Here is a 288,358-nt window from a genome sequence, read left to right on the forward strand (position 1 = left end):
CAGAATAGAAAAGCCTTAATCTCCTTATGGAATGGAGGTGGGAGATGCCCAGCAATTGTGTGTATGAGTTTCCAAATATTTCAATATACCACCCATGACAGGAAGTGCCAGCATTACAGTTCTTCCACAGCCAGAGGAAGCAAAATTCAAGTCAGTTCCAATAAAACCATTACTTTTCTCCTCCTTTAACTCTTCCCCTTCTACCTCCTCGAGACCCAGTTATTGGATCAGATGAGGCTACTAGCAAAATGGAGAAGGAAAGGGAAAAATAAAAGTGAGAAGAAAAAAAAAGCTTGTATCAGTCCTCTTTCCCTACAGTTCCACAACTTTCTCATATAAGATTAGTTTGCTATACAGGTTAAAGATGAAATTTTATTGTTATTATAATGCACTAAACTTTAATTACTAGCCAGAAGAATTGTGATTACCTGAAAATGAAAAATAAGTAACTGCCAATCTTTAAGAGGTGTTGTATTGACTAAAGCAGAAAAAATCCTTTAGTAGATATATGAAGTTAATGGTTGCAGCTGATGAATTTTTTTTGTCAGATTTTTCTTGATCTCCATGCCTATCATATTTATTAACTATATATAATTATATTTGAATACACTTAACAATCCTTCTGTGGTACTTCAAATCAAACATTACTTATCTTTGATGATTTATGAACTTGGAAGACTTAAGGATCACTTAAGCCATTCCTAAAACTTTTTTTCTGGGTGGAATTAATCAATCTCTTGCTTTCTAATTGTGTATCTTGTACATTAGCATTTAGGACTGGAGCATTTTGTGGACAGTGACATTTGAGTTGCTTTTACCTGCAACATAGAGGTCCTGGTAGATAGAGGGACTAATGGTCTGGAAAAAAAAAAAAAGAGGCAGAAAGTTGAGGCTTTATAATAAATCCCTGAATTTACATTTTCCTTTTAATGAATTACTTTTCTCTCATAAAAATGGATCACATGAAAAATATCATTTAATTAAGGTTTTGGTTCTTATGTTCCTGTTAAGCAAAGTTTTAATGAGTATAGATAGGGAAGTGGACTTGGCTCAATGGATAGAGCGTCCACCTACCATGTGGGAGGTCAAAGGTTCAAACCCTCCTGACCCATGTGGTGAGCTGGCCCACGCTCAGTGCTGATGCGTGCAAAGTGCTGTGCCATGCAGGGGTGTCCCCCGTGTAGGGGAGTCCCATGTGCAAGGAGTGTGCCCCATTAGGAGAGCTGCCCAGGACAAAGAAAGTGCAGGCTGCCCAGGGTGGTGCCACACACATGGAGAGCTGACACAGCAAGAAGTTGCAACAAAAAGAGACACAGATTGCCGGTGCCACTGACAAGAATAGAAGCGGACACCAAAGAACACCCAGCAAACGGACTCAGAGAGCAGACAACTTAGTGGGGGGGAAGGGGAGAGAAATGAAGTATATTATCAAGGTATTAAATTAACTATGAAGTAATCTTAGAGCTTCAGAATATTCAGAGTTTGTCTGTTAGATGTGAAAGAAAAATGCAATATGGTCAACTTAGTGGGGGGGAAGGGGAGAGAAATGAAGTATATTATCAAGGTATTAAATTAACTATGAAGTAATCTTAGAGCTTCAGAATATTCAGAGTCTGTCTGTTAGATGTGAAAGAAAAATGCAATATGGTCAATATTTTTCCTATATTCTTCTTTTGCTTTTGGAGGTCACCAAAATTATTTTTGTTTTCCAAATTGCTCCCTATTAGATAGCACATCACAGAAACTTCCCTGTAGAATTTCCCTGGACATTTATGACATGCTGGACTTTTAGGGCTTGAGGCTGTTCCTAGCACAGTCTCTAATTATGTTTAAATAGGAGCTTGCACTTATAAAAGAGAAAATCTGGATTTTTGGAGCAGAACAGTTAAAACAGCATTGATGCAAATCCAAGAAGAGTGACATTAAACTTAAAGCCCATTCAGCCAACTATAGCACTGCAACAGAAACCAATTAATTCCTCCATATTTTGCTGGGGCATGTTTTAGAGCTTCAATATTTTTTGTCTTCCTTAAATACTTCTTTACTTTTACAGGCATGTAACTCATCACTGGTCAGTACCCTTTCAAATGGGCAATCTCAGCAATTCAAAATGCAGATATGTTGTGTTTTGCTTTTCTTGTTCAGTGATGTAAGGTACCAAATTTGACATTTGTCATCCTTCTCTTTTCTCTGCGTGCATTACCAAAATGGTGTTTATCTGTGCCTCCTATTGTGTTGTTTTCTTTTTTTCTGAATCTACAAAAATTACCAAGGGAAAGCTTGTATTAAGGAAAAATCTTTAGGTGAAGAGTGAGGAGACAGGAACTTAATCTGAATACTTTCCAAGATTTAATGCACCATTTATGGAAGACAAACTAGTTTGAGTCTTAATTTTACTATTTATAAAAATGAGAATACTAGGCTGAATTGATTTCTCCTAATTTACCATATGTCCCAATATTATCATTATTAATAGTATAACTTTCATTATCATTTTATTGAAGTATAACTTAGTAGAGTAAAAGTACCAAAGCTTACGTTTATAGCCCAATGAATTTTAAAATATGTATATAGATGTGTATCAGTCACCTCAAAGTATAAACTTTAAGATCCTAGCAGGCTCTCCCTACTAACCGGAGACTACATACCCAGAGGTAACTGTTCTCCTGACTTCTGACACAATAGTTTACTTGCACCCAATTTTTGAAATTTATGTAAATGAAAATTATTCAGATGTGCTTTTTTATCTGGCTTCTTTTCTTTAACGAAATGTCTGAGAAATTCATCCATACTGCCATTCATTGCAATAATTTGCCAGTTTTCATAAATTTGTTGTAGCCTTATTTTGTTTATATAAACACTTGTGCTGTTTGCAGCTTTGGACTATGAGAAATATGACTGCTATAAACATTTTTGTAGATGTCTTCAGTGATATAAAAATATTTTTATGTGGGAGGGGGGAGATGTATAACAAGGAGCAGAATTTTGAGTCTAACAAATGGTTAGAGCCCTTTCTAACCTGTAGAGCTACAATATTGAATCCAGTATTACAGCCACATGGGTTCATATCAATAAATTCAATCTGATACAAATTTAAGTCCCTTCCAACATTACTGCACACTCTAAATATCTATGCCCCTGATTTATCTGTATATAAATTGGAAAAAGTCACGTAGTTATTTTGGAGTATAGGTACCTTCTCTTGTGTCACATTGTATACCTAGCCTTTTGGGGCTGTTGGACTTCAGTATAGTTAGGTCTGAAAGAGAAAAAGGGATGTTGGGATGGGTCATGAGAAGAATTAGAAGTGTCTTACAAGTCAATTTCCTGAAGGTATTCTATTGCAGTTTGATCTAGTAAAATAGCATTAACCCCTTCATACAGAGGAGTAATGTCAGTTTCCCCAGGAGAGATGTAAAGAGGTTTACCAGTCACAGTAAAGTTAATCTCTTTTGATTTATGTTTGATGGTGGATTCCTCAGGGCATTCTGGAAGTAAGGCAGCTTTTTGATCAGGGTAGACTGGAGGTCAAATGGCTGATTCCTCCAGGCAGACCATTATAGATTTAACTGAGAAAGACCAAGAAAACCCAGGGTTTCATCTTCACCACGCCTATTATCTCCCATGTCTCCATTTCATTTTTCATGATCCCATTTTTTTTCTAGTCAATGCCCTCACTTTAACAGATGACACCCTACAAGGTTGGGCATTTAATTTACATCTCTTAACTCATTCTATGAGCCAACGTCACCCTAACAACAAAGTCAGACAAAAATTCCATTGGAAAAGAAAATTACAGACAAATATACCTAATGAATATAGATGCAAAAAACTTCAAAGAAAGAAATCCTGGCAAACTGAATCCCACAACACATTAAAAGAAGATAAACCATGATCAAGTGTGATTTATCCCATATCTACTGTCACTTTATGTTGACTTAAATTTAGCAGAAGTGATTATCTTCTTACTCTGTTATTTATCCATTACAACTGTAAGTAAAATCTGCTCTTGCTCTAAAATTTTGTCCTCTAAAGACATGCTTTAGATTGGCTAATTGCTAGTAAGCAGAGCCAGAGATAAGGGCTTATCTGGAAGGCAATACAAGAGATAGGACAGGGAGATTGGGATAGTAAAACAAGGAATGAGACAAAGCCAAATAAATACTTTGGTGCATTTGGTGCATTATATATAAAACTGATACTAACCTTACTGAACATTGTGGAGATTTGTCTAGAACTTGCTTCAAAGTTATTGACTAGTGAGAGTGGAAAGGGGAGAATTTATCTATTGGCCCCCTTTATCCTTTGTTCAAGGATGGCTCCATTAAGTATTCTCTTTCCCATTCAAGACACACATGAATGAGTCCTGGACAGGGAATGGCAGAAGTCCCAGGAATGAGGGAAAAATTGTATGGAGAAGTGAAGTAAGGAATTGTATTTGGAACTGCTCAATAAGATAATGGGTAGAGTAAAAGGAAGACTGAGGGAATATAAAATGAGTTACAAAAACTGTCTGAGTATAGAGGTATAAATAATGTATATTGCCACTTATTGAGAATCCTCAAAATATAATATGGTCCTGCAGGATAAAGCCTAGATTATATTCCCCATATTTTCTTTGCTGATTAATATTCATTACCAATCATACTTTAACTCATTCATCAATTCCTTTGTACATTCACTCATGGTATAGTTATTTAATATTACAATACAGAAGTAACAGAATAGTTTTTTACTTCAATATTAAATAACAAAGAATAACAGTAGATTAAAACCCATAACCAAACTGTATGCTGTCTAAAAGAAACAACTGATTACAAATATAGCAAGATAGACAGTCTGAGAGCAAAAGGATGAAAAAAAAAGTATATTGTGCATACATTAGCCTAAAGAAAGCAAGAGTGGCTATATTAATATCAGATAAAGTAGACTTCATATTAAGTAAATTTACCAAATAAAATGAGAGATATAATACAAATTTAAAAGGACAATTCTACCTTGATGACTTTGCAGAGATAGAAAATATAAAAAACCAAAACTTGATAGTACTGAAAAGACAAATCCATATTTATTGTTGGAGAGTTCAACACACATCTCTAGACAATTAGCGGAACAACTGGACAGAAAATAGGAAAGGATAGAGCAGAATTCAACACTACCATCAAGTGACAGATAATCAACAATTATAAAATATTCCACCTGACAACAGCAGAATTCATATTACATTCAGGGGCCACTGAAACATATGGTAAAATAGACCATGTCCTGTACCATAAAACAAAGCTCAAAAAATTTCAAAGAATTTAAATCATACAGAGAGTATTCTCCGACTACAAGGGAATGCAATTAGGAATTAATATCAAAAAGATAATAGTGAAATATTTCAACACTTAACCCAAACAATGTGCTTCTAAATAATCCATAGGTCAAAAAGGAAGTCTGAAGGAAGAAGAAAAGAATACATTGAACTGAAGAAAAAGAAAATACAGCATATCAAAATTTATGGGACGTGACTAAAATAGTACAAAGAAGGAACGTTGTAATATTAATCTGTATATTAGAAAGGTGGAAAAGTCTCAAATCAATAATCTAAACTCCTACATCAAGAATGACGAAAGAAGAGAAAAAGAAATCTAGTCCAAGCAGGACAAAAAAAGAAGTTTTAAAAAAAGAGCAAAAATCAATGAAATTGAAAACAGAAAAAAATCCAGACTATTAATGAAACAGAGCCAACTTTTGAAAAGATTAAAAAGATTTGAAATTTGAAAAATCTCTAAGAACACTGATGAAGAAACAGGGAAGACACAAATTATCGTTATCAAGATGGAAGAGGGGCTATCACTACAGACCTTACAAATATCAAAAGGATAATAAAAAATATTGCAAAGAATAATGTACATGAAAAATTGACAACTTAGATGAAACACCTTGAGAAGCATAAAAAAAACCTACATCTCACTCAACATGAAAAGAATAATTTGAATAGCCCTATAACTATGGAGGAAATTGAATTCATAATTCAAAACGTCCCTGACAAAAATCTCTGGGTCTAGACGTTTTCTTTGGAGAATTCCACCACTTATTTAATTAAGAATTATGCCAATTCTATATAATCTCTTCCAGAAAATTGAAGAGGAGGAAACTATTCATTTTATAAAACTAATATTACCTTAATAAGAAAATTAGACAAAGATAGTGCGGAAAAGGAAAATAAAGACCAATATCCGCAATGATTACATTCAAAAACCTAAAAAACAGCAAATGGCATTCAGCGATATATAAAAATAATTATGGACCATGATCAGGTATTAATCCACCAAGCATTAAGGACTATACTCAATGCTAAAATACTGAATTATTTCACCATACACTCAGGAAAAGTAATAATGTCTGCCCCTCCATTCCTATTCAACCAATTCAATAAAGTGAGGAAAGAAAATCTTTAAAATTCAAAACGTAAGAAAATAAAACTGTTCCAATTTTTTTAATGACAAGATTGCCTATGTAGAAAATCACAAGGAATCACAAAACACCTCCTCATAATAACGTGAGTCCAGCAATTTCACTGGATATAACATAAACATAAAAAATATTTATATGGTATATAAATATATGCACACCAAAATTAAGGCAGAATATAAATTACCATCAATCCAGAAAATGAATACATGCATGTAAATCTAGCAAAACATGTATAGGACTTATGCCAAAAGCTACAAAACACTAATTAAAGAGATCAAAGTAAAAATAGAGGCATGCTGTGTTCATGAATTGGAAGACCCACCATAGTAAAGATGTCAGTTCTTCCCAAATTGACATAGAGATTTAACACAATTCCTACCAAAATACCAAGAAGTTACTTTGTAGATATAGATAAGATTATACAAAAATTCATATGGAAAATTAAAGTGACTAAAATAACTAAAGCAATTTTGAAGAAAAAAGAATGATTATCATCATTATCTACTCGATTTCAAAATATTACTACACAACTACGGTAATCAAGATTATGTGAAGGGAGCAGATTTAGCTCAAGTGGTTGAATGTCTCTTTCCCATTTCCCATATGCGAGGTCCTGGGTTTGATCCCCAGTACCTCCTAAAAAACAAAAATAAACAAGCGAATAAACAAAAAATCATCTTGGGGAGCCGGTGTAGTTCAGTGGTTGAGCACGGGCCTCCCACATGGGAGAAAAGAAAAAAAAAAAAGAAAAGAAAAAAAAAAGACTCTGTGATACCTGCAAAGTAATATATATAAAGATCAATGAAATAGAATAATAACCAAAAAATAGACCCATAAAAATAAACCATTCAACAAATGATGCTAGGGCATTTTGACATGCATAAATAGAAAAAGAAAAATCAACCTATGTGTCACACCTTATACAAAAAATAATTTAAAACAATTCTGAATCTAAATACTAAATATAAATTTCTATATGTATAACATTATATAAATATAGTACTTTAGAGAAAAAATAATATTCGAGATATAGGGTCCAACAAAAAGGTTTTAGACTTGATAACAGACCACTGTTCATTAAAACAAAATTATACTTCATCAAAATTGGACTTTTTTGCCCTAGGAAAGACTCTAAGTGGTGAAAAGACTATCTACATATGGTGAGAAAATATTTGTAAGCCATATATCCAACGAAGGATAGTGCGTAGAATATAGAAAGAAACTCTTAAAATGAACAGTCTAAAAGCAAATAATATAATTAGAAAACAGGCACAACATCTGAAGACAATTTTCACTGAAAATAATATAGAGATGGCAATAGCCTATGAAAACATGTTCAACATCATTAAACATTATGGAAATGCAAATTAAAGCCATATAATTGTATAAAACGATATACCTATTAGAATGGCTAAACAAAAATAGTGACCATGCGAAATGTTGGCAAAGATGTGAAGAAAGTATATCATTCCTACAGTGCTGAGGGAATGTAAAGGGTTATAGCTACCCTGGAAAAACTTTTAGCAGTTTCCTCGAAAGCAAAATATGCAACTACCATATGACTGCCCAGAATTGCACTTCTGGGAACCTATACCAGAGAAATAAAAACTTAGGTTCAGACAAAAGACTGTACACAAATATTTATAGCATCTTTATTCATAATAGCCAAAAAATGGATAACAACTCAGACATCCTTCAACATGTGAATAGTTAAGAAATCTGGTTATTTGATACCATGGAATATGACTCAGCAATAAAAAAGGTCATACTATTACTACATAATAATTATTATTACTAATAATAATTATCTTGAGATAAGCATAGAAATAGAGAACGGATAAGTAGGGCACCATGGGTTAAGGATGGGTTAAGTTGGGAAAGAAGTGGGTGTGGCTATAAAAGATAACTAGTGGAATCCTCTTGATGATTCAAGAGTCCTGCATCTTAACTGTATCAATGCTAATATTACAGCTGTGAAACCATACTAGAGTTTTGCAAGATGTTACCACTGAGGAAAACTGAATAAATGGTGCACAAGATTTCTCTGCACAATTTCTTATGACTGCATGTGAATCTATATCTCAAAAAAATGTTGCTTTAGAATTAAGATTACCATTCTGACAGGATTTGAAAAAAATGCATTTAAAATATTTTAATAGTAAAAATTAACTTTTTTGAAGAGAGGAACAATTCCAAAACCTTTTCATAAGTTAAATTTTAGGTATAATATAGCTTTTACAATTTGAAACAATGTTATAAACTTCCATTTAGATTGGACCATAATGTAGTTGTAGCAAATTCCTTGAACCATGATCAGAAAATGTCTAGGAACAGGGACGTTCCTCTTCCTCTCTCTCTTCTCAACTTTTCTTCACACTCCTGTTACCTCAAAGGAGGGGAGAAAAGCAGACAGGTCACATTATACCTACAATATGATAGAGAAATTACATTTTGGTCATAAGGATAGTCTAATATTGATATAAAAAATAAAGTTATTGAGCATAATGTAATGTGTGAAAGGGCAAAATCATTTATGTCAAAATCCAGAAGAAAATGAACTTCAATGCTTGCAAAGAATTATAGACTTACAGTGTCCAGACATCATCTTATCAGACATATTTAAAGGGTTAATAAGTATATAATATAACTTCAAAGAGTACCATGACATATATCCAGGTTGTATCTTTTTTTTTTTTTTAGGAGATACGGATATTGAACCTTGCACCATGTACATGTGAAACAAGTGCTCAACCACCAAGCTAAACCTTCTTCACTAGGGCATATTTAAAATCCATGTAACTGTTGTGTTTCCAGGGAATTTAACCAGTTTGTTTCACCTCATAATTGTCCTGCTTCTCTGTTGATGGAGAAAGGCAAAGGAATATACCTAACAAATTTTTTAATACATATAAATATGGATTGCTATCTCTCTGGGCTAAATTATAAAACTACCTCTCCTTCCCCAAATTAACTTTTGCCTTTTTAAATCCAGAGCTCTAATTGAATGGTTTGGCAATCTATGGTTTCTTGGTAATTCTTGCACACAAAGTATATTGCAAATTTGATCATAACTCAATTGTGATTTCAGATGTGGGAGCTTCATTAAATAATTTTTTTTAAAAGAAATTTAAGCATATTTAGATGGACTTCCTTTGTGTTAAGCAACATAAATGTGAATTGTCTTAACAATAAAGGGTTAAAAGGAGAGAGAGTGCTCTTTCCTGTTTGTGAATTTCAGTGAGAATATATTTACCCAAATCCCTTAATTACAAAGTAACATTTGATGAGTGTTAATGACAGAAGAGGATGTATATAAACATATGGTCCTCACACTAGTCATATGTGCTTTTAGATTTTGTTAAAGTAACACAGTTAAAAATCACTGTCAGTAAAATGAAATACAACACAATTTTTTTAAAAATTCATTCAATATCTGAGTCTATATTTCCTGTGTTTAAACTATGTGCTACTAATAATTTTAATGTTATGTTTTTAAACCCTTTTTTTCCATGTCTCAGCACCTCCATATCTCTTATTCATACAAAGGGAATAAGTTTGTGTCTGTGTCTACTGCCTGGGTATATTCCACAATGGTTTAAATCTGGTAGGTACCATTCCACCAAATACTAAGAAAAGATGTCTTCTGCTCTGTCACCAGATGATCCTTGCAAATCAGAATACAAACGTCCATTTAATCTCAAGGAGCATTCTGCGCCAAGTGCTATTGACGTAGATTCTGAGAGATCTGAAAATATATTTTGATTACATAGTCAAGTTCTTAAACTTTATTTGCACACCTTTTGAGAAGTCACCTTGTCATTGCCTCACTCTTCAGGCAGATATTTACAAAGCAATGTCAAAAGGTAAATTGCTAGTTCTCATTATGATGTGTGGAAGGAGAATCAACAACTACTTTTAGTAGCCATTTCCGATAGGCTCACCATATCCTAGTACTATATAATGGATTATGAGAATCCTTTTGTAAAAGAAGCTGTATCTACCTTGACTGGTCCATAGAAGACATGAATTAAAGTCAACAAGCAGAAACTCTTACATACTAAATTCATTAATTCTCTGGAAAAATTAACCCTGGATATTTATCTCTATAGTTTAGAAATATGCATATTTCTTCTTGTACATAGATCCATTGTTTAAAAAATATAATTTTAAAATTTTCATTTACTCTAACAATGCATGAGTACAAATAATTAAAACAGTAGGAAAATATATATAGTGAATGTGATTTTTCTTCCATTTTACTTTCCCTTACAATCTAAAATACCCCCTAAAAAGTATCTACTTTGAAATATTGCATGTATCTTTATAGTGTTTTCTTTTTTACATTAAATGAATATTCGAGTTGTCAGTTTTAAAGACAAATGATATCTGTCATTAGCAGGATATTCAAATATTTAACATCTGATATGACATGAACACCAGTTATGACATCAATTATAAACAACTGGAATAAGTATAATAGTGAACATCTGATGAATATAAGCTCTGCATTTTATCATCTTTTAAATATTTCCAATATAGTGAGTATTGATTCTTCTTTTTGTATCCTTCATTATTCTTTTAACCTTAGACATTTTCTTTATAATTTTCAAAGGCTTTATCTTCATGAGAACAGGAGACTAATGAACAGCTCTTCACTGTCTCAGTGCATCCTGGTCTCTACTTTCTTTCACAAGACGAATCAATTTCATAGCAAAGATATGATCTAGCTCTAAAGGAGATCTCTGATTTTATTTTTTCCTTTCTTATTAATGTGGCTTTCTCATCTGGTCTCATTTAAACTTTATATTTCTTTCCCAGTGCTTCTGAAATTCTCAAGGTTTTCAATTACTTAGTTTCTCCGACAACCCTCTAGAAGATCAATAACAAAGAAAGTCTACCTTAGGACAGGACTAGACTTTATAGCCCTTACCTTCTCTCAAACATGAACTCTCAACTTGAGTACAAGCTTAAAGTGAATTTACAGCTCTGGGTTTTGTCTTCTGTGATTAAATATGCAGTGATCTAAAATTCAGATATGTTTTGTGGAAGCAATCCTCAGCCCCATTAAAATAGCCTTCAGGGCCAAGATTAAAGTACTTCTATAGTATGTTCTATTTAAATAAATAGCTCTTTTAATCAAATAATAGCTTCCCTAAAGAGCTCACTCATTGAATGAACCTTTTTTCCTCTTAGGATTTTCTTCACTGCACCCAGATGTAATTTCTTTGCAAACTGCTTCTGGCAATATTTTTTTTCTTTTGTCTTAATGTACAGATTTGGAATTTTTACATTTGTTCACTATAGTCTTCTGTGATTCCTCTTTGAAGGAGATCCCACTGAGAAATATTTTACCTTATTGGAATCAAATAATCAAATCTGACCTCCATACCTGGCGTTATCCACCTGAGTCACCATTTAAAATAAAATAATATAGTAGAATGTATAGGTCAGACCATAGTATCAATTCACCCAATAGCTCCAATTTCTTAAATTGTCTTTGATATGACTAATAACCAGGACATCATCTTCAGGCTAGTGGATATTTCATTAAGTGTCCTGGCAGAGCAAACTCACCATTTAGAACTGTATGTGACAACCACACTTTGCATCCTCTAGGGCTGATTAAGTTAAAACCAGGAGAATCTTTTGGCACTTCCTATTCAACTCTGAGAAGACTGGCTCTGGAGTCAGGTTTTGTTCTTTTTAGTTTTTGTTTAGTTTTGTTTAGTTTTGTTCGTTGGCTTTTTTTTATCACAATTTCCTAAAAGTCATGTGAATTTGGGCTACTAGCCTAAACTCCTGGAGCTTCTGTTTCCTGTTTAAAAGAAATGGTAATGATCATATAGTGTATCACACTTGGAAAACTTCCAATAAAGGGTCCCTGATCTCATTCATTCTTTTTCCTTCTCTCATCCTTTCTCTTCCCCTCACCCCTCATCCCCTTCTTTTTTCTTCCTTTCCCTCTCCTAATGAGTAAGGTATCATTTCTCTTCCTTCTAATTTTGAGCCTATATTTTCAGCCATCTTTGCTAGCTAGAATAGAGTAAGAAGATTGACTAGGTGGGAAGATATTTTATATGGAAAATTATGAGCAAACTGCCAATCTTACAGTAGTTTCTCTGTAAATAACTGGTTGTATTCTGTGCCACCACACACATACACACAAAAGAATCAAATTCATTAAAGTTGTGGTTGATTTGGGTTGCTGTTGTAGTTGTTATGGTTGTTTTTATTGTTCCATGTGGGGAGTTCTTGATAATTTGGTTTTGTTTGTGTTTTCACCTAAGAGAGAAAGGCAGCATCATTGTATCATTCTCTCTTCAAAAACTTTACTTCTGAATTTAGTTTAGATTTTACACTGTTTGATAAATTCCTCACATTTTTTTTTACCATTACTATTGTTATTACTGATAACACTAATATAAGGGGAGTGCTAACATCTATTGATTGTTTAATATATTTTAGGCACTATGCTAAGGACATTGTATACCCTACTGTGTTTAATCAAAATTTTTATGAATGCATAGGTTGAGAGCCATAGGGGTGAAGTATTTTACCTAAAATGAAAGAGTCAATAAGTTGCACAACCAGAATTCCAATGCAGGTCTGTCATCATTGCTAAACTTTTAAACAACTAAGTACCATTTACCTTTACTTAGCACATGCAGTAAAGGATTGTCACTTACCATGCTTGCCTCCTTCAGCAATCAATTCCCTTTATCCATTCTCTCTATATATCCAAAGCAATGTATCTAAAACATAAATAAGATCTTGCCTCCCTGCTTTTTACCCCTAAATTTCATCTATGTATACTCATTGTTTTAGCATAAAGTCCAATCTACAAATCGATGCTGTTTCTATATATGAAATGTACTCTCTTTACCAACTGCATGTGCCATATTAAACGATTTAAAGCTTCCCTGAAAAAAAGTCATGATTCCTCAGGTCTGATGACCTTTGTATATATTGGTTCCTATGCCTGGGCTTACTTTCCAAATCTTGACCCTTAACATCTACTCATCTTTCAAGACCCATCCATCCCATGTATTATCCTGTAAAGGTGTGCCTTTGATTCACTCAAGGTGAGCGAGGTATCCCTTAATTGTGCTCTCTGAATACCTGGAGGAAACTTCCATTATGAAATGTATCCCTATGTACTGTAATTTTGGTGTATTTGTTTTACATAACAAGCTATGATGTATTCAAAGGCAGACTTTTGTTTTATTCTCCTAGCACAGGGTCTGTCATAGAGCTGATGTTTAAGAAATACTGAAATAGAATTAAATGAAATTAAATGCCTACCAGAAAAATGCCTTGCCAAACCAGAACATGAGGACATGTAACTTATTCTATCAATACATAAGACCACTTAGGAAATTGCCATTCTCTGGGATTTCTCTGTAAGAACAGACCCTCTCTGAAGTTATGTTGTGGGTAGAAAATCCTGTCTCTATCAAGGGATAAGAGCTTGATGATCCTGGCTCAAAGGTTGCAGGGATAATGAGAAAAATGGTGCAGAACTGTGAAATTTTTGCATACCTCCAGCCATGACCTTGGCATATCAAAAAAACCAGAAGCATCTAAAGGAACCCTATAACATCTGGATTTGCCATAGAATAACTAAGAACTCTTGCATAAAGAGGAGAGTATCACCAAATATGCAGGGAATTAATATTTAAATATATCTACTTCAAATTTGATAGTATTTCCAGTCTGAACTCTCACTCATTCTCTATATATTGAGAAAGCAACCCTGAAATATGCTTTCCAACTAGTATGATTGTCAAAGTTTTTCATAGAGTTAAATTAGTTTTCATTCTTATCATGCATAATTGTCTTGAGGTTGTACTCACTAAAATTCTCACTTCAATTTCTACCCTCACTGCTGAAGTAAAATGCAACTGTCAGTTGATTTGAGTGTTGGACATAATTACATATAACTCTCTACAGCAGAGGAATGTCTGATTTTCCACAGCCTAATAATTCTTATTATTCTGTTCTGGCTCCCGTCCCAATCTCTGAGAATGATTTTAAGAGAGAGGGTCATAAAATGGACATCACATTTCTTTTTAATAGGAAGATGATTTCTCTAACCAAAGTTTACTCTCCTCTCTGTCACTAAACTTTAATCTGTTTACAAGCAATGGAGAAAGAGATATTTATAACATCCCATTTCTGGTTTTCTACATTCAGCTATTCCATTATAAAATAGATAGCAAGCATAACTATGCTTTATGCAACCACTGGTGGACCCCTGTTTAACTCACCATCTCAACTTCCATAATTGATGCAAGAGTAAGAAGGGCTGGAAAGTTGGCAGGCCAGCCAGCATTTCTAAAACTTGAAATTCCTTAGTCAGTAAATGCATATCTCAAATTGGTATATTAGGTTATCAAATAATTTTAAAAATCTGGGGGTTAAGAGTAAGCAGAATCTATACCTTGAGAGATTTATATTTGCATGCTAATGTATTCTTAGAAGAATTTTGTTCATGAGTTGCTATAGATAATGTTTTCTAGGCAGGCTATTATTATTATTTTACTGAAACTGTGAAAGATGATTTGTTTAATTTTGACACAAGTTGAATTATTTGGATTTCACATTCCTACATTTCATATGCAGTACTGCATCTTCTTAATACCAACTTAGTAAAGACAGATTTAATATGGATTTTCACCTAACAGTTTGTCAGCGTTCTTGAATATTTTATTATCAGAACTAACAATAATAATTTTCAAGTCCTAAGATCATGCTGGTAGCTGAGCCTAAATCACATTTAAGAATGATCCTTGCTTTTTGAGTTCAACATCTAAATGAAGAGAAAGAGGAAAAGAAAAAAAAAAAGGTACAGGACTTTAGACCATGACATTTGCTGCCAGCAAATGGCATGATAGACATACACTTGTTCCAATTGGCTTTAGAAAAATGTTTAAAGGACAAAGAAGTTTTAAAGATTAACAGTTTCAAAACATTTACAATAAGTGCCCTTAGAGCACCAGTGAAATTAATATTGCAGTTTAAAACAATGTAAGAATGGGATGAATTTGAAAGAACAAATATAATTATTTACTCTCAATTTCAGCTGGACTTCTAACATAAATATGCTAACCACTGTAACCAAATTCAAAACAAAGACAGAGTCTTTTGTTTTATATCTTCTTCCAAGACCTGTTCTCAACTGTGGATATCAATCTCAATTTTCAAGCAAATATATTGGAGGCAAGAATTGACACTGGATGGGGCTTCTAGTCAGGGACAACATATCAGTCTTTTAGAAAACTTAAAACACAAACCAAAAAGCAAAGAGTAAAAAGCTGATAAATTAGAAAAATTATATTATTTTTAATTACCTGACATATCTCTTTTCCCAACTTTTTGGCTGCAAATTCTTTGATCACCACTTCAAATGATTTTATACTATTATTTTTCACATCTAGAATATAAAAATAATGTGGTTTTTTCTCTTTTGTGACTCATTAAAATTTGTTTTAGTTAATGATAATTTAGAAAATTTCCTTTCAGCTTTGAGTTTGTTATCATTAATGACATGAACATTTTAGACATGTTTTCAAATTGAGAAGACCTCTATTAAAAATAAAACTTCTGTACTGATTAGACAGTTATTGTTTTATTTATAAAGAGATTTTTGTCTTAATATTGTATACATCTAATGATTGAAAAAATTTTCTGGAGCTTTGGATCTACAAATATGTTTCATTAATGAGCTATATGCTTCTAGGTACTGTGATTTCACCTTTAAACCTTTGTTTCACAATCCAGAGTTTGTACAGTGGCCGGTGAGAGATTTCCTAAAAGATATATCTATATACTGAGATGGTTAACAATAACTTAAACATATAGACATATAGATACATAGATATTACATAAATATAGCCCATTAAACCTAAATTAAATGTAATCCCAAATCAATATTCCTTTATCTGAATTGAGAAGAAAAAACTCTCCAGATCACTCCAACATTAACAGATATAAAGAGGACTTGGACTAGAAGGAGACAATGATATTAACTGATTATAGGCAAAATATCTTTTTTTATTAACACATTGTTTTTTACTTAAGTTGATAGATCACATAGAAGTTATATTAAAAAATATAAGAGGTTCCCATACAACCCACTCCCCACCCCACGACCCCCATCATTTTTGTAAATTGTATAGTTTTGAAGATATACCCATCACAAAAATGGTTACATTATAAAAAAACATAAGAGGATCCTGTATACCCCCCACCCCACTCCTCCCACACCAACACCCTCCTCCATCATTGTGGCACATTCAACACACTCGGCAAACACATTTTGGAGCACTGCTGCTCCTCGTGGATAATAGTTTACCCTGTAGTTCACATCATGAAGACCTTTCAAAAATGCATGATCAACTCATTATCAAGACCCCTGTAAGTCCTTGGAATGAACCATATAAGTGAGGGATCTGAAACATATGTTTCATTAAACTCATGATAAATTTGTTTCTGTTCACTCCATTTTATCCAGAAATTAAACAGAGAAAAATAAGGAATTAGATAATATAATTGATGAAGAGCTGGAAAATTAAAAAATAGAGTAAGCATTAGGATTTGATAGATTACAAAGTGTTCTCCACAATAAATCATAATAACAAACATAACAATAATAATAATGCAAAGTTTCATGGCATGTACTATATATCTATGTTTTTTTCTGTGATAGAGAAAAGTCTCTATAATATAAGGTATAGCTGTAATTTTAAATATAACACTTCATGCTAAAAACTCTTATGCTAATCTACCATTTATAGGTGTCAAACCATTGGTCATAATTGAGTACTTTTTACTCTGCCGAACCTGAATTCAATGAGTAAATACCACTACATCCCCATTTTAAGTCATAACAAGACATAAGATTTGATTCTCATAGACAATGAGACTCGTGTATAACAGGCTGGTAATCACAGGCAATGACAATTTGTGTAGAAACTTTTCCAAGGAACCAAATATATGTGGGTGTGACCAACAATTATTTAGATTCAAATTCAAGAAGCATTATTTAATGTCTGCTATGTGTTAGACTTTGTAATAAGTGCTCCAACAAATAGTATTTAGTTTAAGGAGATGTAACATTAATCTAGTATGATATATTGCTTAAGTGTTATCTGCTGAAAGCCTCCTTGTTACTCAAATTTGGCCTCTCTCTAAGCCAAATTCAGAATATAAACATACAACCTTCCCCTCTGACTGATTGTGGGACATGACTCCCAAGGATGAGCCTCCCTGATTCTGAGGGATAATTACCAAGTGCCAATTGGGAATGTATCTGATGAAAGACCTTGACCCAAACTGGGAAATACTAAGTACAAATGAGTTTTTATGGCTAAGAGATTTCAAAGTGAGTCAGGAGGTCAATACAGAATTTAAACTTATGCAAGTCTCAGAAGGATCTCATTGACTGCCACAGTAAACAATGCCTCAAATAGCAGGACTCCTGAGGGCTCTACAGACACAAAGACACTGTAAGCAGGACAATCTCAGGAATTTGGCACCCTGTCAGTGGGTCTTACTTTGTAACAGAATTAGACTTTTTTATAGTTTCCCTAAACATGGCTCTTCTGCCCCTTTTATGTGAACTTATAATTGGCTTGTTAAATATATGTCCAAGAGACTTAAATATTTGGTCTATTCATATGCCAGTTGAGCCCTGGATCTCAGCAGAATTGCAACACCTAATCTCCAGTGCATTGGACTCAACCAGGACGGCTAAAAGGAAATGATGATGGAATCCTAACCCAAGGAACAGAGAATGACTGCATCAGCGAGTAAGATAGTTCCATCTATCTTCCCCAAAGAATCTAAGCCCCCTGTCAATTAGAAAAAGAGTGAGCATCAATATACCATGATTCTAAAATTAGGGAAAGAATAATGGACTAACGTAGACTCATTATGATTCTATTATAGACTTATAATTATTCTAGCAATGGAAGAACTTGTATCATTGATATAAAGACAATGGCCACCAGAAGTTAATAGAGTAGGGAGAGGGAAAAATAGGTGTAATAGGAACATTTTGGGAACATTGGAATTGTCCTGCATGATATTGCGATTATGGATACAGGCCATTATAAATTTTGTCATAATCTATAAAATTGTGTGGGGCAAAGTGTAAACTATAATGTAAACTCTAGTCCATATTTAGTATCAGCTTCAATATGTGTTCATCAATTGTAACAAATGTATCACAGTAATGAAAGATGTTGTTAATATGGGAAAGTGTGGGAGGTGTATGGGTGGAACATATGAGAATCCCCTATATATTTTTTATTTTTTAAAATATTTTTTCTTTCTTTATATTTTTTAAATGTTACATTAAAAAAATATAAGAGGTCCCCATATATTCCCCACCCCCCTCACCCCACTCCTCCCACATCAACAACCTCTTTCGTCATGGTGGGATATTCATTGCATTTGGTGACTACATTTTGGAGCACTACTGCACTACATGGATAATAGTTTACATTGCAGTTTACACTCTCCCCAGTCCACACAGTGGGCCATGGCAGAACACACAATATCCAGCATCTGTTCCTGCAGTACCACCCAGTAACTCCAAGTCCTGAAAATGCCCCCTCATCATATCTCTTCTTCCCTCTCCCTACCCTCGGCAGCTACTGTGACCACTTTCTCCACATCAGTGCTACAATTTCTTCCATTACTAATCACAATAGTTCCATAGTAGAACACTTAACATAATCTAAAACTTCTTTAAAAATAAATAAATAAAATAAATAAATAAATGTAAATAAAAATAAGATTATCCAAAGTAAAAAATTCTATCCTCTCCTACTAATAAGTATGTATGCCCCAAAAATAGGATTACCTGTATCAATAACACTAAATATACATATATATGTAATTTATAAAGGTCCTGTTTTTGAGTGCACCATATTTGAAATAATCTCAAACTTTAAAAAATGTTACAAATCTAGAAAGAATAAAACACACAAAGGAATAAACCTTTAAGAAACACTAAAATATTTGGAATTCTTCAGCAATTACCACCCATCACATAAATGTGGTTGCTATTTTAAAGCCAAAATGCTTTGAAAAACTAGACAATTTACCTGTAGAATTTCCTTTTGGTCCTTCTCATAATCCAGTTCAGGAGTCAGTAAACTTTTTCTGTAAAGGGCCAGAGAGTAAATATTTTAGGTTTTGCGGCCCTGATGATCTCTACTGGAACTACTCAAATCATAATATATATATATGAGAATGAGCCTTCCATATTCTAATAAAACTTTATTTACACAAACAGGGAGCAGTAGGTTCAGATTTGGCTTATAGGCTGTAGCTTGCCAATCTCTGGTATGGTCAATAGTTTGGAAATTAAAAAAAAAATTCCAAATACCAAACAAAACCTATATTTTATGAATTATTTAAATGATTTTTCAAGACAAGTCTTTACTCTTTTAAACTTTGTCTATGCAGTGACTTGAGATCCTAATGTTAGCATATTTTACTACTTTACTGCTTTTGGATTATTTAGAATCCTTTGAACGCAGTAAATTCTCCAAAAATGTTTTAATTATTGACATTTAGGAGAGAGACATTAGTATTTGAAAACACAGAAAGCTAACTAATGATTATAATCATAAAGCAAATGTTTTTGAATAAACAAACAAATGGAAACACTGGTCTAAACAATCTGCCTTTCCTAAAGTTAGCACAAATTGCATGAGTTCCGATTTCTTAATTATACTTGAAATTGTAATACTTAAAAATTGTGCCGTTTAAACTAAAAAACATGGATCAGGATAAAAGGCCTCTGTTATTGTATTTGTTAATGCTTTGCACATCTTAATTTGGGTAAAGTATGTATCCCTGTCTACTGCTTATTCCCTGTTTTCAGTTTTCTCTTTGTTTTGTTGTTTGTTATGTGGCAATGAGTTTACAGTGAAAATGTAGTTTAGTTAGCTGATCAACTTAATAAACAGTGAGATAATATTAAAGTTTGTGACTTTTTCTATTGCTGTAAGTACAATTTATGCCATCTACACATCCTGCTAAAGCCTATAATTATTAGAGAATTCTTTATTTTTCAAAGAAACAAGCATTCTATAAAATTAAATTAAAATTTTAAAAAACATCTTACTTTAAATAATGCAAGAAAAAAATGCATTCCATAAAATATCCTATGCCTAGAACATCTAGCATAGGATTAAAATAAGATTAAAAGTGCATAATAATGTTATTCATTCCCCTAGCAATTTACATATATATATATTTTTTTTTTTTTTGCACCGAATATTCTTACTTGAGAGTAGAACATTTCTAAAATATTAAATAGTAGCTAAGGATAAAAACCAAAGTCCATTTAGCCATAACAAAGATTATTTTTACATATTAAAGAACTGATCATTACCAGTTGGATGCATAGTGTTTAGCATATAATTTTAATGATAAAATAGAAGATTTTCATGTAAGCCTATTTTTGGAATTTATTAGGAAACTAAATGAAGAAGTAAAGAATTACTTTTGGGATTGTTAACAGTAACATATGTATTTTAGTCGAGCCTGCAGATGCTCACATTTCTTTTTTTTCTTAAGATTTTTTTTTTTTTAATTTCTCTCCCTTCCCTGCCCCCAGTTGTCTGTTCTTTGTATCCATTCACTGTGTGTTCTTGTGTGTCTGTTTGTATTCTTGTCAGCGGCACCAGGAATCTGTGTTTCTTTTTGTTGCTGCGTCAGCTCTCCATGCGGACCATTCCTGGGCAGGCTGCACTTTTTAGCGCCCTGCAGCTCTCCTTACAGGGTGCATTCCTTGAGTGTGGGCCTCCCCTATGCAGGGGACAGCCCTGCATGGCACGGTACTCCTTGCGTGTATCAGCACTGTGTGTGGGCCAGCTCACACGTGGGTCATAGGCCTCCCATGTGGTAGGTGGACACCCTATCTGTTGGGTCAAATCCACTTGCCTGCTTACATTTCTTATACCCTTCTTGCCTTTGAAGAAAAAAGTTTTTAATATCTATAAGGAATACTATACCTAGAAAACGATAAATGCATGTCTTACACAAGCATAATAGAATGCTAGATTCTATTATGAGATACTGATGAGTTAAAGGGCTATCAGTGTATTTATTGTTGGGGATTGAGTCATGTACCCCACACAAAACATGTTTAAGTCTTAACCCACACATCTGTGGGAGTGAATGCATTTGAAAATAGGACCTTTCAGAGGCTGTTATAAATTAAACTGTGGACTCATTTAGTTAAGGCCAAATTGAATCAGGGTGGGCCTAATTCCTTCTGATTGGAGTCCTTATAAGCAAAGGAAATTGGGATTCAGTCGGTCAGTAGAAGTCAAAAATCAGTAGAAGTCAGATATTCACTGAAATGAGGAACAGACAGAGGGGAGGAAGATGGAGGATTGCTGCAACACTATGAGGCAGGCGCTTCCACCATTGAACACGTGGCCAGAATATCCACAAGATGGCTGCTGGAAGACTTTTGCAAGAATCCCATTTGGAAAGAGATTTTCTCCAGAAGCCAGGAGAAGCCCTGGATATTCTCAAGGAACCTTATCTTTGAGCCCTTCCAGGGGATTTATGAGAGAGATAATCAATCAAAACAGCAAATAACTGGGACTCCTCCCCTGATTTTAGCAAAGAGGTGGAATAATTAATGGTTTAAAAGGCAAGTGCCAAAGCAAAATTGGCCCCCATTCTTGCCTTTCTCCCTTGACTGGAACAGCACACAAGTAAAACCTGGGCATTTGTAATCTATAATTGGGAGTTTTAGTCTGTAAATCAGCACTTTTCATCTCTTTTCAGCCCCTTCCTCTAAATGGGACCTATCATCTGTTATTTTCTTCATTTCTCTTCTCTCCCTTCCTTAATAAATTACTGCCCTAACTCAACTAGAATTTCCTCTTGAAATTCATTTTATGTAGCTTAGACAAGAACCTAGAGAAAATCCATCAAAAGCTACAGACTCTGGGAGAAAGTAAAGCCTGCAAATACCTTGATGTTGGGTGTCTATCCTCAAAAACAATGAGTCAGTAAAAGCTCTCATTTAAGCCAATCCATTGTAGGGTATTTGTCGTAACAGTCTTGGCAAACTAAAGTATCCATTTATTAGATTCAAATTTTGGGTTAATTCAACGAGCTGGATAAAATTCTAAAATGATAGAGATGCATTTGTTTAAATTATAGTGTAATGCATCTTGCTGAGATAATGTATTTAGCCCCTTTATATTATCTGTCATAATTAAAATGGTTAGGTATGCAATGGCATATAAAATCAATTGAAATGGCAAATCCCTTGTGAAGGACATTGGCATCTGGCATCTTGCATGTGTATTCTAAATTCAAATTGTGAGGGTATCTCTGGGAATCCCCTTCTCACCCTGGGGAGCACACCATGCTCCTTCTAAATAGGGTCTTGGGATTTAATGTCTTTGTTTTGGTTATTGTTGTTAAAATGTCACTTTCTAAACTACAGCATTGGGTAGAGAGTTGTTTCTAGAAATGACATTTCAAAAGTACCAGTATATTAGGATTTCATTCTGTTTTGCTTTTTTTTTCTTAATAGCTTAGCATCTAAGGTATGACATTCTCAAAAATATAATAACAAGGCATAAGATATGGCACACAATCAATAAGAAAATCACCCTACTTCTACAAAAAGGAAGTAAGAGTTTTCTTTTCCCCTGAGTCAGATATTGAAGATAAGTCAGAGTCTAAAACAGGGGTTCTTGACCTTTTTTGTTTCATGGGCCGCTTTGCCAGTCAGGTGAAATGAATACTACTGTAATTTATTTAATACATGCATAAGTTAAAGAAATGCTAGCTTTCAGCTAGAGGTCAGAACAAATACAGATAATTTGTGGATTTTTTTCATTTCAAGCTCACAGACCCCCTGAAATCTTTCCACGGACCCCTTGGGCATCCATAAACCCCTGGTTAAGAACCCCCGTTCTAGATCAAAAACAAATGTTCAGCATATAAAGAAAGTGTGGTACAAGTTGTTATACTGTGTGTTATAGGAACACAGGCTCAGGAACCACAGAGATTCTCAACAAATGACTATTTTATTACCTTCATAGCATAGAGAGACTAAAAGAGCAAGAGAAGTCCCATAGGGGCTGATCACTCAGGGAGGTCAGCGGCTTGGGTGAGGGTCAGTGGATGGTGGCTCCACATGCCCCAATTGACATTTCACATTAAGGATGAGGGAAGCCTGTGCTGCCCAATACATGGGTACTTATATACCCCAGGGGCAGAGGGCCCTGCCACTGAGCAAAAGGCCTATATCAAGCACCATTTGTGTAGAGTTTCTACCCTAATAAGAGCTACAGCATCCTGTTCCTGGTGGATTAGATCTAACATATTGCCTGGACAATGGAGTGAAACTATATTAAACATTTGTGCACAATCAAGCAAAAGAGGAAAAGGGAGTGGGTAATAAGGGCTGGGATATGGCCACTGAACATTTCCCTGATTCCTCCAGCAGAAGGGAAGGAAAAAATTTGTGAGAAAAAACATGTCCCTAAAGTCTACAGACTACTTAATCAATGTAAGTTAAAATGTGAGTTAAAAAAATGTAAGCTAAAACCTCACCCCACATGTTTATGATTTATTAGGTTTTATTATAAGCATAAGAGTAGGATCCATGTTAGAATTCTTTCCAAATGACATCCTGCTGCATAGATTGGTAAAATGTGTACAGTTCTTCCGGTTCACCTGAAATTGCTAATAAGCATGTCCCAACTTCCCCAAAGTTTAACACCGTTGAAGAAAATGGCCATAGGACACTGAGAATTTGGAGGGGGAAAATACATATTAGGTCCCCTCCTGCAGTGGACAAGTTAGAATATCAACAAACATAAAATCCCTTGAATTACTATACTTTGGAGTCTTCCCATAGACATCACCAATGAAATTTAAATAATTTGAACAGTGGCAAGAGAATGGAATAACAGTAGCGATTGTACAATATCAAAATTTAAACCAGATATAGAAACCAAGCCCGTCTGTTTCCAGTAGGCCTGCTTTATAATTTAATTTTTTATTTTTCAATTCAAGTTTCTTAACCAGAGCTACTAAATTATTAATAATAAAGGTGTTCCAATTAAAAGGGGGCCTGGAAAATCAAAAGGAGTAAAAATTTTTGGCAGACCACAAACACCAATAGTCAGGCATATAGTACATAGCAGTGCTAAAGATATTAATGAGATGATGAATATTTAAATTTATTTTGTTGATGAAACTGCTGACAACTGAAAGCAGATAAAACATCTTATTGGGTAGAGTAAGAAGGATGTGAGATAAACTGAATTAATAGAGAAAGATGTTAAAAGGCATCTTACATAGTAACACACACTTCAGGATTTTATAGGTTTTGTAGTACATTAAGGATGAATAAATTTAAAGTATATAGGGAATATGGGACAAAGATAAGTTAGAGCAATAGAAAGGAATACAAACAGATATGCTATTAAAAATATTTATGAAAGCTTTTGCAAAGAATATATCTCAGTATAATGCCTCATAGGTATATTTCCAAATGCTAAAGCCAACTAACTGAAAAAAGTAATAGTAACAGGTAACATTAAATAGAGGTCATACTGAATTCCCATTAACTTGTGGAATTAAAGCTTTCTACCCATTTCCAAGTCTGCAGAATTTTTTATCTGTTTTTATAGCATTAAGCTCCAAAACACAAAGTAACAAAACCGACAACAATGAAATTATGCAATATAACCTTAAAATGAGTCTTTGGAATAAATGGCAATTGTGTGTGTATGCTACCAAATGTGGTGACTTCAGTTCAGGTTGTACTTATTATTACTATAAACATTTATTATTTCAGTGTATAGTAGGCATGGAATGGGGCAGTAAAAAAGTCCTATAATACTAAATTACTATTAAAGTCTTTTCTTATTATTTTGTCTATTTTTATTATGTTGTTATTATGTGTTACTATGTGTTAAAGAAAGAAATGATTCCCTAATAAATGAAACTTACAAGTAGCAAGGGCTCATTTTTGTTTATGTTTTATTATATATCTATAAATAGTAAGAAGCTTGATTTGCATTTTCATTTCTCTTCTTCACCTATGGGAAAAAATGCTTAAATGAACAGAAACAGTGATAAGACAATGAAGCAATGAAATCAGAAAATCTTGACAATCTAAAGTAATAAAAATGACCATACATGTCAACCCACATACATATATATATATATATATATTTAACCAAGCCAAAATTATTCTTTTGAAACAATTTTTCTTTGAACTTCACTTAAAATGTTTTAATTCCTTCCCAAATTAAGAAAGGTACAGCACAGTTACTCATATTTCCACTTTAAATGTCAGTATGATATTTGAATAACAATGACCTAATTGTCAACATACTTTAAATTTTTAATGAAGAACATAATTTTAGAGTTTACCTCAGAATTGTTTCTGATTCATTTAATTTCAAATCAAAAAACATTTTTGGAAACAACGGGTACCGTTCTATGTCTCAGGAAAAAGTAAACAAAAAAATTGTATAAAGCAAATAAGGTTATTGTCCTCACAGATATCACAGTTTAATGAATGAAAAAGAAACTAAAGTAACTGAACAAATAACTTAAAATTGAAAATTATGTGAACTTGCTCTAAAAGAAAATACTAGGTGTTCTAGGATAGAATAATCAATGGAGCGAATTCAAGTCAGGGTATGTGATAAAACAAGATATCTTTCAGGATTGAGGATTATAGGTCTGAGAAGAATGTTCATGGTGAAGTCATGAGCACGTATGAAGTCTTAGGCAAGAAAGAATTTTGACTATTTGAAGAACTGAAAGAAAACCTAGTTTGCTGGAATATAGAGGAAATGGGAGAATGGAGTAAGTTATGATGGAAGAAAAAATAAACAAAAACAGAGAGTTCATGCAGTAATAAGGAAGCCATGTTAAAAATGCAGCACATTCCTCTAAATTTTATTTGAAACCAGGAAAGAGCCATAAGGGAAAAACAGCACAATATGATTTATAGGATGGCTTATGTGGCATGTGTTAAATAGGGGTGAAAATAAAATTAGGGAAAGTCTCCATGTCCCCTTTGTGACAGATTTTTCTAAAATAATTATCTTGACTTGCTTACTTTTTCTTAATAGAAATTATCCTGTTTATTTATATATTTTCATGTTAATTAATTTTCTCTCTTCTAAGACTAGAAGGTAAATTCCATGGAAGCAGAGAATTTATCTTTTTGTTCATTGCTGTATCCCAAATAAAATAAGCAACATCTGGCATATAATAGGTGCTAAATATTTTGCTAGAAGGATATTAGCAAATAAAGTAAGAACAATCAGAATATTGTTACTGTAGTTTAGGACAGTGGTTTTCCAACTGGAGGGTTGGGGCATTTGGCAGTCTGGAGACATTTTTGCCACAAACATGGGTTAAGACTGTATGCAAATGCTATCCACTGGGTAGAGTCCAGGGGTGCTGCTAAAAATCCTACAATACACAGTATGGCTCCCACAACAAAGAATGATAGGGCCTAAAATGGTAATAGTGCTGAGGTTGAGCAAGTGTGATTTATGTGGTGAGATCATGATAGTTAGACTAGTGCAGTGCAATACAGGAGGAAAAGCAGAAGTTCAAAATATATAACAAAAATATAGTTTGCAGATTTATTAATAGGTTACACATAGAAAGGGGGAAAGAAAAGCACCAGCAATCATAGATTTATCTCATCTGACAGGGGTTAGGGAATGAACAGAAGAGTGTTTCAAGATGGAGTAAATATTCAACTGTGTTGAATTAAGAAGACTAATAGATTTCCTTTGTCTTTGTAACATGACTATGTCAGAGTCACCAATGTTTTATATGTGAAGAGTTATTTTCATGGAGAGGTAAAGGTGAAACACAAAGTAAAATGGATTGAGAGTTGACTGGGAAGTGAGAAAGGGGAAAGACTGTGTGTAATAAATGTTTCACATGAAAGAACAAAGATTATCAGATTGGATAAAAAAACAAAAACTATATTTTGTCTACAGAAAATCCACATTAAATGTAAGACATACATTTTTATTAGATTAAGCAGACATAAAATTATGTTTAAATTATGTATAAGAACTGAGATAATATGAGAAAAAAGATGATAACTTCAAAAAATTGTGCATCATTGATTGAAAGTGTATGTACAGGTAATAACAGAAAATTCACTATTACTTGCATAACTACTTGTCATTCTGTAATTCAAATTAAACCGAATGTTAAACTGGAGTTGACATTCTTCATAAATATACTTTAAGCATACTTTGAGTGACCAGTGGTAATGTTATTTAAAGTTTGCTAGTGACAAACTAGCTTGATTGTCAAAAACACCATATGCAAAGGGTAATGTATATCTAATCGGTTTCATATTTGTGTATGTATAAATCTAATAGTTGAGAAACCAATTTCAAATAGGTTTGAGAATCAATGAAGAGATTTGAAAAAAAATCAGCAATCTCAGAGTATTAATTTTGAAATCATTATCTAAAATAAAACAAATTGTGATGATTTCATGTAAGTGTCAATTTGTCTATGCTATGGTGTCCAGTTGTTTGGTCAAACACTAGCCTAAATTTCACTGTTAGGAATTTAGAAGAGATGATTAGCATCTGTAAAAAGTTAGCTGACCATAAGTAGAGTAGATTACCTTTGATAATGTGGTTGGGTCCTGTCCAATCAGTTTGAAGGCCTCAAGAATAAAGAACTGAGGTTTCCAGAGAAGGAAGAAATTCTTCCTGGAGACTGCAATATCACTTCTCACTGGAATTTCCAGCCTGCTTGTTTACTCTTGGAATTTCAGGCTTGCCAGCCTGCACAATCACTTTCTTCTGAAGAACTTTGAATGATGCACAAATGTTGTTGTATTTTTGGAAGCTCAGTTTTTATCCTCATCACTAGGCAGTTCCAACAATTCATTCTGTAAACTTAGTTCTATTTTAAATAATCTTATGGAAAAATATTGATTTACTTTAATGTTCATGATCTCTCCATGCTAGAATTTCTTTAATAGAGATAAAATGAAAACTTCTAACTATATTGTAAAGTGTTTAGCAATCAGTTATCACAGATGTGTGAAATAAAGAGAAACTTCTTTATTGAAATAACTTTTCAGAGCACGCCATGACCAAATTCTGTTTCTCTAAGCATCTAAATTCTGTTTTTGCATGTCTTTCTTATATGCCATTAAAAGTTTGTTGTGGAGGCGGAGCAAGACGGCATCTGAGTAAGTACACCGTCATCATCTCTCTTACAAAAAAACAGCTGTGTGGTGGCAGAGTCCTGCCAGAGCGGGCTGTTTCGGGAACAGGCAGGGCGGGAGGTGTATGAACGTTGATCTGGAGAGACTGCAGCAGAATTGGTGTTTGCTCAAGGTAAAACTGTGGGTTTCTAACGCTGAACTTGGAAGCCATGCAAAGGTAAATCCCTCCCCCCTAGAATGAGTCACGGCGTTCACTGAGAACTGCCAGTCATGTGGCAGAGTTTCCAGGCCTGGTGTCCCCCGGATGTGTGAACCCCAAGCCTGTGTCCCCTGAACCCCCATGGCCCACTCTAAATACCCTGAGTCCACATTATCCCGGGGCCGCTGTTTCCCGGGCCCAGCACTCCCGGACACCTGGCATTGCCCTTCCCCTCCAGATGTGGACTAACTCCAGGAATGGGAGACTTTAGGTGAGAGGTGCAGAGAGGCCAAGGAGTGCAGGTTCAATTTTCTGGATCCCCCCTTTTTATTGAATTTGGAGGAGATATTAGCTGACTACCAATAGAGAAGAGGCAAATCTGGTGAGAGAGCCCAATTCACCTAAATGCCCTGGGATAGGAGACTTGGTCAGGGAGAAGATGGAGTCAGAAAATTAACCAGCCCCCTTGTAGCACACCTAAGGGAGAGGGAGAGTAGGATGTGCTTTACAGGCTTCCAATAGCATATGTACGGTTCCTGGCAAGGGGTGGGTGCTCTCTCAAGAAATTAAGTCAGGTGAGTTGGTTCACCGGGGACCCATTTGAATTTCCTACAGGAGCCCTCACATAGTCTTCCTGCTGCCTTGGGAGAGAAGGAAGTGAGGAAGGAAGAAAGGGGGAAGGTCAGACTCTTAAGAAATTTATTCAATTGCAAAGAGGATTCTTTGCCTGGGGCCTTGTATAGTCTTTTTTGTTGGTCTGTTTTCTTATTTTTTCTTCCTCTTTATCCTCCCCCCCCCCAACCACCCTTTTTTTCTTTTGCTTTTTTCTCCCTTCTCTCTGTTGTTTTTTCTTTCTTTCTTTCTCCTCCCCCCCCCCTTTTTTTTTATTAGTGCTGCAGGCAACATTTCTTATTTGCTATGCTTCCTCATCCTCAGTTTTCTCTTTCCTGTGTGTACTTGTTTTGGCTACCAATGCTATCCCCTTTCCTTTACATCATTCTCTCCTCCATCATTTATTGTTTCTTACATCCCACCTCTCTCTGTTTAGCCCCCAATATTTCTGGCTTTTTATCTCTAATACTTCCAATCTGTTTTCTATAATTTATTCACTCTTTATATTATTGTTCTCTCTTTTCTTTTACCCTCTCTCTTGACCACACTGATCTTTTAAGACATAGTATATTCCTCCCCATATTCAGTTTAATATCTCATTATAGGTACTCCACGTATTTATGGTTATAACTATACACAGCTTCCATGAGTTCTATATCCATTCTCCTAGATCTCACATGGTTCTTCTGCTACCACTCACTATCAATACTATTATCGTATTTTCCTTTTCTTACCCCTTTGGTTTTCTTTGGACCTAATATTTTCCTTTGAGAGAACTTAGCTGACCCGACCCGTGGATCAGTCGAACCAAGACCTGAGGGAGGGAGCGGGAATGAAAGGGACAAGAGACACAAAGAATGGAGACAAGACAGGATTCTGATCAAGTCTTGTTTATTGAGGGTCAATCAGGGGTATTTATAGCCAGGAATGAAGGAGGTTTCGCACCACAGATCTGATTGGTTCATGTCACGAAGTCTTTTCATGGACGTTTCAAAACAACCATCTGCACATGCACAAGGCGGGAAAATCCCCACCATCTGGGTAGGTCTGCTGCTTTACGATAAGGACAGTGTAAGGGTGGGGAAATAGAAACTTAACTGAGTTAGGCATTATTTCACAAGATGGCTGCGACTGATACTGGCACCAAAAGTGGCCTCCCACACTTAGCCAACAAGGAAATAGAATGAAAAGAAAAAAGTGACAAAGAGAAGCCCCCACTTGACATAGATGTGGAGTAGACACAACCAATCCAAGGTCCACAGGATGGAGGAATAGAATATGGATTAGAGTGGACTTAATGATATTCTATTCATGAACTATTGTGGTTAGTAATCGAAGAAATTGTGGCATTGGTGTGGAAAAAGTGGCCATGGTGGCTGTTGGGTGTGAGGAATGGGAAGAAGAGATGAGATGTGGAGGTGTTTTCGGGACTTGGAGCTGTCCTGGGTGGTGCTGCAGGGACAATTACCAGACATTGTAAGTCCTCCCATGGCCCACTGGATGGAATGTGGGAGAGTGTGGGCTATGATGTGGACAATTGACCATGAGGTGCAGCGATGCTCAGAGATGTATTTATCAAATGCAGTGAATGTCTCATGTTGATGAAGGAGAATGTTGCTATGGGGGGAGTAATGGGGTGAGGAGGTTTATGGGGACCTCATACTTTTTTAATGTAATATTAAAAAAATGAATGAAGACAAAAAAAGGAGGAAATCTCAACAGAAATTAACAACTCCCTTGAAACTAATGAAAATGATAACACAACATACCAAAACTTATTGGATGCAGCAAAAGCAGTACTGAGGGAAATTTATAGCCATAAATTCATACACCAGAAAAGGAAAAAGAGCTAAAATTGAAAAACTAACAGCACACTTGGAGGAATTAGTAATAAACAACAACAAAGTAACCCCAAAGAAAGAAGAAAGAAAGAAAGAAGAAAGAAAGAAAGAAAGAAAGAAAGAAAGAAAGAAAGAAAGAAAGAAAGAAAGAAAGGAAAAGAACAGAGATCAGAGCAAAGCTAAATGAAATAGAAAATAAGAAAGCACTTGAAAAAATAAACAAAACAAAGAGCTGGTTCTTTGAGAAAATCAATAAAATTGACAAACAGCTAGACTAACAAAGGAAAAAGAAAGAAGATGCAAATACACAAAATAAGAAATGAGAAAGGAGATATCACCACTGACCCCATAGAAATAAAGCCTATATTCCAACAAGAATAACTATATTCCAACTATATTTGAAAACTATATTCCAACAAGAAGGGCAATTTAGAGGAAATGGACAAATTCCTAGAAACAAATAAGCAGCCTATATTGATGAAAGAAGAATTTGATGATCTCAACAAACCAATCACAAGTAAAGAGGTAGAATCAGTCATTAAAAACCCCCCAACTAAGAAGAGCCCTGGGCCAGATGGCTTCACAGGTGAATTCTACAAAACATTCTGGAAAGAACTAATGTCAATCTTGGTGAAACTCTTCCAAAAACCTGTACAGAAGGAACACTGTCGAACTCATTCTATGATGCCAACATTACCCTATTATCAAAGCCAAACAAAGACACCACAAGAAAGGAAAATTACAGACAAATTTTTCTAATGAACCTAGACGCAAAAATCCTCAAAAAAATACTTGCTAATCATATTCAACAGCATTTAAATGAATTATACACCATAACCAAGTGGGATTCATTCTGCATATGCAAGGGTGGTTCAACATAAGAAAATCAATCAATGTAATACACCATATAAACAGATTGAAGGAAAAAATCACATGCTGTATCTATAGATGCAGAAAAAGCATTTGACAAAATACAGCACATTTTCCTGATAAAAAACACTGCAAAAGATTGGAATACAAGGAAATTTTCTGAACATGATAAAGGGTATATGTGAAAAAACTCACAGCCAACATCATTTACAATGGTGAAATCCTAAAATCTTTCCCTCTAACAGCAGGAACAAGACAAGATGCCCACTATCACCACTTCTATTTAACATTGACTTAGAAGTACTTGCTCGAGCACTGAGGCAAGAACCAGTTATAAAGGGCATCGAAATTGGAAAGGAAGAAGTCAAAATTTCATTATTTGCAGATGACCTGATCCTATACATAGAAAACCTTGAGAAGTCTACAAGAAGGCTTCTAGAACTGATAAATGAGTTCAGTACAGTTACAAAAATCAGTAGCATTTCTGTACACCGATAATGAGAAATCTCAGGAGGAAATCAAGAAACAAATACCATTTAAAATAGTAAATAAAAAAATCAAATACTTAGGAATACATTTAACTAAAGACATAAAAAACTTATACACAGAACACTACACAACACTGTTCAAGGAAATCAAAGAAGACTTAAATAAATGGAAGAATATTCCCTGTTCATGGATAGGAAGAGTATTATTAAGATGTCTATCCTACCAAAACTAATCTTCACATTCAATGCAATCCCAATTAAAATTAACACAGCATTCTTTAATGAACTACAAAAACTAGCTATGAAATTTGTTTGTAAAGGAAAGAGGTTCTGAATAGCCAAAGACATATTGAAAAAGAAAAATGAAATTTGAGGAATCACACTACCTGACTTCAAAACATACTACAAAGCTACAATAGTGAAAGCAGCATGGTATTGGCCAAGGATAAACACACTGGCCAATGGAGCCGAATTGAGAGTTCTGATATAGATCCTCATATATACAGTCTTATAATATTTGATAAGGCCACTAAGCCCTCTCAACTGGGAGAGAATGGCCTCTTCAACAATTGGTGCCTGGAGAACTGGATATCCATATGTAAAAGAATGAAAGAGGATTACCAACTCACACTTTATATAAAAAACAACTCAAAAGGATCAAAGACCTAAATATAAGAGCTAAGACCATAAAGACTTTGGAAAGTAATGTTGGGAACCATCTACAGGACATTGTAATAGGAAATGGCTTCATGAACTTCACACCCAAAGCACAAGCAGCAAAAGAACAAATAGACAAATGGGACTTCCTCAAAATCAAAGCCTTCTGCACCTCAAAGGAGTTGGTCACAAAAGTGAAAAAAGAACGTACACAATGGGAGAAAATATTTGGTTGCCGTGTATCTGATAGGAAACTTATATCCTGCATGTATAAAGAATTCCCATACCTTGAAAATAAAAAGACAAGCAACCCATTTAAAAAAAGGGGGAAAGATTTAGACAGACACTTCTCCAAAGAGAAATACAAATGGCTAAAAACCACATGAAAAAGTGCTCCAAATCTCTAGCTTTTAGGAAAATGCAAATCAAAACTACAATGAGATACGATCTTACTCCCATAAGATTGACAACTATGAAAATAACAGAAGACTACAAGTGCTGGAGAGGATGTGGAGGAATGGGAAACTGCAGAAGGATGGGAATGCAGAAGGATCCAGCCATTTTGGAGGACAGTTTGGCAGTTTCTCCAAAAACTAGCTACCGATTTGCCATATGATCCAGCAAGTCCACTGCTGGGTATATACCCAATAGAACTGAAAACAAGGACACAAACTCTTGTACGCACACCAATGTTCATAGCAGCATTGTTCACTATTGCCAAAAGTTGGAATCAACCAAAATGCCCATTAACGAATGAATGGATAAATAAAATGTGGTATATACATACAATGGAATACTACTCAGTTTTAAGAAAGAATACACTACAAACACATATGATAACATGGATGAATCTTGAGAACCTTATGTTGAGTGAAGCAACCCAGGCATTGAAGGACAAATACTACATGACCTCAATGATATGAAACAAGTAAACCAAGCTGCCTCAGAGAGCTAGAGACTGGATGATAGGCTTAAAGGAATTTGGGGGATAGAGGAAGTTTGCGAGCTGACACCTACCTGGGTGAAATCTATGATTAGCTGGAGGAAAGTATTTGTACAGGGAAGGGATAAAATGGGGGCATAGGGATACCTTTGGGTGGGGTTCTGTGGGCTTGAGGGGACCTAGGGATGGGAGGATGGGTATTATGGCACAAGAAATTGGGTAGAGGGTGTGGGAACATATGAACATAAGAGATTGTCAGGTATGTGGTTGAGAGTATAATGTTGAGAAAACTTTTTCAAAAATATAAGGAAGGCTACCTGTTTAAGATGCTTAAAGGGGAGAATCTGACACAGGACAGGCTTCTAGGGAGGGTGTGAGTGCTCATTTTGTCATAGTCAGTTATATCATTGGAGTAGGACCCATACAGTGAGAGTGAAGGTATACCCACACACTGGAGAGGACTGATGTTCTCAAATAGAGGGAATTGTATCTCTCAAGAAAAATGGTGGCTCCCAATGCATTAGGGCAGTTGAGCATGTCAAGCCCTCAACATTGTTACAAGTATCTCTGAACATGGCTCTTCAAGCAATGAAAAGTGATTGTTACTGTGGGCCCTGAGGGGAGGGGAAAGAGGTATTGAATAGGTGGAATCAGTGTAACTGGGGCAACGGAAGTGTTCCACAAGATTATGCAAGGATGGATATAGAACATGTGAAATTACACCAAAAATGTATAGGGGCCTATAGGCTAAAATGTAAAGCATAATGCAAAATATGAGATAACGAAAAATTTAGAAAATTGTCTAAAATATAAACCACAATGTAAACCCAAGTGTAACCTTGTTTGAAAGCTATACCTCAGTTGCAGTAAATGTAGTATGAATATGTAAAAAAATTATTGCTGGGGAAGGGACAAAGTGACTGATGTTGAATATGTAGGAGTACTGTATATTGTATATATGAATTACTGTGGTCTAAAAGTTTTGTGAAGACAAGCTTAATAATTAGAGAAAAAGATAAAGAAAGGATGTAGACACTGAGGAAGAGATGGAAGAAGTTTCCTTGCCAATTTGCATGCAGGGCAACACTTATTGCAGCGATGGAAAGTAAAATATCATAACAAAGCTTTTTCATTTTTAAATTTTTGACACTCCAATTTATTTTTACTTTAAGTTTTCTAAATTAGTATGTATTCTATATCTAACCTTTAAACCCATCACTATATTCATTTTAATATTAATGGAACCTGGCAATATATTGGGCTTCATTTTCAGGGAGGTTTTGGACCACAGAGGGGTTCAATGGTGGCAGGGGAGGAATACTGGTGTGAGTATTATTGGTTGGGTAAGCATGGTTGGGAGGGAGTTCTCCAGGGCATATGTGCGGCATGCATAAAAATGTCTGGATATTTTATAGTTGTTACAATTGGGAACGAATTACAATTGAGTGCTCAGTTCCTAGCCGGGGGAGTTCCGTCGCATTCCCTAATGGAATAGCAACAATCCCCCGAATGCAATGGCTAAGACCAATAAGGAAGGATGGTTCAATAATGAGCCCTTGATGCTAATGACTATGCTTGTGAGCCTGTGTGCCTGAAATAAGAACCAGGCCTAGAGCTGTAGGGTGCCTAAGAGTTGCCTCCTGAGAGCCTCCGTGTTGCTCAAATGTGGCCAGTCTCAAAGTCAAACTCAGCATATAAATGCATTGCCTTCCCCTCAGCATGGGACATGACTCCCGGGGATGAGACTTCCTGCTACCGTGGGATTACTACAAAGTACCAGCTGATGATGTGGCTGGAGAATGACCTTGAATAAAAGGGTCAACTCAGACCAGCAACATATCTCAGCCTACATGTAATATCAGGAGTTAAAAATGCTTTTTGACCTTGAATAAACAGGGGAAATGGATAGGACAAATAAGTTATATGGCTATGAGTCTCCAAAAAAGAGCCAGGAGGTCATCAGAGGGGTTGCCCTTATGCACTCCTCAGCAGAGTCCCAGAGACAGCTAAAGTAGATACAACCCCAGGTGTTGGTTCTTCTGAGGGCTACAGAGACCCACAGGTTCTATGGTCATGGCAGATGGACTTCAGAGTCATGTCAGTGGACCCTACTTTGGAGTTTGTGTTCCTGAGTATGATGGAGTTGGACTCAGATGTGATCTTTGTTCACAAGACTCTCCTGTCCCTTTTACTGAACCTGTGATTGACACTTGGGTTTAGTGTATACTCAGGGGACCTGAATCTCTGGACTGTCCATGTGATAGCCAGGCCCTGAGCCTCAAAAGACTTGCAACTCCTACCCTCTGGTTTATTGGACTTACCCCAGCCAGCTAACAGGAGGGGAAGAAGGTCAACCACCACACCAGAGAGCCAAGAGTGCTTACAACAGCAAACAGGAGAATTGCATCCATCACACAAGTGGAATCTAAGCACCCACTCAATACAGAGGAGGAGGGGACATAATCATCCCAGAGTCCACAGAATGGAGGAATAGAGTATGGATTAGAGTGGACTTACTGATATTCTATTCTGGAACTATTGTGGTTAGTAATGGAAGTAAATGTAGCATTGAGTTGGAGAAAGAGGCCATGGTAGCTGCTGAGGGTGGGGAGTGGGAAGAAGAGATGTGATGTGGGGGCATTTTCAGGACTTGAAGTTTTCCTGGGTGGTACTGCAGGGACAGTAACTGGACATTGTATGACCTCCCATGGTCCACTGTGTGGACTGGGGGAGAGTGTAAACTATAATGTGGACCATTGACCATGTGGTGCAGTAGTGCTCAGAGATATACTCACCAAGTGTAATGAATGTCTCATGATGTTGGAGGAGGTTGTTGTTATGGGAGGAGTGGGGTGAGCGGGGTGGGGGGTATATGGGGACCTAGTATTTTAATGTAACACTAAAAAATAATAAAGACAAAGAAATTAAAAATAAAAATAAAAAGTTTTTTTGTGACAACCAGCAAGTTGGCAGCAGAGTAAAGAACTCCTAGAGTCAAGTCATGTTACCAGGCAGTTGGTAATCAACCAGAGCTATCTAAAGTACCTGTTTGGGGACACTAAGAGACCAGAAGAACATTCTGCAACATCTTTGAAAGAATGGAAGGAGAAAACTGCCCATCTGCAGAGAAGATTCATAAGGAGAGCACTCCATGCCCTGGAGGCCAGTGCCCATCATCCACTAGCAGCACAAGCTGCCTCAGGAGCTGTTGTGCAGCTGAAATTGGGAGCTTCACTTCCCAAAAACAGGGTAGGAAGAAATGGTTGGCAATCAATTTTGGCAGACTAAAGTATAACCCTAAGAATAGCTAAAGATTGAAACTATCCAAGTTGGAAAGTGGCTGCTAGCCACCATTTTGACTATGCCCCCAGCATGAGAGGAAGCCAGGCTGAATGAAAATCACAGTGATGGTAGAGACAGGTTTCTTACACCCAGAGTGGCCTGCAGCCCTACCTCTAACAGGAAGGAAGCTGGCAGGCCCTGCACCAGCCTCTCAGGTAACTGCAAGAACATTCAGCTGGCATAGATTGAATAGTTGGAAGTCTCTGGGGCAACAGGGGTCATTTTGGACCCTCACAGCATAGATGGCTGCCCACACCTGGAGCTCCATCCCTGTCCCAGGTAGGGGAGAAAGCATTGAGAAGCTTCATCAGTCTGCCTGGGCAACTATAGACTAGGCATGCACAACTTGGATTATTAAACACAGCTGTGACTCTGTCCCTACCCCTGGCAAAGGAGAAAGTTGGAAGAAGCTTCACTGGTTCCTGGGGCAATGAGGGCAGCTTGAGCCTCCACAGTTTATAGCACCAACTAAACCTTGGTTCCTACTACACACTAAGAAAGGGAGAAAGGACAAGAAATCACTGAATTGAAAAAAAAAGACTGCACCCAGAATAAATACTCTAGAAAGCCAGATGCCAAAACAAAGAAAAAAATTATAATCCACAGCAAGAAACAGGAAGATATGGCCCAGTTAAAGGAACAAGATAAGCTTCCAGAAGACGTAAAGGAATTGAGACAACTAATCATAGATGATAAAATGTCCTTAATAAATTCAATGAGGTAGCTAAAGAGATGAGGATATTAGTATCTATGTTTCACTCTTTGTATATCAGTTTTAAGAAAGGTATCACCCACAAATAAAAATGTATTAATACAGGAAGGGGTAAAAAGGGAGGATGCTGGGTATATGGGAGTCCCCTGTATTCTGTATGTGACTTTACTGTGATCTAAAGTTTCTTTGAAAACAAAATGAAAAAGAAGGCACTGCGGAATAAATGGAAGGAAGTGTCACCCTACATACAGGACAACAGAAGATATTACAGTGATGAATGGCAAAATGTCAAAAAAATTTCAATATTTTTTGTTATTTTTAAATTTCCCAATCATTTCATTTTATTTTAATTTTACTTTTTAAAGAATTTTCATGTATTTTAGTTCTTATATTTAAAACTATCATTTTTATTTCATTTTCCTATTAATTGTATTTGGCTATTTTATTGGCTTCATTTTTAAAGAAGCTTTGAATCATAGAAGGGTTATAACTGGGGTAGGGATGGATCATTGGTGTAGGGTGTCCATGATGGTGGATACATGGGAGGAAGTTCATCTGGGCATACATATAATGTATATAAATGTGTTCAAATGTTCACAGGGCATTGTTACAGTGGGTGGAGATTCACACAATAACCAAGTGAATAATGAATTCCCATCTTGGAGAGCTCAGTCACATTCTCTAATGGAGCAGCAACACAAGTGCCAGGGCAATAACTGGTGAAAAAGGATGATCCATTGATGCGCCCCTGATATTGATGACTATGCTTGTGAGTTTTGCTCTTGAAATTGAAGCTTAGGCTAACGCCTAGGAATTGCCTCCTGAAATCCTCCTTGTTGCTCAACTGTGGCCTCTCTCTAAGCCAAACTCAACATATAAATTCATTACCTCCCTCTCCCCGCTCAGTGTGGGACAAGACTCCTGGGGATAAGCCTCCATGGCAGTAAGGGATTATTACCAAGCACCAACTAGCAATGCAAGTGGAAAAAGACCTTGAATAAAAGGGGAAAAAGGTAAAGACAAATGAGTTTATATGGCTAAGAGACTTCAGAGTGAGTTGGGAGGTCATCACAGAGGCAACACTTAGGAATATCTCAGCAGAATCTCATAAACTACTACTACTCCAAATAGTAGGGCTCCCGAGTGCTGTGGAAACATCCATGTCCTATGATCAGGGCAGACAGCTCAAGAGTGTGGTGCCTGGCCAGTGGCCCCTACTTAAGGGTTTGTGCTCCTGAGCATGACAGAGTTGCACTCGGTTATGACTTCCCTTCACATGGCTCATCTGTCCCTTCTATTTAAACCTGTACTTGGTGCTGGAGTTTGTAGGTGTATATCCAAGAAAGAGGAATCTTTGGGCTTCCCATGTGCCAGCTGGGCCCTGAGCCTCAGCAGCGTTGCAATACCTACTCTCCAGTTCACTGGACTCACCCAGGACAACTAACAAGGAGGTGAGGATTGACAACCACCATACCAAGGAAACAAGAGAGCTTACAACTGCAAACAAGAGTCCCATTCATTGGCTGTATGGGATCAAAGCCCCCTCTCAATTATAGGTGGAATGGACATCACCATTCCAGAATCCTCAGGATTAGGGAATGGACTTACTGATAGTCTATGATAGACTTATTGTGACTCTAGCAATGGAATAAATTACAACACTGATGTGGAGGCAGTGGCCACTGGAGACTCTGGGGGCAGGGAGAGGGAAGCAGTTATAATATGGGGACCTTTTAGGGCCATGGAAATCATCCTGAAGGACATTGCAACAACCAATATAGGCCACTTCATATCTTCCCATAACATGCAGAATTGTGTGGGAGAGAGTGTAAACTACAATGTGAACTATGTGAACTATGGTGCATGATCAGTAGCAATGCCCCAGGATGCATTTATCAATTACAATGCAATTGCAATGAATGTACCACACTAATGAAGGATGCTGTTTATGTGCGAGGGTGTGGGAGGTGTGGAGAGTGGGGCACATGGTAATCCCTATATTTTTTGAAACATTTATGTAATCTAGATATCTTTTAAAAAATAAAAATATATATTACAAATAAATAAATAAACAAAAACAACACTGCATGAGCACAAAGAAGAATTTGAAAGCATTCATAAAAAATAGCAAATCTTATGGGAATGAAATGTGCAATAAATGAAATAAAAAAATACACTGGAATCATATAATAGCAAAATTGAGGAGGCAGAAGAAAGGATTGGTGAGCTTGAAGAAATGGCTTCCAAAAATGAGCATACAAAAGAAAAGATGAAGAACAGAATGTAAAAAATTGAACAAGTTCTCAGAGAACTAAATGACAGTAAGAGATGTGCAAACATTCATACCATTGGTGTTCCAGAAGGAGAAGGGAAAAGGGGCAGAAGGAATATTTGAAGAAATAATGGTAGAAAATTTCCCAACACTATTGATGGAAATAGATATCCATTACCAAGAAGCACAACATACTCTCATCCAATAAATCTAAATAAAACAACTCTGAGACTAATACTAACCAGAATGTCAAATACCAAAGACAAAGGTGGAATTCTGAGAGCAGCAAGAGAAAAGCAACACATAACATATAAGGGATACCCTATTAGATTAAGTGCCTATTTACCATCAGAAACCATGGAGACAAGAAGATAATGGTATCATATATTTAAGACACTGTAAGACAAAAACTTCCAGCCAAGAAAATATATTCAGCAAGATTTTCTTTCAAAAATGAAGGTGAGTTTAGAATATTCACAAATAAACAGAAACTGAGAGAGTTTGTAAACAAGAGACCAGCTTTATAGGAAATACTAAAGGGTGTGCTTCAGCCTGAAAAGAAAAGACAGGAGAGAGAGGCCAGGAAGAGAGTTTAGACATGAAGGTTATTATCAATGAAAGTAACTAAAAGTGTCAAAAGAGTGGTGAAAATAAAATATGACAGATAAAAATACCAAGTATTCAGGAATAAACTTAACTAATGATGCAAAGCACTTGTATTCAGAAAACTACAACTCATTGTTGAAAGAAATCAAAAAAGATTTAAATAATTGAAAAACATTCCTTACTCATGGATTGGAAGATGAAATATCATTAAAATTGTTAACTACACTCAAGTTATATACTGATTCAATGCAATTCTGATAAAAATTTCCACCAGTAGTTTTTAAATAAATAGAAAACGCCATTATCAAATTTCTTGGAAAGGTAAGGGGTTCTAAATAACCAGGAACATCATAAAAAGGAAAAGCAAAGTTGGAGGACTCTCATTTCCAGACTTTAAATCATATTACCTAGCTACAGTAGTAATAACAGCATGGTACTGGCATAAAGACAGACACATAGACCAAAGGAACCTAACTGATGGTTCAGAAACAGACCCACATATCTATGATCAAGTGACTTTGACTAGCCCTTCAACCCACCCATCTCTGGCAGAATAGTCCATTCAACAAATGATGCTGAGAGAACAGCATATCCATAGCTAAAAGAATGAAAGAGGACCCCTATCTCACACCTTATACAAAAATTAACTCAAAATGGATCAAAAATCTAAATATAAAAGCAAGAACCATAAAGCTCCTAGAAAAAATACAGGAAAAGATCTTCAAGCTCTGGTGGTAGGTGGTAGATTCTTAAAGGAGAAAAGAGGAGGACTGAGATAGAGTACTGATGTTTAATGTATGTAGAAGTTTCAATTAGCTTTACTGTAAAAGTATAAAAATGTACAGAGTAGGTGGTAATACATTGTAGTGTGTTATAGCTGGTTTATAAATGGGGATGTGGCTGAAAATGGTAGTCTAGGGTTGTAAATGCCAATTTGACAGAAAGCTAGAGAATAATCTAAGGACTGAATAGCACAGTAAACCCAGAGGTGGATGAGAATTATGGTTGATGGTACAGATGCAAGAGCGTCCTTTGTGAGCTAAAGGAGATGCACATCACTATTGCTGGGTGATCCTCTTGACATAGAGGTGCAACGGACACAACCAATCCAAGGTTCACAGATAAAAGGTGGCATTGGAGTGGGAAAAGTGGGCATGGTGGCTGATGGGTATGGGGAATCGCAGGAAGAGATGAGATGTGGAGGTGCCTTTGGGACTTGGAGTTGCCCTGGATGGTGCTTCAGGGGCATCACCGGACATGTGCTTCAGGGGCATCACCGGACATTGTAAATCCACCCAGGGCCCACTGGATGGAATGGGGGAGAGTATGGGCCATGATGTGGACCATTGACCATGAGGTGCGGAGATGCCCAGAGATATACTTACCAAATGCAATGGATGTGTCATGATTATGGGAGTGAATGTTGCTGGGGGGGGGGGGCGGGGGGAGGGAGTGGTGGGGTGGGGGTGGTGGGGTTGAATGGGACCTCATATTTTTTTTTAATGTAATATTTTTACAAAATCAATTAAAAAAAAACTATTGCTGGGTGATAGGATGTGGAGAAGCATGGGAAAAATACAACTGGAGTGACCTATGGACTATGGTTAACATTAGTAATGTAATATTTATGCATAAATGTCAAAGATGTACTGTGTTGATAATGGAGGAGCATGGAAAAAGTGTGCTAAATATGCACTATGGACATAGTAATAATCTGATGATATTATCTCATAACCTGTAATAATGTTCCACCATGGTATGGTGTGTTGATAGAGGGGTTTTGTTTGGAAATTCTGCACATGTGCATGATTGTTTTGAAGTTTACAATTTTTGTCATAAAAATATATTTAAAAAATAGTAATAGGGTGGGTTGGTGAAAATACTCCAAATGTAAGATAAGGACTATAGTTAGCAATAAGATTTTAACAATATCCTTTCATAACTTGTAACAAATATCTCACAACAACGAAAGGTATTGGTACTAGGTGATGTATGGGACCCCTGCATGATGTTATGCATGTTTGCCTTTAAGTTCACAAATTTTACCATACACTTATTGTTTATGTATGTTCATGTATAAATGGTATAATAATAATAATAGGGTGGGTTGGGGAAAATACTTTGATTAGTAGTAATATGTTGACAATGCTCTTTAAAAGGAGAGCACTGTATGAGGTTTTTGATGTTTGTTTTGTAAGTTTTCAAGTATTACTCTACATTTATCATTTATGATGTTTATATATGATTGATATATTTCAATAAATGTTTTAAAAGTTGTTGCATTCCTTCTTGAAATGAATTATTAAGATCATTGAAAATACAAAATATGCAAGTCTGACTATCCAATTCAATAAGTTCAATATTTTTTAGGTCAAACATTCTCAATAAATTTCCTTGATAACCAGAACACAGTAACATGCAATAACAGAAATTACAAACTTTGATATCACAAAATAAAGAAACTAATTTTAAATGTAACACCTTAGATATTAACATAATTCACAAATTTTACTATGTCACTCAGTACCTTTTTTTAATAGTAAGAAATTCTCAATGAAGAAAGCAATGTATTGCTTTATTTACCAATGTAGTTCCTTTATGTGGATGTAGTAGTTTAATATTATTGACAAATTCTAAAAAGAAATATTGGATTATGTTTGTAAACTGGTCTTTTCCTCTGGGCGTGATTAAATTATTATTAGGATTTGATTGGGCCATGTCTGTAGGACCAAAAGGTGGGGACTCACAGAAAAAATTACATGGCAGAAGAGATAGTTGGAGTTTTGAGCTGGAGCCTGGGAAGTAATCACACAGAGGAGCAGAGCAGCTGAGCTCAGAGAGAATCAAGCCTAGAGAGCCTCATAGCCTATAGGTGACCTTTTAGAGAAAAGAGATGAGCTGAGACTGGACAGAAATGAGCCCTGCGATGAGAAGGACCCTGGAAGCCTGAACCCTGGTAGACGTTGGCAACCATCTTGCTCCAATACATCGCAATAGACTTTGGTGAGGGAGGTAAGCTTTATGACCTGGTAAATGTAAGCTTCTACCCCAAATAAATACCCTTTATAAAAACCAACCAATTTCTGGTATTTTGCATCAGCACCCCTTTGGCTGACTAATACAACAGGTAACTACTTCAGATATTTTTCTATCTTTGTAACTATGCCACCAGTTAAACTCTAAAGTTAAATTCCAAATCATATTTTTGCAAGTGCAGTTCTTCATAATTTCATACAATTCAGAAATAATTTTGTTTTTGGCCATTAGGCTATAAGAAAAAATAATCTTTACTGTATAACACAAGTTTGTTCAAATTGCACATATACTGAAGAAATTATCATGTAAGCAATATCTGTACATCTGTCTAGTAGCAATGAAAAATAATTTGTTGGCCTTATTTATTTTAAATGTGAATGAATTAGCGAATACCTGAATGTGTCATTAGAAAGTAATTTAGCTATGTTTTGTTACAAATCTACCCAATATTTCCAAGGAAATATCTTGGAGTCAGTTTTTCATTAATATTACCAGAAGTGTATATGGTAATTTTAGTTTTAGCTCTTCCAAAGTGCTACTTTATAAAAAGTGTACCAAACACTAATATTTATTTGTGAACTATTGAAAACCTACTCCTGTAATATACATATTTATATGATTCTCTTTCTTTGAAATAATTATTTTAGTTTTAAACTTATCTCATTATTAATAATAATGCCATTTAAATTTAAGGGATTTCTGTTGTATTTGCTAGTGTATCTCTTCAAATACAGTTTGGTTTTAGCATTAGGCCATTGCTATGGGTTGAATTGTGTACCCCTCAAAGAGATGTATTCATTACCCCTGGTCCAGCTGATTGGCTCAATTCTCAGCTGAACTTGGCTGTACTTGTTGATTTATCAGCTAGTATCTGAAATCTGGTTATGCTAGGAGGGCCTAATCCATGGTTCACGAGTTTGACTCATGTCACCTGGCATGACAGGACTGAGTGGGTCATGTATGTCTTTTTGCCTCCCAGACTAGTCCAAGCTTGCCCTAATGGTATACACAGGGATTTGAGAGATAGTAGAAGTACGAAAAGGTTATTGAGGCCTAGAATTAAAATGGGCATACAATCACTTGTATCATATTCTACTGGCCAAAGCATGTCAGAAGGTCAGTCCAGATTCAAGCAGTGGGACAGAAAAATTCTACTGCTTGACCAGAGTAGCTACAAACTGGTTACAGGCAGGTCATTGATGGGGCTTTCAATACAAATAATCTATCATCAGGTTGAGTATGTACTCTGTGCCAGTCTTTTATTGTTTTAAAACATTTAAAACTCCTAATGACTATTTTAAGTTACTATATACACTATTATCTCAACTTTACAGTAGAAGAAACTGAGACAGAGAGAGTTTAAAGAAATAACCCAAGATTATAGAGCTTGTGAGTTATAAAGCTGACAATTAAACCGAAAGAGTACACTTTCAGAGTAATGTTTTAATGGAACAATAAAAAATAAGGACGTCTTTTGTTTTTTAATCCAAATCCTGACTCCGAAGCATTGGGGATGTTTAAAAATAAACACGTTACTTCAGAGGGCTTCAGAGATAGCAATGCATCTACAAGAATGTAGAAATTTTAATTTATGTTGAGAGATACATACAAATCAGTGGCCAGGAAACATACTGAGCCATGAATAAAGATAGATAGCTGCTCAGAATTCCATGAGGCACAGTAGAATAGCTGAGTTGGGATATGGGGGATGAAGACTAAACATTTTGAAGTGAAATGTAAACAGTTATTGATTAGAGCTACTAGTTGCAGAAAGCTTACATTTATGGCAATGACTGTACTAAACATAAATCTGGGAAATGCTGTGATATTCTCAACAGTGTATTGGCAATAAGTGAGCATTAGGATCTAGAGCTATGATCCTGAAACATTCCTGGATTGGTTTAGGAAAACTTGACAGAAAGCTTGCAGCAGTCTTTACCTGGTAATCTGGCTATGTTCCAGAAAAATAAAAATAAGATAACTTGACACAGACAATGCTGTAAACTGTTACCTGAGGGAAATAAATTAGGATAATAATTTGTAGATTCATTACCTGATGTAAATAAATTTTATTTTTCTTTCTTCATGAAATAATGTACATTTAAGTAGCACTATTTCTCAGTATAATTGTTTAAATTTTGGAGTCAACATATGCTACATTTGATTGTCTTGCTTTTTTTTTTTTTTTTTATTAATTTTTTTATTTTTTATTGACTTTGTAATAATATTACATTAAAAATATATATGTGAGGTCCCATTCAACCCCACCCCCCCACCCCCCCTCTCCCCCCCCAACAACACTCGTTCCCATCATCATGACACATCCATTGGATTTGGTAAGTACATCTTTGGGCACCTCTGCACCTCATATACATTGGTTCACATCATGGCCCATACTCTCCTCTATTCCATCATGTAGGCCCTGTGAGGATTTACAATGTCCGGTGATTACCTCTGAAGCACCATCCAGGGCAGCTCCATGTCCCGAAGACGCCTCCACCTCTCATCTCTTCCTGCCTTTCCCCATACCCTTTGTCCATTATGTCCACTTTTCCCAATCCAATGCCACCTCTTCTATGTGGACACTGGATTGGTTGTGTCCATTGCACCTTTATGTCAAGAGGAGGCTCAGATTCCACCTGGATGCTGGATGCAATCCTCCCATTTTCAGTTGTAATCACTCTAGGCTCCATGGTGTGGTGGTTGTCCTTCTTCACCTCCATCTTAGCTGAGTGTGGTAAGTCCAATAAATCAGATTGTAGGTGCTGGAGTCTGTTGAGGCTCAGGATCTGGCTATCACATTGTCAGTCCAGAGATTCAAATCCCCTAAATATATCTTAAACCCCAACATTAACTGCACCTCCAGCACATTAGCATGAAAGTCTTATGAAGGGAGATCCCATCTGAGTCCAGATTCATCACACATAAACACCATTTCCAAAGAGGGGCCATCTGCCCTGGTAGTTAACCCCATCGGCCATGACCATAACTCCCATGGGTCTCTTTAGCCCTCAAAGGAACCAATATCTGGGGGTTGTATCTGCTTTATCTGTCTCTCTGACTCTGCTCAGTTGTGCATGAGGGCAAACCTTCTGCCAGCCTCCAGACTCTTTTTTAGAAACTCGTAGCCATATAAACTCATTTCTCCTTTCCATTTCCCCCTTACTTTAGGTCAAACAGCATTTTAAAGTCATGGTATTTTATGTAGACATGGATATTCTGCTGATCCGCATTGAACCTTCCGTATAAGGTCATTTTCCAGTTGCATCATCAGTTGGTAGTTGATAGTGGTCCCTCGTTGCCAGGGAGGCTCATCCCCGGGTGTCATGTCCCACGCTGGGGGGAAGGCATTGCATTTACATGCTGAGTTTGGCTTCGAGACTGGCCACATTTGAGTAACATGAAGGCTGACAGAAGGAAATTCCCAGGCACAAAGTTGCTCTAGGCCTTGTTATTATTTTGGGTTTATCAGCTCACAAGCATAGTCATTAGTATCAGGGGCTCACTGTTGAACCCTCACTCCCTCCCGGTCCCCACCACTGTACCTGGGAGACTGTCGCTGCTCCCCTAGGGACCACGACAGAGCACCACTGGCCAGGAACCCAGTACCCCCCCTACTGTGGTTTTTAATTGTTGCCACTATGAGTATATCCAAACATTACCATGCACCCTGGACATATGTTCTGTACAGCTCCCTGTCAGTCATATATCATCTGTCATTGGTATCCCATACCAGTATCCCTCCATTGCCATTGTTGAAACACTCTGTGATCCAGAACTCCCCGAAATTTGAAGCCCAATATAATGTCATGGTCCCTTACTAGGGAATGGCATATAGCGATGAGTTTAAAGGATAGATAAAGAACTTGGATAAAGTTAGATAAAGAACTTAGATAAAGAATGTTGACTTGAAAAAATTCCACATCCTATTTTTTTCTTTTTTTTTTTTTTTTTTTTTTTCTTTCCCCCCCCCCCCTAATTATTCAGCTTTTCTTCACAGGAGTCCTAGACCACAGCAATGTATATATATAATATACAGCACTCCCACACATCCACCAGAAAACCTTTTCCCTTCCACAGTGATACTCTTACGCCCTATTCATATCATATTTACTTAAAGTGATGTACAGAGTCTGAGACATTTGCTTTCTAACAAGGTGACATCTGTGTTTACATTATGGTGCATACTTTAGGATACACAGTTCTTTACATTTTTAGTTATCCTATGTTTTACATTATGGTTTACATTATCAGTCTGTCATCTCCTATATGTTATGGTGTAATATTACATGTTTTATATCCATCCTTGTGTACTCTCAAGAAACTCCTCTCTTACCCCCCCATTTACTTTGGTTCCACACATTTAACGTCCATTTTCCCTTCCACCTTGGTGCCCTCAGTGATAGCCAACCTCCGTTTCCTGAGGAGCCACTTCCAGAGATAGATGGAATAGTGTTCAGGGCCTAACTTGCTCAACTGCCCCAATGCCCTGGGAGCCACCCTTTCTCTTGAGGGATACAGTTCCCTCTATTGGATGGCATTAGTCCTCCCCAGGATGTGGGTCCACCCCCACTCTCACTACTTGGGTTTCTACCCCATGGTGTCACCCACTCTGGCAGAATGAGCATTTAGACATTCCCCAGGAGCCCGTCCTGCATCAGACCCTCCCCTCCGAGCATTCTAAACAGGTAACCCTCTTTATTATATTTTGATATGATTTTCTCAGCATTTTACTCTCCACCAACACCTGACCCTCTCCTGGTTCGTATGCTACCCCTCCCTCCCCCCACTTTTGGGCAACGTTACCCACCCGTCCCTCCCCAGCCACCCTCAAACCCGCAAAGCCCCAAGCAAAGGCAACCCCTTGCCCCCCTTTTATCTCTTCTTTGTGTTCATACTTACCACCATCTCGTCTTAAATTCCACCCCTGCAGACATCGGCTCATATCCTTCCTCCACCCTCCGATTTCCTGCAAGCCTATCGTTCAGTCTCTTGCTATCTAGGGCAGCTTGTTTATTTCATATCATTGAGGTCATGTAGTATTTGTCCTTCAATGTCTGGGTTGCTTCACTCAACATAAGGTTCTCAAGATTCATCCATGTTATCACATGTGTTTGTAGTGTGTTTGTTCTTACAGCCGAGTAGTATTCCATTGTGTGTATATACCATATTTTATTGATCCACTCGTCTGTTGATGGGCATTTGGGTTGATTCCAACTTTTGGCAATAGTGAACAATGCTGCTATGAACATTGGTGTACATATATTGGTTTGTGTTCTTGTTTTCAGTTCTGCTGGGTATATTCCCAGCAGTGGTATTGCTGGGTCATATGGCAAATCTATGGCTAGTTTTTTGAGAAACCGCCATACTGTTCTCCAGAATGGTTGGATCCTTCTGCATTCCCACCAGCAGTGGATGAGTGTTCCCCTTCCTTCACATCCTCTCCAGCACTTGTATTCTTCTGTTTTTTTCATAGCTGCCAATCTTATGGGTGTAAGATGGTATCTCATTGTGGTTTTGATTTGCATTTCCCTGATAGCTAGAGATTTGGAACATTTTTTAATGTGCTTTCTTGCCATTTGTATTTCTTCTTCGGAGAAGTGTCTGTTTAAGTCTTTTTCCCATTTTTTAAATGGATTGTTTATCTTTTTATTTTCAAGATGTAGGAGTTCTTTATATATGCAAGTTATAAGTTTCTTATCAGATATATGATTGCCAAATATTTTCTCCCACTGTGTGGGCTCCCTTTTTACTTTCTTGACAAACTCCTTTGAGGTGCAGAAGGCTTTAATTTTGAGGAAGTCCCATTTATCTATTAGTTCTTTTGCTGCTCGTGCTTTTGGTGAGATATTCATAAATCCATTACCTATTACAAGGTCCTGTAGATGTTTCCCTACACTGCTTTCTAAGGTTTTTATGGTCTTGGCTTTTATATTTAGGTCTTTGATCCATCTTGAGTTGATCTTTGTATAAGGTGTGAGATGGTAATCCTCTTTCATTCTTCTACATATGGCTATCCAGTTCTCCAGACACCATTTGTTGAATAGGCCACTCTCTCCCAGTTGAGAGGGTTTGGTGGCTTTATCGAATATTATGTGGTTGTATATGTGAGGTTCTATATCAGAGCTTTCAATTCGATTCCATTGGTCTATATGTCTCTCCTTATGCCAATACCATGCTGTTTTCACCACCGTAGCTTTATAGTATGTTTTGAAGTCAGGTAGTGTGATTCCTCCAATTTCGTTTTTCTTTTTCAGTATGTCTTTGGCTATTCGGGGTCTCTTTCCTTTCCAAATAAATTTCATAGTTAGTTTTTCTAGTTCCTTAAAGAAGGCTGCATTGATTTTTATTGGGATTGCATTGAATGTGTAGATCAATTTTGGTAGGATAGACATCTTAATAATGTTCAGTCTTCCTATCCATGAACAAGGAATAGTCTTCCATTTATTTAGGTCTTCTTTGATTTCCTTGAACAATCTTGTATAGTTCTCAGTGTATAAGTTCTTTACCTCTTTAGTTAAATTTATTCCTAAGTATTTGATTTTTTTATTTACTATTGTGAATGGTATTTGTTTCTTGATTTCCTCCTGATCTTGCTCATTATTGGTGTACAGAAATGCTACTGATTTTTGCGCATTGATCTTATAACCTGCGACTTTACTAAACTCATTTATGAGTTCTAGAATCTTCGTTGTAGATCTCTCAGGGTTTTCTATGTATAGGATCATGTCATCTGCAAATAATGAAATTTTGACTTCTTCCTTTCCAATTTGAATGCCTTTTATTTCTGGTTCTTGCCTCAGTGCTCGAGCAAGTACTTCTAAGACAATGTTAAACAGGAGCGGCGACAGTGGGCATCCTTGTCTTGTTCCTGAGTTTAGAGGGAAGGAGTCTAGGATTTCTCCATTGTAAACAATATTGGCTTTAGGTTTTTCATATATACTCTTTATCATGTTCAAAAAATTTCCTTGTATTCCAATCATTTGGAGTGTTTTTATCAAGAAAGGGTGCTGTATTTTGTCAAATGCTTTTTCTGCATCAATAGATATAATCATGTGATTTTTTTCCTTCAATCTGTTTATATGGTGTATTACGTTGATTGATTTTCTTATGTTGAACCATCCTTGCATACCTGGGATGAATCCCACTTGGTCGTGGTGTATAATTCGTTTAATGTGTTGTTGAATACGATTAGCAAGTATTTTGTTAAGTATTTTTGCGTCTAGGTTCATTAGAGAAATTGGTCTGTAATTTTCCTTTCTTGTGATGTCTTTGTTTGGCTTTGGTACTAGGGTAATGTTGGCATCATAGAAGGAGTTGGGTAATGTTCTTTCTGTTTCGATGGTTTGGAATAGTTTCAGCAGGATTGGTGTCAGTTCTTTCCGGAATGTTTTATAGAATTCACCTGTGAAGCCATCTGGCCCTGGGCTCTTCTTAGTTGGGAGATTTTTAATAACTGATTCTATCTCTCTGCTTGTGATTGGTTTGTTAAGATCATCAATTTCTTCTTTTGTCAATATGGGCTGTTTATGTGTTTCTAGGAATTTGTCCATTTCCTCTAGATTGTCATTTTTGTTGGAATATAGTTTTTCAAAATATCCTCTTATGATAGTCTTTATTTCTGTGGGGTCAGTGGTGATATCGCCTTTCTCATTTCTTATTTTGTGTATTTGCATCTTCTCTCTTTTTTTCTTTGTTAGTGTTGCTAAAGGTTTGTCAATTTTGTTAATCTTCTCAAAAAACCAGCTCTTGGTCTTGTTTATCTGTTCAAGAGCTTTCTTATTTTCTATTTCATTTAGTTCTGCTCTTATCTTTGTTATTTCCTTCCTTCTTCTTCCTGTTGGGTTACTTTGTTGTTGTTTTTCTAATTCCTTCAAATGTGCAGTTAGTTCTTCAATTTTTGCTCTTTCTTCTTTTTTGATATATGAATTTATGGCTATAAACTTCCCTCTCAGTACTGCTTTTGCTGCATCCCATAAATTTTGGTATGTTGTGTTATCATTATCATTTGTTTCAAGGTAGTCATTGATTTCTTTTGAGATTTCCTCTTTGACCCACTGTTTTTCTAAGAGTGTGTTGTTTAATTTCCAAATCGTGGTGTGAAATCTGGGCTTCTTTCCCCTGCAAATCTCCAGCTTGACTCCACTGTGGTCAGAGATAATGTTTTGTATGATTTCAATCTTTCTGAATTCGTTCAGCCTTTCTTTGTGGCCTAGCATATGATCTATCCTGGAGAATGATCCATGTGCGCTTGAGAAAAATGTATATCCTGCTGTGTTTGGGTGTAGCGATCTATATATGTCTATTAGATCGAGCTCCTCTAATATACTATTCAGATGTTTTGTTTCTTTGGTGATTCTCTTTTGAGATGTTCTGTCCAGAATTGATAGTGGTGTATTAAAATCCCCCACTATAATTGTAGATGTGTCTATTCTTTCACTTAGTTTTTCCAGCGTTTGCCTGACGTATTTAGAGGCACCCTTGTTAGGGGCATAGATATTTATGATTGTTCGATCTTCTTGACAGATTTTCCCTTTGACTAAAATGTAGTATCCTTCTTTGTCTCTCACAATTGTTTCACATTTAAAGTCTATTTTGTCTGATATTAATATAGCTACTCCTGCCTTTTTTTGGTTATTGTTAGCTTGTATGATTGTTTTCCAGCCTTTCACTTTCAATCTCCATGCGTCTCTGGGTCTAAGATGTGTCTCTTGTAGACAGCATATGGATGGGTCATATTTCCTTATCCAGTGTCCCAGTCTGAATCTTTTGATGGGTGAGTTTAATCCATTGACATTCTGTGTTATTACTATCAAGGAATTATTTGTGTTAGCCATATTTTGATTGGATTTGTGTTTGTCATATTTTGTTTGTATATTTTTTTTTTGTCTTTTTTGTTGTTGTTGTTGGTCTTATACTCTCCTCCAACTTTGCCTTTCCTGTTTTTTCCTTTCTTCCTGCAGAACTCCCTTTAGAATTTCTTGAAGGGGAGGTTTCTTGTTGGTATACTCTTTCAGTTTCTGTTTGTCTGCGAATATTTTGAACTCTCCATCATGTTTGAATGCTAGTTTAGCTGGATAGAGTATTCTTGGTTGGAAATTTTTTTCCTTTAGTACCTTGACTATATCATACCACTGTCTTCTTGCCTCCATGGTTTCAGAAGAGAAATCAGCACTTAATCTAATTGAGCTTCCCTTGTATGTGATGGTTTTCTTTTCTCTTGCTGCTTTTAGGATTTTCTCTTTGTCTTGAGCATTGGATAATTTGACAAGTATATGTCTTGGGGTGGGCCTGTTGGGGTTTATGACTTGTGGAGTGCGCTGTGCTTCTTGGATATGTACATCTGTCTCTTTCAGTAGATTTGGGAAGTTTTCAGCCATTATTTCCTGCAACACTCTTTCTGACCCCTTTCCCTTCTCTTCACCTTCTGGAATGCCTATAATACGTATGTTTGAGCGTTTTGCATTGTCATTCAGGTCCCTAAATCCTAATTGGATTTTTTCTATCTTCTTATTGACCCCTTCTACTATCTGTTTGATTTCTGATGTACTGTCTTCCACATCACTAATTCTCTGCTCTGTCTCTTCTAGTCTGCTGATATTTGCTGCAAGTGTATTTTTGATTTCTTGAACTGTGGTGTTCATTCCCATCATATCTGTTATGTTTTTGCGTATGTCTGCAATTTCCCCTCCAAGTGATGTCTTCATGTTGTTAACCTCTTTCATTACTGCATCAAATTTGTCGGTGATAAATGTTCTGAGATCTTTCATTGCTTGTGCCAAGTTTTGCTCCCCTTCGTGCTTATTGGTTTGTTGATTGGATTCAGCCATGTTTTCCTGATTATTGGTTTGGTTCGTAGATTTTTGTTGCTTTCTGGTCATCTCTTTATTTTGACGAATTTAATCAGTTCCTTAGCTTCTTTGTCTGCTCTTGGAGGTTAATAATTAGTTGTTATTTTTGCACAGGTGTTATATCTTCTCTTTGTCACTTTTTTCTTCTTATTCTAGTTACTTGTTGTTGGTTAAGTTCACTTTAGAGGAAAGTATTAGTGTTGGGGAAAGGCAATTGTGTAAGCAAGGGAAAAGTGTAAAGTTGTATTGGTGATGTATGTTAATAAAGCAGGAATATGAGATCTGGAAGGATGGAGGTTAGATTCATGTAGATTGTATAGGGTTATAGCTGTAGGTAGAGTACCTTTTATGAAGTTGATGACTGAATTTGGGAGGAATATGGTATGAACTACACAGCTATTGTTTTCATGAGAGAGGGAAAAAGAAAAGAAAGGTAATAGTTTCAAGAGTGGATAATAGACAGAAAACAGAACAAAGGTATTAGAAATTAAGAGTTAGACACTTTGTGGATCAAAGAACGGGAGGTGGGGGGTGGAATATAGGAGATACAGTAGATGATAGTGGATATCAAGATGCAGGGGAAGGGGGATAGTGTAGGTAGCCTAAATCAGTTCACACAGAAATGAGGCAGTGGAGGATGGGAAAACCCAGCAAATGTGAGGTGTTCCCTGTAGCACCTATTGTATACTTCCCTCCAAATCGATGTCCAGACACCTCCGGACCAGCAAAAATCCCGAAACAATCCGGTCCCAAAGAGTCTCCAACGCCGCCCAGCCGATTCCCTGCAGAAGACTCTAACAGGGATGTTCACTCAGCCGCCATCTTGCCCCCTCTCCGATTGTCTTGCTTTGACTCAACCTTGGGTTGACCTTGAAAGTTTCCAATCTTGAGAGAATATATGGTCTAGATCAACTTCTAGAATCATTAACTCTTCTACTAAAGTTTTAAAATTCATTAGTTTTCATGAAGCTCAAACTATCTTCTGTAGTTTGATATGTTGTACAGAACCTATGGCAATTATCAATAATAAGATGAGAGCAGAGGTACCTATGGTTTCATACTCCATTTAAGAAATAGCTCTTGATTAACTAACAGGCCACGATGGAGACTGAATGTCTGATGATAGGAGGTAAGGTGCCAATCAGCAATTGGTTATTTCTTTCATTGAATTAGTTCTTTCAATTGAGTGTAGCCAATAGTACTCCATCAACAAGTGGAAGCACATATGCAGAGTGGGCCTGAGCAGGTGCTGAGGTCATATATACATTAAATAAGCAAGGAGTTCACACTGCCCTCTGACCTACTTCTGCTACAGTATTGATGTTCACTAAACCTGACCTCATGGTCTCATGGAGATTTCCATGAAGGCATGTAAGTGTTGTTAGTAAATGACAATCTGTGCCTTGCAAGTTCTAACCTGTTTTGGAACTTGAATATTAAAGTAGTATTGAGAGATATCCTACGAGAACAGAATTGTATCCCCAGGGGCTAAACTTCAAAGAATTAATCTTTTTTTCACATTGCTAGGGAGAAAAATGTTCTGGAGTTAGAAGCTATACCGATATGTGCAAAGGAATTAATTTAGAAAATAAAATCAAGGGTATTGAAGGAACAAAAATGAATTCTTGGTGACAAGAAGTTTTGATAAAGATCTATATAGGGATCCTTTCAGAACGGCTCCTGATTGTGAGAATAAGTATGGTTTCTGAATGTTCTCCTAATTATCATGGAGGCTTTTAATAATCAAGTGCAAGAGGTAAACTGCACTGAGGATATGAATCAACAGAACAAAAATTTTCTCTGTAGAATCAATACCAAAGAGGGCCATGAAGTTAAAGAGCAATGGAGTAAAAGGGGTTTAGACTATGAATGAGTTCCACATTAGTTGTCTTCCTAGTAAGGCTATACTGACTCTCCCATTGTTAAATGCAAAACTGATTCCAAGTGGTAATAGTAATGAACAGCTTCTGTATTAGTTATCCTAAGGTGTGCTGATGCTTTTATACAAGGTATTTGTTTGGAGTAGAAGCTTACAGTTACAAGACCCTAAATAGTCCAACTCAAGGTGCTATAAGAAGTACCTCCTTGTTGCCACATGTTGCCACATGTTGAAACAAGATATCAGGTGATGTCTGCAAGTGTTCAGCCTTCTTTCCTCTTGAGGCTCCATGGTCCCAGCTTCTTCTGATCTCAACTATAGGCTGGCATAGGACTCATCTCTCTTCCTCTGGGGTTCATTTCTTTCTGGGCTCACCAGATCTGTTCTCTTCATAAGGTCAGCTATCAGGCTCATCTCTCTTCCTGGGTCACAGGATCCTCTGTATATCTTCTCTGTGTATCTATGTCTTTGTGTAGATTGAGCGTCTGTTTATATACCCTACCAAGGGGGGCCAGGACTCAACCCTGCACACTCTAATGATGTGTTCAAATCAAAGCCCTAATCTTAACATTATTTAACCACAGGTATCTCAGCTGAATCTAATACAATCAAAAGGTCATCACACCCAGAGGAACAGACCAGTTTACAAACATAATCAATATCTCTTTTTGGAATTAATAAATAATATCAAACTACCACAGATTCATCCTCCAATATGATCCCACAACTATTATAATATAGATGATAATAATTCTCACTGAATAAGGTATAGGAAAGTTCCTGGTATGCAGTATAAATATTTCAATTATTATCACCATGACTGGAGGCCATGTATTGTATTGGACCCTTAAGACATAGAAGAAGAGTAGTTTTCCCCTGATTGAAATAGAGTCTTAATAATTCATTTTACTTGACATGGCCTTCTTTCTCCTTCTAGAACCACCATCCATGTGTTTACCAAAAACCTTCCATTGTTAAGATGAAATAAGACATGTCATAAGATAGAGAATAAAATATTAATAGATCTACTAAGTGCTTCCTGATACTTCCATATTGAATGGGAGACAAGAGCGTGCTTGAGGATAGGAACTAAAAGTCACATATTCCATAGATATACAGATTTTGGTTATAAAATTTATTTAAAAAATCTTTCAACCCACTTAAGTAGTAGCTGGAGGAAAATCAAATGTGCAATTAAAGGTAACAATACTAGCTTTGGCTTATAGACTGTGATAGGTTAAATTATGTACCCCAGAAAACATATTCTTAATCTTAATCCATTTATGTGGATGTGAATCTATTGTAAATAGGACCTTTGGAAGATGTTAATTTTAGTTAAGGTAGGCCAACAGAATCAGGATGAATCTTAATATTATAACTGGAGGATTTACATAGAAGGCCACAGGAAGAAAGTACCAGGAAGAGAAGAAGCTAGAAGTCAATGCAACCTTGAGAATGAGAAGATGCTGCCTTGTGACTGCCATGTGATACGAAAGTTAAGGACCCAAGGATCACTGGTAGCCAGTCCCAGAAGCCACAATTTTTAGGGAGAAAGCATTACCTTGCTGATGTCTCAATTTTGGACCTCTAGCCTCAAAAGTGTGAACCAATAAAATCCCATCATTTAAGCCAACCCATTGTATGGTATTTATTTTAGCAATCAGGAAACTAAGACAGTTTCCATCTGATGATTTTGCCATCTTCAACACATGGTTTAAAAGTACTCAGCTTGTCTATACAAGCTGGTGGCATAACAAAAAACGTGGAGAATCTCATACAGGAAGTTTCCATGACCAGGGATGGAGATATTGCATATCATTTCTGCTCACATTCCATTCACTGGAGCTCAGTATGACAGCACCAAAATGCAAGGGAAGCTGGAAAGTGCTATCTGTGTTCATAAAAGGAAGAAAAAATAATTTGCTGAGAACTAAGATGTCTCTATTATATATAATAACGACCCTTTTCCCTTATTCCTTTGTAAGAGCCAATAACATAATGAACATTTTATATACATAATCTAACTCATGAGATTATAACAACAATGAGAAGTAAAAAATATTTTACCCACTTTATAGATGATGTAACATATCTGGAGAACTTATTTATTTGTCTAAGTTCCTACAGTTTCATAGTAGAAAAACTCGAAAATGTATACAGATAATTTTGGTTCAAAACCCAATGCTTTTTATCACGTTGGTACACTACAATTTAGCTTTCATTAAGGATATTTCATTTATCACATGAAATAGATTTAATAACAAGGCCAAGGTTGAGTAAGCATTATTGCTTTCCTAAATCTTTTTACCAACAGGAATATGGCCTAATATTCCAACAATTTCCTCCTTACCAAAATTTATTGAAACACTTATTGGATTAGAAATATTTGAACTGTTGGAAGGTTTGCATGGACATGTTATCTTATTTTCAACCTTAGAGTCATTCCACAATAGAAATCATTCAACACATGTCCTTAATAATCATAAGTTTAGATGGAAACCGAAGAATAATTGTTGAATATTTCATGATTGCTAGTTTGAGAAATGAGCACCAGGAGAACCCTGATCACTTAAGTTATGGTATTTCAAGAGGTAAAATAGAGGTAAAAAGATATAACATACACATCTATCTAATTTCCTACAAAGACCATTCAAAATTGCTATGCTATTTGCTTGTGAAACCTGCTTTTCTTAAATTATTTCCTGGCATATTCAAAACAATACCTTTCTGCATAGATAATAAGGTCACTTTTACCATGTATTGTATGATTATAACTTTCTTTTTCCCATTGTTTTAACAAGGAAAGAAGAGATAGCCTTTAACATCCCCAACTGAAAAATATAAACAAAGAGCCAAAAAAATATAGTTATTTTTTAAAAAATATATCATTCATTCTGAAAGAAAAGAAAGTCTACAGAGTTGTAGTCCAATAAAGATACCTTAAATGGAGTTTTATTCAGGAACAAAGCCTGATGACACATTTTCTAAATGGCAATTGAAACTTACATGGATATATATAAACTTTTTCTCTCTGAAAGGAATATCTGATAAAGAAACAAGTCTTTATTACCCTTGAAGCAAAAAGTATAGTAAAATCCAAATGTCTTCCATTTTAAATAATAGATTTTCATTAGATGTCTTCAAACAATAGCTCAGAAGTAATAGAGTCCTCTTAAATGAAGATATTATAAAAATCAGTTTTATGAAAAGAGTACATTTATTAAGGAGCCAAGTTCCCCCTTAGGTTCTTTCTATTCCTAGTTTACTTTGCAGACTCTATGATCTTTCAAGTTGAAGGGAATTCATATGCAAATATTATAGATCTTTGCAACCATATTTTTTAAAATCATGAATTATGAAGATTTTTTTCATTCATTCAGAATCATAATGTACTTTTCTTTTCTCTATATAATTAATAGGGAAAATGATGGTCTTCTTTTGATTTATTATTTTCAAACTACTTTTAAATTTCTTTAGCTATCGCTGTGGTAGAACTATCCACAGTCTTGTCAAAAGAATTGCTACTGCAAATAGAAAGACAAGCCCTATAGTAACAGTATAACAAGTTGTGAATTGGGAAACACCAAATGACAGCATTCAGGAAGCATTGAAAATTTATAGTCCAAAAAAAAAAGAAAAGAAAAGGAAAATTGTGGTTGTTAGATGAGTTCTGTTCAAGCAGCTTATTGGAATATCAAGGCCGCAGGAAATGTGTTTGAAGCTGATTAGTCACAGCTTAGGTTTCTTTTATTGTTCTGTATCTCATAAGCCTTAAGTTTTGATCTCCAAGCTGTGGATACCAGGGTGTCCATCTTGTGTATCTCCTTTGCTTGGAACCATTTTGTAACCCAAGTAGTGAAAGTCAGTTTAGAGTTCTTCTCACATTTCCTCCTTTTTATCAAGATCTTTTGTGCTTAATGATGCTAGAGGATCATTCTAGGCATCCATATAGCTGGAAATGTCCAGTGCCTTGTCCGATGGAGGATGGACAATGGTATGGAACTATACCCAATTAAGACAATACTAGGAAAATTTATTCCAACAAAGGTCAGTGACAAGGTCTCTGAAATAGACAAGAGGAATTTTATTTGGGGGCAAGCATATTTTGGGGTAAGTGAAAGTATTTATCAGAGGTTTTGTCCCCTTATCATAAGTGTAGGGCTCGAGATCAAAAGGCTGACTTACCAGTGTGATTTCTGAATTGATAGATTTTTGAACTATAGCCATTATTCTGGAAATAAAATAATGAATTAAAGATACTGTTGTAATTAAAAGGAGGAGAAAGAATAACAGTGTTTGGAATATGTTTCTAATCGAATCTCCCCAATATCCAATATCCAGCCAGCTAAACAAGCCCTAATCCTTGGGAATCCCTAATTCTCACAATACTTGAAAATTTTCTTTGATGCCCTTAAAGTTTCATTAAATTTTGGCAGACATATTTACACAAAAGTAGCATTGCTCCCCTAAGATGGCACATGCCCTTCCTTGTTGAGCCATGAGGAAGGTTTTGTAGGAAAACTCCCTCTAGGCTATCTACCTCAAGTTGTAAATTCTCTAAAGCCTTGATTTAATCATTAAAGATGCTCTCAATAGATTTTTTAAAAATTATTATTATTTTTATTTTTAAAGAAGTTTTCGATTACATAAATGTTACATCAAAAATATAGGGAATTCCGGAAAGTAGATTTAGCCCAATGTATAGGGTGTCCGCCTATCACGTTGGAGGTCAGGGTTCAAACCCAGAGTCTCCTGACCTGTGTGGAGCTGGCCCATGTGCAGTGCTAATGTGTGCAAGGAGCACCATGACATGCAGGGGTGTCCGCTGCATAGCGGAGCCCAACGCGCAAGGAGTGCGCCCCATAAGGAGAGCCGCCCAGTGCAAAAAAAGTGAAGCCTGACCAGGAATGGTGCCACACACACGGAGAGCTGACACAGCAAGATGATGAAACAAAAAGAGACACCGATTCTGGGTGCCACTGACCAGAATACAGGTAGACACAGAAGAACACATAGCGAATGGACACAGTGAGCAGACAACTGGGTGGGGGGTGGGGGGGGAAGCAGAGATAAATTTTTAAAAATCTTAAAAAATATATAGGGAATACCTATAATACCCACACCTCTCCCTCCCACACTTTTCCTCATTAACAACGTCCTCTTCTGTTAGTGTGATGCATTTGTTACAATTGATGAACACATATTGATGTATTGCTACTAACCAGAATATAGTTTACATTATAATTTATACCTCGTCCCACACAATTTTATAGGTTTTGACAAAATATATAATGGCCTGTATCCACCATTGCAATATCATGCAGGACAACTCCAATGTCCAATAACATGCCCCCACATTACATCTATTTCTCCCTCTCCCTTCCCTCAGAAACTCTGGTGATCACTGCCTTTATGTTTCAAGTGACTTTTTCAACACGCTTCCCAGAAAGTTCAAGCTCTTACCAGGCCTTTCAATTAATGGGCTGTGTAGATTCTCACTTAAATCTAAATGTTTTTTGAGATGATAAACAAGAGATTCCAAGTGGGTTAGATTTTTTTTTGTTTCTGATTGGTCACTCTTCTCTAGGTTAGAGAGGAAATCTGTGACTATCTGAGTCCCACTTCAAGCTTGTGGTGAGGCTATATAGACTTTATTTCTCACTTAGGAAGAAATAACCTGTAATGGCCAGACAGAGAATTAAAGTACTACTTGTAATTCATTGGTTTTGTTCATGACTCTTTTTACTTCCATATCACCATATCTGGAAGAATTTGCATCTTTACAGTCAACAGTTATAAATTTACAGGTTCTGGCAGAGTATGAACAATGAACATTGAGAGTACTTGATATACTAGGCTATGGGAATTGTTACAAATGAGTGAAGTATTTTTAGGGACCTGTTTCTGAACCAGGCCTGAGACTGGTTTAGCTAGATAGTATTGTTGTCAAAGTCATAGACTTATTGACAAGGACAAAACTGGCACTCTAATGGCAGAAAAGCATGTTTCATTTAACTCGACATTGTGTAGAGAATGTCATCTTCAGATTCCTGCTTGATTAGTGTGTCATTACAGAAAGTATACCATTCATATGCCACTTAGGCATACCAAAGTGTCTAATTTTAGAGAACCAAATGAGAATTTTATAAGAATTTTTTCATACTGTTGTGGTGCTGAACAAGTCCCAATTGTGTAGGGCAGGCCAGAAGCTGGGAACTGACGAATTTTCAATGAATTCCAATGAAGCTGCCTGGCTGAAGTAGAGATGGAAATTCTTTCTTCTGATTGCAGAGATCATCACTTCTCCTTTTAAAGCAATTAACTGATTGGGTTAGACTTCTCTCATTGTTGAAGGCAATCTCTTCAGCTAATTGTAAATGTAATCAGCCATAGATGCAATCAAATTGCTGATGATTTAATTTCATGAAATATCTTAACAGTAACAGACCAGTACTTAATTGACCAAACAACTTCACACTATAACCTGGCCAATTTGAAACATAACGTTAACCACCACAGATTATTATAGATAAAGTCCAGTGCTGTTATCACTGTTTATTCAAAGAGAGAAATTCATTACAGTCTGAGCAATTTGTGCTTTGGGGTTCCCCTTTTCTTTAAGGGTAACTATGTCTAATAGTGTGACCGTTTCTGATATTTATCTCTTGAGTGTCCATCTCTTTTGTCCCATGCTTGGTTTATGCAAAACATGTATTTTATGTTTATCCAGGTCTGAATGACTATGGGTACAGCCAATTACTGGGGCCCTTTTGTGTTGTCTAAATTGATGCATACCCAGCAATTTGATAGATTATCCTGGTTGCCAGCTCTTTGTATGGCTGTGGGGGAAAAAGGATGGCATATTGCAAGGGACAAGAAAGGAAAAGAAAGGGAGAAAAAAAGGAAAGAATGCATGTTTATCAATCTGTAGCTCGAGGAGGAAACTACCTACATCAGATGCCATCAATTTTCTGGGTAACTTTTCAGAGAGAACCTGAAATCACCAATTTTCAAGCTCTTCCAATGTTTGGATGGTACTCATTTGAGTAGAGAAAGGTAAATCCAAAGACTATCCCAGCAAGCTTGGCAGCACAAGGTTGTAAAGAAGACTTGTCCTATTTACCTGAGGTTCTAGGCATTTTTAATGTGGCTTTTTCATTATATGAATTCTCCATATCTCAGGTTTTGGGGATTCTTTGGAGCCAGGTGATGTTCTCCTCTTATAGAGCCTTCTTCAACTTGTGAACCATAAACTCCAGAGAAATTCATTAGTATAATACACAATTTAAGTAAGTCTTATTAGGCAATATTAGGGTCTGTAAATAATATGTGAGGAAGTAGTAAAGGTCTTTGAGCAACAATATCATGGGATGTAAGTTTATGTTTTCCAAAGGAGGTTGAGTGAAGTTTGAACAGGACTAGTAGAAGTGTGGTAGGCCAGGGTAATTCTAGAGCAAGGATTCTTAACCAGGGTTCTGTGAGCTTGAGTTGAAATTTCAAAAAGCATTACCTTGTGGGGAAATGTTGGTGTGGGTATGCTACATTTATTAAATAATACATAGTATAGTGTGGACTTAGTAAGAGGTCCATGGTTTTCACCTGATTGGCAAATGGGTCCATGGAACAAAAAAGATTAAGAACCCCTATTCTAGAAAGTCACCAACCTTGGCTAATTTTTGTTTGATTATCCCATTGGACCTTTTCACCAGGCCAAAGATTGGGTATGGTCAATGCAGTCTTTGATATACAGGGAAATATCTGCATATTTCTTTAATTAATTGTCCTTTAACATTAGTACCTTGATTGCTATAAAGTTCGGTGGCGGTGCCCAAGTTAGAATGATGCTTTCAAGTAGTTTTTTACTTCAAAGGCAGCAGTATTTTTACAACAAAGGAAGGCTTCTATCCAGGGAGAAAACACACAGATCATTACTAGTACAAATTTATACTACAAGAAGGGAGAAGCTAGATAAAGTTTATTTGCCAAATTAGCATTAGCAGGGAGGAAAAGGAAAATTTTCCTTGGGAACCTTTGTTGGCTTTCCTAGATTGTATAGTTAGACATGTCTGGCAAAGAGGTATAGACCAGGTGAGTGATATTATGAAAGCATCCCCACCAGTATTTTTTCACTATTTCTATAATTTTGGTTGTTCTGAGATACGTGAGTGAATGAAGTACTCAGGAGATATATTATTTTAGAGCGCCATGTAATACTGGGTGACAATTAAGTCCTGTCCAAATGTTTTGGTTAGGATCTAATTTACAGCCTGATTCCATCTATAGGCTCTTCTCTTTGGGAGTTGATATTTTATTAAGTCATTGGTTTTTCAAAGGGAGGAGGCCTTGATCCAGTGTACAAAGCTTGATTGTTTTTTGTGAGAGAGTTCAGATTGCCCCTTAGTGGTCCAGTTAGCCAAGTCATTTCCCTTGCTTACATTTGAACCAAAGGTTTCATGGCTGTAAACTTTAACTTTGATAATTGTAACAGCCTTGGGGAGCAAGAGAGCTTCTAACAGTTTAGCTATATGCTTACCATTCTCAGTGGCAGCTCCAGTAAAGAAATTTCTTTGTTTCCAAAGCCTATCAAAATCATGAACTACACCAAAGCTTATCTGCTATTAGTGTAAATGTTTGCTCCTAACCCTTTAGATATTTGGCAAGCTCAAGTAAGATTTATTAATTCTTCCTGTTGAGCAGAAGTTTCTTTAAGAAAGGAACTGCTCTCAAGAACCTCAGTTAAGTTAGTTACTACATATCCACCCTGGCATCTGCTGTCGGGGGCTTAAGTTTTTAAATATAATCCAGTAAAGTTTTAAATATAAACCAGTAAAGAGGATTGAAACTGAGTTGTCTATCAGGGTCTCCTTGAGGTCAGGCCTAGGGAAAACTAGAGTTTCAGTAAGAATTATGCAGTCATGATCAGGCGCTCCTTCTTCAGGAAGCAGGAGCAGTGTCAGGGTTTATCAGGGAGGTCTTATGAGTGCACATATGAGAGGGAGCTAGAAGAATAAGTTAAAAATGTCAGTCATGTAGCAGAGAGTCATTGAGTTAAAGCAGAATTAAGCAAGGATCCCACAGCAAAAGAAACAAAAATCAAATTGATTCTACATAGTTATATCTGCAGTAACTTCAACTAGTTTGACTGCTGCAGCCACTGATCAGACACAAGGCATTTATGCTTGGGCTACAAGATATAATTGCATACTGCATTACCCATAGGGCTTTTTGACCCAATCCCTTTCTTTCATGGACATGCATCTGAAAGGACAGATCATATCTAGGTAGGCCAAGGGCAGAGGTGTCTTGTAGGCACCCATGAATATGTCTTTCAGAATATGAAAGACATCAGTATGCTCTTGATTCTAGCTTAAAGGCTCAAGGATAATATGCTTTAGAAGTTTTTTATAAAAAGGTTGAGCTAGAAGAGAGAAGTTTGGTATCCAGTTTCAACAATATCCACAAAGACCTACAAATTCACTCAGTTGCCTTTTGGTCTGGGATTTGAAAGTCTTGTATAGAAGAGATTATTTTGGGATCTTTTGGGTCTCCTAGTTGAAGAGGATGTAACTTAGATATTTGACTTGTTGCATGAATTGTAGTTAGTCCTAGAGACTTGACGATCATTTAAGGCTAACTCTTGTAGTAAATCTTGGGAGCCAGTCTGAAAAGTTTGCTTGTTAGGTGAATATACAAGGAGATCATCAATATATTGTATTAAAATGGAGCCTGAGGGAAAGATTATGTTTTCTAAGTCATTTTTAAGTGTTTGAAAAAAAAACAAAACTGGTGGCCTCTGTGAAACTCTGAAGCATTAAAGCCAGATATTGTACTCTATTCCATATGAATGTGAATAGATATGGCTATCAGAGTGGACTTGTCTGTTAAAAAATGCACTATAGAGGTCAACTATAGTGAAATGGGTAGTCCCAGAGGGAAGCTGGGATAGTAGTAGATGAGGGTTTGTGACTATGGGAAAGTGAGGAATGACAACTTTACTTATTGTCTTAGACAAATTTCCATCTCTTCCTATTAGTTTTTCTTATGGGGGGATGGGAATTTTATAGGAGCTAGTGCACGGGATTATTAAGCCTTCCTGTAGGAAGTCTTAAACAATGGGAGTTAAACCTCTAATGGCTTCTGGTTTGAAGGGATATGATAAAGTTTTGGAAGGGGTTTGGAGGGGTCTATTTGAACTAAAATTGGTTCTGTGCTTTAATTTTTCCTACACTCATAAGGAATTAACCAAAACTCTTCAGGAGTAGAAGAAAGGAAATTAGTGTCTACTGACTGTTCTAGGGTGGGTGGACTCTGAATTTCTTCTTTGTTTAAAGGTGCTTCTGTGTCAGATAGGAATAAAATTACTCCCATATTCTACCTTTTCATTTAACTTGAGATGATATTTCCATTTATTTTGTATAATAGAACTGTCCTAATAACTTAACTAGGGTGGTATCACAAAGTAGAGAAAAAAAGCTTGTTTATGTGAGTGGTCCTAAGGTAACTAAGATTGGGGCCAATTTGCAAGTACTTTGAACTTAGAGAACCCCCATAATATCTACACTATATTTACACTATATGAGCACTTCAATGGGGAGGAGTTAATAACAGAGATTACTGATTAAGACGGTGCGAGATTCTTCATTAATTTTAAGTGTTGTCTGCCTTCTCTGATTAAGTGTGAAGACTGGAAGCAACCCAAAAATACCCTTGGAGGACAATCACTGGGCATTACAGGGGCTGAGGATATGGATTGGCAACATTGTCATTACATTTGCATTTAAATTTAAAGCAGTCCTTTTTCTAATGCTCCTGTTTTTTTTTGGGGGGATTTTTTTTTGCAATAATGACAGAACCTAGGAAGTCTTGAGGTATGCAGTGGCTTCAGAGGGGTCTTCAATTGTTGTAGCAATAAGGCAAGTAGTTTGGCTTGTGAGTGGCCTTTTCAGTTTCTAGAGTGCATGTTAACTGTTCACTCAGTCATGAGGACTATTTACCAGTCTACTTTGTGCTTTTTTACTAATGTAACAAGGTAGGGCTTTAGACCATTGACAAACATAGCATTGAAAGCAATTCTGACTCAGGGTTCATCTAGGAGTAGTCTCTAACATTTGGCAAATGTTTTGCTAGTCTTTCTTAAAAGTCAAAAACAGGTTCAAGGAAGCAGCTGTGGCTTAATCAGTTGGGCTCCCAGCTACCATATGGGAGTCCCTGGGTTCACATCCCAGGGCCTCCTTGTGAAGGCAGGCTCACCTGCACATTGCAGAGAGCCGCCTGGCCTGCAAGCACCATGGAGAGCTGACTCAGCAAGGTGACACAACAAAAAGGGAGACAAGTGAAAACACAGAAGAGTGTGCAGTGAATGGACAGAGAGAGCTGACAGCAAGCAAGCTGCAAGGCGGGGGTGGAGGGGGGAATAAAAAATTAAAAAAAAAACAGGTTCACCTATGCCCTGGGCCATGGAGCCTTGGTCCTTGGCCCAATCAATGTTGTGGGGAAAGGCTTTTGGAATGGCATCTAGCAATTGTTGAGATGTGGTTTTAGATCAATCTAGAGTGAAGATAACTACTTTAATGGTCATATCTTTTCTGGGTCCTTTCAATTTGCCATTCTAAAATGATTTTAGACTTTTCTAGACCCAACTACAATACGAATGGGTTGATAAAGGTCAGACAGCCTGGATTGATAAGCCTGAGTTAAGATGCAAAATTCTTCAGTCCATTTTTGAAGGTCTGTCTTTGGCTTAGGGAATTCCTTACCTATGGCCCAGAAGTTGACCTTAGACGGAGAGCTGAAGGTAATTTGGTTAAGCCTCTGAGTACCATCAGAGTTTGTGTTTTCTGCAGGTTTTATCTTGAAGGGCATTTGTTAATAGGACTCTAAATGGAAAGAAAGTTCAGATAGTGAAGCGGAAGAAGTGGCAGACTCAGAGGGATAAACTGGCAAAGGAGGAGATAGAGGTGTGCAGCAGAAGGTATAAACTCAAAAGAGTTTGAGGAATACATTTGGGAACTTAGTTCCTAATCAGCTTAAGATAATTTAGAGACAGGGTCTTTTAGGGAAGCAGTCTTAGAATCTTGAAACAGTTTGAGACCTCTAAGTATCAATCAAAATAGGTACCCCGTTCTACTTGTTTTATTTTAAGCCTTGATTTTCCAATTGGAATAATAAAAACACAAGTTTATTTAATGAAAGGGATTCCCGAATTGGCCAATGATTAGACAGATAATCCAGGGGAAAAATTTGCTATTGGTCCAGAAACAAACATGAGTGAGCACTATAGTGTTTGAATATATAGTGGGCCTCATCCCTGAAGGGAGTTTAGGTGACTTTTTTAAACTTCTGTCACCCATTATCAGAAAAGTAAACAAAGGTTGATTACCTAAACTCCAAACTCAAGTAGCAAACTGCAAATCAAGCCTGAAACACTGCAATACAAGGAAGCGGAGCTTGGATCCATGGAACTGACTTTCAGCCTTTGAAGAGACTGGAGGAGATAGGCACTGGAGGGTTCCAGTGTCTGCATCTGATAGAGACTCCAGAGGCAGAAGGAGTTTGTCTTTGAATTTCATTTCTGATGCCAAAATTGTCAAAAGAACAATATTGCAAATAGAATAAAGAGTGCTTTATTAACAGTATAGAAATCCTCAAATTGGGCAACACTAAGAAAAGCAAGTGTTCTGAAGCATTTTGGCAGCCTTGGAAATTTTTAGTTCGTCCCCCAGAATCAAAAAAAAAAAAAAAAGAGTGGGGAAATTGTGGTTGTCCAGCAAGTTCTGTTATAGCAATGTACTGGAACATCGTGGTAGCAGGAAACTTCTTTGAAGTTGATTGGCCAGAGCGGTTTCTTTTTCTCATTGTATGTCATATAAACTTTAGTTCCATTCTCCAAGCTGTGTATGCCTGAAGTCTGATTGCATCAGCACAAGGTGTCTGTCTTGTTTGCCTCCTTTATCAGGAACCATTTTGTAACCCAGGGCCTGAAAGTTTATTTAGAGCTCCTTTCACAGTCCAGACAAACAATTATTCAGAAGAAGAAAAGAAAAAATGAACTGATATTATTCAACAACATTTTTTAATTCCATTTTTTTCCCTACTGTTGAATTATTTTTCATCTAGAGCCCCAATTCCATCACTATTGTAGAATTTGAGAGAGCTTCAATTATTTGCATATAGAGAGGCCAAGACTCAGGAATGATTTTGAGAAAGAAAAATGGTTTATTGACGGCTGGTTGGACTCGGGAGCTTTCTGTTTCAATCCCGAGCCCCGAACAAGATTTTTGAGTCCCTTTTATAGAGAGGAAAGGTCAAATGGTCCTTTTGTTTCAGTTCTCAATAGGTTTAAATTAGCATATACCTTCCACATCTTAGGTAAGCTTTTAGCATGGACTTCACACATTCCAGATAAGTCTCTAGCCCATTTGGTCTGCATTTTCCCTGAATATTTAAAGTTTATAGACTTTGCATTGTTAAACCATTTCCTAGGACTGGAGTCGCTGCCATGGTTACCAAGGGCAGGACTGCAGCCTCTTATCGTCCCACACCCACAAGTCACAGACAGCTTAGGTTATCTATTAAGCGACAAAGAGTCTCCCACCAATAGCCCACGTAACTATGATTTGAATTCTGACGTTTTTTCTGTGGTGAGCTTTGCATCCATTTTTTTTCTGCTGATGAAAGAGAGGCATGGGAGTTAGGGTTTAGATGGCTTTTCCCAGGATACATTCATGGATTTTTTTGTCAACACTCTCACACAGGGCTACACAGAGGTGCATACACACAAGGTGTGCATGCACACTCTCACACACAAAGATTATGGTCTAAAGCATAGGGCGAATGACATTTGTAATACCTTCATCTCTGTAAAGGGTAGGTCCCCTCATTTGTCAAGAACCTTTTTGATACTCTGCTTTGTTTACTGAGTACCAATAGAAATTTAATTTGTGTCTTTAAATCTATAGGCAATATATACAGGGAATAAAGGGAAAATACCTCCGCATTTTGGTGATTGCGCTGTTTTCTGGCTTCCTGCAATAGAGCCAATTCTTCATACGGTAACTGTAGAATTGAAAATGTAACTATTCAAATCAATATTATAAACCCCAGAGGAAGAGAGTGAGTTTTCACTACTCTTTGGTTTTATTTGAAGACTGAACCACCTACTTGAACAGTGTCAGCTTTGTACATTCTTTATTAGGGAAATCAGAGACACCTGTTAAGCAGCCATCCTGGAGATCTCACCTACCCCCACTTCCTTCTCTGGGGAAATCACAAACATGGCTAAATTAATCAACCATTCGTTGACTTTCCACTATGCCCGCGTCGTTGTTGTTCTGTTTTTATTTCTTTTTCTATTGTGTTCCATTCCACAAAGTGGGGGAGATGTTAAGTCTAATGAGAAGGCTAGGCCAGGGCTCAAAACTAGAAACCAGGAAGAAACAGCTTCAGAAGATGCTTATCAGAACAAGAACCCCCACCTACCAGTGTGAATTAAAAAACACGCTCAAACAGTATAGATTTGTATCTCTTCTCAGCACAATTTGGGACATTTGTAGCTGCCATCTATCTGCCCCAGCACAGAACAGTTTTCAACCACCTTTGGACACCTTTGGAGACCAGCTGTGATGGAATGACTTCTGCTGTTTTGGACATTTTTGTCCTGTGGTAAGTGACCAGGAGATTATTTGCCCTTTCTAAACTCTTTATTTCATGCAAGTAATAAAGGGATCATTTGCTGAAAGTTTCTGCGGTGCCATGAACCTATAATCCCACAATGCCCAATTGTAGCAACTCAATCCACAGGCATATTTAAAATCAAGAGGCATTTCTCATGACTTTCTTTAAAGCAGAGCTTTATAATGAATAATACTGACTCCAGGAAGGCCAGTTTGCATTTGGCACCCTTGCTGTGGCCTTTATCTGACTAGATATTGACAGAAAATTTGAATGAGAAATGATGTCTAGAACTTCATTAGTCAGTAACAAATGAGCTTCAGTGAAATGCCAATATGTCATTAACACTTTAACAAAAATTAGTTTATCAGATTTATCAAGTTACCCACTAATTTCCACTTACCTGTTTCTTAGAAGAGATAATGCTCAAGGTTAAGAATTTCCTTGTAGGTCACTTGATCATTCTTATTCTTATCCCTGAGGACTCAGCTTTAAAGAGTACATCTGCTGCCATTCCCTCAAGCAGTCTCCACTACCCACAGATCCGTGGTTCATTCCCAGTCTCCACAGTCCCAGAGAATGAGTTTATGGAGCATATGCAAAAAGAAATTGTCAGTATGGTACTTACATGCTTTAGATCACATTATCTATTCTCAAGAATTGTTTTATATAAAATCTTTAAGCCGGTTATTCTAGGTGAGTCATATGAGAGGTGCATGATTAAAAAAACTGCCCAACTTTAACATTATCTTTGAAAATGTTTCTGTATCATTAAATAATATTCTATAGCACATTATCATTGGCTATAGGGCATTATCTTTTTTGGCTATTCCAAGGACTGGACATTTAGATTGTTGCCATATTTTCACATACTATCATGTATCAGCAAACAAAATGTTTATTCATAAGTCTTTACTTTCATCTCTTATTTCCTAAGAAAAATCCTTATAAGTGGAATTATTGGATCAATACATTACATTTTTAAAAATCTCCTCTTATTTAATGTCATCTTGATTTTCTGAAAGTTTGCAAAAAGGTATACTCTCAAGGAGTGAATGAGAATATCTGAAATAAACTCTTACGAAACAATCCTTTCTAATATTGACAAGATTTCAGAGTAAAAGGAACCATCTGCTGCCTCTCTTACCTTGACTAACCTGTATAACATACTTATGAAGTGCTTTTCCAGGTTGGGTTAAGGAGTTTATGGCTCAGTCTACTGTTGGACTGCTTTAACAATTGAAAGTATTTCTTTCCAGTGAGTACTGATCTCACTGTACTTTTAGCAAGTAGCATCTACATAGAAAACATAGTCTGTCTGGAATTCAGGTCAAATCTACTCTGTATGAAGAGCAGAAATAAAGACATGGATATTTGCTGTTTAAAAATTTTTACTTCTTTCTGACCTTTTTCTTCTCTAGATATATGTAAATCTCCCTTTGGGTATCAGGAATAATTACTAATTAATAATGGATATAAAATGATTGCTTCAGTGCTTGGCATATTTCAAAATAATCAATAGTAGGTGCTATTATTATTATTATTACTGCTACATTACTTATATGTACAAAACATAAATTTATGATTTTCTGCTCTTAATTCTGAAAAAAACGAATGATGTAAACTTACTCGATAATTCAACTCTGTCTCTTTTTATTCATTAGATTCATTTCACTGATAATTTTCTCTGAAGCAGTGAAAAAATTACCATTTATGGTTAATAGAATTCCAAAAAATGAACTAAGCAATGTATTTGGTAGTGCGGGAAATACAGACACATTTAAGAGTGTCACAACTTAGTTAGAATTAACCATCCAGTAAACACAGAGATAAGGTCCTTTGTTTCTTAATCACCAACCTAAACTGGAAGTAGGGTAAAATATAATCTCACAAAACTCGAAAAGCAGTCTGCCTAAGAAAGTGAGATGGATAGACCTAAAATGAACACCTGAACTCTCATTGCCAACTCTACATCTGGTTCCCCTAAATGTCCACTTGACTGAAAGCCTTAATGCTCACTGTAATTCAGAATGAGTGTAGTTAGCTAAAAAATATTTTTAAAAATCTTCTAGGATTGATATGAAATCCATAGTTTGAAAAATAAGAAAAATGACCAGCTAGTGAGAAAAGAACTCCTTTCTCTGCAGTTATTTGCCTAAAGAAACCAGCTAGAAATTTGAAGAATAAAATAGACCTTCATTCAACCTTTGTGTCCCCCACCCCTGCCAAAGAAAAGCTTATATAACTTTACAGAAGGAAAATTAACAACTTCTCCAAGTTGACCTTTATTTTTGGATAAGTTTCTTTTCAGTGGTGGGATATTCCTCCGAGGTCTCAAAGAGGTTGTTTTGAAGGAGATATTCGTATACTTTGGAGAGACGTAGAGCTTTACTTTCTAACTTTGTGTTAGATTAAATGTATTAAAATACATTATCTTCTTTGAAGTGTGTTTTTAAAAATGATTTGCTACCACCCTGCATTCATCTGCCCTGAAGTGGAAATTAAGTACACACTCTGCCCTGCATTCAGAATATCTGTATATATTCTTATTTGTATCATTGTTATTTCAAAGTATATAAAAAAGTGGCTTCACTGAGATATGTTCAAATGTTCAAAATGATTATTAATCATAGTTATATTATTTAACTACTTAGTATTTTATTGGAAATATATATTGGAATTTTAAATGATTTTCATCGTATTTTAAAATACTACCACATATTTGTGATAATCTTTATTTAAAACAAAAAATCAGAGAACAAAAAAGACCTTATTTCAATGCTCCATTTCTTGTAAATAAACATGGGCTATATCTTTTGCAGGTCCTAAAAAGAACTATGAATTTATCATTATTTCAATAAGGTGACTTCTATGTACAAAACATTAGATTTTTATAATCTATTATACTTCTTCCCTAGAATATAGCACCTATTTCTGGATAACATAGAGTTACATATTTTATGTGAATTATTTTGATCAGAAATCATTGAATTTTGAAGATTTACAGCTTCACTTATCCTAACTCCCTAATTTTTTAAGAACTCTTTCTAAAATCAATAATAACTTCATATCACTTTAATACTGAAAAAAATGTTTTTCCATTACATTCAAAATAAAGTCCAAACTCTTTACCATGCCCCAAATTCCATTTACCACCCCACCATTTCAGCCTCATCTCATGTTCCTTCCCATATATGTCTGTCTGTCTGTCTGTCTATCTATCTGTCTGTCTGTCTATCTATCTATCTATCTATCTATCTATCTATCTATCTATCTATCTATCTATCTATCTATCTATCTTTATATCATCTTCCTATTGCTGTGCTTACTTGGGAATCTTCATAGCCTTTAAATATCAATTGTATATCAATTTCTTAAAAAGCTCAACTTCCTCCTCCTGATTCAATGCAATTAGGTGCTTACTTCATTCTCTTCATCTATGAAATCCTTATTATTTGGCTTATTACATTATTTTGTACATTTTAATTTATTTTTAATGTTATGTTATGTTATCCCTTTATTTCTTGAATACAAAGTTGTTGTGTGGGGCTCCTTTGTAAACCTAGCAGGGCCTTGCAAATAGTATCTATCCAATAAATATCTGAGTGAATGAATAACAAAATCTGCAGAGAAACAGAGCCCTGAGTGGTCTCTGTTTAAGTGATTTACTCAAAGCCAGAAAAACTCAGCAGGGATTCAAGTTTTCTTATTCCTTGTGAAATGTTCATAATACTCTTTCCTACTACCTAGGAAATGATTACTGATATTTTCTGGATGTTTACAGAGTAGAAAAAATTTTTAATATTAATATCATCACCATAGTAGCTTAAAAACAAAGATAAAGACAAGGTGGATAACAGAAAGGAAACAATTTCCATTCAGCAGTAATTTGACTGATGACCACTCACTTGGTTTTGAGGCCATTCTAATTCACACTCTCTATTTGCCATCCTGAAGCCGTACAAGGTTTTATTCAGGATAAAGAGCTCCTGGAGGTAGAAGATATAAATAAAAGTATTTTCTCATTGCCTGTTCAAGAATGTAGTGCCACTTTTATACAGCCTGTGATGTAAAACATATGGACCTATATTCCTTAGGGTATGGCAGTATGAGAAGGGGTAGCACTGGTTACTAAAGAGAAATACCCCACCAGTCCTTCTGTGACCTTTTCTTATCACTACATTTGCAACTGTACAACTGCAACAACCACAGCAATAAGAAAATCAGGCAAGAAAAATAAGAAGACTTTTCTTCACTTTCTCTCTCTGGAAGGCATAACAGTGCATCATCTGGAGAATAGAGGATAAATTTGACTACAAATAAATAAAACATATTGGTTGTTGGACTTTAATTAATTTGACAAACTTATCCTGAGAAATCACACATCTGTAGCTAGGACTTGAGGATATATACCTTTATGACTGATACAATCCTGTTTACACTTCAGTTGAGAGAGAAGAACGGTGGGAGGGCAGAAGCCCATGAACTGAAGCTTCAAAGTGTGGTACAGGCCAGATATAATTTGGTTTTTAAAATGTCACTTGATATTTATTTAATTAAAAAGGAATGTTCTATATTTGAATGTTAGTTTAATTAACCACAACCTCAACACTGAGATTTAAAGAAAAAACTTTGTTCTGTTCCCTATGACATAATCTTTTTTTCAGTCAATCCATGAGCTTTATTTAGCAGATCAAGTTACATGATATTTAATCAAGATCATTCTGAAAAAGAAATTCAACATTTAAACACTTATATACAAGTGATATATTAAACTTTTCATTGTTCTTGGGATATGTCAAAAATCATAACAGAAAAAATGTCTGATACCATTTTTTTACAAATCTTAGGGAGCTGTACCTGTTTTCAACTAGCAGAAATATTCTCTTGAATAAGAAAAAATAATAACAGCTAATTAATAATAATTAAACACTAAGTTGCCAAGCATAGTTCCAAGCAACTTGTAACTTATTAAAGGGTTGAAATAATTTTAAGAAATAGATACGATTATTATTTCCAATTTATAAATTTAAAACCTGAGACATAGAAATATTCTCAGGGCGTAGTCAGAGGGTGGTTTAAATTGTTATCCAGGCAGGTGGATGCCAGAGGCTGGTTCAATTTAAGCCATTTTTCCAGAGTCTACTTTATTTAGTGTGGTCATTTAGAAGAATTTAGGTGTGCCTAGCATGCCCATAGAGATGATCATTCTTGAAACCTTAAAATTATGTGGACAGCTTTCTGATAATTAAGAATTCTTGAATAAAACTTTCCCTCCAAAATAAAATGTTAAACAAAAAATGTAAAAAAACAACAACCCTTTTCATCTTTTCATTGTAGTTACATCTCCACATCACATGCCCTGAAGAAAATTCCTCTTATACTGTTCAACTTCATGCCTACTCTTCCATGTCTTCTATTTATGTAGTATAATATAATATGGAGACTGGAGTAAAAATACTGAGGGTTTGAGTATTACTTAATATGTAATCTAAAACAGCGTGCTATACTTTTCAGATCCTCATTTGTTGTTTTTTTCATTTATCCTGGGGAGATAATATGAAAATTAAGTAAGGTGGATAGTTTGTTTGTTTGTTTTCATTAGCAATACATTTATATGAGTTTTGATATGGTGGCAAATTCTTTCAATTTATTTAACAAAGCGTTTTAATGGAACATTTTAGCCATAACAAGATATTCCTTAAAGCATGGCAAGGATAAATGATGAGTGAGACAAGAGAACTAAATTACTCTGCATAATAAAATAAGAACAATTTATAATGATTGCTAATCACCAGAGGGAGCTGAGAGTAAATAGACTGACATGGAAACAAAGTGAATGAGAAAGATGTTAAGAACATGGAAGGGACTTTTTAAAAATATATTTTTATTTATTTTTTAAAATTTTATCTTCATTTATTCTTTTTTTGTCTTTATTTTTCTAATATTACATTAAAAAAATATGAGGTCCCCATATACCCCCCAGCCCCCTCAACCTGCTCCTCCTCCCATAACAACAATCTCCTCCATCATCATGAGACATTCATTGCATTTGGTGAATACATCTCTGAGCACCTCTGCACCTCATGGTCAATGGTCCACATCATAGCCCACACTCTCCCACAGTCCACCCAGTGGGCCATGGGAGGACATACAATGTTGGAAGGGACTTTTAATGGAGGAAGAGCATTCACAGTGATGAAAGTTGCAGGTATATTTTAGGTAAAGGTAATATTCAAGTTTAAATTGTTTATTATGAGCTGTAAAGCAAATTTTCTCTGTCATTTCTCAAATGCCTTATAGAAAGTTTCTGTGTACACAGTTCTGAATTCTAGTACTTTGGATGTGTTCAATAGGGCAAATATGATGCAAAATAGAAAAAAAAACACATAGTTAAAGGTGAGAGAGTAAGATGGAGAATTCTACAGAAGCTGGTTATGGATTCAGAGGGTACAGGATGAAATGGGATTTTCCTTTTCTTATCCCAAACAATCCCATGCAAGTTTTCTAGCCCTATGAGAGTTTGTAAAGACAAGGGAGGTGTTAACCAAAGAAAATGGAGGACTTGTGACATCCTACCTTTATGTAAATATAAATGTAAAAGCATTACATTTATAAAGGGTTTTTAATTATTCCTTGTACAAAGCAGATACTCCAAAGTTGCATTCCACTCTTTTTCATCTTGTTTTCTTACCAAAATAAATGACGACAAACATTCAGCTATTTTTGTACCTTTACTTTTGCTGTTTTGTTTTTTATTGTCCTTAAATACCAAGTAAGGCTGGCAGAGAAAGATTTCTTTTTCATGGTGAACACTGGATTTTTAATCATATGTTCAAGAGAAAGTGCCAAAACTGGCACCATTTTTTATCATGGATTTTCAAAAATTACCCATAATTACCTACCATTTTCTTCAAATCCTGAAGCAAGAAACAATGTTGAAGATTAAAGAAGCTGCAAGTCCCACTGTGCAGCCCTTCAAGAATCACATTTTCACTCCTTAAAGCAGCTGCCCTGGGTTTTTGATCACAATTTGGACATAGTGTCTAGAGGCACAGGTAGGAACCAGGACAAGATCTCTGGTTCTGCCTGGGGCATAGATCTCTTCTGTTTTAGATTACATATTAAGTAATACTCAAACCCTCAGTATTTTTACTCTAGTCTCATTATTATATCTTGTCAAGGGACTCATGCTATGGATTTCTTGCTATATGTTATAATATATAATATCTTATGCTGTATAATATATGTAGTAGTATGTTTCATTTATTAAAATTACAAGCTAGCCATAATTCTGTTTGGCATTTATTTATTCATTCAACAAATATTTACTGACTGATAGCTGTGTAGGTATCGGTTTTACTAGTTGGCTATCCAGCAGGGACTCTGTCTCTCTTCTAAAACACTGTAACTGAAGTTTTATATATGTGACAAAAACAACCTACTATCAAATGAGAAAAAGTCACCAAATAGAAAGTATTTCATAGAGAAACAAATATAAAGCAAATGGATAAAGAATCTGAGAACACTGATTCTATGCAGCTGTGAGGGACAGGTAGGGTTTGACATAATAAATACTTAGGGTCTGATATAAACTAAGGGAAGATGGTGTAGGATTCAAAGAAAGCATTGGAGAAATTTTTGCCTTCTGGCTAGAGATGACACTGAAGGATGGATGGACAAGAACTGATTAAGCTTGTGTTAGAATGTTTAGCGGCAATGACCAATTCTTACAGGCAGGATTTACAATTTCCTCTAAAGAAAATAAAAAGGTGGTGAAGAGGAACTTATAAAGGAAATCTATTCCAGAAATTTAATTATACCAAATGATTTGGGGAAATATTAAGATAAAAATCATCTAAGAATAAGTTTTCTGCAAAACTGGCTGTTAGGAGGAGAAAGATACATTCAATAGAAGAAACAGAAAATACAATTTTTAAAAAAACTGTATAGGTAAATTAACTTTGCTTCTATAACCTCAAAATCTCTCCGTTGTGGTTTCTTCAATAAAATAAACTATATCATCAAAATATCTATTTCACAAGGATGAATATGGAGAATTTTAGTAATTTTATTAACCATTTAAATTGAAATATATTTTATGATGTAATTTTATAGTCAGATAATTTCTCTTTTTTTTTAGAATATGTTCCACATGAAGACTGGAAAAGTTTAGAGCAAAGCTATAATTTTCTTCACTAGTCGAGAGGTGTAAATGATTCTGTTCGTGTTATTTGAGCTTTGATAATGCTTTAAATTTAGACAAAGATAATGAAATACAGACACACTATTAAGTTGATTTTAAGTTACATAGTTTTATAATATCTAAAATGCTCCAAATGATTCCTGAGGTTATTTCTGGAAGTTAAAATTTTTTAAGATCTTTCTAGAGTATCTGTACTGTGACCTAAATTCAAATGTAAAGATGTATATGTATTATCAATAAGACTTAATTTAACCTATGATATGTAACTCTTCATATGTGCTGAGTACTGTTGGGCTATCCTTAAGTAACTTGAGATACTGGCTTTTCAGTTTTGGTATAGAACTGTTTGTTTTATGCATATATATTGCACTGCAAAGTACTACCTCCTAGATACCAGGGAGTCAAGACAAACATTTGAATATAAGAATTTTTTGACAATGTACCTAATTGTATTTTTGAATACGAGAATTAAAATATTCAAAATAACTTCAAAAAAGTAAAACTCAATTTCCAATAAAATGACAATATCTCACAGACACTGCAGAAACATCCCCAGCTCTCAGTAATGATTTATCTTTTAGTGTTTGTTTACTGCATCAACCACATGTACAGATAAACCACCCAAATGTTTTGGAAAATGGACTTCTCACTTTGGCAGTAGTTTATAGAAATACCACTGTCCTTACTTTTCATTCAAGGAAGTTGTAACTGGTTCTGTATATAATGAAATGAAATCTCAATTCAGCAGTCTGCTTAACAGACAATACTAAAGTAGATTAATTCTCAGTCAAAGCAAAAATAAAAAGTAGATTTATGGGTTATCTAAAATAACTGGTTTGATATGAAGAATGAATCTTTACATGCAAAAATATTTATTAAAAGCCAAGTAGGATTTATAAATTTTGCTCTTTCTGTATAATCACATATCAAAATGCATGGCCTAATGTAACAGCATATGCACTTCATAAGTTGCTTTTTGGTACATTTAATTTCCTATAATAGAACAGGATAAACTCTTCCAAAACTGAAATCTGTTTAAATGTATTGTTTTTTCTTAATGTGTATGCCTTTGAAAAAGTGAATTAAATCAATTAAACAAAAATTGGAGCATTAAAGCATATCAAAATTTTGTTCTTAGAAGTGTTTCTTCAAATAAAAAAATGCATTTTGTAAATAGAATTTTTACCAAATTACATTATTGTCATCCCACACCTCTCACTTACACTTAACCTTTGAAATTTTGATACTGTTCAGGTTAAAAGTTTTACTGAGTTTTCCCTGCTTCCAACTTTTGAAGATATAATTTCTGTTTAATTTGTTAATCCTGATTCTTGTTATCCACTAGCTCTTCCTAGAAGTACATTTTGCAAATTGCACATTGTCTTCTACGTCATCAGAATACCATTTCATTTTAGGAAGGAATAACATTCAAATGATAATTTGGTGATTTAGATGAATTAATGGGATTTCTAAAGCTACCTATTTTATTGCAAGAGAATAGGAAGAGTCTAAACACTTATGTCTTTTATTAATAGTTCTTTAATGAAGCATCTACATATATTAGATAGCAAAATGTGGTGTAAGAAAGCAAATAGTTTTATTTGGAACTGCATGATTACATAAATTTGCATGCACAAAAAAAACAAACTAAGAGTGATTGTATTAGTCAAGGTTCTCTAAGGAAATTGAAGCAGTAGGAGATATCTGTAAATATTCATAACCATTGCTCCTTGTTATGGTCATGTGGTCTAGTCCATATTTATCACTACCTCCTTCCATGACCCATTCCTAGTTCCCTTTACCCTCAGCAAGCACCTCAGCTAGCTTTGGTTCTTGTCTAGTGGGGTGACCCAAAACTTCATGCCTGAAGTTTCTGGTCCAATGTTAGTTCTGCCTAGATTGGATTGTTTCAGTTTTCTACTGACTTTAATCACAAAGCATGGTAAAAATAAATAATGCTCCAGGCAAACTCCTGTATTCCTGGCAAGTTATTCTTTTTCTCCATTGTGTAGTTGCAGTCCTATTTCCCCTTGATAGTCAGCATCAATATATCAGAGCCAGCATAGTAATTCTCTTCTTTGCCTATTGAGTCAGAAGAGTGAGGAGCCTCAAGTGGCTAGGTGGAAATCTTAATGTCCAGATCAATAAAATTGTTGTCATATCTCCTGATGGAAGTACTTATCCTTTTGGAACTAATACCACAGACTAGCAGAGATTAAGCTTGCTGGAACATGAAGCAAAGCTTTTTCTAGTGGATTACTAAGGGTAATAGTGAATGGTGGCACTCCCATTTCTGCCCCTTGATCCCTGGACCATGAATCCTGGCTTTGTGAGAAACAGCATCATACAGTGGATGCTGATTTAGAGTATACACAGCCTCCTGGACAACATTGCCCCAGCTTTGGAAGATATTCCCACCTAATTGGAACTAAAACTGAGTCTTCAAAAGACCATTCCACCATTCTATAAACCCAGCTGCTGCAGGAAAATGGGAAACATGGTAAGATCAGTGAGTTCCATGATCATGTGCCTATTCCTGCACATCATTTTACGTGAAGTGGGTTCCTTGATCAGAAGCAATGCTATGTGGAGTACTATGATAATGGATAAGGCATTCTCTAAGTCTATGGATGGTAGGTAGTTTTTGCAGCAGCATTGCATTGAGGGAAGGAAGACCCATATCTGAAATATGTATGTATTCCAATTAGAAAAAAATGCTGCCCTTTCGTAATGAAAGTGGTCCAGAGTAATCAACCCACCACTAGGTAGCCAGCTGATCACATCAGGGAATAGTGCCATATCTGGAACTGAGTGTGAGTTTCTGCTGCTGGCAGATTTAGCACTCAGCAGTGTCTGTAGCCAGGTTGGACTTGGTGAGTGGAAGTTCATATTGCTGAGACTGTACATAACCTCCATCCCTAACACCTTAGTTACTTTATTCATGAGCACATTGGGCAATAATAAGAGTGGTTGGGGAAAGATGCTTAATAGTATCCACAGAATGGATCATCTTATCTCCTTGATTATTAAAATCCTCCTCAGCTAAAAATCACTCTTTGGTGAGTGTTCTTATGGGTCTCAAATATCTTCATGTCTTTTTGCCCATTCAGAAAGGTCTTTCTACATACCTCTTCCCCAAAACTCCTTGTCACCATTTTCCAACCATACTTCGTTCAAGTACCTGACAATCTAGTCAGTCAAATCATTAGTGACAGCCCTTTAATCAGAATATAAATGCACTTCTGGCCATTTCTCCTTCCAAGCAAAATGAGCAACCAGGTTTACTGCTCAAAGTTCTTCCCCCTAGGAGGATTTCCCCTCACCACTGTCCTTCAGGAACATCCCAAAAGGGGCTGAAGTGCTGCACTGTACACTTTTGGGTGATACTGGCATATCAAAAAGAACTATACATAAACTAGGCCCAAGTTTCTCTTCCTCAGCCAACTCACTGTAAGAAACTCCTAAAGAGGAGTTTCTTGTTCTTGGGAACAAGAGGGCAATGTGGCAGGAGTGGGGGCCATGGATATTTGGGCCACTTTCTCATGTAACTTACTTGGGTCTTGAGGACCTGTTGGATCCCCATCTCATATATACCACTTCCACTTTATAATGGAGAACTTCTACATATGCCCAACTTGATGGTTTGGTGAGTCAGACAACACCCAGCTCATGATCAGCAACTCAGTTCTCATGGTAACTTGGTGGGCCATGGTTAAGCATTCCATCTTTACTAAGGCCCAGTAGCAGACCAAAATCTGTTTCTAAAAAAGGAGAGTAGTTATCTGCAGATGATGGCAAGGTTTTGCTCTAAAATCCTAAGGGTCTTCATTGTGATTCTCCTATAGGGGCCTGCCAAAGGCTCTAGATGACATCTCTGTTTCCCACTAACACTTCCAGTAACATTAGATCTGTTGGATTATATGAACCAAGTGGCAGAGCAGCTTGAACCACAGCTTGGACCTGTCACAGAACTTCCTCTTTTTCCAGTCCCCACTCAAGACCTGCAGCTTTCCTGGTCACTCAGTAAATGGACTTGAGTAGCACACCCAAATGAGGAACATGTTGGCTCTAAAATACAAAGAGGTGAACCAAGTGTTAGTCTCTATTTTGGTCATAGGAGGGGACTGATGCAATAGCTTATCCTTCACTTTAAAAAGGATACCTTGACATGCCCCATACCCTGGACACCTAGAAATTTCACTAAGGTGGAAGGCTCCTGCACTTTGTTTAATTTATCTCCCATTCTCTGACATGCAAATGACTTACCAATAAGTCTGAGTAGTTGTTACTTCTTGCTCATTAGGTCCAATCAACATGATATCATCAAAATAATGGACCACTTTGATGTCTTATGGGAGGGAGAGACAATCAAGTTCCTTGTAGACAATATTATGACACAGGTCTGGATAGCTGATATATCCCTGAGTTAGGACAGTGAAGGTATATGGCTGGCTTTGTCAACTGAAAGCAAACTATTTCTGGTGATCCTTAATAACAGTAAATGAGGGAAAAAAAAACATTTTCCAGGTCAATAATCTTCCTACCAGTACCAGAGGATGTGTTTATTTTCTCAAACAATAATACAATATCTGGAACATTATCTACCATTGTAATTACCACCTGGTTAAGTTTAACATAATCTACCATCATCCCCAAAGATCCATCTGTTTTCTGTCCAGGCCAATTAGGAGCTTTGAATGGGGAAGTGAAGGGAATCTCCATCCCTGCATCATTAAAGTCCTTGATGCTGGCCCTGATCTCTGCAACTCCTCTGGGAATCTGGTATTGCTTTTGATTTACTAATTTTCTAGATAGTGGCAGTTCCAGTGGTTTCCACCTGGTCTTTCTTACCATAATATCTCTCTATCCACAAGTTAGGGAACCAATGCAATGATTCTACCAGTTACTGAATAACTTTATTCCAAATATGCATTCCAGAACAGGAAAAATAACTGTAAAATAAGTCTGGGGAGACACTGGGCTCACTGTGAGATAGACCTGAGCTAAAACTCCAAGGATCACCTGACCTCCATTCCATTCCCCAACTCTTAATTTATGGACAACAATGATGTTTTGGGTCTCCTGGAATAAATGACTCTTCTGAGCCAGTGTTTAATAATCCCTCAAATATCTGATATTTTCCTTTTCCCCAATGCACAGTTAACTTGGAAAAAGACTATAGGCTTTTTGGAGAAAGACTTAGAAGAAGATTTGCAATATAAATTTTCTGCAGTATAATGTGGTCCTACTCCAAGGGGAACTAATCTCCCCTTCATTCAAGAGGCTCTAGGTCTTTAAACTAACTCAAGTCTAGGAATTGACTCATGGTCAGTGACTCTGACTCTGTAATTCAAATTAGGCTTTTGTTCACTTGATCTAGAACTCTTCACTTATATTGATCTAGTAAGAATTTGTAGACTGCATACCTACTTTACTTCTATGTACCCCAACACCATTGATCTCTGAGATTCAGATTATTTTGATTGCTGCTTTGTTTAGGCTAATTATTGCCACGCCCCCTTGACTTTGGTGTTTAAGTGTTGCCACTCAACTTTTGCTAACCTGGGGTCCAGTCATCCCCATTGTGTTTGAGGATCCCAATTCAGTCACTCCGATGGTATTATCTGATACTACAGAGAAGGGCAATCATAAAACTCTTCAGGTAAAATGGAATTAGTCTCACAAATTTATTCTTCACAGTCCTGATAAAAGGTGTGTTCTCTGGGCTTTCCTGAGTGGGTGGGAAGATCTTACATGATAAATAATTTTTAAATTCCAATCTCTCTAAGCCTTTGGCTCTCCTTATCTTACAATATAGTAGGGAAAATTGGGCTCTCAACATTAGGTATCACAGGCCAGCTTTTGGTCCATGTTTCTGCCAGTTACATGAACAAACTGTTAGAACCCTTTTTAATCCCTCGAGCTATAACACTGAATATAGAATCACTGTGTAATGGGCCCATATCAATAAAATCATCCTGATCCAACTTTATATTTCTTCCACCATTATCCCACATCTCTAATATCTACTTATACACATAAACTCTGATTTCTGCCTATATAAATTAGAAAACCCATGACTTTTCTTTGGAGTATAGTGTGCTTTCTCATGTGCCACACTTTGTACTTAACTTCTAGAGCTTTTGGGGACTATTTAGTTATAGGTCTAGAATAAAATAGTGATGGAGGAGGTGGGTAAGAAGAAGTATTTCTTGCAAGTCAATTACTTCTAGGAATTCTGTTGTAGGCTTATCTGATGAAACAATATTAATTTCTTCGGGTAGAGGTTGAATGGTAGACTCTAGAGGGCAGACTGGAGGTCAGGAAGCTGTTATTTCGGGGCAAACTGGAGGTCCCATGACTGTTTTCTCAAAACAGGTGGCTGTTTTCTCATGACAGACCATTACAATTTTATCTGGCAAAGATTCAGCACAATTTAGGGTTTCCATGTTCCCACTGCCATCATTATCATCACCTGTGTCTCCATTCCAATTTTTAGGGATCCACTCCTTTTCAATCAATGCCCTCATTTTAACAGTAGACACCCTGCAAGTATGAGAATTTAGTTTCCACTGTAACTTGACCAATGCCACAATGAGACTTCAGTCTGGTTTACAGAGGTCTCAAGTCAGTAGCCTCACAAAATAAGATTTTCTTTCTGGGCATACATAGAAATTTTCATATCCTTCATTTGTTGCTCAAGTTGCAAATTTGAAGACTTCAGCTCATCCCTTTCTTGTGCAACTGTATCTAGTACATTTAAGAACAACCAGCCAACACCTTTATACTTTTAATTCCAGAAATCTCTGTTAAGTTGCCAAAACACTCTCATCCAGAGCCTTGCCTCTTATACACATAGAAGTAGCTATATCCAGTGGTGATATTTTGTATATTTCTATTGCCATATCATGCCGTAGACTATCAGCAGCATCTTGATTATTGGAAATGGAGTCATTAGTGGCTTTGAATCTAATTAGAGCAGAGTCAATTACAAAAACCCCAGAACCAATTCAGAAATCTCACTTTTAAGATTCTGTTTCTCAAGATCCACTGCTGGTGCAAAATTGAATTAGCCAAGGCTCTCTAGGGAAAAAAGAGATATCTGCAAATATTATGAGACTTTATAAAATTGTCTCACATGACTATGAGAATGCATGAGTCCAAATTTTGTAAGTTAGGCTATAACCCAGGAACATGATGAAGATTTTCAGTGACATCTCCAGGAGAAGCTGTCTGGCTGAAGTAGAGATGAGAATTGTCTCTTCTGACTGCTGAAATTGTTGTATCTCCTTTTAAAGCCTTCAACTGATTGGATGAAATATTAAAATCACATTGGGCTAGAAGAGCCATGAATCTTTGAATTATGCTTTTACCTAACCACACTTCTTGTCTGCAAGGTTCCTTAAGGAGATATAAACACAAAGGGGCATAAGGAGTAGATAGAGAAAATTGTGCTCTACTATTAAGTTCAGAGCTGTGATTAACTGGACTGGAAAAAATTAAGATTGCTTTGCCTATAGTAGAAATCATAACTCCAAAGGACCATTAAAAGCCACACACCAGAGAGTACTGGATAAATATGAACTAGAAAGAATGGAAGAAAATACATAAAAACTTCATTACAATGTATCAGCCTGGCCAAGATGGACTCCACAGAATCAAATTCTGCTTAAACCTATCACTCTAGTTTCATGTAAGGGGAAAAGGATGAGATATAAAGTGTCATGCATTGTGAATGATCTTCTCTGAAATCTTCACCCTTGAAAAATATGGTCTAATCAGGATCAATAAACTTAAGCCATATTCCTCTTCCTTATGGATACAGATGCTTGTCTTTTTACTCATTCTGGGGGAAAATTCAAATATATTTACATAGGCAAAGTAAAGAATATAGAGAAGAAAAGTGGGGCATTAATTAAATATGAGGATAAATAACTTTTGTCAGAAGAGAAAATAGTTAATATACTATATGTATATAGGTGCACATATTCATATAATTTTATATATATATATATATATATATATATATATATATATATATATATATATATATATGTAGACTGATGTTTCTTTCTCCTCCCTTGTCTTAGGCAATATGATAATTAGTTTTAGAGTTGAGGCACAGATTTGAATCACACTGTAGCAGTTTAATGCTATTGATGAATTCCAAAAAGAAATATTGGATTATATTAGTAAACAAATCTTTTTCTCTGGGTTTATTAGAGTGCATTGGATTCAAAGGTTTTACTTTTACTTGACTGGATAATGATTAAGGCTTTGATTAGTTCACATCAGTAGGACATTGCATCCCCACCCCCTTTGTGGGCAGGGATTCACAAAGAAACCACACTGCAGAGAACAGAGGTTGTAGTTTTGACTTGAAGTCTCAGGAAGTAAGCACACAGAGGACCAAGACAGCTGAGCCTGGAGAGAATCAAATCTCAGAGAGAGAGACAGAATCAATAACCTGATAGTCTTCAGCTGACCTTGTGGAGAAAACATCAATAGCGCCTGGAGAGAAACAGAGCCCTGAGAAGAGGGCAACCCAGGAAGACTGAACTCTTGGCAGATGCTGGCAGTCATTGTGCTCCAACACATGGAAATAGACTTTATAACCTGTTAACTGTAAGATCCTACCCCAAATTAATACCCTTTATAAAAGTCAACAGATTTCTGATATTTTTCATCAGCACCCCTTTGGATAACTAATACAAAATTTGGTATCAGGAGTGGGGTCATGCTTTTACAATTACCCAAATGCTGGAATATTTTATAAATGGATAAGTGGTAGTTTTTGGAGGGATTGTTAAACGTTTGATGAAAAAGGCCTAGATCACTTTGAAGAGACTGTTGATAGCAATGTGGATGCTAAAGATACTTTTTATGATGACTTAGAAATAAATGATAAAATTATTGTTAGAAATTGGAGGAAAGGTAATCTGTGTTTTAAAGTTACAGACAATTTAGCAAGATTAACTCCTGGTGTTTTATTGAAGACAGAATTTGAAAATGCTGAACCCAAACATTTAGCTGAAGAACTTTCCAAGTAAACTTGAAGAATACACCTTGGTTTCTCCTCGCAGCTTATAGAGAAATGCTAGATGAATGATATAAGCTGTGGGTTGAACTGTAGGGCACAAGGAAAACAGAAACTGATTCTGAAAATTCCAAGCCTCTGGAAATCAAGCTCCCGGTGAAAGTACCCTATTTGAGAACTTAACTAAACTTGGAACTTGGAAATCAAGATTGAAGATGCAGTTATCTTGGAAGGATTTGTGGAAAGTCTTAGTTTCTGATGGCTTGGACTCCTGCTTCTTTTATGCTAAACTGACAAGCTTTTTTGAGAGAGCTGTGTGAACACAACCACTGTCAGCTTGGACTAAAAGGGACATGGAAAAGAGAGATTGAAGGAGAAACATCTCTAAAAAGAATAACATGGAAGCTTATCTAGAATTAAGACATTACCTTGGGCTAAGAGAGGAATCCTACCCATGTGTACAGAGAGGGTGAGTTTGCACCAACAATTGAAGAGGGTGGATATTCCCACCTAATGTTCATGGAGGGTTTTTCCACCCCAAGGTACAGAGAGGGTGGAGCACATTCATCAAGGTTTAGGGTGGTAAAGATCAGCACCCCACAAGTCTGAGAGATGTCAACCTGTCCCCCATAGATTAGAGAAGGTCAGATGATCAACTCATTTCTCTGAAAAGGTTGAGCCTATATGCCAAAAGATAGGGAGGATGTTGTCTTCACTTCACTGTGGTAAGTGGGCTAAGACTGTAACCCAAAGATTGGGTAAGGTGTGGCAGTCACCCCAATGCTCTTGTAATATGATGTCTAGATATTGGTTGACATCCAGATGCTTGCAAATGGTGGAACCAAGAAAATGGCCATTGAGCAAGCCTGTAGAAAGGGTGGGTCCCCATGTAGCTCCAAGGAGAAGAAACCATTGCCTTAAGAATGACTTCAGACGACTTCAAATGAAGCATGTCCTGCAGATTTACTGAACTTTAGAGGACCCATGACTCATGTTTCCCTTCCAAATTCTCCTTTTGATAATGAAAATTGTTACCCTTTGTCCATTTGTGCATTAGAAGCATATAAATAGTTTTGTAAGTTTCAGAAATCTACAGCAGATGGGAATTTGCCCCAAGACAAACTGTATTAAAGTGATTTTGATATGATTTTACACTTAGTATTACTGCTGCTTTAAGGTTTTTAAAAAAATATTGTAATGTGTTTTTGGAATTCAGAGGGGGAGGGTGTAGCAGTTTGATATTATTGATGAATTCCAAAAAGAAATATTGGATTATATTTGTAAACAATTCTTTTCCTCTGGGCATATTGGAGTATGCTGGATTCAAAAGTTTTACTTTTACTTGATTAAACAATGATTAAGATTCTGATTAGGCCATGTCAGTAGAACCTTGCATCCCCACCCCTTGGTGGGCAAGGACTCATAGAGAAACCACACTACAGAGATGGGAGATTGTAGCTTTGAGCTGGAGCCCCAGGAAGTAAGCACACAGAGGAGCTGAACCTGGAGGGAATCCGCTGAGCCTGGAGAGAATCAAGCCCCAGAGAAAGACACAGAGCTGGTCATCTGATAGACTACAGCTGGCCTTGTGGGGAGAGGCAATGCTTAGACCTTATGGAGAAAACAGCAGCTGAGCCTGGAAAGAAATGGAGCTCAGGAAGAGTGTAGCCCAGGAAGCCTGAACTCTTGGCAAACATCAGCAGCCATCTTGCTCCAACACATGGAAATAGACTTTGATGAGGGAAGTAACTTATGCTTTATAGTCTTTAACTGTAAGCTCTTACCCCAAATAAATATCCATTATAAAATCCAAGAGATTTCTGGTATTTTGCATCAGCACCCCTTTGTCTGACTAATACACCAGCTTTGCATCCATATATTTAACAACAACCTTTAGAACTACAAAGAAATCCAAATGTGTCTATGTGTTTGATGGATAGCTATGCATATTTTTCTTCTGTCCCAGCCCGCGGGACACTAATGAGGGCTCCAGCACCTGTCAGGGAGGAATGTTACGGGACAAGAGACACAAAGAATGACAGCAAGACAGTGTTCTGATCAAGCTGCAAAATTTTATTGGGGGGACTGAGCATATATATTCTAGGGAGGAGGGGGGTGATGGGTGAGGATAGGTGGCGGTCTGGGATTGGCGGCTGCTGTTGCTAGGGAGGAAGGCAAACGTCTAAGGAGTGGGTTGGCTAGAAGTTCTTGCCTGGTATGCAGAGTTTCGCGCCTTGAGTCTGCGCACTGCTGTAGTTGCCTGGGCTGTGGCGGGAAGCGGAGAACAAAGGAACAGGGAGGAAGAAGAATAAGGAAGTGACAGAGCAGATTTGTGAACTCCGCCATGTTGCGGAGGGCTGTGGTAAGGTTTCACAGCGAGTGGCTCTCTACATTCTTCCTGAGTTTTCTACCCCAGAGACTGACCTATGCCTTTTACTCCTTTTATGGCCCTCTAAAACAATGAGGATGGTACTTGACACCTCACCTGCAATTTGTATTTTACACAGGTTATATCATCTGCTGTATCACTTATTGAGTCATTTTTCTGAGGCTAGAGCCCTAGAGAAATCAAGCTGTGCTTGTTACAAAAGGGGCTTATTTGCACACACTATCAGGATAGGAGGGTTTCAAGCTAGACTTCTAGTATTGGAAGGTGACTGAGTACCAGTAGCTCTCATTCCCACCTGAAGTTAATTTAATCAACATCTTGGAGGAAGAAGCATGAAGTCAAAGTTACCTGAGATAGAGTCCTATGACAAGATTGTATCTACTCAAATGTTCCGAAGAAAGTATGAACACACATGTTGAACTGAAAGAAGCCTAGATTTCATTAGTACTGATAAAATCCTTTCTGAATTAATCTATAATTAGAACAAAACATATAGATCAAAGAAGTCTATTACTTATCAACAATATCTAGTTATATACCAGGCATTTCTAGCTAACTTTATTTTTCCTGTGAGTTCTCTTTCTGAACAAGTTTCAGGTTACTTGCAAATGCCTTTCCAAAAAGGAATAAAGTTTGGTAACTCAAATTCAAGGAAGTGTCAAAAATAAACACTCCTTAGATCTTGCCTGAGGTGAGCACTGCTACTGGTATCTCAAAACTATCAGGCAGAATCAAGATTTAAATAAGATGAGATCAATCGCCTGAATAAGAAGTTATCTTTGAAGAGAATATGTTTCTGAGGTATGAGGGTGCATTACATAATAAAAATGACATAATTTCCTACCAACAATCCTCCAGTTCAATTGGACATTAATTGCACATCAGAATTTTAGAGAGGTATAAACTTATATTTAAACATATAAGTTTAAATGTTGGGTATTTCATTATTTTGATATCCAGAATTTTCATATGTATCCAGTGACAGAAGCTACTGCTGTTCTCTCGAACTAACCAAGACAGACCAGGAAAGCAGTCTTCTAGTTGCCATCTTTCTTTTTTTTTTAAGATTTATTTTTTAAATTTATTTCTCTCCCCTTCCCTGCCCCCCCCCCCCCAATTGTCTACTCTCTGTGTCCATTCACTGCTTGTTCTTCTGTGTCCACCTGTATTCTTGTCAGTGGCACCTGGAATCCGTCTCTTTTTGTTGCATCATCTTGCTGCCTCAGCTCTCTGTGTGTGCAGTGCCATCTTTCTTAATCCAGACTAAGTTATAAATTCCCTTAATATTTGTGAGGAATCACTCTCCTCAGTAAAGACAGAGTAGGTGAAGAAAGTTGAAGCAGAAACATTAAATCAAGGGTATGAATGCTTTGTGGCTGTAAAAATATTTACAAAGATAGCTTTTACTTTTATTTTCTTGACATAAAGGACTTTCATAAACTATAATATTCATGGAGAAATTTACTTCTGATAGATCTCATTGCCATAAAACCATACTTAAACCACCCTTGGAGGACTTCGGTGTTTGATTGAAAGGTGAGTAAGTGTACATACCAGCCAGGTGTGGGCCCTGAGTTCCTAGTGAAACAAATGTTCTTGCTTTTGATGGGGAGCTAATTTCTCTACCACCACTTATGAATTCACCTCCAGGTGGGCAATTTTCTTTTCCCTTGACAGCTGATCAAATCAATGATTAGTGAGTGAACATGTCTTATAGTTATAAAGATAGATGAGAGGAAATCCTGGGCAAGTCTAAGAGAAACAAGATACAAAATTAATGAATCTGAATTGGGACAGGGTAAATGAAAGTCTATGCTTTTTCAATAAATATATATACTCCAATTACTAGACATCAAGTTATTTTGAGCCATAATAGAGTGCTAGTGTGACAACTGTGGGTTGTTGAGTTAAACCTGGCAGCGTTAAGGTGGATTAAAATTGAGGTTGCCCAAACTGGATCCCAAAAGAATTAATAAGACAGTAGTATTAGGGAAGAGTTGCTGGAGTCCTGGCAGAAGATATGGAAATAGAGATAGTGCAGGAGTGGGAGGGGAAGGAAGAAAAGGAGAGAAGGGGGAGAGAGAGAAAGAGAAAGAACAGGACAGGCAATTTTATGGCAACTACTTAGTAGAAAAATCAAACAGAAAACTGAAATGCAACAGTAAACTTAGAGGAAGTTCTGGCTTGGGTCATTTGGTGGGCAGGAGACATATGAAGAGTTTGTTTTTATAGACAATGAAATTTAGAATTGGAAGGAACCTCCAAGTCCATCACAGAGATGAAAAATCAGACCAATATTTGTAGAGAAGTCTGGGATGGACTTCAAGTGTGGAGATCGTTAGAGTAAATTTAGACATTAATGTTTTGAATGTCAATGAATTAACCCTGAAAGAAGTTATGTCAAAAGCAAGGAATTGCTAAAAAAAGTAATTGTTGGAAAGGTCTAGAACAACAAAAAAACACGATAACCAAAACCACTTAAACCAGAGAGGCCCCCATATTGAAAAGTATCCAACAGGAAAGGGTATAATAAAATATGTCCTTTGTCAAATCCACACTCCCCCCACCCCCATTCTTATGTTGTTTACTACATAAACTTCAAATTATTAAGACCTGAATATAATGAATGCACTGTTGAATCTCTTGACTTCCTCTAAAGGTTTTATACTGGCTATACTTTAAACCATCACCCATACTGTGTATGTCTTAAGTAAATTTTACTGATTCCTCTATTTCATTCTTGGGATTTTCACATGTAGATAATATTTTATGACCTAGTTATATAAAGTATATATTAGATTAAATTAATGAACATTTACTGTGCCCAGGGCAATGGCCAATAGAGTGATACAAGTGTTACTTTCATGGACCTTATATTCTAAGCAAGTATAAAAATTGATAAATACATGTGTAACAATATAAGCATATAAATGTAAGTACAAATAATTATGAAAGTGTTGTCAAATGTTATCACTCAATTAACTGCCAACATTAATTAGTTACATAGTAAGATTAATTTGAAAGATGTTACTTTTTTAAAAAATTAGGAGAGTTTTTTTTAAAAACAACTCTCTAAGTTGTTTCTTACTTTCCTGGTAGCTTTACCACATTCTCTATTTTGGGATAGAATTTCCCCAATTTTATACTTTATGAGCTTTAACTATTTCTTACACTCAGTTTACATGGATACCGTAAGCATTTAAATTTTATTTTTAGTAAAGTTTTATTTTCTTCAAATTTTTCTCCTCAAGAATAATTCAGCATATGTTTTGGCTTTAGAACTTTCCTTCCTCTCTTTATATCACTAGATAATTATTCAAAGAGAAGTAATATATTTTAAATGTTTTAATTTTTTACAGAAATTTTAAGGATGATTTTGAGAATGATCCAAACTTTCACAGGTGTCCCAAATTAAAATTCCTAGGGTTTTAAATTGAGACTATTTTGGATATTATTATATCCATAGTGTCTAGTGAAATGTTCTGAACACACTTGCTGATTGAAGGAATGATCTATTATTTCCTGAGTAGCTTTGTTGTTCTAAAGGTATATAACCTATAATTTTCAGTATGATTACATATATAATGTCTAATATTTAAGCAAATTATAGTAATTTTACTTTTCCCAAGCTCATGGGCAGGCATTTTAAAAAATTATATATCTGTACCCCTAACTTATAGAAGATGGACTGTTTCTCCCACCATCTTCTCTTTTTAAAATTTTATCCATTTTTCTTATTATTACAGTATTTAGTCTCTCTCACAAAGAATGCTCACTGTCAGACAATGACATATTCCTGAAAAATAAGAAAATCTTAGTATATCTTTGTGTTTGCTCACTAGTCTGAGACTCCTTAGGTTTTACTTTAAAGAAACTCATCTCAAATATTTTAAATAGAGAAAATAACTGAAAATTTCAGAGGTTTTATGATTACAGCAGAGTTAGACAGAGATGCTAATGAAGTATCTTCAAGTTCAAGAATTCTTGTGAATTCTTTACAAATGAAGTGAATCTTTGGCTATAAACAGCCTTTTTCTAAACATTATGGGGAAGAATGTAAAAATAAAATTAACCAGAAGGAAAGACTAGCCAAGAAATATAGGAATCATTGTTCAATTTGAATTTTTCAGTGCTGGCTTTTCTGTTTAAAATAGCTTCAGTTATTTTATTTTACAGGGATTAGACCAGTGTTGACTTGTGGCCTTCTAGTACAATAGGCAAGATTCCCAAAAGGAAACTTGGAATATCTTTAAGAGAAATTTTGGGGAAAATTTAGGGTAGGCGAAACAGTAGTTGTCCAGTGCACTATTTTGAACAAAATCACATAATTTATTTTGGGAAAGGGCAAATAAACAAGCTTACTCATTAGCTTATTTCTGCTAAACTAGTCAGTTGACATGTGAACACTAATCACTGTGTGTGTCAATATCACTCTAAAAATATGGGCTAGTGTTTTATATAGACAAATACTGGTGCTAATGATAAATTCCTATTTAAAGCATAAAATAACTTTTCTTATCCTGTTTGCTTACATTAGAGAAACTGGCTAAGTTTGTTTACTTTGTTTTCCATCCACCCAAGAGTACCTCATTCTCCCCTCATCAAATTAGCTTTTCCCCACTTAGATAAATTTTGGTCCTTGGCAGTTAACAAGTAGAAAACTGCTGATTTAACAATTCTGGGCTCTTAATAAAGGTTTTCTGGTCTTTCTTTTAATTACTCTTTTTCTTTCTTTCCTTACTTAATTCCTCTTTTCCTCCCTCCCTCCCTCCCTTCCTTTTTTCCCCCAGTCTTCTTCCCTGTTGTCAGAACAGAAAGTCTGAAATTTTGTTAACAGCAGGACACTGCCCAGTAAGCTAAGGTGAAACACCATGTGAATGGGAGTCTGAGTTCTTGGTAGATGTTCTCAGAAATAGCAAAAGAAGTAAAACTTTACATTGTCTTCAGATCAAGGAGATCTCAAAGAAACTTAAATATGAAGTTAAATATGAAGTCATTGTCCTCTTAAGATTATTCAGTTTGCATGTCCTTGATTAAAACAAAGTCTTTCCCCATGAATTTCATTTGATTTTTTGATCCTTAGTACAATATTTTGCCAGGCAAAATTCCAGATATCTGAAACGTATATTTTAAATAATACCATTTCCTTGCTTGGATCCACAGTACATGACTGCTCTTTTCTCAGGAATTGCTTCCTTTCTATAAACTATTAGCTAGAGTCTCTGAAACATTTTGACTACTGGCCATATTGAGGATATGCTTCCTATCAAAACTGCCTTGGTAGCCTACCTTCTGCAGTGGCTGTCTCCTACAGCTACCTGGGTTATTTACTCAATGCTAAGGATTAACTTTATATCTAACTGATCAATATGGAAATGGTGTGCTCTTCATATAAGTTGACTGAATTCTAACTTACATTCGTCAGGAGAAACCAGCTCCAGCCCAATATTGTTTCCTTTTTCCTTTTTATGTAAATAAAATGAGTCAAGTTCTTAAAGCCTTAAATCAGCCTTAAAGCCTTAAAGCCTGATTATCTCAATACTGCTTTTCAAACATTCTCAGAAATTCCTGTCAGTTTGTTGATTCTCTGGATACTTTGGTATTTTTACTATCGTTGTTTTCATTTTCCCAGTAGTCCTTCCATTATTTTATTTTAAATAAAGTACTAATACATGTTAGATTGTTATATTTTAATATTCCTGCCATAACCACTCTCTCCAACGCCTGTACTCTCACACCTTAGCTATTAACTTTCCTCCATAATACTGAATGTTACTCAAGGACAGATTTCCAGCCATGCATCTACATTTATCCAACTCCACTTCATCTAGATTTCAGTATGTGAAAAGATTGTGGCAATGGAATAAATGTAAGTGTCCCAATTCTTCCCCAGGGCTTTGAAACATCCCCTGTGTTTCAGATGAAGGAGATCTCAAGAAAAACTTAAATATTACTTACACTTTTTGTGTAGAGATGAAGATCAAGAAGTAGTGGATGATTATACTAGAGCTACAAAATGGGAGAAACCTGAATCACTGAATAACAACATGAAATAAAGCCATCTTTCATCCAAAAGTAACAACTGGAACTCTTTTGTAAAAGATAAATCAAGCCATTTGAAATGTAATATCTTTCAGATCATTTTGTTATCAGTATACATTTACCTGGGCTAACAAACTAGCCAAATCCCATTAACCTGAATAACTGATATTTTCCCTTGAGATAGTCTTCTGTGGATCCTCCCAGACAAATTTAGGTGCTCCTTCTATGAGTCTGCCAGCTCACATTATACCATGTATCATATGAACCACTAAGCCATATACCACAATGTTTTATTTAATTTCTCCAAATACCTACATTTGTAGTTGCTCACAGAATAGGAGCAATTTATGCCTTGTTCATGATAATGTCTCCATTAACTAGCCTTGTATCTTGGCACATAGGAAGTACTAAATAAATATATATTCAAGTAAGAAATGATTAAATATACAAAAACAATTGGAACGCTACATTGTTTTAAGATTATATGACACTTCAGAAAGTCAATAGTTATATTAGTTTGAAAACAACACTTCCCTTTGTTTATTCATTATTTCAACTTGACCTAGAGCTGCAGGGTGCCTAAGAGTTACCTCCTGAAATGCTCCATATTGCTCAAATGTGGCCACTCTCAAGACAAACTCAGCATATAAATGCATTACCTTCTCCCCCAACGTGGGACATGACTCCTGGGGGTGAGCTTCCCAGACACTGAAGGATTACTACCAAGCTAAGGCCAGTGATGCAACTAGAAATAGACCTTGAATAAAAGGGGGGAATTGTAAAGACAAATGTGTTTATATGGCTAAGAGACTTCAAAATAAGTCAGGAGATCATCAGAGGGGTTGTGCTTATGCACATCTCAGCAGGATCTCAGAGACAGCCAAATTAGATACAACCCAAGGTAGTGGTGTTCCTGAGGGTTATGGAGACACCCAGGTCCCCAATCACGGCAGATGGCTCTGGAGTTCAGTGTCTTGCCAGTGGGACCTAATTTGGAATTTGTGCTCCAGAGCGTGATGGAGTATGACTCAAATGTAAATTCTCTACACATCCTCTTCTGTCACTTTTACTGAACCTGTAGTTGGGGCTGGGATTGGTGTATGCCCAGGAAACTTGAATCTCTGGACTGCCCATGTGCCAGCTAGGCTCTGAGCCTCAGCAGAACTATAACACCTATTCTTCGGTTTGTTGAACTTACCCAGGTCAGCTAATAAGGAGATGGGGATGGTCAACCACCACACCAAGAAACTGAGAAAGTCTACAACTGCAAGCAGGGGAATCTCATCCATCAAACATGTGGGATCTAATCGTCCTCTCAATTTAGAGGTGGAGTAGGCCTCACCATCCCAGGGTCCTCAGGATGGAGGAATAAAGTATGGACTAGCGTGGACTTACTGGTATTCTACCATAGAATTATTGTCACTCTAGCAATGGAAAAAATTTTATCATTGAATGTGGAGACAGTGACCAAAAGATTGCTGATGGCAGGAAGAGGAAAAACAGATGAGATATGGGGGCATTTGGGGGACATGGAGTTGTTCTGAATGGTATTGCTGGAACAGATGCAAGACATAATGTATCCTGCCATAACCCATAGCCCATTGAATGGATTGAGAGAGTGTAAACTACAATGTAAACTATAATCCACGCTGTGTGCAGTGCTCCAAAATGTATTCATCAAATGTAATGAATGTACTACACTAATGAAAGAAGTTATTAATGTGGGAGAAGTGGAGGTTGTGGGCAGTGGAGTATATGGGAACCTCATATTTTTTAACATAACATTGTGTGTGATCTATGTATCTTTAGAAAAGATCATTTTAAAAAGTATCTTACAATTTTATCACAAATATTTCCAGATGAAAATTTGTCTAAGCCTGTTTCATTAAACATGTTTTGTAGAATTTGAATATAGTCAATAATCTTCATTGAGCATTTAAGAAACATAATCTAATGCATAAACATGATAATTTTCCTTATGTGCTGAAAAAATCATGGTCCATAGCTGTGCCATGGCCACCAATATGCTATGTATATTTATTTTGCATTGATATAGGTGGAATACAAATCATATATTTATATATAAATATAAAGCTAGTATTAAAAGTGTTACTAGCTGTATGCATCTGCATTCAGTATGATTAATATTAAAAAGAAAAAATTATCAGCAGCCAAAACACATAAAAAATATAGTTCAGAAATGCAAAGACGCTTTTACTAGATTAACCATTCATGTAAAAATAGCATCGTTGAACTATATTTTCCTTAATATGACAGGTAACTAAGATTTCCTTATGCTCAATTTTTCTACAGAAACTGAAAAGCTTTTCCAACTCATTTATAAATTGGACATTTTTTAAATATGCAAGGGAAGGTGCTGTTTCTTTTCTTACCTCTTTAATTTTAGGTGTTTGTGCTTCTAAATAAAATGGACTTTATTCAAGTTAATAACCTTTAGCTAGAAGTTGAAGTGTTTCTTTTTAAGTTTCCTTGTTCTAAAGATTAAACTCCTTCATAGGTGTTCCCTTTTATACTTCATAGAAAATTCTCAATTACAATCCCTTCTGAAAATATACTGGTTTATTGTCAGTATACTGAGACTTTAGAATATAACCAAATTCACCATTAGATCTAGACTTCATAATGTTCCTGCAATTGCACAATAATCCAAGTCCATTTTAGTATACTAACCAATTACAAGTTGAATAGTACTTTGAGACTTATTGTGTCCTTTCTTATAGACTCTTAATTTGGAGTTAAAATTCACTTTTTAGTTCTACTATCCCATCACCTCTAGAATCCCCAGTATCTCACCATTACTTCTTTTGAAGTTTTTATTTTTGAATTATTTTTATGAAGGATGGGACATTTGATGGATTATATTTTGTATTTAATCCTTGTCTATAAAATCTCATTCATCTTTGGAATAATTTATGTCAATTATGATTCTTGCTGTTCAATACCTCCAGTAAATATGAACAAAGAAAATCACTCTTTAACAGAATATTTACTGCTTTCACTCATACTTATATAGGTATATCTGAATTTATCCTTTTGCCAATGAAAATCATCTTCATTTATGGCAAATTGTTTTTTGAGCTTTGAAAGCAGGGAACAGAAATCCAAATAATCAATCATGTTACAGAAACACCTAGAGACATGAATACCTTTGGAAATTAATTACAGTGTGGCCTTGGCTTGTCAGTAGTTAATATTTTGGTATATCTAAAATTTTAGAAAAGGATGCAAATGTTTAATATTGCAAAGACAATGATGAATCTAGCCAATACATAATTCCAAGAGTAAAACTAAATGGAAAAATAAAAGTAATTTCTAATCTAACTTCATGCTTCTGTTGATCAGAAAAAAAAAACAAAAAACACCTGAAACTGATTTTTCAAAAGCTCAGGTATAAACTTACTTTTCTACATATATGCCCTACATAAAAGAAAATAAATAATTAATGTTAATTTAAGCATTATGATACATCTGTGCTCAGTGTGCCTTATATAATTGAAAATATTTTTGAATAAAAGGAAAAAGCACCCATCAGAAAATGGTGTTGAAGTATCATTCACCCTAGGCTGTGAAGTGAGCTTATAGCCTTGACCTGTCAAGTCTAACCTGTCTGTCAACAACCTTCCCCACAGCTGAGGGAATTGATCCTTTAGATCTGAGGAGGGAATAGCACAGAATCCACAAGAGCTATAGTGCATAAAATGATGAGTTTGGTAAAAATTATAAGTAAATCCTTTAAGGCTGATGTATAATTGAGACCACAGGAAAACTCAAAGTTTATAGTTATATTTGAAAAGTGAGAAAGAGTAGTGTGGTCACCTAAAGAGAATTTCTGTTTAGAACCTTCTCCCCTTTCTTTCTTGATCTTACTCTCCCTTCTAAGTAGTGTCTCTATCTGTCTATCTGTCTGTCTTTCTCTTTTTTGTTTTTTTTACAACTGCCCGCTTTCCTCATATTCTCCTGCATTCAGTATTTCCTCTTCCGCACACAACCAAATATCTTCTTTTATCTTAACAGCTTGATTTCAATTAGTGGGCTTAGAGAAAATAATTCTATTTACCTAGCATATGTAATATACAGTGTATTAGCAATGATTGAATATCCTCCACAATATTAATTGCGAAATAACACTTCACAAGGGAGTCATCTCTAAAAATAAATGCCTTCCATCCCCACCGAAGTTAACTGAGCCCATTTATGTACTCTAAGCTTGTCTCCTGAAATTGGAAAGACACTCCGCTGATGTTTACTTCCTTAATCTCATTTGTACTTCATAACTTCTAACTTTCTAAATAAAGAATATAAAGGAATTTAACTAATTTTCCCAATATTACAGATTTGGATCCTGACCTTTCCATTTTACCCCAATATCAGTTTCCCCGAGGTCATCACAATGCCTGGAACATAGGTAGTCTTTGATAAATATTTGTTGTTTGAAGTTAGGCACAGATCAGGAACTAAAAATAAAAATGACCGGGCAACAAAACCACCAGAAAAGGAAGTTATTTTGTGGTCAAGATATTAGAACTCATATACTACAATGAAGCTCACAATATATGAAATGTTATGTTAAAGGTCATACATTCTGGATTACCAGTATCTTTGTCAGCAATTGGGAATTTGCAAGGAAGTTAATTGGTCTCCTGAACATCACTATTTTAAGCTACTGTCAATTCTTGGGCAAATAATATAATGATATTAGGAAGAGAGAAACATTTTCTAATCTTATCATTCCCTTTAGAGATATACAGTAATGAAAGTGAGAAGTTGAGTGCATCTCTGGCCATGTAATCAGGGCAGGGCAAGTTGAATAATAATCTAAAAGGTATCTTTAACATTCGTTTGCCCTAGGAATATATCAGTAAGGTCTTGCAATACCTTGAGCTTCAGTTTTTCCCCCTGAAAAATAAAATGTTAGTTTATGTCCTCTGACACTCCAAGACATAATTGGTAAATCTGTGAACATCCCTTGCACATTTTAAAGTGCATCATTTCCTATATAAATTTGTTTCTTTATATGCGATTTTTAGTTTAGTTTATCATATAGTACTTTCTGCCACTTTACACATTTCTCTGCCTACATTTTCTTGTATATCAGGCACACATGTGTCTAAATCATCACAATTACACTTTGAGAATATCCATATGTTTAGTTTCCAGAATATTAATGTGTTTGATTATGGTGTGCTGAGCCAAACCCTGTGAACAATGTCATGTAAGTAATTCACAGTATTACTTTTCTAAAAATCAAAACACCCAGAAAAAATATTTTGAGATCCAAAACATATATGGACCTAAAGAATACACGTAAGCGTTAGGAACATGAATACACATTTTACAAAATAAATAAGGACATTATAGTTCTTGCGACATAGACATGACCCCTTAATTAGAATCATTTTTTATTCTTTTTACAGTGTTTCTGGTATTTGACTGTCAATGAAGAAGAAATTTTATTTCTTCTTCGGTTAAAGCATTACTTTTATAATCTCCTATTTTTAATTGCATCAGGGCTTTGGCTGTTAATCAGAGGCCCAAACATACTAGCTGTCTACTGTGTAATGCTAAAACAGTTTTCTCCCACCTGTCCAATATGTTATACATTTAATTCTAGATTTAAAAGTAAACATTAGGATAAATATAATATGCAAATATTTTCCAATAATCTCAATTTAGTTCTAGGTGTTGGTTATTGGATTTTCTTTTCCTCTTTACCATGATCTTTCAGAAATTTGTGTATTGCTCAGTCTACTGAGGTTGCAAGTTTGGGTGTTAGTATTAGTTTCTGTAGCCAGATTCTACTAAATCCAGAAAGGCTATTTATTGTTATAGAGGATCATAAATTCTGGATGATCATTGCAAACTTCACCTTCCAGAGTGCTCCTTTTGACAAAAGTAGCTGTGATAAAATCATGAAGTGCTTTTGAATAAAATAATGATATATTTTTTTAAAACCATAACCAACTGAATGGACTGGAAGAGAGTGTAAACCACAACATAAACTATAATCCATGCTGTGTAGCAGTGCTCCAAAATGTACTCATCAAATGCAATGAATGTACTACACTAATGAAAGAAGTTTCTGATGTGGTAGGAGTAGAGAAAGGGGGAGTGGGGTATATGGGAACCTCTTATATTTTTTAATGTAACATTTTGTGTGATCTATGTACATTTTTAAAATATAATTAAAAAAAAAGAAATTTTAAAAAAAGAATAATTTCCCCCAAAGTAGTCCATGAGAAGAAATGAAGCAAACAAGCAAGTCACTTACCGACAAGGATGATCTGAAATGTAATTGGGAATTGTTTCGTTAAATAGAATTTCATAACTAAGTATCCAGGTTACTGGTATGATTATTGAAATTTTTACTTTTACTAGCAAACTCTTTCCAATGCAGTAATAAGAGATTTAAAAATTTAAGCTGATATCATAATTTTTAAAAACTCCAAAATTTTGATACATTATACTGTTTGAAATAATGCAAATGATAATACAATTATTGCATACTGTCCCATTATTTTCCCATTACATTTGTAGAAGGAGTGCGGGAAATAAACAAAAACTTCTGTAGAATTGAGTGCTGTTTTACCAAAGACTGATTATCTTCTACATCACCATTTTGTCCTTTCTCCCTGTTATGAATTTGAAATTAGAGAAAAATGATTTCTGAATTTATAGTTAAGTTGACTTAGTTTCAAGTCTCAATTCCTACCTGAGTCATTTCATTAAAAGTCTTAGATACTTTATGTGTATAAAGGAGAAAAATAATACCCTTATAATATGACTATGTGAATTCAATGAACTTATGCCCAGGAAATTCACATTCCTTTGGCAAAACTCAGTAAACATTGTTTTTCTTTTCCATGAAGCAGGGGGACAAGCCTTATCTGAATTTAAGCTCTGAGGTTTGTAGGGGAAAATTATAAAGATATAATCCTTCTACCAAATTGTTCAGAAGTAAGTTATAAAGTTCTCCAATTAATTTGAAAAGAAAAACAAAACAACCTTTATTAAATGTTTACTATTTTTTAGGAGGCACTACAGAATCAGAGAAGAATGGTAGCATCCTTTTAATCAAGTAGCCCAAAGTCCATCGGGAAAAATGTATTAATTTTTTTTAAAAAGGCACTACTTATGTTACTCAAATGTGGCTTCTCAATAAGCCAAACTCAGCATATAAATGCACTACCTTCGCCCTGGCATGGGACATGATTTCCATGGATAAGCCTCCCTGGCACTGAGGAATTATTCCAATGTGCTAACTAGCAATGCATCCAGAAAATGACCTTGACCAAAAGGGGGAAATATTAAATACCAATAAATTTTTATGGCTAAGAAATTTCAAAGTGATTTGGGAGGTCATTCCAGAGGTTACACTGATGCACATCTCAGCAGGATCTTATTGACCACTCAGTAAGCAGTACCTCAAATTGTGGGGCTCTTGAGAGCTCTAGAGAGATCCAGATACTATAAGCAAGACAGACAAGTTCAGGAATTAGTACCCTGTCAGTGGGCCTTACTCTGAAATTTATGCTCCCCAGTGTAACAGACTTAGATTCATTTATAGTTTCCGTACACCTGGTTCTTCTGCTCCTTTTATTTGAACCTATAATTAGTACTATACTTGTTAAATATATGTCCCAGAGACTTAAAACTATAGTCTGTTCATGTGTCATTTGAGCCCTGAATGTCAGCAGAGTTGCAACACCTGGACTCACCCAGGATCACTAATGAGGAGATTATCATGGGCAATGTTCATCCCAAGGAACTGAGATTGTCTGCAACTACAAGCAAGATCATTTCATCTACTTGCCCCATGGGACCTAAGTCCCCTCTCAATTAGAAACAGAGTGGGCATCACCATCCCCAAATCCTCAAGACTGGGGAATGAATAATGGACTAAAGCATACTCATTATTATTTTATTATAGATTTTTTATTATTCTAGCAATGAAAAAACTTTTATCATTGATATAAAGGCAGTGTTCAATAGAGGTCTGAGGGGAGGGAGAGGGAAGAATAGGTATAAATATGGGGACATTTTCAGGACATTAGAACAGTCCTGCACAGCACTGCAATGACAGGTACGGGCCATTATATATTTTATCATAACCTAAAAAATTGTGTGGGACAGAGTGTCAACTATAATATAAACTATAATTCACAGTTAGTAGTAATGCTTCAATACATGTTCATCAATTGTAATAAATGTGCCACACTAATGAAAGAAATGTTGTTAATATGGGTAAGTGTGGGAGGTGGAGGGCGTAGGGCATATGGGAATCCCCTATATTTTTTATGTAACATTCATGTAATGTAAAGCTTCTTTAAATATTAATTTTTTAAGTTCAAAACAAAACAAAAAAATGCTAAATTTTCAATAAATGGAATGTTATATTAAAGGTTAACTAATAAACAGGTAATTTTCTAGGCTCACCAACTTATGTGTGATTTATTAATATAGGTAGGTTTCTTAGAAACCTTGCATCTAAAAGATATGATATCTGCTCTTGGTAATTAATGATTTTCCATGTTTCTTAAGAGTGTTCATGAAAAAAATCTGGAGTCACAATATGCAATATGCAATATGGTCTATCAGATGTGAGGCAGGAAGCCTTTGCTAAATAACATTGATGTTCTTTCTACTTCAGTTTTCTCTTTTTTTCAAGTCGAGTTCTATTTTGTCAAAGAAAAACAAGTAAATATTTGAAATATCTACAATAAATATCCATATCAACCTAATCTTACTTCCTGAATACAAATTTTAATTCTATTAACAGTCACATATATTTTAATTCTGTGTTTTAAGTAACCATATTTATGTTTCAATTTCTTTATGTATCTATTGACTTCTACACCCATTTACTATTGAAGTATAATTTAAGTGCCCTATCACCAAATTCTTTGGTCATTTTTCTCAGTATTGCTATATCACAACTTAAATGATCTATGGTCATGACTTGTATATACAAATATATATGCATCTATATATAGATATTGTAATAGACTTGTTATGACTATGTAATATTGGTCACTAGATATTCAAATAGTGCTTAGTGGTTATTTTTACATCAGGCAATATATTTTTATGTTTCTCGAGTTAAAAGTTGCCCTTTGAAAATCACTGCTTGCATTCAAATGAACTATCTCATTTATTTTTGTAAAGCCAATTTATATCAGGCAGCTATGAATATTTACTTTCTAAATTCTCAAATATACTAGGTAATCTATTAGTTTGTTTAAAATTTTCCTAGTTGATTCTCTCTCTATGTCATCTTTCTTCTTGCTCTGATCTAAATTGCTTGCATCCTGGATTTATTGCAAATCTCACATCTTAAACTTTCCCACTTCTTATATAGGAATCCTTAGTGCTGGCATCGTATGTCTTCATTTTCCTTTATTTCCTAAGAATGGGTGCATGTTAGATAATTTTTAAGTTCTTTCCTATTTGAAAATGTTTATATGATGCATTTATTTTGTAATTACTTTCGAATAATTTTAAACTTACAGAAAAAATTCAAACATAATACAAAAACATACAAAGAGCTTCAACATATCTTCCTACCCAGATACCAGATTTATCATATTTTAATATTTTTCACATGTTGTATCATGTTATCGTCTATCTATCAATCTATCTATTGATCTACCTATCTATACATCCATCCATCTATCTGTCTATGTCTGTCTATGTCTATGTTTATGTCTCTCTATGTCTATGTCTCTCTATGTCTATGTCTCTCTATGTTTATGTCTGTCTCTATGTCTATCTCTATATCTTTATCTCTCTATACCTCCATCTCTATCTCTATCTCTACATCTACTTCTTTTTTTCTCACTTTATTTTTTTAAATGTTACATTCAAAAATTATAAGAGGTCCCCATATATCCCAGACCCCCTACAACTACGTCTATATCATTCTATCTATTCTGTCACTTTTCTAAACATTTGAAAGCAAGCTGCATACATAATTCTCATTTATGATTTAATACTTCCATGTATATTTCCTAAGAACAAGAATATGCATTTATGTAACCATATTAAATAAAATGATCAGTTTCAAGAAATTTAACTTTGATATAAAAATGCAGTCTATATTCTATTTTTTTGTATTTTTTATTATCCTTTTTTAAAGATACATAGATCACACTAAATGTTACCTTAAAAAATATAAGAGCTTCCCATATACCCCCACTCCCTATCCCTGCACTCCTACCACATCAACAACCTCTTTCATCAGTGTGACACATTTACTGCATTTGATGAATACATTTTGGAGCACTGCTACACAGCATGGATTATAGTTTACATTGTAGTTCACACTCTCAGTCCATTCAGTGGGTATTTTTTCAATACCAGTAATGTTCTTTTGGGCTTGTTCTCCTCCATTATTAACTCCAGTACAGTAATGTGTATTGAATTTAATTGACATTGTTTCTTTTTTTTTATTTTTAAAGAAGTTTTATATGACATAAATGTCATATAAAGTTGGCACATGGACGTATTAAAGATTTAAGTCTCTGGGACATATATTTAACAAGTTTAGAGCTAATTATAATTTCAAATAAAAGGGGTACTCCAGGGGATGAGCCTGCATGGCACTGAGAGATTATTACCAAGTGCCAACTGGAAAAAGACCTTTAACAAAAGAGGGAAATATTAGATACAAATGAGTTTTTATGGCTAAGAGATATCAAAATGAGTCAGCAGGTCATTCCAGAGATTATGCTTATGCACATCTCAGCAGGATCTCATTGACTGCCATAGTAAACAGTGCCTCAGGGGATCCTAAGGAGTCTAGAGGCATCCAGGCACTATAAGGGGGCAGACAAGCTCAGGAATTCAGCACCCTGTCAGTGGGTCTTACTCTGGAATTTATGTTCCCCAGTATAAGTCTTAGACTCATTTATAGTTTCCCTATACATGTCATTGCTTCTTTAGTCTCTTCTTTAAAAAAATTGTGGCAACATATATACATCTTAAAATTTCCCATTTAAACTACTTCCATGTGTACAATTCAGCAGCAAAAATCTCATTTGTTGAGTTGTGCTCCCATCACCATCATTCATTACTAAAACTTTTCAACCCCTCAAATACTCTTTATACATTCTTTACACACGAAACCTCATTCTCTTTTCCCCTTTCCCTAGTAGGTAATACTCTACTTTCTGTCTGTAACAATTTGCATATTCTAGTTATTTCATACTAGTGGGCTCATCAAATATCTGTCCTTTTGCAACTAGCTGATTTAACTCAACATGATGTCCTCAAAATCATTCATGTTGTAGCCTATATCAGAACTTTTTTCCCTTTAATGATTGAGTAATATCATATGTATTCCACATTTTATTTATCCATTCACCTATTGATGGACACATAGGTTGCTTCTGCCTTTTGGCTATTATGAATAATGCTGCTATGAATACTCATGTACAAATATCTGCTCAAGTTCCCATTTACAATTCTTTTGGATTGAATTTGGCAATTCTATGTTCAACTTTCTGAGGAATGACCAACCTGTTTCCTACATCATCTTCACAATTTTACATTCTCCCCAGCAATTATGAGGATTCCAATTTCTCTATATCTTTGCAAACACCTATTATTTCCATTTTTAAGTAATAACCGTTCAATTGAATTTGAGGTGGTATCTCATTGCACCTCCATTATAGCCATGTCAGCATCTTTTCATGTACTTATTGGTTATTAGCATATCTCTGAAGACATGTCTATTCAAATCCTTTGCCCATTTTAATTGGGCTTGGTCTTTCTGTGCTTGAGTTGTAGGAGATTTTAATATATTAATATTAAACCCTTATTATGGATAAGGTTTCCAAATACTTTTTCCCATTCTGTAGGTTATCTTTTCACTTTCTTGATAATGTCCTTTAATGCCGAAAAGTTTTAATTTTGATGAAATCTATTTACACTGTTTTTTCTTTTGTTGTTCCTGTTTTGTTAAACATGTACATTTGCAATCCAATGCCAATATTTTTGTTTGAGCTTTTATAGCCTCACATCACTGCAGCATAGGATGCAATTGACTTTGAGAATAGCTGCTGGTTATTCTTCTGTTTGTTACTATTACCTAGCTAAATGGGCCCAAAGTGATAGCTTTTATTTGGTATAATATGACCAAATATTTATAAAACCTTGACCCCAGAATTGTACTTACATGTTTCCTAATATCGTGTTCTCAGGATATGGATTTTGATGACTATGATTTACTCAAAACCTTTATGGTGAATGGGATAGGGAGATAATGATGACACAGGCAAGTGGCTGATGATTCATCATCTGCTCTTTGGCAGGACCTTCAATTATTTTTCTTTATGTGGATGTGGACCCAAGATTGATTTTATCTGAGGATCAATGACCCATCAGAGAATACTATTTTCTATGCCTGTGTATTTTAAAAAGCAAAATTGCAGTCATCTATCTCTCAAACTCTATGATTTCTTTTTATTCCACTAATGTATCACTCAAGGTTCTCCATAAAAACAGAACTAATAGGATATTTTAATGAATTGGTTCCTTCAACTGCTGAGCCTACAAGTGTGAAATCTGTAGGAAAAGCCAGTTGTTTGGAAACTCATACAGAAAGAGGTTGTAGTTTTGAGTCTTAAATCTGTAGGGCAGGCCAGAGGGCTGGCAGCTCAGGCAGAATTTTATATCGCATTCTTGGTGCAGAATTTCTTCTTTTTTCCCGTAAGATCTTTCATTGATTGCATAAGCCTCACCCACATTTTCAAGGATACTCTCCTTAAAGTCAACTGATTGTACCTCTTAACAACATCCACAAAATATCTTCATAAAATCACCTAGATTGATGTTTGATTAAATAACTGTGTACTATACTTAGCCAAGTCAACATATAAGATTAATCACCACATTTACTGAAATACCTCAAATCTTCCTTATTGGAGTGACAGGCTACTGTTTTCAAAATTTTAGTTTACTGATCAGAGGTTTTAAGGCCTTTAACCTTCCCTCCCCATATTTTTATCATAAAAAATAATGTCTTTTAAAACTTGACTCCTGATTTCCATTTTTTTAGTACATGGTCACCTACGTAGCTGAAAGTGCTTCATTTCTAATGGGAGAAACAATGGAGTATATGTGATGTGTGTGTGTGTGTGAATGCAACTGTATAGGTGTGTAGCAAATTATATAGATATTGTGGAAATTAGAAAAGAAACTTCTTGTAATAATTCTCAGTAAGCATACTATTTTAAAGAGGAATATTTATATAACTGGAATGAATCATGTCATGTTTGTATTTGAAACAATATTACAATGACTTTGAAATAATAGCCCCCATTTTACACTTTTGTTTCCAGTACAACTTTAATCACCATTGCAATGTTACCTTCTGGTGCTCATACAGTTTAACATCCATCACAACTTTCCCATCACACTGTGCGCAAAAATGTTTTAAAGTGCTCCCGAAAAATGTTTGATTTGGGCTGTCTCTTGTGTTAATACTTAATTTCAACTATGAAATAATAGGAAAAATGCATATTATTCCTAAATTGCTTGATAATTAACTTAAGTTACATAAGAAGAATAAAGTGGTTTTCATTTTTTGCTTGCAATTGTGCCTTGCCAAATATCTTTTGACCTGCTTTTAAAATCAGAATATCTAAGCACGAGTCTTTCACAAAATTGATCATAATTGTTTTGATCTTTTTAGCTATTTTGAATGCTATTTGGTCTATATTTAAAGAGAACAATAGTCTTAAATCAGTATCTTACAGATATTGAAACTGGTCTGCCATCTGTCTATTCTCTGTTCTATGAGTTTAAGAATAATAGACTTTAACTGGGGATCAGAAGAAACAATTAACCCTGAGAAGCAGATAGAGCTCTACTTATTGGAAATATTCTTCACATTTTATTCACATGAAAAAATGATCTTAAAACATACTGGTTACCAGTCTACAATAATAAGGATTTCTATTGAATTTCTTTAGGCAATTAACAAATCAATGAAATGATCAAAATCTTTTTAGTGGAGAAGTCCTAATACTAGGCCATGCAGAGCACTTTGTCACATTGATATAGATGGCTTAGTGTGAGTTGAAAGGCAGTAATGATTTCTCTTCGATACAGAGGCTAATCCTCTAAGGTTTGGGGGATGGCATTATTAAAAGGATTTAAACACATGTATAAAATATTTAATATTTTAAAAGCTGACAATTCATTGATCAAAATTACCATCTTTTTTCCTTACTCAGAATATTTTATTTCATTATTGTATAATGTCATTTTTAAATATTTTAGTGCAATAACTAATACAGGGCACACAATTCCCCATTTTAACCACATCCAAGTGTACAATTCAGTAGTGTTAATTATATTCACAATATTGTGTTACCATCACTGACATCTATTACCCCTTCTTTCTCATGTCTTCACACAGAAACTAGTCACCCATTAAATTGTAATTCCCTCTTCCCATCCAACCCCACTCTGACGCTGGAAACCTATAAACCATTTTCCTTATCACTGAAGTGTGTTTCTATTAGGTATTTCATATCAGCAATATCATATAATATTTGCCTATTTTTTATCTGACATTTCATTAAACATGTTGTCTTTAAGATTCATCCATGTTTCAGCATGCATCAGAACTTCTTTCCATTTAATGGTTAAATAATATTCAACTGTATGCAATTTCCACATTTTCCTCATTTTGTTTATTCATTCATTCATTGATAGGTGCTTGCATTGCTTCAACTTTTGGCTATTGTGAATAATGCTGCTATAAACATTGGTGTACAAATATAAATTTGAATCCCTGCATTCAATACTTTGTGGTATATGCCAAAAAGTGTGATTGCCATGTCATATCGTAATTACATTTTCAATTTTCTGAGGAAACAATAAACTGATTTCTACAATCATTGTGGAACCATCTATGGTGCCAACAACAATGTATAAGGGTTCCTATTTCTCTGCATCCTCATTAACTTTTATTATTTTAAATTATTTTTTAAAATTATAAAAACCTAGTGTGTGTAAATTGGTATCTCTTTGTGATTTAATTTGCCTTTCCCTGATGACCAATGATGTTGAGCATTTTTTCATGTGCTCTTTATCCATTTGTGTGTCATCATTAGAGAAATGTTTATATTCAAGCCATTTGCTCATTTTTTAATTATTTAAATTTTTGTTGTTGAGTTTTAAATTTCTTCATATATTCCAGATATTAATTCCTTATCAAATATGTGGTTCATTAATATTTTCTTCCATTCTATAGATTGTCTACTTATTTTCTTATAGTGGGCTTTGAAGCACAAAAAGTTTTAATTTTTACATAATCCATTTTACCTATTTTTTTTCTTTTGTTGTTCACACTTTCCTAAGAAATCACTAACAAATCAAAGGTTATGAAGGTTTCCACCACCCCTCTCATGTTTTATTTTAGGAGTTTTATGATTTTGGCTCCTGTGTTTAGGTATTTTACAATAGTAGAGTCAATTTTTATATATGTTGTAACGTAGGGCTCTAAACTTAGTCATTTGCATTTGGATATACAGTTTTTCCAAAATCATTTGTTGAAAAGATTACATTTTCCCCAATTTATATACTTCGCACATGTAAAAAATCAAGTGGCCATGGATGTATGGGTTTATTTCTTAACTTGCAATTCTATTCTATTGGACTGTGTGTCTATCTTTACAACAGCACCATAATATTTTGACTTTGTGGTAAATTTTGAGGTTGGGAAGTGTGAGAACTCCAACTCTGTTCCCCCTTTGCAATAATAAATTAGCTCTCCAATGTCCCCAGAGATTCCATATGAACTTGAGGATTAGGTTTTCTATTTGTGCAAAAGAGACTGCTGGGATTTTAACAGATAATTCATTGAATCTGTATGTGGCTTTGGGTAATATTGACATTTTAATAACACTAAGTGTTCCAATTTATGAATGCATATATCTTGCCATTTATTTAGGTCTTCTTTACATTCTTTTAGCAATGTTTGTGGTTTTCTATGTATAAGTCCTTAACATCCTTGGTTAAATTTCATCCTATATATTTGATTTTTTAGTTGATATTGTAAATGGAATTCTTTTTCATTGGTTTCCTCTTTAGATTTTCATTGCTAGTGAACAGAAACACTACTAATTTTTGAGTATTGGTCTTGCATCCAACCACTTTGTTGAATTTGTTTATTAGTTATAGTAACTTTCTTGTGGATTTTTCAGGATTTGATATATATGTATATGATCATGTCATCTGCAAATTTGGAGGGTTTCATTTCTCCTTTCTGATTTGAAAGACTTTTATTTCTTTTTCTTGTCTAACTGCTCTGACTACAACTTCAGTACAATATTGAATAATAGTGGTGAGAATAGGCATCCTTTCCTTATTCCTGATCTTAGAGGGAAGCCTTTATAGGTACCCTTAATCATGTTGAGGAAGTTTCCATATATTCTTTTTTTTTTCAGTTTATCATAAAGTGTATTAGAGAATTAGATTCCTCTGCATCAACTGAGATGATCATGAGTCTTTCTCCTTTGTTCTGCTAATGTGACATATTACTTTGACTTATTTTCTTATATTGAGCCACCTGTTTTACTTTCCTCATTCCTAAAGCATAATGGATTGGCTTAAACAATGGGGATTTATTGGCTCACGTTTTTGATGTTTGGAGAAGTCCAAATCAAGGTGTCATCAAGGCAATGCTTTCTTTCTAAAGACTGGTATACCAGGGCTGACTGCCAGTGACCTTGGTCCTTGGCTTCTCTTTCACATGGCAATGCACAGGGCACCTCTCCTGGCCTCCCCCTTATCTTCTGGGTTCCAGTGACTTTCAATATCTGGCTGCTCCCTCTGTGGCTTTTTCTCTGTCTGAAATTCATTCTGCTTATAAAGGGCTCCAGTAATAAGACTAAGACCTATTCTGAATGAGTTAGGCCATACCTTAACTGAAGTAACCTTATCAATAGGACCTACGTTCAAGAATTTACACACACAGGAATAAATTAAGTTTAAGAACATGTTTTTCTGGGTTACATAGCTCCAAACCATCAGAGTCTGCCTTCTAAACCCCAAAAGACAAGTTCTTTCTACATATAAAATGCATCCATTCCATTACAACATTCCAAAAGCCCTAAATCATTTCAGTAAGAATGCTAAGTATAAAGTCTCATCAAAATCAGTTATAAGTATGGTCTACCCTGGGGCAAATCTCTCCAACTGATGCACCAACGAAACCTAGCAAAGAACTTAAAAGATCCTTCTTAATTTTTCAAGAGACGGCAATAAGTAGTGGATTTGTAAATAAGAGCCAAAAATTAATTAACTGGCATGGTGCCTTACTTATTTGATCTCTGGGAAATATTTTTTAATAAAATTTTATTGAAGTATATCATTTATACATGAACATACATAAACAATATCTGAGAAATAGTTTGTATTCAGAAAATATATGTTGAACTGAATTCTCAGGATACCTGTGAGTTCTTTATTGACACATTCAATAATTCATTCAGTATTATTGATGAGATGAGATCATGTAATTTAACATGTAACATTATTGTGCAATTCCCAGTACTCATAAATACTTGCAATATTTTAAGAGCTCAGTAGATGTGTATAAAAATATTACTGTGGTAGGTTGAATTATATACTTCAGTAAACACATGTTTGTTTTTTTTACATTTATTTCTCTCCCCCCCCGCCCACTCCCCCATTGTCTGCTCTCTGTGTCCATTCTCTTTGTGCTCTTCTGTGACCGCTTCTATGAACCAGGATGGTCCTTAATGCTGTTTACTGGAGGTCTTTAAAGAGAATCCAGAAGTCACAGAAATGAGAAAGAATGAGGAGCACAAATATAAGCCAAGGAACCCCTAGAATTATCAGCAGCCAGTATAAGAAGGCTGTAGGTTTTGGGGACAAAGCAATCTTTGCCCATACTTAATTTGGGACTTCTTCTGTCCTCAAAACCATGAATCAATAAATTACTATAGTTTGCCCCCCATTGTTTAGCATTTGTCCGAGCAGCCTCACAAACTAAGATGACTATCATACAATAAAAGTAAAATGTCATGTCAAAAAAATTTGTTGTGCCTGTAAATATTTATATCATAAATTTCAGAGAGTGGTAATAAATAAAAGTATAACTAGATAAAACCTTATATTAGAAGCCATATATATATTAGGATTTTGTGTTGTAAATGTTGGAAAGTCTAATATTGAGTAACCTAAATTAGGTATAACTTAATTAACAAACGATTTTCTTGTGAGCCTTAATCTAGAGAGGCCTTAATCTAGAGAGGCATACCCTCCACATTCTACAATTGGTGGTATTAACTTCATCTCTATGCTTAATATGCTGATACCCTTGGTAGGTTCAGACCCTATCCTAAAGTTTGCAAATTGCTCTATGTGCTGCAATCTTACCTCTTATCACCACACGTTCCAAGGGTAGAGATGGTTTGTGATTCAGCAGTCTAAGCAAGTTCCAAAATTCCCCACTCATAGGGCTGGTTTAAGCTACAGATTAATTCTTGAAATTTAATCATTGTAAACAGAGAATGACATGCATTGGTTGCCTGAACCCTGGGTTATTGGTCATAATTTGAATTTATTAAGAATAATCCTATAGAAATGTTAACTCATAAATAAAAATTAGTAAATTGGCCTTTAAATTGTCATATAAATAAAAGCCATCTATTTATTAAAGAAACAAAACAGTACCTTAATGGACTGAAAATCATACTATTTTTCCATTTCTTAAATATTATTGTAATATCTTATACCTCAAAATAGGATATAATTATGATATTCATAAGAAATAGAAGGGCCTTTTGATTCAATTGCCTTAAAAGAAAATAAAAGATTGGCATTAAAAAGAGAAATTCTACTCTAATTTTTGACTGAAAGTAAAATTAGAGAGGGGTAAGGGAGAGAGGAAAGATAACCTTAGTAGAAGAATAAAAGAAATAAAATATTATTCTGCAATGTTTAAGAAATCCAGAGAGAGTAATAACATTTGTAATATATATGTGTGTTTATAGGTGTGTATATCAGTATGCTGCCATGTGAAAATAATGACAGATTAGATACATAGGTAGATAGATAGATATAGATATAGAGAAAACATTAACATATAATACTTTTATTAACACATTTAATTCTTATAACCATCAAAGGAGATAAGCTCTCTCATCACCATTTTACATGTGACAAAAAAATTCTTGCAGTAGGAAATTAACTACTTGTTCAGAGCCACACTCTTTGTTAGTGTTGGAACTGAGATTTAAACCTAGGCAATCTGCCTTCATAATTTCTTCTCTTAAATACTACACTTTATCTCTTTACCAAGATATACACCATATAGGCTTGCAGAGGATCTACATTGTGAAATGGTATCTCCTTTCAAACACTCAACTACAGATTAAAGTATTAACTTCTTTTTGCATGCTGGGTCATTTCTAATCAGCTCAGATTCCCTCTTTTCACCCTTACTTATCATGATCCCTACATGTACTCTAACCAACTGTCAAGCTGATCATCTTGTCATTCTCTAAATATAATTTGTATTTTTCTTAGAGTATTTTTGATAACTCATGTCCATGTTTCCACTTAACTATTTTCCCACCATCTCTGCTTATCAAACTTTATCATCTCAGCTCGCTGTCATCTCCAATTGCCTAATATGTAATAAAGATTTTTATCATAGGCAACCCAGATAGCCATCTCAATTTGAACTCATTATGCCTCTCCTTTATAGTCCAATATCATCACAATTTGCTTCCTTCTATATTAAAGTCCCTTCTTCACTCAGTAATTAAAATCATTCTATGGGAAAGTAGGAGAGAGATGAATCAAGTAAAGAAAATAATGAGACTGTTTCTTATAAACTAACCCCACCATGACTATCTTAATTTAGGTTTTCTCCTCTTCCCACCATAGTTACAACCATGAGCTCCTTTTGCTCCAGTCTCTCATCCCTCAATCCTTCCTTCTCATTTGATGCTAGAGTGACCTTCTAGCGTCATTAAGACATTTCATGGATCTTTATTATTATTTCGATGGAACTCATAATCGTTAATAGGTCATACAAAACCCAGACCACAGCTTCAGTCTCATCTCCCACTAATCTTTTTCAGTATTCTTTATTCCTGATCTATAAAACCCTTTGTGAATCTGCAAAGATGCTTTCCCATCTCTCCTTGAAGCCAGAGCCCTCCTTTTAAAAAATTTATTTATCTATTTATGTATTTATTTAACATACTCTTAAAGATTTATCTAAGGGCTGCTTACCTGGAAAGCTTGCTGCCAGTCTCTCTGAACCCAAAATAAAGGAACTTCTTTTCTACTCACATAGCAGTTTCTATTTATAATCATTAATGCGTATCTGGATAGGCATAGGTACTATTAAAATAGTGTATGAAAATGGATATGCTAAAACAGTATATCTACTCAAGCTCACTTTAAAAGTAATCCACATTTAATTGTTGCAAATTTAGAAATTATAGAAAAATGAAAAAATTCATTCATAACATCTATTCCTGCTCCCATTTTCTCAAATGAATGTCCACTATTTTCCAATGATGAATATTACATTATAATTTTTAAATATTTTATTTGAAGTCAGTTTTTATACTTAATTTTTGACATTTTCATTATCATTTAAAATTCTCAAGTTTGAATATGATTATGAAATGTCTGATAAATGTGCTGTGTCTAGATTATTCGTTAAAATAGGTTGTCTATTCTTAGTTAATAATAATGGTGGCAAAGACAGTACTTGCTGAACATTTATTTTTTGCAAGGCATTATGAGGAAAATTTTATGTAGATAATCTCATGTAATTCCCACAATAGCCTTATGAAGCTGGTATTATTTTTTAACATTTTCTAAAAAAGCAAATCAGTCTTAGTGAGGGTAAGTAATTTAGGCAAGGTCACAGAGCAAGAGGGGTGACAGAACTAAAAGTATTTTGATTTGAGAAGAGATAGGTCTCTTTAACATGAAGACCACAGGGGTTTTTGCTTCTTTGTCTCCAGTATACTCAAAATACTGATTTTCTGCATTTCTAGGAATATTTCTCATTTGTGTGCTTAGTCCTGCAGCTCTTCCTTGACCTGAGTGCCCTGTCCTTCACTTTTTCTCTCTTCTGTCTAGAAACCTCTCTCACAGGCAGTGATGAAAACACAATATATTTACCTCCCTTTAGGGAAAAGAGATATTTGTAGATTAGTTTCTAGAGAGAAAAACAAATGAACAAGCGAAATAAAATAAAAGTAATAAAAAATTTGAAGTTATATGGTACTTCCTGACTTTTCTTGACTAGAACTTACATTAAGGAATTACCTTTAAATCTTTAATAGACAGTTACTTATAAACAGCAATACTTAATTTTTTTAAAAAAAACTTTTTTTTTCTTGTTCTACATTGTTGCTTTTTGAGTCACCTCTGCATTCTCAGGATTGACAAAATGTCAAGCATACAGAGAACTGAAGAAAGCTTATGCAAATGGACTAACAAATGGTCAAATGTATGAATCAGGTTATGATTCATATAATGATTCCGTATTAACAAAGCATATTCCACAGTTACTGGGAACCATTAAAATTGCATGTCAAATAAAAGCAGTATACAGAGATATTTCATGTGGTCCCGGTCTCCATTGCTCACAGCTTAGGATAAGATCTTCTTTTCTCTATCATTATCATTTAAAAGATAAGCCAGCATGTATAGAAAGACGACAGTAACCAGGTATTCCACATGTCACATCCTGTCCTTAGAAATAGTGGTTAAGAGCTCCTAAATGCCTTGACAATCCATGTGGTTACTGATTCACACATGCATCACAGGGATTCTAGTCAACTAAATTGAGTTTATACAAAACTCTTAATAATCTTTAAAAAATAGACTATTAGCCTACAGAATACCTATGGGAAATACTACTTAATATGCTTGGGTCTCCTGGAATGGCTACCATTAACAGGACAACTATTGGAAGCAGAGGCACTTACTGTTGGTCTAAAGCAGGACCTTTCAGCCTAGACACTATTGACATTTTGAGCTGGATAATTATTTGTTGTAGGGAGCTGTCCTATATAATGTAGGATGTACATCTGCATTCCTGGCGTCTACACATTAGATACCAGGAGCAAGAGTTACTTGAATAAAAATAAAAATAAATCCATGGAACTGCACAACACAAACAGAAAACCCTGAAAATAAATAGGGTACACTATAGTACAATTATAAAAATGTGCTTTCATCAGTTGTAACAAATGTAACACATCAATGCAAAGTGGTAATAATAGGGTGGTATGTGGGAAACTTGTATTTTTATCGATGACTATTCTATAAACCCACAAATTTTCTAATAAAAATAAATTTAAATAAATAAAACTTACCCTTTTCTAGAGTCAAGTTCAAATAAAATTGTGATTCTGCTACAGCCACCTAACAATTGCTTCTTTAATTCTCATTTAGGATTGGTCATAAACAAAATATGTCACGGCTGCCAAATGAGCATTAAACAATATATAGATGGATATTTTCCTCATATGAGCTTATTTTGAGAATATATTAAATCATAAATAATTATGTTTGAATAATTGAAATCCAATGCTTCCCTTGTGTCAATTATTCTACAACACAGAGTGAAAAGGATAAAGGAAGCAAACATCTAAATAATTTAGGCTAATTAAAGATACAGAGAACATTTCTAAAGGAAGACTTTAGCAATCCACATAAGTGCTGTGAATCTCCTCAAACTGTCTTAGAGATTTCAGGAAGGGGAAGGAATGTTAAGCAAATTTTATTTAATATTCTGTCCAATTATATCTGGTGGCAAATATTTAGAAAATTTGACATATTCTTACATTTGGCAGCCTAAGGCTGATAAATACATAAAATTAAGTAAAAATTTTATTTCTTATCAGATAATATAAAGCTACTTATATGTATATGTATGGTCATACTTGAACTATGAATGTGATAATGTGATTTTTGTCCTTACTGATAATATTTTCCTTCTTTATTAGAAATATTACTCAGTATGCTTTATGTATAAAATGCACAGAATAATGTATGTTACTTCATGCAGTTGCCTTACTATATTTTACTAATCTAAAAAAGTTTTGGTGATAAGTTTGGAAAGCACAGTGTTAAAAATAATTAAACATTTCTTCTTTTGACATGACATATCTGAACTTTAATATGTCAAATTGCTTTGTAAATCTCTCATGACAGTTTAGAATATAACATATTTTCCAAACCTATTTGTTTTGACCACAGGTATCTTTCTTTAGGACCATTTATTGGATCCAATTATTTGTAGGATGATCTTTGAGAAAGACTACAATTTATAAATAAATACTACACATTAAGTAGTATTTCTCATAGGTATCCTTTCAGTCAAGGCAAGAGGTACTATCACTATAGTAAATATGAGAACGTTAAAGCGCAAATATCTTAAATGACACATTTAAAACCAACAACTAGAAATTTCAGACATCATGATTTGAACACAAGCTTCTAAAACACAGTCCAGGTTGTCTTTCTGCACTGTGCCTTCCTCCCTTCCTTCCTTCCTTCCTTCCTTCCTTCCTTCCTTCCTTCCTTCCTTCCTTCCTTCCTTCCTTCCTTCCTTCCTTCCTTCCTTCCTTCCTTCCTTCCTTCCTTCCTTCCTTCCTTCCTTCCTTCCTTCCTTCCTTCCTTCCTTCCTTCCTTCCTTCCTTCCTTCCTTCCTTCCTTCCTTCCTTCCTTCCTTCCTTCCTTCCTTCCTTCCTCTTTCTTTCTTTCATTTTTCTCTGTTGTTCTTAAGTAAGCCCTTCATGTCAACTAGTATGTGGAGAGCATATTTCCTACCTACACACATGAAAAAACCTTAGATTTCTATAAAACAGTAATTGAATACATGGCTATAGACTGATTAAAGTGAATCAATTGTAAAATTGGAAGACATGTACTCTATATGGGGAATATGGAAGGGTAATCAGGAAATATTCCTGATTGTAGTACATTTTCCTGAGAGCTGAGAGAAAATGACTCACTTTGTCCTAATTAAAAAATATTGAATAATATACTTTTTATGGATTCTACCTAAAAATAAAAGATATCCGTTTACCCTGGAGAAAATGTTTTTTATCTTTTTTTTTTTTCTTTAGAGAACTATATCATCTTAATACTGAAAAGTTTCTGGTGTAGGCCATGTTGTTTTGAGATTTAATATATATATTATATGTTTAAACATATATACGTACACATAGATATGTTTAACAATACAAAACAACTAGGAAGGTGGCATGGATAAGCTGGAGCTCTTTTCACAGGTTATTGTTTAGTTTGTTTCATTGTCATCTGTCTAAATATGCTGTAAGCACATTGAAGACACATGAAACTGTCTTTCCCTTGCCTATTAGTTGAGTATACATATTGCATGACTAACCCAATAGGAAGGGTTCAGAAAGGATAATATAGACTTGGTTGTTGAAATGATTTAAATAATCTTTCCCACTTCTTCCTGACCCATGGAGATCATCATTGATAAAACGTCTGTTTTCTTCATTGAGTTGATATTTATTTATAGCATCACTATGTGAAAGACAAATATAAAGTCCTTGTTCCCATAATACTTTCTTTCTGGTTAAGGAGACATATGCTAATGAAACAATCAACACAATAAATATCATTTGCAAAGGCTGGGTATGATCAAGAAACTGAAATGCCTACGTGCCTGGAATCCAGAGAACAAAGGAGAGTGGAACACACAGCACTTGAGCGATTAAACAGGAGTGGGGCCATGCAGGTTTACCTGCATAGGTATTGGTCTTTTTTTCTAAGAGCTTTCGAAAGTCATGGAAGGGTTCTAAGAAAGCAGATGCCACAAGGAGTTTTGTATTTTGAAGACAACTCTGGAGGCAGAGCAAGGGAGGAGTTACAGAATGTTAGAAATTTGCTGGGAGATCAGCTGGTGATCTGGCCTTTTGGAATTGGGTAATGACTATGGGAATGAAAAAAAAAAAACAACAAAAACACAACATGTGTAGGGTGGTAGAATATGGGAGATAAGGAAAAAGGAAGTTGTCAAGGACACTTTAACCTTTCAACACCTATGAAGTATTTTTCTTGCCTATAATATTGTTGCCCAAAGGATAAATAATCTGTATATTCAAATAACTATTTTGTACTTTTCTAGTGACTAATGTTCTTAATATTTTTTAAATGACTGAAGTCTAAGATTTTTCAAGAGGATGGACATTCCAATTAGAGGAATCAAATGACAAAGGGAGAGTGATGAAGCTAAAAATATCAATTCTAGTAGCACAAGTTTCTTGGTTTAAAATAAGCCATATTATTCCAAGGACAAATCTAGATACTATATTCAGGAATCTCTGCACCTGCTTAGCCTAATCTGGCTTCTTATTGGCAGCCACACTATCCCCCGTAAGTGAAAAAGATATTTTCTGAACAATAAAGGTGAGTTTATGGCAACCGGAGTTAAACTAATAGAAAACACTGAATTGATCAGCAGGAAACTTGAGAAAAGTTAAAATAGCCTCCGTTTTTATGTTGCTGTACAGTAGTGAGTAATGTTAATTGAATTCCCTTTGTGAGATTCCAAGAGATTTTTCTACAGCATCCTGTGCTGTAGAAAAAGGAAACAATGGCTTGTGGTAAAGTTAATTCCAGCTGAGATACATTAACTGCACCACATTATCAGCCGCTAAGAGTGCTATTAACACACATCACCCACTGTGTATATTTGTGAATTAGGAGGTTTCCTTGTTAATGGAAATGAGACACTTTCCTTGAAAATGCCGAGTACTGTGGATGTTGACACTGTTTTAAAAAGCAAAAAAAAAAGAAAGAATATCTTTGTTCCATATATGACATGGCCCCTTTCCTTTTTGGCACAGCATTGTTTTTACTACTACCTTGTTTCTCTTTGGGCTTTACTTGTTTTCTCTTTTTAATTTTTTATATTTATTTTTTTTATTTTGTATGAAGGGGATAGTGTTTGGAGGCATTTGAACAGAGCCACCCTGTTAAAACACTTGCAGGCAAGGGTACCCACCCATTTTGAGTTTTCTAGAATAACAGCTGCTAATTTCAAACAGAAATATGCCAGCTGAGGACTCAGGAGATTCAAGTTCAAGTCTGGCTTTGCTTCTACCTATATGTGTGGCTTTGGTAAAGGGGAAGGGGAGGGAAGCAATATTCATGGAGAGCCTATGGTATATTAGGAAGTGGGCTTGATAATTTACTTATTTTCTTTTATTAATTATTTTTCAGTCCTGTGACCTACATGCTATTTTTCTCCTCTGTTTATGAGTGAGGAAACTGTAGATCAGGAAAAGAAAGTTATCTAAATGATATCTCAAATAAAAAGTGTCATAAACTAGATGAATTCTGTGGTTTCACTGATCTAGAAAACTCAGGCCATCCCAACAGAAACACAGAAACTTCCATGCAGAAAGTTAAAGAAAAAAATTACTATTAGATAACTTCATATTTTACATCATTTTTTAGTATAGCAATATTATATGAAAGAAATATTTCCATATTTTTGTTTGTTTAATTACACCCCTATTAGCAAACTCAGACTATGCATCAGTATTATTCTATCAGGCATTCCTTACATTTGAACATAGACAAAAGGCATAACACTTAAAAGTGATAATTCAATGCTATGCTGACATTTTTGTACTACATTTCCTTCATATCAAAAGTGGACCCAGCATATGAATAGAAGTTTATTTCCTCACCAATTACACAGAAACAAATGTCAGTACAATTACATGATTAAAAATGAGTTTTATTTATTCTTTTCCATGCATGAAATCTACATACTTCCTGCCTCATTTGTAAATAGGTTCTGAATTACTCTCAAATGTATAATAACTTTCATTGGTAATTTCACACAAAATTGCAATTATGTATGGAAGAAAATAGCTTCTAGAACTCTAAACTAGAAATGGAGAGGAAGTCACATGAAAGAAATTCAGAAAATGTGTTCTCGATTTGCCAGACTCTGAAATGTAAAGCCACTGCTACAATACTAGCTCACTGAATGATTTTTTTAAGTAAAAAATTGCAACTAAATGTATAGGGTTCCCACTGATATCACTGAGAACAAGTTGCATTATTATTGAATCAAACACTTACAACAGGTTTAAATACAATAACCTTCTTTTCTGTTATGAGCAAAAAAATATTACCTGAAGGAAACACCCTTTTGGAGTTAAAGAGCCATAAACAAAAACTTTTCAAAAGTTGTTGTCTGGGAGAAATACTAATAAGAATAGTAATGAAGTAAAATAAAAAATTTTATATATATAAAATCATCCATGCAGAGCCTTACAGACTAAAGAACATTCTGGGCATCCCTGCCATGATAACCCACTTCGTGTGCATAGCATTTGTGCCCCAGATGGCTAATTGTTTGTTTTTTCCATTTATTCTTGGTCACACAGCTAGACCACATTTTTCCAACCTCCTTTACTGTTAGGTTTCGCTGCATTTTAGCCGATAAAATGTGAGCAGACTAGTAAGTGCCCTTCCCAGGCCTGGTTTTTAATCACCACTATCACCTCTGTGCGATGGGTTCTACTAGCTCTGCCCAATTTGCTGCCTAGATGTTGATGCTTAGTTGAGATTAGAAGACATATGTTGAAGAACACAGAGCCTGCCAGGCTGACTCCCTGAATGAAAATGTGAATAAGAGCCACACATGGGACAATCTAGAATTATCTTGGACTGCCTATGTGACAAAATTACTTTCTATTGTGTTTTAAGCCATTAAAATTTGGGGGATGTAATTTCAAGTAAGTAGTTAGGTTTTCTATTAATTAGTACATTTCACTGTTTCTTGCTCAGAATCTCCAGGATAAACATAGAAAGCATTTTAACATTAGAACATCTTAAAGAAATAACGAATAAACAAAAAGATAGATAAATATACAAGTGAATGAATGTTTTTTTTGTCAATAGAATTAGAAAATACAAGGTACTACCTGGACAGTAAATATTTCTTTGAATGTCTACCATATAACCAAAACTAAATGAGCAATCAGGAATCTGTCAGAAAATTAAAAAATTTGTAGCTATCCATAAATTCCATAGTGAGAGGACCAATTTCATGAGCAATTCCACATTCTTCCACGTTTTTTCTAATTTATATAGAAGAAACAGCATATGATCCTAAAGTAACTCAAACTGAGAGGACTTTGATCAAGAACTAGGTCATCAGCCTACTCTGTGTGATTCAAGAGAAAATAATACTGCAAGCTACATTTTCCCCTTACTCTAGCCCATGTTTTGTCTCTCTCTCTGCTTATTAGCACTTTCACCAGAAGTGTTTAAGGAGAAGAAACAGAAAATCAGCACTCACCAGTATTGATTCGTGAAACTGGTACTAGTCTTATCGCCTGCCTCTACTACCTTGCCTGCATGGCCACTCAATGTCAGTCATGTTTCAACAATACCTCTCTAGGGCATGGATTCTAATTTGAAAAATGGAACAAGCATTGGCAGCAGCAGACACTAGCCTGCATTAACTGAATGCTGGCAACAGAAGGAAGCCTGGAGATGGCATTTTCAAGGCAATGTTCAATCCATTTGCTTCGATAAAGGAAACATCCCCAGTATAAAGACTCCTGTGTTACAAAAAGCTGAAAAACATTCATTAACTAAAATCAATGCTTTCCTTTTCTGCCAAACAACATTGTTTGCTTTGGAAAAGTGCTGAAATATTCCGTTGCTCACCAAGCTGTATCTTCATCTTTTTTGAAATACAAACATTTTGCGAAAGGGCTTGCTTTAGTTATCATTTTAATTATTGTTTATTCAGAATCTCACAGATCTCAAATGTTTTAAAATTATATTATGATTCATTATTTTTATAGACTATTATTAGAATATTCTATTTTTATGAATCGAATTCTTATTGTATTGAGGGGAAGTCTTTTTGTTTTAATTATATTGCTATCCTAACTGTCCCCATATATCATTTGTTAGTTTAACATTTTTTTGAATACCTGATATATGCTAGACATGGCGTTAGGTGCTTGAGAAATAAAGATAACTTGAAACAAACTTGTTCCTTGTATGAAAATAAAGAACATAAATGTAAACAAAAGAACCAAGGTGTGACAATACTAAGTAGGGAAGGGCCTTGTACATGGGAACCAGCTTCAAATTTAAAAAGAAGAATTTTATGTTACAATTTATGATATGTTTAATTTATTTCCTAGCGACCCACTTGGTCATCAAGTGTCTTATTTGATTCTAGAAGCAAAATACCTAAAGAGGTGGAAGATTTGTTATTTATTTGTAAAATCAGCAGGATCATGACAATATTTTCTATTGTTTTATATAAAACTAGTCACCTATTAAATATTTACCTTCAATTTGTTAGACTGACTAACAAATTACAAATTAGGCTTTAGTTAAATGCCATTGATTTCTATTGTATTTGCATACTTGTCTGTTTTTGTTGTGATTTATGATTGGTACTCTGAGACTACAACATTCTATCATTGCCTGGATAAACAAAAATAAATTTATCTGAGACAAAGTTTATGATGAGCTTATTTGTTATAGGGTTTCTAAGATTTACTCGAAGATATTTTTTCATTATTTTTATGTCAGGTATTTGCATTTTAAGTAACCAAATCTTTATATAATTTAATATTCATTTGATTACATATATATTTATGCATATGTTATTTATTATTTATGTATATAATACAGTATTGTAAGGCCTAGATTCCAGTGCTGGATTCTGATCCTAGCTCTGTCACTATCAATTTTCAGTCATTTCAGTCAAGTTAGTAGGACTTTTGAAAATGTCCACATTAATAAATGAGGTGACTGGATTTGATTCTTTGTCTATTCCCAACAACAAAATTATGTGACTGTAAAATACCTCTCCCAGGTGTTCTTAGATATTTAGTGGCAATTCAAATATTTGCACCTGGTTCTCCTTTTTCAGGTTCATTATGCAAGATGTCCTTTCCCTTTGCAGATCCAACTCCAGTGTTTGAACTTAAAGATAAGACCAGGATTCTATACCCTCAGAAACTGAAGTAAATATTCTTGTCTTCTTTGTATATTTCTACTGTGATAGTTCCAGGAACAGAAAGAGACTATCCCTCTTCTCCAACCCCAGATCGTTAGAATTAACTGTGGAATTACATCCTTTCTTTAGATGCCACATAAACTTTTATGTTACCAGTATACTCGAGATAGTGCCATGGCTATATTTTGTGTTTGGGAATGAAACTAGAGTTATTTGATTTCCTTACCGGAGCAGCATGGGTTTTGAAGTAAGACAGATCTAGTTTCAAATACTGGTTTTTGCTGCTTACTGTCCGCCTATTTAAATAATCTGAGGTCTGATTTCCTAAATTGCAAATGAATCTCATGTTTGTTGTAAGAAATAATTAAGACAAAACATACAAAATGTCTGCAATTAATGTGTTAGTTTCCTCACCCTTACTGTTTGATAATCTTTTACTCTTCTTGCCTTCTCACCCTATCCCCTTTCAGGAAAAAAAAAGGGGGGGGGGGGAGCGGATGAAATATAATCCCTAAATGTTGTTAGGTGTTAGAGAATAGGGTTTTGATCATCCAGAATTTCATCATTCTTCCCTTTTGAATGTTCTGCCTCAATAAACATATACCCTTGGAACAATATTCAAATAAGAAATAAAGTTCCAATGAATTAAAAACCAAACAAGTTTCTTCTAATACCCCACAATTTGGTCTTGGTTACTGAATAAAATGTAGCCCTTTGGCTAGTCCAGGAAGTCAAACCAAGTTTTTTATTTAATCTCCTCTCAATTTATGAATCCCTGATATAGATAACTTGACCTTTTCACCACTTAACAAATTGGGAAAGTACAGAGAAGGAATCAGTTTTTGTTTTAGTTATTTATTCAACCTATTAAAGAAACATTCCCAGTGAATGTTCCAATTTCTGCTCCCTTACACTTATTAGCAACCAGGGCTTTGATTTGCAAGGCAAAGAATAGTTCTTCAAAAGTTACTATTTAGGGAGAGGGAAAAATGATACACTCCATATATTTATTTTTTTACCACCCAGAATAGTTTAACACAACCCTGTATTCTATGAGTTAAGAAAGTATAAATGCATTTCCATTATATCAAAGTTTTATTGCAAAGATTCTGCAGAAAATCTAATATAAGCAATCTAAGGTCTATAACTTGAACAACTAAAATGAAACAGCAATGACACGTTGACTTATATAATACATGAGCAAAAAGCAGTGTACTGAATCCTACTGAATAAGAGAAAGTAACCAGACTCCCAGAGGTATGTCTTCTATATTTTCCAGGGACAGTCACAAAGCACCATGATTTTTAAAAATTGTTATATTTATGAGCCTTGTTTAAGAAATTAAGCAGTTAACTGAGCTTCACACAGGACTTCAATATATTTGATGTAAGATTTATTGAAAACTTCTAAAGAACAAATACTTCCTGGTTTAGTATTTTAAAATTTTCTACTCATTAATATGGATGAGAATTAGAAAAAGACATACAGTCTTAAGTCTTTCTTTGTATACCACTTGCTATGAAGGGATTAATAGGATAAGGGCCTTAGTGAGTTCACCTGTAAAACATAGAAATAGCTTTTAATATACTGAACTTTTACTCTTTTCCTTTCTTTGCAATGAGACAAATGGTTTATAATTAAAAGTCAGACTCAGAAACCAGACTACAGGGGCCCACTGATTTTCCTATTTATTTATTTGTTTATTTATTTTTATTCAAACTTTATTTCAAATTCAAAAAAATAAAATAATAGGCAAAAGGCTGTGTAACAAGTTATGGAAGCATTACTCCAAAAAAGTTCTTTCCAGACACTTTTATCTCATCTAATCCTATAAACAAACTTAATTGTTCTTCCAGTGTTCAGAAAGATACACAGATGAATGCAGATTGGTTAAATGACATAATCAGGGTCTCCTTGTTAATGAAGAAAATGAAGAAGAGGAAAAAAATGCTTAATCATATTCATATCTTATAAAACTAAACCCCAATTCTTTATTGACTTTTTTGAAAATGGTTAAGTTACTTTGCCTTTTAGCACCTCATATTTCTCAGTTTAAAATGTAATGAAGGACAACCAGCAAGGTGGCGGCAGAGTAAGGAACTCTTGGAGTCAGCTCATGTTACAGGGCAGTTAGTAATCACCCAGAGCTATCTAAAGCACCTGTTTGGGGGTCAGGAGACTAGAAGAGCATCCTGCAAAACCCATGAAAGATTGGAAGGAGGGGACAGCCCATTTGCAGAAAAGATTTGTATGTAGAGCACGCCGCACCTCGGAGTGCCCATCCTCCACTGGCAGCACAAGCTGCCTGGGGAGCTATTCCTTGGCTGAAATTGGGAACTCCATTCCCCAAAAACAGGGGAGGAAGAGAAGGTTAGGCACCAACCTCAGCTATTAATTAGTAAATTTGGTGGGTTAAAGTATAATCCTAAGGACAGCTAAAGTTTGAAACTGTCCAAGTCAGAAAAAGTCTAGTAGCTGCTATTTTAACTCTGCCACCAGCATAAGGGGAAGCAGGGTGGACTGAAAATCACAATGCTGGTAGGGACTGCCTCCTTTCCATCAAGATCTGATTGCACCTCTAACCTAAGCCCTAACTCCACCTCTGGCAGGGAGGAAGCTGGCGAGACTTGCGCCACCCTCTCTGAGAATATGCAGGCGAAGCCACAGAGGCCTGTGATCATTCTGCTCTGGCAGCGCAAGCTGCTTCAGGAACTATTCTGTGGCTGGAGTTTGAAGTTCTATTTCCCCAAAACAGGGGAGTAAGACAGTTGGCCACTAACTTCAGCTACTGATCAGTAAATTCAGCTGGCTAAAGAAAAACTCCAAGAACAACTAAAGTTTGAACCTGTCCAAATTGTAAAGAGGCCAGTAGCCACTATTTTGACTCCGTCCCCAGCATTAGGGAAAGCTGGGCTGATTGAAAATCACAGTGAGGACAGAGACCAGCTTCTTTCCACCCAGATCATACTGCAGCCCTAGCCTAGCCTACAGCTTCTCTAGCAGGGAGGAAGCTGCAGGATATGCACCAGCCTCTCCACATAACTAACTGCAGGTGCATTCAGCTGGCACAGACTAAATAGTCGGAAGTCTACCAGGGCAATTGTGGTCATTTTGGACCCACATGGCATAGATTGCAGCCCACAATCGCAGCTCCTTCCCCACTCCAGGCAGAAAAGAAAAGAGAATGATGCTTCATCTGTCTCTCTGGGCAGCTACAGTTTAGGTCTGCATGGCTTGGATTATTATATATGACTCTGGCTCTGTCTCTAACCCTGGCAAAGAAGAAAGGTAGGAAAAGTTTCACTGGCCTCAGGAGCAAGACAGGCAGCTTGAACATCCACAGCTTCTAGTACCAACTACATCTTTGGCTTTTATAAAACAATCAACAAGGGAGAAAGGGCAAAAAAGCCCTAAGCTTGAAGAAATGGTCTCTGAAAATGAACATACAAAAGAACAGGTAAAGAAAAGAATGGAAAAAATTGAACAAGGTCTGGGGCAACTAAATGACAGCAAGAGACATGGAAACATACATGTCAAGGGTATCCAAGAAGGAGAAGGGAAAGGAGCAGAAGGAATATTTGAAGAAATAATGGTAGAAAATTTCCCAACCCTGTTGAAGGGCATAGATATCTCTTTCCAAGAAGCACAATGTATTCCCATTAGAATAAATCTGAATAGACCAACTCCAAGACACATACTAATTTGAATGTCAATGCCAAAGACTAAGACAGAATTCTGACAGCAGCAAGAGAAAAGCAATGCATAACATACAAGAGATACCCAGTAAGATTAAGTGTCAATTTCTCATCAAACTATGGAGGCAAGAAGTGAGTTGTGTGATATATTTAAGATACTACAAGAAAAAAACTGCCAGCCAAGAATTTTATATCTGGCAAGATTGTCTTTCAAAAATGAGAGTGAGTTTGGAATATTCACAGATAAACAGAAACAGAGAGAATTTCTAACCAAGAGTCTGCTTTTGTAGGAAATACTGAAGAGTGTGCTACAGTCTGAAAGGAAAGATAGGAGAGACAGGCTTGGAAGAGAGTCTAGAAATAAATATTATATCAGTAAAAGTAACTAAAATTGTCAAAAGACTGGTGAAAATAAAAATATGACAGATAAAACCTGAAGGTTAAAATGGGTGAAATAAAAACTGCCTTTACAGTAATAACATTGAGTGTTAGTGGATTAAACTCTCCAATCAAAAGACACAGACTCATAATTGTTGGATTATTGCCCAATTCATATGATCAAATCCCTTTAAGTGGAATTTTAGATCAAAAAGCATTATTTCCAAAGGAAACCTTAAGACTTCCCTAATAGAAGGATGTTAAACTTTTCTAAATCAAATGCACAAAAGCACTTAAAATAAAAGCAAATATTCTATAAAAGTAATAGGAATCTATGAAGAAGTATAAAGAAAATGGTCAGAGAGCAAAATGGATGCTTTTGCCACTCAACAAATATTTGTTATATACCATGTGCCAGGAGGTGTGCTAGGGTAAAAGTGATAATTCCTTCCTTTCAGGGGCTCGAAGTTAGTCAAGAATTTGACGAATTTGCCAAGGACTCATGCTAAGGGGGAGAGGTGACAAACAATAATGGTAAATAGTAAGGAAAAATAAATATTAGTACAAAACTGAGAAATTTAGAATCAATTTTTGGTTAGTTTTGTTCCTTTGCTATGTATATATTTTTATTTCCCTTAGGATTAAAGGCACCCACACAAATATATGAGGGAAAGAAGAAACCAGGTCTAATTCATGATTATATTCTTATACAAACAGTAAAATTCAATGAACTAACAATTCAACCAAATATTCTTAAAATACAACATGTTTCATGAAATTGTCCCCGTTAACTATAGCATAGTTTCAAAGAATATTTTTTATGCAAAACCACTTGGAATCCAATTTGGCATAAATATTTATAAAATGCAACTATTTCTATAAATTTCAAAAAAAATACAATGATATTTTAATGTATTCTAGAAGTTAAATGGCTGGTATCTGTCAATATGATAATGATTAAAGATAGTTCATTCCTGCACATGCTCACATTTTAACTAGGACAATTAAATTATTGATAGATTAGATAGGTAATGATGATGATGACAGGAAGATAGATACATAGATAGATGCTAGAGAGATAGACAGACATGGCACAATTAAGACTACATGGAAACAAAGAAAAATGCTCTTAACTGTGTTTGGAGAGGTCAGGAACAGCTACATAGAGGGTTATCATTGGAGATAAGAGGCAAAGGAATGCTTAGAAACTTTTCAGACAAGTAAAACAAGAAAGGTAGACTTTCCAACACAGGGAACAGTAGATAAAAATGTTCATTAAGTTTTGGGATTATAAACACATCAGAAAAATAGGATCCCAGGGCCATATGGGAAATTTATAGCAACTGAAATTAGAAAATTGGAAGTTTCAGGTCATAAAGGTCCTTTTTCTTAATGTTAAGGTGATAGGTGATAGGGAACAATTAATTTATCAAGATTTGGTTTTATAAAGGGCACTTCAGCACCATGTGAAAAGTGGTGTGCAAGGAAGAAGAAACTAGAGTAAGAGAACACAGAAACAAGTTCTTAAATAATTGAAGAGAAAAATTATGGGGGAATGAAATAAAACAATTAAATAGGAGAGTGAAAGGAGAAAAAGGGATGATGATGGATTAAAGTGATATTAAGCAGTTGTAAATACAAGTGCTTTTTTTTGGCAATTAAATTTGGTGGCTAATGGAAAGAATCTAAAATAGTAACCCTAACATGCCTCACACTCGCCATTAAGCACATAGACTTAAGAACACGTAAATTTCACATGGAAGTTCAGATCGTTTTCTTGGATACATTGAAATTCAATGCATAAGTCAGAGTTTAATAAAAAGAAAGCAGAACCAATAAAAGATGCATATTAAGTGACTTATTGAAGGAATTGGCTTGCATGTGCAGGCTGTGGCAGGCTGTGGCAGTTTGAAATTATGAATTCTAGAAAGAGAAAGATTTTCTTTGTGAACCTGTGGGTGTAAGACCATATCAAATGGACCACATCAGTCAGGCATGAGTCAGCTTGGATCTTTTCCCTCTTGCTGGTTGGATAAAAATGACAGGATAGCTGACAGAGACGTGAGGATGGACAACCACCACACCAAGGAACAGAGAGAGTCTGCAGCTATGGGCATGAGAGTCTCACCCACCAGCTGTGTGGGATTGAAGACCCCTCTCAACTGAGAGTGGAGTAGGCATCACCACCCCAGGGTCCTCGAGATGGAGGAATAAAATATGGACTAGAGTAGATTTACTGGTATTCCAGTATATAATAATTGTGACTCTAGCAATGGAAGAAATTATATCATCGATGTGGATACAGTGGCCAAAGGAATTGCTGAAGGCAGAGAGAGGGAAAAGAAGGTATGATATGGGGGGTATTTTCAGAACTTGGAGTTGTCCTGAATGACAGTGCAGGGACAGATGCAGGATATTATATATCCTGCCTTCACCCACTGAATGGACTGGGAAAGAGTGTAAACTATAATGTAAACTATAATCCATGCTGTGTTCAGTGCTCCAATATGTATTCATCAGATGCAATGAATGTACCACTCTAATGAAAGAAGTTGTTGATGTGGGGAGTGAGGAATATGGAAACCTCCTATATTTATTTTTTAAGGTAATATTTTGTGTGATCTATGTATCTTTTAAAAATATATTTTTCAAAAATGGAGATACAGGAAAAGGAGACCGCCATATTTGAACCTGTCATGTGAGATAAAGGAGAGACAAAGATCTGAGGACAAAGGAGACAGGAGCCATATGCCTGATAGCTCGCAGCTCAACTCAAGGAGATGGTACAGCCTAGAGGGGAAGGCGGACACCTAGGCAGAGATTGGTGGCCATCTTGCTTCATCATGTGGCAGCTGACTTCGGTGAGAAAGCACCTCTTATGGTGCCTTGAGTTAGACTTTTCACAGTCTTTCAACTGTAAGCCTCTACTCCAAATAACTCCCCTCTGTAAAAGCCAGTCTATTTCTGGTACTTTGTATCAGCACCCTTTGGCAAATTAAAATATAGCCAACTGAAAAGGCAGGCTACTTCAGGCAAGGGCAGAAGCTATTATCCACAGTTCCCCTTAAGTCCTTCAACTGATTAAATCAGACCCACTCAGGTTTTCTAGGATAATCTCCCTTATTTAAAGTCAATTGAACTCCAGAGCCATCTGCCATGACCATAGAACCTGTGGGTTTCTGTAGTCCTCAGGAGAACCAGTACCTGGGCTTCTATCTACTTCAACGGTCTGTGGTACCCTGCTGAGGCGTGTATAAACATTACCCCTCTGATGACTTCCCGACTCTATTTTGGAGACTCATAGCCATATAAACTCATTTATCCTTTCCATTTCCCCCTTTTATACAAAGTCAAAAAGCACTTTTTAACACACCAGGGAGCCAAGAGTGCCTACAACTGCAAGCAGGAGAATTGCATTATTATCCATGTAGAATCTAAGCCCCCTCTTCATATAGAGGGGGAGTGGACATAACATCTCAGCATTCACAGGATGGAGGAATAGAGTATGAATTAGAGTGGACTTACTGATATTCTAATATAGAACTATTGTGATTAGTAATGGAAGAAATTGTAGCATTGATGTGGAAAAAGTGGCCACAGTAGCTGCTGATGGTAGGGGGAGAGAAGAAGAGATATGATGTGGGGGCATTATCAGGACTTGGAGTTGTCCTGGGTGGTACTAAAGGAATCAGATACTGGACATTATATGTCCTGCCATGGCCCACTGGGTGGACTGGGGGAGAGTATAAACTATCCATGTGGTGCAGCAGTGCTTCAATATGTATTCACCAATGCAATGAATGTGCCATGATGATGAAAGAGGTTGCTGATGTAGAAGAAGTGGGGTGAGGGGGCTGGGGGATATATGGGGACCTCATATTTTTTTAATGTAACATTAAAAAAAAATAAAGAAGGAAAAAAAATAAAGTCAATTGACTAATGACTTTAATCGCATCTTCAGAACTTCTTTACACAAACACCTGAATTTGTGTTTGATTGAATAACTGAGGATTTTAGCCCAACCATCACAATCAAATATAGAATACAGTTTAAAAAAAAATCTTTGTTTTCAAATGACTCCTAGATTTCTTGCATGGAAAACTAGAGTGATCACCCTATAATTAATCAAAATGAGAAAGAGAAAATTGAAAAGGAGAATAACAGTTCTTGGGCAAAGATTAAGACAATATTTGTCATCGGTTGATTTTGAAGTCATACTGAAATATGGGAAAACATGTTTTCATGGTTTAAATGAGTGTTTAAAATGCTGCCATAACATACTAAGATGTGTAAAACAACTTAAAAGCATGCTTGCCAAAAAGTAGTGTGGTATGGTAGAGAGTGCAGGATTCTGGTCCTTCATTAGGAAACAATGCATCTTTGGGAAAAGATATGTAATCATTTAGCATTTTACTTTATCAGTAAAATAACAGGATCTGACCAGATTACAAAGTCTTCTATTGTGTTATTTGATGACTGCACTGATAATCTACATTTACTAAATGTGATGACAGTCTGTAGCAGTTTGACATAGTTATGAATTTAAAAAGTAGATATTGGATTATGTTTGTGAACTGGTCTGAACCCACACATGATTGAGTTATGATTAGGGCTTTGACTGGGCCATGTCATTAGGGCATGACAAAAACAGAGTTGGGGATTTTTGATGTTGGAGTTTTGATGTTGGAGTTTGATGCTGAAGACTTATGCTGGAGCCCCAAGAAGCAAGCTCACCGAGGAAAGAGAAGCCAGCCCCAGAAAGAAAGGAACCTTGAACCCAGAGAGAACCAGACCCTGGAATGGAGGAATCCAGAAAGCCTGAACCCTCACAGATATCAGCAGCCATCTTGTTCCAACATGTGAAAACAGACTTTGGTGAGGGAGGTAACTTATGCTTTATGGCCTGGTATCTGTAAGCTCCTACCCCAAATAAATACCCTTTATAAAAACCAATCATTATCTGGTATTTTGCATCAGCATCCCTTTGGCTGACTAATACACAGTCAAATAATTCTATAGAAACTTGGGTATAGGTTTGTTATTAGCCAACATTTCATGAAGCACCTTACAGTCAGTAGTAGATAAAATGTAAAGATAGAAAAATAGATGGTTAGATTAGAGTGAGTGTGTGTATGTGCCAAAATGGTTTTTGGCTTCATCTAATTATTAAAACTCTTCTACAAGGCTACCCCATTAAAGAGGTGGTTTGGTATAATTTTCAGTTGTGTTTGTGTAAGAGCTATATTTTCTAATTCCTTAAAATGTATTCATTATTGCCAGTTGTCTGCTGGGATATGTCCTTGCCAGGTATGCCATAATAGGTAAATTGGAAAATGGAAGTAAGACCAACCAATGAGCAATTAATGATAGAGCATCTTTTCATTCTCTAAACAGAATCTCATTCTTCTAGCAATACTCATGGACATTTACAGTGAGGTTCAATAAGTAGAAAGAAAATTCTCACCATAGAAGAAATAATAAAATTGTGCCCGGTCTGTGTTTAGTTTTGCTTTGGAGACGATAAACTAATTAAGCTTTATTTAATTCTCTACATTAATGATAATTACTGGACTGCTCATTTTCAAGTGGCCCAAGTGGCCCCCGAATGTCTAGGATGACTAAAATTGTTTTAGGCAAATAATGACTTATATAATTAAACTTTCCTGGCTTATCCTTTTTCTCAACCACAGTAATGATCATTCAATGGCTGTGATTTCCTTTGAGGCTTTTATTAAGATATGTACTTGCTCATACTTGTTTTTCATCTTGGCCTACTTTTTTTCAGAACTTAAAAGTATGGCCTATGAATTTACATCATTTGTCAATTGCTATCACATTCAGATTTTCTTGCCTGAAAAAGGGAATCAATATTTAGAATGATCCAAAATGGTTCACATCACAAAAATACAGTTGATTTTGCTGTGGATTATGCTTCTGATTTAATATGCCACTATCATTATTTTCAATGTATGGGCATTTATTTCAACCTTTCAATATTGAAATCCCTTTGTCCTCCATCTCCCATTAACTCTAGGCTCTCATTCATATTAATAGTAAATAGAATTGACACGTTATTTAAGATTTTACTTGCTCTTAGAGAGTGAAAATTCCTCAAGATCATATTTTTTGAGGCTATGTAAATCTTAAATGCTTAATCATATTGGCAGCCTAAATGTATATAAAGCAATTTAAGATTATAAATAAATAATCTTATATTAGAGATGAGCTTGGAGTTGATTCATTTTCTGAAATAATGTTAAACTAGACCATATCATCTGTGTGCTATTTTCATGCTTACACATTAAAAAATAATTTTCAAATAGCTAATATTATTTATGTACACAAGCATTATTTATGTATACAAGCCTTATGTTAAATTACAAAAATACAAAGGAATACAACATAAACAAAACACTGTAGTTTCATATAGTAACAATACAACTACATAAATACAGGACCCAAGCAATTCCCAAATCACCATGGAAAACGAGTGAGTTAAGATTGAACATAGGACAGAAAGGACAAACTTTACATCCCATGACAAGAAAAGTCCAGTAGAAAGGCCCACTTATCAAAAATCTTTCTGCCACCAACAAGTCAAAGTGTCTAAAATTGGATTTGAGAACATAAGGGGCTTATAGAAAAGATACATTTCATTTTCTAGTAAAACAAATGCAGTTTTAGGATGTATATTGAATATTTAATTTATTACAAGATTTTAAATATAATACTCAAATTTTTAATTAGAAAAAGTGTGCTTATATCCATGAGTATAACTTTTTTTAGATATTTGAAATGGTTATTCATAATGCCTGATTTTCTATGATCATTTCTTCAAATTTTTTTGCTTAAAAAACTGGATTGCAAAATAGATGACAACTTTAAAATGGGTCTTCACAATCATTTAAAAGTTTATACTTTTTAACTTTAATTTAAATAATCTAAAAATAATTCCGTTTTTATCACTGATGATTTTAAATTTTCTGATGATTAGACGAATCGATTGGAAACAGATGTACAATCTCACAGTTATGGTAATGTTCTAAGTTTCAGAACAAACATGCATTATTACAATGTCATTGGGTAGTTCATTGGGCTACCACTAAAAGGGCCTGTAGCAGTTTGATATTATTGATGAATTCCAAAAAGAAATATTGGATCATGTTTGCAAACTCATCTTTTCGTCTGGGCATATTAGAGTATATTGAATTCATTGGTTACTTGATGCAGTAATTATTAAACTTCTTGTGCCAGTAGGGCATTGAGTCCCCACCCTTTGGTGGATGGGGACTCAAGATAAAAGACATGGCAAAGGACAGAGTAGGGGGCTTTTAATATGGGAGTTTTGATGTTGGAGTTTGATGCTGAAGCTGTAGCGCCAGGGAGAGAGATAGAGCCATTTGCCTGATAGTCTACAGCTGACCTTGTGGAGAAACAGAAGTGCTGAGCCCAGAGGAATCCAGGAAATCCAAACACACACAGATGTCGGCAGTCATCTTGCTACAACACATGAAAATAGACTTTGGTGAGGGAAGTAACTTATGCTTTATGGTTTGGTATCTGTAAGCTCCTACCCCAAATAAATGAAAACCAACCAATTTCTGGTATTTTCCACCAGCACCCCTTTGGCTGACTAATACAGGGCCTTAGGGACCAAAAGATGACAGAAACATCTAATAAATGAGAAATCAGCTTTTCAGATGAGTTAACTGGATTTGTCGGCCAAGCCTGTGCAGATCCTCCCTGCCCTCCTCCGCTCTGTACTGGCTGTCCTTTCTCCTGCACAGCATGTTGCTACAGCACCTGAACCAAGGAAATGCCCAGCAACTCCATGGGGACCAATTGTAGGAAAAAGTGTTTCACCTGTTCTATTATAGATGTTGCCTTATTGTAGATGTTGCAGTTGTTCCCTATTATTGTAGATGATATTGCTGTTCTGATAGCAAAAAGCTGCTCAGTAGTTTCTAATAAGTACGATGTGGAAACTAGGGTCAAGGCTCTCAGTTCTAGAAGCTGTGACTCCCCTAGTCCCAACTTTATCTCCTCATGTCTTTCTCTCTGTCCTTTATTTTGTAAAGTTCTGCATCACCTTCCCTGCAAGCCAACCTATTGCTGAGATGGTTCACATCAACTGGCACCCAATGTGGGGCCTGAAAAGCGACTCAGCACCCAAGTCCACTAGTGGACAGTGGTATACCGTAAGGAGGACTAATAATGCCTTGTTTGGGAATGTTCAGCACATTGCAGTGCTTTCACATCTAAATACCACGTTAGATGTTCATCATTTTCCCTGTGTGCTAAGATGGCAGGAAGTGCTGTCAGATTCCTCTCAGTGCCACATTCAGTGTGGTGTGCGAGGTCAATTTCTTTGATTATACCTATTCAGGACAAGCTTGAGGGCATATGTGTCATTGGCTAGAAGCTCAATACTCTCAATAAACAGCCACAGGAAAATATATCTGGAAGAAAATCAACCAGAGCATAATTAGTATAAGTCTTTCTTTTTAAATGCCAAGCATGAGCCCCTTAGAGCATGCTACTTTGGTGAAATTGGGCAGAATTTTTATATTTGGTCATGGGGTGGGGAGTAAGTCAAAATTCAGCTGATTTTGGAACTCCTTAAAGATAGTTTCTGGGCAAAAGAGTAATATTTTTTAGATTAGCAGCCATTGTTTGGGCAATTTGGGCTTTACCAAGTGGTGTAGAGAAGAAGATATAAGGGGTAAGATCTTGGGTAAGAAGGGGTGGAGAGAAATAACTGGGGATTGGGGGGAGGCATATCAGGGTGAAAGTAAAAATTCTCAGTCCTTCAGGTTTTCTTACAAAACCACCATGAGAATCTGAAAAGCTATGGTCAATCCCTTCCTTTTCTGACTCTCTTAAACTTACAATTGCAGATAACAGTTTTGGTATATCTAAATCTAGCAAAGTAAGAGAAAAAATTGAATAAAGCGGAGAGAAAAATGGAAAAAGACTATGTTGCATCTTTCAGCAATGGGAAATAAGGGACAATCTTTTATTTCTCTCTTATCCATTATTTCTACAACAAACATTTTGTGTTTCTGTTTAAATCCATCACACCTCCCCCCAAAAATAACCTAAATGTTATCTAAGAATTGCCAAAATGGGATTCATGTTTAATAAAATAGCATTAGAATTAGTGGAAATAAATCAACATTTTGATTCAGCTGAGTCTAATTTTAATCCTGCCTTGATCAACTTTTAAAATATATTATTGAATAGGTTAAGCCTCAGGGTCCTCATTTTGAAAACTGTTTTGGGGGGTTACCTTGCATATTAAGAGAGTAATATACCTATAGCACAGTCATTGTACCAATAAATAACAGGCACCTCCAAATATAGAATTTTTCCTCTCTCTTCTCCAGCCCCACCTCCATTGTTTTGATGAGGTCATACCAGGTCACAGGATGCTATATTTGGATAATGCAAATAAGCAAAAACAAAATATTTGCTCTCAAAAAAATACCTTTAACTCTAAACTCTATATGTTCCTACTTTTTAATTTAATTTTCGTAAGGTTATATACTTTTTCCATGGATAGAACAAATTCTCTTATTAGAATTAATTGGGAGAAATTAATTGGGAGGGAAGAATCCCTTCATTTATTCAATACTTACATATTAAACACCTACTACATGCTAGTAGTTGGAATTAATCAGTGAAACAAATCCTGTACTTAAAGAACTTGTTTCTAGAAGGGAAAACAAACCTTCTTATCATAAGAATGATAAGTGCTGTGAAGGAAAATGAAAAATGAATTAGAGCAAAAGTTAAAGAATTACAGATTTTGAGAAAATGGTATATTACCTTTCAGTACCATAGATGCTAATAAGTGTACAAATAAATTTACTTTATTATTTTAAGCAGGGGAGGGATTCTCCCTCCAAAATAAGCCAGCCTTAAAAATTTAATTTATTAAACTTTGTTCAATATAAAATGACCTTGAAAAGGAAAACAAAAATTAAAAATGATTGCTGAGATACTTGAAATCCCAAGAATGGCTGGAAAATAAAAAGATAGGAGATTAATCAGTAAGAATTTGAAATGGAACAGTAAGAAATATTTTAGGATGGAATAGCTGACATTTTCCTTTCTTCTTCCTTTAACTATCTAATCAGTTAAGTCCTAAAATGACCTGAAGATGTGAAGGTGCCAATTCCTCCCAGATCTCTTTCTATTGTGTGGCTCAGCAGGTGTCTTTTTAAAGGTAAAATGTTCTTAGTTGTCATTAACCAGAGCTGAGATCTGTGACAATGGCGAGTGCTGCCTTTGTTCCCTTTGGAACTCTCTGACAGTTTTTCAATTCTCACAAGTAAAATTGAATCAATTTTTTCCAACTGTTCATCATTGGTTAATTGCATCCCTATTTGGGTAATTATCTCCTTAATGAGAAAATTGCAATTCTTCTCAACTTCTGCCATATTTTTGAAAACCAATTCATTTAGCTCAGTCTTAGTAAAGGTCAACTACCTAGAAATAGTTTTCCTTCAATCTCAGATCAGGTTCATACAAATTTGTCTGTATTTTTTTTAATGTAACTGAGATCCTCTTTCTAGGAACAGGATGCAATCATCCTTGATCAAAACTTATTGTCTTTATTTTCACATTCTGGCAAAAACGTTAGTCATTGTGCAGTCATTGAACAGATTATTTAATTCATTTCATTCTGTGTTTTAAAGAATCATTTCTCTCTATATATACATTTTTATTAGAGAAGTTGTGAGCTTGCAAAACAATCATGAATAATATGCAGAATTCCCTTGCATCAGCCCTTCACCACCACCTTGCATCGTTGTGAAACATTTGTTACAGATTATGAAAGAATATTGCCAAAATGTCACTAGTAACTATGGTCCACAGCTGACATTTGGTTTATTTTTTCCAAACAACCCCCTATTATTAACACCAAGTATTAGTATTGTCCATTTTTATAGTTGTTGAGAGAACGCTCTCATATTTGTACTGTTAACTTTAATCCATCATCCACCACATGGTTCACTATGTTATATAGTCCCATGCCTTGTACAATCCAACCAAAGTGTACATTCAATGGCTTTCAGTTTCATCAGAGTTGTGCAGTCATTGCCTCAGTACATTTTTGAACATTTTCCTTAGTTGGAAAAAAGAATCCCCAACCCCCCATTACTGACCCTTAGTTTAAATATAGTCGTTTCTTTGACAATGAAGCAAGGATATTACAACATTGCTATTAACTACAGTCTGCTGAAATTAAGCATTCATATTTATAAACTAAAATCATTAGGATTAAATAATAGGTTTAAGGATTTACTGTGCCTCTGTATTGCTTAATTTGCAAGTGCAGCTGAGGACCTAATTACCTTTCAGATAGGCTAGTTATGAAGAAGATATAGCAGAATTTTATGTGCTTTTCAAATTTTTACTGATATAGTTCTTGACCACGGGAAATGTATTTGTAATCAGGAAAAATTTAATTATACAACTGAATACAAAATTTCTAAGGAATGTGTTTGGTTCTTCATCAAGTAATTAATTAGAAACAATTCCTTTGGAATACATTTTAAAAATTCAGGTACATACAGTGTCTTTAAACATTTTTAAAAAGGGCACAATGCTCGTAGCAGTTTGATATGCTTATGAATTCCAAAATAGATATTGATTATGCTTATTATCTAATGTGTACCTGGGCATGATTGACTTATGATTAGGGTGCTGAGTCCCCACCCTTCCTTAGTGGATGGGGACTCATAGATAAAAGACATGGCAAAGAACAGAGTTAGGGGTTTCCAATGTTGGAGTTTTGATATTGGAGTTTGATACTGAAGACTTAAGCTGGAGCTGTGTGAAGTCAGCACACAGAGGAAAGAAAAGTCAGGCCCAGGAGAAAAGGAACATAGGAAACCAGGAAGCCTGAACCCTCACAAATGTTGGCAGTCATCTTGCTCTAAATAGACTTTGGTGAGGGCAGTAACTTATGTTTTATGGCCTGGTGTCTGTTAACTCCTACCCCAAATAAATACCCTTTATAAAAACCAACCAATTTTTCATATTTTGCATCAGGACCCCTTTGGCTGACTAATACAGAATTTGGTACTGAATAGTAGGGAAGTGTTTTCGCAATTACCGAAATACTGGAATGGTTTTATAAATGGGTAAGGGGAATTTTTGGAGGAATTGTGAAATGTTTGATGAACAAGGCCTAGATCACTTTGAAGAGAATGTTTATAGCAATATGGATGCTTAAGAGACTTTTTATGATGCCTTAGGAGTAAATGATGAAACTATTATTGGAAACTTGAAGAAAGGCACTTTGTGTTTTCAAGTTGCAGAGAACTTAGCAGGATTAACTCCTGGTATTTTATGGAAGGCAGGATTTGAAAATGGTGAGCCTGGGCACTTAGCTAAAGAAATTTCCAAAGTAAATCTGGAGAATGCAGCTTGGCTTCTGCTTTGCAGCTTATAATAAAATGGTAGATGAGAAGATGCTGAGGACTGAACTGTCAGGCACAAAGAAAACAGAAACTGATTCTGGAAATTCCCAGCCTCTGGAAAGCAAGCTCCTGGATGAAAGTGCCCCACTGGAGGACTTAAGTAAACTTGGAACTAGTAAATCAAGATTGAAGATGCAGTTATCTAGGAAAGACTAGTAGAAAGTCTTACTGTCTGATGGCTTGGACCCCTGCTTTCTGCATGCTAAACCAACAGCTTTTTGAGAGAGGTGTATGAACAAAACCACTGTCAGCCTGGAATAAAAAGGACATGGAAAGGAGAGATTGAAGGAGAAAGAGTTTTAAGAGGAAAACCATGGAAGTTGAGATCTAGAATTAAGCCTTCACCTTGGGCTGAGAGAGGAACCCCACCTATGTGTACAGAGAGGGTGAGTTTGCCCCAGCAGTTGAAGAGGGTGGATGTTCCTCTCCAATGTTCTGGGAGAGGTTTGCCACCATAGGGTACAGAGAGGGTGGAACACATTCCCCAAGAATTATAGTGATAAAGATCAGCACCTCACAGGTCTGAGAGGGGTAGACCTGTCCCCCAAAGGTTAGGGAAGGCCAGGTGGTCAATTTGTTGCTCTGATAGGGTTGAGCCAGTATGCCAGAGGTTAGGGGGAATGTTGTTTTCACATCACAGCACTAGGGGGGTTAAGACTCTAACCCAAAGATTGGGTGAGGTGTGTCAATCACCCTAACACTCTTGAAGGGAGAGGTCTGGAGCTTGGTCGACATCCAAATGCTTGATGAAGATGGAACCAAGAAAATGGCCATTAGGCTAGACTGTGAAAAGGGTGGGTCCCCATATGTCCCCAAGGAGAAGAAACCATCATCTTAAGAATGACTCTCAGACTGAAATCAAATGGAGGATGCCCTGCAAGTTTAATGAAATGACTCATGTTTTCCTCCCAATTTCTCCTTATTGTAATGAAAATGTTTATCCTTTGTCTGTCCATTTGTGTATTTGAAACAGATAAAGTGTTTTGCAAGTTTCAGAGGTCTATAATAGACAGAACTTTGCCCCCAAACAAACTGTATTTCTTTAAATTGATTGTGGTATGATTTAGTACTTGCATTGTTAACTAATTTAAGATTTTTTCAAATACTGTAATATCTTTTTGGAATTCAGAGGGTGGAGTGTAGCAGTTTGGTATGCTTATGAATTCCAAAATAGATATTGGATTATACTTGTTTTCTGATCTGTACCTGGGCATGATTGAGTTATGATTAGGGTGTTGAGTCCCCACCCATCAAGGAGGACATATAAAAGGTATGGCCAAGAACAGGGTTGGGGGTTTCTGATGTTGGAGTTTTGATATTGGAGCTTGATGCTGAAGACTTAAGATGGAGTCCCATGACATCAGCATGCAGAGGCAAGAAAAGCAAGCCCCAGGAATAAAGGAACGTAGGAATCCAGGAAGCCTGAACCCTCACAGATGTCGGCAGCCATCTTGCTCCAAATAGACTTTGGTGTAGGAAGTAACTTGTGCTTTATGGCCTGATATCTGTAAACTCTTACCCCAAGTAAATACCCTTTATAAAAACCAACCAATTTCTGGTATTTTGCATCAGCACCTCTTTGGCTGACTAATACTATTCTAAAATACAAGCTTTACACACATGTAAATATTATCCAAGACAAAGATCAATGTCTAGCAATAAAGTATATGTCATTATAATTTTTCTGTAAAATGAAAAATAATAAAAATTAAGTAGGTATACTACTTAAAGGTAAATTGTATAGTAAGTAATTCAGCCTCCAATGGGAGGTCTCTTCTTTGACCTTGTGTTTACAAGGGGTAAACTCCAAAGATTTGAATTTTCCTGATGACAGTGATTCCATCATAGTGATTACCATGCTCTGGTAAGATTCCTGATGGGCAATACATATTGATGTACCCAAGGATGATGAGTACTCACTCTCTCAGAGAGGACACCAATAGCTTTGATTTGACTCTCTCTCACATCTCTCCTTGTTCCTCCTTTCTTTCAACTCCTTATTTGTGTTCTTTGTGCTATAATTAAATTGTAATCAGTATAAAACTTTCTTTAGTTTTGTGAGTTGTTCTAGTGAATGATCAGACCTGAGGAGGCAGTGGGAAACCCTGTTGTCTGAGTGTAATTGTCCTAACAAACCAAAAGCAGATCCAATGAAAGTAAATTCGCTACTTGAAAGAAGATTCAAAAATTTGAATGCTCAATGCAATTTATTTGCTTGCTTCATCACAAGCTGCCAACACAATCAATAAAAAATAATGAGGTCAAGGTATAAAACATATTTAATGGTAGAGGATTTCAGTCTCTAAAGTCCACCAGCCCAGGGATGATACAAGGCAGGAAGGTACCTTTAAAGAGAGGTCTAAGGAAACAAGTCCTTCACGACATTAACAGAGGGAGGTTCTGAAGCTAAGGACAGAGGGCATTGGTAACAGTACAGTGGCAAGGACCACAGCAAGCCTTGCAGCACATCACAGGCATTGGAGCTGGGTGTCAGAGCAACCTGATGTCAACCTGCCTCTCTCTTTTATGCTCACTAAAGCCTTCTGCTCTGGATTTTTATGCCTCAGAGGACTGGTAGTCACTATATTTCCTAAGGGAGTTCCCCTCTTGGTTGGCATCAAGCTAGTTCATATCATACTCTCTCAAAATGGCTGATATCACTTGTTTCAAAACACATTTTTCTCAATTTCCTTACATTCTAATTGTGGTCAATGTATTTACAATATTTTTAGGATTCGAGATCATTAAAATCATTTCATTGCACAAAAACCCCAAATTTGTAGCCAGTTGGTCAAAAGTGAGGATGGCCCTGGGGACCCCTGAACTTGCAGTTACCTTGTGTTTAATGTGCAGACAGTCTTGTGGAGAATTGTGTCCTTAACCTGTGAAATCTGACCTACCTCTGGATAGTTAGTGGCATACCGGTATTGCATCCATATATAATGCATACTAGAGGTATACAGATATTTGTTTGAATCCAACTCCTACCATTTTCAAGCTTTGTGAATTTTGGCAAATTAAATGACTTCTCTGAGGTTTGGTTTGCATTTGTAAATCAGAAATAATACTATGAATCCATAGGATTATTGTAAGGACAAAATATGATAATTGTATGTAAGTTCAGCACAGTTCCTGAAAAACAATAAGCACTCGATGAATTAAAATGTGTTCCTTCATTTATTTAACATATTTATTGAATATTGACTTCTCTTGGGGATAGTACAATGAACATTTACATGAAAATGAAAAGCTCTATCAGAGAAATAACCTAGGAGATGTAAATAGGGAGTGCTACTATTGGGTTGGAAATTCAATTTTAAATAAGGTGACCATAGGAAAAAAACTCACTAATAAGTAAAATTTAAACAAGGGTCTTAACTGAAATGAAGAAAGTAATCATTAGAATATGTGGGAGATGTGAGATCCAAAGAAAAAAGCAAGGGCTTTGAAATGAGAATGTACCTGACATATTTAAGGAACATTAATAAGGTCATTGGCGAGTGGGGTGAGTAACTGAGAAAGCAAGCAGTGGGAACTAATGCTTATTAAACACTCTCAATTCTCAGGGATATTCTAGGGGCTCTAATTTTAACTCATTATTCTCTTAGAAACTGACATGCATCTTATTATCCTCACTATACAGATGAGAACACTGAGGAGCAGAGAGATTAAATAACTCCTGGTAAATGTTGAGGTTACAATTTGAACCTGTGAAATTAGATTCTCAATTCTATGCACTGAACCATTTCATGAGTGAAGATGGAATGACACTTGGGAAGGGAGAGGGGTTGTTATATGACTTTAGGCCTTTTCTTTGTGGTGAGAAGCCATTTGAAATTTTGAGTAAAGGAGTCTTACATTTGTCTTTAGTTTTAACAAGATCACTCTACCATCTTCTTAAGAACAGACTGAAAAGTCAGGGCAGAAGCAAGGAACAGAGTTAAGTACCTCTTTTAATGAAGGAGAGAGAGAGTGGTAACAGACCAGAGTTTTGGTAAGGGGGTGGGGAAAATACTTAGTTTCTGTTTATGTTGTGAAGATAAAGACAACAGTATTTGGTGGCAGAATGGATGTGGAGCATGAAAGTGTGCCTTCTAGGTTTTCTGTCAATAATTAATAGAATGGAGTTAATTGAGATGGAAGGACAAGTTTATGGATGAAGGTGAAGAGGCTAGTTTCAGACATACTACACTTCCGATTCCTGTTAAACATCCAAGTAGAATTGATGAGTGCATTGTTGAGTACATGAGTTTGGATTACTCAGCATATATTAAAGCTGCAAAACTGGATGAGATCACTTACGGGTGTGAATGTGGACCAAAAAACTAAAGAGTAAAGGCTGAGGTAAGAAGGCTTTCCAAATTTTAGCAGACAAGGAGATAAGGAGGAAGTAGGAATGAGAACGAAAAAGTCAAGCTAGTAAAGTTAAAGGAAAACAAGGAAATTGCACAATCATGCATACCTATTAAAGTATTTCCAGGAAAAAAAAGTGTGTCGAATGCTGATGAAAGGTCAAGTAACAGGAGCAATGAAAATTGGCCATTAGAGGAAGGTCATTTATAACACTGAGAAAAGTCACTTTGTTAGAATTTTGGAGGCAGAGAGAGAGAGAGAGAGAAGGAACTGGAAAAAGTGCCTCAAAACCACTATTTCAAAATGTTTTATGGTAAAGAGAAGCAGAAATAGTGCATCTAGTATTACATATGGAATCAAGAGACATCCATTTATTTTAAAAATAGGGAAATGTCATATTTTTATGCTGATATGAATGCACCAATTAAAAGTAGAAAATTTATGATGCAAAAGAGAGAAAAATTCTTGAAAGACATCCTTAAGTATTTGAAAGTTGATGAGATCTAATGTAACCCATGGATGAATTTGGTTTACAATGACATAGAATGGGTCTAAAGTAAGAGGGAAAAAATATATATATAATATATATGGTTGCTAATATGGAGAGATGAGTAGATGTGATGGAGGAGGATGGTTGGAATTGGTGTTTGCTTCTGCTTGCTCAGTGACACAAGAGAAAATAAAGTTATAGGTATTGTTCTGTAAACACACAACTTCTCCAATAAAGAAAAAAAGTACATATAAAAATGTTACAGATGCATATACAAGAGAGTTAAGAAAGGAAAAGCCTAAGAAAAATATTATAATTGTTAAACAATATTAAGGGACCACTTGAGGTTAGGGGTCCTGAATTTGAAATAAGATTAGTCAACAGGTTGTATGATGTTCTCTTGCTTTGTTCATATACAAGATGTACTAATTCTTCAAATTTTACTCCACATTGCTTTCATAGTAGTCAAGTTAAGTTATGCACATGTCTACCTTGCTAGGAATTTTATTTCACAGACTACATTTTACCTAAGTGTAATCTAGTTATAAAGTCTCACCTGAGACTGTGAGACATGGTATGAAATTCTCCTGCCTCACTTTATTCAGAGAAGGTATTAACCCACATGACTTTCTATTTCTATGAATAAAGCCATGAACATGCACATGGCCCAGCTACAACCAGGAAGGTGAGAATACTGCACAATTTGTGGTAGAAGAAAAAGGGAACTTGAGTCCTCAAGAGTTTGCATGGAGTAGAGACTCCTGGTTAAGCTGGACCATTCATTTTGATAATTTAAATTGAGAAAAAATAAACATATCTTGCTTAAGTTACTTTTAATCAAGTTTAGAGTCTTGCTAAGAAATGACCACAACACAAGAGTGTAGAGAGAACTGAGGGCTTATGTATTGGAAAATTTACAATGATTAACCATGAAATTTAAGTTGTGTAAAGAGAAAAGTAAAATCAATAGGGGAGAGTGAATTGGTTGTAGAATTAAGTGCAGAAGGTCAAAGGATTGTGAGACTCAGAGGGAGTGAGACTGTAAAGAGGGGAAGGTCATGAAAATCGAAATATTTAAAACTGAAATTATGGAAAGGTGAAATTATTTGTAATGACAAGGTCTAGGTAGTGACCATGGGTTAAGCTGAGGTAGAGTGGATGAAAGCCTGTAAAATGGAGAACCTGAGAGACAAGGGTACTAGAATGATCATCTACCTTTTATGGAAAACAGCAAGAATTATGACAGAATCAATATTAAAGCCAATAATATTAAATAAGCAGGCAAATATACAAGGAATAAAGTGTGACTCAGTGTTGTTAAATAACTGCAACAAGGATAAATAGTTATTATTGTATCATGTTGTTAAGCCTGACCCTAACTAAATTATTCATTTCCAACTTCTTAACAATAGTATTCCTGAGATCATGTCTGGTATTTAACTTCATTCCAGAAGCTGAGCAATAAGGATAGGACACACATGCTCATATTATTATGACTGAGGTGTTTCATTGTGTTTTTTTTAGCCCAAAGCAAAATGCCACTTTCAGCAAGCACAGGCAAATAATTTGTATCACAGCAGGACAAAAGAAGATGACAAAAGAACAGTGTAAGCCAACTACAACCTCCATTTCTCTGATCACTCTCTATTCATAACTAGAGCTCAGTAATTAAAATGAACCTGACTATTTTTGAGAAAACGAACCAAGTAAGGAAATTTTTATAGCTTAAGAAAAAAAAAATGTATTGGGAACTTGAAACAACATTGTAATTGATTAATTGTAGAGAATTATAGAACATCCATTTATTTAGGGTAGTATTCTGGTTACAGTTTTTCAGGAAAATACTATCATGTTTTCCAATGAAAAAGACTTATGGTTACCTTCATTTTGTAACACCTAAAGCAGCAATGTGTCTCATTTTTCTCTTGAGTCCTGGAGAAAATGTCGTATCTCCACAAGGAAGATTTGAAATGGGATTATGGGCATGGTTTGATGGAACATCTTGAATTTTACGGCCTTAGATAAATTAATATACATGTTAATAGGGTGCAAACAGCTCCATGGATCTTCTAATCTTGTTGCCTCTAAGGAACAATTGCATTGGACAATGCTCCCTCAAATTTTCTTATGAGTTTTGGAATTCTTATCCCTTCAAGGATTTCCTCTTCCACAGCCTAAAAAGGTCCTCCAGTTTAGGCTACCCCTTAATAGAGAACATCACTCAAAACTTTATGTATCAATATTTTGCAAAGCAAATAGATGATTTGAAAAATATAACAGATAATCTATGTATTTTTAAAATAAATAAGTGGAAATAGAGATAGTGATGAAAGAGGCAGCAAATATTCATTATTAGGAAAATAAACAAGGCAATGATAAATACCCAAAGAGTCCACTGTGTTTAAGCTAAGATGATGGTAATAGAAAGAGATGCTTTAGCTGTTCACAATAAGGGAAGGAGAATAACAGAATGATAAAATGTTTGTTTATTGGCTAACCTAATCAGTTACTAAATAAAAACATTATATGAGCACTGTAAAAGGTTAAGGTGATTCATAATATATAGCAAATAATTTTTATAATCTAATATTTCCTTCTATCTCTGGTGTTAAATAGAATAAACAGCTATGTATATATCCTTCTGAAATTGTACTTTAAAAAGAGAATTCAATTTTAAATTAGCTGATTTATATCAAAGAATGTTAAACATATATGAAGCATAACAAAATTAACATCTATAGATCCACAAACCAAAATAAGAAGTCCAAAATTACGTAAATGTTTGAAACTCCCTTCTGTGAACCTTAATGGCCTTAACTGTCTTCCAAGTGTACCATTGAACTGATTTACACTTTTAAAAATCATTATTCCCTTGCTTTTCTTTACATTTTTAACAGATGTATATGCATTTCTAAACAATGTATTTTTAAGTTCTTATTTTTTCTGTGACTTCCTTATTTCTTTCATAATTATTCTAGTAGTCATCATTGGAGATGTGTAGCTACTTCATTCATTATACTGCCCAATTTTCAATTTTGTGAATATACCATAATGTATTTATCCATTTTCTATTTGACATTGGGGTATGATTTTGTTTGTTTGATTGCTTTTAAAACTATGTTCTCTCGGTCAGCCCTGTGTTTGGTTTCTGGTATACATGTGTCAGAATTTCTATAAAGTATGGAATTGGTTTGTTTCCCTAGCATATAGAACTTTGTAAGAGAAGCCTAATAGTTTCACAAATTGCATCTAAGAATTTCACTCCTAGTAGTATAGCTATCACAGGGCCCATTGCTTCACATTTTCGAAAACATCTGGTATTATCAGATATTTGAAATGTTTTCCAAACAATGGGTTTAATATTATATCTCACTGTAGTTTTAATTTTAATTTTCCTGATTGCTAATAAAGTTGAAATTTTTAAAATATTCAGTCATCAATCACATTTTTCTTTCTCTGAAATTCTCTGAAACGGCTATTCTTATCTTTAACAATTTATTCTTTTTAACTGCTTACTTACGAATTTTAGGAGTTATTTCTCAATTTTAATTCCCTGTGAAATTTACAGAAAATATTTTTCTAGTGTGTGATGTGTCCCTTCATTCAGACTTAAAAATTAACACACAGTATAATGACTCTAATTTTAAAGAATTGAAAAAGGCTAACAAAATTTTACAAAGAACAAAAGATCATAAAAATTTCCTGGGCAATATTAAAAGTAAAAACAAAACAAAGAAATAAAACCTCAAAGCTCCAAAAAGAAAATAAACGACAAAAAAAATTTAAGCAAGGCACCCACTTAAAGGGTTAAACTACAGGAAAAACTCACCTAGAGAGAGAGAAATTAGTGAACCACATATTTAATCTGAAGAAATTGTACAGAATATAGTACTAAGAATTTACTATAGTATGGTAGATTAAATTGAGTTATGTATCCCAGAAAAAAACATGTTCTTAATCTTAATTCCATTCCTGTGGATGTAATCCCTCCATAAATGAGACCATTCAAAGATGTTATTTTTAATTAAGGTATCGCCAATTGAATGAGAATGGGTCTTAATCCTATTACTGGAGACTAGTAGGATAGAAAGCCATAAGGAAGAGATGAAAGTTGGAATTCAAAGGAACCTGGAAGGAAAGGAGAGAATGTTGTTATTCTTTGATTTGACTTCTGGCCTCTGAAACCATGATCCAATAAATTCCTGTTGTGTAAGCCAAACCATGGTATGATACCTGTGATAGCAGACTGGAAATACAAGGAGAATACCTAAGACATTTCAACCTGTAAGTAGTCAGAGTTTTAGAATAAAGAAAACAGTGAGCATAGTGGGGAGGCAATATTCAAAAGGATAGTGTATGTACCTTTTATAAAATTAAAGACAAGAGTCCTTACATTCTGAAATCTCTTGTAGGAATAGTTTACCCTTTGGTTGAGAGAACTTGATAGCATCACAGGGTGCTAAAGGGGCAAGAAGAATCACATGATGTCAGAACTTGGAACTTAGATTCTAAAAATTATTGAGTCCCAAGCACTCACTACACTTACGGCTGTCAGATATATTTAGGTATATGGCCAAGTCCACTCAGATCATGCAAGCAAAGCAAGGATTGCACAACTCCAGGACTTTCTATTTACATAGACTCCAATGTGAATTGTGAGCCTAAGAATTGCTCTACACATTGGCCTATTCATTTGCCACAAGGAATGACCAAGGTGATACCGTGAGGATTTGGAAGCATGGACAAACATATAAAACGCTTTGCTGTCTCATTCTACTGAAGCAAAATTGTCATCTTAAAGGCCATAAATATTAAACAGACATAGTTGTTAAAAGACCATGTGGATTAAAACCTTAACCTTGGTTTGACAAGAAATAATTTCTGAAGGGAGAAACCATGATTTATCCCCACCCCTCGTACTCTTACCCTGGTCAGTTGAAGCCTTGTTAGAAACAGACTTTCCACAAGAGATTTATTAAGTCTGTAGGTACTAGGTGGGAAAAATCAAGCTCATATGTGGAAAACCATCAGTACTATTGATTGAGCCATCTAGTCCAAGAGAAATATTAAATGTGCTATGTTTCAGCAACATCTTCAGGAGCTATGCCATGGAGGTATCTCCTTTCCTTGAGAAAAGGAAGAAATTTTGCCCTAGTTTCAGCAGACACGATATTTTGTTGTTTTTTCAATAACTGAGAAATCAAAGAGATAAATTACTAACTCAAAAGAAAAGAGCAATTTAATTCTGAAACTAGTAGAAGAGGGTAGAGAGGCATCGAGAAATGGACATTTTTCTTCTGACTTTGTCTGTTATATCTCCAAGATTGTTCCATGTAATGTTTTGGATCTCTTCTCTCTTTGCCATACATTTTGTTCACAGGATAAAAAGATAAATCTTTTTTGTCTCCACTGTAGGTTTCTGTCATGTATAAGTCCCTCAAATTTTTTATTTTATTTTATTTTAAAGAAACTTTAAAGATTACCTAATCATTACATAAAAAAAATAGGGGATTCCCATATGCTTCACTCCCTCCCCCTCCCACACTTTTCCTCATTAACAGCATGCTTCATTAATATGGTATGTTTGTTACAATTGATGAACAAATATTGAAGCATTTCAACTAACTGTAGACTATAGTTTACATTATAGTTTAGCTGTCCCATGCAATTTTGTAAGTTATGACAAAATATATAATGGCCTGTACCTGTCATTGCAACATCATGCAGGACAATTTCAATGTCCCAAAAATGCCCCCGTATTACACCTATTTTTACTTCTCCCCTCAGAAACTCCAGTGGCTACTGCCTCCACATCAATAATAAAAGTTTTTCCACTGTTAGAATAATAATAAATATTCAATAGAATAATAATAAGTCAACTTTAGCACATTTTTCATTCCCCAAACTTGAGGATTTTGGAATGGTATTGCCTACATTGCTTCTAATTGAAAGGGGACTTAGATCCTATGGGTTAAATGGATGGAAATATCTTGCTTGTAGTTGCAGACTTTCTCTGTTCCTTGGGATGGGCATTGTCCATCATCATAACCTAGCAATTTGTCCTGGGTGAGTCCAATGAACTGGGGAGTATGTATTGCAACTCTGCTGAGATTTAGGTCCCAGCGGGCACATGGACAGATCAAAGATTTATGTCTCTTGGACATACACCTATTACCTATAGTACTAACTATAGGTTCAAGTAGAAAGGGCAGAAAAGCTATCTATAGGAAAATCACAATCCAACTCTGTCACAATTGGGAATATCAATTCCAAAGTAAGGCCCACTGGCAGGGCACCAAACTCCTGAGCTGTGTGCCATGAGTGTAGTGTCTGGATGTCTCTAGAGCCCAAAGGAACCCCACTATTTGAGGTAATATTTACTGTGGCAGTCAATGAGATCCTGCTGATACATGCACAAGGATAACCTCTGGAATGACCTCCCAATTCACTTTGAAATCTCTTAGCCATAGAAACTAATTTGTTTTTATCCTTTCTCCTTTTTGATCAAGGTCCTTTTCCAGGTGTGTAGTAGTTTGATATTATTGATGAATGCCAAAAAGAAATATTGGATTATGTTTATAAACTGATCTTTTCCTCTGGGCATATTAAATTATAATGGATTCAGAAGTTTACATGATTAAATAATCAGATAAACCTCTTGTGCCAGTAGTGCATTGAGTCCCCACCCCTTGGTGGGTGGGGATGCACAGATAAAAGAAATGGCAAAGGACAGAGTTGGGGATTCTTAATGTTGGAATTTTGATGTTGGAGTTTGATGCTAAAGCTGGAGCGCAGGGAATTGAGGGACCCAGAACACAGAGAGAAGCAAGACCCTGGAAGGGAGGAACCCAGGAAGCCTGAACCCTCACTGACATCAGCAGCCAGCTTGCTCTAACACATGAAAATAGACTTTGGTAAGGGAAGTAACTTATGCTTTATGGCCTGGTATCTATAAACCCCTACTCCAAATAAATACCCATTATAAAAACTGGCCAATTTCTGGTATTTTGCATCAGCACCCCTTTAGCTGATTAATACAAGGTGCATTGCTAGTTGGTGCTTGGTAATAATCCCTTGGTGCCAGAGAGGCTCATCCCTGAAAGTCATGTCCTAAGAGGAAGGCAGTGCATTCATATGCTGAGTGTGCCTCAGAGAGTGGCCACATTTGAGCAACAAGGAGGCCTTTAGGAGATCACTCTTAGGCAACATATAATACTAGACTAAATTTCAATTTCAAAAGAAAATGCTCATAAGTACAATCATCAGTGTTAAGGACCTGGCAAAATGGCCACCCTGTACTCAGGGGATTCTTGCTGTCCCATCAGAGAGTGTAGCATAACTATCAAGGATGGGAATTCAATATTCTTTCTGTTATTGTATGGATCTCTACCCACTGTGTCATTGCCCCATGAACACTTGCACACATTCATACACCTTAGAAAAATGCCCCAGATGATCCTCCTCCCATGCATCCCCCCATTACTGACACCCCACTCCAGTGTTTCTCCCCTACCAGAGTTGTGACCCTTCCTTGATGCAAAATTTCTCCAAAGATAAAGCCAAGAATAAAAAAAGAAAGAAAACAAAATAATGATGATAGCGTATTAGTTAGTCAAAGGGGTGCTGATGCAAAATACCAGAAAAAGTTGTTTTTTATAAAGGGTATTTATTTTGGAATAGAAGCATATAATTACTTGGCCATAAAGCAAAAGACCTTCACCAAAGTCTTTTGCCGCATGTTGGAGCAAGATGACTGTCGACATCTCCCAGGGTTCAGGCTTCCTATGTTCCTCTCTTCCCTGGGCTTTCTTCTCTTTTCTCACAAACAAGCTCCTCTGTGTGCTTACTTCCCAGCACTCCAGCTCAAGATACCAACTTCCCTTTGCTGTAGTGCGGTTTCTCTGTGAGTCCCCACCCACCAAGGGGTGCCCCACTGACATTGCAAATCAAAGCCCCAATCATCACATAATCAAGTAAAAGCAAAACCTCTGAATCCAATTTACTCTAATATGTCTAGAAGAACAGACCAGTTTACAAACATAATCCAATACCTATTTTGGAATTCATAAACCAAATCAAAGTACTACAGATAGTTTTAAAAATAACATACAATACAAAAAATTTTAAAAAATTTAAATAATAAAAAAACCTTTTTTAGATATTGTATCTTTCATCACTGTAAGGCCTGTTGTCTTGTATGTAGTGATATTTTCTTCCACATATTCCTCTAGTGTCTTTTTTAAAAATTTTATCTTCAAAGAAGCTTTAGATTACAGAAAAGTCATGTAGAGAATAGAAGCGATTCCCACATACTCAATGCCCCCCCAACTCTTCTCCTCTCTATATTAATAACATTTTACCTGAAGATGATACATTTGTTATAATTGATGTTCAGCTTTTGAAGCATTGCTACCAACCATGGTAAATGGTTCATATTATGATTTACTTTTTGGACCACACATTTTTATAAAATTTGACAAAATTTAAAATGGCCTACATCCATTATTATAAAATCATGCAGAACAATTCTAATTTTAAACCTGATGTTTCATCTCTAAGTGTATAATAGATAATTATATAAAAGGAGAAATCAATTTTGTGATTTAAGAACTCAGCTTTAGCCACTAAACACCAATGTTTTTGTTCACATTAGCATAATATTGATGGGAGAGGAGAAGGAGATGCCACCTTCTTTGTAAACTATTTGAACACCATATGAAACTTGAATAATCTTAGCATTTTATAAAGTCCTTAGAACATACTTCTTTGTCACCCAACTACTGTATTGAATTTCAAATTAAAACTAGTTAAATAAAACTGGAGGGCAAAGTTACTTTTTCCATTGTAGTCTGTAACTTTGAACTTGAAACCAAATGCAGTTGCTGGTGTGTGCTTGCTGTGAGGTAACCTCAAAGGCAAAGTCGTTCAAATGACTGGTTTTCCAGGTTACTTCTTAATGGTACTGCCTAACCTCTTACACCCATGCTGTATGGCCTTTGTACAATCAGTTTAATGAGTATATCCTCTAATTGCCACTCCAAGTGACTTTTTATCTAGAACATTAAGGATTTTAAGAGGTTACTAAACCCTTTGAACTAAGATCTGTCCTTAAATTAAGAACATGTGTATCCTACTCTATTTATTATTTGATATGTTTCTAATGATTCTTGATAGAAGCCTTAGAAAATTATTTTTATTGAAGAGCAAAACAAGTTGTTTTTTTCTAGGTTTTAAAGATGTTTTCTCTTTTCATTTCTTTATGTTATTTAACCTTTATGATTATAACCTTCTGACTCTATGAAACAAGCAGGCAAATAGTAGGTAGACAGTGAAAAATATTTATTGATTACTTATAAAGGGTCTAGACTGTTTCACTTAAAGGATTCAAACAATAATCACATAAATTAATAATAAATATATTTAAAACATTGAGAAAAGCAACAAAGATAATAAATAGGGTAATAACATTGATGGGATGGGGAGACAATAATTTAGTTAGGAAAATGATTGAAGGTTTTTCTGAGAAAATAATATTTAAACAATGTCCCATATGATGAGAAAGAGCCAGTCACATGAAAATCTGACAGAAAAATAAAGAATAAGTTGGGAGGCAAATCATACAGTGTCACATAATGCATCTAGAAGACTAGGGTGAAGAATATGGGATTTCATTCTAGTCTAGGGAAATTTTTAAAGGTCTTTAAAAATGGTAATAGCATTTTTAAATGTCACTATTGTAGAATTTGAAAGAGGTTCAATTATTTGTGTATAGAGAGGCCAGGACTCAGGAATGATTTTGAGAAGGAAAAATGATTTATTGACTGCCGGCCAGGAGCTTTCTGTTTCAATCCCGAGCCCTGAACAAGATTTCTGAGTCCTTTTTATACAGAGAGGAAAGGCCAAATGGTCCTTTTGTTTCAGTTCTCAATAGGCTTGAATTAGCATATATATCTTCCACATCTTAGGTTAAGCTTTTAGCATGGACCCCAGGCATTCTAGATAAGCTTTTAGCATATTTTGTTTGCATTTCCCCTGAATACTTAAAGTTTATAGACCTTGTATTATTAAACTGTTTCCTGCTCACCAAGGGCAGGAATGCAGCCTTTTATCATCCCACACCTACAAGTCACAGATAATTTAGGTTATCTCTAAAGAGACAAAGAGCCTCCCACCCATAGCCCACATTGCTATGATAGCTTGGATCTGTATGTACCAGTAGCAGTTTGATATTAGTTATGAATTCCAAAGAAGACATTTGATTATGTTTACAAACTGTCTGTTCCTCTGTGCATGGTAACCTTTGATTGTATTAGATTCAGTTGAGATGTCTTCTATTAAATTATGTGAAGATTAGGGCTTTGATTCAACCATGTCACTTGGGAATGCAGGGTTGATTCCCCACCCCACCCCCTTGGTAGGCTATATGAATAGATGTTTAATCAAGAATACAGAAATAGATATATGGAGAAGAACACAGAGGAAAAGAGAGAGCTTCATAGACATGGCAGAAGCTCCAGAAAGAGAGATGGGACTGAAAGACTACAATTGACTTTGTGAAGAGGGCAGAGCAGCTCAGCCCAGAAAGACATGAGCCCCAGGAAGAGCAATGAGTCCTATACCAACCTACAGCTGAGATCAGAAGCTTGATCCACAGAGCTTTAAGAGGAAAGAGGAAGGATGAACCCTGATATACATTGCCTGCCTCTTGTGTCAATAAATGACAAGAGACTTTGAGTGAGAAAATACCTCTTATGGTGTAGTGGAGAAATTCGGATAGGCGCGGTTTCGAAGGCCAGGACACGAGAATACCGAGAAGGAAGTTGGTTTATTTCGACCGGCCGGGCTCGGCGGACTCTTGTCCTAATAAAAACTGAGCCCCGAACAGCCTTTTCCAGACCCTTTTATACAGAGGATATAGGATTAGGAAGATTAACAGTGATGGTAAACAGACCTTTGGTTAGGTTCTTCAGATCTTAGTATCAGATAGGTTATTTCCTCCCGGTGAGTTACATATTCTCCACATCCAAGCCAGTTTGGATTAGCATATCTTCCACATCGTCTGGAGGCAGCCCTGAATACACACTCAGTCTCACATCCCTTCTGAACATTCAAAGACTGTAGGGCCTATATTACTTATTTGGTCATCTTGGAGACTAGGTACTCTTGGAAATAATTTTGATTTAATGCACAGGCTATATCATATTCCCCCCTTTGAGGCCAAGCTTAAGTTATTAAGCTTCGGCATCACTATTGTCTGAGTTCCTCTGGACTGGCTGGTATGTATATAGAGCCATGAGATGGGCAGCTGTTTGCCTTTTTACTACACCATTTATTAGGGTGTGCATTCTGCTTATGATGAAAGGAAGGAGGCATGGAAGGATGGTGCATGCTCCTATGAAGAGGGCAACTATTCCCAATAGAAGCTTGAAATTGTTTACTATTGACTGCCAGCTTCCAAAGGGGTTATTTATATTCCAGCCATTCCAGGTTTGCACTGGGACATGAGCAATTTTTACTATATTGCTTGTAATTTCATCAATAACCTTTCCAGTGTTATCTAATTCAAGGCAGCAGTTAGAGAGATTGAATTTTCCACAAACTCCCCCTTCAGCTGCCAAGAGATAGTCTAGGGCAAGACGGTTTTGATAGATAGCATTCCTGAATTTAGTTTGCTCTTGGGCTAGTAAGTTCAGTGCATGGGCAGTTTCATTAGTTATTATTTCTACCACCGCTTGTAGGCGGATGATTCGGTTTAGCATATAGATAGGGGTTCGGTAACCCCACATGCCATCCTCTGCCCAAGTTGCTGGCCCATAGTATTGGATTATACGCTCAGGGGGCCATTCTTCACCTCCCCAGGTAATGACAGCCCTTTTTTCCTTTATGTTTTGATATACTGGCTGGCTTAGCTCTTTCCCTTCTGTTAGGGGAATGAGGAAGAAGGAGGGTTTTATTGTACCAAGCATACAAGTTCCACACCAGTTTCGTGGCAGTTCTCGGAATGCAACTTTCCCACAAATCCAGTACAAACCATTTGGGGCAGTAAAGGGGCCCTTTGCAGTGGAGTTCCACACTGTGATTAAATTGGGGAAAGTACAATTTATGAGAATGAGGTCTGATTTGTTCCATGTTCCCCAAGGTTCTGTTGTATTTGTGGTATAATTTTGGAATTTTCCCCCTGTACATGTTAGATTTCCAACAGCTATAGAGGAGCTTAGGCAGGCCCTTGAAGCACAATATTTTCCTATGACAGAAGTTTGTAAGGGCCACATACTATCTCGGGGGACAGCCGGGAGGCCAGTTGCATTATATGGCTGGCTGTAATTGTATTCCCTGGTCTCCCATGGCCATTGGTCTCCCATATTAGTACCGCCACATACATAACATGAGGAGACATTTAAGGCTGCGCCCACCACTTCAGCTAGGCTTATAAAGAGGTTTGTTGCTGCTTGTGGGATGGAAAAGGGCTTTTCCATTTCTTCATAAAAGGAGTGGAACACAGAATGGGCTTTACTTGTGAGTGGGTATTCTTGATACCCAACCCAGATGTAGGCTCCTGGGTCTATTCCTTTACCTTCAATGCAGAGGCCCATTCGGACTCCCTGAGTCTGCCAGGATTCAGGTTTAAGGATGGTGAGATTTAAAGGGTTACATTGACCACGTGGACAGTTAGCCAGGGCCATACCCTTGGTGAGGATAGCTGTCTGTTTAGCTATGTTTGTTTTCCAGGTGGCCCAGGTGACACAAGACAAGTAGGGGCAGTAGTATGCACCTATGTATTTGCACCAAAAGCTCCCCCCTTGGGCTGCACTTCTCATCTCTGGAGCGCACATGTACTTATTGCTATGAGTATACGTCCGCTCCCAGCCGAGCCCTCCACAATCTGTGTTCCATGGTGTCCCAGAGTCTATAACCTGACATGCGTCAAATAGGAGGGACACTTGTTCGTTCTGGCTCATGACTGGGGTGGAGGAAAGCAACTCCCCATTTCAATTAAGCACTCTTATTTCCCATTTACGGGAGACTGTTGGGGGTCTAGGATCATAGCAGGTTATTTGGCCAGATGCATTACAGACACTATAGGAGGTTCCCTGAAACTGACAGGTGGTTACCTGGCCCTTGCAGGTGTAATGACTATGATATATTAATGTGGTGTTGACATGGGCCCCTGTACGCACCTTTTGAATACATGGCCCACATTCTGTGGTGTCGACCTGGGACCAGGGGAGGTTTAGGGCTAGAAGTAGGAAAAATAGGCAAAGGGGCATTGCAACAGATTAAACCGGATTCCTAATCTTCGGCTGTGCGTAGACCAATCAGCTTCCAGGGTGTGATTGGAGCAGAGCTCGGTGTTCCCTCCTCAATCTTCGGCCGTGCGTAGACCAGTCAGCTTCCAGGGTGTGACTGGAGCAGGGCTCTGTGTTCCCTCCTCAATCTTCAGCTGTGCATAGACCAGTCAGCTTCCGGGGTGTGACTGGAGCAGGGCTCTGCGTTCCCCTTTTTCACAGGATGAGTTTGGTTGGGCTGTGGGTATCTGGAACACAGGTCCAGGACTCTGAGGCAGCTCGCTTGACTTGGCTATGGTGTATCCACGGGATGATTTCAGCCACCTTAACTGCAGTGGGGGTGGATAAAATGACAAGATAGGGCCCTCGCCATCGAGGAGTTAGTGGAGCTGACTTCCAGTCCTTGACCCAGACTGCATCCCCTGGCTTGTACGGGTGTACAGAGCTGCTTAAGCTAATGGGGGCCCTTTCTTGGACCCAGCGATGCAGGTTATGTAGGGTTTTTCCTAAGCTTATCATCTGCTGAGCTATTGATAAGTTCCCTCTTTCTCTAAGATCCCCCTCTATATTTCTGATTAAGGGAGGAGGCCTCCCAAAGAGGATTTCATAAGGAGTTAGGCTGAGTTTTCGCCTTGGGCTGGCTCGAATTTGGAGGAGAGCACTTGGAAGTACTTGCACCCATGTTAGCCCAGTTTCTTGGCAAATCTTGGCAATATAAGTCTTTATTGTACGATTCATTCGCTCTACCTTTCCTGAGCTCTGAGGATGGTAAGCAGTGTGCAGTTTCCATTGGATGCGCAGTGACTTTGCAATCTTTTGAGTGATTTCAGAGACAAAGGCTGGTCCATTGTCAGAGCCAATTGAGAGTGGTAGCCCATAGCAAGGAATAATGTCCCTAAGGAGAACCTTGGCTACTTCTTCAGCTTTTTCTGTTCGAGTGGGGAAGGCTTCCACCCAGCCAGAAAATGTGCAAACAAGGACTAGGAGATATTTATAGCCTCCAGATCGTGGCATTTCAGTGAAATCAACTACTAGATCTTCGAGGGGCATACTACCAATTCTCTGGACCCCTGGGGCTGTTGTGGGCCCCTGGCGAGGGTTATTCTTTGCACATGTCACACACCGTTGGCATACAGCATGGGTGATAGTGACTAGTCTTGGGATGTAAAAGAATCTTTCTAACACTTCCTTAAGATGAGTTTTTCCCAAGTGTGTGTTCTCATGGTAGTCTTGAACTACGGCTGCTGCTAATATTTGTGGCACAACTATTCTGTGATCAGGCAATGTCCACCATCCATTTTCCCCTTGTGTCCCGCCCTCAGAGAGTATCCACTCTCTCTCAGCTTGAGTATATTGTGGCTCTCGGTGACTCAGAGGCTGCGGGGCAAGAACAGGCAGTGTATACTGGATGTTCTGATAATTAAGGGGTTGAGGAATGAGAGCAGCGGCCAGGTTTTCAGATAGGGATCCCTCCCGTGCCACTCTTTTTGCTTCAGCGTCTGCCCTCCGATTTCCCTGGGCAATGGGGCTGTGGCTTGTCTGGTGTCCCTTACAGTGCATTACAGCTACTTTGGCAGGCTCCCAAACTGCATCTAGTAGCTCCAGAAACTGTGTGCCGTATTTAATGCTCTTGCCTCCCAAGTTAATGAGTCCCTTTTGTTTATATAAGGCTCCATGCGCATGCAGGGTAAGAAAGGCATATTTGGAGTCTGTGTAGATGTTAACCTTGGCTCCGGCTGCAAGTTGCAAGGCTCGGGTGAGGGCAATGAGTTCAGCTTTTTGTGCTGATGTGTTATTTGGGAGGCGCTGTGCCTCTACTGTGGTCTCAGATGTTACTACAGCATATCCTGCTCGTCGATTGCTGCCCTGCATAAAGCTACTCCCATCTGTAAAAAACTCCATGTCAGGATTTGCCAAAGGCTGGTCTTGAAGGTCTGGCCTGCTGGAATATACTTCTTGCAATGTTTCCAGGCAGTTATGGGCTGGAACCCCTGGCTCTACGGGTAGCAGGGTGGCTGGATTTAGGGTTTTTACAAGTTCCAGCTGGATGGATGGGTTTTCACATAATAGAGTCTGATATTTAACCAGGCGGCTGTTAGTAAGCCAATGTGTTCCTTTGGCTTCTAAGATTGTGACTACTGCATGTGGAACCCGGACAATAATAGGCTGCCCAAGAGTCAATTTTATAGCTTCTACTGTAAGCACGGCTGCAGCCGCTACAGCTTGCAAACATGAAGGCCATCCCTGGACTACAGTGTCCAGTTGTTTAGATAAATACGCTACAGGTCTTTGCCAGGAACCGAGGTATTGAGTGAGTACTCCTACTGCTATGCTTTGGCAGTTGTGAACATAGAGGTAGAACGGCTTACTGAGGTCCGGAAGTCCGAGACTCGGTGCTTCCATTAGAGCTTGTTTGAGAGCAGTGAAAGCATTTTTCTGTGGGCTTTCCCAGAGCAGGGGATCCCTATCTCCCCCCTTTGTGGCTTCATATAAAGGGTGCATGAGAACCCCAAAATTGGGGATCCAATTACGGCAGAATCCAGCTGCCCCAAGGAACTCTCGCAGCTTCCGGCGAGAATTGGGCTCAGGCAGACTTCAGATCGCTTCCTTTCTCTCAAGTCCTAATTCACAGCGCCCCTGTGTTATTTTGTAACCTAGGTATTTGACCTGAGGTAGGCAGATTTGGGCCTTTTTCTTAGACACCCGATAGCCCTTCTGCTGTAGATGTTTTAAAAGAGCATGGGTTCCACCAGCACAGTCCTGATAGGTGGAACTTCCGAGAATGAGGTCATCTACATACTGGAGAAGAAAACAGTTATGGCTTTCTGCCTTAAAGGATTTGAGATCACTGGCCAGGGCTTGTCCAAAAATAGTGGGTGCATTTTTAAATCCCTGAGGCAATCGCGTCCATGTCAGCTGCTGCCTTTCACCTGAGTTTGGATTTTCCCATGTAAAGGCAAAAATTGGCTGACTCCTTGGTGCTACCCTAATGCAGAAGAAAGCATCCTTAAGATCTAGGCATGAAAAATAGATTGCCGATGCTGGTATTAAGCTGAGCAGAGGATAAGGATTTGAAACTGCAGAATGAAGGGCTACTACTGCCAAATTAACTGCTCGTAAGTCCTGGACTGGGCGGTAATCTCCATCTGGCTTTTTAACTGGGAAGAGAGGGGTGTTCCACGGAGACTGGCACAGCTTCAATATGCCCTCACTCAGCAATCTCTGAATATGTAGCTGGACCCTTTCTTGCGCTTCGCGTGGAACTGGATACTGCCTTATGCTTACTGGACTGGCTGTAGGCTTTATTTCAATAATAACTGGAGGAATGTCATGTGCCATCCCCATCGGGTTCCCCTCTGCCCATACTTCAGGCACATCTTCAAAGGGGAGCTGTGTGGCCATGGATTGGCCAGTCTCACTGAGGCAAAATAGTCTCCATTCCTCCTGCAGAGGAAGGGTTAGCGCTACCTTCGGAGGGTCTTGTGGCCCCAAGATCAGTGTGGATTGCCCTGTGACACTAAAGGTAATTTGAGCCTGTAGTTTTGACAGCAGGTCTCGACCCAGGAGGGGGACTGGGCACTCCGGAGATAGAGGAATTCGTGAGTGACTTCCCTTCCCCCAATGTTGCAGGTCCTGGCTTGAAGGAAAGGCCGTTGGGCACTTTTGCCAGTTGCCCCTATGATAGTGGCTTGTCTTTTTGATAGAGGCCCAACTGGCTTGGTCATTACAGAATGTTGAGCCCCAGTGTCAACCATCATCTGTATGGTGCGGCCCCCAATTTGAACTCCGACCATAGGCTCCTCGGGGCCAAGGGAATAGGAGCCGGGTCTGTACTAATAATCTCTATCACAGTCCTCTATTCCTGCCAGCCCAATGATCTGATTTGCAGGCTTCTTCTCTGAACCTTTACGGTCCCAGCGTTTGGGTTGTGATACCCCACTGGCCTTTCTGGCTAATGCTTTGGCTGCAGAGGCCGGGTCAAGTGGCCAGCTAGGACACTCTCGCTTCCAATGTCCATCCTCCTTGCAGTATGCATACTGATTTCGCCCTAGACGTGGGCCTTTCCCTCTCCTTGGGGCTGGGGCTTGCCAAGTTACCTTCCTTGTTACAGGAATGGACTTTTCCACTATGGCTGCGGCCAGAAAATCTGCCTTTTTCCTCATCTTCCTAATTTCCTCCCTTTTTGTTTCTTCATCACGGTTGACATAAACCTTAGTAGCTACTTCCATGAGCTGAGAGATATTCATTCCAGCAAACCCATCTAATTTCTGCAGCTTTCTCCGAATGTCAGCCTGTGACTGAGCAACAAATGCTGCATTTACCATTGTTTGGCTCTCAGGAGCATCTGGGTTAAAGGGCGTGTATACACGGAACGCCTCACACAGTCTCTCATAGAATTGAGCAGGACTCTCATCTAGAGCCTGTAGAATTTGACTGGTCTTTGCCATATTCACTGCCTTGCGGCTCCCCGCCTTGAATCCTTCAACTAATGCCCTATGGAATGTCTCTAGTCGGTTGAGCCCTATGGCGCTATTTGGATCCCACAGGGGGTCCTCTTCTGGGAACTGCAAGCGGGCATATTGATCACTGTCCAAAGTTCCCTCAGGTGGGTGCTCTCTAAGCCAGGCTAGCGCTCCCTGTGTGACCCGCATTCTCTCCTCAAAGTTCAATAAAGTCATTATAAGTTGTTTACAATCAGCCCAGGTGGGTCTGTGGGTCTGTATGATGGACTGGAAAAGGTCTGTCATGGCCTGAGGCTTCTCCGAAAATGGTGGGGTGTGGCTTTTCCAGTTAAAGAGATCTGTCGTTGTAAAGGGCACATAGAGGAATGTCCGGCTTCCTCCCTGAACCTGGCCATCTGCATCGTAAAAGATTGGGGCCCGGGTTTCCCGGAGCGGGAACTGGAAAGCAGCCTTTTCCCTTGCTCCCTCTGCCCCCCGGGCTTCCTGTGGTTTGAGCTGTAATCTCTTAGCTTCTCCTCCCTGACTGACCTGCAGCGCTGCAGCGGCGTTGCCAGAGGCAACTGGCTGTAAAAGCAGCTGGTCTGCATTTTTCCTTGCCGAAGTTGCCAAAGACCGCTGCGGAGACGGTAAAAGCTGCTGTGGGGATGGCGTAGGGCTCTCAGGTGCAGATGGCGATAAAGGCAACTGCGGGGATAGTATAGGTGCCCTCTCTGATGGTGACAAAAGCAGCGGCGGGGATGGTGAGGATATCGCACTTCCCTGTGCGGATGACGACTGTGGGTCACTGCTTAGGGAGACTGGCTCATTTTCATTCCTTAGTACCGCCGGGGCGGGAGTCATCGCATAAGGCGGTGGAAATTCAAATTCATCTGGCCCTTCCAAAATGGGCAGATTAGCACTGGACTTGGGACGCACTTTCTCTGTGCCCTTTGCACGGTGATTGTTTGGTCTGGTCCCTGGGACAGCACTCCTCGGTTTCTGCATTAAGCAAATTCTAGCTTCCTTAGCCATGCACTTCCTTAACCAAGGCGGGTTTTGGCTCACAGCGTTTTCCCAAGCATCAGTGTAGGGGAATTGGTCTGGATGCCCTGGATTTCCAGTCACTGCTGTCGTGGACTTTACGGATGATCCGGGGATCCAAAGTGCCCTCCTGGGGCCAGCCCATGCCGAAAGTTGGCCATTCTAACTCACAAAGCATCCTAAGCTTTCCTGGCTGAAACCTTATGCCGTACATCTCTCCCTGGAATGCACGGGGGAAGTTTTCTAGCATACATCCTAACGGGGTTTTACTGTGTGTGTTTCCCATTTCCACCCTGTGCCGGCGGTGTACAACAGTCACTCAAGCCTTTCACTTCGTCCGTCTCCGGCCGCGTCCCTCGCGGGAACTTTCAGGCGCCTCTTAACCTTAGCGGATCGGTATAAGCCCCCGATATGGAAGAGGGTCCCTTTGCAGGGACCCCCCAGACCGCCCTTGATCATATGAGGTTGCCACGGAACCGCGGATCGGGACTCCGCACTCGCGCCGCAGAAGCAATTTTCCGCGTCTCACTCAGTCGCCACAAGCACACACACACAACCACCCCCCTTTCCTTTCCTCGGACCTGGAGAGGAGACGGCTTCCTCCTGTATTCTCAGGAGTACTAGGGCCTCCTCTTTGAGAGTTGATCAGACTCCCTCCTAATTTCAGAATTAGGCCTTCCCTGCACTATGCCCCCGGGGGTCTTACCAATCCGACGTGTGGAGCTCCTTGCTTCGTTCTCAGGGTCTCTCAAACCTCCCGGTGTCCCCCGCTCCTCCGGAAGTGCTCCAGCGAAAACCGCAACCTCTTTCTGGACTCAAATGGGGTGTCCAGGGGCACCCAGGGCTGGGTTTCGCCCGGGCCCTCCTGGCCTCCCCGGAGACGTCCGGTAGGGGCAAACAACTGTTGCCGCCTCTGACCTTCTCAGCGCCTCCTGGCTGGCTCGCCAGAAATGTAGTGGAGAAATTCAGATAGGCGCGGTTTCGAAGGCCAGGACACGAGAATACCGAGAAGGAAGTTGGTTTATTTCGACCGGCCGGGCTCGACGGACTCTTGTCCTAATAAAAACCAAGCCCCGAACAGCCTTTTCCAGACCCTTTTATACAGAGGATATAGGATTAGGAAGATTAACAGTGATGGTAAACAGACCTTTGGTTAGGTTCTTCAGATCTTAGTATCAGATAGGTTATTTCCTCCCGGTGAGTTGCATATTCTCCACATCTAAGCCAGTTTGGATTAGCATATCTTCCACATCATCTGGAGGCAGCCCTGAATACACACTCAGTCTCACATCCCTTCTGAACATTCAAAGAATGTAGGGCCTATATTACTTATTTGGTCATCTTAGAGACTAGGTACTCTTGGAAATAATTTTGATTTAATGCACAGGCTATATCAATGGCACCTGGAGTTAGACTCTTTAGAACCTTGTAACTGTAAGCTTTTACCCCAAATAAATACCTTTTATAAAAACCAATAGATTTTGGTACTTTGCATCCCCTTTTGACTGACTAATACAGTACCCTAGAAAAACATGACCTTAAATTTAATCCATTCCTATGGGTGTGAAGCAATTGTATAGGAACTTTTGATGAGGCTATTTCAGTTAAGATGTGATCCACCACAATCAGAATGGGTCTTTTTCCTGTTCCTGAAATCCTTCATAAGTAAAATGAAATTCTGACAGAGAGAGAGAAAAAGTCACAGAATTAGCAGTGAGAAGATGACCATCATCAGAATCTGGAAGAGAAGACAAGGAGATGCGACTATGTGTCTTTTCATGTTATATGCTAAGGACCAAGAATCACCAGAAACCAGTCTGAAAATGCCACATTCTTTGGGAAGAAAGCATGGCCTTGATGATGCCTTGGCTTGAACTTTTCCCTAACTTCAAAACCATGAGCAAATACATTTCCAATTGTTTAACTGACCCATTTCATGGTAATTGCTTGAGCAGCCAAGGAAACTAGAACAATCAGTTTACTTGCTATGCATAGAATATACTCCTAAGGGGCTAAAGAGTTAAGGCAGGGAAATGTGCTGAGTCTATTATATTAATCGAGGTGAGAGATAATAGTAGTTTGGGTTTTAGCAGAGAAAATTGGAAGAAGTGATTGCAGATTCTCTTCATGAGAACATAAAACATGAATGGGTGACAGCACAAGTAATTTGAAATGTGTATATGCTATAGTGTACCTGGCATGGGTAGTTGGAATGGAATGAGAGTAAGAATTTCAGGTGGTTAAGTAACAGAATCTGGAAGCCATTCTGGATACCCAGGATCCATGAATACAAATGAATTTGGATTCCATTCTTTATGTCTCTTCTGTGCATACTATTATTCATGGAACAGCAACATAAGCATTATCTAGAACCTTGATAGAAATGCAGAAACTCAGCATACACAGCCCTTTAAATTTGCCTTTAAGGAAGCCTCAAAATCAAAATCTGCATTTTAACAAGCAAAATCTGCATTTTAACAATCAATTAATTTCTAAATTAAATGTGACTGAACTTGCAAATCAATCCATTAGAAAGGAATAAGGTCAATTAGATCAACTGAGGCAGTCTCATGAGTTTTAGGCTAAGCAATGGGCTAAGAGTAGTGTCAGTTACAGAGGTGAGTAGATGTGCAGAGAAATGGCAGGAGTAGTGGGTTAATCAATAGCTCTTCCTGGCCATGTTATGTCTGAGATCTTTTTTAACAACTCTGTAAGATTTTAAATGGAGAGTCAGGTTTAGAGCCTAGAGGTTAGAGTAGGCCTGGGTACAGATTTAGGAGTTCTCAACACAGAAATGGGATTTAAAGCCATGCAACTAGATGGAATCCGTACTAGTCAGTACCTCCAGAGATACAGAAACACCATAATATGTACACACACACACACTCACACACATAAATATTGATAGATTTATTGATTCGTGAGACTATGGGAATGGGCAAATCTGAATTCTGTAAAGCAGGCTGTAAGTTGGGATCTCAGTGGTGACTAATTCCCTTGGAGAAGCTGACTGGCTCAAGGAGGGGTAAAATTCTCCTTTCGGACTGCTGATATCTTCAGTTCTCCTTTAAGACCTCCAACTTTTTGGAAAAGACTTCTCTCATTGCTGAAGGCAATCTCCTTTGTTGGTTGTAGACATGATCAACCATAGATGCAATCAACTGACTATTAAAATCCACAAAATGTCTTCACAGCATCACTCAGGCTAGTGTTTACTTGACTAAATTTTGTACACCATAACCTAACCAAGTTGACATGTGAAATTGTTGTGGAAGTTGAGAGAGGTTCAATTATTTGCATATAGAAAGGCCAGGACTCAGGAATGATTTTGAGAAGGACAAATGATTTATTGATGGCTGGCTGGACTCGGGAGCTTTCTGTTTCAAACCTGAGCCCTGAACAAGAATTTTTAGTTCCTTTTATACAGAGAGGAAGGGTCTAATTTTTCTTTGTTTCAGTGCTCAATAGGCTTGAATTAGCATATATCGTCCACATCCTAGGTAAGATTTTAGCATGGACCTTATACATTCTAGATAAGCTTTTAGCACATTTGGTTTGCATTTTCCCTGAATATTTAAAGTTTATAGAGTTTGCATTGCTAAACTGTTTCCTGGAACTGACATCGTTACCATGGTCACCAAGGGCAGGACTGCAGCCTCTTACCATTCCACACCCACAAGTCACAGACAGCTTAAGTTATCTACAAAGAGATGAAGAGCTTCCCACCCATAGCCCACATCAAAATTAACTATCACAATAACTAGTAAGCAAAAACAGAAAATGCCATGGTTTCCTCTGGTCTTTGCTCATCCATCACCGATAAAGTTCTTTGAAGCTCTCAAAGTAAATATTTTGTTATAATCACTTTCTAGGAGGTGTGTATAGAAAGATGCAATAACCTGATACATTCTAAAGATTATGGAAAGATAAATGTCCCCTTAGTATTCTGCAAGAGGGAAAAAGGAGAAGGGAGCCAACCTATTGAATATCTACTTTGTCATGATCTGTGATAAATTGTTCATGATTTCCTTGTTTAATTGTCATGTAATCTCTATGAAGTAGCTATGATTTTCATTTCAGAGTGGAGTAAACAATATCTTTAAAATAACCTTGAAAACATTCTGATATAACACTGCAGGGCCAGGATTTGATACTACATTTGTGTGGTCAAAATGCTTGCACTTAATCCTTTAAAGAAAAATCTCTTAAATATTATACAGATGGAAATTAATCAATAACCACCTTCAATATACAAAATTAAATCCTCACAGTGACTCGGCTCCCTTTATTGACAACAGTTAAAAAGTAATGTCTTCGTTTCCAAGGCTGCTATGACAAATACTTCTCAATGAATTGGCTTAAACAACAGGAATCTATTGTCTTACAGTTTTGGAGGCTGGAATCTTGCTTCATCCTGAAGTTGGGAGCATTCTGGATGGTGGGATGTTCTGGATGGCTCTCCCACCACATGGGGATGCTCTCTCCTTTCTCTTCTGGGTCCATTAACTTTCAGCTTCCTGCTCCTCTCCATGGCTTTTTCTCTTATAAATTCCTGTAACAAGATTAAGATCCATCCTGTGTCAGTTGGTCACACCTTTACTAAACTTAACAGCTTCAAAAGATCCTCTTTACAGTGAGCTCGCATGTACAGGAATGTAATTAAGATTAAAACATGCTTTTCTGCCCCCGACTCCCCCCCCCCCCGCCCAGTTACATAAGATCCATAAGACAGGAGGAAGCAGCTTTAAGATGAGCTTTTCATTCTAGTGAAACCCTCTGAGGAACTCTGCTGTTCCTAAGCCACCGAAGTTGGGAATATAGAATGCAAGGTGATGTTGAAAACTGGGAAGTTTTACTGTACCTTAAGGCCCCATCCTGGGTGTACACATGCCCTTCCAAATGAATGGTGACTCTGGTTATTTAAAATTAAATGCCTTATTTCACTGTTGGTTCATTATCTTTTACATTAAGGAACAATATTTAGACATTTGTTTTATTAGAGTTCATGGGACAGTAGCCAGCCAACATAGTATTTTATATCAAATCATCTTTTTCTCTGATGTATATGATAGCATGGACATTTACTTGGAATCATAATCAATTGATTGCTTATATAATTGATTTCTATTTCTCAGAACTGCCTTTCCTGTTATGAAGAGTCAAACCTTGATGTATCTTTGTCATTCTACTATAAGAGTCAGTAAACATTCTTTCAAATGAGAAATGTGTGCCTGTGAGGGGGTGGGAAGCTGACTAAACATCACATCTCAATTTCCTCCCAACTCAGTTCATTAGTGGATTTGATAATTTGATACTGAACAAGGTTTCAATTGGGTACATATATTCTTAAATCATGCCACTATTCGTAGCCCATATTACTAAACAGGTAATAACTTATTTTAAATTAGATAATCCATTTAAAGTGTTTAGCAGAGGAACTGGTATGTACTCAATGGGAAAAATAAATGGATTAGCAGAGTGAGGCACATGGAAAGAAAACTATAAGTGCAGAAGTCCTAAGGGCAGGAGTACACTCAATACCTTAAAGCAATAGCTTGAGTGATAGTATGGCTAGAGCAGATTTAGGGAGGGAAGACTAACAGACAAGTTTGAAGTGTCATTCAGATGATGTATGGACTTTTAGTCCATGTTAAGAAACCTGTGCTTCATCATGAGTTTGACAGGAAACTTTATGGGGGGTGTTTGATTAAGGATGCATTATTACTTATCTTATGACTTATTTAAGTGACTGCTACTAAACTATTAACCTGATTAATGTGTGTATATTTACGTATGTGCATATGCTGTGTGTATGTATATATGTTTGTGTGTTTATATATACAAATACGTTTGTGTGTATATATGTATACCTGATAAAGATCACATAAATATATTATTGTATATAGATAAATGCATAAATAACTGATATATATATAACTGATATATATATATATATACATATATACCCAGTGTACAAAACACACACACATATAAATACATATGTTTAGTTCAATTTTGTGATTCACAATCTGTTACCAACTGTGAAAACAAAGACAAGAATAGGAAATTGTTCTGAATTCCAAGGCATTTATAATCTAGTAAAGCAAGCAAGATTGATCTGTGAGACATAAAAAAAATGTGAGTGGCTTAAGGCTAATTTGTCTTGGTATCTCTCTCAGTTATCTTGCTTCAACCATCTGATAATTGTGTAACCTTAGATATGGTTTGTAACATCACTGAGGCTTTCTTGTCTATGAAATGGCAAAAATAACAATAGCTATGTATAATATATGTTATATACTATAATAATAGTATATTAGAAGGGCAGAATACCTATTTTTATTTAGATTGCAGCACTAACACCATGATGATAAACAGTCACAAATTTGTATCAAGAAGCACAATTTTCAAATGTGCTATTTTTCACAAGTAATTTAAGTATTGAATCATTATTATTTGGTACTAGAGTCAAAGACGACATTTAGGTTCTTCTATTTTTGAGCATTTAGTAGCATAACATAACACAGTAGAATGAGATTCTTGTGAAGAAAAACAACTCGCTAAACAGACATAAAAATTTTCAATTCAGTGTGTAGAATGGAGGTATAGTCGTTAATAATAAATTATCTTAGACATTATTACAATTGAAAGAAATAGGGAAGAAGGAAGGAAGAGAAATCAAGGCCACCTTATCAATACATGATAAATGTTTGTTATCACTTACAGGTATTGAATAATAAGAACTCATATTTATTGAGTACTTTCAAAACGTCAAACACCATTGTAAGTATTTTGTGCATATTAGATCAATTCATCCTCAAAATTTTTATGTGAGGGGAAGAATATTTTTATTTCCATTTTACAGAAAGGAAAATTAAGCACAGAGGATATGGGTAACTTGCCCTAGGACTTACAGTAGCTAGTATTAACCACTTGTGCAGTACATAGCAATATGACAATAGTAGCAAAGTTAGATTCAGACTGTGATGTTTCCAAATTCTGGCTCTACTTGTGACTAGCACTACATTTCCGAGCAAGTTATTGGAACTCCCTGAGTTTCTGCTTTCTGATCTTTTTAAATGTGGATTTCAATAAGTATGCCATGATTACACAAGATACTATATTAAATCCATGCTAAAAAGAATAGTTATTTCCTATACTGAAATAATAATTCACCAAATTTGAAGTATGCCTTAGCATATATTGTATATATAATATTTTTCTCATTTTCAATTTTTAATTTTCACTTCATAAACTTATGTTTTATGGTTTATAATAAAAATCACAAAAGCAAAGCAGTCTCTAAAATAATGCCTATATCTAAAAGAGAAGTACAATCTCCTTACCTCCCTTATTCTGTAGCCATTGTTGCTGTCTGTGTTTCAGGGTACTCATTTTTATCCTATTTAACTAAGTTTCTGAAGATGACATAATCATTTTTAATAAAAATATTATAATTAAAGTAACTTATCAAATGTAGTTACCTATATCATACCCAACATAAGTAGCATGATCTTAGATTCTGATCTTTTCATGGAAGCCACTTTGATTTCATGCAATTTATCAGTTACAATGAGCAGTCAATTAAAAATAAATGTAATATGATTACATCTTATATCAATTATTGCATTTACTCCATTGGTTACATTTTGTACCATTTGCCTCCAGTTACACTGTCACCTGATCTCCATCAATATCAAGCTCTATAGATTCCCACACATGTATAGAGGGTGGCAGCAAGTGCTGAATTGGCCAGGCTGACTTCCGTCATGAATCTATGTGCTCTAGGACATCATGGACATCATGGTTTCTCCCCTACATGAATTGCTATTTTCCTTCTTTGCAGGGAACTCAGGTTCTCCTCAATATTCAGGAATGTTTGGGAATGTCTTAGTGGACAGGCTAAGCATGAATCTCACTACATAGAGTGAATGATCCTCCAGGGAAATTATGCATCAGTTATGAGGTGTGCACATTTTGTTGAAAGACAATAGATCAAGATCAGAAGTTAAAATGAATAAGCCTGGGAGAGCATGTAGCTCAAGCAGTTGAGCCTCCGCCTCCCACATGGGAAGTGCCAGGTTTGGTTCCCAATGCCTCTGAAAGAAAATAAAAAATGACAATGAGCAGACAGTGAGCACAAAAACAACGAGCAGAAAAAGATCACAAACAATGAGTGAACAGACAAGGTAGCCGTCTAGGGGTGTGTGGAAATGAATAGGCCTATGACTAATTGATTTGGGGAAAGAATGGAAGATATTACTCATACTGTCCTGACACACGAATCATCATGATTGAGTCCTAAGATGGCAGAGCAGCAAGTTTTAATTAGAAATAAATATATTTTGCCAGAACACCCACGGGGCCAATGGGAACTCTATGTATTACTCATATGTTTCTAACCTTTCTATAGAAGTGGGAGTAACTTGGGAAAGGATCGGATGGAGACAGACACTTGCATGTTCATGGCTGGTGAAGAGCAATCCAAAAGCCAAAATCAGTGCATTTATAAAGGCAACTGTTTTAGTTTTCTAAAAGATTTTAGGAACATTATACCAGATAAGGGATGGCTTCTAAAATGGGATTCATTACCTTATGAGCTTATAGTTGTGAGGCCATAAAAGTGTCCAAATCGAGGCATCATCAGAGATGCTTTCTCACTGAGCTGCAGCTATGGTATATCAGGCCCATGGCAGGATCTGATACTCTCTCTCCTCTTCTCCGGGCCTTGTTGCTCTCAGTTTCAGGCATCTCCTCTCTGTCTTTGTGGCTTTGTTCTGTGTCTGTGGCTTTTTATTCGTCTGTTACTAAAGGACTCCAGTAAAAGAATTAAGACCCACCCTGTGTCATACAATCTAATCAAAGGACCTTAACTTAATAATTTAATAAAAATTTTCTACCTATAATAGGGTTACATGTACAAGAATGGATTAAATTTAAGGACATAATCTTCTGGGGTCCACCCAACTTCAAACTGTCACATTTCATCATCTGGACACCAGAAAAATATGTTCTTTCCATGTTCAAATACATTCATTCTATCACAATAGTTCAAAAGCTTTAACTATTTCAAAAATTTTAAATTTCATTAACAATATTATGTACAAAATCTCATCAAAATCAGTAAACAGTAAGTAGCCTCTTCTTGGGGCAAAATTCCCCTCCAACTCTGGATCTATGAAACTTAGAAAACAAGTTATCTCTTTCCAATATACAAAGGTGGGATAGTCACAAGATAAATGTTCCCATTCAAGTTGAAACTGGTAGAAAAACATGGGTCACAGGTTCCAAACAGTTCTGAAAATCTGCAGTGCATACTCCATTAGGTTTCGAAGTACAAAAGCCATCTTTAGAACTATGGTTTCTTCTCATGCTCACTGACTGATAGAGTGGGAGTTCCACCTTTACCCAGTGGCCATATTCTTGGTTTCACCCAGATCAAGCATCTGGGTGTTATCTAAACACTAGGCCCCAAGATCAGAGAATATTGGGGTAACGGGCAAAATTTCCCTAATCTCTGGGGCCAGGCTTCGCACTTTTAAAACAGTGAGGTTGCAGCCAAACTCTCCCCAAACCCTGGGAAATATATTTCATCTTCTTGGAAGCCTGGGATTGTAACACTCTTCCAGAACACTTGGGCAGAAGGTTTACTCTCTCAAGCCATACTCACCCTCTTCACACATATGGGTGGGGTCCTTCTCTTTGCCTGAGTAAATATCTTAAGTCCAGACCTCAGCTTCCATAGATATGTCCTTGGAGTGATTTTCCTTCAATCTCTGTCTTTTCTGTCTCTTTTAGTCCAGGCTGGCAGTGGTTCCATTTATACAAATCTCACAATAAACTTGTTGGTTTAGCATACAGGAAACGGGGTCCAAGCCTGGAAGTAAGACTTTCCACAGTTCCTAACTGGATAATTGCATTTTCAATCCTGACTTACATTGAAAGGACTGCCTGGTTCCATGTTCAGCTAAATCCTCACATGGGGCCCTCTTCTCCAGTGACTTGGAATTTTGCAAGCCATCAATTTCCCATTATTTTGTATCCAGGAATTCAATTCTCAGCTTATCCCTTTCTTCCTACATTTTACTATAAGCTGCAAGGAGAAGCTTTCAACATTTAGGTTTGGAAATCCCCTCAGCTAAATACCCAAGTTTGTCACTTTAAAATTCTGCCTTCCACCTAAGGCAATTTTGTCAAGCTCTCTGCCAATTTACAGCTAGGATTGCCTTCCCTCCAATTTGCAATGGCATATTCATCATTTGTGTCTAAGTCCTCATCAGAAGAAACTTCATGGTCCATATTTCTGTGAACAGTCTCTTCAAAGCAATCTAGGGTTTTTCTATCAAGCATCTCACAATTCTTCTAGAATCTACCCTTTGTCCATTTGTAAAATCATTCCAACATTTTTTTTTGTATTTGCATAGCAGCATGAATCCCACTTTCCAATTTCTGTTTTAGTTTGCAGCAAACTGCTACAAGAAATGACTTGGTTTTTACAGGGTAGCTTATGAGCTTACATTTCTGAGGCCATGAAAGTGTTCATACCAAGACATAATCAGAGATGCCGTCTCCCTGAGCTAAAGCTGTGGGCAGTTGAACACGTGGCAGAACCCAAAGGTGGCGTCTGCCATTCTCCGGGCAGCCAAAAGCTGAAAGTAACAAGGCCTGGAGGAGAGGGGAGGAACAAGAAGACCCTGCCATGTACCTAAACACCACAGCTGTAGTTCGGGTAGAAAGTGAGCTTGGAGAAGAAGGCCGAGATAGGCAGATGCCTCCATTGTGTCCTACCATGTGCCCAGTCGCTCCAACAGCAGCTCGGTAAGAAAGTGTCTTTGATGATGCCTTGATTTGGACACATTCACAACCTCAGACCTGTAAGCTCACAAGTTAATAATACTCATTGTAAAATCCAACTATTTCTGGTATTTTGCTCCAACAGCCTTTAACAAACATAAAGAGCAACTAATTCAGCACATATGTTGTCAACAGGCATCAAGAGGAGCAGTGTCACTATGTGGTCTCAGGATCAAAGTGACCACTTAGATTTTGACCTGGCCTGAAACCTTGTTAGGTATCAGGAACAACAAAATGTTTTCTATAAGCATGCTGCAGAAAAGACTCTCTGAATGTTTCTCAATTAGTTTTGGAGAAATTTGATGGTGTTTTGAATTTCTACAGAGGTGAATGGAAAAACAGATGTTCTGTTTGTGATTCTTATTTTCTATAGTTAATCACCAAAATGTATTGTCTGGACAACACAAGTGATTTAATTGAGCTAGATGCTATCGAACTAACAAATACGTTTTACTATAAGCACATCCTTATGCAACTTAGTTATCAGTGGAATCTCCCTGTTCCTTAGGATCCTGGAAATACTTGCTCCAAATGCTATTTCACACTCTGAAGGAATCCAAATCACCTTACTTAAATCCCTGTGAATTCTTTGAGACTTTAATTCTTCTTGTTTCCCATGGCTTTGGCTTCCTATTTCTACTAAATTACTTTACAGAACTTCGAATTCTCCCATATATGGCTTATGTCTCCAGCAGCTTGGTAACTAAGAAATTGAAAGAAATTCCCCTTTTTATTCCAAATGAAGCAAACAAACAAAAAAGTCCTATGTGCATTTAAAAGAGTTCCCTAAATCTTTAGGAAGACATAGAGACAAAGTCAAGTTATCCCAAGTTAAAATTTGGAATACTAATGCCTCTTATTCTGAAAAAAATAGGTTCCCTATTATTCCCAAACTTGGGAGTATAGGCTCCATTTTTTGGTTCCATATTTCTTTCTAATGCTTCAAATTCATCCTCTCCTTAATCAGAATTTCATCATGGGATCTCTCTGTAAGATCAAGGACAAAGTAAAACTACTGTTTGTAAAGCTACACTTAATTAAATTCTTAAGCATAGGTTTTTGTTTTTTTTTTTTAATAGGAAAAGTATTCTTTTTTTTATTTTTTATTTTTTTTTATTGACTTTGTAATAATATTACATTAAAAAAATATATATATATGTGAGGTCCCATTCAACCCCACCCCCCCACCCCCCCTCTCCCCCCCCAACAACACTCGTTCCCATCATCATGACACATCCATTGGATTTGGTAAGTACATCTTTGGGCACCTCTGCACCTCATAGACAATGGTCCACATCATGGCCCATACTCTCCTCCATTCCATCCAGTGGGCCCTGTGAGGATTTACAATGTCCCGTGATTACCTCTGAGGCACCATCCAGGGCAGCTCCATGTCCCAAAGACGCCTCCACCTCTCCTCATTTTAGTCATAAAAGAGAGGGGTTCTTTTTTCCTTCTACTATATATATAGGAGTCTAGATGTCTTATTTTAAATATTGATTTATAAACAAATTTTGGAGACATGATGACTCAAGATAAACTCATATTAGAAGCCCAATTTTGTTAAGCAATTATTGTTTTAAGTTGAACAATGTATTTAATATTTTCTTAATCAATGTAAGTGAAATGAGGGTAAAATAACTTCCTCAAATGGTTATAAAAAGTGACAGAGTAGCCACTAAGTAAATATTAATTCCCTTCTAGTTCCCTTTCTTTTTCATTTTACAAATGTGTAAATTTTGTCCAGAGGAGTTATATAACTTGCCAAAGTTCAATTTTTCATTGTATTTTATTTAATTTTGTTTTTCTATTTTTGAATTATCTGCCTTGACATAAAGGTATTGGTGAACCTGTGGCCAGGTTGGGTCACGGATCATTATCTATTAGGACTTGTCAAGGTACTAGATTCATGGTATATGTAATTAAGAAGCTGTTGTTGGACATATCATCCCAAGAAATATCTAGACTGATTAGGATAGGGACACTAGACAAAAGCTATAGATTTATCATGATAAACAAAATAACTAACTAAATGAAAAAGATAAGAGAAGAAAAAATTAATTAGATCAAGAAAAGTTAAATGTGGGGTAATTTCTACTCTGGGGTGTCAAGGATTTCACATGTCTTTTATACAGGTATTCTGTCCAATACTGGGGTAATGGCCAGGGTTTTTGAAGGAAAGAATAATAGTAAACACACCAGCTTGATTTTAGTGTTCTGGAAGAGGCAGGGGATATATTTTACATTTCTTTTGAATATGTGAGGAACTTCAGAACAATGTTAATATCCTGGTAGTCACTTAATAAAAAAATGTTTTTGCTCATCTAATCTACTCTATGTGCTGAGTTAAAGAATGTATTTATATATTGATATTTTCACGTAGACCACATATGATTCAAAACATATAACCTTAGCAGCTAATCAACTAAAAAGGTAAAATTCTCAGCTTTTTAGCCCAGCTTCTTCTGCTCTCCTTCCTCCCACTATTGAGCATCCCAGCTCTTAAGATCCTTAAAGCTGATTGAAGGAGGCTCCCTGGAAACATTCACTTTTTTCTTACAGCCAAAAAAAGTAATCAAGTTTATTCACTGTGACCAAAAAAAAAAAATTCATAAAGAATTCAGACATTTTGAATTTGTAAAAACAGGGAAACATTAAAAACCTCTTGAATTATTATTTCTGAGGTACCTATCATTTTAAATTTTGTTTTTCACCAATTCGTGAATTAAATGAAAATTTAATGGGAGTATTCATGTTTGCATAGTAATTTGCACTCCTTTCCAGGACAATTTCTGATATTTTCTGACAGAAAAAGAAAAGAAGACTTCAGCCATTTTCTTTACATTTAATTGCAAGAAACAATACAGATGAAAATTTACCTTCAAAATAGTTCCCCTATTTTTAAGAATAGTTGTAACCCAAGAAAACACTGTGAATTTGGCACTTACAAAATTCACTGAAATTTAAATATATTGTGCACTCCTTGGCAAGAGTGACAATCATTGCCAAAATTTGAGGGGAAAGTAGAGCTGCAACGATTCTTTACATGTCTCTCAAATTCCATGCACGCAACAACTTATACTTTCTGTTATTATGAAACATTATGGAAATCATATAATTAGACACAATAAAGCTGTGGGGTTCACAAAGGAAATATTTTTCTTTGTGAAAAATAGGAAAAGTTGATGTGAGTTCAAGAATATTATGAACTCAAAAATCATAAAACATAGAAGTTACAAAATAAAACATTATTTTTTCTTTACACATCCCCAGTAGAGATTTGTCTTTTCTTTATGTGATGCCTCAACTGATGCAGATGTGGATTACAAAAGAAAATTCCAGATCACCATAGGCTGTAAGAGGTAAAACTGTAAGTCTGCATTCCAGGGAGTAGGGTCAGAGATGAACCGTGACAGATCAAACTGAAGCAATTTTATGTTCTAGTTTAATTACCAAATGAATGTGCGAACACAGGAAATACATGGCCTAAGGGCATTGCAATGGTATGGATTAGGTAAATCACAACATGGATTCAACCTTCTTCTTATGTTTACCTTATTGGATGTTTATATACTGACAAAATCAGGTTAATGTGAACACCAAGTTTAATTAAGAAAAGAAGACTTCACAAAAACACAGCCTAAGGGAGATGGATTTTTAATGAGAGTAAAGCAATGTCTGTTGGCCAGTAGCACAAATGCACAACCCCAGTTCCTTAGTATTAACTGGCGAAGATACCATGGTTCTATCCTTATCATATGCTTCCCCTCCAAAGCATTATTCATTAGCCTTAATTCACAAAGAGTAGTTTTGTAAATAAGCTAATTAAAACTATTACTATAAGAGAGCAGAAGTAGCTCAGTGGATGTGTGCCTACTCCCATGTATGAGGTCCTGGGTTCAATCCCCAACACCTCTTAAAAACAAAACAAACAAAACAACAACAACAAAGAGAAAACCGACTCTCATTGGGAAGTAGATGTAGCCCAGTGGTTGAGCACCTGCTTCCTTTGTATGAGGCCCTGGATTCAATACATGATACCTCCTTTAAAAAAATAGGAAAAAAATTTTTTTTACTATGTTAAAAACCCTTTATGCCCTCAAAAAAGAATATGAGTTATGGAAATAGTACATTATTATATCTTGATTGCTGAACTGATAATAAATCAAGTCAAATGTTGAGTTTTTATTTTGGTATGAAGTGACTGGCAATTACCTGACACAAAAGCATTTTACCAAATCTGCACAAAATTGTTTCTTCTTCTTAGAGCAAAAAGTATAGGAAGTGTACATACCTTTTTTTTTTTACATCTTGTCTTTTTTTTGTCTTTATTTATTTTTTTAATATTACATTAAAAAAATACGAGGTCCCCATATGCCCCCCACCCTCCTCACTCCACTCCTCCGCCATTGCAACACTCTCCTCCATCATCATGAGACATTCATTACATTTGGTGAATACCTCTCGGAGCACCGCTGTACCTCATGGTCAATGGTCCACATCATAGCCCACACTCTCCCACAGTCCACCCAGTGGGCCATGGGAGGACATACAATGTCCGGTAACTGTCCCTGCAGCATCACCCAGGACAACTCCAAGTCCCGAAAACACCTCCATATTTCATCTCTTCCTCCCATTCCCCACCCCCAGCAACCACCATGGCCACTTTCCATACCTTTTTAAAACATTAAAATAGCATTCTGGAAAGAAGATTTCAATTCTATGTATGAAGATTCATCTTACCTCATATCTTATTCTATCAACATTTTAGGAAGAATGACAATGAGGTGTATTAGGTACAGAGAAATTGTTTAAACGTTTGTAAAATTGTAATTGAGGATTTCTTGCATAAAATTTAGAACGATTAACTTCAGTGTCCTGACCAGTTGCACTAATCCTTTGTTACTGGAAATCATGGCTTCATTAGCTAGTAAGAATGTACCAAATGATGTCTCACCTTGTCTGCTCTTTTGCCACTCACAAGGTGGGAATCAGAATATTGTAAATCTCACAGAATGTTTTGCCTAGAAGCATTGTAGCAAGCTGGTCTAGGAGATTATGTCTCATCAATTCTGAAATTCTTCTATGGAATGACCTCAAAGAGCAAATGTCATTATAATCACTTATTTTATCAAAGATGATCTGCTAGGTCATCTTTGGTTGACTTAGCCTGCTGTTCTGTAGTTGTACAGAGGCAAGAATAAAAGAAAACATGCTTGCACTGCAGCCAGGAATGGTAGATTGGATAAAAGAAACCATTTCCTGAAAGTGGGCAAAGTTTTAGCAAGGAAAACTGTTCTGAAGAAACTTATTGTTAGAATTCTCTACCTACAGGAGCAATTATATGGTTAGCACTTAACTGAAGAATATGTCTAATTTCTAAAAAGTACAAGAACTAGGTGAAGGAGGGAATCTTCTTTTATGAGCTCTCACAGTTATAGAAAAGTATAGAAAAGGAAGAAATGCAGTTCAGGGAAGTCCATCGGGGTACATATAGCTGGCCAGCAATCTCAACTACCACTGTGGTCCCATGAACATGTAAATAAGACCATTCAGCTTATGCATGCAGGTGAATGGGCATGCAGGGGCATACACATATGCACAAATATATTTTATTTTTATATTTGCACTAAAAATTATAAGAGTAAGAAAGCATCAGCACTAAAAGGCAAGGGTTAACAGTTTTGCTTTAGCTGGTCACAATTTATTTAAATATTTTACGAAATTTGTTGATTTGTCTTACTCATGACCTAGAACTCCCTTGCTATTCCAAATGGGGCTTTACTTGAATAGAATGAACCAAGTCAGGCATTTTTGCTGAATTGGGCAAATTATATAGTAGCTCTGTGATTCAAACACATTTCCATTAGCTTCTAGGAAAGAAATCACAAAATTGATTTTCATCTGTGAACTAAGTCTAGACATAAAAACTTCTCCAGAGAAAGAAAGAAAGAAAGATTTCAGGTTATACACATAATGCTGAAAATTGTTAAAGGGAATTTACTGTGGTATATAATTTAATCAAGTCCTAATGAAAGCCATGACACCTCTAACACATATACTATGTTTCTTATTGTTTGCATTGTTGTATTTAACTTCTGCACTTAAAAAGTGAAAAAAGGAGATGATCAGCAATAAAGGTATATTTAGTCTGGGGTTGGGTATCCAAACCACTTAAATATTTCTTCAAGTGAGATTTCAATTCTCCCAAACCAATCATCCAACACAAGTTTCATGGGCATGAAGACACTTAATAAGTACCATTGAATGATGATTAACTTCCCAAATTGCTAACTAATTAATCTGCTATGAATTTAATTGGCAAATTCAGCCCTCCAAGTCAGAAGTTAGTAGGGTGGGCACTCTCTAATTTATTTTAGAAAAAGCCCTATTATTTCATGCTAAATATAACTAATTAGAGGAAAATATTTTGGTAATGTGCAGGCTGTTTTGTCATTTCCTTTTCTTTTAGCACTAAAAGGCCGATATACCAGGTTGATTGCAGTTTTAACTAGAATCATAAAATCAAAATTTATCTTTAAGCAAATACTCTGGGATCAGAGATTCCACTCGTTTCACAATGTGTTCATGCAAAATATTTCTGACATAAAAATTAGTTCAGCTGGAAGAGAATGTGATGTGATCTTTTAGAAAATAATCATGAACAAACTAATCTAAACTTACATCTGTTAAGAAGAGAGCTAAAGTAAGTTTTAATAATATGTATCATTTAATTAATGGGTTGGTTCCCTATCAGAAAACTAAAATTAATAAATCACTAGTATCTACTCTTTGTTGAACATATCTTATTTCCATGCAATGCATATTATTTGTAATTTGTTAAATTCTTTGTATATTATTAACATTTACAAATGAAGAAATTTGACAACAAAGAAGCAAATTATCCATGGTTGTAGAACAATTAAGAACTAGAATTTAGAACCAATTGTATGTAACAAAACCTGTACTTTTTTTAGCTCTCCTTTACTACTCTTTAAACAAAACAGCAGAACAAACCAATATAGAATAAAACAAAATATATAAAGATAAACACACACATGCACACAACACTGTAAATACTACAGAAAGCTTAAATCTTTATGTTTTATTCAGCCAAAGAGGATGCTGATGCAAAGTACCAGAAATCTGTTGGTTTTTATAAAGGATATTTATTTCAGGTAGAAGCTAACAGTCACAAGGTGCTACAGGGTACAAATCAAGGTACCATAAGAGGTACTTCCTTCACCCAAAGTCTGTTGCCATGTGATGAAGCAAGATGGTGCATGATATCTGTGAGGAGTGAATCTTCCTCTTACTTCTTTTTTTTTTTTTTTTTTTTTTTTTAATTTTTTTATTTTTTATTGACTTTGTAATAATATTACATTAAAAATATATATGTGAGGTCCCATTCAACCCCACCCCCCCACCCCCCCTCTCCCCCCCCCCCCAACAACACTCGTTCCCATCATCATGACACATCCATTGGATTTGGTAAGTACATCTTTGGGCACCTCTGCACCTCATATACATTGGTTCACATCATGGCCCATACTCTCCTCTATTCCATCATGTAGGCCCTGTGAGGATTTACAATGTCCGGTGATTACCTCTGAAGCACCATCCAGGGCAGCTCCATGTCCCTAAGACGCCTCCACCTCTCATCTCTTCCTGCCTTTCCCCATACCCTTTGTCCATTATGTCCACTTTTCCCAATCCAATGCCACCTCTTCTATGTGGACACTGGATTGGTTGTGTGATGAATCTGGCCTCTTACTTCTTAAGGCCCCATGGTCCCAGATTCTCCAGATCTCAGCTGTAGTCTGGCATAAGGCTCATCTTTCTCCCTGAGGCTGGTTTCTTTCCTGGCTCAGCTGCTCTGTTCTCTTCACAAGACCAGCTATAGGCGATCAGGCTCATCTCTCTTCCCAGGGCTGCAGGATCCTTTCTGTAACTTTTCTTTGTGTCTACTTCCATGTGAGAGTCTGTTTTCTCAGTACACCAAGGAAGCTGGAACACAACGCTCACTCTGAGACTAATAACATGGTTGAATCAAAGCCCTAATCTTAACATAAGTTCATCAGATATCTCAGGTGAATCTAATACATTCAAAAGGTTTTCACACCCAGAGGAACAGACCAGTTTACAAACACAATCTATATCTCTTTTGGGGATTCATAAGTAGTATAAAACTGCCACACTTTATAAGATTCCAGGTTTTGCTGTTTGCCACGCTGCTCTAAAATAAGCAAAATATATCTGTCCTTAAGTGTTTTTTTCACAGCTTTTTCTCATGGATATTGCATCAAAATATTCATCTAGGCTTAAGAGAGACAGAGTTAAAGAAAGAAAAGAAGAAAATCCTGGAAGAAAATAGATTTTATTTTAAATTTGGCTCCATGGATTTTGCATGGAAAAGGATTAGCTTATGTTAATAGCTCAGATAACTAGCAGCTGATTATTAGAATCAATAAAGTATATATGCAAGGAAATTATCTTCTATGCCCTAGACTTATTCTTTCTTTTTTTGCTTGTAAATTATTGTCACTTCCTAATGACCAAACTAGAGCAAGGTTCAATTAACTAAGAGTTTGAGGATGAAATATATCTTTTTTCCTCATATACCCTTTGAAGAACTTTGCACAGTTTGGCATATACTGTAGATCTTTACAAATCTTCACCTTCTTCCTGACCTTGAACTCTCTTACTATTTCACAGTGATCTTCTCTAGAACTGAATGAACATCAGAAAATATTTCTACCTTGGTCAAATAGAGGGGAAGTTTTGTGAAATTACTTCTCTATTTCTTAATTTACTTTCAGCATTTTATTGAAATTTTTGTCTTAGTTTACCTGTCTGCTATGATAAAAACTACATAATGGGTTGGTTTAAATAATGCCTATTTACTGACCTACCATTTTGATGCAAGAAGTTCAAATCCAGATCTCATCAAAGCCTGCTAGGGAAGCAGACTTGGCCCAGTGAATAGGGCGTCCGTCTACCGCATGGGGGGTCTGTGGTTCAAACCCCGGGCCTCCTTGACCTATGTGGAGCTGGCCCACACGCAGTGCTGATGCACGCAAGGAGTGCCCTGCCACGCAGGGGTGTCCCCCGCGCAAGGAGTGCCGCCCAGCATGAAAGAAAGTGCAACCTGCCCAGGAATGGTACTGCACACACAGAGAGTTGACGCAGTAAGATGACGCAACAAAAAGAAACACAAATTCCCAGTGCCGCTGACAACAACAGAAGTGGACAAAAACAAGAACACGCAGCAAATGGACACAGAGAACAGACAATTCAGGGAGGGAGGGAGGGAAGGGGAGATAAATAAATAAAAAATAAATCTTAAAAAAAAAGGCCTCCTCTTTTCCAGGTCTATAGGGTTCTGGTTCTGTCTGCTGGCGTTTCTTAGTGTTTCTTGGCTTGTATCTCTACGTCACAAGGCCGGGTGCTGTCCTTTGTCAGCTCTTCCTGGTTATATTGATGTCTGCATCTTCTTGAAGCCCATCTCTACCTTATGGCTTCTGCTTTTTCTCTTTATAAGGCCTGAAATAATACGTATTAAGACTACTCTCATTCAATTAGTCTATACCTTAACTAAAAATAACATCTTCAAAAGGGCTTTTGCAATGGTTTCACACACATAGGAATGCATTTTAAGAAAAAGAACATGTCGAAATTGGGTATGAAATTCAATCTCATAGAGTTCTTCAACAAATATCAACTTAAGTACTGATAATGAATTCTGTTCTACTGTGATAGGTGGCAGGGCAATCTGAACATAAGTTATTACTGTTCATGCAGTGCAGGTATAACAAGCCTCCGAATTATGCTATGCATGGTTCTAGGTGTTGGTGATACAAAAACCACGAGACAACAACAATATTGGTTGTTGACCACATCTATTCATCATTCTTCCTTATTTTTGCCCTCATTTGTATGTCTGATCTTCTATCATAGAACTTATGGAAAGCAACGCTTAATCTGGCCTATTTAAAAATCAAACTTAGCCTAAGTCTAAGCCAACATGATGATTCTATTTTATTGTAATAAGATGAGTATTTGGCCCAGTTTTGTAGCTAAGGTAACAAAAGCAGACTTCAGCAGGGAAACCTCTGGAATATTTTCAAAATTTGAAAAAGAAGGGACAAAAGAAAGAGGGGAGGAGGGAAGAAGGAAAGATAACAAGGAAAGTAGGGGGGAGGAAGGGAGAGAAGTGGAAAGGAAGGAGGGAGGAAGGGAGGGAGGGAGGAAAGAAGGAGGAAGAGAGGAAGGGAGGAAGGGAGAAAGGGAGGAAGGGAGGGAGGGAGTAAGGAAGGAAGGAAAAAGTAAAAGATGTCACCATTTTCTTCTAGTCACAATATGATAGACACTATCATATTCTGCTCTGAATATACCAAAAAAGGATTAAATTTATATGCAATTCATCCAAAAGTCAATACTGATAGATTGCCTTTAACAGTGAATAAGCACAAATAACAAGATAAATGACAGGCAATAAAAAGGTAGATGGATGGATGGATAGATGATAGATAGAAGAGAGATAAGATGATAGGTAAATTCAATAGGTCTGCAGTTATGCTTTGATATCTTTGGTCTTTAAAATAACCAGTGATGATTTTCATATTGGGTTTTGCACACCTATGTATTCACACTATATGCTATTTTTAGTAGGTTGAATTATGTATCTTAGAAAAACAAAGCAAAACAAAACATGTTCTTAACCTTAATCAATTTCTGTGGAAATGTAAATGAGAAATTTTCAAAATGTTATTTTTTAAAGGTTTATTTATTTATTTATTTTTAATTTATTTCTCTCCCCTTCCCTCTCTCATCCCATTGTCCACTCCCTGTGTCCATTCACTGTGTGTTCTTCTTTCATTCTTGTCAGTGGCACTGGGAATCTGTGTCTTTTTGTTGCATCATCTTGCTGGGTCAGCTCTTCCTGTGTGTGGCACCACTCCTGAGCAGGCTGCACTTTTTTTGCATGGCGCGGCTCTTCTTGAGGGGCATGCTCCTTGCACATGGGGCTTCTCTATGTGGGGGACAGCCCTGATTGGCACGGCACTCCTTGTGTACATCAGTACTACGTGTGGCCCAGCTCACCACATGGGTCAGGAGGCCCTTGGTTTGAACCCTGGACCTCCCATTTGGTAAGCAGACACTCTATCAGTTGAGCCAAATCTGCTTCCCTCAAAGTGTTATTTTTAATTAGGGTGTGTCCCAACTGAACGAGTTAAATCTTATTCCTATTAGTGGAGGCTTTATGTTGAAAAAGCTATGTGGAAGAGAACCTGGAATTCAATGAACCCAGAAGAAAAAGGAGAGGGATGGGAAAGCCAAGGAAACCAAGGCTTGGTGGCCAGCTAGAATGCTACCACCTCTGGGAGGAAGCAAACCTTCTGGTCTCTAAAACCTTAAGCCAATACTTCTTGTTTAAGTCAACCCATTGTGTGGCAAACTAATAGAGGGACTATGTTAAAATGTGCTCATCTGTAATACCTTGCATAAACTAGATTCTACATTTACAGAATCCCCTTGGCTGAAAGTGTGTGAGTGTGTATACATGTGTGTATGCATATGTATACCAAGGTGAGAGGTGTTTGATTCTGGATTTGGGTTTGCTTTGAAGATAGAGCCAATAAGATTTATAGATGAAATGTGGAAGAGAATGTATTTGTCAATTACTGAGAAAGAGAAGGTTGGGTGATAGTAGGTTTGAAAAGGAAGATGAAAGTTTCACTTTGGGGCATGGTAATTTGAGATATCTATCCCCTATCCAAAAGGGAATGTGAAGTTGTCCCTGGATCTAAGTGCCTGGAGTTCAGAAAAAGTCTAGCTTTGAAGATATAAATACATGTGTCGACAGCATTTGAGCTTCACAATGGCGTATGAAATTGTGTTAGTTGCCTAAGGTAGAATGACTGTCTTTGAACAAATGCATATTATTACACTTGTGTCTTTCTCAGGGCCCATTTCTTTTCAGTAAAATAAGAATCAAATTAATTTGCAGTGTTTTGCTATTATAAATTATATATACCATGTGTGGTATATACAAAACTGATACATAGAAATGACTAAGTAAATAATAATAATTATTATCATTATTTCCTTATTATATTTATTTCATTTCCTTCTCACATGACCATCTATATAGCATAGATATTTAATTGACTTGCCACTATTAGATATTTCAGAGATTAATTTGCCCAAATATCTATTTATTCTACAAAGAGTTTAGAGAATAATTTGATTATCTTATTAGGGCTTATATATTAGGGTTTGAAATCTGCCAGCATATCTTTGAAATTCCCAGTCAAATAACATTGGATAGTACAAAACTTTCATTGGATTAAAAGGCATTTCAGTAGACCCATTTCATTCTTTATAACAAAGCAAGAAATTTAAAGGTACTAAAATATACCTAAGAAATAACACTGTGTGGTGATTTAGGAACCTATTTCCTTGGAGTAATTTAGCCTAACCAGAAAGTTTTGAATATTCTCATGAAAGAATTTTGCAATGAAAGGGCATTTTTCTGGAGAATTTTTTTAAGGAATAAGGCTGAGAATTGCCCTGCAGAGGCCACTATCTAACTGCTCAGGGTCCCTGAGATTTGTCAAGAAGACAACAAACAATAAGAACACCCATGACGTAGGGGTACTCTCTGAGCTGCAATCAGGAGAGAATGCTAAGAGTTGTTCCTGCCAAGAGGAATTGCCTATGGGAGATACTGAAAACCAATGCCAATGGGAGCCACTAAGAGTGATGGGATCAGCTGCCAGCCCACAGGAACAAAGACCAATTTGAAATCCCAGAACTAACTGTGCCAAGAACTGCAGCCAGGAGACACTCATGGGAGCATTCTTGATAATATAAAACTTCTGTATACATACAGGGTAATATTAAACTTGATGGCATTGGAAAGGAGCTCAGAAATGCTGGTGGATAATTCAACAAACCATAGTAAGCTTGAGTAAAAGAAAATTACAATAACTTGTGTTTGTGGTAGTATTCCCACAATGTTTCTAAGAATTAACTGTTCCACAAATAGCTTATTATCAAACTATACAGAACAAATTGCCTACATGCATAGGAGATTGAATTGGTCTATAGTTGTGAGTCTCTAATAATCATATGGAAGTGAAAACATGCCAAAATTTTACCCATGATGCTTTGGAATTACTTTTGACTGTATGATACTTTATAGTATGATATTTATAAATATATTGAGCTATTTTTATTAGATTTTTATTTAAACAAAGCATATTCTCATGCTTTGTCTAATTTGCACAAGGTTTAAGGAACTGGCCTGTCTAATCAATGAAATTAACCATCAAATTGTTGGATTTATGTTCAAATTGAACTACATTGTTTTATGCCCAATGGCTAAATTTCAGAATGGTATTGATAGATGCTGTGGAGGACAGTGAACTGTAATTTTCATTTGCTAAGTGACAGAATATGATATATCACCCTTATCTACATGCCAACTAATAGAGTATCTACTTTTCAGTAAATATTTATTGACTGATTAAATGAATAAATGAGTTAATTAGCATTAGTTTATTCAAAGCATCTTGACAGTTTTATTTCAGATTTACTGTTTAAGAGTCAGGTCACACGGGTTGACTAAGCAGTATTTTCTTACCCCACTGAGAGCAAGGGTAGGACAGATATGAGCTATGAATAGTACATTATGTTAAAGAGTGCCTCTAACTCATGATTGAGCGACATGAAGTACAGGAAAAATAAAAGCAAATACCTTCTTAGACAGTGTTGAAGTCATTAAAGGAAGAATCCGGCATAAAGTATATCACACTTGGTCAAGACAGAAATGCATTAAGGATATTAAAAAAAAAGAGAGAAGTACAGGGTCACATAGGATGTAGTAACAAAGGCAAAAGCAAGTTTACAATAAGTCATAGGGAGTGACAGCACCATGGGTTAATTCACTTGGTGTTGCCTCTCATGATATCTTCATAAGTTCTGGACAATTAATTGCATGGTTGGGTTTATTTATAAAATTAACCTGTAGGATGTATAAAGAGTCATTTTAAAGGGTTCTAAATTTAATTTTGAAAGATAAAATATAGTTATTTATTAAAAAATATTTATTCATTTAGTCCCATATACAGTAATTTGGTGGATATGGATATGCCAAAAATTATAATTCAGTAAATAATATTCAGAAAAGAGAGAACAGATGGCAAAATAATTGTGATCCTAATAATTGAGGAATAGATAGGTACAGAAAGAGACAAATACATAATTTGGTAGTTATTTCCCTCTAGGAATTGAAGAAGACACTCTGGAAGAAGGAATATTTATCTGAACAGTTAATGAATGTGAAATAATGTGAATATGGTTAAAATGTAGGATGCAAGGCTTTCTTTTTGGGAAGAATAATCAAGAATAAAGGCACAGAGCCTCAAAGCAAGAAGCATTCATAGGACTAGTGAAAATATAATATAAACTTTGGAATATTTCAAGACTATTTCATCCAGTCAAATTTTTAAAAGTACTGGCAAAGAGGAATTAATTATGTGAGTTTTGAGGGACAATATAAGACACAGGAAAGAACATGATTTTCAGAGTCAGATAAATCTAGCTTTAAAACCGGTAATTGCTATTGACTAGATATATGCATATGGGAATATTGATTAATCACTCCAAGTAGCAGATTATCCATGTGAAAAGTGGATAAGGATATTTGACCTTATAAAGGTTATTGTCAGGATAAAGCAATGATATTGTGAAAAGTTTAGTACCTTGCCTAATATATAGTGTGAATTATTTACCTCCTGATAGCAAGAGAATATTTCAAGAATTCTTTTTCAATATTGTTTAATTAAATGCTATTTAATTAAAGATTTCATGAGGTAGTAATCTTTGAGAAAATTTTGGAAAAGAAGCATGAATTGGTTAGAAGCCATGGGAGTAATATATCTTTGTCCTTACTGATTCTGTAAATTGAAATAAACCATTGTTATATTCCATTAGACTATTTAATGAATAGTACTTTGCAGTAAGTTGGTATCCATTTGATGCCATTCATTTTTTACTCTGTTAGTCCATATCTGATAAAGGCTATAGTAATTAACAAGATTTCCACTAATGCAGTAGGAATTTTATAAAACAAAAGAATTATTGCCTAAAAAGAACATGATATAAATATCTTGATGACTTTGGCCTTGTCTATGCCAATGTTTCCTAAACTTGTTTAAATGTCTAATATCCTTTAATTGTTTTTGAAATAAAATATCACACAGATGCTATTTTACAACAGACACTTCAAAAGTTAAAAAAAAGTTTGTGATGGATTCAGAGTTCCTGTGGTCATGAAAAACACTGGAAAAGATGAAATAATATACCTCCTCATGAAGAATAAGAATGTGGAAACACATATTAAGTGAATAGGGCTCCGCGGAACCTACTGCAATTCACTTATTTAACTTTATCCAATGTAGTAATTTCAAAATTTCCATGACCATAAAATCATTTACTATACCTGATGGAATATGCCATGGAACCATTTATCCATAGAAAAATAATTTGAACTCTTAGAGTTTTAAGTATAATAATAGTACAAAACTATTGCTAGAAATTCTTGTTTTAGATACATGATATCCAGTGGAACTTTCCAGGATGCTGAAAGTATTCTATATTTGTGCTAACCAATATGGTAGCCATTTGACACATGTGGCTATTTAGTACTTGAAATGTGACTGATGAGACTGAACAAAGAAATTTTAAATTTAGTTTAATTCCATTTGATTTAAATTTAAATAATCACATCTTGCTGGTGGCTATTTCATTGGATTGCATAGTTATAGAACTTTTGCTGCATAATTTTAGGTATGTAAATGTGTCAATTTTTACACTATTAATTTTAATCTAGAGAGAGTTACACTTTTGACGCTAGAAGTGAAATTTTCAAATAGTTTAGACAACGGATTATATGGTTGGTGTGATTATTAAAAGAAAAATATTTTAATAGGTATAAGAAATATTTCCAAAATAAATTGTGATAATTAGGACATGAATGACCTGCACAAATATTTCTTGAACATTTGTTTCAATAAATCTAATTGTAAGTGTAAAAAATTCTTTTTGAAATAAGATTTTTTTCTTTCAAAAGTAGTATAATAACAAAAAACTTGTTCTGAATCCTTGGAATGTATGGTAATGGTAAAAACTATGGAGTAACAAAATTTATTTTAATTTTGAAATCTTGTATAGAAATTATAAGTCAAAATTCACCATCATAAAAGTGTCAATTTTATTAGAGAAATCGTTATTTTATACATTTTAATTAAATATAGCTAACCAGTAAATATAGGAGTCATATTTGATAAATCTTTTCAGAACATAAAGCCAGGGAAAAACATAATTTATATATAGAGAGACAATTTTATCAACATAGAATTAAATACAGAAAGCACAAAGTGGTGATACAAGAGTGAACTGATAAATTTATTATGAGTATAATGAAATATGATTAAAAATAGTGATTATGCTCTGGCCAGTATACAGACTGTTCTTTTTTAATATTATGTAGTGTCTGATATATTTTTGCATTAGTTCTTTGAATGATTAAAAGTACTTTTTTTCTTTATTCATAGAGTATGTGTTTGGACTATATTAATTAAATATATGATCAAATTATTTATGCTTTTATGTGCTTGAAATGTCATATGTATTTGTGATACTTGAATTTCCTTTTATATTTCAAACAATTTCTAAATTCTACACACAATGTTGTACTGTTGGTACATGGTATTTCTTGACAAATATGCATTTTTATGGGAATTAACCTTTATATGAAAAGAAGATCGTCTTCCTACTTAGGTATTTTTCTACCACAATATTGTAGCCATTCCATGTTTGCCTTGAGTTACATTTAACTAGAAGATATTTTTCTATTTCTCTTCCATTTAAAGAATCCTTACTTGTAAAAATTTATTGGTGGTGTTTGTTCTATAACATATTTATGAAAGATTATGTTTGTGAACTAATGTGTCATTCTGGATGTGATACCATTTGATTGTATTTAATTCAGTGAGGGGCCCTATGATTAGGTTTACTTGATTAAATCATTTTAGGGCTTCTGACTGGCCTAAGTCAGTAGGACATAACTCAGGTTGAGTCCTGCTCCCTTGGTGGGCTGATATAAATGGACACTCACTCAGTAAGACACATGGGCAGAGAGAGCTCTGTCATTTTTGATTCTGGGGTCTTGGACAGAGCTGAACCATTTGTCTGATAGTTTGCAGCTGACATTGGGAAGAGAGCCAAGATAGAGAAGGCCCAGAAAGAAATGAGTCCTATGCCAGGAGAGAGAGGAAGCCCTGAGAGACAAGGCCTATGCCAGTCAGCCTGCAGCTGGGAGAAAGGAAAACCAGAATGTAAGGTTGAACCCTCGCAGAGATCAGCAACCACCTTCTTCAACCTGTGGCAGCTGACTTTGGAGAGAGAGCAACCTTGGGTTGGAGTCTTTAAGGCCTTGTAACTATAAGCTTTTACCCTCAAATAAATACCCTTTAGAAAAGCCAACAGATTTTTTGTATTTTGATTCTGCACACCTTTGGCAGACTAATACAACATTCTGTAAATATTTGTCGTTTATTTACAGATTTTAAAGTCCCCAAGAACACACATGAGATGCTGGATAATTATAAAGTTTTCCAGGTGGTTCAGATGCACAGCTAGTTTAGTGTACCTGTGAACTAGGCTTCAGCGAATGCAATAACACACAAAAAGAAAATTATAAAGGAGTTTCATGTCAAATACAAAAACAAATAAATATTTAAAATCTAACATAAAAATCAAGCTTGATTAAATTTTAAACTTTCTGATTGCTATAAAAAATTTAAGGTGCCACTGCCGTTCAGTCTTTTTTTTATATATTTGTATTATTTGGGGATGCAACCTAGGTTGTGGTAAACATGGATCTCAAAGTGCAGTCACTTAAGTGATCCAAAACTAGTTTTCTTTCACATAAAACTTTGCAGATAAGCAGGCAGTTCAGATGAGATATACCTCTCTGCTCCATGAGAAAACAGAGGGATCCAGGAAAGTGGATCACCTCTGGAATCATTAGCATATGGATTCCTTTTGAGCTGTCATAATATTTAGCCATTTCTTAATCAAGGAGAAGGATATAAAGGGACAAAGAAGCAAAAGAGTATTTTTTTTTTTAATAAAAATCCCATTTGTAAGTTGCAAACTTAAATTTCTATTCGTGTGCCATTGGTCAAGACATAGTCACATTGAAATACATTCGTATGTGGGTAGCTAAGACCCTAGCTAAACTCAACATGTTTATGAAGTAAAAAAGTAGGAAAATGGATAATAAGGGATAAATAGCAATATTTTACAGAATACTCTTCCTCTACCTAATGCTTACATGACAACATTACTCAAAGTTCTATCACTAGCCCTCTACTTTCTTATATAGTCTTTCTTCGTAAAGTTCTATTTTTAACTTCTTTTTCTGTATATCTTTTCTTTATACTTTGAAGCATTTTTATTATTTTTTTCTAGAAAATTATTCTTAATATCTATGCTAAATAAATAATATTACTCACAAGACAAAACCACCATAGGATTTTTTTTTCTTTAAATTTATTTTTTATAGATACTTTAGATTACATAAATTTTACATGGAAATTTAAGGGATTCCCACATGCCCCACTCTGTACCTCTCCCACATTTTCCCACATTAACAACATCCTTCATTAGTATGGTACATTTGTTAAAATTGATGAACACATTTCAGAGCATTGCCACTAACCATGGATTATAGTTTATATCATAGTTTACACTCAGTCCCACACAATTTTGTAAATTATGCCAAAATATGTAATGGCCTGTATCTGTCATTGCAACATCATGCAGGACAATTCCAAAGTCCTGAAAATGCTCCATATTATACCTATTCTTCCCTCCCCCTCTCCTTAGAATCTCTGATGGCCACTGCCTTTATATCAATGATAAAAGTTCTTCCACGGCTAGAATAATATGTCTACAGTAGAATAATAATAAGCCTACTTTAGTCCATCTTGAGGATTTTGGGCTAGTGATGTTCACTCTATTTCTGACTGAGAGGTGGCTTAAATCCCATGGGGCAGATGGGTGGAACTGTCTTACTTGCAGTTGCAGACACTCTGTTCCTAGGGAAGGTTATTGTCTATCATCATCTCCTTGTTAGTTGTCCCGGGTGAGGCCAATGAATTGGAGAGTAAGTGTTGAAACTGCTGAGATTCAGGGTCCAACAGGCACATGGACAGCCAAAATATTTTAAGTTTCTTGGGTATATACCTTTCAAATATAGTACTAACTATAGTTTCAAATAAAAGAGGCAAAAGAGCCATTTGTAGGGAAACCAAAAATGAGTCAAACTCTGTCACATTGGGGAGTATTAATTCCAAAGTAAGTCCCACTGGCAGGGCACCAAACTCCGAAGCTCTCTGCTCTGTGTATAGCGTCTGGATATCTCTAGAGCTCTCAGGAGCTCCACTATTTTAGGTAATATTTACTGTGGCAGTCAATGAGATCCTGCTGAGATGTGCATAAGCACAATCCCTGGAATGATCTCCAGACTCACTGAAATCCTTAACCATAAAAACTCATTTGTATTTACACTTTCCCCCTTTTGGTCAAAGTCTTCTTCCAGATGCATTGCTAGTTGGCACTTATTAATAATCCCTCAGTGCCAGGGAGGTTTATATGCTGAGTTTGCCCTAAAGAGAGGCCATATTTGAACAACAAGGGAGGTCACTCTAAGGCAACCTATAATACTAGGCTAAGTTTCAATTTCAAAAGAAAATGTTCATAAGAACAATCATCAATATCAAGGACCCATTGCAACGGTCCATCCTCCTTCACTAGGCACCACCCCTATAATTGGGAGGTTCTTGCTGTCCCATTAGAAAATGGAGCAGCGTTTCCCAGGATGGGAATTTGGTATTCTTTTGTTTTTTGTGGGCTATCCACCCACCATGACAAGGCCCCAAGAACATTTGAACACACTATAGGTTTTTCCTAATTAAAGGTACGGAGGTGTGTCAACTATTCTAAATTCTAAAGCCAAGCATCTGCATATATATTTTTTTCTTTGACGCACTTTTGTAACTTTAACTTCCCAAAGTCTTCAATTCCACTCCAAAATATTGCCTATTCTCTAGACCTTATATCCAACTGGCCTATCCATTCTGATGTCCAACAATCCCCTTAAGCTCAATATCTTCTAAAGAACACAAACAAATCTTCTCAAGTCACACATGTCTCTCCTCTTGTCATATACATTTGGTCACCTTCTATCACCAGGTATGTTTCTCCTCCTTATTACTATTTAAATACCTCCATTCTCCATCATCATTGCAATGTCTTCATTTAAAGCCTTATACTTAAATTGCCTTTAGGCAAATATATCCCCACTAATCTTCCTATCCATCATTCTCAAATTCTATCAGTGTAACTGCCAAATTCCTAACAGAATAAACCCTAGAAAATATAAATCCGAATATTTCATTTTGTTACATAAAACTGTACAGAGATTCTTCCCAGATACAATACACAAAGTCTTCCAAAATCACTTCCTAACTTAAACTATACTCAGGAATTCTAAACTCATGTCAGTTCCCTGTACAAAGATGTTTTGCCTCACACTGTGATATCTGGTTTGTCCATCTAAACATTGGCCATTTCTGACCTCCCATTCAAAGAGAAATGACCATTTTTACCTTTGTTCCTTTCTTTTATCAGTACTTCTTTATGTGACAACAGCTATATTGAAATTTTACAGCTAGTTTCTTCCTATACCCATCAAATTACATTAGATTTGAAAAATAGATTGTGGGTAGATGATGGAGTAGGAAGTATTAGCAATCAGTCCTTCCACCAAAACAACAATTAAACCGAAAGTGAGTATTTGAATCAGCTATTTTGAAAGTCTGGAGTTGAAGAGAATACTGTACAACATTCAGGGAAAAGAAAGAGGAAGAGGTTGATAAATTATAGTAAATGACAGTAAATTTATCTATCTGCCTGGTGGTTAAAGTTCTTTCACTCTCACAACTGGCTGCAATGGTGTCCAGTCACTGCCATAGTTTGCTGATGCCAGAAATGGACATAAAAATTCACTTTCCCAAGATCCTAGGTGGGCAATCACTGTTCACAGATTTTGACTACTGACATCAGACCATTGGAGAAGGCAGGTGCTTTGAGGATGGTCATTGTTCCTACCATCCTTTGACAAAGGCACAGGAGACTTACAGATACTGTACATCCTCAGAGCTGGAGAGAAGAGAAGGGTTGCATTTGCTGGACAGGTCAGGGAAATGCAGCATTAGCAAATATGGCAGTTGGGAATTCTTTAATGAATTCACAAAAGATAAAGATTATGTTTGAGAACTAATCAATTCCTATGGCTGTGAGAACCTTTTAGTTTTTTCTGATTTTTTAAATTGTATTTTTTGAAGATACATAGATCACAAAAAAGTTTACATTAAAAAATATAAGATGTTCCCATATACCCCACACCCACCCCAACCCACTCCTGCCACACCTACAACCTCTTTCATCATTGTGGCACATTCATTGCATTTGGTGAATACATTTTGGAGCACTACTGCACCACATGATAATAGTTTACATTGTAGATTATACTCTCTCCCAGTACGTTCAGTGGGTTATGGCAGGATATATAACGTCTAGCATCTGTTCCTGCAATATCATTCAGGGCAATTCCATTACAGAAAATGGCCCTACATCACATGTCTTTTTCCTTCTCCCTGCCCTCAGCAACTACTGTGGCCACTTTCTCCACACCAATGCTACAATTTCTTCCATTACTAGTCACAATAGTTCTATAGTAGAATGCCAGTGAGTCCACTCTAATTCGTATTTTATTCCTCCATCCTGTGGGCCTTGGGTTGGTGATGTCCACTCCACCTCTATATTGAGAGGAGGTTTAGATCCCACATGGTTGATGGATGTTATTATCCTGCTTGCAGTTGTAGGCACTCTTGGTTTCCTGGTGTGGTGGTTGACCATTTTCATCTCCCTGTTAGCTGACCTGGCTAAGACCAATGAACAAGAGAGTAGGAGTTATAACTCTGCTGAGGCTCATGGCCCAGCTGGCACATGGACAATCCAGAGATTCAAGTATCCTGAGTACACACCGATCCCAGTGCCAACCAGAGGTTCAGTCAAAGTGACAGAAGAGGCATATGAAGAAAGGTCACATCTAAGTCCACTCCATCACACTCAGGAGCACAAATTCCAAAGTAGGGTCCACTGGTAAAGCACTGAAATCCAGAGCCATCTGCCATGACAGTAGGACTTGTGTGTCTCTGTAGCCCCCAGGTGAACCACTACCTGGGCTGTTTCTACTTTTGCTGTCTCTGAGATCTTGCTGAGACATATGTGAGTGCAAACCCTCTGATGACCTCCTGACTCATTTTGAAGTCTCTTAGCCATATAAATTCATTTGTCTTTACCGTTTCCCCCTTTTATTCGAAAGCTTTTTCTAGTTGCATCACGAGTTAGTGATTGGTAGTTATCTCTCAGCACCAGGAAGGCTCATGTCCCATGCTGGGGAAAAGGTAATGCATTTACATGCTGAGTTTGGTTTAGAGAGTGGCCACATTTAAGCAATATGAAGGCTCTCAGGTGGTAACTCTTAGGCACTCTGCAGCTCTAGTCTTAGTTCAAATTTCAAGCATACAGACTCATAAGCATAATTATCAGATTCAAGGGCTCATCAATGAACCATCTTTCTTCACTCATCTTTGTCCTTGTACTTGGGAGATTGTTGCTGTTCCATTGGCGAATGTGACAGAGCTCCCCTGGCTAGGAGCTCAGCACTCCCTCAGTTATCATTAGTAACTGTAACTACTATGAAAATCAGGCCCTACCTTTAGCACCTGCCCTCCAACTATGCACACTGGGCCTGCTCACTTTTGACTTTCCCCACCTTCCCTGGCATGATAGCTATGGGCTGAGGAATACCCAACCCCCAGGCAGCTAGGCCCCATCCCACAGACTTTCTGTGTCCCCTTGAGTTCAGGGAACAAGTCCAACCCATGCCTCTACAATTATATTGGGGGAATTTAATACACCACTATCAGCATTGGACAGAACATCTCAACAGAGAATCAATAAAGAAACAAAGACTTTCAACAATATATTAGAGGAGCAGGACCTAACAGACATACACAGAATTATATACCCAAATACTGCAGAAATATATATTCTTTTTAAATGGACATGGATCATTCTCCAAGAGAGACCACATGCTAGGCCACAGAGAAAGTCTCAATGAGTTCAGAAAGATTGAAATCATACAAAATAATTTCTCTGACCACAGTGGAATGAAGCTAGAAATCTGCAAGGGCCAGAGACCCAGATTAGGCACCAAGATATGGAAGTTAAACAACACACTCTTAGACAAACAGTGTGTAAAGGAGGAAATCTCAAAAGAAATCTGTAACTACCTTGAAACTAATGAAAATGATAACACAACATACCAAAAGTTATGGGTTGCAGTAAAAGTACTGAGAGAGAAATTCATAGCCATCAATTCATACATCAAAAAAGAAAAAAGCTAAATTCAAAGACCTACCTGCAAACCTGGAGGAATTAGTAAAAAATAACAAACTAACCCTAAAGGAAGAAGAAAGACAGAAATAACAAAGATCAGAATAGAGCTAAATGAAATAGAAAATAAGAAAGCACTAGAAAAAATAAACAAAACCAAGAGCTGGTTCTTTGAGAAGATCAATAAAATTGACAAACCCTTAGCTAGACTAACAAAGAAAAAAAGAGAGAAGATGAAAATACACAAAATAAGAAATGAGAAAGGAGATATCACCATTGACCCCACAGAAATAAAGACTATCATAAGAGGATACTTTGAAAAACTATATTCCAACAAGAAGGACAATTTAGAGGAAATGGACAAATTCCTAGAAACACATAAGCAGCCTCTATTGACGAAGAAGAAATTGATGATCTCAACAAACCAATCACAAGTAAAGAGATAGAATCAGTCATTAAAGACCTCCCAACTAAGAAGAACCCTGGGCCAGACGGCTTCACAGGTGAATTCTACCAAACATTCTGGAAAGAACTAATGCCAATCTTGCTTAAACGCTTTCAAAAAAATCAAAATACAAGGAATATTGCTTAACCCATTCTATGATGCCAACATTACCCTAATACCAAAACCAAACAAAGGTACCACAAGAAAAGAAAATTATAGAACAATCTAATGAAACTAGATGTGAAAATCCTCAACAAAATACTTGCTAACCATATTCAAGAACACATTAAATGAATTATACACCATGACCAAGTGGGTTTCATTCTTGGTATGCAAGGATGGTTCAACATAAGAAAATCAATTAATGTAATACACACATAAACAGATCAAAGGAAAAAAAGCACATGATCATATCTATAGACTGAGAAAAAGCATTTGACAAAATACAGCACCCTTTCTTTTTTTGTTTTGTTTTTTTGTTGTTCAAGATGTTTATTTAAACAGTTTACAATTTAAGAAGTTGAAAATGATAGCAAAATTTCATTACTTTTGAGTGGCTGGGTATTCTTCTAGCACAGATGGTAGTAATTTGCTTAAGGCAGAACAGTGAATTTCAACTTGAGTGAATCACACAACAGCTCATTGGGTTCTTCTCTCAAAGTCAAGTTCTTGGGCTGAGCATAAAGTTTAGAAAAAGTGTCATATTCACCCATCCTGATAAGTGTAGTAAATGTTGTTCAATTTTGTTCTGCAGTTCTTCCTGGTAATTTTCAATAACACTTAAAGCTTGGTGAATTATTTTCGCATTTCTCAAGCCCAGATAGAAATGGTAATTTTTCAAGATTTTTTTCCTTCTTTTTTTTTTCTTTCCCCAACATGACTTTCCTAAAGATTAAAATTCCTTTTAAATCCATGCATCTTGTCATTTAAAGTTAAAACATTTTCTCCAGGGCCTTGCAGAGACTTTTTCAATTACTTTATATGGTGAAAACTGTCTCTCATGTAGACTAGTGTTTGAATCTATTCTTTATCTTCAAAGAAGTAAGCAAAATTTGGTGTACTAATTTTTAAAAAGTATTTTTGCACTTACCTTTCAGCTAAAACATCCTGCTGTAAACACTTCCTCTGATAAGTCATCAGAGTTCTTTATTTAGCAGAAGACTCAAGTCCTCTTTGGCCACATTTTCACACAGTTATTTAACATTCTCAGGTTCTCTTTGGTTAATGAAATAGCCATTTTTGTAGCAGTATCCAGGACTTCCTTTTTCATTTTATCATTTTTTCATCAAAAATTATTAACTTCAGCATCTCTCTGTTAAGAAAGCATTACATTATGACAATGTCATTATTTTCTTTATATTCCTTTTTTCTCTTTCTTTCTTTCACTTTTCTTATTTCTTTTGTTTCTTTCTTTTTATTTATTTATTTTTTTTATTTTATTTTATTTACCAAGAAACCTCTCTTGAAGCAAACCATTGGTGGGGTACCATAAGTACAGATACCAACATAGTCCCTCTAAGACAGACCTTTAGTTTCTAGGTATGAGTACAAAAATATAAGTCCATCTTGACCTTGGCTTATCTCATGAAATTTTTTACATTTTAATCTCACCACCATTTATAAATTTTGAAAATGCTAGAGCATGACATTTATTTGGCAAAATCTGTTTACTCATTGTCTTGGATAAGAAACTTTTTTTCAATTTATTATACAAAATATCTTCAGAATCATGTTTGTTTTTCATGTTGTTTAAGGAGAGAGTCTTTTTAAAATTTTGCATATGGCAACTTATTCTAGAACTTACATTATGATTTTACGTGCTGGTTTTATTAAGTTTTCAAATATAGTGTGACTTTTCCTTTCTTGAGACAATAATTGCTCCTACTAGATAACTTGTTTCATGATCCTTTTTATTAAATGTGCTTTTTAAATAAGGGTTTTCTCCATTTGTTTTCAGTTTTCAATAGCCATTTGAAGTAATCAGCACGATTTTTGCAAGTAAATGTCACTTATAATATAGTTTTTTTCAGACAGTTTCTGCCTATTTAATAATTGTCCTAGAGCTCCCTAATCGACCATCTTTCCCAGAAGTCCTCTAAAATATTTGCTTTTTAAATTTCTGTTCCTTAGAAATACACACATATCTTTAATAAATTAAAGTTCATTTCCAATATTAAGTCTGTTGTAGAATGAACTGTTTCCACCATAATGCGCTTTAGTGACTGATATGCATTTATCATAGCTTGGTAACATTTTAGAACACTTCTTATAGGCCAGAAATCAGACTTTGCTATTATATGTCACAGCAAAGCACCTACTTCACTGTAGATTCATAATACTTATTTCCTTAATTAATCAATGTATACACTAACATTTGCACTTATTTTTAAGTGTTCCTTTGTATTTTACTGTAATGATAATGCTTATATGCACAGAAATGCATTCAACTTGCTAATTATATACCTTTCCATGACCTTTTTAAAAAATCTTTGTCTTTATTTATTTATTTATTTTAATGTTACATTAAAAAAATATGAGGGCCCCATATACCCCTCACCCCCCTCACCCCACTCCTCCCATAACAACAACAATGAATAGGACATTCATTGCACCTGGTGAACATATCTCTGAGCACTGCTGCACCATATGGTCAAAGGTCCACATTATAGTTTACACTCTCCCCCAGTCCACCCAGTGGGCCAAGGGAGGACATTCAATGTCCAGTAACTGTCCCTGCAGTACCACAAAGGACAACTCTAAGTCCTGAAAATGCCCCCACATCACATCTCTTCTTCCCACTCCCCACCCTCAGCAGCTACCATGGCCACTTTCTCCATCTCAATGCTACATTTACTTCTGTGATTAATCATAATAGTTCCAGAATAGAATATCAGTAAGTCCACTCTAATCCATACTCTATTCCTCCATTCTGTGAAGCCTGGGATGGTTATGCCTGCTCCACCTCTGTATCAGGAGGGTGCTTAGATTGCACTTGGAAGATAGATGCAGTTCTTCTGCTTGCAGTTGTAGGAACTCTTGGCTCCCTGGTGTGGCGGTTGACCTTCACCTCCCTGTCAGCTGGCTGGGGTAGGTCCAATTAACCACAGGGTAGGAGTTGCAAGTCTGTTGAGGCTCAGGGCATGACTATCACAGTCCAGAGATTCATGACACCCTAAACTCCAGTGTCAACCACAGGTCCAGTAAAAGGGACAGGAGAGTCTTGTGAACAAAGATAACATCTGAGTCCAACTCCATCACACTCAGGAACACAAACTCCAAAGTAGGCCAAACTGACCTGGCTCTGAAGTCCATCTGCCATGACCATAGAACCTGTGGGTCTCTGTAGCGCTCAGAAGAACCAATACCTGGGGTTGTATCTACTTTAGCTGTCTCTGAGACTCTCCTGAGGTGTGCATAAAAGCAATCCCTCTGATGGCCTCCCACTCTTTTTTGGAGACTCATAACCATATAAACTCATTTGTCCTTTCCATTTACTCCTTTTATTCAAGGTCAAAAAGCATTTTTAACTCCTGATATTACATGTAGGCTGAGATATGCTGCTGGTCTGAGTTGACCCTTTTATTCAAGGTCATTCTCCAGCCGCATCATCAGCTGGTACTTGGTAGTAATCTCTCAGTGCCAGGGAGGCTCATCCCTGGGAGTCATGTCCCACACTGGGGGGAAGGCAATGCATTTACATGCTGAGTTTGGCCTCGAGACTGACCACATTTGAGCAACATGGAGGCTCTCAGGAGGTAACCTTAAGTACCCTGCAGTTCTAGTCCTAGTTCTTATTTCAGGCACACAGACTCACAAGCATATTCATTAGCATCAAGGGCTCCTTGTTGAACCATCCTTCCTTATTGTCTTATCCATTGCTCTTGGGGGAGTGTTACTGTTCCATTAGGGAATGCAAAAGAGTTCCACTGGCCAGGAACTCAGCAGTCCCCCAGCTATCATTCCCAACTGTAACCACTATGAAAGTATCCAAACATTTTTATGCACCCCGCACATATGCCCTGGAGAACTCCCTCCCAACCACACTCCCCCACACCACCCCCCCACCAATAATACCCCACACCAGTATTCCTCCCCCACCACCATCAAACCCCTCTGTGGTCCAAAATCTCCCTGAAATGAAGCCAATATATTGCCAGTTTCCATTAATAGTAAAATGAAATATAGTTATGGGTTTAAAGGTTAGATATAGAATACATACTAATTTAGAAAAATTAAAGTACAATTAAATTGGGATATCAAAAAATTAAAAAGCTTTGTTATGATGTTTTGCCTTCCATCACTGCTATAAGTGTTGCCCTGTATGCACATTGGCAAGGCAATTTCTTCCATCGCCTCCTTAGTGTCTAAGGCCTTTCTTTTTCTTTTTCTAATTATTAAACTTGTCTTCACAAAAGTTTTAGACCACAGTAAATCAAATATACAATATACAGTACTCCCATATATTCAACATCAGACACTTTGTCCCCATCAGCAATAATCTTTTTACATGTTCATACTATATTTACTGCAACTGATGTACAGATATTGAGACAACAGCTTTCAAATAAGGTTACATTTGGGTTTACAATGTGGTTTATATTTTAGACTATACAATTTTCTAAATTTTAAGTTATCATATGTTTTACATTATGCTTTACATTTTAGCCTATCAGCCCCTGTACATTTTTGGTGTAATTTAATATGTCCTATATCCATCCTTGCATAATCTTGTGGAACACTTCCATTGCCCCACAGTTAAACTGATTCCACCTATTCAATACCTCTATCCCCCTCCCCTCAGGGCCCACAGTAACAATCACTCTTCATTGCTTGAAGGGCCATGTTCAGAGACACTTGCAACAATGTTGAGGCTTGACATGCTGGACTGCCCTAACACATTGGGAGCCACCATTTCTCTTGAGAGATAAAATTACCTCTATTTGAGAATATCAGTCCTCCCCAGGATGTGGGTATACCTTCACTCTCATTTTATGGGTCTCCATCCAATGATATAACCCACCATGACAAAACGAGCATGCACAAACTCTCTAGAAGCCTGTTCTGTGTCAGATTCTCCCCTTTAAGCATCTTAAACAGGTAATCTTCCTTATTATACTTTTGAAAAAGTTTTCTCAACATTATAGTCTCAACCACATATCTGACAATCTCTTATGTTCATATGCTCCCTCACCCTCCCCTGAAATTCTTGGGTCATATTACCTATCCTCTCATCCTTAGATCCCCTCAAACCCACAAAGCCCCACCCAAAGGTAACCCAATGCCCCTATTTTATCCCTTCCCTGTACAAATACTTACCTCCAGCTTATCATAGATTTCACCCAGGTAGGTGTCAGCTCGCAAACTTTCTCTACCCCCCAAATTCCTCAAGCCTATCATCTGATCTGTAGCTCTCTGAGGGAGCTTGCTTTACTTATTTCATATCATTGAGGTCATGTAGTATTTGTCCTTCAATGCCTGGGTTGCTTCATTCAACAAAAGGTTCTCAAGATTCATCCATGTTATCACATGTGTTTGTAGTGTAATCATTTTTAAAGCTGACTAGTATTCCATTGTATATCTATATTACATTTTATTTATCCATTCATCTGTTGATGGGCATTGGGTTGATTCCAACTTTTGGCAATAGTGAACAATGCTGCTATGAACATTGTGTGTGCATATATCAGTTTGTGTCCTTGTTTTCAGTTCTGTTGGATATATACCCAGCAGTGGAATTGACAAATCTATAGCTAGTTTTTTTGAGAAACTGCCAAAATGTCCTCCAGAATGGCTGAATCCTTCTGCACTCCCACCAGCAGTGGATGATTGTTCCCATTCCTCCACATCCTCTTCAGCACTTGTAGTCTTCTGTTTTTTTCATAGCTGCCAATCTTATGGGAGTAAGATGGTATCTCATTGTAGTGTTGATTTGCATTTCCTTAATAGCTAGAGATTTGGAGCATTTTTCATGTGCTTTTTAGCCATTTGAATTTCTTCTTTGGAGAAGTGTCTGCTTAAATCTTTTCCCCACTTTTTAAATGGGTTGTCTGTCTTTTTATTTTCAAGATATAGGAGTTCTTTATATACACAGGATATAAGTCTCCTATCAGATATATGGTTACCAAATATTTTCTCCCATTGTGTAGGTTCTCTTTCCACTTTTGTGACAAAAATCTTTGAAGTGCAGAAGGCTTTAATTTTGAGGAAGTCCCTTTTATCTATTTGTTCTTTTGCTGCTCATGCTTTGGGTGTGAAGCTCATGAAGCCATTTCCTATTACAAGCTCCCATAAATGGTTCCCAACATTACTTTCCAAAGTCTTTATGATCTTAGTTCTTATATTAAGGTCTCTGATCCATCTTGAGTTGATTTTTGTATAAGGTGTGAGTTAGTAATCCTCTTTCATTCTTTTACCTATGGATATCCAGTTCTCCAGGCACCATTTGTTGAAGAGGCAATTCTCTCCCAGTTGAGAAGGTTTGGTGGCCTTATCAAATATAATATGACTGTATATATGAGGATCTATATCAGAACTCTCAATTTGGTTCCATTGGTCAGTGTGTCTGTCCTTGTGCCAATACCATGCTGTTTTCAATACTGTAGTTTTGTAGTATGTTTTGAGGTCAGGTAGTGTGATTCCTCCAATTTCATTTTTCTTTTTCAATATCCCTGTGGCTATTCTGGGCCTTTTTCTTTTCCAAACTAATTTCACAGCTAGTTTTTCTAGTTCATTGAAGAATGCTGTGTTGATTTTTATTGGGATTTCATTGTATCTTTAGATCAGTTTTGATAGTATAGATATCTTAATAGTATTTAGTCTTCTTATTCATGAGCAGGGAATATTCTTCCATTTATTTAAGTCATCTTTGATTTCCTTGTACTGTGTTGTATAGTTTTCTGTGTATAAGTCTTTTACATCTTTAGTCAAATTTATTCCTAGGTATTTGATTTTTTAAATTTACTATTGTAAATGATATTTGTCTCTTGATTTCTTCCTGAGATTGCTCATTATTGGTATACAGAAACGCTATTGATTTTTGCACATTGATCTTATAGCCTGCAACTGTACTGAACTCATTTATAAGTTCTAGAAACTTTGTTGTAGATTTCTCAGGGCTGTATATGTATAAGATCATGTCATCTGCAAATAATGAAATTTTGACTTCTTCCTTTCCAATTTGGATGTTTTTTTCTATCTGGTTCTTGACTCAGTGCTTGAGCAAGTACTTCTAAGACAATGTTAAATAGAAGCAGTGATAGTGGGCATCTGTGTCTTGTTCCTGATCTTAGAGGGAAAGATTTTAGGATTTCACCATTGTAAATGATGTTGGCTGTGTGTTTTTCATATATACCCTTTATCATGTTCAGAAAATTTCCTTGTATTCCAATCTTTTGCAGTATTTTTATCAGAAAAGGTGCTGTATTTTGTCAAATGCTTTTTCTGCATCTATAGATACCACATGTGATTTTTTCCTTCAATCTGTTTATATGGTGTATTACATTGATTGATTTTCTTATGTTGAACCACCCTTGCATATGCAGAATGAATCCCACTTGGTTATGGTGTATAATTCATTTAAATGCTGTTGAATATGATTAGCAAGTTATTTTGTTGAGGATTTTTGCATCTAGGTTCATTAGAAAAATTTGTCTGTAATTTTCCTTTCTTGTGATGTCTTTGTTTGGCTTTGGTAATAGGGTAATGTTGGCATCATAGAATGAGTTCGACAGTGTTCCTTCTGTACAGGGTTTTGGAAGAGTTTCAGCAAGACTGGCATTAGTTCTTTGCAGAATGTTTTGTAGAATTCACCTGTGAAGCCGTCTGGCCCAGGGCTCTTCTTAGTTGGGAGGATTTTAATGACTAATCTACCTCTTTACTTGTGATTGGTTTGTTGAGATCATCAATTTCTTCTTTTATCAATATAGGCTGCATATTTGTTTCTAGGAATTTGTCCATTTCCTCTAAATTGTCCTTCTTGTTGGAATATAGTTTTTCAAAGTATCCTCTTATGATAGTCTTTATTTCTGTGGGGTCAATGGTGATATCTCCTTTCTCATTTCTTATTTTGTGTATTTTCATCTTCTCTCTTTTTTTCTTTGTTAGTCTAGCTAAGGGTTTGTCAATTTTATTGATCTTCTCAAAGAACCAGCTCTTGGTTTTATTTATCATTTCAAGTGCTTTCTTATTTTCTATTTCATTTAGCTCTGCCCTTATCTTTGTTCTTTCTTTCTTTTCCTTTGGGGTTACTTTGTTGTTTTTTTTTAACTGATTCCACCAAGTGTGCAGTTAGTTCTTCAATTTTAGCTCTTTCTTCTTCTTTGATGTATGATTTTTTGGTTATAAATTTCCTTCCCAGTACTGCTTTTGCTTCATACCATAAGTTTTGGTATGTTGTGTTATCATTTTCACTTGTTTTAATATATTTGTTGATTTCTTTTCAGTTTACCTCTTTGACCCACTGTTTTTCTAAGAGTGTGCTGTTTAATTTCGATATCTTTTTGTGAAATCTTGGCCTCTGGCCCTTGCAGATTTCTAGCTTCATTCCACTGTGGTCAGAGAAATGATTTTGTATGATTTCAATCTTTCTGAATGCATTGAGACTTTTTTTGTGGACTAGAATATGTTCTATCTATGCACTTGATCCACATGCACTTGAGAGAAATGTATATCCTGCTGTATTTGGGTGTAATATTCTGTATGTGTCTATTAGTTCCAGCTCCTCTAATATACTGGTCAAAGTTTTTGTTTCTTTATTGATTCTCTTTTGAGAATCTGTCCAAAGTTGATAGTGGTGTATAAAACTCCCCACTATAATTGTAGAAGTATCTATTCTTTCACTTAGTTTTTCCAGTATTTGCCTCATGTATTTGGAGCCATCTTTGTTAGGAGCATAAATGTTTATGATTGTTCATTCTTCTTGAAGGACTATCCCTTTCTCTTATATGCAGTGTCCATGTTTGTCTCTCACAATTATTTTGCATTTAAAGTCTATTTTGTCTGATATTAAAATAGCTACTCATGCCATCTTTGGGTTATTGTTTGCTTATAAGATTGTTTTCCAGCCATTCACTTTCTTTTTTTTTTAAGATTTATTTATTTATTTCTCTTCCCTTCCCCCCAACCCAGTTGTCTGTTCTCTGTGTCTATTTGCTACATCTTCCTCTTTGTCCACTGTTGTCAGCGGCACGGGAATCTGTATTTCTTTTTTCGTTGCATCATCTTGTTCTGTCAGCTCTCCGCGTGGGTGGCGCCATTCCTGGGCAGGCTGCACTTTCTTTCACACTGGGCAGCTTTCCTTATGGGGCACACTCCTTGCATGTGGGGTTCCCTATGTGGGGGATACCCCTGCGTTGCATGGCACTCTTTGCTTTCATCAGCACTGCACATGGGCCAGCTCCACATGGGTCAAGGAGGCCCAGAGTTTGAACCACAGACCTCTCATGTGGTAGATGGATGCCCTAACCACAGGGCCAAGTCTGCTTCCCAAGCCATTCACTTTCAACCTCCTTCAATCCCTGGGTCTAAGATGAGTTTTTGTAGACAACATATAAATGGGTCATATTTCCTTATCCAGTCTTCCAATCTGTGTCTCTTAACAGGTGAGTTTAATCCATTGACATTTAGTGTTATTACTTTCAAGGAATTACTTGTATTAGCCATATGTTCTTTGGATTTGTTTATGTCTTACATTAATTTTTTTCACTTTTTGTAGTTTTAGTTGTTCTTACACTCTCCTCCAACTCTGTCTCTCCTGTTTGTTTCTTTCCTCCTGCAGAACTCCCTTTAGTATTTCTTGAAGGGCAGGTTTCTTGTTGGTATACTTTTTAAATTTCTGTTTATCTATGAAAATTTTGAACTCTCCATTATTTTTGAATGCTAGCTTTGCTGAATAGAGAATTTTTGGTTGGAAATTCTTTTCTTTTAGTTCCTTGACTATGTCATACCACTGTCTTCTTGCCTCCATGGTTTCAGATGAGAGATCAGCACTTAATCTTATGGAGTCTCCCTTATATGTGATGGTTCTATTTTCTCTTGCTGCTTTTAGTATTTTCTCTTTGTCTTGTGCATTGGATAATTTGACAAGTATATGTCTTGGGGTAGGCCTGTTGGGATTTATGCTGTTTTGAGTGTGTTGTGCTTTCTGGACATGTATATCCATCTCCCTCAATAGGTTTAGGAAGTTTTTAGCCATTATTTCCTCCAACACTCCTTCTGTCCCCTTTCCCTTCTCTTCTCCTTCTGGGATGCCTATAATGTGTATGTTTGTGTGTTTTGCATTGTCATTCAGGTCCCTAAGTCCCTGCTGGATTTTTTTATCTTTTTATTGATTAATTCTACTATCTGTTTGATTTCAGATGTACTGTCTTCCACATCACTTAATTCTTTTCTGTGCCTCTTCAAATCTGCTGTTATTTACTGAGAGTGTATTTTTGATTTCTTGGATTGTGCTATTGATCCCTGTCATCTCTGTGTTCTTTTTGTACAGGATCACAATTTCTTCTGTATGCTCTCCAAGTGTTTTCTTAATATGCTTAATCTCTTTCTTCACTTCATTGAATTGGTCCATGATACATGTTTTGAGACCTTTAATTATTTGTTTGGTGTTCCACTTCTCTTCCTGCTTTTTAGTTTGTTCATTGTACTGGGTCATGTTCCCTGATTATTGGTAAGGTCTGTAGTTTTTTGTTGCTGTCTGTTCATCATTTTATCTTCTTGGATTTGTTCTGTTGATTATCTTCTTATTCTAGCCTTTGGGTTTAATTAGTTGTTTTGTGCATGTGTTAGGTTTTCTCTTTGTCACTTTTTTCTTCCTATTCTATTTCCTTGTTGTTGGCTAAGTTCTCTCAAAGGAAAATATTAGGTCCAGAGAAAACAAAAATGGTAAGAAAAGGAAAATATAATAGTAGTATTGATAGTGAGTGTTTAACAGAAGAACCATGTGAGATCTAGGAGAATGGATATAGAACTCATAGACTCTGTGTATAGTTAACTGTAAAAAGGTTGAGTACTTATAATGACATATTAAACTGAATTAGGGGAGGAATATACTATGAATTAAAAGGTCAGTATGATCAGGAGAGAGGGAAAAAGAAAAGAGAGAACAATAACATAAAGTGTGAATAAATGATAGAAAACAGATTAGAGATACTAGAGATAAAAAGTCAGAAATATTGGAGGCTAAACTGAGAGAGTTGAACTGTAAGAGAAACAATAAATGATGGAGGAGAGAATGATGTAAAGGAAAGGGAATAGCATTTGTATTAAAAATCATTACACACAGAAAAGAGAAAATTGAGAATGAGGAAACAGCAAATTAGAAATGTTGCCTGTAGCACTAATATAAAAAAAGAAAAAAGGGGGTGGGAAGGAGAAAGAAAGAGAGAAGAAAAAAAGCAGAGAGAGGGGAGAAAAAAGAAAAAGAAAAAGAAAGGATGGTGAGGGGATAAAGAGGAAGAAAAAAACAAGAAAACAGACCAACAAAAAAGACTAGACAAGACCCCAGGCAAAGAATCCTCTTTGCAATTGAACAAACTGCTTAGGAGTCTGACCTTCCCTCTCTTTTCCTTCCTCCTTTCCTTCTCTCCCAAGGCAGCAGGAAGGCTGTGTGAGGGCTCCTTCTCATGGCTTCCACTTTCAGTGTTAGTAAACTCACAGTACCAATTCTGCTGCAGTCTCTCCAGATCGATGTCCAGACACTTCCTGCCCTGCAAGTTCCTGAAAGAACCTACTCCAGTACAACTCCATTACTACACAGCCGGTCATTTGTAAGACAGATGACGATGGTGTACTTACTCAGACGCCATCTTGCCCCATCTCCCACAGTACCTTTTCTTGATAAAAACACTGCAAAAGATAGGAATAGAAGGAAACTTTCTGAACACGATAAAGGGTATATATGAAATATCCATCATTTACAATAGCAAAATCCTAAAATCTTTCTCTCTAAGATCAGGAACAAGACAAGAATGCCCACTATCACCCCTCCTACTTAACAATGTTTTAGAAGTACTCGCTCAAGCACTGAGGCAAGAACCAGATATAAAAGGCATCCAAACTGGAAAGAAAGAAGTAAAAATTTCACTATTTGTAGATGACATGATCCTATACATAGAAAGCCCTGAGAAATCTACAACAAAGTTTCTAGAACTTATAAATGAGTTCAGCAAAGTCGCATGTTATTAGATCAATGAGCAAAAATTTGTAGCATTTCTGTACACCAATAATGAGCAATCTCAGGAGGAAATCAATAAACAAATACCATTTATAATAGTAAACAAAAAAATCAAATACCTAGGAATAAATTTAACTAAAGATGTAAAAGACTAATACACAAAAAAACTACACAACATTGTTCAAGGAAATCAAAGAAGTCTTAAATAAATGGAAGAATATTCCCAGTTCCTGGATAGGAACACTAAATATCATTAAGATGTCTATTCTACCCAAACTGATCTACAGGTTCAATGCAATCCCAATAAAAATCAACACAGCATTTTTTAATGAACTAGAGAAACAATGAAATTTATTTGGAAGGGAAAGAGGCCCCAAATAGCTGAAGATGTATTGAAAAAGAAAATGAAATTGGAGTAATAACATTACTTGACTTCAAAACATACTACAAAGCTATAGTGATGAAAATGGCTTGGTAATGGCTCAAGGATAGACATATTGACCAATGGCACTGAATTGAGAGTTTTGATATAGAACCTCACATCTGATATTCAACAAAACCACCAAGCTCACTCAACTGGGAGAGAATGGCTTCTTCAATAAATGGTGCTTGGAGAACTGGATATCCATATGCAAAAGAATGAAAGAGGATTACCATCTCCTTACAGAAAAATCAACTCAAGATGGATAAAGACCTAAATATAAGAGCCAATACCATAAAGACCTTGGAAAACAATGTGGGGAAGCATCTACAGGATCTTATAATAGGAAATGCCTTCATGAATTTCACATTCAAAGCATAAGCAGGAAAAGAATAAATAGATAAATGGGACTTCCTCACCATTAAAGCATTTTGCACCTCAAAGGAGTTTATCAAGAAATTGAGACAGCCTACCCAATGGGAGAAGCTTTCAACTAGCCTATGTCAGTGAGGCTCAGGTTGTGTCTCCACCCTCTTGCTGGGTCTGATATAAATAGAGACAGAGAGAGAGAGATACACAGGAAAAGGGAGGTCTGACATTTTTTTATCCTGCCCTGTGAGAGAGGACTCAATGGCTTAAGCACAAAGTCCTCAAGAGTATGAACCCACAGAGCAGCCCATATCTACGATGAGCCTGGTCATATACTTGATCACTATGTAGCAAAACACCTGGATCAACAGTTGCTGACTTTTGTGAGAAAGCATCTCTGATGGTGCCTCGATTTGGACATTCCACAACCTTGGAACTGTAAGCTTATCCCTTAAATAAAATTCTCATTATAAAAGCCTACCCATATCTGGTACTTTGCATCAGCAGCCTTTCGCTAACTAAAACAAACTAGTAACAGGAGAATGTGGGGTTACTGCTCATAATTACTAAAAACGTTGAAATGGCTTTATAAATGGGTTAGGGGTATTTTTGGATCAATTGTGATATGCTTCATAAAAAAAGGCCTAGATTGATTTGAAGAAACTGTTGGTAAGAATATGGATCCTAAAGTTATTTCTGAAGAGGTCTTAGAAGGAAATGAAACTATTATTGGAAACTGAAGAGAAGACAATCCTTGTTTTAAAGTAGCAGAAAACTTGGCAATATTGACTCCTGATGTTAAATGGGAAACAGAATTTGAAAATCATGAGCTTGGATATTTAGCTGAGGAGATTTCCAAATTAAATATGGAAAATACAGCCTGGCTCCTCTTTGCAGCTTACAGCAAAATGCAATAGGAAAGAAATAAGCTGAGAACTAAATTGCTGGGCACAAAGTATCCAGAATTTGATGGTGTGGGGAATTCCAACCATCCAGAAAACAAGCCCTGAAAGGGTAGTGCTTCATGTGAGGACTTAACTAAACTTTGAATGTGTAAGTCAGGATTGGAAAGAAGTAAGACTTATGGAAAGCCTTACTGTCTGAAGGCTTGGAACCCTGTTTCCTACATGCTAAACCAACACACTTTTTGCCAGATCTGTATAAACAGAACCACTGTCATCCTGAACTAAAAGGGACAGGAAGGGGAGACACTGAAGGAAAAACAGTTCAAGAGGAAAGTCATGGAAGCTGAGGTCTGAACTTGGAACATCTGAGATCTTCTCAGGCCAGGATAGGGACCCCAAAGATGTGTGCAGATAGTGTAAGTTTGTCCCAACATTTGAAGTGGGTGGAACTCGCAGCCCTTGTTCAGGAATAGTTTGCCTATCTCAGGCTACAAAGAGGGTTGGTCTTATTCCCAAAGATTAGAGAGAAGTAGGTCACCACACTACTGTTCTTGAGGGGGTTGGGCCTATATACCACAATTAGGGAGAATATTGCTAAGGGGTTTGAGTCAATATTTCAAAGATTGGGGAAAGTGTGGCCATCACCCAAATGTTCCTAGAGGGTGAGGTCTAGATGCCTGCCACAAATCATATTTTTAATTTGTGGAACAGAGAAAATAGCTGCCAGGCAGGCCCTTAGAAGTTATGGGCACCCATGAGGCTCTGAGGAGAAAAAGATATCATACTGGAGATCGCCCTCAATTTTGAAATCTAACCCAATATACCCTACAGGTTTTCTGAATTGTTTGGGACCTGTGACACCTACTTTATTTCCAATTTCTCTTTATGGTTATGCAAATATTTATTCTATGTCTGTTCCTCCTTTGTATATTAGAAGTAGATAACTTGTTTTCTATGTTTCACAGGTCTACACCCAAAGGGGTTGCCACAAGACAAACTGCATGCTTATAACTGATTTTTATGAGGCCTTGTATTTAGCATCGTTATTGAAATGATTTAAGATTTTTTAAATATTGTGATGTAATGAATGCATTTTGCATATTAAAGGAGAATATCTTTTTGGAATTCAGAATAGAGTGTGACATTTTGAAATTCTTTTATAAATCCCCAAAAGAGAAAGATTACATAATTAATCTAATACATTCCTGTGGGTGTGAGACCCTTTTGACTGGACTACATCAGTAAGGAATTGGTTCTATTTTCCTAGAGAACTCTGGCTAATACAGTAACTAATGGGTTAAAGAGGAAATCCAAAGGGAATTTATGCAATATCTTAAGGTGAATGAAAATGAAAATATAACATACCAAAACTTGTGGGATGCAGCAATAAGTGCTGAGAGGGAAATTCATAACACTAAATACTCACTGTAAATAAGAAAAAAGATTTCAAGTCAAAGACTGAATTTCAAAACTGGGAGAATTAGAAAATTTAAAAAAAAATCAAACTAAACCCAAATCCAAAAGAAGTAAAGAAATAGAAAAGATTAGAGTACAGATGAATGAAATAGAGAATAAAAACAAAAGAGAGAATCAATAAAACCAAAAAGATAAATAAAATTGACAAATCCTTAGCTAGACTGAGGAAGAAAAATAGAGAGATTATATAAATCAATACAATCAGAAATGATAAGGAAGACATTAATAACAACCCCATAGAAATAAAAAGGACTATAAGAAAATACTATGAACAACTGCATGCCAACAAATTAGATGACTTAGATGAAATGGACAAATTCCTAGAAACACATAAGCTATCTACACTCAAGGTGAAATAGAAGATGTCAACAAATGAATAACTTGTAAAGATATTGAATCAGTAATCAAAAACCTCCCCTAAAAGAAAAGGCCAGGACTGAAAATTCACAGGGAAATTTTAGCTAACATTCCAAGAAGACTTAATGCCAATTTTGCTCAAACACTTCTCAAAAACTGAAGAGGAAGGAATACTCCTTAATTCATTCTATGAAGCTAGGATCACCTTCATACCACAGCCAGCTAAACATACCACTAGAAAAGAAAATTAAAGATCAGTATCTCTTATGACTATGTATACAAATATTCTCAACAAAATATCAACTAACAGAGTTCAACAGCACATTAAAATAATTATACATCATGATCTTGTGGGATTTAGGCAAAGTTTACAAAGGTGTTTCCCCATATAAAATAAATTAATGTAATACACCACATTAACAGAATGAAGGAAAAAACCCACATGATCATCACAATTAATGCAGAAAATACATGTGCCAAAATCCAGCACAATTTCCTGACAAAAATATTTAGACAACTAAGAATAGGTGGAAATTTCATCAACATGATAAAGAGCATATATGAAAAACCCATACTGAATGGTGAAAGACTGAAAGCTTTTCCTGTAAGATCAGGAACAAGACAAATATTCACACTATCACTACTGATATTCAACATTGTTCTGGAATTTTTAGCCATAGCAATAGAACAAGAAAAGAAATAAAAGTCTCCCAAATTAGAAACTGTTTTTGCTTCTTAGGCTGCTTAAAGCAAATACCATGAAATTGTTTGGCTTGAACAATGGGAATGTATTAGCTTACAATTACAAAGCCAAAAAAATATCCAAAGCAAGGCATCATCAAGCCAATTCTTTCTTCTCCTAGTTTAGTTGCCATCAATCTTTGGCTCCTATGCCACATGGCAAGGTACATGGTGGCATCTGCTGGTCTCTGCCTTCTCTTCTGCATTTTGTTTCTTTCAACTTCTTGCCTCTGTGTGGCTTCTTTTTCTCTGTATAAATTTCAATCTCTTATAAAGAACTCCAGTAAGAGGATTAAGACCCATTCTAACTGGGGTGTCACCCCTTAAATGAAATATCCTCAACAAAATGTCCTGTCAAAATGTTCCTGTCAAAAATTCACACCCAACAAATGGATTAAATTTAAGAACATGTTTTTTTTCTATAGTAGATATAGCTTCAAACCCTCAAATCTATCCTCTGGTCCCCCAAAGAGACACATTCATTCTATATGCAAATGTATTCCTTCCTTCACAATATTCCCAAAATCTCAAGTAATTAAAGTAACAAATTTAAAAATGAAATCTAATGAAAATAGCTTACAGGGAAGATTGTGGGAATATGACATTAGACTATCAGGAAGAGCTCAATGCTCTCACAAAAAAAAAAAAATTGAAAAAGAGCCAAAAACTGTCTAAGAGACATGCTTGGGGAGTCAGCAGACCAGGACAGTGCTACACAACTCCCAGAATGGTGAGGGACAGAGAGACAAAGAAGCCAAACAACAAACATGAGTAACCAAGCCACTGCAGCAATTGGTAAAGGTCTCCCTCCCTCACCCCCAAAATATTAGGCTAGGGTAAAACACCTGGTTAATTTCAGCTGACTGAGAGGGGACAAGTTATCTGCCTCCTTGGCAGCTGTTTCAAAGGAAAAGGGAAAGGGAGTTGGGGGACTTGACTTTAGTGAATTTGTCCAGCTGAGATTGCATTGAATTCTCCCTCTGGAGATTCAACACAGGAATACAGAAAAGCTGAGACTGAAACACCTCCATGGAAAGGTACATCAATGAGTGCCATCAATTGGCTGGTCTGGAAATTGCATGGACAAAAACTGTTTTCAGTTTCCTCTGTTTCCTAACCCCTGAGGAAAAATATCTGTGCCCCATTAGTGAGAGTGTGGCCTGATTTTGTTAACTAAAGCTGAGCAAAGACTTAGAATAAGTTAAAGACTTAGAACAAATTGAATGAAATTTCTTAGAAGAGCTGTGAAAAAAAATTAGGAAAAAGAGAGAAATTAACCATAAAAGTAAATTCACCAACATATTGAGATGCCTAGATATCAGCAAAAAATTACAAGCCATACTAGGAAACAGGAAGAGATGGCCCAGCCAAATAACTAACCAAACATCCTGAAGAGATACAGGGTTTAAGACAATTAATCAGTGATAATCACACAACTCTCCTAAATAACATAAAAGTATTTAAAGAAAATATAACTAAAGAAATAAAGGATACTAAGAAGTCGCTGGGTGAGCATAAAGAAAAATTTGAAAGGCTGCAAAGAAAAGTAACAGAGCTTATGGTAATGAAAGACGTGATGGATGGGATTAAATATACATTAGAGGTACATAAGAATGAATTTGAATTGTTCAAAGACAGAATTAGTGATTCTGAAGACAGAACATCTGAACTGGAAAAGACAAGAAAATGGAAACAGAAGAGAATGGAAAAATGGAACAGTGTGTCAGGAAACTGAATGATGTGAAACATTTAAACCCTTATTAAAGACATAAATATCAATATCCAAGAAGGACACACACCCCAAACAGAATAAAAACAGAATAAACCTAAATAGGCAAACTCTAGGACCCATACTATTCAGAATGACAAATATCAGAAATAGAGGATTCTGAAAGCAGAAAGAAAAAGCAAAGCATCACTTACAAGAGAAACTTGTTAAGAGTAAGTGCCAACTTCTCATCAGAAAACATGGAGGCAAGAAGAAAGTAATATGATGTATTTAAGGTACTGAAAGAGATGGCAAAACTGTCCTTCAAAAATGGGGTGGGTCCAGGCTTCACAGACAAACAGAAACTGATAGAATATGTTACCAATAGACCAGGATTATAAGAGATACTAAAGGGAATGCTGCAGCCTGAAAAGAAAAAAAAAAACAAGGATGAGAGACTTGAAGAAGAGTGTAGAAATAAAGCTTATAAGAAGGGTGGGCTAAAGGGTTAGAAGACAGACAATGAAATGATAAGACAACACAGAGTCAAAGGACAAAATTGATAAAGTAAAGCTTTTACAATAATAACATTGAATATTAATGGCTTGAACTCCCCAATCGAAAGACATAGACTGATAAAATGGATAAAATAAAATATGTACTATTTATATATTATCTACAAGAGATCCACATCAGAAGTAAAGACAAAACCAAGGTAAAAGTGAAAGAGTGATAAAAGTTATTCTGTGCAAATAGTAACCAAAAAAAAGCTGGAGTAGGAATAGTAATATCAGACAAAATAGATTTCAAATGTAAAACTGTTAAAAGGGATGAATAAGGTCATTGTATATTCATATAAGAGGCAATCAAGGGAGAAGGAATAACTATACTAAATATTTATGTACTTAATCTGAGTGCCCTAAGATACTTGAGGCAAACACCAGTAAAACTGAAGGGAGAAATAGATGTTTAAAATAATATTTGGAGACCTCAATGCACTTCTCTCAATATTGGATTGAAATTCTGGACAGAGAAAAATAAAGAAACAGAGAACTTGAATAATATGATAAATGAACTAGATCTAACAGTTATCTATAGAGCATTGCACCCCAAAACAGCAGGATATACTTTCTTTTCAAGTGCTCATGGATCCTTCTCCAAGATAGATCATAGGTTGTGTCACAAGATTTGGTTATTTTTTGGCTTCATTTTTGAAGAAGTTTTGGATCACAGAAGGGTTACAACTTTGGCAGGGGAGGATCATTGGTGTAGGGTGTCAGTGATGGGGGATGCATGGGAGGAGGTTCACCTGGGGCATAAATATAAGGTATATGAATATGTCCAAGTGTTCATGGGAATTGTCATGGTGAGTGGAGATTCACAGAATAACTGTATGAATATTGAATTCCCATCCTGAGGAACTCTGCCACATTCTCTAATAGGACAGCAAGAATCCCCTAACTACCAGGCCAGTGACTAGTGAAGGAGGATGGAACATTGATGGGCCCTTGATATTGATAATTGTACTTATGAAACTTTAATTTTGAAATAGAAACTTAGCCTAGTATTGTAGTTGCCTAAGAGTTACATCCTGAGAGTCTCTTTGTTCCTCAAATGTTGCCTCTATCTATGCCAAATTCAGCATATAAATGCATTACCTTCCCCACAGCATGGGGCATGACTTCTGGAGATAAGCTTCCCTGGCACAGAGGGATTACTACCAAGTACCAACTAGCAATGCAACTGGAAAAAGACCATGACCAAAAGAGGTAAAGGGTAAAGACAAATGAGTTTATATGACTAAGATACTTCAAAGTGAGTCAGAAGCTCATTCAGCAGTTACACTTATGCCTGTCCCTGCAGGATCTCATTGACTGCCACTCAAATAGTGGATCTCCTGAGGGCTCTGGAGATATCCAGACACTATAGGTAGGGCAGAGAGCTACGGAGTTTTGTGCCTTGCCAGTGGGCCCTACTTTGGAATTTGTTCGCCCCCATGTGACAGAGTTGGGCTCAGTTATAGTTTCCCTGTACATGGCTCTTCTGTCTCTTATATCTGAACTTATAGTTAGTACTAGAGTTGATAGGTATATATCCAAGATTTAAATCTTTGAGCTGTCCATATTCCAGTTTGACCCCAAATCTCAACATATTTGCAACACCTACTCTCCAGTTCATTGACTCTCCCAGGACAACTTACAAGGAGATGATGATACACACCAACCATCTCAAGGAAGAGAGAGTGTTTGCAACTGCAAGCAAAGTAGTCCCATACATCTGCCCCATGGAATCTAAGCAGTTTCTCAATCAGAGGTGGAATGGGCATAACCATTCCAGAATCCTCAATTTGGGGAAAAAAAATAGAGTAGAGTAGACTTACTGTTATTCTACTACAGACTTATTGTAATTCTAGCAGTGAAAGATGTGGAGACAGTGGCCAATGGAGGTTCTCCGGGGAGGGAGGGGGAAACTTAAGTGTAATTTGGAGCTATTCTGGGGCCTTGAGAATTGTCCTGAATGACATTGCAATGACAGATACAGGCCATTATATATCTTGTCAAAACTTACAAAATTGCATGGGACAGAGTGCAAACTGCAGTGTAAAGTATAATCCATACTTAGTGTCAATGCTCCAAAAGATGTTCATCAATTGTAACAAATGTACCACACTAATGAAAGATGTGGTTAATGTGGGAAAATTTGGGAGGGGTGGGGGGTATATGAGAACCCTTTATATTTTTTAGGTAACATTTATGTAATCTAAGTATCTTTTAGACTATGGTTAACAACAATACTATAATATTCTTGCATTAATGCCAAGCTATACTGTGTTGATAATGGAGGTGTATGGTAAAAGTGAGCCAAATGTATGCTATGGACCATGATTGGTTGTAACAGTTTTATGATATTATCTCATAATCAGTAACAAATGTTCCATTAGGGCATGGAGTTGTATGGGAAATCTGTACATCTGTATGATTGTTTTGCAAGTTCACAATATCTGTAACAAATATACATTTTAAAAAATAGTGTGGGTTGGGGGAAAAATACACCAAATGTAAGAGAAGGAATACAGTTGGTAGTAATATTTTGATGATGCTCTTGTGTAGTTTGTAACAAATGCTTCACACCAATGCAAAGAGTTGGTGGAGGGGTGATGTATGAGACCCCTGTGTGATGCTATGTGTGTTTTTTCTGTAAGTTCACAAACTTTACTATACACTTATTGTTTGTGTGTGTTCATGTATGAAAGACATATTTCAATTAAAAAATTAAAAAATTAAAAAAATAAATGAAAAAGTATATAGAAATAAAATAAAATAACAAGACTGAAATTGAACAAAACACTTTCTCTGATCATAAGGGAATGAAGCTGAAATCAATAATGGATGGAAAAAGGGAAAATTCATAAATACATGGAGATTAAACAACACAATCTTAAATAATCCATGGGTGAAAGAAGAAATTGCAAGAGAATTCAGCAAATATCTTCAGACACTTGAAAATAAGAATACAACATATCAAAACCTATGGGACATTGCCAAGGCAGTGCTGAGAGGGAAATTTTTAGTCCAATACTTACATTAGAAAAAGAAGAAGAAAGAGCGAAAATCTTGGAGGAACAAGAAAAAGAACAGCAAACTAATCCCAAAGCAAGATGAAGGAAAGAAATAGTAAAGATAAGAGCAGAAATAAATGAAATCAAGGAGGGAAAAAAAAGCAATAGGTAGAATCACCAAAACTAAAATTTGGTTCTTTGAGATCTACAAAATCAATACCCTTAGCTGGACTGACAAAGAAAAAAGGAGAGAAGAAACAAATAATTAAAATCAGAAATGAGACGGGGGCATTACCATTAACCCCACATAAATAAGAGATAATAAGAGGGTGCTATGAACAACTGTATGCCAAAGAACTAGACAATGTAGAGGAAACTGACAAATTCCTAGAAACACACAAACCTCCTGTACTGTCCCTAGAAGAAATAGAAGACCTTAGCAAACCAATTACAAGTGAAGAGATTGAAACAGTCATCAAAAATCTTCCAAAGATGAAAAGCCCAGGACCAGATGGTTTCACAAGTGAACTTTACTATTCATTCAAATACAATCTAAAATCAATCTACTTCAAGCTCTTCCAAAAAATTTAACAGGAAAGAATGCTATCAAATTCATTCTATGAAGCCAACATTACCCTAATACCAAGTCTAGAAAAAAGAAAATTTCAGACCAATATCTCTAATGAATATAGATTCAAAAACTCTCAAGAAAACACTTGCAAACAGAATCCTAAAACACATTAAAGAATTATACACCATGATCAAGTGGGTTTTATTCCAGATGTGCAAGGTGTTTTAACACAATAAAATAAATTACTATCATAAACCACACTGATAAACTGAGGAAGAAAAATCATATGATCCCCTCTATTGATGCAGAAAAGGCATTTAACAAAATACAGCATCACATTTCTTGACAAAACTCCCCAAAATATAGGAATAGGAGGAAGCTTTCTCAATATGGTAAAGTGTACATATGAAAACCCCACAGCTAGCATTGTATTTGCAATGATGAAAGACTGAAAGCTTTCCTGCTGAGATTAGGAACAAGAAAGGAACTCCACTGTCACCATTGTTATTCAATATTGTCCTAGAGGTCTAGCTAGAGTAATTAGGTTAGATAAAGAAATAAAAGGCAACCAAATAGGCAAGGAAAAGTAAAACTTTCAGTATTCACTGATGATATGATCCTATATCTAGTAAATCCTGAAAAGTCCAAAACAAAGCTACTAGAACTAATAGATGAGTTCAGCTAAAAGGGTGAGATACAAGATTAAAATGCAAAAATCAATAGCATTTCTATACATTACTGATGTGCAATATGAGAAGAAATTAGGGGGAAACTTCCATTTACAATAGCAATGAAAACAATCAAATATTTAGGAATAAACCTACCCAAGGATATAAAGGACCTGTATTCAGAAAACTACAAACATTGCTAAAAGAAATGGAAGAAGAGTTAAATAAATGGATGGACATTCTGTGTCCATGGATTGGAGGACTACATATCATTAAGATGTCAATTCTGCCCAAACTGATGTACAGATTCAATGCAATCCCAACAAAAAAAACCCAAAAGCCTTTTTTGAAAAATGAAAAAAAGCAATTATTAAAATATATAATTCACAACTACATGGTTGTAGTGAATACCTTTGATTGTGCACTTTGAATGAATTATATGCTTTGTTGATATGTATCAATAAAATTGATCTGTTTAAAATAAATATATATTTGGAATGGTAAGGGGCTCTGAAATAGCCAAAAAGATCTTTAAAAATCACAAATTTGGAGAACTCTTACTTTTGGATTTTCAAGCATAATACTTAACTACAGAGGTAAAAATCAGCATTTTTTGGCTGGCTTAAAGACAGACAAATGGATCAACTGAACCAAACTGAGAACTCAGAAACAGGCTATCACATCTACAGTCAAGTTATTTTTTACAAAATGGCCAAACCTTTCCAGCTGGGCCAGAACAGAGCAGTCTGTTAAATAAATGGTGCTGGAGAACTGGAAATCCATATCCAAAAGTAAGAAAGAAGACCCCTATCTCACACCTTATAGAAAAATTAACTCAAGATGGGTGAAGGACCTAAATATAAAAGCAACAACCATAATACTCCTGGAAGAAAATACAGGAAAACATCTTCAGCATCTTGTAATAGGCAGTAGTCTCTTACACCTTACACTCAAAGCATGAGCAACAAAAGAAAAAAATAGATACATGGGGCTTCCTTAAAATTAAACCCCTTTTCACCTCAAAGGACTTTGTAAAAAGGGCGAAAAGGCAGCTGAGTCAGTGCAAGAATATATTTGGCAATCATATATTCGATAAAGGTTTAATATCCATGATATACAACTCAACAACAAAAAAGACACGATACCCTATTAAAAAATGGGCAAAAGACTTGAAAAGATAGTTGTCCAATGAAGAAATACAAATGGTGAAGAAACCGATGAAAAGATGTTCAATGTCTCTAGTGATTAGGAAAATACAAATCAAAACTATAATGAGATATCATTTCACAACCATTTTAGACTGGCCACTATTAAAAAGTCAGAAAGGTAAATGTTGGAGAGGATATGGAGAGATAAGTATGCTTAGTCACTGTTGGTGGGGATGTAGAATGGTAGAACCACTGTGAGGACTGTTTTGCATTTCCTAAGTAAGTTAAACATAGACTTGCCATGTATCCTGGCAATACCATTACTTGGTATATATCCATAAGGACTGAGAGCAGAGACATGAACAGCCATCTGCGCACCAATGTTCACAGTGGCACTATTCCTGATTGCTGAAAGTTGGAAACAACCCAGGTGTCCATCAACTGATGAATGGATAAACAAATTGTGATGTATACAAACAATGCAATATTATGCAGCGGTAAGATGAAATGAAGTTGTGAAGCATATGATAACATGGATGAAACTGGAGGACATTAAGTTGAGTGAAGCAAACCAGATACAAAATGATAAATACTGTATGAATGTGCCATTATGAACTAAATATATTGTGTAAACTCATGGAACTAATAATTAGAATATAGGTCACCAGGAAATAGAATGAGGGTAGAGAATGAAAAGCTGAGGTTAACCTGTGCCGAAGTGATAAAATGTTGTTTTTTAAATTTTTGGAAATGAATAAAAATGTTGAAAACATATCATGGTGTCTGTAACTAGCAGAGCTGTTCTATAGGTGTATTAGTCAACCAAAGAGGGGTAAAAGCTTATAGTTACAAGGTCCTAAATGAACCAACTCAAGGCTGCTTTCTTACCAAAGTCAGCTGCCATGTGTTGAAGCAGGATGGTGGACCTGGTCTCTCCTTCCTTCTTCCTCTTAGGGCTCCATAGGCCCAGCTTCTTCTGATCTCAGCTATATGTTGGCATAGGGCATGTCTCTCAAGGCTTCCTATATTTGTCTGGAATTAGGGTTCATTTCTTTTGGGGCCTTCTCAGCTGCTCAGCTGCTCTGTTCTCTTCAGTTCCAAACTATCAGGTGAATGGCTCATCATTCCCCAGGACTTTAACTTTCTATCATATGCAGCCCGAAACAACCAAGTTCTCCCCTCTTCTGTATCTTCCTTTCCACATGTGTTCTTGAGTGATTGTCCATTTATATAGGTGAAAGGGGGTGGGTACCCAATCCAAGCTACACCTTACTGATGTAGTAAAAATCAAAAACCCTAAATTGATTTAATTGAATAAACTTAAAACTCTTGAATTTAATGCAATCAAAGGGCATCACATGGGAAGCGGACATGGTCCTATGGATAGGACATCCGTCTACCACATGGGAGGTCTGCGGTTCAAGCCCTGGGCCTCCTAGACCTGTGTGGAGCTGGCCCATGTGCAGTGCTGATGCTTACAGGGAGTGCACCCAGTAAGGAAAGCTGCCCAGTGGGAAAGACAGTTCAGCCTGCCCAGGAATGGCGCTGCACACATGGAGAGCTGATGCAGCAAGATGATATAACAAAAAGAGACGCAGATTCCCATGCCACTGACAATAACAGAAGCGGACAGGGAGGAATGTGCAGCGGGTGGACACAGAGAGTGGACAACTGGGGGGTGGGGGGGAGAAATAAATAAAAAATAAATCTTAAAACAAAAAAAAAGGGCATCACATCCAGAGGAACAGACCGAATTACAAACAATCTTTCCTTTTTGGGATCAAACTGCTACAATGGGTATGACAGTGGTTGAAATGGAAAGTCTAAGATCCTGTGTATTACTAGAAGGAAAGCTAAAAACTGTAACATGGGACTGCATAAGATAATAAAATCCCATGGAAAATACAAATATGGATGATATTGCATATATAAGACTGCTTCTACAAAATATAAATAAAAATGTACTAAAGAGAAGGAAAAAGTATAGCATCTAAGTATGGCAGGATAAACAGATGAATTGAGAGGTGAGGTTTTTTTGTTTGTTTTTTGTTTATTAGTATTAGAGTAATGAAAGTGCTCTAAGAATGATTGAAGTGATAAATGCACAAATATGTGATTATATTGACTATCATTGATTGTACAGTTTGAATTGATTTATGCTTTGTTAATATATATCAATAAAATTGATTTGTTAAAAAATTGCTTTTAGGTATGGTCTGTCCTGGGGCACAATTTCCCTCCATCTGTGGACCTCTAAAACCTGGAGAACAAGTTATCTGCTTCCAATATACAAATAGAGGATAGACAAAGGATAAACATTGTTGCTCCCATAGGGAGAAATGGAAAGTAAAACAGGGATCAGAGGTCCCAAACAATTCTGAAACCCTGCAGGACCAACTCTGTTAGATTTCAACGTCTAAAAGTCATCCACAGAATGTTTGATCATCTGGGATTGCTGGAGTGGTAGCCCCACCCTTTCCAAGTGCTTGTGCAGTGACCATGTTCTTCCCAAACACCAAGGTGAAGGCTCCAACTCTTCCAGCATATGGGTGGTGGTCAGGCTGTTTGCAATCCCCAGGGCATAGGGTCCATTGTTGTCAAGCATTGAGATGGTGACAAAACCCTCTGCAATTGCTGAGACATCTTAGAAAACTGGGGCAATAACACTCTTCCTAAATAATGGAGCAGAAGGCCTGCCCTCTCCATGGGACAGGGTATATTCAAACTTTCTAATACATGGCTGAGTCTACTCTCTTGACTTGAGAAAATATCTTTGGTCTAAACCTCAGCTTCCATGGTTCTTCCCTTGAAGTGAGTGTTCTTTCAGTTTGTCCTTTTTAATCTAGGCTGGTACTGCTTCCTTTCATACAGCTTTCACACACACAAAAATTTATCAGTTTTGCTTGCAGTACACAGGGGCCAAACCACCATACTGTAGAACTTTCCATGGATCCATTATAGAAAACTGTGCCTCCAAACCTTTCACTGAAATAGTTGATTGAATCCATGTGCAGTTAAACTCTCTCATGGGACGCTATTCTCTAGAGACTTGCTTTCTGTAAGTAAGAATTTTCTGACCTATCAATTTCTGCTTTCTTTGTGCCTAGGATTTAAATTTTCATCTTGTCCCTTTCTTCTCACATTATACTGTAAGCTGCAAGGAAAAACCAGGTTGCATTTCCACACTTAACTTGGAAGTTTCCTCAGCCTTATATCTAAGGTCACCACTTTCAAATTGTTTCCTCCATCTGATATCAGAACTCAATTTTGGAAGTTCTCTGCCTCTTGAAAACAAAGATCATCTTTTTTTCCAGTTTCTAATAACATAATCATCATTTTCTTCTAAGACCTCATCAGAAATACATTTAGTATTCATATTTCCACAAACCATCTCTTCAAAGCAATCTAGGAATATTCTATCAAATGCCTCTGAATTCTTCCATCCTCCACCCATTACTCAATCCCAAAGCCTTTTCTGCATTTTTAGTATTTACAGTAGCAGAAACCCACTCTCCTGGTACCAAATTGTTTAGTTTTCAAGGCTGATTAAAGCAAATACCATGGAATGGTTTGCTCAAACAACTGAAATTTACTAGCTTACAGTTTTGAGGCTTAGAAAATGTCCTAATTGAGACAAGAATCAAGGTGATTCTTTCTTCCCAAAAACTATCTGCCCACAATCCTTGGTTCCTCTGGCACATGGCAAGGCACATCACAATTATGTTGGTCTCTCCCTTCTCTTTCAGGTTTCATTGCTTTCAGTCTCTTTATTCTGTGGCTTTCTTTTTCTCGGTCTGAACTTCATTTTCTTATAAAGGACTCCAGCAAAATGCATTCTGACTGATGGGGTGGCCCGGCTCGCAGGTCAAACGAACCGGCACCTGAAAGAGGGAGTGGGAATTGGGGGACAAGAGGTGAGAGAAACGGAGACAAGACAGGATTCTGATCAAGTCTCCATTTATTGAGGGTAGAGCATCAGAATATATACTAAGGGGAGGGTATTAGCAGGGGTGATAGGCTGATGAAGCGACTCTTCCATATAAGGCAATAAAATGCTGTTACACCACTTGCTATAGGTTGCGAGTCTTCAATGCTGGTCATGGCTTCAACATCTTGTTGCGCAGGCGCGACACTTTTTGCCCGGGAAACTGGGGAAAGGGAAAGAAGAAGGCGGAAGCACAGGAGTGGAGTAGGCGTACTTATGAAAACTGCCATGTTGCTGGAGACCGCAAATGCACGTAGCTCCGGGCGGCTCCCCACAATGGGGTTCACACCTTAACTGATGTAGCCTCATCAAACTGTCTTAGTACAATGAGACTACAGCTACACAAATGGGTCAAATTCAAAAACATGTTTTTTAGCATACATATAACTTCAAACCACCACAGACAAGAAGAAGTAAAAGATTCCTTATTTTCAGATGGCATGATCACTTATACAGAAAATCCTGACAAATTGACAACAAAGTCCCTAAAGCCAATAGATGAATTCAGCAAAATATTTGGGTGAAAATACACCCTCCCAAATCAATAGTGTTTCTATTCATTAGCAATGAACAATGGGAAGACGAAATCAAGAAAAAAAATTCCATTTATAGTAACAATGAAAAGAACCAAATATCTTGGAATGAATCTAACCCAAAACGTAAAGGATTTGTACAGAGAAAACTACAAAATATTGCTTAAAGAAATCAAAGAAGTCCTAAATTAATGGAAGGCCAATCCATGTTCACAGATTGGAAGACTAAATATTATTAAGATGTCAATTCTACCCAAAGTGATTTACAGAGTTAACAAATCCCAACCAATATTCCAACAACCTTCTCTACGTAAATGGAAAAGCCAATCATTGAATTTATATGAAAGGGTAAGGGGCCCTGAATAGTCAAAGCCATCTTGAATAAAAGAAGTTGGAGGGCTCAATTTACTGATCTTAGAACCTATTACAAATACACAGTAATCAAAACATGGTACTAGCATGGTACTAGCATAAGGACAGATACATAGATCAATGGAATCAAATTAAGAGCTCAGAAATCAATCCTCATATTTATTGCATTCTGATTTTTGACAAAGGGGCAAAGACCACTCAGTTGGGAAAGAATAGTCTCTTCAAGAAATGGTACTGGGAAAACTGGATCTCCATATGTGAAAGAATAATAGTGGGCAATGACCATGATTCATACACACACAAAAATCAACTAAAAAAGGATTAAAGACATAAATATAATAGCCAGAACCATAAGACTACTAGAAGAAAATGTAGGGAAGCATCTTCAAAACCTTGTGTTAGGCAGCAATGGTTTCTTAGACTTCAAACCCAAAGCACAAGCAAGAGAAAAAACAATTACATAAGTGGGACCTCATCATAATTAAAAAGTTTGGTACTTCAAAGTGCTTCAATATGAAAATTAAATGACACTGCAAAATGGAAGAAAATATTTGGAAACCAGATACCCAATAAGGGTGAATATACAGAATATGTAAAGAAATCCTGCAAGTCAACAATAAAAAGGAAAACAAACCCAATTTAAAAATAGGCAAAGGAGTGCAAGAGACATTTCTGTTTTTTATATATACATATATATATATATACACACATAAATATGTTATATATATGGTCAAAAAGCACATGAAAAGATGCTCATCTTCACTAGTATTTAGGGAAATGCAAATGGATACAATGAGATTCCATTTCACATCTGCTTTAATGGTTACTATTAAATGAATGGAAATTTTAAGTGTTGGAGAGGATGTAGGGAAATGAGCCACTGAGAAAGACAGTTTAGCTGTTCCTTAGAAAGTTTAGTATTACCATATGATCCAGCAAGCCCACTTCTAGGTATATTCATAAAATCTTGATCAGATATTTGCACACCAATATCCATAGTGACATTATCCATAATTTTCAAAAGAAGGAAGCATCCATGCGTCCATTAACTGATGAATGCATAAACAAAATGTGGTATATACACACAATGGAATATTATTCAGCCATAAAAAGTAATGAAGTTCTGACATATGCAATAACATGTGTGAACCTTGAATACATAGTGTTATGTAAAAAAAGCCAGACATAAAAGGATAAATATTGTATGATCACACTGATATGAAATAATTAGAACAATCAAACTCACAATGTCAGAATCTAGAATATAGATTACCAGGGGATAGAGTTTGAATAGGAATAGTGAGTTAAGGCTTAACTCATACAGAGTTCCTATTTGGAAAGATGTAAATATTTGAGTAATAGATGGTGGTTACGGAAGCACTAAATTGTGAATGTAATTAATAGCACTGACATAATACAATTACAAAAATGGGCTTTCATCAATTGTGGCAAATGTAGCACATCAATGCAAAGCGTTAATAATAGGGTTGCTATGGGAACCCTGCATTTTATGTACTATTTTTCTGTAATACCCACACTTCTCTAATAAAACAACAACAACAAAATTACATTAAATTTGTGGCACAAATCAGCTGCTTAATCAGTGTTGGTCAAAAGAATTAAATAAGTAGTGCATATGATAATTATATATGTTTGGAAATTATAGAATATTGCAAAACTTCAGAAAATGATGGCATCATATTTTAAAGGATTTAAGATGTCACAAAAACTAGACTCTTCAACAAATGCAAGAATTCCAAATATCATAACATAATATGTTATTATACATACTAATTTTGTTTCAGAAAAATCACTATCTCAAAAATGAAAGGAATTTCTTTTATTTTTGAAAAACTATAATTTTCAGAATGTTCTTCTTTATATTGTGCTAAGATTTGACCTTTCGTTTATTCCTTAGTCCAAATTCAGGAAAATAATAAAAACATTCACTGCAACTTCTGTACCAAATATTGGACATAAGAAAAACCTGGAATAGAATATAAAAGGGTTTATAATAACTAAATCAAATCTCTTTAATTTTAATATAATGAGTCTTTGGAGTGAATTGCTGTTATCTGCAAAAAAAGATAAATTAATTGTCATAAAGATGCAATATTCATATATATTTCCCCCCTAACTTTTAAATTAAATGTTAAACTTAACATCACCTGACCAAGACAGTATAATTTAGATGCAAACCATTTTGGCTTACTGCAAAACCAATATAATTTACTCATACCAATAAAAGTAATTGCTGAAAAGAAAGATTTATTATTCAGTCAACCCAATATACTATAAACATAATCCAATATACAGTGGCAATCAATTTATCATATTATATAAAACATTTCATGGGAAACAAATTTATAATAAACCAGAAGACTTAGTGCCAACCATACTTTTTAAAAGCTTGATATAATATTCACATTAATTCCATGCAAAAAATTAAGACACGACTTTACAGATACCCAAGAAATGAGTATTGCTCTTGATTCTAGCACTGTCACCTTCCATGAAAGTCAAAGATTTATAAAAAGTAAGTTTCTTTCCTTAATTTTTTGCTACTATGAATGTGTAAAAAAGGAGTCATTAACAAAATAGAAATGGAGTCCCTTTTAAAAGTGTAACAATTCTTCAAATCTGATGAATGTAAAATTCACTAAGATGCAGCAGTTGTAGTACCACATCTTTGCTGACTTTAATTTTATTTAAAGAAATAATTTAGCAGCATGGATTTTGCAAACACTAACACTTTTCTCCAATTCTCCTTTTACATGTGCTCTAGCCATTGAAGCCGTTGCCAACATAATAAAGCATTTGCAACTTGAAATGGGTAGGTGTTTCCCAAACATTTAAATTATTCTTTTTATGACTCTGAGTCATGTGGCAAACTGATTTTAGGTAAATAAAATGAGACATTTAGAGCCAGTCACAATGTCCCCTCTCTCACAATCCCATCTCTTCTGCCCTTTACACATGAACACTTATGTGCAGAAATTTCTAGGGATTAACAAAGAAGAAAAATATCAGCTAGGGACATTTTAAGGAACAGCTTATCCAATACATTTCAATATGATTCAACTAACCTATTTTCATTAAAGTATGTCCATCTTACTGCTGAAGACATACTAAAAATAATTGAACCAGTCATAATATTACTAGTAATCATGACAATAAGTAATTGACCCAAGTATTTTTCAGAAATTTACTCTAAAATGAATAAAGAGCATTGTAAACTAAAATTTGTGCAGGACTAACTTTAATTTTAAGCTATGCATATTATACCCAATATGAAGTATATTTTAAAGTTCAAATCAATCATAACTTCTAGATACTCTAATTTTACCTGGTAATATGAGCAGATGCTTCTTTTCAAGGTTGTAATGTAATTTATGAAACTAGTCTCACTTTTCCTGAATTAAGTCTTGACTTTTATAATCCATGTTTAAAATATTTTTCTATAGTTTTTTTGCCAATCAAAATTCTGTTCTCTGTCTCTCTCTCTCATGTTGAACATTATTTTATTGTTTTCTCTTGCCTCCTATTTCTTACAATATAGTCATAGAATTTTAAGGTGGGAAGAATGACTATTGTATTCAAACACATCCTTTAATTTTCAGATGTGGAAACTGAGATCTGAGAGGTGATAAATGACTCAGCCTATCACTGATGAGCAGGTTAGTCATCTTTTCACCCTAAGACAATCTTGTATATAGTAATTTAAAAATCGATGATATTTTTTAACTTTGTCTTACTATTCATATCCAATTTCTTCATTTAATAAGCTCAACAAAATTATGAGATAAGTGTTGCTATTTTTGTCATCATTTTAAGTAAGAATGATCATTAATTTAGTAAGTTTGGGTGATTAAAAGTTCATCATGATTGCAATGTAATTTTGTTACTCAAGAATTATAATTCTTTCTTCTATCCATGTTGATCTGGACATGTGAATACAAAGGCAAATTTGACTCAACATAGACTCCATCTCAGGTCAATATTTCTTCCTCCTTCCTCCTTCCTATATAATTTTCTAGTTTCAGGTTACTGCTTTGTTAGGGAAAACAAACGAATGTAAATGAACAGATAAACAGGTACAGTGTCAAGAAAATACCCCTTTGGAAGCACACATTTGTCTACATATATGTGAGTGTATTTGTATTTGTATATGTGTGTGTATTCAAATGAGCAAAATATATGAGTATAAATTATAATACTGACTCTCAGGAGAGATTTAAGGAGCAAACTCATAGTACAGAATTCTTATAAAAGGATAAGGGATAAGGGAGGAGGAAATACTGTGCACACATCCTAAAGAAAATGCAACCGGCTCAACAGGGTTAACAAGGTTGCTTCAGGTGATTTAGTGAGGATTAAAAAGAAGCGACTAATCTAGGTAGATACACGATAAGAGCCATCTTCTCTAGGAAAACTTATTAGCAAAAAAGGTGTTTCTTCTTGGATGATTAATTAAAACAATGTGCGCCTTCCTCCAGGCTGATGCAAACGCCAACTGTGTTTCACAATTTGGCAAGCAAGGCTGCAGCTGGATTTTGGCCTCCACTCCTACCTACTTAGCTGGGTGCCTTTGAAAAGGAGAAGATCTACACAAATTTATCCCGTGGTTCTAAGGCTCAGAAGGGTAGCACAAAAAATTATACCTTCGGCACAAATATGAATCATCAGTCCAATCTCTGATAGACTGAGAAAAGTTCTCAGCTAGCGTGACGTTAACCTCTTATTTTCTCTTTGCCATTCTTTAATGGGAAAGAGCAATCAGAACGTATCTGTGTAGTACAAGCAAATCAGAGACACAAAATAAGAGGTACACTCTTATATGGTAGAGATTTTTTAAAACTTTATTAGACTTATTATTAGTTTTAACAATGCCTGAGAATAAACTCAACTATAAACTTAGGTATCTTGATATACGTAGTTCGTTTTTTTAAACATAATGTAGACGTTTAAGAAATCACAAACATTTTTCTCCCTGCATGAGCGCTACAACAGTTCTCTTCTACAAGATAATTTTGTTTGTTATGCTCACTGCTGTATCTCTAGCATATGTTATAGTAACAATTCAAAGCAAATATTTGTTGAATAGATGAGTGAAAAGGATGTGGGATATAAATTTAGGCATTTAGACAATATATAATGTCTAGGAAATGAACTTTCTGTTCATTTAAGATTGGGTCCTTGAAAACAAGACAAGCCAATAACTCTAGCTCAGTCTTTCTGATGGCTTAGTCCCATTCTGCTTTCCTGAATACTCATTTCAAATATTTCTAATGGGGCAAAGATTGGGTATTGAGATAAAAAATAAAGTAAACTTGAGCAGATTTTATTCTAACATAAACTAAAGTGTCTGATTAGAAAAGCACACAGATAAATAGTGTGAAACTAGAAAAATAAAGTAGGAAAATTAAAAATGTAAAGCATCATATTGTCCAAGAATCTGATTATTTTTTAAATTAAATTTTTAATTGGTAAGATCCCCATATAAAGACATGTTCCAGAAAACTGGATAACTAACATTTTAGAGGTAGTCATTCATTTCATTTCTTCTTTTTCATTTATTCATTCATTTAACAAATAATTATAGACCACCATCTGTTTGTCAGGTATTAGTCCTAACACTAATAATTCAATAATGTAAATATTCTTATCCTGACAAAAGTAGATTCCTTATAAGCAATTAAACATTTAATCTCAAAAAGTATGACCCAGGATAAGTGGCCAAATAGTTGACTGTCAATTTTTTTCCAAGAGTAATAATACATAATTCTACAATTGGCTGACAGAGAGGCAGCATAGTGTAGTGCCTTAAGTATAAACTTGAGCCAAACTACCCATATTTGAATCTTATCCTTACCAATGGCTTGTTTAAGGTGCTTAATCTTTGTGTGCTTTGCTTTCCTCATCTATAATATGGGAATAATAATAGAAGTAGCTTAATAAGGATTTAATGAAGCCTAATAGAGTTAATGTCAACATAGAACTGAGATTGTCACATAGTAAGAACTTGTTGAACAAAGAATCTTTATGGATCTTTTAAGATGTTCAACGTTTATGCACATTTGTACATATATACTTTGAGTGAGGTGAGATCCCCGTACTATATCCCAAGTTCAAAGGACTTCACTGATACCCGTATTCCTATGGACTAATTGGACTTAGTGTGGATGTAAGAGTGAGGTAGAATCTATCATTTAGCATTTGCTATGAAGGTAGTTTAGAGCTCAAGAGTGTATGTTTTAGAAGACAGTAAAAGGAAACACATGTGTATTACCTCAGATAACTAAAACTAGATCAGCAAAATCCAAGCACATGCAAAGAAACAAGCCACATTATTTTCATGATAGCCTATTTGGTTTTAAGTAGGACAAGTTATAAGCATAAGGCCAGTGCTTATATAATTGAAAAAAACAAAAATACCTATGGTGTTATTATTAAAGAGTACAAAATGATACAAATTATACTCTTTTGATTTAGCCCTATTGACACTTTTTTTATTTTCCTATTGACACTTAATGTCATGAGGGAAAGACATGAAACTAAGTAGCCTGAAAAAGTCAAAGAAGGTGTATTTGAACCTTTCCCATCTTACCCATTCCAACTTTTCAGCTCTTTGAACTAATCCCTCACTTCCAATTTTGGAGTCTTATCTCATTTCCATTCTCATGTCTTGTTTTGGACTTGGGATACTATGGAATCAAACAAAAAATTAAGTGCAAATCACCAGGTGCTAACTTTCTTGACAAGTCAGAACATCTTCCCTGAGAATATGAATTGAAAATTCATGATTTATGGATGTGAACTTCCCTACCTGGATCCTGGAATCATCTTCCTTCGAAATTCCAGACCATAAACAAAAAGTGATTTACGCTGAGAAAAAATTCCCTTCTTTGATGAATTTAGCATTTGGGGATGATATTTTACAGCTTAGCAATGCTTGCAACCATGTTAAGAATGTCTTTACATACAAGCACACCTACATATGCAAATCTGGATTAATTTTAATACTCCAGAATTAATTTTTATTGTGCTAACTGAATAGAAATCTACAAGATTATTGCCTGCTTTATACTTCAAAAAGCTGCCTATGTAAACAAATTGCAGATATTAATGTTTTGAAATCTAGCACAGAAATAATAGCTAATTGATTTTCACAACTAGTCTGATCAGTTCCTGAGGGGTCACTTTAATATAATTTGTTGCAGAAAATAAGCCATTCCAAAATAGATTTCATATCATTTAACTTTCAATTAATATTTTCCTATTAAACAAAGAAGAGTGCAGGAGTAAAAAGGAATGAATATTTAAGCAGAAAAAAAATTCCAACATCCATTCTGATTTTAAAGATGGACTATCATTAATAAAATAAAGAATTCTCTACTTAAAATAACAGCAAACATCACTTATAGCTTACTAACTGCCAAGCACTGTTGCATACTTTAACTCTCTTAAGTCATTCAATGTCCCTCAATTCATTTAATCATCATAACAACACTAAGAAGTAGATGAGAAAAATGAAATATAGAAAGGCTAAGAAACTTGCCTAAAATCACACACCGCTAGTAGTGTGGAGTCAGAAATCCAACCCAGGATGTCAGATAACAGTTTATACTCTTAACCCTTATATTGCAATGCCTCAGACTAACTCATATTTGCATATACAATAGGGTCAGAAGGAAAATAATTTATTTTTTTGCCTTGATGGATTTCTCTGGCCTCAGTATAATTTGTCATTTCTTCAGAAATGAGAGCACACTGAGATCATTTCAGATGTTTTCTCCTCTATTTCAAATACATAAAAATTGATTTCAACCAGGATATCTGTTATGGTTAAATTTCATAGGTCAACTTGGATAAGTTATGATACCCAGTTGTTTGTCCAAGCACTGGCCTGCTAGTTAATGTGAGGGTATTTCAGAGTGGGATATTCATTTATAATCAGTTGATTGCATCTAAGATCAACAAAGGAGATTACCTCTAGCAATGTGGGGTGTACTCTCACCCTATCAGTGGGAGGACTTAGAAGACAGACTGAGGATTTCAGAGGTCAGAAGAGGAATCTGAACTCAGCTTTAGCAGTGATTCTTGCCAAAATTTCTAGACAACCTGCATCCCCTGAGGACCTGGGACTATACACTTAAGCTTCTGGCCTTTTCAGCTTGAACTTGCCCTACAGTTTGCACTTGCCTATGGTCTTGCTAGTCAATCCTTATAAAGAATCATATATATAAATATGCATATACATACATATACATATCCTGTTGGTTTTGATTCTCTAAAGAGCCCTGAATAATAAAACATCAAAAGAGTTTCAGACTTTAAATGGATTTGAAGGTCAAGCAAAAATAAAAGGCAATCCTCTCTAGCCTTGTAGTTTTCTGGGGTGTTTGTTTGTTTGTTTTAATAATGCCATTTTATAAGGTGTGAAATGATATCTTAGTTTGGTTTGGTTTGCATTTACCTAATAACTAATGATGTTGAACATTTTTTCATGTGTTTTCTTGGCCATTTGTATTTCCTCTTTGGAGAAATGTCTATTCAAGTCATTTGCCCATTTTTTAATTGGATTGCTTGTCTTTTTATCATTGGGTTGTATGGTCTCTCTTTATAACATGGACATTAAACCCTTATCAGATATGTGATTTTCAAATATTTTCTCCCATTGAGTAGGCTGCCTTTGCACCTTCTTGGCAAAGTCCTTTGATGAACTGAAGTGTTTAAGTCATGCTCTGTGATCAAAATGTGAACCACTGAGTGTACACTTTGGATAGAATTTATAAGGCATGGACCAGTATAACAATGAGCTATGAAGTAGAAGATAGACACTGGTCAACAGCACAAATATAAGAGTGTTCTCTCATGAACTATAACAAATGTACAATTCTAATACATAATGTTAACTATAAGGGTATATGGAAAAAATATGCAAGAGTACACTATGGACCATAGTTAGTGGTAATAGTCTGAACATATTCTTTAATAATTTGTAACAAATGTTTCACAACAAAGTATGATGTTGGTGGAGGGATGATGTATGGGAATTTTGCACATTATGCATGATTACTTTGTAAGATCAAAACTTCTCTAATAATAAAATGTTAAAAAGCTAAAGGATCTTGAAAATAAATAAATTAATTAAATAAATAAATGGAACTGCTGGCAAAAAAAAAAGTAAGATCTAACTGTTGACACTTGGTTAAGCATATCTACTAGGAAGACTATATTTTAAAATTTCTACTCTAATTCAACAGTAAATGTGGTTTTGCTTAAGAAAAAATTTCATTTCTGAAGTTAAAAATCACTTTTTTAATTAAATGTGCATAATCTTAACAAAAAGAATAATGACGAAAGTTTGTTAGGTAATTTTGATATAGGAAAGATTTAATGTATGTCTTTAAATATTGATAAATAGCATGCTAGCTTGCAAATTTTTCTTAGTAATGGACTACAAAAAGTAATTGAAAAGGAAAAAATGAGAAACAATAGCAATAAAGGACTTAATCTGCATTTTAAATATTCTTGGTTTTCATTTTTACCCGTCATTCCAAGCCACAGTCCGCTATGGGCTACTAAGAAAATCAGTTGATTCTTTGTCACAGTCTTTTCATAATAGAATAGTGACATCTTATAGGGTTATGCTTTGACACACTCATTAACACAATAGTGTACTAATTTCCCCTCATTATATTAAACCCTGGAATTTTTTTTACAGAATCATTGCTCTTATCACACATGAAAAGTAAGAAAGGTAATCAAATTTTACCAAAATAGAGAAACAATTAAAATAAAATAAGCCATATGTGTATGAAATCAGTGATATATATAATTGGTTTGAGGTAACCAAAGATATAAATAAGCAGATACATGAAAATTTAATAATTATATGCATATATAACACTGTTTTCTTAGGTTTTATTATTTTAAGTAGGCTGCTGAAATATTTTATATTCTGATTTTTGATGAAATGATATTCTATATTTCTATCATCTATCAACTCCCTATCTGCCTACCTATCTGTCTCTCAATCAATCCATCTATTTATCATCCATAAACATGCATACTGTAGGACTTTACAACAGTCACAAACATGCATCTTAATTCCCAAGATCTCCTGGTATAAATTCAGTTACTAAAATTAGCAGACTTACAATATAGTTAAGAAAGATTGAAGAGTCTTTGGAACTTTCCTAAAATATTAATGATTGAGAGAATGCACTATCCCAAAATCAAAGTTATTATTTAAATTTCTTTCTTTACCACCTCTGCCACCACCACCCCCATCATCCTCATCATTTTTATGTTGAGCATTAAACTTTACCAATTTCATCATTCACTATACTTGCTTTAGCAACGTTACATATTTTTCCAAATACTGACCCTTCATAAATAGTTGTGTATATATGATAAAGACTAATTTTTCACACCCAAATTTGGCCTGCTTCTTTTACTTAGGTATTTTTTTAAATAATTATACTTTGATTCTTTCCCCTTATGTTTTAGTTTCCTAGGTTTTTTGATAAAATACTATGCAAAAGGATGGCTTAATAATGGGAATTTAATGGCTCATAGTTTTGAGGCCAGAAAAAAGTCCAAATCAAGGTATCATCAAGGGGATGCTTTCTCACAGAAGGCTTTGGGGTTCTGGGGCTGCATACTGGTAATCTTTGGTCCTGGGCTCCTCTGTCACATGACAACACACACAAAGCAGCCTCTCCTACCTCCTCTTTCTCTTCCAGATTTTATTGACCATCAATTTTTTTGTTTTCCATGGCTTTCTCTTTTTCTGTGTGATTCCAGTAATTAGGGGTTGGGCCACACCTCAACTGAAGAAACCTCATCCAATTGTCCTACATCCAATGGGTTCCCACTTACATGCATGGATTAGGTTTATATATATGTTTTTCTGGGGTACATACAACTCCAAACCAGTACACCTTAATATCCAATCTCTATTTTTATTGTCTCTCCTCCCAATCCTTTCCATTTTTCTTCATTGCCTCTTTCCTTCATTTCACAAAATTTATGAATATCAAAGTCCCTCTAAGAGCTACAGATTAACAGGGAAAACAGACAAACATGCAACAACAGTAAAGTCTTACAAATGCTTTGATAGGAATAAGTACATGGTGCTGTGAGAATATATTAAAAGAGAATATATAAATATATATTATATTTAATATATTAAATATATTAAAGAATATATTAAAGTACCTAGTTTTGAGGCATTAGGACATGGCATCTAGGAAAAAAGTTGTGCCTTTTAACTGAATCTGGAAGGAAGACTAAAAGTTATCTAACACCACCAAATTAATGTTGGGGGACTTGAATCCTGATGCTTAGTTATAAATTCAGTTCAGAACTGCTGAAAGTCTTTATTTCTGACATTACCATTACTACATACCTTTCTAATTAGTTTGAAATGGACTTTTCATTCCTAGCTGGTAAGAGCTGATCAGTTCAAAAGAGGGTTAAATTGGCATCATAATAAAGATCATGACCTATAATTGGCAATAACTGTGAGATAATGTCATCCTTATCAGTTCAAATGAACAAAGGGTAAATAAGGCATTCTGTATCTGTACATATCTATAGAAAATGAAATTGCTTAAAAAATTCAGAGAACATGCTCTCCAGTTACTAGACAGTCCTCAGTTAATATTGTGCTGTGGTGCAAAAGAATATGAAATGGTAAATGTGAACATTTATACTGTACTAAATATTTTATGAACAGAAATAGAGCATGTAATATCTGAGGCAAAGAAGTAGAACATGAGAATGTGGAATAAGATGTAATTTATTTCTTTGAAATGGCCTTTTTCTATTATAATTCAGTTCTACATCTCTTTATAATAGATATTCTTATCAGATGTTTATCTGCAATCACTTTCTGACATAATGCACATCTTGTAATTTCCAATTTTACTACACAATAACTTCCTTTATGTTCTCAAAAATAACATGAGTTAGAATTAGCTAAAAATAATCCACTACATTATCACGGATATTTCAAGCTAGCAGACTGATTTTTTTATACTATAACTGGCTATAAAGTATGGATTTTGGAGACTTTAAAACATCCTGAAAGGGATTTTTAGCTTATATTCAAAAACTTAATTTACAATACAGATACTTTAGGATCTTCTTCCTCAAGTCCTCAACATGGTCATCGCTGTCCCATCTTTGAAATGTGCCCTTCTCTCTGTCTTTATATTCAGTCCTTATCACCATAATGGTCAACCATGACTTTATTAATGCTTCATAAATTCTGCTGCTTCTAAAATGCCATGCCTGTAAAATAATGAGATCTCTGTCTTTTCCCTCTCAATTAATCCTGAAATTCCCATTCATATTTCCTCATGTTCTCTTGCTTTCCTACTCTTGGCATACTCATATTTAATTAAAAATATTTTAAAAATAGTTTTTGTGGGTTCTTTTTTTTTTTTTTTTTGTATTTAGGTGACATATCTGAGTAAAGGACAAATTGATTAGCTTTTCTGGAAGTTGATGAACAATTAAAGAGAATTGAATTTTCAAGCCTAATACCTATTTGCCTGCCAATCAAATTAAGGAAATGCCTGCTGTGACAGTTTGAAGTTCTTTTATGAATCCCAAGAAGTAAAAGATTATGCTCTTGAACGAATCCATTCCTGTGGATAAGGGACCCTCATCAGTGAGGTGTGATTCAGATTGAGTCTCTGCCCTCTTACCGAACGTTATATATAAATGGACGCAGAGAGACAGAGACACAAAAAAAGTGAGCTCTGACATTCTTGATCCTTCCATGTGAGAGAGGACTCATGGATCACGAGTAGCTAAAGCTTGAAGTCTCCAAGAGGCTGGAGCCATGGAGTAGCTCAGTTTGAAGAGAAGAGCCATATGCCTGATAGCCCACAGATGAAGTCAGGAAGAAAGCAGGACAGCCAAGACTGAGTTAGGATGCCAAGGAAGAGACAAACCCTGTACCTGGTTGCCCACAGTTGAGTTCCAGGAGATGGTAGGTTCTACAGGGGAAGGCAGGGACATCGGCCACCATCTTCACACCATGGCAGGACACCAGGATCTCTAGTAGCTGACTTTGGTGAGAAAGCATATTTCTGATGCCTTGATTTGGACTTTTCACAGTCTTAAAACTGTAAGCTTTTACCCCAATAAATCCCCTTTATCAAAGCCAATGCACTTCAGGTAACTGCATCAGCAGCCTTGTGGCAAAGTAAAACGGGTATCTTATCTTTAAAAAGTAAATTAGCTCTTTAAAAAGCATAAAATCTTATCCTTTATTATCCCTTTATTGCCTGTTTTTTCTGTCTCTGCATTATCTAAAGTCAAATGAGGCTTAATATCTGTAAAGGTATAAATCTATTGCCAGTAGATTTTAGACATTTTTGAATCATTTTAGAATTGTGATTAAAATTGTGATTTCCAATTTTACTATACAATAACTTCCTTTATGTTTTCAAAAATAACATGAATTTTAAAAGTTTTGACTTAATATTTATAACATCTGTACAAAGTCCACTTGGATAAAGTATATGATCACCATATCAGGTAATTAGGTTTTGATTCCTGATGCAAATACTGTTAGTTTTGCTACCTTTAGCACTGAGCTGTACAATGGGAATAACAGCACAAATATTATAAGTTTTGGGGTTAAATAAAAGATATTAAGCACACAGTGCATGGCACACAGTTAACACTTCACAATGTTAGCTGCTATCTTAATTTGCCACAGGACTGCTGATGCAAAGTACAGGAAATGGGTTGGCTTTTATAATGGGGATTTTATTTAGGGTAAAAGCTTGTAGTTCTGAGGCTGTGAAATGTCCAAATCAAAACACCATCAGAGATGATTTTCAGGGTCCTACCACATAATGAAGCAAGATGGCTGCCAATCCCTGCCCAGGTCTCTGCCTTTCCCTCCAGGTTTACAGTCTCTCAGAGCCCAGTTACTAGAGCTCAGCAGTGATCAACTAGGCATAGGGCTTGTCTCTTTCCAGCCTCCTTTCTCAGTCTCACCTGCTCCAATTTCTTCTCCAGTTCAGCTGTGAGCTATGAGGCATATGGGAGGGCTCTTCTCCTGAACCTTGAGCTGTTCTGTGGATCCACCCCCTCCAGCACCTCCTTCCATGTCTCTGTGCTTTGCTGGTTCCAGACTCTGGGATCTCTCTCCATCCTTTGGGCTTCTCTGTTTTCCTGCAATCCTCTCTCTCACGTGTCAGAAATATGTGACCTTCTCTTCCTCTGTCTCTGTTTATATCAGGCCCAACAAAAGGCAGAGACTCGACCTGACTCACACTTCACTGAAGTAGTCCAATCAAAAGGATCTCACACTCACAGGAATGGATTCTTTCATAAATATAATCTTTCTCTTTTGGGGATTTAGGAAAGAATTTCAAACTGTCACAATCACCATAGATAGTTGTATTAGTCAGCCAAAGGGGTGCTGATGCAAAATACCAGATATTGGCTGGTTTATATAAAGGGTATTTATTTGGGGTAGGAACTTACAGATACCAGGCCATAAAGCATAAGTTACTTCCCTCACCAAAGTCTATTTTCACATGTTGGAGCAAGATGGCTGCCAATGTCTGTGATGTTTCAGGATTCTTGGATTCCTCTCTTTCAGGTTCTTGCTCTCTCTAGGTTCAGGGTTCCTCTCTTCCTGGGGCTTCAGCTTAAGGTTTCAGCATCAAACTCCAACATCAAAGCTCCAACATCGAAAACCCTCAACTCTGTCCTTTGCCATGCCTTTTATCTGGGAGTCCCCACCCACCAAGGGGCCCTGCCCTACTGACTCAAGACACTTGATTACTTAATCAAGTAAACCTCTGAATCCAATAAAATCTTACATGCCCAGGGAAAAGACCAATTTACAAACATAATCCAATATTTCTTTCTGGAATTCATCAATAATATCAAATTGCTACAATAGTCTATTGACAAATTAAATTTACATATAAATGTGTTTATGAGTAGTAAAAAATTTGCCCTTGACCAAAGGGAAGGTCTGCCCTTTGCTCTAGCTTCTGGGAGGAAAGCTCTGGGTCTTTGGAGTGTTATGCCTGATATGAGTTTCTTTGTCTGAGGTCCTCTGGTCATGTACCGCAGTGGAACAATATGATTTAGGGTGGAGCATTACCATGCCAGAAAGACCAACATGTGATTAAGGTGATGCTTTGGGCCACATATCAATGACCTGGTGACTGAGTGACGTGTGTATCTTAGTTTGTCAGAGCTGCTGTCACAAATACCACAAGGTAGTTTTGATTTATCAACAGGAATTATTGACTTACAGTTTGGAGGACTAAAAGTTGAAAATCAAGGCATCAACAAGGTTATGCTTTCTCCCCAAAGTCTGTAGCCTTCTTATGCTGGCTTGTTGCAATCCTTGGTGTGCCTTGGTTTGTATGTCTACCTCTCTGGTGATCTCTCTCACCTGTGTCTGCTCTTCTGGTTTCTCCTGACTCCTGGCTTCCAGCTCAGCCCTGAGGCATTCTCTGACTCCTGGATTCCCATTTCTTCTCCTTATAAGCCTTCTAGTAATATGGGTAAAAACCCACACTTATTCAGTTGGCCATACCTTAACTAATAATGTCATCTTCAAAGGGTTCTGTTTACAAATGGTTTCATCCCCACAGGAATGCAGATTAAGATTAAGAACAAGTCTTCTGAGCGTGTATATAATTCAACCCACTTCAGTAACTATTAATCAGGCATACATAATAAAGGCTCAACCAAAACTCTGAATTCCAAGGCTTAAATAAACCTGTCTAGTTGGCAATTCTCTATCTGTATTATCATATACTGGTACCAGGAAAGAAATGTGTCTGGTTCCATAGGGAGAGAACAACAGTTCTGCCTGGCTACTTCCCTGGTCCCTGTCTTATATATCTTTTTCTTTGGCTGATCTTAATCTGCATCTTTCTAGTCTACTAACCACAATCATGAATGTAACAGTTTTCAGTAAGTTCTATAAGAACTTCTGGGGAATTTTCAAACATAAGGATGATTTTGGAAAACCTCTAAATTTACTGTTGGTGTCAGAAGTGAAGGAAATCATGCACCTCCTAAACCGTATAGTTGGTCCTGAAACTGTCAGTTAATATATTAATTTTTCCATTATTCAAATATTTTGTTGTATTGTGAAATTATATTAATGATCTTGAATCCCCCCAAAAATTGTAAAAATGTTGAACATAATTAGAATATAAACACAATAAGTGATAACCAGAAATTTATGCAAGAATATGATATTGACTGACTTGATGCCAGCCATAAGAGTACTTCATGTAAAATCCAGTGCAGACACTACTTCAGTGAGTATCAGGTAAAAAGCAGACTGGCACTCAGTTGCTCTGATCCCCTTCTCCAATGCCCTTGTTATGTTGCAATATTTGGTGTCATCTTTGTTGATTCTTGGTGATGCAGTTTCACCAGACCAACACCTCCTGCCTTAATGCTATGTGGGACCTGACTTCCAAGAGCCCTTATTAAGGATATGCCTACTTTTCCCCTGGCCCTCAAGATGATGGAATTTTGAAAATCTGGTATCATACACCTTTAAATAGGTAATGTGCCCTAGACCTGATTATTGTGCATTGATTGTGTTGGCAGCTTGTGATTAAGCAAGCAAATAAATTACATTGAGCATCCAAACTGGAATCACGTTGGATATGCTTTCAGTGCTAAATTTACTTTGATTTTTATCTGCTTTCAGTTTGATACAACTGCATTTACATACCCTACATATAAATATACCAATATACACATATGTATACATGTACATATACCTATGTACATACATACACATATATATATCTTAATATATCTATAGATTTTGGTATGAACAATACACAAAACCCATTTATTTTTCTATAAAAGATTATAATTATGATGAATGAATAATTAGCCTCTGTGATCCTCTCTAAAAGAAAATCCCTTTGGCATTTTTTTATTGAAGCATACTAACTCAGCATACTATATGTTCCTGCTCTTGGTAGTTATCATTACCCAGTTCCTTTATTATAATCTCAAATTGAGTTATGGAATCAAACTATTTTTATGCAAACTTCTTAAAAAATATTTATTTGTCTCTTGGTGTGAAAGTTAAGAAAAGTTAATGCAGGATAGTATAGAACGATTGTTTGAAAAACTTAAGATTTTCATAATATAATACCATGAAAACTGGTATATAATTTAAAAATTCTGACAGATAGTGAGTTTATTCTCTTAAAAAATAATATGTAATCAAATATTCAAATTCGAATTTATCATACTCTGACTTAGATTAAATTTGAAGCTTAAAAGTTATAGAGGTAGTAACCCTGGTAGCAATCTAATTTCTACAAGAACATTTTGAATCACTAGCATCATAGGATGTTTTCTACATGCTTAAAAGTTGTGGGCACTGATCAGTTAGCACTTGTTTCATAATAAACTACCTCATCCCAAAATGTAATAGTTTAAGGACACAGCCATTTATTTGGCTCACAGTTCTGAGACTTAGCAATTTGAGCTGGGCTCAGCAGGGCCGTTCTGCTGATTTGGGCCAGATTCAACTGGTCACAGTTAGGTCTTCTATTGCAGGTGGTTGCCTTGACAGCTTGGGGTACTGGTCCTTACTTCTAATGGCTTCCCATCTTTCAGCAGACTAGCCTGGCCTTGTTCATATGACCCACTGAGAAAACTTTTTTCAAGTGTTTGCTTTTATCACTTTTGCTACTGTCCCATTGACCAAGCATGTCCCTTGGCCAAGCCGAGAGTGGATGTGAGAAAATTCATCCTAAAGTTGTAGCTAGGGAATGAAATGACTACATTGGGGACCATCACTGCAACAATCCACTGGCAGGCAGTTTTACCCCAGTACATTTTTTAAAATTCTAAATTGCAAAAGACAGACAAAAAACATTTTAAAATGAGATTGTATCTCACCAAGCATTTAACATAATGAATTGTTCTTAGTGGATGATGGATAAATTTGGGTTGGTCAAAAAAATTACTTATAATTAGGGATGAATTAACCAGAGAGAGCACAAAAGTACTTTCTCAACTACAGTGAAAACATTGAACATGGAAATCAGCTTCTTGTAGGAACATTTAGGATTTTAAAAAAATCTAAGAAAAGAGCTAATGGAGGGTGTTAATATCTGAATGAAAGATTTAGATTGAGAAGAAACGTTACTGAAGTAATGACTGTATATTGGTAGAAAAAAAATAGCTGACTATTGACTAAATAAATATAGAATTCTTAATTTGGGATTTGGGGGTTTAGGACCACTGAGTAAAAATAAATTTGAGGAATTATCATTAACTTGTAAATTCCATAAAGATAGTGTCTGCATGTGATTTTATTCAAGACTGTATCCCACTGAACCCTCTATGTTTAGTGTGGAAAGCCTGGTACAAATTAAGCACTGATGGTTATTTTTCATTGATATAAGTAATTCACATTTTTATTTTATTTTATTAAAAAATTAGGCTTAGCTCCTATTCACCAGCAGAAGTCCAAAATCAGTTACTATTGAGATCTTTCTCCACCTGCCCAAAATTATAGGAGTCTCTAGAAAATGAGGACTGAGCCTGGTTCTTATCCCATGACAGTCACTATCCTTGATAGACTTGCCATTATAGAATACTGCTAGTAAACACTGGACCTTCACATAACTGTGAAGTCTTCCCAGAAAGACTCTTGAACTGCAGGTTCTGCCACAATAGGCCATTGTCACTAATTGCAAGCCAAAAACCCACATCTAGACTATTGTATATAAGTGGAAAGCTGGAGTTTTTTGTAAAACATCACTTGGTAAAGTCAGAAATGCTTAAGAAAGTTCACTTATTCTGCCTTTAGTACTGGACACCTCTCCTCTTTTCAAAGCATCAAATAGGAGTGATTGTTTGTAAAGTGTTGTTAAAATACAAAGAAGTTTTTAATCTTCCTTCTACACCCTTATTCTAGTCTCTAAAGAAGCTCCTAAGAGTGGCTATTGCTCTTGGAAAAGAGATGCAGGAAGGTAAAATTGACCTGTGATTCTTTTGAATGTAATATACAGAACAAGAAAAAAAAATAGATCATAATAAAATCTCTAATCGATTTTATGATGTCCATTTTAAACAGAAGCAATATAAGCAAAAAACCTTAAAGATTAAGAAATTTATTCATGGTTAAAAATTGCTAAAATATCAGAATTAGGGCCTACCTTATAAATTTATTGCATTTCTTTCTGTATTTTTTTATTCTACTGCTTCTGAAACACTCTTGGTTGAAATTTGAGGTGTGCCATGTATAGTGAATATGAAAGAAATGTTCACATCAGTGAGGTCATGTAATATTTGCCCTTCAATGCTTGGCTTGCTTCACTCAGCATAAGGTCCTCAAGATTCATCCATGTTATCCCTTGTGTTAGTACTGTATTCCTTCTTACAACTGCAAGTAATACTCCATTTTATGTAAAATATGGACCAGAGTGGACTTACTGGTATTCTATTGTAGACGTATTGTGATTCTAGCAATGGAAGAAATTATATCATTGATGTGGAGACAGTGGCCACTGGAGGTGCTGAAGGCAGGGAGAGGTGATTAAGAGGTATAATATGGAAGCATTTTCAGGACTTGGAATTGTCCTGAATGACATTGCAACAAGAGATACAGACCATTATATATCCTGCCATAACCTACCTCATTTAGTGTGAAAGAGTGTAAACTACTGTGTAAACCATAATCCATGCTTAGTAGTAATGCTCAAAAATGTTCATCAATTGCCCTGAATGTACCACGTTAATGAAAGAAATTATTAATGTGGGGAAAAGTAGGAGGTGGGGGAGTGGGGCATATGGGAGTCCCTTATATTTTTTTATGTATCATTTTATGTAAACTAAGTGTTTTTTTTTAAAAAAGAATATTTAAAAAAAAGAAATGTTGATGTAAAAGGGAATATAACCTAATCCATAGTTATTTAAATAATTTAGGATATTTATATAAAGAATTTATTTTTTGTCTAATATGAAAGTCATCTTGCTAAATAAATCCTGCATGTACAGTCATTGACAAAAGTGCTATTTCTTAGATTAACATGTTTTGGCCCATGTTCTCCTTATTTGTCTCCAATTATTCAATGTTAGGAGTGGAGAAATAGCACTGTAAAAGATAGACAAGGTCCCTTTTTTCCCAAGCCTACAATCTATTGAAGGGACTTACAATAATGAATAAAAATACATAAAAAGATAATTATAAATTATGATGACTGATGTGGCAGACAGAACTGAAGACTAGAAGATGGGGTAAAAAGAAGGTCTCCTTTTGAGGTAATATCTGAACTTATAACTTCAGGAGGAAGAAAAGGCAGATATATAGATTTTTTAATTTATTTTTTATTTTTTAAAAATTTCTTTGTTTTTATTTATTTACTCCCCACCTGTGGCTCGTTTGTTTGTTTGTTTTGCTGTCTGTTTTCTGTGTCCATTCACTGCAAGTTTTTTCTGTGTCTACTAGTCTCCCTTTGTTGTGTCATCTTGCTGCGTCAGCTCTCCATGGCACCCGGGCCATCAACTCTCCATGGGCGCAGGTCATCAGCTCTCCACAAGTGTGGGCCAGCTTGCCTCCACAAGGAGGTCCTGGGACATGAACCCAGGGTCTCCCATATGGTAAATGGGAGCCCAACTGATTGAGTCATAGACACTTCCCCGCATACAGATTTTAGAGTAAAAGTATTCCAAACAAAGGCAACAAGAGCAAGTACAAAATCTCTGAGGTAGAAATCACCTTTATATGATTGTGACATAGAGAGGAAGCCAGTTGGGCCAGAGTTTCTTAGAGTAAGGAGAGGCTGTAAGACATGGATTTGGAGATGGAAAGAAGGGCCAGGTCATATGGGCTCTTATAATGCAAGACCAGGAGTTTGACTTCTTTTTAGTGTATAGCAGCTATTTAGCATAATATTTTAATCAAGAAAGTTCTTTTTTAAAGTATTGTTCTTTTTTTTTTGGCAAAAATGGATCGCATAGGTGAAGGATGGAAGCAGGGTGTTTGATCAGGAGAAGATATTGAGTTGGGGTAGGGCAATGGTGGTAGAGATGGTAGTGGAGATGGTACCAGAGACAGAAGTGGTAATGGAGATGGTAGTAGAGATGAAAATGATAGTAGAGATGAAAATGGAGATGAATGCAAAACATATTTGGAGTTGGGACTGATAGCATTTCCTGAAAAAATTATTGAGTGATATGAAGAACATAGAGGAATTAAGGATGACCCAAAGTTCTGGGTCTGGGCATTTGGTTCATTGCTTTCTGTTTACTAACACAGGAGACTACAAGATAATAGAAATGATGGATGGAAAAGGGTCAAGATCTTAGTTTTATCTTTTTATCATCCACATTGCCTGTTGGGCAGCCGATTGACAAGTATATATTGGAGTTGAAGGATGAGGAGCTGCTTTAGGTAGGAGCCACAAATTTTGAGTCTTCTGCTTTTGTATAATATATAAAGCTCCAGAAATGAATAAATCACATAGGAAAATATTATAGATTGAATCAAAATTCCTCTTTCCTGCCTACACACTTTGATTTCTATCTCTATATGCTTTTTTAATATACATCCATTAGTCAATTGCTTTTCATTTTGCCATATTTATGGGCATGCACATTTTTAGAGCCAGAAGATATTTGAGAGATTATTCAATGCAACTTCTTTTGGTTTAGAAAGGACAACTGAGGATCAAAAATAAATATATAAAATGTATTATTAAAGATCGAGGAGATAAGAAACCCAAGAACAGTAATCTATTCTGTTGGATTTTATTTTTTTAAATGTAATGGGTTATGCCATTTAGGAGCTTTTATTTTAATGAAAGTGGCATTATCATCTTTTAGAGACAAACATCTTGAAGCTTGATTCCAGCTACTCAGCTAACCGGTGAACACCGGTTCACAGCACTTACACACTTGTGGGAAATTGAACATACAGTGCCTTCTGCCAGAGAACCCCAGAGGTGCCAAGCTCTTTAAAGACCAATTTTGTTTGCCTCTCCACAGGATAATAGCAAGTATATATTGACTCTATTAACTGAGTACTTACTATGTGCCTAGCAATTTTAAGTACTTTAGATAGACTTCCATTTGATCCTATTACAACTTTATAACAGAGTTACTATAATTATCAGAATTTTACAAGTTAGGAAACTTCAACTATGAAAGAGAAAAAAAGTAACTTTTCCAAGGTCACATAGATAGTCAGGGATAGATCTAGGATTGGAACCTAAACTTACTTGATTTTAAACACATGGATTCATTTTGAATAAGACCTTTTTGAGGAAAGGAATCTTTTTATTTAGTTTTTTATGATTTTTAAAATTTTATTTTGGGGTCTTTGTATTTTTAATTTTTGGGGGGGATTGGTGGGTAAAGGTAGAGTGTTTCTTCAAAGTGAGGGGTTGAAAATCAGCAGAAGGCATTCTATTTAAGGGTGTTTCCTATTACTAGCCCATCCCGCCAAACATTTTGTTTGGTTCTACCTTTTAATATAGTCCTCAGTAAGTTCTGGGCCCTAAATCTCCTCTGACAATCCTTATATTTGATCGTTTTATCACTAGATTACAATACCTATTCTTTGTATGTCACAACTGAAAGGGTTTTTTAGATCCACAAATACTGTTCCCTCTGGACATTATCTCCCTTCTTTCTGTGGACAATATAGATGCACTGGAAGCATATTCTCTCTCAGGAAAGAGGAAACTTTTATCATTTCAAAGTATAAAAATGAATAAATTTTGAGAAACCCACAGTTTTTGTTTAAATGCCATGTCAATTTAAGGCTCATAATAGGGAAGAACTAAAAGCCCTGAAAAGAAGGTAACATGCACATGGGTAAGTATTTTTCTAGTCTTATTCACCACTCTGCCAGGACACTTGACCTTCAGCTTCTTGGCCTTTGCAATTATAGTCTTCAGTGAAGAAAAAGAACATTGTCAAGAACTGGTGCAAGGTTCTGCAATGCAGATGCATTTATTACAGAGCAAAGGTTGGGGATAATTGTTAAGTTTCCCTTTCCACTTGTGTGTCAAGAAATATTTAAATCCTGGGCCCATAGACAGGAGTAGCTAAAAGAGGAGAGGAAGCAATCACTGACCATATTGGTGATTGGTGAGGAAGTGACATACTGAAAAGATTAAACAGAGAATGGAAAAAAAAATTAAAGGGTATGTAAATAGATGTATAAGTTCTACGACATTCTTTTGCACTTCATGCATGAGCTCAGTGCAGTGAATAGATTAGTACATTTAGTTTTCAATTCAGTAGCTGAGGTTTGTTATGCAAGTCAAGAGATACAGATGGTACGCAATTATTCATGCTGCAGCAAAAAACCACTATGAAGGCACTATTAAAATATGATTGTTGATTAGTACTCATCATAGTTGTTGGAAGAAAAAACACTCAGTAAAATTGAAATCCCTGATGGGTTCAGATGCTTGCTAATGCATCAAGCTAAGGCAAGGTTAAGATGTTAGTATAATTAGCTGTGAGAGCAGATGACCTGAAGCATCATTTCTCCCGTTTAAAGTATGTCAATTGAAATCCATTGCTTTTAGTATTATTACTACCATTTTTCAAAAGATTTATTTATTTATTTATTTCTCTTAACGCCCCCCCCCCCCTCCCCGCCCCTCCCCGGTTGTCTGTTCTCTGTGACTATTTGCTGTGTCTTCTTCTTTGTCCAGCACCACTCCTGGGCAGGCTGCACTTTCTTTCACACTGGGTCACTCTGCTTACAGGGCACACTCCTTGCGCGCATCAGCACTGTGCATGGGCCAGCTGCACATGGGTCAAGGAGATCTGGGGTTTGAACCATGGACCTCCCATGTGGTAGATGGACCCCCTAAAGATTGGGCCAAGTCTGCTGCCCCTGTTACTATCATTTTTATTATCAATGTGCCTTTCTCTCCAGCTCTTGTGTTGCCTTAAGGCTACTGTGTTATTTCTCCTTTAAAAAAAACAAACAATAAAATCTGATCCTTTCTTTATCTTTGGGCATTCTTTTAATTGGGGCTTGCTTTTAAAGGACTGTAGATACACAATGCATAACTTCATACTTGATATATAATTGGTACATAGTGTTACAGCAAATTTCTTTAGTAATAATAATGACAATTAGACTTCTATGTCACGAATGCTATAAAACATGCTGTCTATAGATTATCTCTAATTTTTCACAATCTTTTGGCAAGATAAGTATCAGGTCTCCCCACCTGACAGAAAAGGGAATTGGCCTGTCAAAGCTCAGTCGAGAACTTGGCCCATGAGTGCCTGTTATGGGAAGCAGCCTTGGCTTGATCACACAGAGGCTTTTTCAAATGCAAAGCTTTTGCTCACCTACTGTATCTACAAATACTCTGTTAGGACCAAAAGTTACTCTAATTTAATTTCAAGTGCTCTTGAAATGCATGGAATTTGGGGGAAGGGAGAAAATATATAAGCTTCATGTTGTTTTTACCATACTGTGGTACTTGATTCTGCTTTTCTGGCTCTCCCAAGATAGAGAAGTCAGGATTCTTGGCTATTTTGAAAGGACTGTAATAATTTAATTTATACATTTAATCCACTCAAATTTATAAGTCATCTACTTACTGTGTTCTGAGTAGTATACTATTATTAAAGATACAGTGAGTAAGATACAAACCTTCACTAAAAAGGTTCAAGATCTATTAGTCCTATGAAAAGGATAATTACAAGAACAAATAAATATAATTTGGCAATGCTGCTAACAGTGTGGGGTTATCTTACTCTTATTGCAAAATTTAGAAATTTATTGAGTGATTTGACAAAACTGTGAAATCCAATGGTATTCTTTCTATATTTTATAAATATATTGGTCTGCAACAATTGGGAATAAAGCAATACAAACAAATTAGCAAACAGATATCAGTCTTTCACTACATTGAGAAGTGCTGCTTTATGTGATGTATGTACTCACCTTACCTTAGGGAAGGAGTTGAAAAAAAAATTAGTCAGGTTGTTTACTGACAGTTTTCCATGTGCTCATAGTGTATTTACTTCTGCTTGGCTAAAAAGGAAACGAAATTAATACTGACTGTGTTTGGTGTTGGGTATTGGGTATATTTTGTTTTCAAGTTAAAAGAAAGAAAATTATTCAAAGATAATTTTATACAGATCAAGTCCTACGTAGAATAACTTTTCCTTCTTTAATTAAGTACTTTTTGTCTCAACCAGTAAAATAAAATTTAGATAGTATTTAGACACCTACCTCTGTGGCAGCCTTTTATAAGGATACAAAAACCATTATCCAGTAGCCTCTGCATTTTCTATCACAGCTCTGCAGTGAGGTGGGCAAGTTAGGACCTGGCTGTGTTTGAAGGCTGAAACAAGATGGAGGCTGGGGTATAATTTTTTCAGCATACAGTTTCTTCAAGTAATGTTCAGGCTATAATTATCTGACTTTCCTGAGATTAGAAATTCATGTACCAAACCCTGGACCAGAAGAACTCACTAACATAACACTGGTCATCATTTGCCTGCTTCCTTGAAGGAAAGAATGTCTTGACTGTAAGAATATCCTACTTGGAACCAGAGTCGATAGGGGTTTTGAAAACTGGTTAGTGTCACTACTATTTTCTTTAAATTTAAGTGATTGGAATGAAAATAAATCAAACTGAAAAACTGCAAGCCAGATAGGAAAGGTTTGGATAAGCTAATCCAGAATATATTTAGCTATGAATGCATCAATGCAAAGTAGAGATTTAAAAATGGCGTTGGTGTCATAGAGAAAGAAATAATTTAATCCTCATGTGCTCAGAAGAAGCTCAAAATTCAGAAGACTTAACATCAAAATTTTGATAGAATTTAAAGAAGAAAATAAGAAACATTACTACCAGTATACAATTACTAATAATTTTTTTCTTTCCTCAAATGCTGTAGAACGTGATACCTGAATATAAAGTGTTCCTGCCTTGTAGAATTTCATTTTGACCTGCTTTAATCTAGAAAAGTAATTAATTTTTGCCAGTTCTATTTAAAAAGCCTTATACCATGTTTTCCATGCAGTGAAATCAGCTTGCTTCTTTTGCTTTCTCCTTTTACAAAGGAGAACTTGTTTTGTTTTTCTTTTTTTGCTAGTAGCAAAATCTGGAGGAGCGTATAATAGTTACCTCCCTGCTTGTGTCTAGAATGAAGCCTTTATAAAGGTTTCTTTCCATTAGAAATAAGTCATTTTCTAGGACCTGTTCTTTTGCAATTTCTTTTCCGCTGAAGAGTTTCTAGAGTCTAATTTAAATTTAGGATACAAATGTTTTCTTTATTAGCTTGTGTATAAGTTTCAGTATAATTGCTGATATTTTTCTAAGAGAGTAACCTTTTTTAAACTTTGAAATGTTGGAATATTTGAGCAAGACTTTGGTGTTCTTATAGTGGATGCATTAATAGTTTCTTCCAGCAATAATCATCATTTATTTTACTCTTTTTTATGATTGATAGAAAAACCTATGAACTATTTATGTAGAATTCAAATCCTGAAGAATTGGAGGTCATTGTGTAAGATGGAAGGTAAAGTTTATTGCATTTATAATATTCTAATTGCTGTGATCACTTGCAAATTCATGAAGTAACAGAAGTAATAGTATCTTTCCTTTCTCCCCCCCCCCCACAAATATAACATCCAAAGAAGAGAACATAGAATACGGCATATTGAATGCACGTAATGAATAAAATCCTTCTTCTCTATCTGGGAGGAATTTTGTTGCATTGTCTTGCTACTATAAGACACATAAGATTTGGAGTTTTGCTATATTGGAATCCAATTTTCAACATGGGATCTATCATATATCGTTTTTTGAAAACTGTAAACTTGCTTAACCTCTCTGAATCTTAAATTGGTACTAATAAATCTAATAGTATTGTTAAAAGTTTAAGTAAGCTAAAATAAGTATACTTGCTTTGAAAAATAAAAATAAGGAGACTACATACATGTAAATTGTTTTTTGGTTTCTTAATTTTTACTCCTATTTCTTACCCATGTAGTGCTTTCAATCTACTGAATTATTTACTGGCTTAATGGGAAATCTGCTTACTTTATTTTTAAATTATTGACAGTAAGGACTGCATATGGGTTTGATGTACTTAAACAGCTGTATGTGTGTCTTCATTTGCACTGACTCCTGAAAACATGGATGTGTCTCCCTCTGTCTCTAAGAATTTTTCTATGATCCAGAATATATCTATTTTCCAAGCATTAATCAAAATACTTTCTTATATATATTGATATTTTCATCTTTAGCACCAATTTAGCTCATAAATTATTTTTCCAAACTCTGATTTTCAGTTGGCACTCTATTCAAAAGACAATTCAGGATATCAAACTTCTAAGAGGCTAAAAATTTAGGTAGGTTCCAAAATTTATTGGAAAACATTTTCAATGCAGTGAAGAAAATTTGGCATTTTTTTTGGCATCTAGGGCATTCTAGAAAAGATAAACTTCTGTCTGGCTGTTAATAACTTGAAGAATTTTATTTCCCTCATTTAGCAAAGGGTCTCCACAGAGGACAGTGTGATATATCACAATGTTTTTAAAGAAGAGCATTTTGACCCAAGATTGTCTATGTCACAGAAACATTTATTTTCTCTCCTAATGTAACAGCAGGAGGTAAACCTTCAGTTTCCCTCTTTGCTGGACCATTTCAACTTTGTGATTTCCATGTCTTACAATATATCTATATTGAATTCACAATGTTTTTAACCACTTCAGACTGCTGGAGTGAAGATTGGCATCATATTTTTTTAGGACCACAATGTTGTGGCAATATATCTTAGACATGTATGTGTGGGTTTTAGTATAGGAATTTGTCTGTGCAGATATCTCATGCATTATTAAACACACACACACATACCCTTATAGACCAGAAAGATGTGGAAGGGCTTAAAATTATTTTAAAATAATTAACAAGAAACAATGTTGAGTTCAAGACCTTTCACTTATTGTCCTCTGTGCCTGAAAAGTACTTCCACCCCCTCCCCCATGTCTTCCTTATACTTTCCCAAAGCTCTCTTCTATATCCACACCCCAATCTAAGAATGGCTGTTTCATTCTTAATACTTGTTAATCTGCTCAATTTTATCCTAGAAGATTTCTCTGAATATCCATTCATTTTCTGACTGTTGCCTTGCTTGATGCCACAAGCCAGTGATTGTCATCTACAGTGTACATAATTAGTTATGTATTTTTCTACCTATTTTCTCTCCCCCAAGATCACAAACTTCATGTAATAAAGGCAGGGATACAGTTTGTTTTATTCACCACAGAATTGTCAATATCTAGAAGAGTATCTGGCTCATAGCTGGTCTCAATATACACTATTTTTGACAAACTGAATGAATTGAAGTTCCTTTGCCTTGAAAGGAAATGTCAGATTCCCAAATAACAAAGGTAGACAGTTAATTAAGAAGTTGTCCTTCATGACTTTGCTTTATTTGTCTCATTTTGGATATTCAATCTCTATAATTTAAACTAAGCTGAAAGAAAGACTATGAGATATGTCATCACACAGAGCTGAAATTTCACCTTGCACAGACTAGACTGTTGGATGCCTGTGGACACACCACAACCCCCAATAGTATAGGAGGAGCCTGGTGTTTCTTCAGCCTTTCTGGGCAATGGCAGGTATTCTTGGCATACAGAGATGGAAATATTGGGCATTGGTGGTTCCATTCCCACCTCCTAAAGGGCAAAAGGAACAGGACTCCCTCAGTTTCTCAGAGCAACTGCAGATGCATTCGGCCCACACAAATTAGATTGTTAGGCATTGCAAAGGTTCCATCCCGTCTCTGCAGGGAGAAGTGCCAGTGCTATGTCAGTTGAAGTGGGCAACTATGGTCATTTTGACCCACACAGCATAGAATTCAGCCCACAGCTCCAGCTCTATCCCCAAGCAAAGTAGGGGAGGTAGGATGTGAAGCTCCATCAGTCTCTCCAGGGAACTACAGAGAGTTTGTCCTGTACAACTTGGATTATTTACACATGGCTGCAGCTCTGTCCCAAGCCCTAGCAGAGGAGAAAGGTGGGAGAAGTCTCACCAATTACTGGCCTCCATCCTGACCCCAGGCAGGGGAGAAAGGGCATGGAGCTTCATCAGTCTCTCTGGGCAACTATAGTCTAGGGCCGCAAGACTTGGATTATTCCACACAGCTGTTACTCTGTCCCTACCCATTGCAAAGGAGAAAGGTGGGAGAAGCTTCATCGGTCCCTGGTACAATGAGAGCAGCTTAAGCCTCTACAGCTTATAGCACCAAGTACAACCTTGGCTTCTATTGCATAACCAGCAAGGGAGAAAGTCAAGGAACCCCTAAACCCCTAAAGAGAAAATCTGCACCCAAAATAAATACTCTAGTAAACCAGATGCCAAGACACCAACAAAAAATTATAAACCGCACCAAGAAACAGGAAGATATGGTCTAGTGAAAGGAACAAGATAAGCTTTCAGATGAGATAAAGGAGTTGAGACTACTAATAATAGATGTTCAAACTAATCTTAATAAATTCAACATGATGGCTAAAGAGATTAAGGATACTAAGAAGATATTGGATGAGCCCAAAGAAGAATTTGAAAGCATACATAAAAAAAGAGCAGAACTTATGGGAATGAAAGGTGCAATAATGAAATTTTAAAATGTTGGAATCATATAATAGCAAATTTGAGGAGGCAGAAGAAAGGATTGGTGAGCTTGAAGAAATGGCCTCTGAAAGTGAACATACAAAAGAACACAGGAAGAAAAGAATGGAAAAAATAGAACAAGGTCTTAGGGAACTAGGTGACAGCAAAAGACTTGCAAACAGAAGTGTCATTGGTGTCCCAAAAGGAAAAGAGAAGGGAAAAGGGGCAGAAGAAATATTTGAAGAAATAATGGTAGAAAATTTCCCAACCCTATTGAAGGATATAGATATCCATGTATGAGAAGCACAATATACTCCCATTTGAAAAAATAGACCAACTCCAAGACACATACTTATCAGAATGTCAAATGCCAAAAACAGAGAATTCTGAGAACAACAGGGGAAAAGCAATGCATAACATATAAGGGATAACCAATAAGATTAAGTGCTGATTTCTCAACACAAACCATGGAGGCAAGAAGGCAGGGGTATGATATATTTTAGATATTAGAAGAGAAAATCTTCCAGCCAAGAATCTTATATCCAGCGAAACTGTCTTTAGAAAATAAGGATGATATTAGAATATTTACAGATAAACAGAAACTGAGAGATTTCTAACCAAGAGACAAGACTTTCAGGAAATACTAAAAGATGTGTTAGAAACTGAAAAGAAAACAGGAGAGAGAGGACTGGAGGAGAGTCTAGAAATGAAGATTATATCAATAAAAGTAACTAAAAGTGTCAAAAGAGTGGTGACAATAAAACATGACAGATAAAACTTAAATAGTCAGGAATAAACTTAACCAACAATGTAAAGCACTTGTATTCAGAAAACTGCAACTCATGTTAAAAGAAATAAAAAAGACCTAAATAATTGGAAGAACATTCCATGCTCATGGATTGGAAGAGTAAATGTCATTAAGTTTTTAATTCTGCTCAAATTGATATACATATTCAATGCAATCCCAATAAAAATTCCATCAGCATTAAAAAAAATTGAAAACACTATTACCAAATTTATTTGGAAGGGTAAGGGGTCCTGAATAACCAGAAACATCTTAAAAAGCAAAAGTGAAATGTAATCTCCAGACTTCAAATAATATTACCTACCTATTGTGGTAAAAATAGCATAGTACTGGTATAAAGGCAGGCTTGTAGAGCAACAGAAACAAACTGGTGGTTCAGAAACAGACCCACACATGAATAGTCAAGTGGTTTTTGACTAGTCTGTCAAAACCACACAGCTCAGGCAGAACAATCCCTTCAACAAATAGTGCTGAAAGAACAGGATATCCATAGCCAAATGAAGGAAAGAGGACCCCTATCTCACACTTTATCCAAAAAATAACTCAAAATGAATAAAAAATGTAAAAATAAAATCAAGTACCATAAAACTTCTAGGGAAAATTGTAGGAAAATATCTTCAAAACCTGGTGGTAGGTGTTGGATTCTTAAAGGAGATATGAGGAGGACTACTGATGTTTAATGTATGTAAAAGTTATAATTAGCTTTACTGTAAAGGTGTGGAAATGTATAGAGTGGATGGTAACAAATAGTGAGTAACAGCTAGTTTATAAATGGGGATGTGACTGAAAACGGTAGTCTAGGTTTGTAAATGCCAACTGACAGAATGCAAGAGAAAAATCTAGGAACTGAATAGCACAGTAAACCAAGAGGTGGATGAGAAATGTGGTTGATGGTACAGTTGCAAAAGCGTCCTTTGTGAACTAGAGCAAATGTAAATCACTACTGCAGGATCGTGGGAATGTGGAGAAGCATGGAAAAAATACAACTGGAGTGACCTATGGACTATGGATAGCAGTAATATTATAATATTCTTGCATTTATGCCAAAGATGTACTGTGTTGATAATGAGGCAGTATGGAAAATGTGTGCCAAATGTACAGTATGGAGGTGGTAATATTCAGATGATATTATCTTGTCTGGAACAAATATTCCACCACAGTGTGGTGTGTTCATAGAGGGGTTTTGTTTGGGAATTCTACACATGGGCATGATTGTTTTATAAGCTTACAACTTCTGTCATAGGAAATATATTTAAATAATAATAATAGGGTGGTTTTGGGGAAACATACACTAAAAGTAAGATAAGGACTATAATTAGTAGCACATTTTTGACAATATTCTTTCATAATTTGTAACAAACATCTCATGACAATGCAAGGTGTTGGTGGAGTGTTGACGTATGGGACCCCTGTATGAAGTTATGCATGTTTGCTTTGTAAGTTTACAACTTTTACTATACACTTATTGTTTATGAATGTTCATATATAAATGATATAAAGATGATAATAATAGGGTGGGTTGGAGGAAAATACTTTGGTTAGTAGTAATATTTTAACAATTCTCTTTAATCATTATTTAAAAATGTTTAACAAACAATGCAATGTATTGGTGGTAAGGTGAGTTATGAGAGTCCCGTATGATGTTATATATGTTTGTTTTTTAAGTCCACAACCCTTACTATGTACTTATTGTATATGTATGTTTACATATGAGTGATATAATTCAATAAATTTTTTAAAAAGATTAAAAATGAGGGTGAGTTTAGGATACTCACAAATAAACAGAAACTGAGAGAGTTTAAAACAAAAAAGACCAGCTTTGCAGGAAATACTAAAAGTAGTATTATAGCCTTAAAAGAAAAGACAGGAGAGAGAGACATGGAGTCTAGAAATGATGATTAAATCAGTAACAGTAATTAAAAGTGTCAAGAGTGGTGAAAATAAAATGACATATATAACTCAAAAGTCAAAATAGATGAAATAAGAACTGTCCTTACAGTAATAACATTGAATAATAATGGATTAAGCTCTCCATTCAAAAGACAGAGACTGGCAGAATGGATAAGAAAATATGAACCATGTTAATGGTGTCTGCAAAAGACTCACCTTAGACCCAGGATACCAATAGATTGAAAGTAAAAGGTTGGAAAAAGATCACATGCACACAGAAACAAAAAAAAAAAAAAAAAAAAAAGAAAGAAAAAAAATGCTGAGGTAACTATATCAGATGAAATAGACTTTAAAATCAAAACTGTTATTAGAGACAAGTAAGGACATTATGTATTAATAAAAGGTGTGTTTCATCAGGAAGAAATAACAATCACAAACGTATATGCACCTAACCAGGATGACCCAATATACATGAGACTAACACTGGCAAACCTGAAGGGAGAAATAGACATCTCTACATTAATAGCTGGAGACTTCTATACACCACTGTCAGCATTGGATAGAACATCTGGACAAGGATCAATACATAAACAGAGAGCTTGACTAATATGATAAGTGCTCTAAACCTAATAGACATACACAGAATATTGCACCACAAAACAGCAGGATACACATTCTTTTCAAGTGCTCAAGGATCTTTCTCCTAGATACACCATATCCATATGTTGGGTCATAAAGCAGATCTCAATAAATCCAACAAAGTCAAAATTATACAAAGCACTTTCTCTGATCATAATTTAATAAAACTGGAAATCTACAAGAGGCAGAAAATGGGAAAAGTCACACATATATGGAGATTAAGCAACACACTTTTAAATAATCTGTGGGTCAAAGAAGAAATTACAAGAGAAATCAACAAATATCTTAAGACAAATGACAATGAGAACACAACATATCAGAACCTATGGGATGCAATGAAGGCACTGCTGAGGGAAATTTATAGCCCTCAATTCTTACATTAAAAAAGAAAAAAGCACTAAAAACTACACAGCTGGTGAAATTAGAAAGAAAAAAAAAACAGCAAACTAATCTGAAAGCAAGTAGAAGGAATGAAATAACAAAGATTAGAAAAGAAAAAAAAAGAAATAGAAAAAAAAGAGAGAGAATTAACAATACCAAATTTAGTTATTTGAGAAGATTAAAAAAATTGATAAAACCTCAGATAGACTAAGAAAAGAATAAAAAATTCAAATAAATGAAATAAGTGAAAATGGGAACATTATTAATGACCCCACAGAAATAAGAGCGATCATAAGAAGATACTATGAATAACTTTATGCCAAAAAAACTAGACAATGTAGATGAAATGGAAAAATTCCTAGGAATGAACAGTCTACACTGACCCTAGAAGAAATAGAGGATCTCAATAAACCAACCAACAAGTAAAGAGATTGAAACTGTCATCAAACAGCTCCCCAAATTGAAAAGCCCAGGACCAGATAGTTTCACAGATGAGTTCTACCATGCATTCAAAAAGATTTAATACCAATCTTACTCAAGCTCTTCCAAAAAATTGAACAAGAATGAACACCACCAAACTCATTCTATGAAGCCAATATTACCCCAATGTCAAAGACAGATAAAGATAACATGGAAAAAGAAAATTACAGACTGATTTCTCTAATAAATATAGATGCAAAAAACCTCAATAAATATTCGCTAATCAATCCAACAATACATTAAAATAATTTTCATCATGATTAAGTGAGTTTTATATCAGGCATCAAGAGTGGTTCAACACAAGAAAATCAGTATAATATTCCACATTAATAAATCAAAAAAGAAAGATCACATGATCTTACTGATTGAGGCAGAAAAGGCATTTGACAAAACACAGTATCCTTTTTTGATAAAAATACTACAAAAGACAGGAATTGAAGGAAACTTTCTCAACATGATAAAGGCTATATATGAAAAACCCACCACTAATATTGTACTTAATGGTGAAAGACTGAAAGCTTTCCCACTGAGAGCAGAGACAGGGCAGGAATGCTCACAGTCATCAATTTTGTTCAATATAGAGCTAGAGGTTGTAGCTAGAGCAATCAGGCAAGAAAAAAAAAATACTTTCACTATTCGCAGATGATATATTCCTATATCAAGAAAGTCCCGAAAAATCTACAACAAAGCTTCTAGAGCTAATAAACGATTTCAGTAGAGTATCAGGATATAAGATCAACAAGAAAAATCAGTGGTGTTTCTATACAATTGTAATGTGCAATCTGTGGAGGAAGTCCAGAAAAAATCTATTTAAATAATAGCAACTAAAACAATCAAATATTTAGAAATAAACTTAGCCAAGGATGTAAAACACTTGTATTCAGAAAACTAAAATGCATAGCCAAAAGAAATTTTTAAATAATTAAATAATTGGAAGAATATTCCATGCTCATGGATTGGAAGACTAAATATTATCATTAAGATATCAATTCTATCCAAATTGATATACAGATTCAATGCAATCCCAATAAAAATTCCCCAGCATTTTTTAAATATATTTTTTATTTTTAAAAGATACTTACATTACATAAAACATTAAATAGAAAAATATAAGGGATTCCCATATCCCTCATTCTCCACATCTCTCACCCTTCTCCACTTCCACAATTTCTTTCATTAGTGTGGTACATTCATTGCAATTGATGAACACATTTTGGAACATTGTGACCAATCATGGATTATAGTTAACATTGTAGTTTACACACTCTCCCACTCAATTCTGTAGGTTATTGCTGTATATATAATGACTTGTATCTGCCATTGCAATGCCACTCAGGACAATTCTGAGTACTCAAATTGTCTTCTTGGTCCCTCTCCCTGACTTCAGCACCTCCAGTGGCCACTGTCTCCACACCAATGAAATAATTTCCTTCATTGCTAGAATCACAATAAGTCTACAGTAGAATACCAGCAAGTCCACTCTAGTCCATATTTTATTCCCCAATCTTGAGGATTCTGGGTTGGTGATGCATAATCCACCTCCAATGGTGGGGTCAACTCAGTCCCATATGGCTGGCTGGATGGGAGGCCCCTATTCACAGTGTAGACTCTCAGTTCTTGGTGTGGTGGTTTTCCATCCTCATCTCCTTGTTAGTTTTCCTGGGTGAGTCCAATGAATCGGAGAGTAAGTGTTGCAACTCTGCTGAGGTTCAGGGCCCAGCTGGCACTTGAACTGCTCAGAGATTCAAGTCTCTTGGACAATACCTACCAATTCAAGCACCAACAATAGGTTCAAATAAAAGGTAAAAAAGTGACTTGTGTAGAGAAGTCATATCTGAGTGCAACTCTGTCACACTAGGGAGCATAAACTCCAAAGTAGTGCCCACTGGAAAGGCATCAACCACCGGAGCTATCTGCCATGACCATAGGACCTGGGTGTCTCAAGAGCCCTCAAGAACCCCACTATTTGAGGTAGTACCTAATTTGGCTGTCTATGAGATCCTGCTGAGACATACATAACTGTTACTTCTGGGAAGACCAATCAACTCATTTTTTTGAAATCTCCTAGCCCTATAAACTCATTTTTCTTAACTCTTCCCCCCTTTTATCCAAGGCTCTTTTCCAGTTGCATTGCTCATTGGTATTTGGTAGTAATCCCTCAGTGCCAGGGAGGCTCATCACTGAGATTCATGTTCCATGCTCCATCAGAATTTTTTAAACAAATGGAAAACACAATTATCAAATTTATCTGGAAGGGTAAGAGGCTCCAAATAGCCAGAAACATCTTACAAACAAAATGTGAAGTTGGAGGACTCTTATTTCTGGACTTTACCTAGCTTCAGTAGTAAAAACAGCATGGTATTGGCATAAAGATAGACACACAGACCAATGGAACCAAACTGATGGTTCAAAAACAGACCCTCACATCTATGGCCAGGTGATTTTTGACAAGTCTGTCAAACCCACCTATTAGGGGCAGAACAGTCTCTTCAACAAATGGTATTTGGAAGACTGGAAAGCCATAGCCTTCAAAAAAAAAGAAAAGAAAGAAGACCACTATCTCACACCTTATACAAAAATTAACCCAAAGTAGATCTAAGACCTAAATATAAAAGCAAGAATCATAAAGCTCCTAGAAGAAAATGTAGGGAAACTTCTTCAAGACCTGGTGATACATGGCAGTTTCTTAAACCTTACACTGAAAGCACAAACTATGAAAGAAAGCTTGGATAAATGGGTCCTCCTCAAACCTAAACACTTCAGTGATTCAAAGGACTCTCTCAAGGTGAAAAGGCAGCTTACTCAATGGAAGAAAATATTTGGAAACTACGTATCTATTAAGGGTTTGATTTCCATTCTATATAAGAGATCATACAACGCAACAATAAAAGAGCAAGCAACCTAATTATAAAATGGGCAAAAGATTTAAATAGACACTTCTCCAAAAAGAAATACAAATTGCCAAAAGCACATGAAAAAATGTTCCATATCAGTAGTTATTAGGGAAATGCAAATAAAAACAACAATCAGATATCATCTAACACAGCATAGAATGACCATTATTAAAAAAAAAAAAAAAGACAACAATAAGTGCTGGAGAGGATGTGGAGAAATAGGAACATTCCTTCCAGGTTGGTGGGATTGTAAAATGGTGCAGCCTCTGTGGAAATTAGTTTGGTGGTTCCTCAAGAAGCTACATAGAGAACAGCCATATGATCCATCAATTCCTCTAGTAGGAATATATCCAGAAGAACTAAAACCTATAACACAAACAGACATCGGCACACTGATGTTCATAGTGGCCTTTTTCACAATTGCTAAAAGATGGAAACAACACAATTGCCCATTAATCAATGAATGGATAAACAAAATGTGGTATATACACATGATGGAATACTATTCCGCAGTAAGAAGAAATGAAATTGGGACTTATTGGATAATATGGATGAACCTTGAAGACATTATGCTAAGCAAAGTATGCTAAGTGAAGTAAGCTAGACACAAAAGAACAAATATTGCATGGTCTCATTAATATTAACTAAATATGAAGAAAAAATGCACGGAGTTAAAATCTAGGGTATAGGTTATTAGGAGATAAGAGGATGCTTGAGAAGAACTTTGGATGCTTAATGTATGTAGAAGATTTAATTAACTTGATTATAAATATGTGGAAACAGAGTTGATGGTACACTTTATAATGAGTAGCATATGGTTTATAAACAGGATTGTGGCTGAAAAGGGTAGTCTGGGGAAGTAAATATCAATTGAAAGAAAGCTAGAGAATAATCTACAGGACTGAATAACACAGTGAACCCAGAGGTAGATGAGACTTGTGGTTGATGGTACAGATGCAACAGAGTCCTTCTGTGAACTAGAGTGGATGTTCATCATGATTGCACATTGGTGGAATTATGGAAAAGTATGGGAACAATACAATTGGTGTGTCCTATGGACTGGGATTAACAGCAATACTATAATACTCTTGCATTAATGCCAAAGATGTACTATCTTAAGAACTGGGGGTATGGAAAAAGTGTGCCAAATATCTGCTATGGACCATGGTTGGTGGTAATAGTCTGATGATATTATCTCATAATCTGTAATAAATATTCCACATGGTGTGGTGTGTTGAAGAAGGGGTGTTATATGGGAATTCTATACATGTATATACTTGTTTTCTAAGTTTACAACCTGTGTAATGAAAATACATTTTTTAAACAACAGTGTTGGTTGGGGGAAAAATACGCCAAATGTAAAATAGGGATTACAGTTAGTAGTAATATTTTGACAATGCTCTTGCATAGTTTGTAACAATGTTTCGCAACAATGCAAGGGGTTGGTGGAGGGGTGATGTATGGGACACCTGTATGATGTTTTGCATGTTTATTTTCTACGTTCACAACCTTTACTATACACTCATTGTTTATGTATGTTCATGTATGAATGCTATACTTCAATAAAACTATATTAAAAAATCCATGAACCTATGTGGACCTCAGTTTTATCATTTGCATGTCAGTTCCCATTAATAATTTTGCAACTTTATCTATAAATATATCCTTCCCTCCCTGACCTCACTCTAACTTTACATTTCTTATATCCAACTACCTATTTGATATTTCTACCTGGATGTCTAATAAGCATTTCAAAATAACATTTCCAAAGCTGAACTGTGTGCCTTTCTTAATCAACTTCACATATAAACCTTCTCATCCTGGTATATGCCAACTACATTTTACCAGTTGCTCCAGGAAATTTGGAATTATCCACTAAATAATTTATGTGAAATTGCACAACCATTTATAGTCTTTATGGCTGTCTTCTCTAACTTTAAAATTTACCCAGAATCCAACTCCTATTCACTAAATTCCTTGTCCTTGATTTACAAGACCACAGATAATCTAGCAATCTCACTATCTGTCTAAACTCCTCTTCATCAATTGCGGTCACCCCTCGGGCTGAAGTGTGGTTTGCTGGCCTGGCGGGGGAGCAGCCGCGGCAGGCCAAGCCGCTGCCCCCATAATAGGGTGGCTGGTCGGACTCACCGCCACCCCTGAAGGAAGCTCGGCATGGGTGCAGAGTGCCCTCGGGTCTCCCCTTCTCGGCAGCCATGCTTTTCCGCGGCAGCCCCTCCTCCTGGATGGCGCCACACGATGCCTGTGGGGCGGCACCCTTCTTCTTTCTCCCTGCGCAGGCGCAGGGCGGAAAATTCCAGTCTGCCCTTTTCCCCTCCCCCGACAGCAGCAACAGCCAGGCATGGGCGGAAAAATCCAGTCTGCCCTTTTCCCTCCCCCCGACAGCAGCAACAGCCAAGCTGGGCAGGAAACTCAAGTCTGCCCTCCACCCCAGCAACAGCAGCCACCAATCCCTAAACCCTGCCCCTTCCCCCAGCAACAGCGACAGCCAATCCCTAACCACCACCCCTCCCCTGTCCAGTACCGCCCATTGACCTTTCGCTGGCAACCAATCAGAACAGGGCGTGGCTTTGACCAATCAGCCTTCCCCAGCCCCTATAAAACTGTTGCCTCTCCCTCAGTAAAGTGGACTTGCGTGTTTACCTTGTCTCCGCGGTAGTTCTTCTGCCATGCGCCCTCCAGTCCTGAGAGCCCCCGACAAGGGCCTGGCCTCCCTTGTCCCCATTTCGTCGCCTGCTTCTCCGGGCGACCCCGTCAGCCAAACCGCGCAACCCCTGTGAGACCGACCCCTCATCTGCTGCCGGACCGACCCCTCGTCCCAAGTGGGACCGACCCCTCGTCCCAAGCGGGACCGACCCCTCGTCCAGAGCTGGACCGACCCCTCGTCCGCAGCCAGACCCCACCTCTACCGACCGAGTGAGCCACCACAATCAATCTCCCTCTCTTCATTTCCCTTCATCCATTGACTTTCTCACCATTTTATGAACATGTTGAACATCCTGTACATAGGTACATTTTCTCAGAACAACCTGTTCTCCTCCCCACATCTGTAGGGACTGGTTGCCTCATTTTTTCTAGTATCTGCTCAAATGTCATCTCATCAATGAAATGTGGATAACAGTACAAATATGAGAGCATTCCTTCATGAAGTATAACAAATGCACAATATTAATATATGGTGTTAGTAATAGGAGGTGTACAGAAAAATTTACGAAATACAAGCTATAGACCACTGTTAGTGAAAATAGTCTGATGATAGTTCTTTCATAATATGTAACAAATGTTCCACAACAATGCAAGGTGTTTGTGGAGGGGTGATGTATGGGAATTCCTCACAGTATGCATAATTGCTTTGTAAGCTTACAACTTCTCTAATAAAAAAGTATAGATTAAAAAATGTCATCTCATGAGAGAGACGTTTTAGAAGCATGCTATATACAATAAGCCTTCCTCCAGTGACCACTCTAAATCCCTTTACCCCATGTCTCAGATTGCCAGAACTGCTGTAACAGAGTAACATATACTAGTGGGTTTAACCAACAAGAATGTATGATTTCACAGTTTGAGAGTCTAGAACCTGAAATCAAAGTGCTGACAGGGCCATGCTTTCTCTGAAGTCTGTATGGTTCTGGCGGTGGCTTGCCATCAGTCGCAGTTAAGACTCAATTTCTGCCTCTGTTGCATAACTCCTTAATGGGTTCCTTCTTTTTATGTATCAGATACGAAACTAGTGAAATTATCATGATATTTTTTAAAACATATCTACTATATGCAGTCTTTCAAAATTATACCTAAGATCCTGGATTCCTGATATAGGGTGTTTTTCCTAAAAATTCACATGGAACTCTACAATTTCAAAACTAATATGTTGTATCTCCCTTATTTCCTGAATGTCTCCTTTGTAGACCTCAAATAAAATTTTGTACTTATCATGAGAATCACTGAGTACAGGCCAAATCTTTAACTCCAATAACATCACAATTCATCATTTTGATGTCTTGTTAAAATTATAAATTATAAATCTTCACTTGAGGATCACACAAACCTGATATTTTCTTTATTTTTAAATGAACATGTTTAAATCAAATATTAATGAAGTATACAAATATATGCTTGCATACTCATTTTCAGTCATATTTTTGGTCTTTGGAAAACTTTCTTTTAGTTCCCAAACTACACACTTTTCCTCAGGATATGCTGCTACTTGAGCGCTTGGAACTAGATAAACAGAAATACTAAGCAAACCTAACAACTATAGCTGCCTACACAGCCATGAGAACGTTGTTTCTGGAATTGCCTGTCATCTGTACCTCTCTGAGCATCAGTTGCAGGACAGCCTGTTTTTTTTTTCTAAATCTGTCCATGCTTCTGACTTCACCTTTTGGGACTTATCAATCATTGGGAAGATGGTGAGATTTTACTCCAAGGTGAAATACATGAGAGTGACCCAAGTGGAATTACTCCAGATATGTTTTCAGCTTAAACTTCTTTATGCATTCTTTGCATAGGGCTTTTCCCTGAAATTTAGAAAGAGCATTTAAAAATAAATGCTCCCAAGTGACTAAAGATATCCAGTTTCTTATTTTGGCTTTCAAGGTTTTCCTCAACTTGGTGCAAACCTACGTTTTTACATTTTCAGTCTTATCTACCATTAACAAATATATATGTTCTCATGATATTATTCTAAAAAATGACTTCAGAACAAGCTGATGCTTTATATATGCTTAATAATTAATGTACAAATAAGCTGCTATTAATATAAAATTTTAAATATCTCTTTTTTGTGGCCCTCCTCAGTACTCTAATACCCTGCACATAAACCACATTACATTTAAATTGCTAATTTCATCAGCTTCTTTATGGCAAGATGTATTTTATTCACTTATTCTAATTCCTACCTGGGGTCCTGGTATAAAGTAGCAATTGATGCTGCTGGTTAAATGACAGGAGGAATGACAGAATGATGATAACTGATTTTTTAAGTACCTTTTTTTAATTAATTTTTTTTAAAGATATATTGATCACACAAAATATCACAGTAAAAACTATAAGAGGTTCCCATATACCCCAATTCCCTACCCTCCACTCCTCCCACATCAACAACCTCTTTCAGATAAGTAATTTCTTGCTTTAAAATATTGTTTCTATATGTAGACATTATTTCAATTGAAGATTGGAGATGAATATTCCTTGGGTAGGAAGGGTTGCCATGAGAGTAGAGTACATGGCAATAGAATGTTCTCTAAATAATTTTAGTGACAAAGATACTGGAGAATATATGCAAGGCTAAACTGAAATCTTTAACATTCATGCATTTAATCTCAAAGATTCTTCCCCACTTGACACTGTTCTCTTTAAATCTATCTTCCCTATACATAAAACAACTTTTAGGCATACTAAATCATTCCTATTACAACTAAAAAAGTACCTATCTCACTAATACAAATATGTACAAATTATTTTGGCATAATTTTAAGGTATCTTCTCAAATTTGCCTCCATCACCTAACACCCAGGGAAGATCTTTCCTCAATTTGGCAACAGGAATGATTTTATAAATACTCCTTGCTGGTGCTTCATGGGTCAGCAGTCTCTTTCCAATATAGATCTACATCTTAGATGAGATCATAATTTGTTTTCTGCTTTCCCTTCACCCTCATGTGCTATCTCATATAAAGAAACAGTAAATCAGTAGAATCCTTGAGGGTGGGATCCTGTAAAGAAAACAATCTGTGTTCTGCTTAATTATAAACTCATTAAAATAAGAGCATGGCATTTCCAAAGCCCTGATTTATTCTTAGGAATCATGTTCCACTGAAATCTAAGTGTGGAGCTAACTGTCCTGAAAATAGTCTTGGTTAACTAAAATCATGTGCAAAAGTCATCATTGATCTTGTTGGACCTAATTAGCCTACTGAGTTTGCCCTCCAAGTGAATAGGTAGAGTAGGTCACAGATAAGTAATCTAGTAAATGATAACTGGAACTACCACTAAGTGCAGAAGTTGATATCAAGGAAAAATATTTAATATAATTTTCAGAACTAATTTCTCTTTTCTCATATTATTTTTGAGTGGCCCATAATTTCAGTTCCAATAGGGAAACACTATACAATGTCCTATAAAGAAAGTGTACCTTTGTTTAAAGTTAGTGTTCAAAGGCCTTAGGTCTTAATTTTCACATATAGCTAGGTTCATAATTTATATATACGTACATCTATGTATATATGTACAACACATTTTATTTTTTATTCATTCTTCTCCTCCCTTGTCTCTCATTAATAAGTTAACATCTTATTTTTTGGAGGAGACAACTATGCCACAGTGAAGTCAGGTGACTGGCCCAAAATCAAATAATAAATGACCAAAGAAAGAAATTACAGAGCTGCTCTTTGTTATTTCTGTAAAAGAGATCACCCAGTGTCTCAAAACATTTGACACATGCAACATCATTTCTCAAAATGTAATAGTTATTATGCCTGTGATAGCGCAGATTCAATTAGAGCAAAAGCCTCTTGAAAAGGCTCACTCTACCAGAAACCTTGTTTGGATTTTAACTGTCATACTGTACCAGTAACTTTTCTTATCCTAGTACATTTCCATTAGCAGGGAATGTATTCTAAAACAGGTTAAAATACATTATTTTAAAACAGGTCAATTAACATTTTGAAAATGCAAAACAAAACAAAACAAAAACCAACAGGCAGAAAGCAGAACCATAAATTCTGCCATTCTTCCCCAGAATCCATTTTTCCTAATGAACCCCTTCCACAGTTTGGGCACTGAGTATTTTATAAAGGACTCCAATATGTTTTTATATTCTGTCATAGATCATTCTCTGAGTTTCAGCACATGGTGGAAAATTAAAATGTGGAAAATGACTGGCCTTGTAAGGATCTTTGGAATTGATTTATTTGAGAATTAATGAAATATTGTTAACTTCTGGGTTATTCCATTACATTAAAAGGTTAATGTTTAAAAAGAGCAGTGAATTTAACAGTGTGAATGAACTGCACATTTAACAGCAAGAAAATGTTCATATCTTCCTAGAGAATGAAGGTGAAGCTGCTGTAGGTGATTACTTTCCTCTATAACTGGTCCTCCACTCTTATTCTCTTTAACCCTAAGTATATCTTATCTCCAGGAAGCAATGAAAGTCGGAGCCACAAGGAAGTAGAAAGTATTCTTTGGTCACTGATGTGATTAGATTGGATATATTTATGTTCTGGCAAATCAGGGTCAAAGACTTGAATTGAATTTGAAATTGCATTGTAATTCTCCCTAATCTAAAAAAGAAAATTGGAAGAAATGATTTCTGTAGACTTACATAGCTAAGATTTGAACCACCTCAGCCTATAAAATCTTTCCCTTGAAATATATCTCTTCTTAGGGTCAATATGCTAAATAGAGAAGTCTATATTTTCTCCTACCTACAGTTGGTTGGTAACCAAATTGTGAGTCAAGGGGGAATATGCTTAAGAAAGCAAACTTCTCTATACCTTCTTTATATTAAAAGAAAAGAGATGAGGTGTATGGGTGAGAATAATCAGTTTGATTTATTATAATATCTGAAATGTTTTCCCATATAAATTATAATCTTTAAAACTTTATTTATGGCTTTAAATATATATATGTATTTATATAAATTTCCAAACAAATGCAGATTAAGCAGTAATTTTTAAAAATCTCTCTTATTAAATTATTATTTTCTAGAAAGAGGAATATATCAATTTTAACAAACTGGTAGGGACTTTTACCAAAGCTTGGTATATTTAGTTGTACGTATTGACAAAGCCAAAATGAATGTGAAAATTAGTGATTGAGTATATAAAGTTTTTGCAATTCTGTTGTACCCATTTACATTTATATAACAATTTGTGATATGCTTCCTTCCTTTATCATTAACCACCATGTAAAAATTCCACAGTATTAGAGACGTTAACTTAGAAAAGGTTTCTTTATTTCTGTGTAGCTACATAATTGCAATGTTCAGAAAGCCATAGCTTTCAAAATACAATGACCCAGAGTCATCTAGATGATATATCACCCTTTTGTATATCAACACATCACATTAGGGAAGGCAGCATAATGTTCCTCTGTAATGAGGTAGAACAAGGTTCTGAAAGAGGCCCATGGAAGAAAGAATTTGTAAATTCATGGTTCATTGATGAAATGAGTATATTTTTCACTTAAAAGGTAATAAAAAAAATCAAGAAAATGTTTTCATTTAAGGGTCAAGTAGTTTTGATTTTAAATACAATGATCAATAGGTACATAACCTAGTACCCTCCATTCCAGGTTGAATTTCCTCAGTATGTTTTTGTTAAAATATTTGTTCATTGTCAATGACTTTCAATGTATTTTACATGTGAATTTCTTGCTAAATACTCTTTATCATATATTTTTTACCTTTGGATACTTTCAAATATTTAGTCATCATCTAACAAGATTAATTTTGTCACTATTAATTGAAAATTGTTTATTAGTAACTTACCTTTCTATATATAAAAATGAAATGAATAAATATTCATTTACATAATGTCCAGAAAAATTCTTGGCATATATTTAGAATAACATAAAAATTTTTGGAGTGGGGGGAAAGGGGTCCTTACAGAATTAGTACAGGAACAAAATATTTCCTGAAAATTGAACTTGTAAAATGGCGATTTATAAATACATTCCTCGAAGCTTTATTTATTCAGGTGAAACATTGGGAAGTTATCTTGCATAAGAGGTTAATTTTATGCCTTCTTAATAATTTTCTGCAAGAGTATCTTGATATACTTAATCTGCTCCAATTGATTATTTGGTTTGGAATACTAACCACACTGGGTAACTTGTAGGTCTCAGTAGAATTTGTGAAACCACCTCACTTTGGGCTCTCTAAGACCTCTCAGTAGTCATGAAGGGGACACAATTACACAAGCACATCTGAAATGTTTGAACAAAGTTTATATAAATCATATTTATCCAAAGAATGTTCAATTATAATTTAGGAGCATGTGTCATCCTGATTTATTTTTAGTGCCTTATTTGTGTACCATATGCTATAATTCATCTTCAACCTCCCCTTCAGATAAGTGAAGTTTAATTTTCCTTCTTTCCCGTTTGAGAACTTTCCCGTTTGAGAACTCTTGTAACTTCCTGCAGATATCTAGAAAATCATGCTTCACAGCCTTCAAGATTAAGCAACTTGCCATATTATAAATAAATCAAAACATAATAGCTTTCTTACCCAAATCACCAGTCATAAAATTTTAAGACATTATATGTGAGACTACTTCCTTTCAATTTTAAACCCTAGGTTCCTTTGGATCACAGTACATGTGCATCATCTAAAATGACCCCAATAATACTCAATTGTTTAACTATGAAGACACTCTTACATAGGATTAATAATATGGATACTGATTATGATGAAAGAATTGCATAGCTTGGGTCCTGGTCGTTTCTCCATCAGTGTATCTAAGCACAATGCTGTATATTCAGTGGGAAATCAATAAAGATTAATAAGAATCTTATATCACCTACAAATAGACTTCATAATAATTATGCAAGTAGGAATAAAAGAAATAGGAAAAATTAACACATGATATTTTTAAGCTAAATGTCAGATGCATGTTTTGGGTATGCCTTTTCCTTTTTGGAGTTAATTGAATGTAGTGTGTAAGAAAATATAAAATATCATGTACTGAGGACAACCTTTATATTTGCTCTAACCATTTATTTCTAACTGAACGGTGTCCTATGAATCTAAGATCCAATTATCGTCATTTGGGAAAAGATTCTGACTACCAATTTACTGTAATTCTTTTTTTAGCAATCAGCAATGATACATGGAAAGAAAGTAACCATGTCCTTATTTAGTGTTAAATTATCTACTTCATGTAATAAGCAAATGTTGGAATTGAAGAAGGGATGTTCTGAACAATTTTTATCAAATGACACAGATTGGATGTCCAGTAATTGGTCCTAAGTCCTGATTTCTGGGCAATTACTTAAATTTCAGACTGCATATTATGTATTAAATTTAGCCACTCATTCTTGAGCTTTTGCCCATTTAATAGAGTGCTTCCTATTTATATAATGCCTGTCTCCCAGAAATTTAATGTAATTTTAAGGGTTACCTCATTAATCCTGATAATATGACTGCAAATTGGATGATTATGCCTTTAGAGTACTGGAAACTGAGGCAGAGATCATTTTAGTGGCTTTCATAAAGTCCTACCATCTCCCATCTGTGACAATCTGCCATCTAGGAGGAATTGTCACCTCATCTGCATTCAGCACCAGTAGGTCACCATATTCAAAAGTTTCCATAGAGATTCAACTAAACTTTTACACTTTGCAGCTCATTAGTTGAGAAAGATGCTTCAGGTTTTGCTGTTGTATGTACATCTGGGGAGAAAAATCTCCTCCGTAGTCACTAAGACAGACTTGAGGAGAAAATAGAGAATGCTCAAGATTCTTACCTGCAAAAGCAGGGCAAATTAACTTTCCTCGTTATCAGTCCCTTATATCAGGTATGAAGCAAGTGCAATAGTTCCCAAGCATAGGTCTGGATGCTTAATGTCCTATTAATGTCATGCCATCAGTAAGGCTCAGAATCCAAATCTAGTGGAAAGGTCCTTGGAATCCTATTAATTGGGTTCCAAGTTTCAATAGAGTTCATATATTCAGTAAAATAAAGCCTTCAAGCTTTCTGTGGGAAACAACATATATGGCAGCCACAGTCCCGTCTAACAGTATAGGTCTCCAAGTTCATTATTTTCATACATGCAAAATGAAGATAGACACAGAGTTTCATATCTTTTATGAATAAGCTTTCTGAAAGGGGGGAATGAATCATCTATAATGAAATTTCTCTCAATATAGATACCTTCTTTTTAAAGAAGGAGATACATAACATGAGATAATTCACGCCCCCCCCCCCAAATGTTGGTATCAGAGCATACATAGGAATCATGTTGAGTTAAAAATAACTGAATAGTAATCATTACAGCTGTTATTATATGGTACTAAAAACATGGAGACAAGGGTATAAGATGTAAATTCCAATTGTTGGTTGTATAGAACATGGTTTCCCAATACTTGCTTTAATATATAAAGTGCTGCTTTAAAAAAGTTATTTCTGAAAATCATTTAATATCTTATGTTTAAAAAAAAAAAAAAATTAGTGGCCTAAAAATAAATTAAGCCAATAGTGCAATATTAGGGTATCATTCTTAATGATATTTTAAAAATATAAGTAATGCTAACATGTTATACATATTGAAGGTCTATAAGTATCTACTCTGACATGGTATATAAATTTAATAATGCCAGGATTAGTTTAATAGAAAAATTTTAATACAACAGAAAACATGATCGCATCACTTATTGTGATGGCTTAGAGTTATGTACCACAGGGGAAAAAAATATTTTTATTCCTAATCCATTTCTGTGGGTGTGAATTCATTGTAAATAGGACATTTTGCTGAGGTTAATTCAGTTAGGGTGTGACCCAACTGAATCAGGATGGACTTGTAACTATTATTTGAGGTCTGATAGAGAGGTCCACAGAGAAAGAAGCCACAGGCAGCAGCTGGAAGTCAACAGAACCAGAGGAAAAAGGAGATGTCACAATGTGAACTACCAAAGCCAAGATATCTCAACTATTGCTGGCTGGTCAGAAAATACTGACCATTGGGGATATAGCCTTCGAGCCTCTCAAACCCTGAGCCAATGAATTCCTGTTGTTAAGTCAACTCATTTTAACTTATTTGTTTTTGTTTTTGGGAAACAAAAACATTCATTGTATTCTTCAGAGAAAGAACTAAAAGCATACCATCAACAATCCATTCAATGACAAGTAAAGTCGGCACAGTAGCATGCACAGTTAGAGATGTAACTCAGGACAAATGTGGCTACCTTCACTGAAATGTGAAAATCTTTGAGATAAAATAAGTAATACAAGCAGAAATGATAGATGGAGAATTTTCTGCTTGAAACAATACATAAAGCTTTTATCCAAATCACCTACTTTGGAAACACATGCTAGCCATTGTACACTTTGTAAAAGCTCAAGGGGAAAATCAGTACATGGTTAAAGATGTAGTTTTTTTCATGCTTGTTTTTTCAAACATGCTTTTGTGTGATAAATTTTACATATGTTTATACAAATGTTGTTGAGATCTTCACACTGTACCTTTTCCAAATACAAAATGCATGTGATGAAATATATGCAGGATTCCTTGATGATCAGTGCCTCAGATATATTGGGAATATTGGTAAATTTCAGATTCTTAGGATTCATTCCAGATTTACTGGGCAAAAATTTCCAAAGATACTCCATCTTGCTCAGGCAATTCTGATGCATAACCAAGTGCATCAGTTTCCTATTGTTGCTTTAACAAATTAAAGCCAACAGTGACTTAACAGAAATTTATTCTCTTACAGTTCTGGAGATCAGAATTCCAGTGGTGGTTTTCACTGCTCATGGTATCAGCAGGGCTGGTTCCTGCTGCATGCTCTGGGAAAAAATCTGTAGCTTTTCTTATCCCAGCTTCTAGAGACTGCCTACATTTCTTAGTTCATGCTTATTTCCTCCACTTTCAGAGCAGCAACATAGCAATTTCAAATTTCTCATTCACTCTTATTCTCTCTCTCTCACTCTTTCTCTTTTTGTCTCTAATCACATCAAATTTTCTGACTCTGACTTCCTGCCTCCTTCTTAGAAGGGCCATCATCATTATACTGGGTCTACCTCAGTTATCCAGGGTAATATTCTTCTCTCAAGATCCTTTGCTTAATCATGTCTGAAAAGTCCTTTTTGCCATACTGAGTACCATAGTCACAACTTTCATGGTTTAGGGCATGGACATCTTTGAAGGGCTATTATTCCATTTATCATATCGAATTTTGGTAGAACTTGATAGTACCACTCAACAATAATATTATATAATTATGTGTTCAACAATAAAAATAAGTACACCATTCCCTATGCATTTATCCCTCTGATCATTAATTTATTAATTCATTCATTATGCTTCAAGTATCTGTTTCACTTCCACTGGTTATAAAATAGAGTCAATCCTTGGAGACACAAAATGAACGAAAAATTTTCCTAACCTCATGGAATTATACTGTTCAGTATAGTTCCTAAACAGGAATTTATATATGTGTTTATTAAATGTTTTCATTTTTAGCTACCAAAGCAAATACCATGCAATGAATTGACTTAAACAACTTACATTTTTTGGCTCACAGTTTTGAGGCTAGGAAAAGTACAAAATCAAGGTATCATCAAAGTGATGCTTTCTTCCAACAAACTGTGGCCTTCTGGGATGGGTACTGGAGTTCCTTGGCTCTTTCCTTTTCTGTCACATGGCAGGCACATGATGGCCTTTCCTGATCTTTCTTCTCTTCTGGTTTTCATTGACTCAGTTTCTGGTAGTTCCCTCTAGCTTTCTCTTTCCGTGGCCTTCTCCAACATTTACACAGCTTATAAAGGACTGTATTACACTGGTTAAAGTCCAAACTGATTCATTTGGGCCACAAATTGAAGTGTCATCTTGAAGAGATCATATTTACAACAGGTCCACAACACAGTAATGGATTACATTGAAGAACATATTTTTCTGGGGTACATAGCTCCAGGCTCATATGCAAAATACATTCATTTCACCACATCTCAAAAGCTTTAAGTCATTTCAGTAACAGTGCTAAGTATAGAGTATCATCAGATTCATTTATGGATGTGGTTTGTCCTGGGGCACAATTTCCCTGTCTGTGGAGCTCAGTTCTGTCCCTCTGCCTAACACAGTTTTGATACCAGGAGTGGCTCCTGGAAAACAGAGCTACTATTATGAGATTTATTATAGGAATTGGGTCATGCAACTCTGGCAACGAGTGAGTCCAAATTCTGTAGAGTAGTCAGCAACCTGCCAATTCCAATAAAGGTTTTTGATGACTGGTAGAAGTAGAGATGGGAACTCTTCCTTCTGACTGCTGCAATCATCACTTTTCCTTTTTAGGCCTTCAACTAATTGCATGAGATCTCTCTCATTGTTGAAGGCAATCTCCTTAGTTGATTGTGGAAGTGATCAGTCATGGATGCCATCAACTTACTGACGATTTAAATCCAACAAATATCTTCACAGTAACAATCAGGCAATGCTTTCTTGACCAATCAACTAGATACTGAAATCTAGCCAAGTTGACACATGAAATTAACCATTACAGTTTACCCTTTGTCAGTTTGCTACCCATACACAGCTCCTTAAACCACACGTAATCGCTACATAAAAATAATACCAGTCAGGTTTTCACCGATCATTGTTCAACTGTTTTGTGTACAACATGAAATGTACCCTTTCCCCAGAAAGGTACAAGTCCTTGAGTAATATTCACTTTTAAATTTAGTATCTTATAGTTTAAATACTATGACATAAATTTAATATGTTATGTTATATGCTAAGGGAAAAGAGAGAGAAGACAAGATATTTGCTTTATACATGTGTGCAAATATAGTCATAACAAAAAAAGGAAGCAATATTTATAGCCATTATTGTCCTTGTTTCTGTAACTGGTCACATGGCTGCAGTTCTTATTTATATACTTTCCTTTACAAAAGTACAGCCCTGGGTACTCTTGAATTCCCAGTGCAACCTCCAGATTACAATTTCAATAATAACATTATATTCTGAAAAGTGCATTTTAAGCTGCCAAGGTCAGCAGATATTTTAGTAGTCATTTTTTTTAGCTGTTTTAGGTAGAGTAGAAAAGGTCCAGTTTTCTGACAGCTGATAGGGTTCAAATCCCAGCTCTGTCACTAAGCAATTATGTGAACTTATGTAAATCACTCAATAGCTCTGGACCGAAGGGGCCTAGTCTTTGCAGACTAAATTATTTCTGAGTTCCCATCCAGTACTAAGATTCCATGATCTGTACCCTCAATTTGCTATTGCTTGGATAGTAAGATGAATTGATTGCTTTTTCAGGAATTTAAAGCATCCTTGTAGAGAACACATGCATACCATATAAAGAAAATACTTTTGTTGCAGGAAAAAAAATTTTTTTTTAAACTTTCCACTATTGCGTCATATCTATACTTAATGCGTTAATCTCAGAAATTCCATGCAGATAACATTTTCTATTCTTTTCTGTCTTATTCAGTAAATGTGGGTTTTGTAAGCATGTTGTACCAGTTCCCTAATCATCTATAAGTCATGAGACTCTTTAAAGACCCCAAACTGGAGACACCATTTGAGAGTTTTCTTTTACTTCTAACTATTCAGCAATGAGTCTATTGTTATCTTGAATCCCAAATTATAGTATTACTATGTTCAAAATTATTATATATTGAACCATCGATGGGAATTCTGTATTCTTCCTTTAAATTACCAATGCAAATTACAAAAAAGTTGGTCTCCAAAAAAGCAGCCATTAGTCATGAGTGATTTTCTTCACTGACACAAATCTAGTAATGTTTCATGTTTTATGACATCAATAATTGTAGTTCACAGCTTCTCTTGCCTCTCATCCCTGTGCACTACATGGTAATACAGCTAAAATTCACATCTATCAAATATCTTACAGGATTTCACAAAATTTTTGCAGAATAAATCACAGGATACAGTACAATAATGTCTGCAAACTCCTGTCATCTTGGGCTGAAGATGAATGATGACAAACCTGAGGATAATCACTTGCACAATTCCCCCTTAACTGTAGCTGTGAAAATACTTAGACAAACACACAAATGATCTATTTGAAATACATTTGCAGGGCAATCATTAAGAAAGGTAGAGTAGAATCTGTGTGTATTCAGATCTAATTCTCTGCTTTTTTTACTTCATTTTTCAATTTCTTAGAATTATTAAATTCACCTTTAAAATCTGCTGTTCATAATCACAATGGTAATAAATGTTGCAGAAAACCATTATATTTAAGGGACTGGACTAATAGTTGCCTTATCAAACAATAGAGATATATCAGATCTTAATTGGAAGATCATGCTTTCCTGTCCATGAATTGCTCAAGGACAAAAATATTCCCAAGTTAAGCAACACCTGGCTTATTATCTCAGGAAACTTGTAGAAGTCCCAGTATCTCAGCAATAACTGGTGGAGAACACAGAGAAAAAGGTGAAGGTGTTTTTTTCAATAAAATGTACCTCTCCATACTATTGTCATCTATAGAGTAACTATAATAGTCCAAGCACTATTCTGCACATGATAAGTACAAAAAAGCTGAGCTATAATCTCCTTGTTCTCAATGGCTTCAAGTGGTAGAAAAACAAGGATGCCTTGTTAGAATTGGATGCCTATTGTATAATTGGTTCACTTTTTCAGGTCAAGTGCAAATATCTGAGAGGCTGCTCAGCTCTATCTAAAGGTGCTGGGAAAACTTCACAGATGAGCAAAGTGTATTGCTCTTTTCGCATCCAAAAGAAGATTCCTGGATGGTCAGGCAGATGTCATCATAAAGGAAACAGCAAATTTTAAAAATCACATCTTCACTTATATATTCAGATTTCTGTGAATTTCAACTATAGTATATAACTTAGGGTTAGTGTTGACTAAATCATGAAAATACAACGCTAAATCCCATCTGGTTTCTTTTTCAATATTTCTTAGCATACCAACAGCTAAAACATACTTGGATTGAGTAAGTAATAAGGAGTTAACTCAAAACAATAATAGCAATACACACATTATATAAGCATATTTGCATATATCATATGAATATAGGTGCTGCTGCTTAGGGTTAGATAAACATTCATTTTAACAAAAATGCTCAGCACTACATGCTGTATGAACTAATATGTATACAGAGGAGGTTTTAAGAGCACAGGGGAGGCAATGCTTACATGATCTCTTGGATTTGTATAAGTCAGTGATTCTATACCTATATGAACTTTTGCATTGTTTCTCTTCAGTGAATAATAAAACATAATGGACAATTGATTTAAAATGATCAAAATATCTAGTGGAGTTAACCACACAATACAGTAATGCTCATACTGCAAACCAAACAAAGTATTTTTACAGTAGAAGATTTCAGAATCATGCACATGCTATGGAGCTCACATATCTTCTTAAACAAATCCATTGTCATCACTGATCATGCAGAATGTGGATGAGCAAATCTAAAATCATTACCAACATGTTAATAGAATTAGCTGAATGATTTTGTGGAGACAATGACAACCCCAATAAAAAACACTGGATTTGGAAGATGTCTAAGAACTTTTCTTGCTAAAGTTAAATATGTATTTCCCTAAATAAGGCAGGAAAAAAAACCTGTTTTCACCAGTAAAATTAAAATTCCATGCAATAATGTAAAACTTTAACCTTTAAGGAGAACATATCAAAATCAAAGTAAAAATATAGTAATTTTATTATAAGAAAGAATGGAAACCTGTTAAAAAGATCTTGAAGTGGTAAATGTGACCATACACAGAATGATGTGAATAATATAATGAAATATAAGGAATGGTTAACCCAAAAAATTCATTTCTTTGTAATTTGGATGTTTCAATATTACCATTCATTCAGTTATCCATTTATCCAGCACAGATTAATCTATGCTATGTATATTCATTCAACATGTTTTGAATGCTTTACATGCTGGCTCCTCTATTAATTTAATTACTGGAGATACAGGGGTGAGTACAACATGAACTTTCCATGTGAGAGGTTTCATGTGCTGTCAGTGAAGCACCAAACACATTTGTATAATCCTTATCAAAGATCGGAGAAGTAGTCAGGAAAGACTTTCTAGAAAACTAGTGCCTTATCGAACCATAAAGATGACAAAAAAATAATTTAGCCAAGCAAAGATAAAAAGATGGGCATTAAAATGAAAAGTAACGCAAATGAGAAAGCATAAGAGATAAAGGCGTAACTGAGAAAATGACAGTAGCTCAGTATAAGAGGGTATAAGATGATTATGAGAACTAGGTAAAAGGGGCAGATGTTATATTAATGTTTTATATGTTGAGCTATATTCAGAGGTGTATAAGTTAAGTGAATTGTCTTTGGAATTAGACAAACCTTGACTCTCTTACTGGTTTGTTATAAGAAAATGGGAAGAATATATTGTTTGCCAAGTCACGAATTTCACATGAATATGACAGCTACAAAAGTAGTCCTGAACTACAGAAGTGCTGTGGGAATTAAGTGAGATAGGTCATGTACAATGCTTAGCACAGGGAAATGGATCACAACTAACCTCTAAGTTGTAATAATTCTAATGATAACCATTATCGTTAACAACAAAAAAACAAGATATAAAAGTAAATGAAAATAAGAAATCAGAAATCATTTCAGAGGAGAAAATGAAATTTTTAAACATAACTTGAGAAAGAAGTATAGTTATTCACAGAAAACAGTGATTCTTTTCATTTCCTGGCACTTTTTATCTAACAAAATTATATACAACACCACTATGAGAAAAATATCTTACCAATAAACTCTTAGAGTAATTGTGAGGGTTAATTTCATATGTCAACTTGGCTGGGTTCTAACATCCAGTTGCTTGGGCAATTACTGGCCTGCTTGTTACCATGAGAGTATCTCATAGATGGGATTTGCATTTATGATGAGCTGGTTAGATCTATGATCAACAAAAGGGATTATCCTCAGCAATATTCAGAGTCTTCTCATTCAATCAGTTGGAGTTCTTAAAGCTAGGACCAAGGGTTTCCAAGATCAGAAGAAGAGTTTCTGGCTTAACTGCTCCTTTGGCTCTTGTTGGAAATTCCAGTCAGCCAGCTTACTCTGGGAAAATAGGACCAAAGACCACAACCTCACCTTTATGGGAATTTCCAGCTTGCAGCCTGCATGACAGAGTTTAGACTTGCTAGTCCCCATAGTCATATAAGCCAATTCCTTATCATCATCATCATCATCATCATAAAATACAGGAACTTGTCATATTATTATTTATATATTGAATAATGGCATAAAATAGTGCTTTTCAAAGTGGAGAAATTATCTTCAAATAACTATTTTTTTGTCAATATAAAAATCAAAAATCTACTTTTTACTGAAATGTAATGAAAACTCCTGGTTTTATTGATACTTTCCTTAAATATTTTCTCTTTTTATCTACTTTCTTTTAATTTGTTTCGGTCTGAGTTTATCCTTCTATTTCTCCTTTTATCTGGCATGATTTTTGTTGTATTTAACCAGAATAGGATGATGTAACTTTAGAGTATCCCAAAGTGGTTCCTTATTGAAATTGTTTGTTTGAAGGGGAAAAAGTGCATATGAGTGTTGCTAATTAAAAATAAACTTGAATAATTATTAGAAAATACAATTATATTTCCATTCATTTGTACTAGTTCTAAAAAATTCACAATTCTGAATTGAGAGTTTATTTTTTAATATGAGACCAATTTGTGGCAAGTTACCAAAAAGGCAGCCAGTATCATCTTTGTCTACATAGTTCATAGAAAGTTGAAATGATTTTATGTAAAAAGATGCCCTGCTTAAATACCACCCACGAGCAAGATCTTCTCATCTTTTAAATTCATACTTCTTGCTTATGTTAAATCTCAATTACTTTCTCACAAAGGCAAATTTCAAAATTTTTAACCTCAAGAACCTAAAAGAAAAGATACATATAGCCTCCTAAGCACATCTGCTACATTTTCTCCAAAATATACTTGACATGGGGGAGATGACACTCACATCCTGATGACAATAAGAACTGAAATAAAAATAACATGCTATTGCATAGTTGCTTGAATGAATTAATCAATAGCATTTATTATGTGCCTTTGATTTCCTACTCAAAAAAGAAAATACATTAATCATAACCAACCAAAATAAGGATTTTATTTGATTTAACACTTTCTTTTTTGCATATTTGTTGACCAAGGATATCATTTTAAAAGGCAATCCTTTCTACTTAGTGTTGGTAGAGTATTATTTCAATATCTTACACATATTTCTAATATAACAGCAATTTAAAATTTAATATAGAGATGATCTATACAAAAGATTTAGCTTCCCTTGGATGATACTGGTGCTACAACAGAGAATAAGATGTAAAAAACACAACTCCTGCTGTATATGTGCTGATTCTTTAACTATGGAGACAATTCTAGACACAGGTACCTACAATAAAAGATTATATGTGCTAAGAGACAGACAATTGGTTCAATTGAGTAAGAGATCTTTTCTAACTACTAGAGCTGAAATGCTGAGCTCTTTTCTAATCCTATAAAAATACTTAACTTTTTAGAATAAAGTTTTGCCCAGAGTAGATGTCTACCTCCTTTTTTATATCATTAAACGGCCCTTAAAGACTGCTGTAAAGAGAACTTATAAATGAAATAATATTAGGAGTGTTGCAGTGTCACAAGACAAGATGATGAATTGCTATGAGTACAGCTGGCTCAAAGAAAAACAGCAATAAGGGCCAATGGTAGAAACAGCCTTCATAGAGAATACAATAACTCAGCGGTCACACTTAACCAAGCTTTGGAAGGCTGACAATGAAGAAATGGATAGCCGACTGAAACCACAGACTGAGAAATACACTCTCTTAGTGAACTCAATATTGCCACATGTCAGCCTGGACCACTTTCTAGGACATTATATTGCACTTTGGTCTGTTTCTGTTCCATGGATTGGAAGCATGGGCAAATGTTTTGAATTCTGGAAGGGAAAGCAAGTTGGAAAGAGGTTTATTTCATTTACAACAGTCTTCATCTTGCTAAAAGCTGCTGGGATACAAAGAAAGAACCAGAATGACAATGGAATTCGTACCATGGCAGAGGAATCCTAAGAAGATTTGACTTTTGGAGAGGGAGGTCACTGTTATAAGGATAGTTTCCCTACTAGAGGAAATTGAGAGACAGAGATAGAGGCAGAGAAAGAAGGAGAGATACTGCCTGATTAGTCAAGAATCAATGTATTAACAGCTCTTACAATGCAAATGAGCTGATGCAGGCTGCTCTAGTGGAAATTTTAGAGCACACCCAGGTTATGAACAGTACTAGACAATTCTTTAAAGCAGTGGTTTTCAACCATGACTGAAGTTAAGAATGATCTAGAGAACTAATTTATAATGATCAAGTCCTGGGTCCCATTCCAGACAAAATAAAT

This window comes from Dasypus novemcinctus, chromosome 1 (assembly GCF_030445035.2).
Source record: "Dasypus novemcinctus isolate mDasNov1 chromosome 1, mDasNov1.1.hap2, whole genome shotgun sequence".
Taxonomy (NCBI): Eukaryota; Metazoa; Chordata; class Mammalia; order Cingulata; family Dasypodidae; genus Dasypus; species Dasypus novemcinctus.